We start from the raw sequence: 288,358 nt of genomic DNA on the forward strand, positions 1-288,358 counted from the left end.
ACCCTGAATATTCATTGGAAGGCTGAAGTTGAAGCTCCAATACTTAACCCACCTGATGCAAAAAGCCAACTCACTGGAAAAGAGCTTGATGCTGGGAAAGTCTGAGGGCAGGAGGAAAAGAGGGCAACAGAGGATGAGATGGTTGGATAGCATCACCAACTCAATGGACATGAATTTGAGCAAACTCCAGGAATGGTAATAGACAGGAAAGCCTGGTATGATGCAGTCCATGGACTTGCAAAGAGTCAGATATGACTTAGCAACTGAACAACAATAAAAACAAAGTGTTTTGATCTTAAGATTACCTGCCCTTTGTTGCAAAACTTCCATTAGCCTGCCTCTTCCCCTCACCTCTTTGGAACAGTTCTCTTCAGGTCACTTGAAATGCTGTCTCCTGATCTTGCAGTCCTAAAAGTTCCCACTGAATAAAACATAGCTCTCAACAACAGACTCAAATTTCAGGTTGTGAATATTTTTTTTTTTTGAAGCTTTTCTTTTTTTTCTTTTTTAATTTTACTTTATTTTTAAACTTTACAAAATTGTATTACTTTTGCCAAATATCAAAATGAATCCGCCACAGGTATACATGTGTTCCCCATCCTGAACCCTCCTCCCTCCTCCCTCCCCATACCATCCCTCTGGGTCGTCCCAGTGCACCAGCCCCAAGCATCCAGTATCGTGCATCGAACCTGGACTGGCAACTCGTTTCATACATGATATTTTACATGTTTCAATGCCATTCTCACAAATCTTCCCACCCTCTCCCTCTCCCACAGAGTCCATAAGACTGTTCTATACATCAGTGTCTCTTTTGCTGTCTCGTACACAGGGTTATTGTTACCATCTTTCTAAATTCCATATATATGCGTTAGTATACTGTATTGGTGTTTTTCTTTCTGGCTTACTTCACTCTGTATAATAGGCTCCAGTTTCATCCACCTCATTAGAACTGATTCAAATGTATTCTTTTTAATGGCTGAGTAATACTCCATTGTGTATATGTACCATAGCTTTCTTATCCATTCATCTGCTGATGGACATCTAGGTTGCTTCCATGACCTGGCTATTATAAACAGTGCTGCGATGAACATTGGGGTACACGTGTCTCTTTCCCTTCTGGTTTCCTCAGTGTGTATGCCCAGCAGTGGGATTGCTGGATCATTAGGCAGTTCTATTTCCAGTTTTTTAAGGAATCTCCACACTGTTCTCCATAGTGGCTGTACTAGTTTGCACTCCCACCAACAGTGTAAGAGGGTTCCCTTTTCTCCACACCCTCTCCAGCATTTATTACTTGTAGACTTTTGGATTGCAGCCATTCTGACTGGTGTGAAATGGTACCTCATAGTGGTTTTGATTTGCATTTCTCTGATAATGAGTGATGTTGAGCATCTTTTCACGTGTTTGTTAGCCATCTGTATGGCTTCTTTGGAGAAATGTCTATTTAGTTCTTTGGCCCATTTTTGATTGGGTCATTTATTTTTCTGGAGTTGAGCTGTAGGAGTTGCTTGTATATTTTTGAGATTAGTTGTTTGTCAGTTGCTTCATTTGCTATTATTTTCTCCCATTCTGAAGACTGCCTTTTCACCTTGCTAATAGTTTCCTTTGATGTGCAGAAGCTTTTAAGGTTAATTAGGTCCCATTTGTTTATTTTTGCTTTTATTTCCAATATTCTGGGAGGTGGGTCATAGAGGATCCTGCTGTGATGTATGTCAGAGAGTGTTTTGCCTATGTTCTCCTCTAGGAGTTTTATAGTTTCTGGTCTTACATTTAGATCTTTAATCCATTTTGAGTTTATTTTTGTGTATGGTGTTAGAAAGTGTTCTAGTTTCATTCTTGTACAAGTGGTTGACCAGATTTCCCAGGACCACTTGTTAAAGAGATTGTCTTTAATCCATTGTATATTCTTGCCTCCTTTGTCAAAGATAAGGTGTCCATATGTGCATGGATTTATCTCTGGGCTTTCTATTTTGTTCCATTGATCTATATTTCTGTCTTTGTGTCAGTACCATACTGTCTTGATAACTGTGGCTTTGTAGTAGAGCCTGAAGTCAGGTAGGTTGATTCCTCCAGTTCCATTCTTCTTTCTCAAGATTGCTTTGGCTATTTGAGGTTTTTTGTATTTCCATACAAATTGTGAAATTATTTGTTCTAGCTCTGTGAAGAATACTGTTGGTAGCTTGATAGGGATTGCATTGAATCTATAAATTGCTTTGGATAGTATACTCATTTTCACTATATTGATTCTTCCAATCCATGAACATGGTATATTTCTCCATCTATTAGTGTCCTCTTTGATTTCTTTCACCAGTGTTTTATAGTTTTCCATATATAGGTCTTTAGTTTCTTTAGGTAGATATATTCCTAAGTATTTTATTCTTTCCGTTGCAATGGTGAATGGAATTGTTTCCTTAATTTCTCTTTCTGTTTTCTCATTATTAGTGTATAGGAATGCAAGGGATTTCTGGGTGTTGATTTTATATCCTGCAACTTTACTATAGTCATTGCTTAGTTCTAGTAATTTTCTGGTGGAGTCTAGGGTTTTCTATGTAGAGCATCATGTCATCTGCAAACAGTGAGAGTTTTACTTCTTCTTTTCCAATTTGGATTCCTTTTATTTCTTTTTCTGCTCTGATTGCTGTGGCCAAAACTTCCAAAACTATGTTGAATAGTAATGGTGAAAGTGGGCACCCTTGTCTTGTTCCTGACTTTAGAGGAAATGCTTTCAATTTTTCACCATTGAGGATAATGTTTGCTGTGGGTTTGTCATATATAGCTTTTACTATGTTGAGGTGTGTTCCTTCTATTCCTGCTTTCTGGAGAGTTTTGATCATAAATGGATGTTGAATTTTGTCAAAGGCTTTCTCTGCATCTATTGAGATAATCATATGGGTTTTGTTTTTCAATTTGTTAATGTGGTGTATTACATTGATTGATTTGCAGATATTGAAGAATCCTTGCATCCTTGGGATAAAGCCCCCTTGGTCATGGTGTATGATCTTTTTAATGTGTTGTTGGATTCTGAGTGCTAGAATTTTGTTAAGGATTTTTGCATCTATGTTCATCAGTGATATTGGCCTGTAGTTTTCTTTTTTTGTGGGATCTTTGTCAGGTTTTGGTATTAGGGTGATGGTGGCCTTATAGAATGAGTTTGGAAGTTTACCTTCCTCTGCAATTTTCTGGAAGAGTTTGAGCAGGATAGGTGTTAGCTCTTCTCTAAATTTTTGGTAGAATTCAGCTGTGAAGCCTTCTGGACCTGGGCTTTTGTTTGCTGGAAGATTTTTGATTACAGTTTCAATTTTCGTGCTTGTGATGGGTCTGTTAAGATTTTCTATTTCTTCCTGGTTGAGTTTTGGAAAGTTGTACTTTTCTAAGAATTTGTCCATTTCTTCCACGTTGTCCATTTTATTGGCATATAATTGTTGATAGTAGTCTCTTATGATCCTTTCTATTTCTGTGTTGTCTGTTGTGATCTCTCCTTTTTCATTTCTGATTTTATTGATTTGATTTTTCTCAGGTTGTGAATATTTTTAAGTTGACAAGAACAAGTCAAGAAAGTTTGGACACGTTCAAATGTGAACTGAGATTAGTCTATGATTCAAATTTCCTCAACATTGTGAGTGTTAAAAAGCAAGTACTTGGCTCTGCCTGACCTGAAAGTATCTGAGTAATACTCATCTGAGGCTGAAAAGTTGTATTCATGTCACCTTAACACTACTGTATTATCTCTTAGGTCTTACAGGTTATGATAAGGACAGTGAACTGGATATCCTCACAAACCTGGAAGAGCTTCTTCTTCATGCAGTTTACAGCTACTACATTGCTTTTCAAATATCTCAAGTCTATATATCCCACTTGGTGAGATAGAAGTTTATTATACATCTGCCTTCTAGAAGAGATCTGGTATTCTATTTTCAAAAAGAACCATCTGGAAATGCCTGTTTCCTATTAGAGCTGCCTCAAAAATAAGCAAAATGAAAGTTAATTTTTACTGGAGCTTAACCTGATATTTTTCCATAACCAAGCATCTTTTAGAGTTGGTCCTATTATACAGGTGCCAAAATGACAAAGAAGCTAAAACATTTGTATCTATAATAGTGCAATCAATTTCTCAAACACTGCAGATCAAAAATTGATTATTCTAGCCATGATTACTGGGAACTGTTGATAACAATGTCAAATATCACAATTTAAAAATATATATATAAAGTATGCAGCACCTCTCCCATCTCTTATTTTGTTCAATATCTTAATCATTTTGAAAGGATCATGCTTTGAACAAGCAGATGTTAATGCAGAAATATAGAACATCTCAATTTTCTCACTGCTAACTCAGCTTACTGAGCCAATTTCACAATTCTCACATTCCTGAGTCCTGGGAGAAAATGCTAATTTAGATTGTTAAAATTGACACGGGTTAGGGTATAAAGGGTAATTAGCATAAAATCCTACACAAAGTGTTCTTAGCAGCATTAATCAACACCCACCTAGGCATACACTTTTTTAGTCAGAGCTGATGTTTAACGAAGCTGAAAAATATCTAAAATATTCTTTTCTAGTTAGGTAATAAAAAATGCAGAGTTTGTCCTCAAATCTGGTTTGAGGGTTTTTTAAGCAAAATACCTCATATGCAAGTTCAAGCATCACTTTTATTTTACACTTAAGAATTATTTAAAGCATATGAAGTACTCTCTTGAGGAAAACACCTTTTAAACACTGGTGCTTTTGACATATTCATGTCAGTGCTGTTCTCTACATGTGTTGTTATTGCTGAAAAGACTGATCTGTTTTCTTCTGGCAAAGACTGCTGCATTTGGTGCCATTGTTTTTATTATCAGTGCAAGGTGCTGCTGTTTTTGCCTTTCATTTATCAGACTTTTAAACCCCAAACAAGTCACTCAGGTCTCAATCTGCTCATCAGGACAGAGATGTTCTTAGTTCCTCAAATTTTGCAAGCCTGCTCTATTAACTAATGCTCTTTTTTCTCTTCTTGCTAATGATGTGATCTAAAGAACTTTCTTCCACTTAGATAAATGATTTGAAGTCAGCTAACTTTTTTGCTCCTTAGTTGCCTCATTTGCAAGAGAGAAAAATGGCAAAACCAACAAACAAAACAAAACAAAAACAACAACAACAAAAAAACCCAGACTTGACAAGTATAACCAAAAGTATTTAAATTTAAGGAGCACAAAGGGTATATATCCCTGGGAGCTGGTTCACTTATGTCCCCTGGGGGCATCTCAAGACTCATCCTGAGCAATTCTATCTGGGAGGTTCCAGACAAGGAATCAAGACTGCAAACCTGTTCTGTTACCCCAGAGGCCATTTATTCTGCATGAGATAATGGTGCTTGGTATCAGACAATGGTTAGATGCAGGGAAGAGAAGCCAACAGAACAGTCTTAGGAGAGGCATTGTTTTTAAAACCTCCAGAACCACAAGATAAGCACCCTGATGAATGCCTGTGATTAGAAGCTGCCACAAAGGCACTGAATTAAAAGTAGGGCAAAGGACTAAGAAGAAGGATGCAGGCGCCTGGCCCAGGTGAGGAAGAAAGTGAAGAGAATATTCCTGACACTGAGAAGAGTATATTTGAGGGTCAAGAACAAAGAAAGAAAGCATGGTGTATTCTAGGAGCTGATATTCTGGAGCACTTGAAGCAGATGGTGCTCAGTGGAAGGGGCCCAAAATGAGGTCAGAGTGTCAGGTGAGATGGGGTGAAGGAGCTGGATTGCAGCTGAAAAGCAATGGGAAGTAAATGAAGTCAATGAAGGCATTAAGTATGTGGCGAAGTGTGCATACATCCCTGTAGTTCAGAAAGCTCTCTCTGACTGCAGCGTGGAGAACAGAAGGGATTCTTGAGCAGACATGGGACAAGAGGTCATTGGAGAAGCTTTTGAAGTGATCCTCATGAGAAATGCCTGTGGATGGAGGCCAGGGGTGGACCAGGTTGGGAGAGAGGGACCAATGATAAGAAAAGCTCAAAGTAGTGAATATTTATCACAGCACTTGAGTATTTATTTATTACCCAGTGCTTTTCCCATATAGTCTCATCAAATTGTTACACACACACACACACACACACACACACACACCCCTTATAATACAGGTGATATTTGCTTAGTCATGTCTGACTCTTTGAGACCTCATGGGTTGTAGCCCACCAGGCTCCTCTGTCCATGGAATTCTCCAGTGGGTAGCCATTTCCTTCTCCAGAGGATCTTCCCAACTCAGGGATCAAACTAGGGTCTCCTGCATTGGCAGGCAGATTCTTTACCATCTGACCCACCAGTATAGCATAGGTACCATTTTTTCTATTCGAAGATGAGGAAATTCAAGTCCAAAGAGAAAATTGGCTCAAACTTCCCCAAAGACTAAAGCTGGGTTGAAGCCAGGAAGCCTGGCTTCACAGTTCTGTCTTTCATTTGCCCTCCAGATGAATTTAGGAAGAAAAACTGGCAGTGCTCAATGACAGACTGGCAGAGGTGGGTAAGAAGACAGGGAGAAGAAGGTCACAGGTGAGCACATGTGCTTTCGGGTGGCGAGGGAGGTAGTGCACTTGGATGCTGAATTCTCAAAGATTTTCATGGTTGGTGAAGGGTGGGAGGGCAGATGGCACTAGAGTCGTGAACATCTTGAGTGTGAGGTGCCTGCAAGTTATTACAATGGGCAGCTGGAAGGGTGGGTCCATCAGGTAAAAGGGACTCAGACTGGATGCATGAGTTTTAAAGTTATCAGCAGCATTCTCTGTGGTCATGGGGTTGCAGAGGAAGAGTGTGTGGAGTTAGAGGGTTAAGGAGCCCGAGAAGGAGCTGTTCTATAGAATTAAGAGGAAAATCAGGAGACGGTCCAAGGAAAGTGACGCTCTGTCATCTGGCATCAGTGACTAAAAGCATCAAACACTCTGGAGAGGTTAATGCAACATGGAAAGACAAAGGAGCCCTCTGATTTTGTAACAGGTGGGCTTTTTCCAGAAGATGCAGGACATGGTGGACACACAGCATAGTGACCATAAGGGGTCTTAACTGCTACTGCCCTTCAGATGACACAATTACATAGTATTCATGTATGGATGCAATAGTTAAACCATAAAGAAGGCTGAGCACTGAAGAATTAATGCTTTCAAACTCTGGTGCTGGAGAAGACTCTTGAGAGTCCCTTGGACTGCAAGGGAGATCAAACCAGTCAATTTTAAAGGAAATCAACCCCTGAATATTCATTGGAAGGACTAATGTTGAAGCTGAAGCTCCAATACTTTGGCCACATGATAAAAGAGCTGACTCATTAGAAAAGACTCTGATTCCAGGGAAGATTGAGGGCAGGAGGAGAAGGGAGCGACAGAGGATGAGATGATTGGATGGCATCATTGACTCAATGGACAGGATTTGAGCAATGTCCAGGAGATGGTGAAGGACAGGGTAGCCTGGCGTGTTGAAGTCCAAGGGGTCCCAAGGAGTTGGATATGACTGAACAACTGGACAACACCAAGAACGGAGTACATGGTGCAGAGAAGAGGGTGCTGCTGAGCCATCTAATGACTCCTGTAACTCCTAATGTCCTGTTCACTGGAACGTATCACTTGGAAGTACAAGCCCCTTAAGAAGTACTAAACCTGATTACTAAGGCTAGATATTTATAAAAATGACATCCCCTATCCAATCTAAAAGGATGATTTTCTGAAGAAATATTTTGGCAAAACACTTTTAGTTTTTAAGCAGGAAGGGGTTTAATATAAAGAATCAAAATAATAATCAAAGAATTGAATGAGTTGGCTCTAAGTTAGACCACAAGAACAACTCCCAGAATAATAAAAATAACTATTAGGGAGACAATTCTATTTACAACAGCATCAGAAAGAATAAAAGACATAGGAATTAATTTAACAAAAGAAGTATAGAATTTAAATTTGGCCAAAAAATCCCTGAATTGACTTGAATTTCCTGAAAACCCCTAGAATGAGTTGCCTGCAATAAGACAATCTAGAGCATACTTATAAAATATGTAAAATTCCATTTTTAGACATTTGATTTTATAGGCCATTGGTACTGTGTCATTACATTAGTCTATATACTTTGAATTTCTGCAGACACAAAAAGTGTGCCTTCATATTCAGAACATGGTAACTTAAATTAATTCAACCCACTGACTTAAAAAAAAAAGTACTGTTAAAAAAGCTAATATACGGAAGACACTACTTTCAATGGAGAACCTCTCCCAAGATGACTAATTTTATTTCTAAAAGCGATTATTAGCTTTTATTTAGTAATTATACCAACTCAAGAGTTTATATTAATATTAAGAAAGTTCTTCACTTGTGGGCACTTTACATTTTTCACAACACTTTCACACTGATATGTTCCTCTGGGTGGTTTGTTGGGGGAGGATAAGCTGGCGGGGGAGAGGAGAGGAAGCAAAAAGTTTATGGTGTGTATAAAATATACTATGAAAGAGCCTATGATTCTAATTCTTGATTTTTTCAAAACTGTATATAAAAGAAATGTAATTTTAAACTACTCTTCACACACAAGGCTCTCAACAAATTAACAACTTACACAAACCCCTGTGAGACTCTGTAGAATACTCATTTACTAAAGGGAAATCATGCGTTTATATTCTTACTTCAGGTCACTTAAAATGTCAGTAACACAGCAGAGAAGGAAATCAGAAGGAATATGTTCCCAGACACTGAATTATAATTTCTCTAAGTCTGAATCTTTCAACTCTTGTTATGCAGAGGATTAACAATTTAGTTTTCTCAGAAGAGGGAAAATAAGACTCATGGTATTTCTGCTCTGTTTGAAATTCTGAAACCAAATTCAGCTTCACAGAATATTGTTTGGAAGAAAACCAAGCCCATTCGCTAAGTAAGGAAGTCTCTGCTGGTAAATGTTTACAAGACAAATGTACAGATGAAAGACAAGTAATTTATCTTTATTTCATACTGAGAATGGTAATTTAAACTACAGTAAATCTGTCATTTGAAGGAAATGTTAAATATAGGTCATATACCTTTATAACTTTATCAATATGTGAATAAGTAATATGAACAGTAAGCTGATTTTGAGCTATGGGACAAGTATACTAATGACACGTATTATCATCATGTTAGTATCAGTATCTGAGATATGCATAAGAGTCAGAAACTACATTCCAGTTTCTGTTAGTGTATGAGTAACCCCTGGAAAACCATGCCGCTCCAAGTCAGGCAAGCCTTACTAGCTCGAAATGAGACACGGACAAACAGAAATTCTACCTTCGGAAATGTACACCACACTTTAAAAATCCTAATTGTGTAAAAGTGATACTTAAAAAAATAATGTCAAGAGATGAAAATAAGAATCATATTTTCAAGCTGGAAGGGATCTTAGAAAACATCTAACCAAAATCTTCATCACATAAAAGTTTTTTTTAAAAAAAAAAGGTCCCAAATAGCAGGTCCCCATACTGACTATGGATCCTAAGTGCTAGGTGTAAATTCCAATAGGGGAAAGCAGGAAGTACACTTAATCAAACCAAGTACCCAACATGGAAACATGACACAGTTAAAGTAATCTGATTGATTGAGGATGCTAAGAAAAAGATACAGCAGTCTCCAGAGTGCTTATGGCTTTCTAATGTGATGTCTGTCTGCACGTATAGTATATATCCATCTATGAACTATCGAACTACCCACTTACCTATCCGTATCTCGATTTCTCTGTCTCTATTCATCCATCATATATCTTTTTCTGTATCCATCATCTATTTATCCATCAACTTAAAAAAGACTTCCTTCCTGCCATATAGTAAGTGGCAACAAAATGTTAATGATTGTTTTTTGGAAGTAAAGTTTTATACTGTGGTTCAACTTAAACTAATCTCAGAGACATGTATAGACATATCAAAATGTGGATAATCAACGAAAAAAAAATCACTTTGATTTTACTTCATTCCCCAGAGAAAAGACATCAGGAGATTACGCAGCCTTAGCCTTCGAGTGGTTTGGTAATAACGTTCTAGTGATTATGTAACCCTGTATTTAAAAAATAGAACAACTTTTAACCTAGCAATTACACTTCTGGAAATGTAGCCCAAGGACATAATTATATTCATAAAGACACAGCTACAAGGGTGCTCATTATAGGGTTGTTTATAGTGGCAAAAAAGTTAGAATCGAACTAAATGGCCAACAACATGAAATGCATTGAATAAAGTATGGTAGAACTCTGCTAGAAGAAGGTTAACACTGTGGAAATACCTTCACAAGCCTATTATGAAATAGAAAAAGATACTATAAAACATTAAGGACACATGATATTGAATAAACATATATCTAATCCTGCCTTCTTTACCTTTCCCAATGTTCCTTCCACATGTAATATCACTGCATTCAGCAGGCAATCTCTCATCCTCAGCTGACCTGATTCTACAGTAGTGACACTATGAACTTTCTTAAAAAACACTCTTTTATGTTGGCCATATAACCCAACACTTTCCTTTTTAGTCTCCAACAATTTCTAAAATTACTATTATTAAGGCTTTATTTTTTAGAGAATTTTAAAGTTCACAGCAAAACTGAGGGGAAGATACAGAGATAGCTCCTATACCTGCTGCTCTGCCCACACACTGCCTTCTCTCTGTCAGCATCCCCACCAGAGTGGTACACCTGTTACCACTAATGAATCTATACTGACACACCGCCACCACCTGAAATGCATTGTTTATGTTATGGTTCACTCTCTGTGTCTCCTAAGGTTTTGAGCACCAAAGAACACATGCTTTTGAACCGTGGTATTGAAGAAGACTCTAGAGAGTCCTTTGAGCTGCAAGGAGATCAAACCAGTCAATCCTAAAGGAAATCAACCCTGAATATTCATTGGAAGGACTGATGCTGAAGCTGAAGCTCCAATATGTTTGCCACCTGATGCAAAGATCTAACTCACTAAAAAAGAACCTGATGTTGGAAAACATTCAAGGCAAAAAGAGAAGGGGATGGCAGAGGTTGAGATAGATATCATCATGACTCAATGGACATGAATGTGAGCAAACTCCAGCAGACAGTGGATGACAGGAAAACTTGGCGTGCTGCAGTCCATGGGGTTGCAAAGAGTAGGACACAACTGAGCAACTGAAAACAACAAAAGGTTTTGAGCACTCATTCCCCATGCTTTTGTCAAATCTTATCTTTACCCCTTAACATGAAATATTTGCCTCCCTCCAGCCACAGTACAGGAGAAGGCAATGGCAACCCACGCCAGTGCTCTTGCCTGGAAAATCCCATGGACGGAGCAGCCTGGTAGGCTGCAGTCCATGGGGTTGCGAAGAGTCAGACATGACTAAGTGACTTCACTTTCACTTTTCACTCTCATGCATTGGAGAAAGAAATGGCAACCCACTCCAGTGTTCTTGCCTGGAGAATCCCAGGGACGGCGGAGCCTGGTGGGCTGCTGTCTATGGGGCTGCAGAGTCGGACACAACTGAAGCAACTTAGCAGCAGCAGCAGCAGCCACAGTAATGGGCCTTCTCATCTATTTTTTTTTTTTTTCCATCTCTGTCTTATATACCCATGGTTTAATTACTGTCTGCTCACAGATACTTCACATATTTATAATCTTCATCTAAGTTTAGACTATCTGCCCAACAATGCAGTTGTAGTACTCTTGATTACTTAAAAAGCACTTCAGACTCAACATATCTAAAGTGAGAGACATTATTACTCCCTGAATCACCCACTTCAAACTGGTCACAAGCGATTCTCTTTCAGAGATCCCTATCTTGGAAAGAAACTGCTATCCATTTAATAAGGCAACAGACAATAATTAATGCTATTGATAGCACATTTACCCCCAAGAACAAATACAGTTGACTTTGGGGTTTGAGGATCCAGCCTTCACTTAGGCAAAAATTCAGGCAGCCCTCCTAATCCAAGGTTCCATACCTACCAACTCAACCAACCACAGACCCTGTTGAATGATTGGTATGTGCTTAGTGAAGCCCTCAGTACTTTCACCAGTATGTCTTTAGGTCTCCTTGATAAGCAGCTATCAACAGTATGTGGCTTTCTTTTTGGCCGCAGACCAAAGCAATTTATAGTTCAAGTTCCTATGCTATAGAAGGGGTTCAATCAGTGTCTTAAATGATCCTGAACTAAACAGATTTATACAGCAAGTAGTGTCTGCTGATACTGCTGCTAAGTCACTTCAGTGGTGTCCAACTCTGTGAGACCCCATAGATGGCAGCCCACTAGGCTCCCCCGTCCCTGGGATTCTCCAGGCAAGAACACTGGAGTGGGTTGCCATCTCCTTCTCCAGTGCATGAAAGTGAAAAGTGAAAGTGAAGTTGCTCAGTCGTGTCCAACTCTTAGCGACCCCATGGACTGCAACCTACCAGGCTCCTCCGTCCATGGGATTTTCCAGGCAAGAGTATTGGAGTGGGGTGCCATTGCCTTCTCCAAAGTAGTGTCATAGGAGCCAACTAATCAATCCCTCCAAGAGTAAGGCAAAGATGAGTCTCAGAAAATGAAAGTTTATACAGTACTCACTATAATAACTAATTTGTTTGATTGCTTTAAGCATTCTAGCAATCCTTTGAGGTTTTAGGTATAATTGTATTCATGGAAGCAGAGACATTAACTGTCCAAGGTCAAAATCAGTTCAGTTTAGTAACTTAGTCGTGTCCGACTCTTTGTGACCCCATGGACTGCAGCATGCCAGGCTTCCCTGTCCATCATCAACTCCTGGAACTTGCTCAAACTCATGTCCATCAAGTTGGTGATGCCATCCAACCATTTCATCCTCTGTTATCCCCTTCATCTCCTGCCTTCAATCTTTCCCAGCATCAGGATCTTTTCCAATGAGTTAGTTCTTTGCATCAGGTAGCCAACATATTGGAGCTTCAGCTTCAGCATCAGTCCTTCCAGTGACTATTCAGGACTGATTTCCTTTAGGATTGACTGGTTTGATCTCCTTGCAGTCCAAGGGACTTTAAAGAGTCTTCTCCAATACCACAGTTCAAAAGTATCAATTCTTCAGCCCTCAGCTTTCTTTATGGCCCAAGATCACAATAGACAGCAGTAAATGGAATAGCTACCATTCTAGTCTAGACCTGCTTGACTCTATCTTTCATACCACACCTTAATTATGGCAGAGACCCTGGGAGGAACTGGTCCTGCAGGTACTGTGTACTACCCACCATGTGCACACACTACTCAAACATCATTCTGTTCCACTGGGCTAATTTTCTATGAGCTCTCAATTGTTAGACATAAGAAATGTGGACGCTCCCACATTCCAAGGATCAACTTCAGTTTTTCTGATTAGGAATTTCCTCCAAGGTCTCCTCCAGGTGATCCCAGTCCTGGAAATCTGTTTTTCAGTGCTCTTCAGATCTAATGAAAACAGATAACTTGTCAAAGGGAGATATTAGTAATAACTTATAAATGGAGAATGTGGTAAGCAGTCTATTTTCTTAATTTTATATTAAGGAACACATTTAAATTAACATTAGGACTAGAATACATTGAATTTGGGGAAAAATAAAAATCATTCTTTTTTTAGACATTTGAGGTTTAAAATTGATCAATAGCTATTTATATAAGAATTTTTTAAAACAGAAAACTGAGCTATGTTCTCAAGGGCTGATGTGTACACCGATGACAGATTATGTTGAATTTTTTACTGGCTTGTCATGAAATGACCAGAAAAAATTAGCATACAAATTAAATAGTTCCGAAAATAGTAGTTAGTTTTTCATAAGACAACTTGGAAAGGGGCATCTGGGAAGCAGAGCAGGGAAAAGTAGGAGAGATTAGGAGAAGGGTGTGAAAGACAGCTGACAATGGAGAAAGAACGGCTTACTCATGTCTGAGATAATGGCACCTTAGCAATAAAAATATCTGTATTTCATTACTTCCAAAGAGCAGGGCCTGTTGGAGCAGAGACCCAGCATTGCGACCACTAATCTGCTGTGCTGTGTGCTTAGCTGCTCAGTTGTGGCTGACTCTCTGCGACCCCATGGACTGTAGCCCGCCAGGCTCCTCTGTCCATGCGGATTCTTCAGGCAAGAGTATTGGAGTGGGTTGCCATGTCCTCCTCCAGGGGATCTTCCCGATCTGGAGATCCACCCCATGTCTCCCATATTGAAGGTGGATTCTTTACCGTCTGAGTCACCAGGGATGAAGAATAGTAGAATAGAGTTCTGCTATGTGAGTGCTCTTTTCAGAAGATATTCTAGGACCAGCCCCCAGTTTTGTGAGCCCCACCAGCTAACTCCCCAAATCTTCTTATTGCTTCAGAAGCCGCGCTTACTCTCTTTTGTTCTAGTATTACAAACCCTTCCTTCTATTTCTTTTTGATTATATTTGGTGGTTACCTAATATTATCTAAAGATGTATCAGTACTGTCAAAAAGACTGGATGAAGAGTTTAAACTTTAGGCACCCCCAAGAGTTGATGCAGAAATGTTTCATTTCACTCTTCTAAGGCATCAAGGTAAAGAAAAGCATTACTATTGCACATTGAAGTTTCTAATTCCACCTAGATTAACAATTTTTTTTTATTGAGAGCAGTATACTACACATGTAACATTAATAAATTTATTTTTGTTTTAGTCATTCCATCTTTATTAGCCATGAGAGAAACACCAGGAACACTACTGGATGCAGAAATTAAAGAGTGGGTACAGCATAGTCCCTGAACCTAAGTCAAAATGTAGAGAGGCAAGAAAACAGAATAACCTTGTAATATAAAGACTGGAAACAGGCATGCTCAATAGATCAATAAACTGTAAGGTAGACTTGAAGGATATATAGGAGGTACTCAGGCTAAGGGAGAAAGGGCTGCTGATAAAGGATGGATTCTAAGAAGAGAAAAGACCACATACCAAGGTACAGACATGTGGGAAACCCAGAGTGTTATAAGAACTCCGTATGTTTCTATGGGGATATTTCTATGTATGGGAATTTTCTATGTATAGAAGGTGAATAGATAAGAGGGTACATTTTTTGGCACCCCTGAAGCCCTGCTAAGTAATTTGACCATCTTGCAGTGATGATGGAGAATCAAACAACATGATCACTAATATGCTCTAGAAATATGTCCTCTATACCACAAACAGGGATTGAATAATTTCAAAAGTCATACCAAACTTTCTGTCAGCACCTATATGAAAATTAAAGCACATGTTCAGGACTCCTCAGAATTAATATAAAGGATACATGTATATATAGAGAGGAGCGTCCCCGATAGCTCACCTCAGTTGGAAAAGAATGTGCCTGCAATGCAGGAGACCCCCATTTGATTCCTGGGTTGTAAAGATCCCTTGGAGAAGGGAAAGGCTACCTACTCCAGTATTCTGGTCTGGAGAATTCCATGGACTGTATAGTCCATGGGGTCCCAAAGTCGTGTCCAACTGAGCAACTTTTCACTGTGCAAAATATGTTAGCAGCTGATTGAGGAGAAGAGTGGTGAAGACCAAAGCTTTGAAGTCAGGAAAAATAAGGTTTGTTAAAAATCTTGATCCAGACAGTTAAAGCTATATAGTCTTTGTATATTCAGTTATTTTTGAATTTCCATTTCCTTTTCCTCAAAACAATACTACATCAGGGACTGACTATGAAGATACAATAAAACATCTATCAAGTTGAAAGTGCCTAGCAAATAGTACACACTTAATAATTATTTTTAAATAATCAAATATTCTTTTGAAATGATTGTTATGAACCCTATCAATGTGGATATATGTATTCATTTCACATACTTTTATTAGAAATCTAAAAAAAAAACTTGATATGATATTAGGGAAAGTTTTTGGTTTTTAAGACAGATCATTTCTGATAATATGAAATAACAGTATCTGGTCATCCTGTACTATTAATTTTATGTGGGCCAAGAGACTTAATTTGGTTGTCAGAAGTCTTTGAAATAGTGGGAGTGTTGTGAAGAAAGTTGGACACCCCCCAAAAGCTAGTCTAGTTCAATTACAAATGTTCCCTAAAGATCAAGTTGATTGTTAGATCATAATTCAGATTGAAAGAAAATAATAACAAGATCAATCATATTGCCAGCCTGCTCAAAAACTGAAGGCATTCAAAATACCAGTACATAAGGTTGGATGAGGATGAGGAATTGTGCCAAGTGTTACATGAGTGAGATTCCCAGAGGGACAAAGAAGTAAATCCAAAAAGCAATGTGCCATGAGGTTGACATTTCACATACTGATTTCTCTAGCTCCTTTTCCCCATCCTTGCTGTGTAGAAAGGAGCAGAAATGTCCTCTGACAGATGTCCACATAAGTAGAGATGGACTCTCTCCCAGTTGAGTTGGGAGCACCAGATTCTGCCATCTTGGTTTGACTAAGTAGATGCCAACCATATGCATACAATTGGAAAGGGTGTCATGGAAAGACATTTGGAGAAGCAGCAGAAATAACTCAGTACAATTCAGTCTCTTTGAACAAAGAATGGGGTATAAAATACTCTCACATCCCTAGTACTCTTCTTTATTTATTCACTTTTTAACATTCAGATTTATGAATAGTTTTCACTCGACTTTAACTTATTTTTATCCTTTTACAAGTGAATACCCCTCCCCTAAAATAACCAACATATTTCTTAGTGACTCCCTGACAACAATTTTCTTCTCTCTCAACTTTTTGGGACATTTTCTTTTTCCTTTCTTGTCACTGGGACCACTGTTAGGTAGAGACTTTGCCCTATTCCCCTATCTCATTATCCCAAACCGCAGTGACTAGATCAGTGAGGCAATTTGGGTGGCAAAGGGGAAAATCAATACCAGTGAAATTAATACCTAATATCTCTCCCTTGATCACAGTAACATTTCCTATTCATCCTGATTCCTAATCCTTTGCCAACAGGCAGTGTAATGCAAGTGAATCTGATATCACTCTTTTGATTTGCCAAACAGCCACATTTAGTGGGAACAATCATTCCCAAAATCCCTTTTTACCTAGGGCTGTCCAGCACAATTACTTAGTGTCCCATTTTTACTATCCAAAAGTGTCCTGTATGTGAAGTCAAGTTATATGGACATTGTGCTTATAGTGTCTAAATGTAAAAAGAGGATGGGGAGGGATGACCATTAAAAAAAAAAAATCATTTTATCTCTTGTCTATTTCACTTTGATGGCAGAGAAACAACTTCATCATTTAAAAAGACAGTAATTAAGAATAGGGGAGGAAAAGACTGAACTAAGCAACTGATCAACCACCTCAACATTAGTAACACTGCACCACACATACACTCACATAAGCAATACAGGGGCTAGGTCCTGTGTGTGCATCCAGAAAAGGAAGGTACTCCTGATTAGGAGCACCCATGTGGCAGAAGAGGGGAAGCTGCTGGCTGGTTAAATTCTACCTGATGGAGGAGAATGAATCAGGAACATGAGAGGTACCGTTCGGGGTCCTCAAGCTTCCTAACAGCTGGAAGGCAGGAAGCTGCCGGTGGGGAGAGGTTGGAGGATGAGCAGCGCGAGACTCCTTGTCTGGGCTGCAGGCAGTGATCTTGTTTTCTATTCTCCTCCCTCCCCATTACAATCTGGAGCCTATTTTAGCAGGAACATTGTTATACATGGTGATTAAGTTCTATAATTCCATTAGCAGAGTACTAAGCTTCAGATACATTGGACTTAATTAGACTTTTATGGAAAGGTCTGGGGAATTAACCACAATGTAAAACATTGTTCATTTGAGAAAATGTATTCCCAAATGCAAACAAATGCTCACCAAACTTCTGGAATATAATTCCTTTGAAAGTGATCGATTAAAAAAGGGTGTGATCAATTTCTCTCGACTCAGGCTGCCTGTTTTGAACTACCAGAGAGCTTTTAAATTCAAACTATTTCCAGGGCACCACACCAAGAGATTCTAATTTAATTGGCCTGGGGTGAAGCATGGAAATAAATATATTTTAAAAAGCTTCTTGCAGCTGGGCTGAGAACCACTGGGCTAGTAAATGCTTCTTGGATCTATATTTGAGTAAGTGGCTTGGGAGGGTTGGTTTTCATTACAGAAGTGTCTTTTCTTCACAATAGGATTCACCTCCAGCTTTATTTTTCAACTGTTACTCAACCTAAAAAACCCTTTAGTGTTGTCTTTTCTAAAAAGACACACACCTGTAGTATAAAAATAAATACACCTCCTTGCTAAACAGTCATTACTGAGTTTTTAAAATCTCATTGTTGTTCAGTCGTTAAGTCATGTCCGACTCTGTGACCCCATGGACTGCAGCATTCCAGGCTTTCCTGTCCTTCACTATCTCCTCAAGTTGCTCAAACTCAGTCCATTGAGTCAGTGATGCCATCCAATCATCTCATCCTCTGTCGTCCCCTTTTCCTCTTGTCTTCAGTCTTTCCCAGGATCACAGTCACTTCTGGTGAGTCGACTCTTCACATCAGGTGGCCAAAGTATTGGAGCTTCAGCATCAGTCCTTCCAATGAATATCTAGGATTGATTTCCTTTAGAATTGGTACCTTCTAAAGTAAATGACAAAGGAAAGACCAAATGACTGGTTTGATCTCCTTGCTGTCCAAGGGACTCTCGAGAGTCTTCTCCACCACCATAGTTTGAAAACATCAGTTCTGTGGCACTCAACCTTCTTTATGGTCCAACTCTCACATCTGTATGTGTGATTAAAAAGGAAGTAACAAAACCCAACACACTGGCAATGAAAAAATGTGATGAGATTAATAGATTTCACTCCTCCTCAGTTTCCTCCATCAGGATCCTGGCAACATTTTAGGATAAGATTGAGCCATGAACTGCTTCCTAGAGGTCCTCTGAGCAAGGTTTTGCTGCTCCAGCAGGGATCAGGGCTAGGGAGATAAGATGTGTTAAGCCTGCAAACTACTCAAAGTTCCAGATGAAAGGCTAATTATGTGTCAGCTTTTAAGATGGAGTTTATAACTACCTCCATTGGTAACATTCAGGCAATTCAAGCAAGCCCAGTAGTCTCCCCCAAATTCTGTTTCTGTCATGATCAAAGTGTTGGAGTTCTATTGGAGCCACTGCTCAGGCATGTGGAAGGTGCTGGGACAGGACAGGTCACCAAGTCCTGTCCATGAACCTCCTTGCTGCTGCTGCTGCTGCTGCTAAGTGGCTTCAGTTGTGTCCGACTCTGTGCGACCCCATAGATGGCAGCCCATCAGCATCCCCCGTCCCTGGGATTCTCCAGGCAAGAACACTGGAGTGGGTTGCCATTTCCTTCTCCTATGCATGAAAGTGAAAAGTGAAAGTGAAGTCGCTCAGTCGTGTCCAACTCTTAGCGACTCCATGGACTGCAGGCTACCAGGCTCCTCTGTCCATGGGATTTTCCAGGCAAGAGTACTGGAGTGGGGTGCCATTGCCTTCTCTGATGAACCTCCTTACTCTCATTCTATTGTCTAGCAATATTCCTCTGTTTTCCTGTATAGCTCGCTTTCTCCTTACCTAACAAAAGGATTTGGATATCTTCTGGAAATTTGACTTTAAAAAATCTCCTGTATAGAACCCTACCACTTGTCATTGACTTCCATTCAGTAATTGCAAAGTATGTATGCAAGTCTTTTTAAAGCTCTGAGATAAACTGTGAATGCTAAAAAGAAGTGAAGCTACTCTATTAGATTTCTTTACACACATCAGATGTCTATGAGCCATGCTCAGGTGTCTCAGGCAAAGTGCTAGGAATGAGTGAACACACTCACTCTCCCTGTGTGGATATAGGCATGCATGCCCAGTTCATATGTCATTATGAAATTCACCTTTACATTTGCAAATTTCATTTTAACCAGGTTCCCATAAAATACTTCCATTTGTTCAGTGCTCCTTATTTTGAGTTCATTCTTAATGTGACTGTATGTTGTACATGTTGCTTTGTGCAGTGGGTGCTATTTTGAAAAAACATAGTAAGGTGAAATGTATGTGTTTTGGGTGAAATTTACTTGGGTTCAGCTCTAACATGTGGCTACCTGATGCAAAGAGCCAACGCATTGGAAAAGACCCCCTGCTGGGAAAGACTGAGGGCAGAAGGAGAAGGGGGCAACAGAAGATGAGACAGTTGGATCGCATCACTGACTCAGTGGACATGAGTTTAGAGCAAACTCCGGGAGATAGTGAGGGACAGGGAAGCCTGGTGTGCTGTAGCCCATGGGGTTGCAGAGAGTGAACATGAATTAGTGACTGAACAACATCACCAGCAGATTAGGAAGAAGAATGATTTTTGTGTTGAAAACTTTCTACTCAACAACTACTATGTTCCAGGCAAGATTCTAGGCACCAAGGACAGACCAGGAAACCATGAGTCAAAACTTTTGCCTTCATGGAACTCACATTTCAGTGGGAATTTACAATCTTGAAATATATAATGATGCTCTTGGGAAACTAGGTTCAAAGTTTGTTTCTTGAACTAAACTACAATATTCACCCAAATTCAACGTGTCTGCTTTCTTCTTTAAATATTGGAAAGAATAAGTCACAGAATAAATGATTCAGTTAATGAAAATAGAGAATTTCATAGGATTGGGAGGTTAGAGGGGATAGAAAATCAATGGGCTAAGAAATCATTCTTACTCTAGGAAATTCTCTAATCCCAAGAGTTACAGGATCATAGCTGACTGCTCAAAACTAAGAATAGTGACAGTTTTGTTTTTTTTTTTTTCCAGTTAGCCTCTGATTGTACTCTTTTCTCTCTGCATGCTCCTTCCCACCTAATTTTCTGTTTATTTACCCTTCAAAGACTTCTTTATCCTCACTGTTTATAGCTATATTTGGCTGTCAATTTGGGAAGAGGTATTTCCCCCACCCTATTATCATGATCATGACTTAGTGAGCAAGGCAGAGTGTAGAGCTGTGGCTGTTTACTATGCTGCTAAGTCGCTTCAGTCGTGTCCGACTCTGTGCGACCCCATAGATGGCAGCCCACCAGGTTCCCCCATTCCTGGGATTCTCCAGGCAAGAACACTGGAGTGGGTTGCCATTTCCTTCTCCTATGCATGAAAGTGAAAAGTGAAAGTGAAGTCTCTCAGTCGTGTCTGACTCTTATCGACCCCATGGACTGCAGCCCACCAGGCTCCTCCATCCATGGGATTTTCCAGGCAAGAGTACTGGAGTGGGGTGCCACTGCCTTCTCCGGATTTTACTATAGACCTCTTCAAAGCGCGTATGTGGATCAACATTGAGTAAATGCACTTAAAAAAAAAAAATAGGTTCACTGAAAGAGGAGAGTGAAAAAGTTGGCTTAAAGCTCAACATTCAGAAAACTAAGATCATGGCATCTGGTCCCATCACTTCATGGGATGGGACTTCATCCCATGGGACATCACTTCACTGAACCTATTTTTTTTTTTTTTAAGTGCATTTACTCAGTGTTGATCCACATATGTGCTTTGAAGAGGTCTATAGTAAAAGCCACAGCTCTACACTCTGCCTTGCTCACCAAGTCATGATCATGACAATAGGGTGGGGGAAATACCTCTTCCCAAACTGACAGCCAAGTATAGCCTTAAACAGTGAGGATAAAGAAGTCTTTAAAGGGTGTAAATAAATGGAAAATTAGGTGAGAAGGAGCATGCAGAGAGAAAAGAGTACAATCAGAGGCTAACTGAAAAAAAAACTGACTAATAACAAGAAGGCTAAGAGCCAACAACTGGCAAGGGGCAGGCCAATATGCAGGTGATGCTGGGCAGGACAGAAAATGCCAGAACCTTCAAGCTGAAGAGAACACAATGGACATGTGCGATTCTAAGGGTGGAAGGCTGTGACCATGAAATGCAAAGCCTAATGAGAGTTCCCAACGGGATCCTATTTCAGTACTTCAGATTTTCTTCCACCTACAAATATCAGGTTTTAAGACAATAACCATATGGGTCAAGAGAAAACCCCACCCTTCCTTTGGAAGCCATTTCTGATTTACCACTCCTTACGTTAACACAATATACAGCCTTGAAGTACTCCTTTTCCTATTTGGAACCAGTCTGTTGTTCCATGTCCAGTTCTAACTGTTGCTTCCTGACCTACATATATGCTTTGAACTGTGGTGCTGGAGAAGACTCTTGAGTCTCCCTTGGACTGCAAGGAGATCTAACCAGTGCACCATAAAGGAGACCAGTCCTGGGTGTTCATTGGAAGGACTGATCCTGAGGCTGAAACTCCAATACTTTGGCCACCTTATATGAAGATCTGACTCATTGGAAAAGACCCTGATGCTAGGAGGGGTTGGGGGCAGGAGAAGGGGACGACAGAGGATGAGATGGCTGGATGGCATCACCGACTCGATGCACATAAGTTTGGGTGAACTCCGGGAGCTGGTGATGGACAGGGAGGCCTGGTGTGCTGCGATTCATGGGGTCGCAAAGAGTCAGATACAACTGAGTGACTGAACTGAACTGATGTTAACACAATGCCTGGAGAGGGCTGTCTGTAAATTTTCTATATAAAATAGACTCTTGAGTTACCTGGGGAGAATGGAAGTGATACATGCATTTTCTTGTTTCTCTGTAGATTAGGAAGGCTTTAGTCTAAATATTTGTGTGCTTATAAGTGGGATGTTAGAACTGGACATGGAACAACAGACTGGTTCCAAATAGGGAAAGGAGTATGTCAAGGCTGTATATTGTCACCCTGCTTATTTAACTTATATGCAGAGTACATCATGAGAAACACTGGGCTGCAAGAAGCACAACCTGGAATCAAGATTGCTGGGAGATATATCAATAACCTCAGATATGCAGATGACACCACCCTTATGGCAGAAAGTGAAGAGGAACTAAAAAGCCTCTTGATAAAAGTGAATGAGGAGAGTGAAGAAGTTGGCTTAAAGCTCAACATTCAGAAAACTAAGATCATGGCATCTGGTCCCATTACATCATGGGAAATAGATGGGGAAACAGTGAAAACATTGCCAGACTTTAATTTTTTTGGCTCCAAAGTCACTGCAGATGGTGACTGCAGCCATGAAATTAAAAGACGCTTACTCCTTGGAAGGGGAGTTATGACCAACCTAGATAGCATATTCAAAAGCAGAGACATTACTTTGCCAACAGGGGTCTGTCTAGTCAAGGCTATGGTTTTTCTAGTAGTCATGGATGGATGTGAGAGTTGGACTGTGAAGAAAGCTGAGCACCAAAGAATTGATGCTTTTGAACTGTGGTGTTGGAGAAGACTCTTGAGAGTCCCTTGGACTGCAAGGAGATCCAACCAGTCCATTCTGAAGGAGATCAGTCCTGGGATTTCTTTGGAAGGAATGATGCTAAAGCAGAAACTCCAGTACTTTGGCCACCTGATGCGAAGAGTTGACTCATTGGAAAAGACTCTGATGCTGGGAGGGATTGGGGGCAGGAGGAAAAGGGGACGACAGAGGACGAGATGGCTGGATGGCATCACTGACTCAATGGATGTGAGTTTGAGTGAACTTCAGGAGTTGGTGATGGATAGGGAGGCCTGGCGTGCTGCGATTCATGGGGTCGCAAAGAGTCGGACACGACTGAGCAACTGAACTGAACTGAAGTGGGAAGTTCAGTACAGTGAGAAAAACTGTTCACATTCTTAGTGACAAACACCTTTTTTTTTTAAATGCATATTATTACAGCAACCAATATTTTGCTAATAATGAGGAAAAATGCATTCAGACACTACACAAATCAATCTTCTCTATGATTGGAACACAGATATGAATGGGAATTATGTATGTCAAGTTTTTTATAGATATTTTTATAATGTGTAGAGGAAAACTCTATTCAAGAGAGATTTAAATGCTTTACTATTCCAATAGTTTCAGCTATTAATTTGATTTAAAGCTGCAATAAATTTTTCTATTAAAAAATTAAGGTTCAAAACCTTAAATAGTGTAATGAATTTCAAAGACCTCTAACAGAGAAAAAATACAAAACCTCATTTAAAACTATAACAAATTACACAGAACAAATATAGGAAAATTAATACTTGCTATTTTGGACAATTAAATAAGTATGTTTCTATACTAATAAAGGTATTTTTATTAGCATTTTTTATTCTACAATAGGCCTCCCTTAGTACAATCCATTATAAGATTTATCTTACTACTTTTTAAAGTATTTTAATTAAAGTATACTAGGCTCAATGGACATGAGTTGAATAAACTCCGTGAGTTGGCGATGGACAGGGAGGCCTGGTGTGCTGAAGTCCATGGAGTTGCAAACAGTTGGACACTATTGAGTGACTGAAATGAACTGAGTGATAATAGGCTTAATTAAAAAAAAAACAAATGCAGAAAAAATAATGTTTTTGTATTTAATACAAATAACACTCAAAGATTTTAAAATTTTCTATCAGATGTTTTACTTCTATTCCTTGATGCCAAGAACTCATTCTTTATGTATGTAAACCATCACTAGACATTTTCCATGGTGTAAACGTTTCCAACATATAAGCTGAGACACATTCTCTTGTGTCTGGAATGGTCCAGTCCTGCTGTAATTATTAATTTCTTCCCCTTTCTCAAATAGCAGACTGGCATGAAAAATTATATGATCACTCAAACTAAATAGCCCTGAGCTTTGGGATATTTATAAATTTTTACAGAAAAAATTAGCATTATGACTTACATTTCTCAGTCTGGAAGATATCAATTATATGTTTATACTAACTCTTCTGATGAGCTAATGCTTACTGAGTGAATCCATTCTTCCCATTCCTTCATCTCCACATTGTGTTTCCTGCTTCTCATCTTTGCAGTTGTCCTTCTTAAGTGTACACAGCTGGGTAAGTCCAGACACTACAACCTTTAAATTGATGCTCCATGATACTAACTACTTCCCCCTATGTGTAATGTTAACTGAGTTCCAGATACTGATCTAAGAAAAGGACCTAATTACACTATCTCATTCATTTTAACTCCACATTCTCTGCCTTCTTAGCTGCTCATTTACCTTCACTCATGTACCTAAACCACTAATATAAATACCCTGCTTGCCTACCTTTTACTTACTATATCAAAAAGTAATATAATGTTTGATTCAGTTCTTGGTTTGGGCAATCGCTATAGTTTCTTTAGGTTCTGATTACCAATTCAAAGTTCATTATTCTAACGGTTACATATGTGTGCTCAGTCATGTCTGACTCTGCAACTCCACAGACTGTAGCCACCAAGCTCCTCTGTCTATAGGATTTTCCAGGCAAGAATACAGGAGTGAGTTGCCATTTCCTCCTCCAGGGGATCTTCCTGAGCCAGGACTCAAACCAGTGTCTTTTATGTCTCCTGCATTTGCAGGTGGATTCTTTACCACTGAGCCACCTGGGAAGCCCGATTCTAATGATTGTTTATATTGCCAGTCAATGGAACACATGCTCATTAAAGCAAATCATGGTCAGCAATCTGTGGTTGGGATCAGGAGGTAACAGCGATACTTCACACTCCCAGAGAGAAAGTCCTGTGTCTAAATTTGTACCAGACTCAGAATGTCTCCACACAGGTGGGTACCTCTTTCGTGCTATTTGACGAGTGAAAAGATTGCTGTCCCAAAGCTGAAGTCTGACTACGGCAGGACAGGAAATCTCACTTCAGCAATTGCAGCTGTTCTTTACTTATAAAGAAAGGCACTTTAGAAATTCAAGCCAACCATTCAATATTCTTCTCAGCAAAGAATTGATGGGAAAAATATTTCCATACATCAGGTGAAAAAAAGAGAAAGAAAGATTTGTGGAGTTTTCTCAAAGATATGTCAGTTGCGGTGTCAGGAAAATTTCCTCAAAAGTTCATGACCCACCATCAATATGATTTCTTTTCTCTGTCTCACAAGATGCTCCAATTTGTGTTACACATTATTTTTATAACCCTTATCTCATTACATATGGCTCCTTGAGAGCAGGGCCAGACAAAGGATTCAGCCAGAAAGTCTTGGATTTACTTCCCAGGTACTATCTTTGTACTCATAGGCAAGGTTTTTCAAGCTCTCAAAGGCTCACTTTCCCTATTTGGAAAATGGGGATAATAGTAGCTACTAACCTATCATGTTGTTATAAGCATTAACTGAATTTGGCATGTGAAGTACTCAATAGGCTTTAGAGATAATATCAACAACAACACTAATAAAACTCATTATTCCTACTGATAGTCCCAGTACTTGTAACAATATCTTACATAATATAGCAATCTCTCAATAACTATTATAATAAACAAATCATTTGAGACTAAGCATTATATTATATGTAACCCAGTTTATTAATTTAAAATAAAATAATGATAAAATATTAAAACAATGTTTCAATTTATAGGAAGTTCCACCATTTTTGGAAAGTAAGCACAAACCAAACATTGATTTCTAATGAGTCTTCATTTAATGCTTCCTTCATTGTTTTAAAACTGAGGCAGAAAATGAATGAAATGGTGGCAGTTTTAGTAACCTACAAGTTTCCTGTTACCTATGAAAAACCTAGGACGGGTATTTTAATAAAATTATACATCAGTAACCAGGTCCTTGGTTGATTTATTTTCATTCTGGTCCTAGATTTCTATTGAGACCTTCTACAGACTAGCTCATTTCTTTTCTATCCCTGTTTTTCATAAATCAATGGCTAGCTTAAACTTAGCTAACTCACTGTGTTTTTTGATAATAAACATATAGAGTAAATGCATTTTGAATGAATCCAAGGCTAAAATTATATTGCATCACTCTACTAGAACTGCAAATCAAATTACAATTGAAAACATAATTAAGCACAGCAAAATCTACTTTAAAGTTTATGGTGCATCATTTATTTTTTTGTAAATAATAGAATCTTGTTTATATACAGTTAAACAAGACATCTATATTAACTTAAAACCAGACTTTCTTGAACTAATTTTGACCTCTCAGAGTCTACGAAATCCCTGATTTGGATGTGAATAAAGCATAAATGAATAGTCAAAATAAACATCTTTTTTCTTATTTTTTCTTCCTAGCACATATTAAAACTATTTCCAACTGAGTTGCTTATTGCAAAATTTTGAGGCAGTTTATTTTCTCCAACTTTGTAGCTTGTCACTCCCCCAAATTAGACCCCTTATTAATCATCTCTGCACGTACTATAGTTTTAAAAAGTATTCTTTAACATTCTATCTTCCATAATAGTATGTGGGGTTGTGTGCCCTCTAATATGTCAAACGTATGTCAAACCACATCTCCTTCCTGAGGGCAGGGAGGTGTACTAACCTACTTTGATGATCAGGAAATTGAAACATAACTTCATTCAGCATGTAATAATTTGGGGAAACAGAGCATTTGAAGATTAATACTTTTACAGAGCTGAATATCCTCAAACCAGACAGCAAAAATTCTATACTAGCAACACTGATGGAAGCACTTTTGCTGTATATGCTGACTTACTGTGATTCTACGGTTTAAAAGGATGATATCATTTATATTGTTATAATTAAAGTATCAGAAGGAGATTAGGATATCACAAATAGATTTTAATTTTTATTCTCCTGGGCAAATCAAGTCACATTATTCACATCTTTTTTTTTTTCAGTGATATTAATGCATGGAAATACCACAAGGTTCTCCCCCATCCACACAAGGCTTATTTAGTGACGGTTAAAGGTTTGAAAGACAGGCTGCTTACAGAGTAGAGGTAGTATTGACAAATATAGGCTGCATTTTAGTTTAACAATAAACTAGGAAGAAAAAGGAATTTTATGTATGAAAGGCTATCTGCCTTGCAGTTCTCTTAATTGGGCCAATCCTTCTTCCCAACACTCCAAGGAACAGATATCTCCAGGTCACCAAATAATAATGCTTAACTAGAGTTCCTTGTGATCAAATAATAAAAAATGCAAAACAACCTGAAGTCCTTATAAACTGACCAAGAAGAATGTATAGTTTCAGAGCTATCAGTTGCAAGACTCTGTTTGTGGGCTAATTTCTCTGAGGTGTTAATGTAGTTCTTTTCTCTCGTAAGAACGTATAGCATGATAACCAGGCTGTACCCTGACCATATGTTCAGATTCACACAAAAGTCAAATCAGCTTTCTTTTTCTAAATTACTTCCTCCCTTGATGTATGGACCTTATTTATAACCTCCCTTTGTGCAGCCATAACACTATCACATAGGGCTTAGTTTCTAAAAACCATAGCAATTGCCTGAAAATTGATTTGATGTCTTTTGCCCATCCCTCCCTTCAGTCCCTGAAGACATTTTAATATGAGCCATGACATTATGATGGATGAAATCTGGCAATTTACTGTAGCAATGCTACTCCCATGTGGAAAATAACAGCTTGCTCAAAAGCTGGTCTTCCAGCCAGAGTCAGGATATACGGTAAGGCACATTTCCAATCTTTCCCCTTTCCTGTCCTTTTAAAATAGCCTTCCCAAACTTCTTTGTGTTATCAAATTTTCCACATATCACAGGTTGAAGCTAATTTAGGTCATGTAATGATAGTAATAAATATGTCACCAGAAAACTGGGTTAATTGTGAGTAGGAAGCAATCCAGATTTTGAACACAGAATAAAATAATCTTCTGATACAAATTCTGCTCTGCAAAAACACGACATTGCTGCTGATTTGTGAAGCAATCGTACATTTTAAGAGATATTGTAAGGCAACTCCCTAATGCCAGCAGATTGAAAAAAAAATCACTGTGCTTATCCTTTCATAAACCATATGTTCTTACTTGCAAATTGCAATTTTTTTTCTATCTTTATATTAACTACCACAGTCAACTCTTAAAGCTAGTAAATACAAATATATTTACAAATTTCCCAGTCAAAATGGGGGAGAAAAGATATTTTAGGTTCCACTAGTGTCTGCAGTTAATATCACTTATGTTTAATTGCTGATGTATCATGGGCTTTGGTGTTTAAAATATACTGGGTGGGGCTTCCTTGGTGGATTGAGCATGGGTTCCATCCCTGGTCTGGGAAGATCCCGTGTGCTGCGGAACAACTAAGGCTGTTCGCCACAACTGCTGAGCCTGTGCTCTCGAGCCCAGGAGCTACAACTACTGAAGCTCCCTCTACTGAGCTCCGACAGCCGGTGCTCTGCAACGAGAGACGTCACTCGAATGAGAAGCCCATGTACTCCCAACGAGAGAGTAACCCCCACTTGCCACAATGAGGGAAAAGCCTGCGAGCAATGAATACCCAGCACAGGCAAAACATAAAAATAAAATTCCAGTTCCATCACTTTGGAAACAACGGAAACAGTGACAGACTTTATTTTCTTGGGCCCCCAAATCTCTGCAGATGGTGACTGCAGCCATGAAATCAAAAGATGCTTGCTCCTTGGAAGAAAAGCTATGACAAACCTAGACAGCATATTAAAAAGCAGACATTACTTTGCCAACAAAAGTCAAAGCTATGGTTTTTCCAGTAGTCATGTATGGATGTGAGAGTTGGACTCTAAAGAAGGCTGAGTGCTGAAGAATTGATGCTTTCGAACTGTGGTGTTAGTGAAGACCCTTGACAGTCCCTGGGACTACAAGGAAATCAATCAGTCAATCTTAAAGGAAATCAGTCCTGAATATTCATTGGAAGGACTGATTCTGAAGCTGAAACTCCAATACTTTGGCCACCTGATGGGAAGAGCTGACTCATTTGAAAAGACCCTGATGCTGGGAAAGATTAAAGGCGGTAGGAGAGCAGATCAGATCAGATGAGTCGCTCAGTCATGTCCGACTCTTTGCGACCCCATGAATCGCAGCACGCCAGGCCTCCCTGTCCAACACCAACTCCCGGAATTCACTCAGACTCACGTCCATCGAATCAGTAATGCCATCCAGCCATCTCATCCTCTGTCGTCCCCTTCTCCTCCTGCCCCCAATCCCTCCCAGCATCAGGGTCTTTTCCAATGAGTCAACTCTTCGCATGAGGTGGCCAAAGTACTGGAGTTTCAGCTTTAGCATCATTCCTTCCAAAGAAATCCCAGGGCTGATCTCCTTCAGAATGGACTGGTTGGATCTCTTTGCAGTCCAAGGGACTCTCAAGAGTCTTCTCCAACACCACAGTTCAAAAGCATCAATTCTTCGGCACTCAGGTGGTAGGAGAAGGGGACGACAAAGGGTAAGATGGTTGGATGGCATCCCCAACTCAATGGACATGACTTTGAGTAAACTCCTGGAGTTGGTGATGGACAGGGAGACCTGGCATGCTGCAGTCCATGGAGTCACAAAGAGTCAGACGTGACTGACTGACTAAACTAAACTGAACTGAATAGAACTCAATACTTATTCAAACACCTGTAGCAAGGAGTTGATTAATGATTATAGTAAGGATAGTACTAATCAGTGCATGTAGAATTCAGGGGACCTGACTCCCGAAGCATGGTCTGACAACTTCTGATCTATTCCAGTTCATTAGAGAAGAGAACAGTGTTTACATTTCCTACACTCTTTGTTCATGTTTAAATGATGAAATGAGGCCATCACTGTCAGTAAATATATATCCTGTGAATTATTTCACCATATTCATAATTTTAATGTTTCTGGGAGATTGAGCTGAAAGTAAAAACCTAGCTCATGACACTAACATTTTTTACTGGTCCAGTTTCCTTTGTGTGCATTAATTTGACTTAATTTACTTTTCAGTTTCACTTTTATTTTGTTCACTTTCTGTAGCCACCTCCTTCAAATTCCTTTGACAACCTGAGAATGTCTTGCAGCTGAACGTAATATTAATTACATTTCAAAGCAAACCTTTTTTTCATTTGGGGACAATCTGTGAAACAGAAATCTGTGACTGAAGCTGCTGCCAAGCCAATTACGGCAAAATAACTCAAATATGTCTCAACAGATTGCATTTTTCCTATTGTTAGATTGTTTATTCCGTAGATCAAAAGGCTACATTTGCTTTAATTAAAATGAACTAACTCACATGGTTAAATATATCATCCGTTCCTGGAGACTATATAGGGATTTATATATAGACAGAGTGTGCTAATGAAAATCTCTGGGTTTTTTCTAGCTGTATAATTCTAGTTGTTTCTAGATGTTTCCAGGCTTTCTTTATGTCAAGGCAGGCTTTGTATGAACAAGCCAAAGAAGAATGAACTAATCAGCACTGAAGACCAGAGTGCAAAGAAAGTATTCAGTTGTACAAAGAAATTCACCCTTGGCACACATCACAGTGCATCGCACATGCAGAAGAGATCAGTAAATTGCAACTGGTTCAGTGGAATAAGCACGTGACATTCAGATTCTTACCCATACTTTATCTGAACAATCCAGATTTCTTGGTTCTTCAATACAAGGCTAGGGACTCCTCTCTGAAGATGCTGAAGCACTGTTGTACAAGGTTTTAGACTGAAATGACATCAATCAATATATTGTTCTACAGATAAATACATTTAAAAATCTTAACAATTGTCAGATATGTATATTTAATGAACCATCATCTTATTTTTTTTTTGCAAATTTGCCATTCAAAACCAAATAGGTGCTTCAGAGTCCCTAATATTACCATTTTTCATTTTTTTCTAAGACTATATTTAGCTTTAAACTCATGTGCTAGTCGCTCAGTCATGTCCGACTCTCTGCAACCCCATGGACTGTAGCCCGTCAGGCTCCTCTGCCTATGGGCTTTTCCAGGTAAGAATACTGGAGTGGGTTGCCATGCCCTCCTGCAGGGGATATTCTCAACCGAGGCATTGGATGGAGGTTTCCTGCATTGCAGGCAGATTCTTTACAATCTGAGCCACCCGGGAAGCCTTTTACATCCATGAAGGGTGTGCAAACTGAAAATACTATATGCTAAAAGGCTTCCTCTGCCTTTAAGAATATCTAATATGATTATTTTGTCTTTCACTTTAAGGGATTCTGATAATATTGAAGGGGAAATCTAAGCAGTTCACTTTGGCAGAAGAAAGAATCACCATGTTCTGGGAAGTTTGAGTTTTAAACACAGGCGGCACCAGCCAGGGGAAGAACAACAGAGAGAATGTGAAAAACAAACTGGGCAAGAAAAACATCAGCTAAGGATTTCCTCCCTCCAGTATGCTTCCTGGAACCATGCTTCTTTCTCAGGTTCTTCTATTTGCTAGGAGGGTGGGTGGAAAAAGGAAGATATTCTCAACATTGCTTGGGCTCTCAGCACATGGATCAGTACTGTCCAGAAGCTCCCTGGCTGCAGTAAATGTCAATGATCCGCACTTACTGTCTACATTGTTTGTTTCCCTTCCATTGCTGGAGTTGGTGGCAGGGTTCTTGGTCAAGACAGGGCTGGCGTTCAGTTCACTGTTCTGCTCTGGGCTTCTTACCTCTCCTGGCATCCTATCACTCAGGAAGCTTCTGCATCTCTGTGTTGCAGGCGACCATGTGAGTCACCCCAAAACAGAAGTGGTTGATTCATCTTTCTCTCCTCCACTTCTCTGATAAAGGGCTGTTTTAGCTCAGCTGCTACCGCAAAATACCACAGATGGAATGGTTTAAAAAACAAGGTGACAGCATGGTTGGCTTCTGATGAGAACGCTCTTGGCGCACAAACAGCTGCTTTCTTGGTGTGTCCTCATGTGGGAGAGAGAAAGCCAACTCCTCTGTCTTCCTCTTCACATAAGGACTCTATTCCCAGCTTTGGGGTCCCACCCTCATGACTTCATCCAAACCTAATCACCTCCCAAAGGCCCCAATTCCAAATTCCTTCACATTAGAAATTAGGGCTTCAAATATGAATTGGGGGCATTAGCAAGCCATCTATAACAGGGGCTGTTTTTGGTCGGCTTTCTTCTGACCCCTCATCTAGAGCTATCTCAAGAGAATTGGCCTGTTTTAGTCCCAACACTAGTCACATTTATCTGCTGTATCAAAACCCTACCCTTTCTCTTTGTTTGGACCTAGGGAATTGAAGGGGGCTTTAAATCACAAGTAAACCTCTTGGAGTTCTTAAACCTAACTCTGGTCTAAGCATTTCTGAGAACAGGCATCAATCACATTACTTTGTGTTTCTAATAGTTAAGGGACTATTAGTGATACTGAACAATACAAAATAAGATTCCAAGGTAATCCATTCCCCTGGCAAAGAAAATGATGGAATTATCAGCCAAGTTGGAAACATAACAATGTTTTAAATATAATCATCTCTATCCTATACACATGGCTCAAGTATCTAAAATATTTGGGGCAATGCATAACTTCTCCCTTCAAAATGCATCTCTCTCTTTGAAAACCCATTGAAAAATTATAGAATCCTGGGGAAGGGATAAAAAGTTGGGAAGGTCATAAATAATCAATGTTAGGTTCAGAAAGACTGAAGAATGACTAATCTAATAGAAATTAGTATATGTATGTGTGTGGCGGCCTTGGGCTTGCCCTACTCAGATCTCCTCCCCTTACAGAGTCTGCGGTAAGGGGAGGAGTTGGCTGACATCTTCAGGATCCATCAGAGCCGAGGCCAAGGTGGCGCCATCTCCCCAGGCTGTTTTCCTAGCTAATGACCGGGCTTGGTAGGAATCCTGGGGTCAGCCAAGCAGAAAGCTTCCAATGAGCAGTCTTTTCTCTGGAGGTACCGTCAGCCTGGCCAAGAATTCCTCTGAGTTGTCATAGAGTCCAAGGCTCCTCTTTCTCCTTCCTCCATCCTTCCTCTCTTTTCTCACAGGCATCAGACCAACACTGGCTCATGAAGGTTCTCCCTGGTCCACTCCAGGTCCTTCTCTCCTTTATGGTTCAGAAATGTTTACTCCAGAGAATTTCTCACAGTATTAATCCCATCGTGACATAGGCTTCCCAGAGGAATAGAATTAATGCAATAACTGTGTGTATTTACACGCATATATCAACATATGGATACAAACACATGTATTAGCATCCACATATACATTTACCTACATTTATGTGTATGGTTATAGTATACAGATGTGCACACATATACATACACACACACACACACACACACACACACACACACACTTGTTTAACCAGCAACCTACATTTCAAAAGCTGAACTGACCTTCTCACACAGACAGGCTAAGAGTACATTAAAGACAGTATGATTTATCTTTTACTATCTTGATAGAAATTCTCACTGATAGGCAAGAAAACATCTTTATATATGTGTTAGAGAGTATAGCATGACATTTATCATTGGCACAATTAATTATATTAAGAAAGGTAGATATTTTATTCTACTATATTAAAAAACCCTGTGTTTTGTTCTGGTAGGTTATAATTCATTGAATATATTTATTTTTCAGTTTATAACTGGTATCCATTGGTACTATAAGAATTCAATCTTTTATGAATAATCTTTTAAAAGGATGTTACCAAGGACTAAAACCTACCTTACAATAAGAATGACATTTATGTTCAACCAAACAGAAATTTACCCCTTTATCAAATGACTTTAAAAATGTTTCAAATGCATTTGCCTTGAGCATTGATAGATTTCAGGCTAGTCATGACATTTTCAGCAAATTCTATCTGATGGCTTGTTGATGACTATCTACTCTGTGATTAAAAAGTCAATGATCATAAAACTATATTATATTGAAATTTCTGAAACCAGCCTAAACATAGAGCTCCAAGTGGGATATTTGGGGAGGGTCTTTAGATATAACATAATTCCATATGATATTAATTTCTATATTTTAGAGTAAAATTTACTTTAAGCCTAATTTAAAATATTTCTATGACTTGATAAGAAATGTGAGAATGATAACTTTAAAAGTACATTTTTCTATAAATGTGATGATTCAATATATCTCCCTAAATACATACCAAATCTTGTCATTCTTCTTTCAAAACATCCTATTTGCCTTTTCCTCTTTAACTTGTTGCATGAAAGTCCAGTCAAATTTTCAGCATTAAAGCAATTTTTATAAAGTTTTATTTTGCAATGAAAGACTACTGAGGCAGAAATGGTCTTTTGAAACCTGTATTTCTCAAGGTTTTTCTAACACTCTTGATTCAATAGGCATGCTTTGAGCCTGAGAAATTCTATTAGTCTTAATCAGAAAAAAATGTAGTCCATATGTTGATTAAGAAATATACTTTCTGAACACTGTACTTTTTAAAAACAGAAAGAAAAACATATTTTGTGTTACTTAACACTTTTTAAATGCCAAAAGATCCAGAAAGGACAGGTATAGTACTCTTGCCTGGAAAATCCATGGACAGAGGAACCTGGTAGGCTGCAGTCCATGGGGTCACTAATAGTCGGGCATGACTGAGCAACTTCACTTTTACTTTTCTCGTTCATGCATTGGAGAAGGAAATGGTAACCCACTCCAGTATTCTTGCCTAGAGAATCCCAGGGACGGCGGAGCCTGGTGGGCTGCCATCTATGGGGTCACACAGAGTCGGACACGACTGAAGTGACTTAGCACTCTTCCAATCCCTGCTGGAGCATAAGTTAAAGGTTTTAGCATAGTGCCCAGATAAAAGCAAATTTTATCTTCAGACCTTTTACTTCTGCTACTAGGAGAGAGAGAGAAAAAAAAATATTGCATGTGTTTTTCTTCTTCTGATTGCATTATATTAACAGTTAGGTACTATATGTTAGCACATGTTGCTGCTGCTGCTACTGAGTCACTTCAGTCATGTCCGACTCTGTGTGATCCCATAGATGGAAGCCAACTGGGCTCCCCCATCTCTGGGATTCTCCAGGCAAGAGTACTGGAGTGGGATGCCATTGCCTTCTCCGTAGCACATGTTAGCAAATGATAAATTACTTTTAGTTTTATGGAGTTAAAGAGGAAAAAAGCATGAGGTAAAGAATAATATAATGAAAGCAGTCTCCTTTTTTCCCATTCCTATCATTGAGCTTACGGATTCCAACCTGCTCTTAACTTGCTCTATGAAGCAACACTGTTCAAGTTGGTCGTTTAAGGGATCAAGATGAGTTAAATCGTAAAGCATTTGCATTTTTTGAGAGAGAGAGAAAGGAAGAGAGAAAGCGTATTTTTAAAGCTGATAAAATCCTAAAATGTCCTCTCATCCCAGACTTCAAACAGTTCAGGAATCAAAATGCAAAGAATGTCTAAAAGAAATATAGGGGTATCATTTCCCTTAAATTTCTGTTTTTTGAAGTTATTGATGAATAATTATGAGAGACAATCATGGGATAAATATTTGAAAGGTTTGGGGAAAAAAATGATCGTCCCACTTTCCTTATCTATGCTTGGAGCTTATCACCTGCGTAGCTGAAGATAACTTTGAAAATTGGGCTGCTAGCCAGATGTACTCTCTGGAATGCAATGGATTAGAAAGCAACAATAAGCTAAAAAGAATTTGAAGAGTGTAAATACAACAGCCCAGGCATAGGCTCCAAAGACAGCCATTTCATTCTCATTAGTGCCAGAATCACTCAAATACCTACAGTGATTTGGAAAATTACCTCATGAAGGTCTAAGAGGCCAAATCAGAGCACATTAGGCAAAACTATCTAGAAACCTCTGCCCCTAATCAATATTTAAATAAATCTAGAGTTCTTTATCAAATGTTATTTAAACACTGTCATGAACTGAACATTTGTGTACCTCTCCAATTCATATGTTGGAATTCTAACCCCCACTGTGATGACATTTGGAGATAGGGCCTTTGAGATATAATTAGGGTTGTATGAGGTCATGAGTGGAGAAGTCAATGGCAACCCACTCCAGCACTCTTGCCTGGAAAATCCCATGGACAGGGGAGCCTGGTAGGCTGCAGTCCATGGGGTCGCTAAGATTCAGACATGACTGAGCAACTTCACTTTCACTTTCCTGCATTGGAGAAGGAAATGGCAACCTACTCCAGTGTTCTTGCCTTGAGAATCCCAGGGACAGGGGAGCCTGGTGGGCTGCCGTCTATGGGGTCGCACAGAGTTGGACACGACTGAAACGACTTAGCAGCAGCAGCAGAGGTCATGAGAGTAGGGTCTTCAGCATGGCATTGGTGTCCTTCTCTTCTGCTCTCTCACCACATGTGAGAACACAGCTAGAAGGCAACCATATGCAAGCTAGAGAGTTCTTACCAAAACCCGAATTGACTGGCACCTTGATCTTGGATTTCTAGCCTCCAAAACTGAGAGAAATAAATTTCTCTTGTTCAAGCTGCCAAGTCTGTGTCAAGTTGTTACAGCAGCTAAAGCCAACATATACAAACATTCTTTTTCCTTTTTGTTCACCAGTGTAGTTTTTTTTTTTTTTTTCTGTTATTTATATTAAAGAAGACTATATATTTTTCCTTAAGAATTTAGTAAGCCAAATAAGTTCAAGCTTTCTTTTATGAAGGTTTTATCACAAATCAAACGTATTCAGTATTTACAGCAGTGCTCGGATTTTCTACTCCTTCTTTAGCAATTTTAATAAGTTGTATTTTCCAGGAATCTTACCATTACATTTAGCTTTTAAGTTTATGGGCAAAATTTTTACATCATATACATTAATATTGTTTTAATTTCTCTGTAATCTAGTGGGTAACCTTTTTATCCTCTTTTGCTATAATATCTCATATTTTATATATAAAAATATATGTATTATAAAGAGAGAATTTTATCAAACTTTTTTATAAAGCAATTTGCTAATTTTCTTTAAATTTCATTAATTTCTGCTTTGTATATTATTACTTGTACAATTTGACTTTAATTTATTTCTACATTTTGAATTATATTTTTAAATAAAGTTCAGCCTTCCTTATTTCTTTATTCATTTAAAGCTACAAATTTTCCTCACAGGAAAGCTTTAGCTGCACTAAGGAACTTTTAATTTCACTTATATTACAATTAATTTCAGAAATATTTGATTAGTTCTATTTTATTTTTTCATTGAACCATTAATAACTTAGAAATGTAATTTTATTTTTGAATTTCTAAATATATGAAGATTTTTAAAGCTATCTTTTTGCATTTAAATTCCAGCCTAACCATGGTACAGCTGGAGGCATAATGTGAATGTTTTAATTCATTTAAATTTGTAAATTTTGCTCTGTGACTAAGATAGGGTTAATTATCTAAAAATCCTTATGTGCACTTGAATATAATGAATATATCATGGTTATTGGATTAAGTGGTTTCAGTTCAGTTCAGTCACTCAGTCGTGTCTGACTCTTTGCGACCCCATGAATAACAGCACACCAGGCCTCCCTGTCCATCACTAAATCCCGGAGTTCACCCAAACCCATGTCCATTGAGTCGGTGATACCATCAAATCGTCTCATCCTCTGTCATCCCCTTCTCCTCTTGTCCTCAATCTTTCCAGCATCAAGGTCTTTTCAAATGAGCCTGCTCTTCACCTCAGGTGGCCAAAGTATTGAAGCTTCAGCTTCAACATCAGTCCCACCAATGAACACCCAGGACTGATCTCTTTTAGGATGGACTTCTTGGATCTCCTTGCAATCCAAGGGGACTCTCGAGTCTTCTCCAACACTAGAGTTCAAAAGCATAAATTCTCTGGCACTTTTCTTTATAGTCCAACTCTCATGTCAATACATAACCACTGGAAAAACCATAGCTTTGACTAGACGGACCTTTGTTGACAAAGTAATGTCTCTGCTTTTCAATATGCTGTCTAGGTTGATCATAACTTTTCTTCCAAGGAGTAAGCATCTTTTAATTTCATGGCTGCAATCATCATCTGCAGTGATTTTGGAGCCCAGAAAAATAAAGTCAGCCACTATTTCCCCATCTATCTGCCATGAAGTGATGGGATCGGATGCCATCTTAGTTTTCTGAATGTTGAGTTTTAAGCTAACTTTTTCACTCTCCTCTTTCACTTTAACCAAGAGGCTCTTTAGTTCTTCTTCACTTTATGCCATAAGGGTGGTGTCATCTGCACATCTGAGGTTATTGATATTTCTCCCGGTAATCTTGATTCCAGCTTGTGCTTCATCCAGCCCAGCGTTTCTCATGATGTACTCTGCATACAAGTTAAATAAGCAGGGTGACAATATATAGCCTTGATGTACTCCTTTTCCTATTTGGAACCAGTCTGTTGTTCCATGTCCAGTTCTAAAGGTTGCTTCCTGACCTTCATACAGGTTTCCCAGGAGGCAGGTCAGGTGGTCTGGTATTCCCATCTCTTTCAGAATTTTCCATAGTTTATTGTGATTCACACAAAGGCATAGTCAATAAAGCAGAAATAGATGTTTTTCTGGAACTCTCTTGTTTTTTCCATGATCCAGTGGATGTTGGCAATTTGATCTCTGGTTCTTCTGCCTTTTCTAAAACCAGCTTGAACATCTGGAAGTTCACAGTTCACGTATCACTGAAGCCTGGCTTGGAGAATTTTGAGCATTACTTTACTAGTGTGTGAGATGAGAGCAATTGTGTGGTAGTTTGAGCATTCTTTGGCTTTGTCTTTCTTTGGAATTGGAATGAAAACTGACCTTTTCCAGTCCTGTGGCCACTGCTGAGTTTTCCAAGTTTGCTGGCATTTTGAGTGCAGCACTTTCACAGCATCATCTTTTAGGATCTGAAATAGCTCAACCGGAATTCCATCACCTCCACTAGCTTTGTTCGTTGACGCTTCCAAAGGCCCACTTGACTTCACATTCCAGGATATCTGGCTGTAGGTGAGTGGTCATACCATCTTGAATATTTGGGTCATGAAGATCTTTTTTGTATAGTTTTTCTGTGTATTCTTGCTACTTCTTCTTAATATCTTCTGCTTCTGTTAGGTCCATACCATTTCTGTCCTTTATTGAGCCCATCTTTGCATGAAATGTTCCCTTGGTATGTCTAATTTTCTTGAAGAGATCTCTAGTCTTTCCCATTCTATTGTTTTCCTCTATTCCTTTGTACTGATCACTGGAAGAAGGCTTTCTTATCTCTCCTTGCTCTTCTTTGAAAATCTGCATTCAAATGGGTATATCTTTCCTTTTCTCCTTTGCCTTTTGCTTCTCTTCTTTTCATAGCTATTTGTAAGGCCTCCTGAGACAGCCATTTTGCCTTTTTGCATTTGTTTTTCTTGGGAATTTTCTTGATCCCTGCCTCCTCTACATGTCACGAGCTTCCATCCATAGCTCTTCAGGCACTCTGTCTATCAGATCTAATCCCTTGAATCTATTTCTCACTTCCACTGTATAATCATAAGGGATTTGATTTAGGTCATACCTGAAAAGTCTAGTGGTTTTCCCTACTTTCTTCAATTTAAGTCTGAATTTGGCCATAAGAAGTTCATGATCTGAGCCTCAGTCAGCTCCCAGTCTTGTTTTTGCTGACTGTATAGAGCTGCTCCATCTGTGGCTACAAAGAATATAATCAATCTGATTTCAGTATTGACCATCTGGTGATGTCCATGTGTAGAGTCTTCTCTTGTGTTGATAGAAAAGGGTGTTTGCTATCACCAGCACATTCTCTTGGCAAAGTTCTTTTAGTCTTTGCCCTGCTTCATTCCGTAGTCCAAGGCCAAATTTGCCTGTTACTCCAGGTGTTTCTTGACCTCCTACTTTTGCATTCTAATCTCCTATAATGAAAAGGACATCTCTTTTGGGTGTGAGTTCTAGAAGGTCTTGTCTGTCTTCATAGAACCATGTCTGTCCATCACTAACTCCTGGAGTTCACCCAAACCCATGTCCATTGAGTCGGTGATGCCATTCAACCATTTCATCCTCTGTCATCCCCTTCTCCTCTTGTCCTCAATCTTTCCAGCATCAGGGTCCTTTCAAATGAGTCCACTCTTCAAGTCTATGGTCAAGGCATAGATTTGGATTACTGTGATATAGAATGGTTTGCCTTGGAAACGAACAGAGATCATTTTGTCATTTTTGAGATTGCATCCACATACTGCATTTCAGTCTCTTTTGTTGACTATGATGGCTACTGCATTTCTTCTAAAGGATTCTTGCCACAGTAGTAGATACAATGGTCATCCAAGTTAAATTCACCCATTTTTCCATTTTAGTTCACTGATTCCTAAAATGTTCGATGTTCACTCTTGCCATCTCCTGTTTGATCACTTCCAATTTGCCTTGTTTCATGGACCTAACATTCCAGGTTCCTATGCAATATTTCTCTTTAAGCATCAGACTTTACTTCCATCAACAGTCACATCCCCAACTGAGTGTTGTTTTTCTGTGGCTCTGTCTCTTCAGTCTTTCTGGAGTAATTTCTCCACTGATCTCCAGTAGCATATTGGGCACCTACCAACCTGGGGAGCTCATCTTTCAGTGTCTTATCTTTTTGCCTTTTCATACTGTACATGGGGTTCTCAAGGCAAGAATACTGACATGGTTTGCCATTCCCTTCTCCAGTGGACCACGTTTTGTCAGAACTCTCCATCATGCCCTGTCCTTCCTGGGTGGCCCTACATGGCATGGCTCATAGTTTCATTGAGTTAGCCAAGGTTGTGGTGGTCCACATGATCAGATTGCTTAGTTTTCTGTGATTGTGGTTTTCAGTCTGTCTGCCCTCTGATGGAGAAGGATGAGAGGTTTATGGAAGCTTCCTGATGGGAGAGACTGACTGAGGGGGAGACTGGGTCTTGTTCTGATGGTGAGGGACATGCTCAGTAAATCTTTAATTCAATTTTCTGTTGATGGGTGGGGCTGTGTTCCCTCTCTGTTATTTACCTGGAGCCAAACACCTGGCTTCCCTGGTGGCTCAGAAGGTAAAGCATCTGCCCACGATGCGGGAGACCGGGGTTCGATTCCTTAGTCAGGAAGATCCCCTGGAGAAGGAAATGACAATCCACTCCAGCACTCTTGCCTGGAAAATCCCATGGACAGAGGAGCCTGATAGGCTACAGTCCATGGGGTTGCAAAGAGTCGGACACGACTGAGCAACTTCACTTTCCTTTCCTAAACTACCTGGAGGTAATGAAGATAAAGTCTACCCCCTTCAAAAGGTCCCATTCAGGCCCTGCTACACTCCATGCCCCCAACCCTGCAGCAGGCCATCACCAACCCATGCCTCTGCTGGAGACTCCTGGACACTCACAGGCAAGTCTGGGTCAGTCTTTTGTGGGGTCACTACTCTTTTCTCCTGGGTCCTGGTGTGCATAAGGTTCTATCCAGTCCTATGTAAGGTCTGGCAGCTCTATGGAAGAGTTAATGGCGACCTCTTCCCAGGGGGCTTATGACATACCCAAGTCTGCTGCACCCAGGGCCCCTGCCCCTGTGGCAGTCCATTGCTGACCTGTATCTCCACAGGAGACGTTCAAACACAGTTCTGTCTCAGTCTCTGTGGGGTCTCTGGGTCCTGGTGTGCACAACTTTTGTTTGAGCCCTCTGAGTGTCTCTGGCGGGTATGGGGTTTGATTCTCAATGTGATTTTGCCCCTCCTACTGTCTTGCTGAGGCTTCTCCTTTGCCCTTCGATGTGGGGTATCTCCTCACAGTTGCTCCAGTGCAGGGCAGCCATAAGAGTAATTTCCATCTGACTCTCTCCATATATCTCACCCCTCCCTCAACTCCTCCCCCCATATCCATAGGTCTGTTCTCTACATCTGTTTCTCCATTGCTGCCCTGAAAATTAATTCATCAGTACCATCTTTTAATATTCCATATATATGCATCAGTACACGGTATTTGTATTTCTCTTTCTGACTTACTGCACTCTGTATAAAAGGCTCTAGGTTCATCCACCTCATTAGAACTAACTCAAATGTGTTCCTTTTTATGGCTGAGAAGTATTCCATTGTATATATGTTTCTTATGAGTTTTATGCTATATTTGTAGTCATGTAAAAAAGTTGAAATTTTTATAATTGTTGGCAAAATTAAACTTTCATGCTTATGAAAGTCCATGTTTATTTTAAGTATGACATTTGTGCCTCAACTCTTCTTCATCTGGTAACAACAGAGTTAAACAAATGTCCTTGGTTAATGTTCACAAAAAGTATAATTTTCTATATCTTCACATTATTTCTGAGATTTTAGTTTTTGATGCCTTTCTTCCAAGAAACACATGGATATTTATTTTTTTTTAATCCAGCCTGACAACTTTTGGCTTGTATTTTAGAACAAAATTTCATTTAGATAATATATTTAATAATATATTTGGATTTAAATCCATCATCTCACTACTTGATTTCTATTTATCCTATCTATTCTATATTCTTTTCTCTCTTTTTTCTTTCCTTCCCACTGATCAACTGAATATTATTTTTTTAATATACAATATTAGGTTGGTAGGTTTATATTTTAATTTTATTTTAGCAGCTAAACTAAAGGAATAAGTATTCATCATTGACTTATTACAGTCTGATATAAACTAGTTGTTTTGTCTCTTGTCAAGTAACGCACAAATAGAACAACATAACTACATATTCCAACACCAACAAATTATGTGCTATTACTGTTTTTTTTTAATTCCATGTTATTGTATATCCCCAAAACATCTCTATTATTGCTTTATAGAGTCAATATTCATTTAGATGTACTAACATATCCATTTTGTTATTGTTGCTCTTTATTTCCTCTTAAATATTTAAACTTCTATCTAGAATCATTTATTTCTCTTTGATATTTCTCTTAGTATATGTTGGATGGTTGTCTAAATATTTATTTTCATTTATGTTTGGATACCTTACAGTTACATACAATTCTTCTTGGGCAGTTATTTTCTTTCAGGGTTATTATCCTGCTGTCTTTAAAAAAAAAACTTTTATTTAAACATTTATAACTGTGTTTCAGGCTTGGTGCTTTTTTTTAAACTTTTTATTTAGTATTGGAGTAGAGCTGATTATCAGTGTGTGATCATTCCAGGCGGACAGCAAAGGGACTCAGCCATACATACATGTCTTCTGATTCCTGTTTCTACTACGAAATACTAGTCATCGGTGTTTATTGCGCTCCTTGAAAGTAATGTATCTTCATATTTCTGACTGTGCTAAGATTGTCCTTTAATCTCATTTTCAGTGGTTAAGTAGCATCTACAGAATTTTTAAAATCTTAATTGCTATTTGTAGGCATTTTTTGAGCCTGTGACTTGATATTTTTCATCATTTTGAAGAAAACAAAAACGTTACTTCTTTACATACTACTTTTGCCTCATTATTTCTCTTCCTTTGGGAATTACAAGTATACAATTCTCAGATATTCTCTGCCCCTGTATCTTTGATCCTTACTTCTTTGTTTTCAATCCTAACTTTCTCTAGAAATTGCTTTTAGATGTTTTATTCTGACTTTTCTTTCATTATTGTCTATTTAGTTGTTTCTAAATGCTACTAAATCCACTCCTTAAATTCTTGATTTTGGTTATTGCATTTTTCCAGCTTTATTGTGATGTAACTGACATACAACACTGTGTAAGTTTAAGGTGTACAATACATTAATTTGATACACTTATGTGTATTGCAAAATGATTGCTACCATAGTCACTAACTTAGCTAACACATAGCTAACTCATAACTAACAACTCCATCATATCATATAGTTACCATTTCCTTTTTGTGGTGAGAACATTTAAGATCAACACTTTTAGCAACTTTAAGTATATAACACAGTATTAACTCTAGTCTCCATGCTGTACTGCAGACATCTAGGACATACTCATCTCACAACCTTAAGTTTGTATTCTTTGACCAACATGGCCCTCTTTCCCCCATTCCCCAGCAACCACCATTCTACTCTCAAAGAGTGTGGCTCTTTTATATTTCACATGTTTCAAAATTTACATTCTGTTATTTTTCCCTAGTTTCTAGTTCTCTGCCAAAAGTTTAATTGTATGCCTCACTTTTTTGAATATGTATCACATAGTGATTTCAAAGTATTATCCCCTTTGGAACTGTTCTTATTGTTAGTTTCTCTTGGTTTTCAGCCATGTTATATTTTCATATACATTATTAGTTTTGATTAGGCATTAGACATAACAGACAAGTAACTGAAAAAAATATTCCAGGTCTGAGGCAGATAAATTTTTCTGAAGAGAAATGCATATTTATAACAGGCATTTGAGGACCCTGGCTATCCTATGCCAACTTTATTCAATATAGGGACTAACATGATTCAAAGGCTTCATTATCTCTCAGGGTGTGTATATTTCTGGATCATTTTTATTCTTATTATATAGCCTTCTGGTATCCCAGTCCAGGTCTCAGCAGGCTCTGAACTCATATTTTTGTTCCTCTATTTCTATGTTGACTATAGTGGTCTGCTCCTGTTACAGCAGCAGTGATTTTTTCATGGGACTTCCATTTATATGGTCATGGGAGATGATCCTGGTTACATAGTCTTTTTAAACCCATTCTCTTGTCTAAGATCATACATGCTACCCAGTATCATTAATGAATTATTTCCCAACTTATATTTGCCAGAAGTGACTATTATGGCTGTAACCAAAAAACCTGATTGAAATCAAAACATATAATCATCCCTTAAGGAGAATCTCCATTTACTACCATTCATTTTCACAAATTTACTCTATGAAATAAATTCTTACTCATATTCTCCCATGTGGACTTGAAAGTCATTCCATTCAATTAAACCACAATTTAGGATTCTGACTGAAATTGTTAATTTGTGTATGATTAGCATTTTTAATGATACTGATTCTTTCCAGAAAGATGGTATAAATATTTCTAATCACTCAGCTATGTTTTACTCTTCAATAAAGTCTAGTGATTACATTCATATTATATTCCACACCTTTCTTTTCTTCTATTTATGATTTTTCGGTTTTGATGTTATTGATTGAAGGTCTCCTTTAATCCCTCCATTTCCATTTCAAAGTGTTTATTGTTAACACAGTCTATAGACTTTTACATATTTATTATGTCTATGTAGGTGTTTTATCAAAGTCTTAGTAATTCTAAAAAGTGACTGTTCGTTAGTCTTTAATTTTGTGTCTTGAATTTTCTGTGTCTATAATCATATGTAGGTTTCTCTTTCTCATTACTAACTGGAACAGAAATAGTGGAGCATTTGAAATTTCATATGGTATTTCAGACATTTCGAGAACATATCTTTATAACCAAATAGGTTATCTCTTCCTAATTTACTTAAAAAACACATTAAGAAAGATAACTGTAATATAGGAAATATCTAGTATTTTGAACTTACATGTTTTATGTTTTAACTTCTTAATGTACTAAGTTAATAAATTATTAAATGTTAAAACATAAAACTCTATGCTTCTTAATGTTTAAACATTATTCCATATCTCTAATACTCTATTTGATCATAGCATATTGCTATATTTATTGAACTTGGCTTGCTCTAATTTTATTTATAAGTTTCATCTTTATAATACTAATGAAATTAAATACTTTTGTGTATCTTTAACTTGGCTAGAATTTAGAGATTATGGGTTTAAAGATGAACTGGGAAATCCATGATATTTTTTCACAGAACTAGAATAATCTTAAAATGTATATGTAATCATAAAGACCAAGAATTTGCAAAGCAATCCCAAAGGAAAAGAACAAAGAGGATGCATAATCCTCCCAAACTTCAGATAATATTACAAAACTAAAGTAGTCAAGACAGTATGGTATTGACATAAAAACAGACATATGGATCAACAGAACAGAACAGAGAGCCCAGAAATGAACCACGCACCTATGGTTAATTAATCTTCGACAAAGGAAGCAAAAATATGCAATGAGAAAAAGACAGTCTCTTTAGCAAGTGGTGTCAGGAAAGCTGGACAGTCACATGTAAATTGGTGAATTTATAACATACCCTCTCACCATGTACAAAAATAAATTCAAACTAGCTTAATGACTTAACATAAGACATACTACCATAAAACTCCTAGAAGTGATTACAGGCAAAACATTTTCTGACATAAATTGTACCAATGTTTTCTTAGGTCAGTCTTGCAAGGCAATAGAAATAAACAAAAATAAAGAATTGGGACCTAATTGATCCTCTAAGCTTTTGCACAGCAAAGGAAACCATTAAAAAATGAAAAGATAACCTACAGAATGGGGGGAAATATTTGCAAATAATATGACTGATGAGGGCTTAATTTCAAAAATACACAAACAGCTCATATAAACTTAACAATAAAAAAACCAAACAACCCAATCAAAAATGGGCAGAAGACCTAAACAGACAGTTCTCCAAAGAAGAAATACAAATGCCAATAGTCACGTTAAAAGATGCTCAAAGTCACTAACTACTAGAAAAATGCAAATCAAAACTTCAACAAGGTACCACCTCACATGGTTAAAATGGTCATCATCAGAAAGTCTACACATAAGAAATAATGGAGTGGATGTGGAGAAAAGGGAACCCTCCTTCATTATTGGTGGGAATGTAAATTGGTGCAGCCACTGTGGATAAGTGTGGAGGTTACTCAGGAAACTAAAAATAAGATTACTATATGATCCAGCAATCTCATTCCTGGGCATGTTACCCAGTCTAAGCTTGTAACACTCATCACATGACAGGCCAATAATCTAAAGATGAGTTGATGGGTCAAAGAGTAACAGACAACTTTATTTGGAAAGCCAGAAAACTGAGAAGATGGTAGGCTCATGTGTTAAGAACCATCTTGCCTGAGTTAAAGTTCAGGCTCCTTTCATACTAAAAGGGGGATGCAGAGTAAAGTCAAACACTTCCTGCTTCCCATCAGCCTTTGGAGGAGATGCGTTAATTCCTAACCCCCTGCCCCTGCCCCCCACCCCCCTGCCACCCCCCCACCCCCCCACACACCACCCATAGGCATTCACAGGTGAGCTCAGTCAAGATGTTTCTTGTGAGCTAAACAAAGGCATTTTAGCTTAATGCTCATTACCTGGTAGGTAGGGTTCCCAAAGATGGGCCATTATATATAATTTAAGCTTATAGGAAACATCCCTTTAGTTATTAACTTGTAATAGAATATCAAAGGTTCTTCCCTATTATAGGCATATACCCAGACAAAGCTCTAATCCAAAAAGATACATGCACCTCTATGTTCATAGCAGCACTATTCACAATAGCCAAGACATGGAAACAATCTAAACATCTATTGACATATGAATGGATAAAAAAGAAGTGGTACATATATACAACGGAATACTACTCAGGCATCAAAAAGAAGGAAATCATGCCAACCGCAGGAATGTGGATGCAACTAGAGGTTATATAACTAAGGGAAGTAAGTCAGAGAGAGAAAGACAAATACCATATGATATCACTAATATGTGGAATCTAAAATATGACACAAATGAACCTATCTATGAAACAGAAATAACAATACAGATATAGAGAATGAACCAGTGGTTGCCAAGGGGGAGAGGACTGGGGGAGAGGATGGGGCCAGAAGATGTAAGCTATTATATATAGAATGAGTAAATAATAAGATTCTACTTTATAGTGCAGAGAACTATATTCAGTATCCTATGATAAACTATAATGGAAAAGAGTATAAAAAAGAATGTATATATATGTAAATTGAATCACTTTGCCATACAGAGAAAATTAACAGAATATTGTAAATCAAATATACTTCAATTTAAAAAAAGTTAAAAAATGAGTTGGGAAGTCATATTTTTTGGATGTCTTCCAACAGTTTAAAACACCTATAGCTGCTAAAGTTAAAACAGAAATCAACTCACGAGTCTGACTCTTCTACCTTACTATTTTTATTAGATTTTTATCAATCTTCTCAATTTCTACTATAATTGGTCAGATTTTCTCACTTTTGGGGTCAGTTTTGCTAATTAAATTTTACAAAAAAAATTGCATTTCCTCTAGATTTTCAAACTTACCTCCATCAAATTGCATATAATATTCTTTACTACATATTTACAATTTTATGGTATGTTTAACCCTTTCTATATCTGTGATAATGTACCAGTTTGCATACTCAACCTGTTTATTTTGGCTTTATCAGGTTGTCTAAGTGTATTAAAATTTTATTTTTAAAAAGCTAAATTTTATTTTTATTTGGTCTTTTACTACTTTTTCTTTATCCATCTTTATTTTATCTGATAATACTTTACTAATTTTCCCTGTCTTCTTTTATCTTACATAATAACACTGTTCTTATATATCTATTGTCTTTATTTTAAACAATAATGTGTCACTGATGCTCTTTTTCACACGGCTTTACTTCTTTTCCAATGTATTTTGATACTGTTTATGTTTTTAGTAAACTTTTGAATGATTTCTTCATTTTTATTTTCAGTTTGAGACAAGAGTTATTTAGGAGGCAAAGCTGCTGGTGCTTTTCGGATCATGCTAAAGCCACCAAAGTTACTACTTCTTTAAAACTTGTTTTAGTAAGCCCGCTGAAACATGCTGTCAAAATTGAAGTCACCCCTCCAATTTTGGCTCCCAAATGTCAGGGCTTCCTGGTATATAGGGGTGGGAACAGACTTCTTTCAGAGGGCTGTCAGTACATCCTTGCCCTGAGAACACGTGCCGGCCTTCTCAAGCAGCCTTCCTGTTCTCTAACAGGCTTCCCAGACCAAAATAAAATGAAATAAAAGCCCCAAAATATGTTTCCTTTTCTCTGTAGGTAATTTAAGGCCTCAGAAATCCTCTGATTTATGTCTGGGTGTAACATTAGGTTTATTTTATCCTCACATTGTTCTAGCATGGAGTTGGGAGGGGAAAGCTGTCATGAGATACATTCAGTGTGCTTTCTGCAGTAATATATATTTTCTTACTGAAATATTTTCAGAAACCCTGCTAATTATCACCCCTTCCACTGCTGTTGTTTTAACTGGAAACCGTACTAGTTCCATCTTGAACTGCTTCAATTCTTTCTCAGCAGAGTGTCTCCTGCTTGTATCCACCTAAAACCAAGCTGTCATCATTTCGGACTTTATCTATATATTTATTCCAATTCTGGGGTTTTCCCGGTGGCTCAGATGGTAAAGAATCTGCTTGCAATGCACGAGACCTGGGTTCGATCCCTGGGTCAGGAAGATCCCCCGGAGAAGGGAATGGCAACTCACTCTGATACTCTTGCAGGAGAATTCCGTGGACAGAGGGGCCTGGTGGGCTACAGTCCATGGAGTTGCAAAGAGTCGGACACAACTAGGCAACTAGCACTTTCGTGAGTGTGCTAAGTCACTTCAGTCATGTCCAACTCGTTGCAACCCTATGGACCATAGTCTGCCAGGCTCCACTGCCCATGGGATTCTCCAGACAAGAATACTGGAGTGGGTTGCCACTTCCTTCTCCAGGGGATTTTCCCCACCCAGGGACTGAACCACTGTCTTTTATGTCTCCTGCATTGGCAGGCAGGTTCTTTTAACACTACTCTACTTCTGCTTCCTTGGCAGCTCAGTCAGTAAAGAATCTACCTGCAGTGGAGGAGACCTGGGTTTGATCCCTGGGTCAAAAAGATCCCTTGGAGAAGGAAATGGCAACACAGTCCAGTATTCTTGCCTGGGAAATTCCATGAACAGGGGAACCTGGTGGGCTATAGTCCATGGGGTCCCAAGAGTTGGACATGACTTAGCGACTAAACCACTACATTCCAATTCTAGGATCAGTTATGACAATTAGATATTTTGGATAATGCTTACTACATTATTTAAAAACTGGCCTAGATGATCTTGAATGTCAAAGATCACGTCTATTCTTTACATCAAAAAGAATATGAGGATTTAGATACATAAATGAACTTAGAACAAATTAGTTACAAATATTGATTTTATCATGTTACACATAAATTTTTATAAAATTTTAGTTCTCCAATTTATTACTTCTTAAGAGTGGCTGGAGAAGTGCTTAAGAGTGCTGGAGAAGACTTTTGATAGTCCCTTGACTACAAGGGGATCAAACCAGTCTATTATAAAGGACGTCAACCCTAAATATTCATTGGAAGGGCTGAAGCTGAAGGTCCAATACTTTGGCTACCTGATGCAAAGAGCCAATTTGTTGGAAAAGACCCTGATGCTGGGAAAGATTGAAGGCAGGAGGAAAAGAGATGACAAAGGATGAGATGGTTGAATGGCATCACTAACTTGATGCACATGAGTTTGAACAAACTCTGGGAGACAGTGGAGAAGAGGGAACCCTGGTGTGCTGCAGTCCATGGGGTCACAAAGAGTTGGACAGGACTGAGTAACTGAAGAACAACAAAAGGGTAGAAGAAATTTAGGGGAGTAAGTACCATAAATTATAGGCCAGAGTATAAAATCAATGAAGAGTCAGGATTAGTCAATGAAATAAATCATTTAAATTAAAATCACTCTGCAAGAAGCCCATCATCACAAATAATCAGAAGTGATAATCAGCCATTTAACATGTAACTGGCACAAGGGAAAATGTGTGGCTGTAACAAAACCTAGCAAGTAGGTCTAGTAAAACACTTCACTGGCTACTAAGCCAAGAAATTAGGCACTTATTTCCATAAATTGCTCCTGTTGGGAAAAAGATAAATACAAGAGCCCAGAATCTGTGCCTTGGGGTTGCCAAGAACATCTACTGAGTGACCATTCTCTTGGCTTAAATAATGCAACATATTGAAAGGGGCACAAAAGTAGACAAACTCCTGCACTGCCAGCAGGAGAAGAGGTGTGGGCCAAACCTGGAGCACACTCAGTGTAACAGCCAGTTAGTTGTGTAACTGCATTTTGTTAATAAGAAGGCAATCCTGTATTTGAAATACTGCAAGTACCGTGCATCTCTACAGTATATTTCGATTTGAGGTAAAGGTGAAAATATCACCTTTTTGTCATTAGTTTTATTAATTGATGACGTTAGAAGGCCACTTAAACAGGTAGAACAAACTATTATGATTAGTTTTGGTACAAGTGGACCCAATACAATAGTAAAGAACTGTCTTCAATCAATGGCACCTTAGGATGTTAGGGGAGAGATGATCTTATGACTCTGTTTAAGTAAAATCTATTGTCTTGGTTGCAAGGAAGAAGGGACGATCTTTTACATGAAATGATATTTACATCTTGTAGAATACATAAATACCCAGGACAAGGTAATATACAGAAGACACTAGCTTTATTTTTTGAATGAAATTACCTTCATCTATCTTATTTTACTCCAAAATCATCAAGGCAAATGAGTGGGGACAAAAAGGATGGTGGATGACAAGAAGTATAATAACTGGGACTCACATTAAAAGAACAAATAATCTACATTTTGAGTAGATTGGCATTATAAGGTGAGAAATGATGTGAAAATTTGTATAAAACTTAGAGAAAAACTTGTGAAATCAGATACAATGAAAGAATCTTATTTTTAAGACAATGTGGCTGGTAAGATATCCGATCTATAGCTTAACAGACTCTTTCCTCAGGTCATGGTTTCTAAAGTGTGGTCAATAGAACACTAGCTTACAGGATGTTAATGCACCCATGAATAAAGGGTCCTCTGCCCAAATAGAATAGACAGAGTAGAATTATTAGTGTAATACACTGCAGAATCTTAAATAGGGAACTATTTCAGAGAGACTGAGGAAGTAGAATTTCCCAAATTTATTTGACCATAAATTTACTCCATGAGCGTCTTACAGCACTGATCATTCATGAAACAAATTTTAGGAGACATAGTACTGACATATGTTTATGGGTCCACATTGTGGAACTATTTTCAGCAATTTCATACATCATTTTCAATTGCTTTATGAGGATCTGTTTGTTTTTCAAGGAAAATCATGACTTGTTTAGGGTCTAGAAAGAGGAATGATCAGTTTTGGCTGTTTGAAAAGTTTTAGCAAATATATAGTTCTTAAGTAACTAATACTTTTTTGCTCAATCTGTAGCCATAACTTCCAGTTTGTATAAATTTTAAAAAGAAAAACAGGGCTTTGTATTTTCAGCATCAATTTTAAAATTAACATGAAAGTTGATGTGGTGTCTTTTAATAAGGTTCAAAATATATGATTGCAACAGCTGACTTCGCTCATCAAACACCATACAGCCTGGAAGGCAGTTGAAAAGCATGTTTAAATTGTTCAGAGAAAACAGCTGTCAACTAACAATCCAATATCCATCAAAGCTATCTTTCAAAAGTAAAGACAAAATAAAGACATTCTTAGATTAAAAAAAAAACTGAAATAATATGTTGCTAGCAGATATCCCTTTAACAAAATTCTTAAGACAGTTCTTAGGCTGAAAACAAGTAACCTCAGATGGTAATTCTAACCCACATAAAAAAACCAGAGCACAGGTAACGGTAATTATGTGATTACAAATTATAGTATTAATGCATATTTCTTCACCTTTCTGAACTGATTAAAACAATTGTTTAATAAAAACAGATCACCACAGTTATTTTTTTTAATCCCTCTTTCCTAATGTGTCTTACATGTCTAGGGTCACTTGCCTTCTCAGGTGACTTTCACCAACGATCTCTTCTTTCTCTTCTATGTGTAACTTTCCTCTCATTCCGATAATTTCAGGGAATAGATTAATTTAGTCAAGTTTATCCCCCTTTTAAAAATCAAACCAGGAAACCCCTCACAATTCCATATTTCTACTACTTACTTCTTGGACTTCCTTTGCAGAGGCTGGAGTTACTACAAAGTTTTGACTCTTCTCGCTTTCCCAACCCCACTCACCTCTCAATCCACTTTGGTCATCTTTGATTCACGAGTCTGCATGGCTACTCAGTCGTGTCTGAGTCTTTGCCACCCTTTGGACTATAGCCTGCCAGGCTCCTCTGTTCATTGGATTCTCCAGGTAAGAATACTAGAATGGGCTTCCATTTCCTTCTCCAGGGAATATTTCCCACCCAGGGAATCTAACCTCCATCTCCTGCATTTGCAGGTGGATTCTTTACTACTGAAAGTTTGGCTGACATCACCACCAAGAGAGCTCTTTTTTTAAAGTTGCCAGAGATAGGCTGGCATGCGCAGAGCACCAGGAAGCCTTCGGAGAAAGAATCACCCGCAGGCACTGTGGCGAGACTACAGGTCCCAGGAAGCAGGATCTCGCGGGATCTCGAGAGATGCAGGCGCCAGGCAATAGAGTCCTATGATGAAAAACAGGTGGGTACCCTTGTGGGAAGACCACCCCCCCTCCCTCCAGGCTCCTCCTAAGGGGTTTCACTTGCACCACCTGTCCTGCAAAGCCTGGAGCTCGTGAACTCCTTGTCGCCCTAAGCAGAGCCCTCAAGGCTCGTGCAGATGACCTGTTGCTCTTTTTCACGGGCTGAGCCCAGGAGGGACCACCCCGAGGCGAGTTCAGGAGTAAAGTGCGCATGCGCCGCTCAGAACAGCAGCCCCCGCCCCCCCGCCAAAGATTGCCACAGCCTCGTGGCTCCTGCTGCTTAAGCAGGTGTCTGCTGCTGTGCAAGCCCTCAGTGAACCCCAATAACCCTGTCCATTCTGAAATCAGAAAATAAACTATGTCGTGCCTGGCCTGAGTGGGAGCTGGCCTGATGTCAGCAGGCACTGTCTTCTTCACCTGTCGGGTCCGCAGCCACCCTCTGCCTCCTCTTCTTGCAAACGTGAGTACAGTGCCCTCTGATGCCCTCTTGCTTCTGCATCCACACAAACCACAGAGTGTCCCCCGTAGTTGCCTAGGACCTTGGATAGCCAACAGAGCGGGACACCCCAGTTCTGCCACTCCTGGGGACACGCAGGTCAGGGCCGACAGGGATACCCTAGAGAGGAGCTCCCGACTCTGACCTGTAGAGTGCTTAGGGCACCTGCCTTCACCGGGAAACAGCAACCCTCCGAAACAAGGACCAGATGCCACGGACCGTGGCGGAGTGGATGGTCCCGTAACTAGACAGGCATAAGGGCTACGTTAAATGAAATGTCCTTCTCTGTGCACGTTGAGCCAAGGTGCTGCGTGGGGAATGAGGGGCAGGGAACAACCCTTACTCCAGAAACCGAAGGTATCCTAAAGAGTTCACAGTCTGTGGCTGATCCAAAGGCACCCTGGACTCCCTAAGCTGGACACTGCTCTCCAGAATGAGTAGGAGACCATGATTAGTGCACTTTATGCAGTAGGAGGAATTTTTAAAAAGGCATGAAAAAACATGCAAACACATACATATAAACATGCACACACATGAAAACATGCAAACACACCCATTCACTCAGAAATGTATAAACCAGAAAACCCCAGGCACTCACACACATCCTGGGACCAGTTCCTCCCTGCAAAGTGGAGGTTTTACATATATATATATTTATAAACATTATATATATATATTTAAAAAGCCTAAAGCCTGTTTGTTTTTCACTGATCATGTAACTTGACTTCAGCAACTCTAACAATGTTGAACACTGTATTTTCAAAGGGTATTTCCCATCATTTTAAAATTTGACACAAAGTCTCCTGCTCTGTTTTCTCTTAACACTGTGGTTTCTCTTTCCCAGTTTTCACTGGACTGTTTGCCTCAACTGTCAAGGATCCAGTTCCTGGATCCAAGGATCCAGACCCTGCCCAGTCACTCTCTCCTCCCTCCCAGGCAGCATCATGGGTTCAATGTGCTGAAGACCCGCCACTATACACATCAGACCTCACTTGAGGCCCAGGATCATACAATCACTGGGACTGTATGGTTGTCATTTCCACTTGGATGTAATGTTAAGCATTATGTTATTGCCTCTTAGCTCTAAATTCATTCTTTCTCACTTTACTTTGTGATGCTCTGACTGGGAGCCTGAAAATGACATTTCTTCCTGAGCATTCCTCTTAGCCTCTGCCAGTAGGAGCATCAGGGGAAGACTGAAGGCTGGAAGAATCAGTCTTTTTATCTTTCTTGTTGTGTGTGTGTGTGCAGGGGTGGGAATGCGCTTGCTTCTGATGGGCAACCTCTTGCTTGGGGTTTCTCTCAGTGCTGTGGCTTCCTCCCTCCTGCAACAGCCACTCTTTCCTGAAACAGCAGCTGAATCCAGTTTACTTATTTTCCAACACTTGCATAAAGAGCTTTAACAAAGGTATCAGAACCAGCTGCCAGTTCCTGCATCCCAGAGCTGTGTGTCCTGGACCCACAGGAGTGGGGGTGGGGTGGGGTGGGGGGGACATTTTTGAGTTCCTAGACACTCAATCCAGTTCAGTCAAGATATTACCTCCTCAAAGATCTTTCAGATTTGTTAAGAGTTTCCTCTAAGATCCTACATTTGTCTTGGTGTCCTCCTTATGCCCTCAACTAGAAGGATGCTAGTTGTTCCTGCAGTTTTACACATCTGATGCATCTTTTTTTCTCTTTATGCTTAAATTAGCTAATAATTTTATACCTAGGTTAATTTTATATTAAATTCTCTGTGTTAAAACTACTGGTAAGGTTTCTGTCTCCTGAATGGACTTTGCTACAATACTTAAAGCCTTTCAATCCCAGTCTTTCTAATGCGTGATCTGTCTTCAAAAGCCTGACTCTCTTTCAGCGTTCTTAAGAACAGTTTCATTGATCATTCAGTTGTGCAAGCGTGGATGTAGGACTCACCCCTGACGTTCTCCCTTTTCCTCATCACATCCTTACATACGGTCCATTGACAAGTCCTTCCAGTGTTTGCATCTACGCTTTTGAATTTACCCCTCTTTGCCATCTCCCCAGCTACCTCTGTATCTGAAACTATCATCATTTCTCACTGGACTGCAACAGTAGCTTGCTTACTTTCTGATTCCTTTGAAGCCCATATCTGACTTACCCTGTTCAGTGGCTTCTCTTTGCTCTGAGAATGGCACAAACCCCCCAAATGAGTACAGGGCTCTGTGTGGCTGTGCTCCTCCTCTCCCTCCTCTGCCCCCTTCCCATGGTTCTCTGTGCCTAACTGTGGGGGATTTCTTTCTAACTTTTCTCAAATTCACTATGGTCTCTCCCCACCTAGTCTCTCTAATCTTGTTCCACTTCGGTCTGAAATGCAATCTCCTTTTTCCTATTAACAGTTGCACGTAGCTCAGAGCTCAGGTTGGATTTTTTTCTTCCCTCGCTTGACCCCTAATCTAGTTTGTTTTGTTGTATAATCTCCAAGCATCAGATTGCCTTCTCTGGTGGCACATAACTCACAAACTAATATGATCTCTGATGAATGGATTCTTGTCTGTCTCATGCAATAGATTGTAAGCGCCATGAAACACAGCACTGATAATCATTACATTAACAGCACCAAGCACCATGGCTGCAAAGTGATAGTTTATATCAGATATTAATATTTCTTAAATAAAAGAATATGTGAATGTATGAATATGTGTACTGTGAAAGCAGAAGTACCTCACAGATGGAAATCTGCACATTTGAGGCAAGAAACATTATTGCTCCCTATCATGTTCCAAGTTGACCTTGTTTATTTTGTTTTTGTGGATGTATTTTCTAATTTGAAAATCAGTTTTTCTCTTTGAGATTCTAATAAGTCATATTTTCAATGAGTGGTTAATTTTCAGATAGTATGCTGTTAGTCTAGATATATTTTTATTGGTAAAATTATAGTAGATCATCAATTTTCTAGAGATTCTATGAGAAAAATGTCCATGTAAAAACTTGATGTTTAGTTAATAAGAAATATATTACACCAACTACCTCTATACCTGAACATCTTGCCTACATTTTGACATGTCATTTACAGATGGGAAAGTGAGACCAAATGTACCAACATTCTAAAATCCCACCATGGTTATTAAGCCACATCTGTTTATTTGTCTTCTGGGTGAAATATTAATGTCTATTAGGTTAAAAGGTCAAGAATGTGTCTCAGAGTTAATAAGGGAGATATAGTTTCAAAGATAGTCCAGATTTTTTCCATATTGGAAGCAAATATTTGAATACAAATTATGATATTTCATCATTTTCTTTTTCTTATTTTCATTATCTGAACTGTCATGAAGTTTTTATATATATTTATGAGCATACACAAATATAATGCATGCTATCCTGTTGGCCAGTATCTTAAAGTTTGAATTCAAATTTAGTGAATAATTGAATTTGTCTTATATTTTAATGAAAATCTACAATGTTATAAATACTTTCTTTTTTTAGTAGCAGAAAAGACCAAACACATCTCATAGATAAAAAGAGACAAGAAACAAAACTGTTAGTAATGTTATTTTTCATGAAGAAATATCACATACACAGAATTCACAAAGAATTAAAAAGTTACTGGATCATTAGGTTTATGCCCTATAGGCAAGTTTTGAAACATGCCTTTCTATAGTCCCCTTTCAATCTTTAAAGAGTGAGAGAGAGAGAGAGGGACAAAAATATATTTTTCAGATCGGTAAGCACTAAAGAGTAAAAAATCTCAGACAATCTCACTATGGCTTAAAACTACTTGGAAATTTAAAAAAATTAGTATTTCTAGGAGTTTGTCTTAGAATTTAAATAATATATAGTGCCATTAGAGAAAATATTGAGACATAGTATAATAATACTTTTAGTGAGATATTTATTTTTTTATAGTTATTTTACAATTCTATTGTGATATGGAATATTTAAACCTGTTTTCTGAAAGCTAAGGGAATATATGTTTTAATAGTCTTCCCAATGTGGTGCATAGTAAATCAGACACAGGTACTATTTTATATCTTTTTGCAGGAAATATTTGACTTTTTTCTCTTTATCCATTCATTTCTCTATTATCCTTAGGGAACATTTCAGATATTATGAAAAGAGGCAACTGTATAGCTTAGAGATTTACATAGTAACATGGGCCAACCAGACTTTTGTAATTCATGAATAAGATTAGAAACAGTCCAAGTTTTTTAAAATATCTGCACCAGAATGGCTCTTGGATGGCCTGGTGAAAAATGAATCCCATAGAGAAGAAGGAGAAAAACTGAACTGGGGCAGTGCAGGAGCTTTGGTAGGTCTGAAAAAAAGAAATGACTATTTAAAGAGTCTTGCAAAAGGTCTTAAGTATTGTTACTGTTGTTTAGTTGCTGAGTTCTGCCAAGTCCTTTGCAACCCCATGGACTGTAGCCAGTCAAGCTCCTCTGTCCATGGGATTTCCCAGGCAAGAATCCTGGAGCAGGTTGCCATTCCCTTCTCCAGAGGATCTTCCTTACCCATGGATCGAACCTGAGTCTCCTGCATTGCAGGCAGATTCTTTACCTTCTGAGCCACCAGGGAAGCCTATACTAAACTGTTCCTCTTTCCAAACTCATAAACTTTCAAGTCATTCAGCTTTCTTCTTCTTCTTTTTTTTTTTTCCTTGCCTGGGATGTAGCTTGCTGGTTGCAGTTCCAGTAGTCACCTTGAGTATGAAGGTGGAGCAGGAAAGTTGAAAGAACCTGGTCTCAGAAAAGCCGTACCAGTCCCAAACTACCCTGTCAGTTTCTAGACTTCAAGTTTGGCAGCGGAGTAGGGGAGTGTGTGTGTGTGTGTGTGTGTATGTATGTGTGTGTGTGTATTAGTTTTCTAGGATTCCTACTAGGGGCTGAATGTCTGTGTCCCACTAAAATTTATATGTGGAATCCTAACTAACCCCCAGTGTGATGGCATTAGGAGGTGGGTCCTTGAAGATGTTCTTCAAATCAGGGAGAGGCTCCTCACCAGGGGCTGAGTCAGTGCCAAGTTTGATCTTGGACTTCAAGTCTCCATAACTGTGAGAAATGAATGTCTGTTACTTAATTCATCCTGTCTGTAGGTATTTGTGAGATGAGTGCAATTGTGCAGTAGTTTGAGCATTCTTTGGCATTGCCTTTCTTTGGGATTGGAATGAAAACTGACCTTTTCCAGTCCTGTGGCCACTGCTGAGTTTTCTAAATTTGCTGGCATATTGAGTACAGCACTTTCACAGCATCATCTTTCAGGATTTGGAACAGCTCAACTGGAATGCCATCACCTCCACTAGCTTTGTTTGTAGTGATGCTTTCTAAGGCCCACTTGACTTCACATTCCAGAATGTCTGGCTCTAGGTCAGTGATCACACCATCGTGATTATCTGGGTCGTGAAGATCCTTTTTGTACAGTTCTTCTGTGTATTCTTGCCATCTCTTCTTAATATCTTCTGCTTCTGTTAGGTCCATACCATTTCTGTCCTTTATCGAGCCCATCTTTGTATGAAATGTTCCCTTGGTATCTCTGATTTTCTTGAAGAGATCCCTAGTCTTTCCCATTCTGTTGTTTTCCTCTATTTCTTTACATTGATCACTGAAGAAGGCTTTCTTATCTCTTCTTGCTATTCTTTGGAACTCTGCATTCAGATGTTTATATCTTTCCTTTTCTCCTTTACTTTTCACTTCTCTTCTTTTCACAGCTATTTGTAAGGCCTCCCCAGACAGCCATTTTGCTTTTTTGCATTTCTTTTCCATGGGGATGGTCTTGATCCCTGTCTCCTGTACAATGTCACGAACCTCATTCCACAGTTCATCAGGCACTCTATCAGATCTAGGCCCTTAAATCTATTTCTCACTTCCACTGTATAATCATAAGGGGTTTGATTTAGGTCATACCTGAATGGTCTAGTGGTTTTCCCTACTTTCTTCAATTTCAGTCTGAATTTGGCAATAAGGAATTCATGGTCTTAGCCACAGTCAGCTCCTGGTCTTGTTTTTGCTGACTGTATAGAGCTTCTCCATCTTTAGCTGCAAAGAATATAATCAATCTGATTTCGGTGTTGACCATCTGGTGATGTCCATGTGTAGAGTCTTCTCTTGTGTTGTTGGAAGAGGGTGTTTGCTATGACCAGTGCAGTTTCTTGGCAAAACTCTATTAGTCTTTGCCCTGCTTCATTCCGTAGTCCAAGGCCAAATTTGCCTGTTACTCCAGGTGTTTCTTGACTTCCTATTTTGCATTCTAATCCCCTATAATGAAAAGGACATCTTTTTTGGGTGTTAGTTCTAAAAGGTCTTGTAGGTCTTAATAGAACCGTTCAACTTCAGCTTCTTCAGCGTTACTGGTTGGGGTTGAGACTTGGATTACTGTGATATTGAATGGTTTGCTTTGGAAACAAACAGAGATCATTCAGTCGTTTTTGAGATTGCATCCAAGTACTGCATTTTGCATTCTTTTGTTGACCATGATGGCTACTCCATTTCTTCTGAGGGATTCCTGCCCACAGTAATAGATATAATGGTCATCTGAGTTAAATTCACAAACTACTGCACAATTGCACTCATCTCACACGCTAGTAAAGTAATGCTCAAAATTCTCCAAGCCAGGCTTCAGCAATATGTGAACCGTGAACTTCCTGATGTTCAAGCTGGTTTTAGAAAAGGCAGAGGAACCAGAGATCAAATTGCCAACATCCACTGGATCATGGAAAAAGCAAGAGAGTTCCAGAAAAACATCTATTTTTGCTTTATTGACTATGCCAAAGCCTTTGACTGTGTGGATCATAATAAACTGTGGAAAATTCTTCAAGAGATGGGAATACCAGACCACCTGATCTGCCTCTTGAGAAATTTGTATGCAGGTTAGGAAGCAACAGTTAGAACTGGACGTGGAACAAGAGACTGGTTCCAAATAGGAAAAGGAGTACGTCAAGGCTGTATATTGTCACCCTGTTTATTTAACTTATATGCAGAGTACATCATGAGAAATGCTGGACTGGAAGAAACACAAACTGGAATCAAGATTGCCAGGAGAAATATCAATAACCTCAGATATGCAGATGACACCACCCTTATGGCAGAAAGTGAAGAGTAACTCAAAAGCCTCTTGATGAAAGTGAAAGAGGAGAGTGAAAAAGTTGGCTTAAAGCTCAACATTCAGAAAACGAAGATCATGGCATCTGGTCCCATCACTTCATGGGAAATAGATGGGGAAACAGTGGAAACAGTGTCAGACTTTATTTTTTGGGGCTCCAAAATCACTGCAGATGATGACTGCAGCCATGAAATTAAAAGACACTTACTCCTGGGAAGGAAAGTTATGACCAATCTAGATAGCATATTCAAAAGCAGAGACATTACTTTGCCAACAAAGGTTCGTCTAGTCAAGGCTATGGTTTTTCCTGTGGTCATGTATGGATGTGAGAGTTGGACTGTGAAGAAGGCTGAGCGCTGAAGAATTGATGCTTTTGAACTGTGGTGCTGGAGAAGACTCTTGAGAGTCCCTTGGACTGCAAGGAGATCCAACCAGTCCATTCTGAAGGAGATCAGCCCTGGGATTTCTTTGGAAGGATGATGCGAAAGCTGAAACTCCAGTACTTTGGCCACCTCATGTGAAGAGTTGACTCATTGGAAAAGACTCTGATGCTGGGAGGGATTGGGGCAGGAGGAGAAGGGGATGACAAAGGATGAGATGGCTGGATGGCATCACTGACTCGATGGACGTGAATCTCAGTGAACTCCGGAAGTTGCTCATGGACAGGGAGGCCTGGTGTGCTGCGATTTATGGGGTCGCAAAGAGCTGGACACGACGGGGCGACTGATCTGATCTGATTTGATGGGTATTTTTATTGGTAGTAGAAACTAATATAGCTACCATAAAAATACCACAGAGTAGGGGACTGAAACAACAGACATTTATTTTCTCGTGGTTTTGGAGGCTGGATGGCTGTGGTTATGGTGTGAGCAGATTTTTCTCCTTCTGAAGCCTCTCTTCCTGGCTTGCAGATAACCATGTTCTTGCTCTGTCTTTATGGAATCTTTCCTCTGTCTCCATGCATTCTTGGTGTCTCTCTGTATTTCCTCATCTCTTCTTATAAGGACACAGGTCACATTGAACTAGGGCCCATCCTGCTGCTGCTGCTGCTAAGTCACTTCAGTCATGTCCAACTCTGTGTGACCCCATAGATGGCAGCCCACCAGGCTCCACCATCCCTGGGATTCTCCAGGCAAGAACACTGGAGTGGGTTGCCAATTCCTTCTCCAATGTATGAAAGTGAAAAGTGAAAGTGAAGTCATTCAGTTGTGTCCAACTCTAGCGACCCCATGGACTGCAGCCTACTAGGCTCCTCCATCCATGGGATTTTCTAGGCAAGAGTACTGGAGTGGGGTGCCATTGCCTTCTCCAAGGGCCCATCCTAACAGCCTCAATTAACTTGATCACCTCTTTACAGGCCATGTCTCCAACTATGGTCACATTATGAAACAGTGAGCATTAGGGCTTGAATAGGTATATATTGAGGGTGGCACAGTTAAGTCTGTAACAATGCACACACCTCTGATTTGTTCATGCTACTGTTATTTGGGAGTTACATTCTTAGCATTCAAGCATAATCACTTACTAATATGTAGAGTGCATGTTAGCATATTATTCATAGATGGGTAGACTGTCACCCCCTGACAATCTTCAAATTTAACCAGAAATAACAAAGCACTTTCTTCTGGGGGAGTAAACTGTATTATAAGCCTTCTGTTTATTCTTGAACAGTATCTAGGGCATAGTAGGTGCTTAGTAACTCTCTGTTGGATAAATAAATAACTGAGACAGTTGCCACTAGTTGAAACTGAGAAAGTGGGTATTTTTGAAGGAAAGATAAGGCATATGTAGGAAAATGGAAAAAACTAGATGCTGATAGCTTTGGAGAGTTCTGGAAAGAGGGAGACTGAAGAGGTTGCCTCTATAGGGAATGTCTGAAGGGAAAAAAGGAAGAGAAGACGCCTCAGGAGAGTAACATGAAGGGGTGGGTACTCAGGTCAGGAGTATGGTATTAATATATAACATACCTCAGTTATTTAGCATTCCTGTTAGAAACCCTAAGAAACAGTTTCTGGTTGGTTTTTGCCTGGATCAAGAGAGATGTATGGAGCACATTTTAGCCTAGATTTAAAAGAAGTTATCCTAATTGCAGATTTGTAGAAATTATAACCAGATAGTAATTTTATTTAATGCTGCTTTATACCTAACCTAAAGCTATTAAGTTATTACCTGCCTCCTGAGAAATCTGTATGCAGGTCAAGAAGCAACAGTTAGAACTGAACATGGAGCAACAGACTGGTTCCAAATTGGGAAAGGAGTACGTCAAGGCTGTATATTGTCACCCTGCTTATTTGACTTATATGTAGAGTACATCATGAGAAATGCTGGGCTGGAAGAAGCACAAGCTAGAATCAAGATTGCCAGGAGAAATATCAATAACCTCAGATACACAGATGACACCACCCTTATGACAGAAAGCAAAGAAAAACTAAAGCGCTTCTTGATGAAATTGAAAGAGGAAAGTGAAAAAGTTAGCTTAAAACTCAACATTCAGAAAACTAAGATCATGGCTTCTGTTCCCGCCACTTCATGGCAAATAGATGGGGAACAGTGGAAACTGTGACAGACTTTGGGCTCCAAAGTCTTCTTTGAACCCAGACTTCTTGGGCTCCAAAATCACTGCAGATGGTGACTGCAGCCATGAAATTAAAAGACACTTGCTCCTTGGAAGAAAAGCTATGACCAACCTAGACAGCATATTAAAGAGCAGAGACATTACTTTGCTGACAAAGGTCCATCTAGTTAAGGCTGTGGTTTTTCCGGTGGTCATGTATGGATGTGAGAGTTGAACTATAAAGAAAACTGAGTGCTGAAGAATGGTTGCTTTTGAACTGTGGTGTTGGAGAAGACTCTTGACAGTCCCTTGGACTGCAAGGAGATCCAACCAGTCCATCCTAAAGGAAATCAGTCCTGAGGATTCAGTTGAAGAACTGATGATAAAGCTGAAGCCCCAATATTTTTACCACATGATGCGAAGAACTGACTCATTTGAAAAGACCCTGATGCTTGGAAAAATTCAAGGCAGGAGGAGAAGGGACAACAGAGGATGAGATGGTTGGAAGGCATCACTGACTCGATGGACATGAGTTTGATCAAGCTCCAGAAGTTGGTGATGGACAGGGAACCCTTACGTGCTGCAGTCCATGGGGCTGCAAAGAGTCAGACGTGACTGACTCTTTGTAGTGACTGAACTAAAGCTATTAAACACATTCAAAAATTACATATGCTCACATATGCATGGAGTTCAGATATGTGAAGAAAAACTTTCCTCCAATAATTCAAAATCCTCCTCTAGCAAAAAGCCGTTTATCCTACTAAAGAGGATGTATTTCAAACCAGCAGATAGGTGGAACACTTTTCTCAAAAAAAGAAAGAATATTCTAATAACTAGAGCTGATTATCAGTTATGGCATGTTTAAACAGAGCCTGAATATTACTTTGAATGGCCAGAAGAGTCTATGCAGTCTCTTTCAATATAACACATTTCTGTAATGCAAAATAGGATGGTAAGTGCAAAATTCCCACTCACCCAGGAGGGGAATGGTGTCATTGTAACATGAAAGTTGCATTCGTGTGATTGTCCTAAGGATGTTAATGGTTTCTACTGTTAACTAAGTAAAACAAAGTAAACTGAGGCAGTAAACACACAGAGCACTAAAGAATACAATGTTGAAAAGTTGCTCATTTCCTCTACCACCTTTGGTTTTGAATTTGGTCTTTGAAGAGGCCACTGCACAGCACTTTGTACGTTTTCCCCCTGATTTCCATAACTCAGCAGACTCAGCCTTTCTTAGGGTTGGAGCAGACTGCCTCTAACCCATTTTCCCCTAACACTATTTTAAAGTATACTTTTGCAGAATATCAGATTTCTTTGAGGAAGACATCGATCAATCATAGCATTTGGAAGGAGGCTGAAGAGATGGACCCTAGAGTTCTCTCAAATTTGGTGGTTCCATGATTGAAGAGGTGCCCACCTAACCAGATTGAATAACAATGAAGTCATGAAGATCAAAGAAATCAGAATGATTGATCTTAATTGCTTTTCATTTCCTAAGAACTGAAAGTTAATTTTAATATTTAAGCATAAACTAATTTGAAACTTGATAAATTTTATTATTGAGACCATTTGTGAAAGGATGTGTCCACTTCCTTTAAAAAACAAAACTACCAAACAATCTAGACTCAATGAGTTTAGGCTGGCAAACAGCTATATTAGCCCTGCTAGCAATGGTCTCAAATATTTGGGTTGCCCTATAAGACATTAAGAATAGTTCTGATAGTTCTCTGGGGAAAAAAAAAAAAGCAAACTGGTGAGTTTATTGAGGGAATGTGATGGGAACAGAAAGAGCATACTTCATCTTTAAGAATCTATTTATTTGAAGGATGTTAGTGATTGCATTTTAAGTCCTTCCAATAAAACAGTCTTGTACAGATTCATCAGTCTGAAAACTTTGCTTTCACCTGTAATGTTGTTGTTATGAGACCTAATTGTAAGTCAGGTTCTCCAGAGTAGCATTCAGGTACTACTTTACTAGTAGAATGTAACAGTTGATTTGTTTTGTGAGCCATGAGTTAGGAGCATTCCTCATCTGGTGATACTGCAAATGCTGACAGCCAGTAGAACTAAATGACTTCATTGTAGACTAAAGAATTACCTATATTTCTCTGGGACATGTCTGGTTTTCTACCTTCAAACAGCACAGTAAATTTCTATCCTGCTCCCATGATTTCCTCTAAAACCCTTTGGGGAGTAATTTCCTACTTGTGGAACCCTTTCCTGATGGGGAATAATGACACTGGTGAGCAGAAAAAGTACCATCAGAAGACTTAGATAATAGCAGATCAACATTGGTGAAGTGGAAAGAGCATGAGATGCGGAGTTGGAGCCTGTTCCTAGCCCCAACGTTTCCTCTTGACTGAATTGGTTCGCTTTCTTTGTCTCTCTGGGTTTGTTTGTTCACATGTAAAGTGAAATGAAACTAAATTTTCCATTTTAAACTGAGATGGCATCAAAATCAGCTGTGCAGCTTTTAAAAACTGGATGAGTAGGAAGCCGTAGCTTTTAAAAACTGGATGAGTAGGAAGCCTCAGCTTTAGGGTCAGATTCTTAAGTGGTGGGAGCCAGTCATATTTATTTTATAAAGTGTCGAGGTTTTGCCAATATATGCTGGTAGCTAAGAAATCTTATTATTTTCAAAGGATTTTTCCACCATTAATATTTTATGATCCTATATATTGCACATTAGCATTAGAATAATAAAGAAGGTGTCCAGTGAATATAACAATGAGCTATAACAGACGTACCAGGATTTTAAAAGCTAGTTGTGTCTCAATAATATGTTTTCAACAATACAATAAATATCAGTTACCAGAACAAATGTTGTATAGATCCTACAGCCAGGTAAAAAATACAAAAGGGAATTGAAGTGTGGAAAGGGGAGAAAAATTGTGCAGACTTCTTTTTCATTGAAGTGTAGTTGATTTAAAATGTTGTTAGATTCTGGTGCATAGGAAAGTGACTCAGTTTATATATATATATATATATATATATATAATATATATATAATATATATATTTCCATTATATATATATATTATATATATCATATATAAATATATATTGCCCATTATATATATTATATCCCTTTACATATATATTAATTTCCATTATAGGCTATTACTAGGTTAAGCTCAGCATTCAAAAAACTAAGATCATGGCATCCAGTCCCATCATTTCATGGCAAATAGATGGGGAAACAATGGAAACAGTGACAGAATTTATTTTCTTGGGCTCCAAAATCACTGCAGATGGTGACTGCCGCCATTAGATTAAAAGATGCTTGCTCCTTAGAAGAAAACCTCTGACCAACCTAGACAGCATATTAAAAAGCAGAGACACTACTTTACCTATATAGATCCATCTAGTCAAAGCTATGGTTTTTCCAGTAGTCATGTATGGATATGAGTGTTGGGCCATAAAGCTGAGCCCTGAAGGACTGATGCTTTTGAACTGTTGTGTTGGAGAAGACTTGAGAATCCCTTGGACAGCAAGGAGATCAAACCAGTCCATCCTAAAGGAAATCTGTCCTGAATATTCATTGGAAGGACTGATGCTAAAACTCCAGTCCTTTGGCCACCTGATGCAAAGAACTGACTCATTACAAAAGACCCTGATGCTGGGGAAAATTGAAGGCAGAAGGAGAAGGAGACAACAGAGGATGAAATGGTTGGATGGCATCACCGACTCAATGGACATGAGTTTGAGCAAGCTTCAGGAGTTGGTGATGGACAGGGAAGCCTGGAGTGCTGCAGTCCATGGAATCACAAAGAGTCGGGCATGACTGAATGACTGAACTAAACTGATAGGTTATTACAAGATATTCCTGTGCTGTGCAGTAGGACTGTGTTGTTGATTTTTTTTTAATATAGAAGTGTGTGTCTGTTAATCCCAAACTCCTAATTTATCCCTCCATTTGTTTCACCCGGGCGATGATAAGTTTGTTTTCTATGTCTGTGATTCTGTTTCTGTTTTGTAAATAAGTTAATTTGTATCATATTTTAGATTCCACAAGTAAGTGATCACATACATTTTTTATTTTTCTCTAACTTCACTTAGTATGATAATCTCTAGGTCCATTCAAGTTGCTACAAATGGCAGTATTTCATTCTTTTTTTATGGCTGATATTCCATTGTGTATATGTACCACACCTTCCTTATCCATTCTGCTATTGATGGACACTTATGTTGCTTCCATGTCTTCGCTGCTTATTATGGGAAATATTATACAATATTTTAAATAATATAAATGGCCTGTAAATGATCAGTTTTCTCTCAAAGCAATATCTAGATATGTATAATGCTGTGAAAGGTGTTGCATCTGTGTTTATCATTTATTTCTTGTTGTTTTTCAGTTGTGTCTGGCTATTTGCAACCCTATGGACTGTGGCATGCCAGGCTCCTCTGTCCTCCACTGTCTCCCAGAGTTTGCACAAATTCATGTCCTTGAGTTGGTGATGCTATCTGACCATCTCATCCTCTGTCACCCCCTCTCCTTTTGCCTTCAGTCTTTCCCAGCCTCAGGGTCTTTTCCAGTGAGTTGGCTCTTTGCTTCAGGTGGCCAAAGTATTGGAGCTTCATCATCAGTCCTTCCAATGAATATTCAAGATTGATATTCTTTAGGATTGACTAGTTTGATCTCCTTGCTGTCTAAGGGGCTCTCTAGAGTCTTCTCCAGCACCATAGTTCAAAAGCATCAAATCATTATTTATGTATCTATGTATCCATCTTTCTATTTTAGATTATTCTGAACTCCTTATAAGTGCAAAATAGTTCTCAGTCACCATATATAACCAACTATTGCAAATGCAGCTTTGTTCTATAATACTTCTAGAACCATCAGTTGGGATATAAGGCAAGAAAATGGACATTTATCATTACTAGAAAGTAAGACCTCATTATGTGAAAGTCTGTTGTGTTAATAATTTCTTCAGAAGGATTTGACAAATTGATTTTTGTTTTCTTCTTACTAATGAGGAAAGGGTTAGGTGACTAACCAGTTTATTTCTCTCCCATTTTCAGAGTTGCAGTAGACTGAGAGGTAGAGAAAGCAAGTGACCCAAATAAAATCTCCAATAAACATGATAATAACAGCATTCTGGCAAACAAACTAATACTACTAGTATTTGCTAGTGGGGGAGCCCTTGTCTATGAAATGCTTTCAGCAGGGTGATCCTAATCTTTGTGATTAGTTCATTTATTCAAGCATTTATACTGTTTAAATATTCCAGGAATCTCACCCACTATCTGCCTCTGACATCAGCAGTGACATAGCTCTTAAATCTTCCTGGCATCGAGAGACAGTGTTCTTTTGTTTCAAGAACATGGGACAAGAGATTTGGATACGTGTTTTATTGTATCCTGGATGATATATCAGAGTGGATGTTTAGAATTATGGATCCTGCTTTGCCAGCCCTGAACATCAGGCTCTAAAGTGACAGAGGCACTCCTAATTTCTTTAATGGATGTTTTAGTATTTTTTGTGATAAGTAAAGCATGGGATTGGAGAAGGCGATGGCACCCTACTCCAGTACTCTTGCCTGGAAAACCCCATGGACAGAGGAGCCTGGAGGGCTACAGTCCATGGGATCACTGAGGGTCAGACGCGACTAAGCGACTTCACTTTCACTTTTCACTTTCATGCATTGGAGCAGGAAATGGCGACCCACTCCAGTGTTCTTGCCTGGAGAATCCCGGGGACGGGGGAGCCTGGTGGGCTGCCGTCTATCGGGTCGCACAGAGTCAGACACGACTGAAGCGACTTAGCAGCAGTAGCAGCAAAGCATGGGATACTGGGCAGGGGTCCCAGACCTCTCAGGGGCCTAGGTCTAAAGGTAGTGCTAGGTAGGAAGCCCTAACTTTGAATGAAGGTTGAAGTGTTTGTTAATGGCTTGATTGATCTTATTCTAGTTAATAGATCAAGTTATATTTTGTGACAAAGAATTACCATATGATATCTATTTGATAGTAAACAGAAAAACTAAGGATTTTGCCCACTTTTGCATTCCAAGGCAAAAGAAGTTGTTGCCAAAGTCTAAATGTAAAAGGAGTAGTGGGAATAAAAGGTATTAAAATTGTGGTTCATTGTATTCCACAGGTTATACACTCAACATACCAGTTACAAAGACGTAGTGTTTTCCCATTAAGAGTTTATTATCTAAGATCAGAAGGCAGTTACTGATGGATGAATCACCAATTCAAAGGCTCATTGCATTGAAAGCACAGAGCTTTATGGGGCTTAGCAGCATTCCCAACCCAAAACATCCTTATGCAACTGGCAGAATAATGTTTAAGAATATTTCAAGATTTATGATCTAGACCCTGATGCTGGGAAAGCCTGAAAGCAAAAGGAGAAGAGGACAGTAGAGAATGAGATGGTTACATAGCATTGCCGATTCAATAGATGTGAATCTGAGCAAACTCCAGGAGAGAGCGAAGGACATGGGAGCCTGGCTGCAGTCCATGGGGGTCACAAAAAGTCAGACATGATTCAGCAACAGAACAACAACAGCAAAACTTAGGTATATGTCTCAGATCCTTATTTGAGGTAAATAGCTTCCTGAGCATGATAACCCTCTTCTGAAGGTCTATTACCAGTTAACCACTTTTGTGAGAAACACATGGACAAACACAATCAGAATTCTGTATGTATTAAGTGCTGCCTCTGTGCTCAGAATTGTCTTAGGAGTTGAGATACATCACTGAACAAAATAAAATCCTATACTCATAGAGCCTATAATGTAATAAATGGAAAATAAATTTAAAAAAGATATTGTTAAAGTGAATCATTTTGTTCCCCAGTAGAACCTCATCTCTCACCCTCTTTTGGGTAAAAATTGAAGTTGTATTTCCAGTAAAAACTAAAATTTCATAGATGTGAAATCTGTAACCGAGTTTTAACATTCATTCTCCTTTTGAGATCTGATATGCATTATTTATTTACCTGGAATTCCCTGGAGTTGTCCTTCAAGAATTTTATGGATGTAGAAGCTCATATTTCCACAGCAAAATAATAGTTTTAAGAACCTATATCAATTTAAAGTAATAAATATTTTTGTATTTCAATCTTATAACACAAGCCCCAAACTTCTTTTGCCTCAATAGGAGAAAGAAAATGTTGAGGAACATAATCATGCTAAGTAAATCTGAAGCCAGAAATAAGCTCATCTTCATGTGAAACCTGACGTCCTGGTTAACATTAAATGAGAATCATGTTTTCACCTCCTTATATTCATTGTGAAAAGATTTGTCCAAATACAGGAGATGAAATTTATTTAAGGCTCATTTTATGGATGGATTTTTTCTTTTTTAACCTTTTCAGTGCTTCAGAATTAGATACATTTCAATATTGCCACAGAGCTATGATTGTTTCTAACACCTCCTTTGCCATTGTAGAAGTTGATTAAGGAGTGAGCTTGCTGAAATGGAAAATAGCCAATGCATTTCTGGCCCGATCAGTGGGAAGTGGTAGCAGCTGGTGAACAGATCACATTCAGGGGCCCAGGTTTACTGGGAGATATGGAAAAGGGTTCTGAGGGTGGTGATAGCATGCCTTTCCTGAAGGCCTTTACAAATCAGATGGACACCCTTCTGTCTGCATTGAGAAGGCTACTCTTTTGCCTGATGGGTAGAAGATAGTGATGAAGCACTCTTGCTGGTCAGTGAAATTTGTGGAGAATCTGCTATGTGCCAGCTCTTAGAGACACCAAATGGACAGAAAAGAAATGACTGTTGCTGTCCTGGGTCCTGAAATGCTTATGGTGCTCTGAAACAGATAGTAATGAATTGGTGTTTGGTCCTAAGGACATTCCTCAGTCAGACGATGCTCCTTATTTTTCTGAGTAGTGGAGGGCCAAGTGTAGCTTGTGGTCTTTTGTTTTCCTCTCTGAATTTCCTAAATCAAATCTCAGAAGTAATGAAGCTTGTTAACATATGAAGAACCCCTTAAGAAAACCATTTTGATGTAGACTTGGTTCTCAGTTAAGGGTGTTGTGGGAGACGTCTTACTCCATTAAGTTGCAAATCATAAACTGTTATAAATCTTTCTATTGAAGGAATATGCCTAGGGCTGTGCATATTTTTTTTCTGGATATAAAGAGATTTGCTACACAGTGTTAAATGAACCTCACAGGGAACCAATGGTACAGCAAATATCTTTCTGGCAGGGAGAATGCAATCTCATAGAGCATCCTTGCTGGACTCTCACAGTGAATTTTTTTATGCTTTTGTTATGTGTTGTTTTGTTATGTTTTGTTTAAAGAACCATATTTTTAAGAGCAATAGAAACTAGAACCAGAGTGAGGAACTAGGATGTGCCGTCATTTATCCTGCTTCTATTGGGGATGAAGGTGAATTACCAGATAGTCTCTACCACTCACTCCCTCAGGAGGGTTTAAGAATACCTGTACCACTGACTACAGTTTACATTTTAAAAGGCAACACATTGAAGATAGTGCAGTTCTGCTCTAAACTGCAACTGAAGTTGCCTAATATTTCTTTAGCTCCCAACAACTAGGAAGTTCCAATTTATTCACTCTGGGGTAAGATAAAAATCATCTCAGTTTTCAAATTATTGCTAAGTACAGTTTTAAAATATAACGTGACACTTTTATAATATAACCAAGCATCCAAAAAGACAATGTGAACAAAAAAAAAAAAAGAAAGAAAGAAAAAACAATACAAAATAGAACTTTCTGAGGTCTAGATAATGAAATTATAGTCTTAGGTTTAAAATTGTTATAATGTTTAAAATGTTAAAAGATATGACAGGTTTTTTTTTTTCCACAAAGTAAAAATGCTTAAAAACAACTAGAAAAAGATGAGGAAAATTGGCATAAAAATAGAGCATATTAAAAAGCAGAGACATAATTTTGCCAACAAAGTTCCATATAGTCATAGTTTGGTTTTTCCTGTACCTATGCATGGATGTCAGAGTTGGGCTATAAAGAAGGCTGAGCACTGAAGAATTGATGTTTTTGAACTAGGGTGCTGGAGAAGACTCTTGAGAGTCCCTTATACAGCAAGGAAATCAAAGCACTCAACTCTAAAGGAAATTAACCTTGAATATTCATTGGAAGGACCGATGCTGAAGCTCCAATACTTTGGCCACCTGATGCAAAGATCCAACTCATTGGAAAAAACCCTAATCAGGTGGAGAAGGGGGCAACATAGAATGACCTGGTTGGATGGCATCACTGACTCAATGGACATGAGTTTGAACAAATTCTGGGAGATTATGCAGGACAGGGAAGCCTGGCATGCTGTAGTCCATGGGGTCGCAAAGAGTTAGAAATAATTTAGTGATTAAACAACAACAACCGAGAATAAAGACTATCAACTTTCCAAAACTTATGCGAGACACCATGTTACAAATTTAAGATCTCCTTTGATCACCAAGGTTATAAAAGGAAGGAAGTAGGAAAGAAGGAGGAAGAAAGGGAAGAAGAAAGATCAAACTTTTCAACTAAGCAAAATTGCCCAAATATGAAGACAAGGAAAAGACATTAAAAGCAGCCAGAAAAGGATATATTGCTTTCAAAATGAGTAACAATTTCTTGTAACAGTTAACTTCCCAGCGAAGATAATGAAAGGCATAATAATTGACATAAAGCAAATTACTTGTAAGTATTATAAAAAATAATTTATGTTTGTTCATAGTAGTGTCTTATGATACTTTATATTTCTGTGATATCAGATGTAATATCTCCTTCATTTCTCATTTTATTTGTGTCTTTTTTTCCCCCTTCAGTCTAACTAAATGTTTGTCAGTTTCATTTTCTTTAAAAAAAAAAAAAGCTTTTTTTTAAAAAAATCTTTTTTATTATTTTTCTCATCTCCATTTAATTTATTTATGCTCTGATCTTTTGTTATTTTTCCTCCATCTACTAACTCTGGGTTTGATTTATTCTTCTTCTAGTTTCTGTACAAAGTTAGGTTATTGTTTGAGACCTTATAATGTAGGCATTTTTGCTATCCACTTCCTTCTTAGAATTGCTTTTGCTGCATCCCATAGGTTTTTTGTATGTTGTGTCTCCTTTTTCATTTGTTTCAAGGTCTTTTTTGATTTCCCTTTTGATTTCTTCTTTGACTTACTGGTTGTTTAGAAGTGTGTTGCTTAATTTCCATCTATTCATGAATTTTCCAGTTTCCTCCTGTTACTCATTTCTACTTTATACCACTGGGATTGGGAGAGATACTTGATATGATTTCAGTCTCCTTAAATCTGTTAAGACTTATTTTGTGACCTATTGCATGATCTATCCTGAAATATTTTCCTCATGCCCTTGGGGAAAAAATGTGAATTTTGCTGCTATTTGATGGGCTCACTTCCTTTTAGTTATCTGCATGAAGCAGCATCACATCCAGACCTGACATAGGAATTAGCTAACATTATATAGAGATCCTTACCTTTGAATTCAAAGTAGGGACTGTTTGGAACCTTTGAATTGTCTCCATCACAGTGAGTGTGAATATGTTCTGATTATGTAAGGTTGAATTAAACAAGTATTTGCAGAAATCAAGGATAGCATCTGGTAGATTGTGTTACTCTTCTCCAGTGTCCAGTTCAATGTTTTCTGGAATATTTCATTTTCCTTACCCTTAGAAGTCAGACAAGGCTTTGTACCATTTTTTGGTCAGTGAAATGACATTAGGATGATGCATGTCATTTCCAAATAGAAGCTTCTAGAGCTGATGTGAGCTTTACAGTTTCCTCTCCACTCCTCACCACTCTGCACCAGGCAGCACTCTAGTTAGTAGCTACTCTGTCAGGGTGTATCTTGGAGTAAGGATGACAACTCAGATTGTAAGTCACCAGCCGATCTACAGTGGACATGAAGCAAGGAGTGAGAAATAATCCTCTGTTCATTGAGCCATTGAGATTTGGGGAATTTTGTTACTTGGCATAATCCAGCCAGTCTTATTTGGATTTGTTGCCACAAATCCAAAGGTATGTCATTGATTAAAAAAAAAGACACCTAAATCAGGTTATATTCATACACTGGAATACTACACAGTGACATGAAATGATCAGAAAAATTATTTCCATAAGCATAATATCAAGCCATGTTATAGATTCTATTCTATATAATTCTATTTTTGTGAAGTTTTAAACATACAAAACTAGAGTTTAATGTTTTTGCCTGTACATTGACATAGTTAAGACTATAAAGAAGATTTAAGGAGTGATTCACATGGTGGTTATTTTTAAATGGCAGGGAACTTCATGTAACTGGGAAGAAGTGTGAAAGTGATTGCTGGGATTCTATTTCTTGATGTAAATCTTGGTATTAAGTGTTTTTATTTAGTGATGATTTGTTGAGTAATACATTTAAAAGTAACGTGAAAAAGTGATTATATGGACACAGAAGGTAAAGTTATTATATTAGATTCCTGTATTTTAATACCTCATCATTGTAATAAGTCCTGTTGACACAAAGAAGACCAAAGATATAGGTTAATCACAAGCATTAATTTATAGATACAGAAATAAAGAGATGCCAAGCATCTCATCTGATTTTGAAATTACCAGTGATTTTAAAATATTTTGACCCTTTAATGATTGCTTCAAAACTCTGAAATAGAGACTATAAGTAAGATTAATATAGAGCCACGCTCCCAGTCAGTTTCTTTTAGTTTACAACCAATAATTTTGAGCTATTAAATGAAGAAAAGGTCACCATTTGTTTTACTCTGTTGACTAGAGGAAATCAATAATGTGCATTATTTTTTTGCAAACAACCAGTTTTCCCCAGCAAAACTCAGAAGATTATTTGTATCATATGATCATTTATATCCATTAGTTAATGAAAAACTTTGTCATGCAGGATTGTCAGCAGGTTTCTGTTAAATTAACCATAAAGAAATGTTTTTCAGGACACTAAAATAAAATGAACAAACTTTGATAACACCTTTATCAGGCCCTGTTACAGAATGAAAGTCAACTTCATAAATGATCCCCTGCTCAGAAATGAGTCCTGTCACTTTCCCTTACATTCAAAGCTAACCCAAGCTCTGAACACAACAAACATCTCTTTTTAGCTTGTGACACTAAACAACATACTCTGTTTATTCAATAAGACTTATTTCAAAATGGACTCATGGACCTACTCCACAGATTCACCCTATGTGTTCCTATTACTGTATCTATTACATATGCATCATTTAAAAGGACATATCCATATTTTTCTTGAGAAAAGTATTTCCCCTAATTAAATTAAAAATTGGATTACCCATTGCATATTAAATGATGATTTTATCTTCAATAATATTTATAAAAACTATTTTAAACATGAGAAGCTGATTACAGTAGACGGTGGTGGGCAGTGGTTGGATTGAATCCTGAGTATAACTGACTTTAAAAAAAAAAAATCATGATTAACTCCAAGTTTGTTTGCCAATTATTAGAAGTATTATGTTGGAATGAAGACAAAAATAGATGTTTGGAGAGTAGAATGTTTGAAAATTGAGGTTACAAAAAATTGTTTAGTTTCACAATTAAAAAAATCAAGGCTCATGGCATCCAGTCCCATCATTTCATGGCAAATAGATGGGGAAAGTGTAGAAGGACTGACAGATTTTATTTGCTTGGGTTTCAAAAAATCACTGTGAATGGTGAATGTAGCCATGAAGTTAAAAAAAAAAAAAAAAAACAAAAAAAAAAAAAAAAAAACAATTGCTCCTTGGAAGGAAAGCTATGACAAACCTAGATAGTGCATTAAAAAGCAAATGCATTACTTTGCTGACAAAGGTCCGTCTAGTCAAAGGTATGGTTTTTCCAGTAGGCATGTATGGATATGAGAGCTGGACTATAAAAAGGGCTGAGCACAGAAGAATTGATGCTTTTGAAATGTGTTTTTGGAGAAGACTCTTGGGAGACCCTTGGACTGCAAAGAGATCAAACCAGTCAATTCTAAAGGAAATCAACCTTAAATATTTATTTGAAGGATTGATGCTGAAGCTGAAGCTCTAATACTTTGGTCACTTAATGCAAAAAGCTGACTCATTGGAAAAGACCCCAGTGCTAAGAAACATTGAAGGCAACAGGAGAAGAGGCCAGGAGAGGAGACAGTTAGATAGCATTGCCAACTCAATGGACATGAATTTGAGAAAACTCCAGGAGATAATGAAGGACAGAGGAGCTTGGCATGCTGCAGTCTATGGGGTCCCAAAGAGTTGGACATGACTAAGGGACTGGACAACAACAGCAACAACACAATTATAGGGTTAACATACGATCTCACCATTCCTAGTTGGGAATTTCTAGTTGGGATAGTGAACTGTGTTACTGAAGGAAAGTAGGTTAAGGAGCTAAAGGATTGGTTATTAGAATGAAAATGTACATTAAGATTGAAAGTATCAAGAATTAGGAAAGGTTATTTATCATAGCTGAGATATGAAAGCAACCTAACTATCCATCAACAGATGAATAAAGAAGATGAAGTGTATACACATACATATATGTACAATGGAATATTACTCAGCCATAAATAAGAATGAAATTTTGCCTCTTACAGCATCATGATTGATTTGGAGGGCATACTGTATGATATCGCGTATATGTGGAATCTAAAAAATATGACAAACTAGTGAATATAGCAAAAAAGAAACAGACTCAGATACAGAGAACAAATTAGTGGCTACCAGGAAAAGGACTATGTCAAGGCTGTATGTTATCACCCTGCTTATTTAACTTATATGCAGAGTACATCATGAGAAATGCTGGGCTGGAAGAAGCACAAGCTGGAATCAAGATTGCCAGGAGAAATATCAATAACCTCAGATATGCAGATGACACCACTCTTATGGCAGAAAGTGAAGAGGAACTCAAAAGCCTTTTGATGAAAGTGAAAGTAGAGAATGAAAAAGTTGGCTTAAAGCTCAACATTCAGAAAACGAAGTTCATGGCATCCAGTCCCATCACTTCATGGGAAATAGATGGGGAAACAGTGGAAACAGTGTCAGACTTTATTTTTTGGGGCTCCAAAATCACTGCAGATGGTGACTGCAGCCATGAAATTAAAAGACGCTTACTCCTTGGAAGGAAAGTTATGAACAACCTAGATAGCATATTCAAAAGCAGAGACATTACTTTGCCAACAAAGGTCTGTCTAGTCAAGGCTATGGTTTTTCCTGTGGTCACGTATGGATGTGAGAGTTGGACTGTGAAGAAGGCTGAGCGCCGAAGAATTGATGCTTTTGAACTGTGGTGTTGGAGAAGACTCTTGAGAGTCCCATGGACTGCAAGGAGATCCAACCAATCCATTCTGAAGGAGATCAGCCCTGAGATTTCTTTGGAAGGAATGATGCTGAAGCTGAAACTCCAGTACTTTGGCCACCTCATGCTTAGAGTTGACTCATTGGAAAAGAGTCTGATGCTGGGAGGTATTGGGGGCAGGAGGAGAAGGGGACGACAGAGGATGAGATGGCTGGATGGCATCACCAACTCAATGGATGTGGGTCTGGGTGAACTCTGGGAGTTGGTGATGGACAGGGAGGCCTGGCGTGCTGCGATTCATGGGGTCGCGAAGAGTCGGACACGACTGAGTGACTGAACTGAACTGAACTGAGTGGGGGGATGAAAGGGGAATGGGGCAATATAGTGGTAGGAGAGTAAGAAGTACAAACTTCTATGTATAAAATAAGCTACAAAGATATATTGTATGATACAGGGAATACAGTCAATGTTTTACAATAACTATAAATGGAATATAATCTTTAAAAATTGAGAACCACCTTATTGCACACATGTAACATATAATATTATACAACTGTACTTCATTAAAATAAAGAAGTATGAAAGGAGTAATGTTAGAGTGGCCATTCACTAGGAGCTAAATTCTTTAAAGGAGAGGAAATTCCCTAAAGCCTGGACGACCACGGCAACAAGGTGGCACGATGTATAATAAGAAGACAGGACATTAAAAGCTGGATTATTGAAGAAGGGGGATCTGAGGCAAAATGGTGGAGGGTGGACATCCAGTCCCTTTCAGGTCTGAGGTCAGAGGGGTGTCCTAAAGAGAAAATACTCATAGCAAGGCCTCGAGAAAGTGCTCGAGGCAAGTGAAGTACTGGAGAAAGTGAAGGGATTTCAGAAAAGAGGCTAGGGCAGTTTGCATTTTGCTGATCATTGGCCATGAGGTCCAGAGGGTGCGGTGGAGGAGCATCGGAATTTCTGGAGGATGACGTCAGCAAAGGTTTGAAGCTGTTCCTGGGGAGGCAAGTTCTACCTGCTTGCTATAACAGACCAGCATTTTCAACGGAGCTTGAATATAAATTTTGGACACAGAATGATGAGAGATGCTCTGGTAGACAGTGGCTTCTTGGAGTGACTATGCTGAGATTAGTTTGAATGGCCTTTTAGTGTATAACTGAGGCTGTGTGTTTTCAGAGGATGGGAGGCGGGAGGTCTTGTCAGTTGCACACGCTGCTGTGGCCCTCCTGTCTGACTTCTGCTGGGTTTTCCATGTTGATAATGCATGCTGAGTCACTTCAATTGTGTCCAACTCTTTGCGACTCCATGGACTGTAGCCCACCAGGCTCCTCTGTCCATGGGATTTCCCAGGCAAGAATACTAGAGTGGATTGTCATGTTCTCCTCCAGGGCATCTTTCCGACCCAGGGAGCAAACCCGTGTCTCTTATGTCTTCTGTATTGATAGGCGGGTTCTTTATCACTGAGCCACCAGGGAATCCAATTCTCGTAATCCAACACAGGTTCCCTGTTGACTTCTAGCCATGGAATATCAGCCAGACTAACAAATCCATTTACTTATTTCACAAGAGTTGTTTTTGTTTTGTTTTTCTGGGTTTTTGTGTTCTAAGGGTAGAATGGTAACCAAATTAAAAAATTTCCTGGTATTAATTAAGAAATTTACATTTTAGCTGGGGTAGTGGTGATGGTATTAATAATAGTGAAGATAAACACTCAAATAAACAGAAAATATCAGATAAGGAAGGATAAGTATAAAACTAAAAGAAGATAAGTAATAGACTATCGGGGAGGTGCTATTTTAGACGAAGCATGAGAGAAGGCCTTTCTGGGGAGGTGACTTTGTAACAGAAAGTGCAATATGAAATCTAGGATATGATCATTGTAGCAGAAGAAATAGTGCAAAACATAGGAATATGCTTGGCATGTTTGAAAACATGACTATGAGATGAATGACAAGTGGCTAGGGTGGGTGACACTGGCTATGAGTCTGAGAGGAGTCAAGTTCTGTGGTTCAGAACATCCCAGTTTCAGCACATGGTCGTTGGGAGCTGCCCTGTGCACTGCAGGATGGTTAGCCACTGGATGCTAGCAGCACTCTATCCTCCAGGTGTGCCACATGATGATATCTGCAGACAAAAAATACCCGTAGGAAGGAAGTGGGGGATCAAAATTGCCTTCCCTCTCAAGGTGAGAACCAGCGCTTTAGTGCGTTATAAACTATGCCATAGAGTTTAATGGGAAACCATTGATGGGTTTTGTACAGAGAAAGAAAAAATCTGATGTACATTTTTAAAAGATACCTCTAATGCTGTGTGGGAAATGAATCATACAGGTAAGCAGTGGAAATAAGTATAACATTTAAGAGAGTGTTTTTTGTGGTTTTTTTTGCTTTGCTAATCCAGATGGATGAAATGGCGCATGGACCAGCATGGTGTTGCGTGGCACTGAAGTGATGGTTAGGGGTGCAACTTGAGAAATGAAATGGCTGAAGTGAGCAGGTCTTTTGAAGTTCTGACCAGCAAGGCTTCTGATGTCTTTGCATGTGAGTACTCACAGACATCATGCCGCTGAGGTTTTTAACCTTAACAGCTGACTATCATTTTCCAAGATGTAAATAACTGGGGCAGGGCAAAGTTGGGGTAGGAGAAATCAAGAGATCGATTTAAGATGCTAGTGAGAAACCTGAGAATATAACTGCATATACATTTCCAGGAAGTAATGAAGCTAGAGAAATGAAATGTTGGTAGATCCTTTCAGATCAAATCTATCCTTTCAGATCAAATCTATGTTTGTGTTCTAGGTCAGCCAGGATACAGCTGACCCTTGAACAATATGAGTTTGAACTGCATGAATCCACTTATATGTGGATTTTTCCCAATAAATAAAGTCCCTGCATTTTCATTTTTGCAGATATTTAGGGAAAAGTTTGCATTTGCTTAGAGAGCATAATATGTGCCTCTGCCCCTTGGGTGAGTCATTTATCAGTTCCTGTATTTTTGAGGCAGAGATAACAGTACATGAATTTTCAGCTGAGAGGGTTGTTGCCCCACACTGACGTTGTTCAAGGGTCAGCTGTACTACAGACTGAGTGGTTTGAACAACAGAAGTTCATTGTGTTCTAGTTGGAAGATAGAAGTCCAGAATCAGTGTGTTTAGGCAGGGTTTGTTCCTTCTGAGAGTTGTGGGAAAGAACCTGATTTATGCTTCCTCCCTCACTTCTGGTGCTTTGCTGGCAATCTTTGCCCTCCCTTGACTTGTAGAAACAACTCCCAAATCTCTGCTTTCACCTTCACCTGATTTTCTCCAGGTTCATATCTGTGTCTATGTTCATATCTGTGTCTAAACTTCCCCTCATTATAAGGACACCAGTGTTTGGATTAAGGGCTCAGCGTACACTGGTATGATCCCATTGCAACTTAATTACACCTGTAATGACCACCCTGCAAAGTTAATTAACATTTAAAAGCAATTCGTATCTCCATAAAATTATGAACTCTCTTGTGGGGGGAGGGGTGTGAAAATTATATCCAGATTAAGTTACATTCTGGCCTCCAGAACTGACAATATATTTCTGTGGTCTAAGCCAGCCAGTATGTGGCAGACCTAGGAGACAAATACAGATTTGACTTGACATGACATATCTCAAAATGTAAATCTAGGGTGATGAAATTCAACCCATAATGATATAAGACACTAATGTGAATTACATCAAGGCAATGGAACTTGATAAGTTATCCAGATAATGGTATAAAATATGGCAGAGATGGGTTTGAGAATGAAGCCATTGGGTGGACCATGATATGTAATTCAGGTGGGAGAATCAGAAATAGATAGACAAACCAACATGAAATTCCTTTACAAGAAACCACCACAAAATTAGAAGGAAGACAAAGGAGAGTGTTGGTCCAGAAACCAACTGAATAGAGTGTTTCCCGGACAACGGGGTGATCAATTGTAAGAAATACCAAATGAATAAGATGGGGATTGAGAATTGCCTGTTGGATTTACCAGGAATAGGGGTTTTGATGAGCTAGATAAAAGGATTTGAGGTGAAAGTCTGGTTAAAAAGAGTTTGGGAGAGAAAAAGAGATGTGATACTTAAAGAAGTAAATATAGAAAAGTTCTTTGGATGAGGTTGTTTTTTTTTTTTTTGAGATGAGCACAGTTATAGGAATCAGTCAATTATCAATTCTTTGTAAATAATACCTCTATGGCCCAACAAGGCTTCCCTGGTGGCTCAGTGGTAAATAATCCACCTGCCAATGCAGGAGATGTGAGTTTGATCCCTGGGTCGAGAAGGTCCCCTGGAGAAGGAAATGGCACTCCAGTATTCTTGCCTGGGAAATCCCATGGACAGAGGACACTGACAGGCTTACAGTCCACAGGGTCGAAAAGGGGTGGACACAACTGAGAAGCTAAGCAACAACACAACAGCATGACTACTAATTATGTCTCCAAATCAGATGATTTCACTTTTATTTTTTATTCTGGGTCATTAAATATTTTATGTTCCTATATATTCACCCAAATTCCTATTTGTCTGAAAGATACATTTCAAGTTAGTAATTATTATCTATTATGGTAATTTGGTATAATAAATTGTAATATGTGAAGAATAATTATATAACTTTAAGAAGTATCTTCAGATTATAGGTCTGAATCTTGTTATATCCTTAACAATTTCAAATTTATTCAGCTAATCTATATTAAGCACCTCATATGAGTCAGCTGGATTAAAATGTTGAAAGTTTTCTCCCTACACATAAAATTTTAAAAGTACATGGAAAAAATACAATTTTAAGTAATCAACTAGCCATATTATCAAATATTTTAAAATGATTTTATAAGACTTGTATTTGCATTTTAATTTGGGGATGTATGAGAGCCTCATAAAATTATCAACAGTTTGGAGGGGGCAGAAGATTAGTTTCCATGTCTTATATTCATCAGCCAAAGCAAAAACTGGCTTCTGTCTGCAAATTCTTAATATCTTATATTTCAACTTATTTCTAACATCATTAGGATTAGACCAAGAGATCATTTTGCTTCTCTAACTCACACCTGTCTCCTGAACATTAATGCAACTGAAAAAGTTATGCTCCGATATTTTCTTCTCTAATTGAAAAAAGATACACTTGGGGCATCTTGATGCCAAGTTAATAAATCCTGAGGAAAGGATTTAATATCGGAAACATGAATATAAACTTGAAATGGACTGAATCGGCTCCACTCTAATGAACTGTGACATTTAATTCATAATGGCAGAAATTGCAGCTTAAATCCACGTTAATCAGAATGGAAGTAAATCACAAATCACTAATCATGGCTTTCTCCTCATTCCCAAAAAGACTTTTGAAAAAGAATGCAAAGAAACACAGTAGGGCACACTGGTTTGACACACCTTCCATGCTTTTCTTTAGCAGGGAAGGGAAGAAAAGAAGAAAAATTAATCCCAAGTGAACTTTAAGTCCCTATTCTTACATAAGTGGCACTTGACTTTCTGTCTGTGTGTGCATATAGGGGAGTGTGAGTAATCAATGCTTTTTAAAAGACGCTATCAAAGAAAGTGTTCTCTAGCATGAAGTAAGTACATTCTGAGGAAACTGCACAACCTCCTGGAAACTGTTGTTCCCCACTTTTCTTCTGGTTCCTACTTATTGATCCAGCATTGTGAGACTGCTGTCTTCCAACAGAGAAGAGGATGGCGTCTCAAATACACAGACATTTGCTTGAGACTAAGTGTCTGAATAGGCACTGAATAGGAGTCTCTTTCTGCAGCAATTAGTCATCACACTGATGGTTAGAAAAGACAAGCTCTAAAACTGAGTTCACTGCTCTCCCCAATCAGGAAAGGCAGGATGCTCCAACCTGGTGCCCAATTCAAGACTCTCTCCTCAAGGTACTGCATTTCTCCCATGGCCTTGTAAGGGTGTTAGTAATTTCACATTTTTCTGAATCAACTAAGGCAAGCGTTACCAGTGAGCTAGGGAGGGATAGTTCCAAAACAGTCCTAAAGTTCCATTACATAAAATACTCTCAAATGAAGCCAAATGTGCTCTAAATGTATAGAGGCCAGATCAGTGATTGTCTAGTCTGGGATAGTGAGGGTAGGAGTGGACTGCACACCAGTTCAAGGAAGATGTTTGTGCTCATTGAAAAGTTCTAAATGTGAGTGTGATAAAGTTTCACAATTTTGTACATTTACTAAAAAACACTGCATTGTTCCCTGGCGGTGGTGGCAGTTTATGGTATGTATAGTGCAGCTCACTATGTTTTTTATATATATATATACACACACACACACACACACACACACAAACAGACATACACACACACACAGACATACACATGTGTGTGTGTGTTTACATGGTTGTAGATTTCCTCAGTTTGTTAAAATTGTGTATATTTGAATGTTTATCATTCCAAATTGTTTAAAAATATTCCTTGTGTATTTGATAAGGTATTTTCATTTTTTATTGAAATACAGTTGATTTACAATGCTAGTGTTCAGTTTAGTTCAGTCGCTCAGTTGTGTCCGACTCTTTGCGACCCCATGAATCGCAGCACACCAGGCCTCCCTGTCTATCACCAACTCCCGAAGTTCACTCAAACTCACGTCCATCGAGTCAGTGATGCCATCCAGCATCTCATCCTCTGTCATCCCCTTCTCCTCCTGCCCCCAATCCCTCCCAGCATCAGGGTCTTTTCCAATGAGTCAACTCTTTGCATGAGGTGGCCAAAGTACTGGAGTTTCAGCTTTAGCATCATTCCATCCAAAGAAATCCCAGGGCTGATCTCCTTCAGAATGGACTGGTTAGATCTCTGCAGTCCAAGGGACTCTCAAGAGTCTTCTTCAACCCCACAGTTCAAAAGCATCAATTCTTCAGCGCTCAGCTTTCTTCACAGTCCAACTCTCACATCCATACATGACTACTGGAAAAAACCATAGCCTTGACTAGATGGACCTTTGTTGGCAAAGTAATGTCTCTGCTTTTAAATATGCTATCTAGGTGGGTCATAACTTTCCTTCCAAGGAGTAAGCCTTAGTTTCTGGTATATAGCAAAGTGATTCAGTTTTTTAATATGTATTATTTTTCATATATTTTTTCATATGGTTTGTTATAGGATATTGAAGATATTCTCTGTGCTGTACAGTAGGACATTGTTGTTTATCTATTTAATAATAGTTTGTGTATGTTAATTCCAAACTCCTAGTTTATCCCTTCCCTATCCCATTACCTCTTTGGTAACCATAAGTTTGTTTTCTATGATAAAACTTTTTTTTACTGGTGGGTACAAGTAGTACTAATATAAAACCTAGAATGAAAAATATTTTCCCAAATAGTATTAATCTCCTTCATTCAGAAAGGAATGTGTGTGTATGTGTGTGTGTGTGTGTGTATATATATATATATGAATATTTATATGTATATGTATATATATATAGTTTTATGTGCTTGAGTGAAAATAAAGTTCAGTGGAAGACATGTTTTAGGGTACTCATTTGGCTTCATACAAGATTGAAATAAATGCTGAAATATATATGTGTGTGTGTGTGTGTGTGTGTGTGTATATATATGTGTGATTATAGTTATCCAATGGCCAAAATTCAATGAAAAGTTCAAGAATAACATTTTCATACTTTAGAGAATAATATAGCCAGCTATGGGTTAAAATATAGGCATCTTATGCTGTTCTGAATATTCTTCTTATAAGAATTTCCTAACTAATACCATTTTATACCAAATATAGGCAAATTTCTAATTTCATTTCTACCTTCCCATAGTCACAAGCATGTGGTTTTGCTACAGTACTTATTAGTGCATTTATAGTTGCTTATTTACCTGTTTATTCACTTGTTTATATGGCTCTTAGGCAGGGCTTATGCCTTATCATTGGAAAAGACTCTGATGCTGGGAGGGATTGAGGGCAGGAGGAAAAGGGGACGACAGAGGATGAGATGGCTGGATGGCATCACTGACTTGATGGACGTGAGTCTCAGTGAACTCTGGGAGTTGGTGATGGACAGGGAGGCCTGGCATGCTGCGATTCATGGGGTCACAAAGAGTCGGACACGACTGAGTGACTGAACTGAACTGATGCCTTATATTTATGTTTGTTTCCCTAGTTTCTTACATAGTATTGGACACAAAGTAGGTAAGGAATAAATGCTTATTCTATGTATGTTTTTGCTAATAATGGGTTTCTTTTCTCAGTAGTATCAAAAGAAATTGCATTGCTATCTGAATTGTTATCCTTCCAGTTTTCTGTGCTTGAGTGAAAGTAAAACTCAGTGGAAGACATCTTTTGGGGTACTCATTTGGCTTCATACCAGATTGAAATAAATACTGAAATAAAGGTTAAACTAGTACTTTGCTAATATTAAACCACAAGTCACACGTAGCTCTTATAACATATGTGGCTGCTAAGTCATATTGGAGAACATAGATACAGACTCTTTCCATCATCACAGAAAGTTCTGCTGGACAGTTTGTCTAGATCATCATCTATATTGTGAAGCTGATATGTACTTAAATTAACTGGCTTGAAACCATATGGGACTATCAGCACAAGACATTCTAGAATATACTCCATTGAGTCAGGACAACAGAAAATTGTTCAACAGATGGCAGTTCTATCATCTTTCATACTCTTGGCTCTCCCTCTTTTCATTATCCAAAAAGGTACAAAAGCTATTGGATACCTCTAAAATTATTAAACACATTCCAAAATTTTAAAAAAGTTGATTCTTATCCCAAAGAAGTAAAGAAATATAGTCAGATTAAATATTCTTTATGTTTAGCTACTTTTGAAAAAATATTTTAAAATGTTGCCCAGACATGTGTTGTGTAGATAGAATAAGCATGATGAAAGTACATTTAAGAACTCATCCATTCTTCTCCTGGATACATGTTTTGAAAACAAGAAAAACTGACAAAAGATACACCTCAAGAGTCATTGAGGTTTTAAAACCCTTGAGACCACTTTAATTGAAAAGACTTTTAAAAATTTTAGGAGACTTAGGTTCGATCCCTGGGTTGGGAAGATCCCCTGGAGAAGGAAAAGGCTACCCACTCCAGTATTCTGGCCTGGAGAATTCTATGGAATGTAAAGTCCATGGAGTCACAAAGAGTTGGACATGACTGAGTGACTTTCACTTTCACTTTAAAAAATTCAGTAATTACTTGGCTTCTTACATTTCATAGTTATACTTGCTGAAACTATTAAGAAGGGCAATCAGATCCTAGGCTTACAGTCACAGGCTGATTGTCTACAGAGGGAACAGAGAATGTGCTTGCTTTCTCTGTTCTCATTTTCCCTGGCCAGAGTCATTACCTATTTCTCTGTACCTGAATAGAGTCATCAGGTCATGACCATTCTCAGCTTCAGAGTACAAAGCATTAACGGAGTGCCATATGTTTACTCTTGCCTGGAAAATCCCATGGACGGAGGAGCCTGGTAGGCTGCAGTCCATGGGGTCGCAAAGAGTCGGACATGACTAAGTGACTTCACTTTCACTTTTCACTTTCATGCATTGGAGAAGGAAATGGCAACCCACTCCAGTGTTCTTGCCTGGAGAATCCCAGGGACGGGGGAGCCTGGTGGGCTGCCGTCTCTGGGGTCGCAGAGAGTCGGACACGACTGAAGCGACTTAGCAGCAGCAGCAGCATATGTTTACTCCTTACACTCAAGGAGTACATTTTGCGCCCAAATCCTGAACTAACTACTTGAAAGATTAAGGTGTATATGGCATGTTTCAGTTCTAAATTAGCTAGATTCTGACCTAAGTACTCTAAATCATTTCTCTCTTGTCTTCTTAACCACACTGAACATTTTACCAGGTCCATTTTATAGGTGAGTCAAACTAAGGATAAGGGAGGACTGAGTTGGGAAGGACCAGAGGGATGGGAATTTAGGTCTATCCATTTCAAAAGTCAGGTCTCTGTCTTTCTACCCCTTGTAGAAAGTCAAGAAATGTGCAAACATTTCCATGCAGGGATAAGTATGTTATTGAAAACAATTTGCAATGGTTGCTGTGTGATTGTAAGAAACTAGAGACATTCACTCACAGGGGACTGATTGTGGACTGAGCTAGTACACTGATTAGAACTGGGTTTCTTTGAGTCCTCCAGAGACTTACAGCCAGACAGGAGGGATGTGGTAAAGATGACCATGTCCTCGACACCCATCTTAAATATTTATCTTTAGTACTCTGATTGAGAGGGGCTTTGGGCCATCCTTCACTTTATTCATTCACTCTTTTACAAAAATATAGTCCGTATGTATTGTGTGCTGGCCTTCCCTGGTGGCTCAGATAGTAAAGAATCTGCCTGCAGTGCGAGCGACCTGGGTTGGGAAGATCCCCCAGAGAAGGGAATGGCAACCCACCCTAGTATTCTTGCCTGGAGAATTCCATGGACAGAGGAGCCTGGAGGGCTACAGTCCATGGGGTTGCAAAGAGGCAGACTCAGCTAAGTGACTTAACACTACTACTACATACTGTGTGCCAGACACTGTTAGGGACTAGGAACAGGACAGTCAAAAATTAAAAAAAAATCATCCTTCCCCTCAGACTGGTTCAGGCCCCAGCCAAGGCGAGGCCAGATGTCCAACCAAAGAAATCAGGGAGAAGTCTAAGCGTGATGTATAAGGGGATTTGTTCTCTTGACAGGAAGATCCACTTAGAATATTTGTTGTAACAAAAGGCCTGCTTAGAGTTTCTTATTAGTTTGGCCTCTCTTACATGTCAGAGGAGACCAGAAAGCCAACATCCTTACTAAACTATGTTAATCAAACCATACCCGTTAGGTTTGATTCTCAGAAACGTCAGGAAATTAAACACCACAGTCCCCATAGCAGCTCTCCAGTAAGACACGCTGCTTGGGAGAGAAGTCAAAGTACAATTAAGAACCGTCCCTTCTCATTAACGTCTCTTATCCTACTCACCCCCACTCCTTTCAGACTTTCCACATTCCTGTAAGCTTCTTTGAGAGACTTCTGGCAGTGTCCCCAACTGAGTTGGGAGAAACAATATATGAAAACAAAAAGGATAATATCATCATGCCTTTGCAGGCCCATAAATTTATTTAAATAAATTTTTCCCCTGAATTGAAAAACACATTTGGCCTGTGTCCTGTAAGGTTCTCCACCTCCTCCAAGGCCCACCCCCCCCCCCCCCACCCTCCATCAAGTCCCTTTACATTTTAAGTTTATCTGATAAAGAGCTTGGAGTATTGGACTCAATTAGAACTCAGTGAAGGAGAGGAAAGGACTCAAAGATTAGTCCTTGCTTATCCTGAACCTCGGACAGTGCCTACATCATGGATCCTTGAGGCAAAAATTGGCATCTGAGGAAAGGATAAATTTGAGATAGTTGTTTATTCAGATAGACTAACTTACTGCCTGACAACATATTTGCTCTTTTACAATCTCATATCCAATGGCTCAGTGAAAACTGATATTCAGACATGAAGAATGCAGGGTTCTGCAATCCCCACATGAAAGGGTGACAGTGCTTCACGATCCTGCAAAGTCAAGCCACACACAAGAAGTATGCCTTCGGTTTTAATGACCAAATGTAAATATTGCAGCAACAAACAGTGGCTAAGCATTACAATGCACTTAGGGGTGTGGTGTGAATCACAGCGTGGTAGAGCTGACTGAAAAATTTGGTCAAGTTTTACATGGATGCTTATGAGAAAATTTTGATCATTATCTGGGAGTGTAGATTAAATAAGGAAGTTGGGTGAAAGGATGGAAGGGAATCCAGGCAATAATGGTATAAAAAATACCCAATTCTCTTTAAAACGCTGTGAATAAATGTTCGTTTTTATACAAATGATTGGGCTTTTATGAGAGCCTGTGTTTCTTAGGTCCTGTGGCATAAGTGAACTATAAGTCAAGTGCATTCTTAATCCCTATCACTTACTTTTTACTCAAAAGTGACATTTTCCTCCCTCCCAACCCTAAAATTGTATATAATTTTTTATACTTGGTTATATATCTCCTATGGTTTTTCCAGTGGTCATATATGGATGTAAGAGTTGGATTGTGAAGAAAGCTGAGTGCTGAAGAATTGATGCTTTTGAACTGTGGTGTTGGAGAAGACTCTTGAGAGTCCCTTGGACTGCAAGGAGATCCAACCAGTCCATTCTGAAGGAGACCAGTCCGGAGTGTTCATTGGAAGGACTGATGCTGAGGCCGAAACTCCACTACTTTGGCCACCTCATGTGAAGAGTTGACTCATTGGAAAAGACCCTGATGCTGGGAGGGATTGGGGGCAGGAGGAGAAGGGGATGACAGAGGATGAGATGGATGGATGGCATCACTGACTCGATGCACATAAGTTTGGGTGAACTCCAGGAGTTGATGATGGACAGCAAGGCCTGGTGTGCTGTGATTCATGGGGTCGCAAAGAGTTGGACATGACTGAACTACTGAACTGAACTGATGTATCTCCTATTTCCAAACGTTTTCTCAATGAATGGAAAATATGTGAGATTTTAAAGGAATGTAGGAAATTTCAGAAGTTGTAGATGGTATGAGTATGGGTGACATGTCCTACAAGAGCAAGTGGATTTCATAGCATTAAGTTTGAAAATAAGCAGATTACATTTGACAGGGATGTGGAAATAAATATATGTGTATTTATAAAACACATTCATCTGTAAAAGGAAACAATTACATACTTTAGTGCATGAGTCTGGAAAGGGGAGTTTCAGAAAAGATAAGGAATTAGAATATGCTTGAAGAAGTGTCGAAGGCTAGATCCTGGATTCCACATACTTCTGTTATATGTGAGGAGACTTTAGAATTCTTGAGCTAGTACCTCATTCAAGTACATCAGTTCTTACGTGTCAAGATAATTCTGAAGACATAATTTACAAGTGATACAGGAGGATGATACATTGCTTTTCAGCCCCACGGTACACAACTGATTTAAGAATGTTAGCTAAGAAGTCCCTGTGTTTTTCTTCCTTTCATTGTAACCAACCCCGTTCCCATAGCAGAGACAGTGTCTATATGAGGATATGCGTAAAAGATGGATAAGAAAGAAGAAAAATATATTAGAGAAACAGCTATCCTGAAAACTTTCTGGAAAACAGAGGCACATTAGACTGCAGTGATGAAAAAAATACAAAGAAATAGACACCGTAGAAATGAAACCATGACTCAGAACAGACACAGGAAAAGCTATATGAAGCAGGAAGCATTCTCCTAAGATGGAACCATAGAGAGGCTGTGAATCTGAAGTTCTTGGCTATAAAAAACAAGCATCAGGAAAGAGGAGCGTGTTGGAAATTAATGTTATTAGTCAGTGCACTCCAAATGAATGACGGAATGGCTCAGCCTCATCAACCCTTTGTCTCCATCCCTCAGCATGCAACCAAAGTGCTTACCTTCAGATTAAAACTGAATGATTATAATCTTAAATCAAATTATCTTTCTGGAAATTTTACTTGGTTTGTTGGCACTCCACAATAAGGTCTTCCTTGATTTTACAGTGGAGGGTTTTATGTATTTGGGGGCAGAGAGAAAAGGATCAACAGGTCTTCATATTTGTTGTCTGTTAACACACATGCTAGTAAAGTAATGCTCAAAATTCTCCAAGCCAGGCTTCAGCAATACGTGAACCATGAACTTCTGGATGTTCAAGCTGGTTTTAGAAAAGGCAGAGGAACCAGAGATCAAATTGCCAACATCCGCTGGATCATGAAAAAAGCATCAGAGTTCCAGAAAAACATCTATTTCTGCTTTCTTGACTATGCCAAAGCCTTTGACTGTGTAGATCACAATAAACTGTGGAAAATTCTTCAAGAGATGGGAATACCAGACCACCTGATCTGCCTCTTGAGAAACCTATATGCAGGTCAGGAGCCAACAGTTAGAACTGGACATGGAACAACAGACTGGTTCCAAATAGGCAAAGGAGTACGTCAAGGCTGTATATTGTTATCCTGCATATTTAACTTATATGCAGAGTATATCATGAGAAATGTTGGGCTGGAAGAAGCACAAGCTGGAATCAATATTGCCAGGAGAAATATGAATAGCCTCAGATATGCAGATGACACCACCCTTATGGCAGAAAGTGAAGAGGAACTCAAAAGCCTCTTGATGAAAGTGAAAGAGGAGAGTGAAAAAGTTGGCTTAAAGCGCAACATTCAGAAAATGAAGATCATGGCATCTGGTCCCATCACTTCATGGGAAATAGATGGGGAAACAGCAGAAACAGTGTCAGACTTTATATTTTTGGGCTCCAGGATCACTGCAGATGGTGATTGCAGCCATGAAATTAAAAGACGCTTACTCCTTGGAAGGAAAGTTATGACCAACCTAGATAGCATATTGAAAAGCAGAGACATTACTTTGCCAATAAAGGTCCATCTAGTCAAGGCTATGGTTTTCCAATGGTCATGTATGGACATGAGAGTTGGACTGTGAAGAAAGCTGAGTGCCGAAGAATTGATGCTTTTGAACTGTGATGTTGGAGAAGACTGTTGAGAGTCCCTTGGACTGCAAGGAGATCCAACCAGTCCATTCTGAAGGAGATCAGCCCTGGATGTTCTTTGGAAGGAATGATGCTAAAGCTGAAACTCCAGTACTTTGGCCACCTCATGTGAAGAGCTGACTCATTGGAGAAGACTCTGATGTTGGGAGGGATTGGGGGCAGGAGGAAAATGGGACGATAGAGGATGAGATGGCTGGATGGCATCACTGACTTGATGGACATGAGTCTGAGTGAACTCCGGGAGTTGGTAATGGACAGAGAGGCCTGGCGTGCTACGATTCATGGGGTTGCAAAGAGTCGGACACAACTGAGCGACTGAACTGAACTGAACTGAACATAAAATAAGGACTTCTTTGGGGCTCAGTGATAAACAGTCTGGCTGCCAAGCAGGAGATGTGGATTCAAGCCTTGGATCAGGAAGATTCCCAGGAGAAGGAAATGTCAACCCACTCCAGTGTTCGTGCCTGGAGAATTCCATGGAGAGAGGAGCCTGGTGGCCTACCATCCATGGGGTTGCAAAAGAGCTGGACAGAACTTAGCAACTAAACAACACAAAATAAATGATTATATGGTGTTCATGACTTCTAATATAAAGAGAGCTAAAAATCAGCCAGTTGAGAGATCAGATCAGATTAGATCAGTCGCTCAGTCGTGTCCGACTCTTTGCGACCCCATGAACCACAGCACACCAGGCCTCCCTGTCCATCACCAACTCCCAGAGTTCACTCAGACTCACGTCCATCGAGTCAGTGATGCCATCCAGCCATCTCATCCTCTGTCGTCCCCTTCTCCTCCCGCCTTCAATCTCTCCCAGCATCAGGGTCTTTTCCAATGACTCAACTCTTCGCATGAGGTGGCCAAAGTACTGGAGTTTCAGCTTTAGCATCATTCATTCCAAAGAAATCCCTGGGCTGATCTCTCTCAGAGTGGACTGGTTGGATCTCCTTGCAGTCCAAGGGACTCTCAAGAGTCTTCTCCAACACCACAGTTCAAAAGCATCAATTCTTTGGCGCTCAGCCTTCTTCACTGTCCAACTCTCACATCCATACATGACCACTGGAAAAACCATAGCCTTGACTAGACGGACTTTTGTTGGCAAAGTAATGCCTCTGCTTTTGAATATGCTATCTAGATTGGTCATAACTTTCCTTCCAAGGAGTAAGCGTCTTTTAATTTCATGGCTGCAGTCACCATCTGTAGTGATTTTAGAGCCCAGAAAAATGAAATCTGACACTGTTTCCACTGTTTCCCCATCTATTTCCCATGAAGTGGTGGGACTGGATGACATTATCCTCATTTTCTGAATGTTGAGCTTTAAGCCAACTTTTTCACTCTCCACTTTCACTTTCATCAAGAGGCTTTTGAGTTCCTCTTCACTTTCTGCCATAAGGGTGGTATCATGAGAGATCTAGCTATAAAAAAAAGAACTGTACAGAGCAAAGGCAAGTCATACAAAGAACCTATTATAAGCAACCTAAGCCATCACTATCAATTTGATTCTGTACAGCACGCTTGTTTGGAGACCCTGTTCTCAAACGGAAGTAAGTATGTATGCAGTCAGGCATTAAACGCATATGTGAATTTACCAGTAAGTGGCTCACGTACTCAGAGCTCCTACTTCTGCTCCATTCCCTCCTCTCAATCTGCACCTTATGTCCCAAAGGAAGTTTTTTAGGATCAGGTGACTGCGGAACAAGTAATATGGGCCTGGTTTCCGGATGATTCTGCATGTAACCCTGGCACTGTCGGAAAGTAAATGGCCATACGTTTCCCTCACCGTAGAGTGACCGTCTAGTCAAAGCTGTGCTTTTTCCAGTAGTCATGTACAGATGTGAGAGTTGGACCATAAAGCAGGCTGAGTGTTGAAGAACTGATAATCTCGAATTGTGTTGCTGGAGAAGACTCTTGAGAGTCCCTTGGACTGCAAGGAGATCAAACCAGTCAATCCTATAGGAAAGTAAATCTGAATATTCATTGGAAAGACTGACGCTGGTGCTGAAGCTCCAATACTTTGGCCACCTGATACAAACAGCTAACTCGCTGGGAAAGAACCTGATGCTGGGAAAGAGTGAAGGCAAAAGGAGAAGAGAGTGCCAGAGGATGAGATGGTTAGATAGCATCACCAACTCAGTGGACATGAATTTGTGCAAACTCTGGGAAAAAGTGAAAGGCAGGCAAGCGGGGTGTGCTGCAGTCCGTGGGGTGGCAAAGAGTTGGATGTGACTTAGCAACTAAACAGCAACAACAGATTTTCCATAAAGAAGAGTGTGAAGGGAAAATTATCCTAACCAGTGGAATTTCTAAAAGTACCTTTTGAAATTCATTGTGTTAATTTTCTCTCCTGTTTGAGAGTAGAAGAAAAGTTGAAACATTGCTATGTATTTTCCACAATGCTCTAAGCATATTCATTTTGCATTTAAAATTATTTTTGTTCATTTATCAAAGAAAAATATTTTAATAAAGATTCAACACAGGGATATACTCCTGTTTCAATCCTAACAAATTTTATAATGGTGACCATCAGTCTGAGCTAAATTTCACTCTAAAACCTTCTGAAAGTAAAGAAATGTAATACAAACTCTTGATAACCTGCATCTCCCTCTGTTTTATGGATTTTTTTTCTGGATGTCCATAGCTCTCTCCCTTATAGGGTCACTGTGAGGCTAACGGCAAAACTGTTCTTTAGAATTCCATGAACACCTTGGGCGAGGGCAAAGGAGATGGTCATTACTTAACTTCAAGGTATTACTGATATTAAAACTCATATATCTTGTGCTGTGCTAGAGGATAGCACCTAAAAATACAGTTGATAGCATTATCTTGGCAGCAATTAAATTCTAAAAAGCACAAAGTGAGCATTTTCATTTTAAACCCAATTGTATTTGCCATTGTCAATACCCCCCAGTTCCACACTTGAATGACCTGCTCCATTATTATACACCATAGGGATGTTCTAGTCCCTGAGTAGACTCTGTTGCTGTACTGTAGAGAACAGATTAAGCATTAATGTGTGACTATGGATTAGCTTTATAGGAATATTGAATTCCACAAATGGAAGAACATTTCGAAACAAGCAGTACAAGAAATTATCAGTGGCTGAAGATAACCAATTACAAAGAAACCAATAGTTTTCCTATTTGGCAGGTGTTTTTCTTTATGCATTTTGTAGGATGTTACATGACATATGGTCATGTGCATTTCAGACCTTTTTAATTTGGAGAGAAAGATGATGGCTGCTCAGTATAAAGGAATCTTAAATATCTTTCAAATTCCCTGGCCTGCAGCCAAGTACTATGTAGAACAGAATTCTGGTTCATCATGTGCCTCTTTATTGATAGGCTTATCTTAGGCACTGCTGGCATTGTTCTTTCTATATGTACAATCTCATGCTAAGGATAGTCATAAACACTTCAATAATATGCATCTTGAATCAGTTCAGTTCAGTCGCTCAGTCGTGTCCGACTCTTTGTGATCCCATGAATCGCAGCATGCCAGGCCTCCCTGTCTATCACCAACTCCCGGAGTTCACTCAGACTCACGCCCATCGAGTCAGTGATGCCATCCAGCCATCTCATCCTCTGTCGTCCCCTTCTCCTCCTGCCCCCAATCCCTCCCAGCATCAGACTCTTTTCCAATGACTCAACTCTTCGCATGAGGTGGCCAAAGTACTGGAGTTTCAGCGTTAGCATCAGTTCTTCAAAAGAACATAGGGACTGATCTCCTTTAGAATGGACTGGTTGAATCTCCTTGCAGTCCAAGGGACTCTCAAGAGTCTTCTCCAGCACCACAGTTCAAAAGCATCAATTCTTCGGTGCTCAGCCTTCTTCACAGTCCAACTCTCACATCCATACGTGACCACAGGAAAAACCATAGCCTTGACTAGATGGACCTTTGTTGGCAAAGTAATGTCTCTGCTTTTGAATATGCTATCTGGATTGGTCATAACTTTCCTTCCAAGGAGTAAGCATCTTTTAATTTCATGGCTGCAGTCACCATCTGCAGTGATTTTGGAGCCCCTCACCCCCCAAAAAAAAGTCTGACACTGTTTCCACTGTTTCCCCATCTATTTCCCATGAAGTGATGGGACCAGATGCCATGATCTTTGTTTTCTGAATGTTGAGCTTTAAGCCATGTTTTCTGAATGTTGAGCTTTAAGCCAACTTTTTCACTCTCCTCTTTCACTTTCATCAAGAGGCTTTTGAGTTCCTCTTCACTTTATGCCATAAGGGTGGTGTCATCTGCATATCTGAGGTTATTGATATTTCTCCCAGCAATCCTTGATTCCAGCTTGGGCTTCTTCCAGTCCAGCGTTTCTCATGATGTACTCTGCATATAAGTTAAATAAACAGGGTGACAATACACAGCCTTGACGTACTCCTTTTCCTATTTGGAACCAGTCTGTTGTTCCATGTCCAGTTCTAACTGTTGCTGCCTGACCTGCATACAAATTTCTCAAGAGGCAGATCAGGTGGTCTGGTATTCCCATCTCTTTCAGAATTTTCCACAGTTTATTGTGATCCACAAAGTCAAAGGCTTTGGCATAGTCAATAAACCAGAAATAAATGTTTTTCTGGACCTCTCTTGCTTTTTCCATGATCCAGCGGATGTTGGCAATTTGATCTCTGGTTCCTCTGCCTTTTCTAAAACTTGGATCATCTCCTTCCATTTCAAATAACTGCTCATCAAGGGTTGAACTCTCACTAGAGTTGCTCAGTTCTTGATCTCCCAATTTCTTTTCTAAAATATTCTATTTTCTGTGTTAACAAAGGAGAGTACAGAAACAGAATTTTTAAGGTAAAGATTAGAATAAAGCATAGCTCACAATGGCTTCCCCAGTGGCTCAGCTGGTAGAGAATCCACCTGCAATGCAAGAGACCTAGGTTCGATCCCTGGCTTGGGAAGATCCCCTGGAGAAGGGGAGCTACCCACTCCAGTATTCTTGCCTGGAGAATTCCATGGACAGAGGAGCCAGGCAGGCTACAGTCGATGGGGTCACAAAGAGTTGGACTACCATTAAGCAACTGACAGTTCACTGTACTTTTTTAAATATTATCTTCCAGATCAATCAGAAGTAGAGACATGAGTAGAAATAATATTACTTGTGAGTGACAATATGTTTCCCTTCTACCAACTCAATAAACAAAAATTCATTAGCATTAATAAAAATGTAGAGTGTTAGCTTGTACTTTTTGCAGAATTACTTTAAATAGTAAATATTGATCATGCAGAATATTAAAAGATGATTTAGCTTATAGAATGTTATCAGGGTAGAGTGGAATGTGCAGTGTTCTCTCTTTCCTGAAGCCCGTCATCCATAATGACCAGACTCAACACAACTTCCTGGACTGATACAAATCATCTGTGTAGAAACCGATGAGAATAGGAGGAGCTGTATTCATGCCAACAAAGGGGAAAAAAAAAAAAAAAAGAAATCCCTTTGCCCTGACACATGCAAATAGCTGCAGCCTTAGCTCCCTAGACTATCTCTAGAAACGTGAGTGCCAGGATATTATTCTCTAATCTTCCTAACGTCTTTATTTTGTTCTGGTTCTGTCAGACTTCCTAGTCATTTGAATAAAACCCTTATCTACTTCCTTCTGATGATTTTCCACAATAAATTCATTTTCTTATGTGACATTCATGTATTGTTATACTTCTTTAAAATATAGATTTCTTGTTTTTCAAAAGGATTACGCTCCTTTATGATACTATTTTGAATATATCTATTGTATGTTCCACATTTTTCAGAGCAGAAATATTCAGAGAAAACAGTTGATATTTGTATTTCTGATTATATCAAGTATACATAAAGCAAAGCATTTACCTGTGTTGATTTGTAATATATTGCTCTTAGTGAGATAGATGTATTTTTCAACTATACCTTATATTTACAAATTAAGACTGATGTCACAAACATCTGTACAAATAAAAGCCTAGAATATCAATAGTGCATATTTCTGATCACCAATCTAATGACTATGAGCTTCTCATTAAAATTAGTCTCACCAGTATGTTTCCTTTATATCTTTGAGAATGGTGCATTTTTCTATAAGCTTTCTATCTGACTTATCTACTTCCAATTTTTATTAATCACAGGTTTTAACCTTTCTGACTCATATTTCACTGTACTTGGCCCAGCTAGTGGCAATATATATGCTTTTATATTTTTAAGTTTGAGACAAAATTAGGACAATAACATACGACTGTATTTTATTCCCACTTAGAAGTCTGTGTTTTCTTTTTCTGCATATTGATATTGTATAAGGTTTGAAGAATAAAAGCTATGTTTTCATAGTTGTAAATACATTAGGTTTTTATTTTTTCCTTATGTTTTCATCCTTTAACTTAAGAAAAATAACCAACAAACGTAAAAGTCCCCAGTGTCTCATAACAACCATTTTGCTAATCAGCACGTCCTGTTGAAAATGAGACTCTATTAAAACAATTTCTTGCTTAGCCACAATCCAAAGATCAATAGCATTTACTCTGTGCATTCCAGATAATCAACTATACAGTTTTGTTCAGCTAGTGCCAATCTACATATTGCAATGAACTTGAAAATTTTCTCAAAGGGTCAATTTCTTGACCATATATGCTAAAATTTTAGTTTTTTCCTTCCATGGTTTAGGAGAATTGCTAAGCCCTTACAGATTTCTCCAGGAAATTGAATGCTGCCTCTTAACTTGTCCTGTACACCCTGGTACTACCTGTGCTGTGCTTAATTGCTCAGTCGTGTCTGACTCTTTGCTACTCCATGAACTATAGCCCACCAGGCTCCTCTGTCCATGGGGATTTTCTAGGCAAGAATACTGGAGTGGGTTGCCATGTCATCCTCCAGGGGATCTTCCCAACCCAGGGCTGATACTACCTACCTGCTCTAATACTATGTTGTTTTATGGGGTAATGTTTTAGATTATCCTGTATTATTCTCATAAGATGTTTGGTTTCCAGCACCGTGCACCTTCTTATCACTTAGAACATAACTTTGATACAGCCTACCCTCTGTGGTCCTGTAGCACCATTTGTTTACCTGTATAATAGGAGAAAATATTACACTGAAATTGTCTGTTTCTGTAAATGTCTCTACTTCTTGAAAGTAATGCTCAAAATTCTCCAAGCCAGGCTTCAGATACGTGAACCATGAACTTGCAGATGTTCAAGCTGATTTTAGAAAAGGCAGAGGAACCAGAGATCAAATTGTCAACATCCACTGGATCATGGAAAAAAGGAAGAGAGTTCCAGAAAAACATCTATTTCTGCTTTATTGACTACACCAAAGCCTTTGACTATGTGGATCACAATAAGCTGGAAAACTCTGAAAGAGATGGGAATACCAGACCACCTGACCTGCCTCTTGAGAAACCTGTATGCAGGTCAGGAAGCAACAGTTAGAACTGTACTTGGAACAACAGACTGGTTCCAAATAGGAAAAAGAGTACATCAAGGCTGTATATTGTCACCCTGCTTATTTAACTTCTATGCAGAGTACATTGTGAGAAACGCTGGGCTGGAAGAAGCACAAGCTGGAATCAAGATTGCCAGGAGAGGTATCAATAACCTCAGATGTCCAGATAACACCACCCTTATGGCAGAAAGTGAAGGAGAGCTGAAGAGCTTCTTGATGAAAGTGAAAGAGAAAGTGAAAAAGTTGGCTTAAAGCTCAACATTCAGAAAACTAAGATCATGGCATCTAGTCCCATCACTTCATGGGAAACAGATGGGGAAACAGTGAAAGTAAAATTGAAATCGTTCAGTCGTATCCAACTCTTTGTGACCCCGTGGACTGTAGCCTACCAGGCTCCTCTGTCCATGGGATTTTCCAGGCAATAGTACTGGAGTGGATTGCCATTTCCTTCTCCAGGGGATCTTCCCTACCCAGGGATCAAACCCAGGTCTCCCACATTGTAGACGGATGCTTTACCATCTGAACCACCAGAGAAGTGGAAACAGTGGCTGACTTTATTTTGGGGGGCTCCAAAATCACTGCAGGTGGTGATTGCAGCCATGAAATTAAGACACTTACTCCTTGGAAGGAAAGTTATGACCAAGCTAGACAGCATATTAAAAAGCAGAGACATTACTTTGTCCACAAAGGTCCATCTAGTCAAGACTATGATTTTTCCAGTAGTCATGTAGAGAGAGTTGGACTATAAAGAAAGCTGAGTGCTGAAGAATTGATGCTTTTGAACTGTAGTGTTGGAGAAGACTCTTGAAGGTCCCTTGGATTGGAAGGAGATCCAACCAGTCCATCCTAAAGGAAATCAGTCCTGGGTGTTCATTGGAAGGACTGATGTTGAAGCTGAAACTCCAGTACTTTGGCCACCTCATGGGAAGAGTTGACTCATTTGAAAAGACCCTGATGCTGGGAAAGATTGAGGGCAGGAGGAGAAGGGGACAACAGAGGATGAGATGGCTGGATGGCATCACCGACTCAATGGACATGAGTTTGGGTAAATTCCAGAAGCTGGTGATGGACAGGGAGGCCTGGTGTGCTGTGGTTCATGGGGTCACAGAGTCAGACACGATTGAGCGACTGAACTGAATAGGATTTGGATTTATTAAACTCTGTACTGCTATCACTTAACAGCTAAATAGTTGTTCAAATATACAGTTAAATTATGTATGTTATAGAAAAGCATGGCAACCCTCTCCAGTGTTCTTACATGGAGAATTCCATGGACAGAGGAGCCTGGCAGGCTATAGTCCATGGAGTTGCAGAGTCAGACACAACTAAGTAGCTAATGCTTTCACTTTTCACTTTCATGTTAACCTTGTCTTTAGATGGAATGAAACTTAAATAAAATATCATTTACAAGAGTATGGAGTAGTTTAAAATGTGTGGCCATTCAAGGTGATAATATGTCCCTAAAGTACTAAAGATTATTTTAAAGAAGAAGCACCTGAAACTCATAATTCTTTCTGAAGGAACATTTTACAGATAATTGCATCTGCCTTTAAATTCATTCCTCATTAAATGACACAATGTTTATTCATTGTTATCTCTGAGAAAGGGGAACTAAATAACGTGAGCCCTTGAGCCCAGTGACTGCTGTAACTTACTGCCTCGGGAGGCTACCTGCTTACTGTGTCTTCAGATGTGGAGAGGAAGAGCTCTCATCTCTCTTTCTTCTTTTAAGGACACTAATCTCATTACAAACCATTCACTGAATGGCAAACCATTCCGTATCACTGCCCTGACCAGTAATGCTTAAAAAGTTGAGGGTTGAACTATTTTATGAAGACCTACAAGATCTTCTAGAACTAACACTGAAAAGAGATGTCCTTTTCATTAGGGGACTGGAATGCAAAAGGAGGAAGTCAAGAAATATCTGGAGTAATAGGCAAATTTGGTCTTGGAGTACAGAATGAGGCAGGGCAAAGTCTAATAGAGTTTTGCCAAGAGAACACGCTGGTCATAGCAAACACCCTCTTCCAACAACACAAGAGAAGACTCTACACATGGACATCACCAGATGGTCAATACCAAAATCAGATTGACACTACCCTTATGGCAGAAAATGAACTAAAGAGCCTCTTGATGAAAACTAAAGAGGAGAGTGAATAGTTGGCTTAAAACTCAACATTTAGAAAACTAAGATCATGGATCTGGTCCCATCACTTCATGCCAAATAGATGGGGGAACAGTGGAAACAGTGAGAGACTTTTTTTTTTTTTTTAGCTTCAAAATCAATGCAGATGGTGACTGCATCCATGAAATTAAAAGATGCTTGCTCCTTGGAAGAAAAGCTATGGCCAACATAGACAGCATATTAAAAAGCAGAGACATTCCTTTACCAACAAAGGTCCATCTAGTCAAGGCTATGGTTTTTCCAGTGATCATGTATGGATGTGAGAGTTGGACTATAAAGAAAGCTGAGCGCTAAAAAATTGATGCTTTTGAACTGTGGTGTTGGAGAAGACTCTGGAGAGTCCCTTGGACAGCAAGGAGATCCAACCAGTCCACCCTAAAGGAAATCAGTTCTGAATATTCATTGGAAGGACTGATGCTGAAGGTGAAACTCTAATATGGCCACATGATGCAAAAAGCTGACTCATTTGAAAAGACCTTGATGCTGGGAAATATTGAAGGTAGGAGAAGAAGTAGATGACAGAGGATGAGATGATTGGATAGCATCACCAAGTCAATGGACATGAGTTTGAGTAAGCTCTGGGAGTTGGTGATGGACAGGGAAGCCTGGTATGTCGCAGTCTATGGGGCTGCAAAGAGTCAGACAGGACTGAGTGACTGAACTGAACTTAACTGAATCTCATTACAGGGGTCCACCCTCTGGAATTTATCTAAACCTAATCACCTCAGTGGCTCAGACGGTTAAGCATCTGTCTACAATGTGGGAGACCCAGGTTTGATCCCTGGGTCAGGAAGTTCCCTGGAGAAGGAAATGGCAATCCACTCCAGTACTATTGCCTGGAAAATCCCATGGACAGAGGAGCCTGGTAGGCTACAGTCCATGTGGTCGCAAAGAGTCGGACACGACTGAGTGATCTTCACCGTAATCACCTCACAGTGGTTACGCCTCTGAGTACCATCACTTTGGAGGGTTAAGGGTTCAACATAAGAACTTTGGAAAGATTCATATCATAATACAGTTGATATAGAGAAAGTTTCAAAGGCAGCCAGAGAGAAAATAAGCATAATGCACTGACGGGCAAACAGAAAAATGACAAGAGATTTTTCATCCAAACCAATGCACTTCAGATTGCAATGAAGCTACATCTTTTAACGAACTTAAAAAAAAAAAGGCAAAAAATACTAGCTTAATATTCTATACTGTTCAAAAATATCTTTCAACAACCAAGGCAAGAGAGATGTTTGCAGATATAAAAAGCTAAAAGAAGTAAGCACCAATATGCCTGCATCAAAGGAAATGCTGAAGGAATTCCTATGTATGGAAGGAAAGTGACACCAGATAGAAATGTGTATGTACACAAAGGGAGAATTGCATAGGAAATGGTAAGTACATGAGTAAATATGAAAAAGTTATCTTAAAAGTCTCTTCAAAAATTATTTTTAAATATACATAATATACTGTGATCTATAAGAGAGGTGGAAGTAATTTTATGATAATATCACAAAGCCCAGGAGGGCAACAAGGACATGTGCTTTTGCATGGTTCTTGTGTTATGTGTGAAGTGGTATGATGTGACTTGATAAATTAAAAATGTATACTATAACCCCCAAAGTAGCCACTAAAAATAGGCAAGAACATGTTTTAGCTAATAAATCAAGAAAGGAAATAAAATGAAATCATGACAAATTCTCAGTTCAAAAGTAAGAAAGGAAAAAAAAAAGAACAGATGGGACAAATGGAAAACAAAGAGCAAGATGAAAGGTTTAAATGTAGCCTTATTGCTTGAAAATAGAATGGACATTGGGTTAAAAAAGAGATTTTCAGATGGATAAAAATTGAGATTCAATTATTTGCTGCTGTAAGAAATCTACTTTTTTTATGAAGACACAAGTTTAAAGTGAATGGATATAGAAGGATATACCATAAATTTGGAGTCAGTGTTTTGATATGAAATGAAGTAAATTTCAGAGATTATCATGTCCTGAATACCTATACTTCAAATAACAAGGCCTCAGAGCACAGAAAGTAAAAACTACTTAAAGTGCAAGAAGAACTAGACAAATCTACAGTTGTGGTTGAAATTTTCAACCTCTCTCCTTAAGGAATTGATAGAACAAGTAGACGAAAAATCAGTAAGTAAATAGAACACTTGAACAACACTATCAACCAACTTGACCTAAATGACATTTTGAATACTCTTCCTAAAATGATATATTTTTCCCAACTATACCCAGATATTTAATAGCCATATTGTGACATATGACATGACTTCATATGTTCAAACTAATTTAAATCTTACAAAGTAGTTTCTTTATAATGGACTTAAATTGAAAAACATTAACAAAAATATGAGAAATCTTCAAATATTTGATGCTAAGTATTTTCTGAATAATTTCTAGGTGAAAGAAGAAATATAAATGGGAATGAGGAGGTATTTCAAACTGAATCAAATAAAGTGAAGCTTATCAAGATGTGTAGGTTGCAGTTAAGCAGTAAATTTGTAGCACTAAATGCTCATATTAGAAAAGAATAGACTTGAATTAAAGATCAGCTTCCAATTTAAGAAACTAAAAGGAAAGATAAAATTAAAAAAAAAGTAGAGAAAAGGAAGTAATATTCACAAGAGCATAAATAAAATAGGAAAGAAAAAATGAGTGAAAATAAAAGCTGATTCTTTTTCTTCTTAAGACTGACTGATCAAGAAAAATGAAAAGACACTAAGTACCAAGGGACAGCACTAGGGATTTTACAGATACAGGTAAGTAAATGTTATGTCGAACTTTGTGCCACTAGGGTCAAACAACTTATGTGACATGGTCAGGTTGCTCGAAAGACATGAAGTACCAGTGCTCATTTAGGAAGAGACAACCTAGGTGGTCCATGTCTATTAAATAGTATGAATTCATAGTTAAATACCTTCCACAAAGAAAACTCCAGGTAATCATGGCTATCATGTTGAATTCTACCAGACTGTTCAAGGAAGAAATAGTATCAAGTCCACATAAACCCAAAACCTTGAGAAGAAATTACTTCCTAAGACTCTTTCTCTGAAACCAGTCTTACTAGTTTATCTAAAACAGATAAAAATGCTATAAGACAACTAAAAAAAAAAAAAAAAAAAGATTGTCATGAAGAATAGCCATATTTTGGGTCTTACATATATATCTTACCTAACAAATGATCAAGAACAGGCCCCAAAGCATAAGAGAATTAAAGAGATAGGAATCCATAACTGAAGAAAATTTCTAATTGAATAAGTTACATCTTCTCTGAAAGTTGGGAATAGACTTCCAGACTGCTCTTTGCAAATGAGTTTATTTTAAAGACAACTGCTCTAACCAAACACTTATCTGATTCATTTTCTAAAAGAAGAATGAGAAACTCCAGAGGAATTATAATATTACTAGAGAAGATCAGAGTTCTAAAGAGTCAGATTTTTTCAAAGTTGTAAAGAATAAAAAGGTTTTGTTTCATGGTTTAGATCTCTGGAATAGTGTGTTTAAGAAGAGAACACTAACTAAGAAGAATATACCTGACTCTTTGAGACCTCATGGGCTGTAGCCCTCCAGGCTCCTTTGTCCATGGAATTCTCCAGGCAAGAATACTAGAGTGGGAAGCCATTCCCTTTTCCAGGGGATCTTCCTGACCCAGGGATCGAACCCAAGTTTTCTGCATTGCAGGTGGATTCTTTACCATCTGAGCCACCAGAGAAGCCAAAAAGAACATATTCTTATTCAGTTCAGTTCAGTCACTCAGTGGTGTCCGACTCTTTGCAACCCCATGAATTGCAGCACACCAGGCCTCCCTGTCCATTACCAACTCCCGGAGTTCACCCAAACTCATGTCCATTGAGTCGGTGATGCCATCCAGCCATCTCATCCTCGTCGTCCCCTTTTCCTCCTGCCCCCAATCCCTCCCAGCATCAGACTCTTTTCCAATGAGTCAACTCTTCGCATGAGGTGGCCAAAATACTGGAGTTTCAGCTTTAGCATCATTCTTTCCAATGAAATCCCAGGGCTGATCTCCTTTAGAATGGACTGGTTGGATCTCCTTGCAGTCCAAGGGACTCTCAAGAGTCTTCTCCAACACCGCAGTTCAAAAGCATCAATTCTTCGGTGCTCAGCTTTCTTCACAGTCCAACTCTCACATCCATACATGACCACTGGAAAAACCATAGCCTTGACTAGATGGAGCTTTGTTGGCAAAGTAATGTCTCTGCTTTTGAATATTCTTATTACAAAGTCACAAACAAACCCCATGAAGCGTAAGTGATTTGTGGAAAAATTAACCTATGACACTGAGATTAAACTTAAAAAAAAGATTAAGAATTAAACTAAAAAAATGGTAGCAAAACTGAATAAAACAGAAGTGCTGGTAAGTAATAAGAAAAGGGTCGATATACCTAAAGGCAAGTTGACTTACTAAAAATATGAAAGAAAGTAGAAATGATTTTATTTACTTCAGGTGTAGAAGATGAATAAAACTGAGGAAGTGATAGGCTTGCCACTCAGGGAGGCAGAGGGTAAAGTTAAAGAATAACAAATATGTTCATACTTAATCACCTCTTCATCACTCCTAGAGAAAGAGGCCAACTTGACTTTCTGTGTAATGTTTTAACTATATCTCCTGCCCTGTTCTTTCCAAGACTTCGAGCTTCACTGACCCTTCCATTCCCTGAGTGGAGGATGCCACCTCTCAGTGCAGCCCCTCAGCAAACCATGCTAGCTCAACCTACTCTGCCCTTCTCATTTCGGAGTCACTTTTTGCACCTCCTTCTCCCAATCTAAAAGTGACTTGCTGCATGAGAACAACAGACCCTTGATACATAATCTTGTTTAATTGTGACTTTCTTTTATAGCACTTATAATGCTATGTAATGTCGGTAATTGGGGCTTCCCGGGTAACTCAGTTGGTAAAGAATCTGCCTGCAATGCCGGAAACCCCAGTTAGATTCCTGGGTTGGGAAGATACCCTGGAGAAGGGACAGGCTACCCACTCCAGTATTCTTGGGCTTCCCTGGTAGCTCAGTTGGTGAAGAATCCACTGGCAATGAGGGAGATCTGGGTTTTATCCCTGGATTGGGAAGAACCCCTGGAGGAGGGCATGGCAACCCACTCTAGTATGCTTGCCAGGAGAATTCCCATGGACAGAGGAGCCTGGGGGGCCACAGTCCATGGGATCGCAAAGAATCGGACACGACTGAGTGACTTTCACTCACTAATGCCTGTAATGATAAATTATAGGTATTTGATTCATGTCTGCCTCCCTTTCTAAACTGTAACCTCCTTGAATGCAAGATTGTCTCTACTCTTGAGCTTACCCTGTGGTACAACATGGGAATTAAATATATATATATATATATATATATATATATGTATATATGTATATATACACACACACACACACATACACACGAATCAACAAAGAGAAAGAGGAATCAAACTCAAAATATAATTATCAAAGAAGAATAAATAAAATAAGCACAAAAATGGAACACTGAAGCTCAAGGTAGACTGAGGCTGTAAGAATACATATAGACTTCTGGTCCTCCTGCTTGAATGGCTTCCTGACCTATTGAGGGAGTTCTCAGAGAGGCAATGTCATAGGGTGAAAAGATGCACATAACTGGCACACCTTGGCCTGACTCTTTGTCTGCTGCATGCTACTGTTATTTACTCTTTTCTTTTGCAATGTCCTTTTTCCTTCACCTTCACACAGCTAAGATATGGCTTGCAGACACTCAATATAAGATAACGTCATGAATAAATAAATCAGTGAACAGCAGTGGTAGGAGTTCTCGTAATGGCCCTCAGTCTAAGAAAGTTTTACATTAGTGGTGCCATCAGGATCTACAGTGCTCCAGAAATCTAAAGCATGGCCCTGGACTTCCGTTGACATCATTTATTCTACTTAATGGCACTGGCGTGCCTTCCTACTGGCAAAGATATTTAGCCATAGGGGTGGGTAAAACTCGGAGAAGGCAATGGCACCCCACTCCAGTACTCTTGCCTGGAAAATCCCATGGATGGAGGAGCCTCGTGGGCTGCAGTCCATGGGGTTGCTAAGAGTCGGACACGACTGAGAGACTTCACTTTCACTTTTCACTTTCATGCACTGGAGAAGGAAATGGCAACCCACTCCAGTGTTCTTACCTGGAGAATCCCAGGGACGGCGAAGCCTGGTGGGCTGCCATCTATATGGTCGCACAGAGTTGGACTCTACTGAAGCGACTTAGCAGCAGCAGCAGTGGGTAAAACTACTAGCTTTGAAAACATCTAGCTAGTTATAATAAGAGATCAAAGTCCCTAACCAAGTCATTTTGTTAGTCACAGGGCACACAAATGATGTCACCTTGCTGCTTGAATGGTCTTTAGCTTTCTTTGTTGTTTGTTTAAGTTGGGGAAAGTATACAAACACTTAGTTCTTTTTTGTTACCTCTCTCATGTAGTTTTATTAGCTTATAACCATTGTTACCTTTCTGATGTAATTTTATTAGCTAATAACCATTGTGACCCAGGGAATCACATTTATACTAGCCAAGTCACAGACTATACCTTTATACATAATTTCAACTTATTTTCAACTTCATTATACTGATATAAATTGGTTAAAAAGAAAAATGGACTCCATTTCCTATTTATATTCTAGAGTCAATACTGCTTCAGGGAGAATTTACAATTATAGATTCATAGAAACAATATAATATGAAGAAAGGGTAAATTCTTATTTAACATATTATGCATTTCAGAAAGTGTCTGGGCTTCTTTTATATACAAGTCCACTTTTATTCAGCCACTTCTTCCTTATTATTAGAAAGTCCACATTTTCAAATGCTGCTCTTTGTTTTCTTGGCTAAATAATGGGTCATCTTAAACATAAGTGCAACTGATACAAAGACCCCATGAAATGTTTACATTCCGTGGGTGAATGAAATAACCTTCCTTCTCGCTTTTATATTCGTTGACAGCATGCCTGGGATGATAAGTTCTATGTAGAGATAAGATAGTGTGGGACAAAGGTACTTTTGGTTTCCTGCATTTTCTATATCTTACTATATCTTAAGAACCCAAAGTAAAATCTTCATGGAAACACCAACAACTCAAGTGGTCATAGACCACAATGACTTATATAAAAGCTCGTGCACAGATGAACTGCTCGTGACAGCAGAAGACTGATTTCAGTCCTGGGCAGTCAGTATGGGGATTCTATCTGTGATAATAATGACATTAGGCAGACAGAAGCTATTTTTAAAAGAACTGCCTGGAGGCCAGAAGGTTTCTCCCAAGGGGAGAAAAAAAAAATCAGCACGTCCATCTTCACTTCTGAGTGTGGAACTCTGACTTTGCCAGCCTGTAAAGAGGAAAGGCTGAACCTATGAGGATTAGTAAAATAGACTGCAGAGAATAAGGAGAAAAATGCTGATATGCGATTCTGCATTGTGCCTCATCTGTAAACCTGTGGTTAGTATCTGAGCAGCTTCACATGGCAGAAAGAAAACTCAGTACATAGAAAGTCCGGGCTTGTAATTCATTATCCTCAATCGATTGCACTGTTTCCAGTTACTGCCCCTGAACAATATATGCCCATAACAACTATCCAAGTCATACATAATGCATACTAGATTGGCAAACTGATGCCCACACTAGTCATATTAAATACACCACTCAAAATATAAACCTTTTGCTTATTCTCATCTCTTTGCATTTAGTAACCAGATTCTAATTTCATTCATTTATTTGCAAATGTGGACTTATCTCTTGGTTTTCTTCAAAAATAAAGATGATATCTCTGAGCAACAAGAACACACCAAAAGAAAAATCGAAAGCAACAACAACAACAAAAAGCACTTTAGCCTGAATTAAACTGCTCTTTTTCCAAATAAGTTTAATTTGAAATAATCAAATTACTCCATAAATGATCCTTCTGCTCATTAAGTGAAGTGAAGTCACTCAGTCGTGTCCGACTCTGCAATCCCATGGACTGTAACTCGCCAGGCTCCTCTATCCATGGGATTTTCCAGGCAAGAATACTGGAGGGGGTTGCCATTTTCCTTCTCCAGGGGGATCTTCCCAACCCTGGGATCGAACCTCGGTCTCCCACATTGCAGGCATTCCTTACCATCTGAGCCACCAGGGAAGTCTATTTCTCAAAGCTCTCATCAAATAGCCAGAAACATCTGTGAACAGAGACGAGGCTAGTCAAGGATCTAGGGAGACTTTCATAAACACAGTACAAGAATCAGTCTATGCTTCTGGACTGTTCCTGCTATGAAGTAATATACTTTCTTCAATGCCATCCTTTCCACTTTTTAACTGAGAATCACTCATTTAAAAAATGCTTAGTCTCAGAGAAAAGTAAGTTGAAAGAGATATTTAAGCTAGCATCAGAATTAAAAGCAAAGATCGATAATGCTTATCAGAAAAATGAGGCATTTAAAAGCCAAGCTTTAAAGTGAGTTAGTTTGTATATGATTCTGTTGTTCTAGGGGGCAGTGTGTAGTTAGATAAGCAATATCACACCCTCCTTCTAAACCTTCTGCACTTTAGTTTTCTATGCTCCATTTCACTTTTTAAAAATTGGGAAAGATCTTTTGCTTTGTTTAAATTAGAGCATGCAATAATAGTATTTATCAAGTACTTACATTTTCAACTTTAAAACATAGGCTAAACAAGCACACATCAAGCCTGTAATTATTTGCTTTAAAAATGATATTATCTGCTCATTGCTGTCCTGTTCTGGTCATCATTCCCTTTACAGATAGACCTCTGGAAAGAATGTTTCCTTTCGTTTTCTTCAGTGACCTCTTTCCTAGTCATCTTCAGTCCACTACAGTTGAGCTTCTTTGTCCCAAACTCCAGTTGGCTAAATACAATTGATAATTTTAGATCTTATTTTGTAAAAATTCACACAAGTGGCTCAGACAGTAAACAATCTGCCTGCAATGCGGGAGACCTGGATTTGATCCCTGGGTCGGGAAGATCCCCTAGAGAAGGGAATGGCAACCCACTCCACTTTCTCTTTTACTTTTTCACTTCTACTACATAACTCAGGAATATGTTCCCTTTATACCCTTACTCCTCTTACTACTCTGAGTTAATCACTGGCAGTCATTTAGTGCCTATCTTTCTGTTCCCCTGTCTGTGCATTTACACATGCATATATTTAATGTAGGCTGGTTAAACTATTTTCCAGGCTTTACCTTCTAATCCCTTAATAGATCCTGCAGTTCTCTATGAGCACTGCAGGGTAGGTAGATGGGGCTGCATCTTCCTTTCTAATGGCCGTGGTATGGGTGCACCATGAGGTTTGTAACTTCTGGATTGCTGATGGACATTTAAATTGTGAAACACTTTTTCTTTAACATTTCAGTGAATAGGTTTAAATGGGGTTAGTGAGTTGTTAGTGCAATTAAGAAAATACACTTACTGACAAAGTGAAGTGTTAGTTGCTCAGTCGTGTCTGACTCTTTGTGACCCCACAGACTGTAGCCCATCAGGCTCCTCTGTTCATGGGATTCTGCAGCCCAAAATACTGGTGTGGGTTGCCATTCCCAGGTGTCCTGCATTGCAGGTGGATTCTTTACCATCTGAGCCACCAGGGTAGCCCACAGATACTGCCAAGTCTCCACCAAAATCTTTCAACGACTTCTCTTACCAACAACAAATAAAAACGCACATTCATATCCCTACTTGTGAAATACACTTCTTTGTTACTGACTGTCTCATGATGAAAAACATCTTATTCCACTGGCTGTTAGTGAGGGTCATCATCTTTTTGTGTGTTTACTCATTGTGTGCCACTGTTCCTTTCTAGTTTGTAACCTTCTAAATTTTTTATTGCATCATTGAGAATATTGGAGATTTTAACTTGAAGGATATTAACCTTTTATGTTTTATATATTGCGCATATTACTTACATATGCTGTTGAGTTTGAACACTTTAATGTTATACTGTGTTATGCAGGAGTTTTTGATGCTGTAAAACATGTCAGTCCTTCCCTTTATGATATTTGGATTATATGACTTGCTTCTGATGGTCATAAAATACTACTTTACACTTTATTCTATTACTTTTCTAGTTCTCAAATCCATCAGGAAATTTCCCCTTCTCTCTTTTGCCATATACATATTTCTAAAACATTTATTGAATTTATAATTGCTGGGTGATTTTAACATTACCTTATATAAAAAAATGGCACATTTCATAGGTATGTTTATGAAATCTCCATTTTTTGTGCTGACTATATGTTAATATTTGCACAGATAACTCATTATTTCAGTTGTTCATTTTAATAATTCATTTTTATAATTAATAGGCTATGTGATGTGTGAACGTTGCTCAGTCGTGTCCAACTTTTTGTGATCCCATGGTCACATATATGCTATGGAATGTTATTCAGCCATGAGTAATCAGGAAATTCTGCCATTGGAAACAACATGGATGGACCTTTAATAATGTTAATATGGCAAATAAGGCAGATGGGGGAAGACAAATAGTGCATATCCCACGTACATATGAATCTTAAAAAGTTATACTCATGGAAACAAAGTAGAATGGGTATTACAAGGGTCTGAGTTGGGGGGTTGGGGAGAACTTGGAGATGTTGGTAAGAGGGTGCAAACTTCCCATTTCAAGAGGAATAATTCTAGGGATCTAACGTACAGCATGATGATAATAACAGTTTACTAAATACTTGAAAGTTTTTGAGAGAGTAGATCTTAAATACTTTCACCACACAAAAGGTGGTAATTATGTGACATAATGGAGGTGTTAACTAAAGCTATGTTTGTGATCATTTTGCAATATATAAGTGTATCTAATCATTACATTTTACACCTTAAGCTTCTACAAGAGAGTGTGTAAATTATATCTCAATAAAGCTGGGGAAAAGGAAAAAAATACCTCTCCTCCCCGCAAAAGAACCATAAACCCAGCTTTCTGTGGGTTTCTTCTCTCAGTTTGGAAGAATGTATATTTACTAACTGGATCTGAGATCTTGCTCAAGATATAAGATATGTTTTTGTTCCCATACTGTATTCCTCAGTTCAACTTATCAACAAGGAATGCCAATTCAAAGCTCAGAACTTACTGGGCCTGGAGAATACATTAGATCTATAGAATGTATAGATTGAAACTGAAAAAAAGTAAAAAAAGTCAATGCAAGAAATAAATTAAGGATAAATATACATCTTTGAAGTACAGAATAAAAAAAAATGTTAGTTGCATTTATAAAGAATGTTTTGTTGCATTATTTTGTCTCTGCAATGCAGGAGACCCGGGTTCAATCCCTGAGTTGGGAAGATCCCCTGGAGAAGGAAATGGCAGCCCACTCCAATATTCTTGCCTGTAAAATCCCATGGATCCCGGAGCCTGGTAGGTTACCATCCATGGGGTCACAAAGAGTCAGACACGACTGAGCAACTTCACTTCATAACGTTACTTTGTCTTACTATATATTATTTTATTTAATAGTTTATCCTTCTGTTATTTGTCAAAGGAATAGAGTACTTCTGTCTACTTAGTGGGAAAGTTCTGGAAATTTGGAGTAGATGCTCCTGTTTGTTCACTTTTTTGTTTATGAATTTTCCCAATTCTCCCACCCCTTTCCTTTAGATCCAGTTTCTGTTGAAGTGTGTTGACGTGTTCAGTCACTCAGTTGTTGTCCAACTGTTTGTGACCCCATGGACTGTAGCCCACCAGGCTCCTCTGTCCATGGGATTCTGCAAGCAAGAATACTGGAGTGGGTAGCCATTTCCTTCTCCAGGGGATATTCCCGACACAGGGATGGAACCCAGGTCTCCTACATTGCAGGTGGATTCTTTACTATCTGGGCCACCAGAGAGGCCCTCCAGTTTCTAGGTGCCTTTTAGGATGGCCTTGACTTCTATTTCAGCAATGCTTGTGACTCCCTCATTTAAATATATTTATTTTCCTTTCTCTTCCTTATTTTTTGGTAGAAATATACACTTCTGTAGGTGACACGGGATCCCCATATCAGACCCATGAAGCTTTTACTGCTAGTTGATTAATATGCTGAATCAAATGCATGCCAGCCAAGACTCATGGTGTTCTAAGTGGGGTTTGCTATCCCATGCTTTTCGAGCTCTCCTTGAGGAGATGAACTTGATGAAGAATTAAAGTTGCTGTGAATCTGAGGGCTACACTTGCCTTGAAAAGTATGGTCAGATAATTACTAGAATAAATATCAAGGAAGCTGTGATATTTCCTGCAAGAGGAGTTGCTCGGTCAGCTTTTATGCTCATAATATCACTGGCTACCAGATTCAGGCTTAAAGGCTTACCCAGTCCTTCAGGTTTGGAAGTTTTCCCCAAGAACTGCTTAGCTCTTTCCCATATCTGCATTTGTTGGGAATAAACAGTTCATGGTCTTCTGCTTGAGTTTCCTGTCTAACCTGCCTGCATCCACCCCAAATAACCATGACCAGAAGTAAATGGTTAAAGAATGCTTCTAGAAGGATTCTCCAAAGTATCAGGTGAAAACGTTTAAAAGCCAACAGACTCTATAAACCGGAATCTCAGTTCCTCTGATACCCCAGGGGATTCACAGCCCTGAAGAAATTTGTAAATGTAAAGCAGAAGTCCAAAGAGCATGTAGTTCAATGACAGAAACTGTCATTATCCCCACCTGAATGATGAAGTCAAAGTACGTGCCCTAATGCACACAGAGCAAGTGGTATTGCCATGTAGAGAATGGCAGAAGGCTATTCTGTGATTTCATTACCTTATTTTTCTCATGATTCCCTACCCTAAGTGTTTTATAGAAAAAGTAGGAATGCATTGAGAGAATGGGGATGGTGATAAAAATCAGTACCTTAGGGGCTATAATATTGGCTTTTGAATGTTGTTTTTCCCTCTACTTTCCCAATTCCACTTAAAAAAGAGGTCTTAGGAGGTGAGTGATCTCTGGCTCTGAGAAGAAATTAGACTTAGCTACTTTCTCCTCACACTGTGCACTAATTCTACAGAATTAGATAACAAAACAAGCTTAGCACTGACAGTCTGTAGGCAGCCTGAACTATTCAAGTGGAGGACCGAACAGACAAGTCCCAAGAGGGATTATTTCTTCTTTCATCCACAGGATGAGAAAGATTTATCACAAGGTTGAAATAAAATGTTGAAAATGTTATTTCTTAAGCAGTCTATGGTGATCTTTGTCAATCTGACTTCTGTCTGCACAAGATTGCAGGATTTCTTTACAGAACTGACTATTAACAAAACAAAACTTTAAAAAAAATCCTTTAGTTTCACCTTCTTTTTTAAAAATGCAGTTGCATTACTTGCCTACAAGGATTGAGCAAATAAACCAACAGTTTCCTTCCACAGACTTCTTGGAAAGAGTTTTGATAGAGTTTAGCTTTGTAGTGTGTCACTAATGAAAATTAACTCTTTGGGAATTCTTTAGAAAGAAGTAATCTTTTAGAGGTATTGCTGCATGTTAGAATTTGTTTATTTTGGTCTTAAATTTCTGTAAAACATCACTCTTGGAAAATGTCAGTGTATTGATCATCTTCCTAAAATGATACCATCCTCTTTTATTTGACCATGTCTATGAGGGAATGAAAATTTATCTTATCTTAGGTGACATTCAGAAAAGAAGTCTAGAAAACTAGGAGAAAAAAAAATCCAAGAGCTATTTAAAGCAGTGCTGCATGACCTTAATAAATCACTTATATCAGTTTTGCAACCGCACGAATATATATTGGTCCTAAACTTTTGGTTTAGTTAGTAAAACCCCTGAAATTAGGGTAAAAGTAGCTATTATATCATATTCCTGTACTAAATGGTAGATTTGGAAATCTTTATTTAAAAAACAACAACAATCACCAAACTAAAAAAAAAAAAAAAAAAAAAAAACAACTTGTCTGTGGTTTTCTGATGTAGAGTTGGATTGGAGAAGCTCACTCAAGGGAAACAGTATCAGGAGAATTTATCAAGTGTCAAATTCCACCATTGTGTTCTAGCTTCATGTTGAAGTGAACTGAAAGTCGCTTAGTCATGTCCAACTCTTTGCGACCCCATGGACTATACAGTCCATGGGATTCTCCATCCCAGAATACTGAAGTGGGTAGCCTTTCCCTTTTCCAGGGGATCTTCCCAACCCAGGGATCGAATCCAGGTCTCCTGCATTGCAGGCAGATTCTTGTTAAGTTTCATTTTAAGCTACCATAATAATAGTATTTCTTGGGAAAATGCATTTTGAATGTCAAGTTGCATTTTCAGGAAAGAAATACATTTCCACCCCTCCTTCATGTCTTCCTTCACTCGCTCACTTCATTTCCCCTACTTCCTTCCTTAAAATTCTCTCCTCCTTCCCTTCCTCTCTTAACTATTTATTGAGAATGAACTGTGTGTTAGGCCCTATAACAGGCTCTGGGGGTACAGAAATAAGATAGACTACTTTTCCCTTGGGCTTCCCAGGTGACATCTGCATTGGCAGGTGGGTTCTTTACCTTCAAACTTATTTAACTCCCCAACTGTATGACTCTTCCTAAAACTGTCATGAAATTCCATTTTCCACAGTTCCTTGGTGGGTGGCTCGGCTGGTAAAGAGCCCACCTGCCAATGCAGGAGATGCGGGTTTGATCCTTGCCTCAGAAAGATCCCCTGGAGGAGGAAAAGAAAACCCTCTCTAGTATTCTTGCCTGGAGAATCCCATGGACAGAGAAGCCTGATGGGCTAGAGTCCATGGGGTCATAAAGAGTTGGACACAACTAAAGTGACTTAGCATGCACACACGCACCTTTCCTTTAAAGAGATCACAGTGGCAAGCCAGGCAAATAATTATATAATCAAGTAAGTAATAAATAAGTAAATAAATAACTGCAATACAAGGCAAGGAACAAAGTGACAGAGAAAGATGCATAAAAAAGAGGAGGGAAACTCATGCTGGTGCTGTCAAACTTTACAAAGCAAGATAAAGCCCTTGCTTCATTCAGATGAGCAGGGTTTTTGTTTGTGTGTGTGTGTGTCGGGGGCGAGGGTGGTATGTGTTTGCTTCATATGGGGAGACAGAGCAATAACATTGTGGCCAAGCACAGTGAAGAGGTGATAATAACAGTAGAGGATGATGTCTTTGGGAAATGCAAATTTCTCTTATCATAGGAATTGGCATGCTTGGTGAAGAGTGTGAGATAAGCTTCAGATACAAATGAACAAGTTCAAGTAATTTGGGCTGCAAGGCTGAGATTTCTGGACTTGATCCTGTTGGTGTAAAGCATCAATGGAGTGGTTTTTGCAGGAGTTGCAGTATCTAAAATGGTGTGTGTGTGTGTGCGTGGGTGGGCACATGTATGCCTGCATTCTCAGTCATGTTAGATTCTTTGTGATCTCATGGACTGTAGCCTGCAAGCCTCCTCTGTCTGTGGAATTTTCCAGGCAAGATTCGTAGAGTGGGTTGCCATTCCCTTCTCCAGGGATCTTCCCAGCCCAGGGATGGAACCCAGGTCTCCTGCATTGTCAGGTAGGTTCTTTGCCAGCTGAGCCACCAAAGAAGTGTGGGAAATGGAATTTGATGACAGAATTGGGATGAGTTATACAGTTGGGGAGCTAGATAAGTCTGAAGGCAAAGACGTCAGGTAGAAGACATTCCAGAGTTACAGTTAAGAAATTGTAAAAAGACCCTGGCAGTTGTCTTCTATGAAGACTGGTTGGTAATCTGACACTGAGAAATAGTTACCAGTCATGAATCAAGTCCTTGTGCTCCACTCTAACTTGGCATGCTGAGTGGGTAACGAAGCCTTTATTCAAGATATGAACCTCAGAGAAAGAGCAAAAACCACTTTGGGGTTCATTGAACTTTCAGTACTTTCAGAAGAGTATAATTGGTGTGTGCATGGTTTTGATTTTAGGGGTGTGTGTGTTGATTGCAGGAAGTTTATTTCGCCCTGCATAATTTTTTCTCGGTTGTTTGAGCTATGTCCAGCACAGCCTGTAGCCTGGTTTCGGTGCCTCTGTGTAACTGTTGCCATTTTGAAAGAGTGATATAAAAGGTGTTTAGTGTGCTTTATGTGACACTCAGCATTCTACTTAGTGCAAATAAATCTGTGATACCTCTGGGTGAAGCCTTTATCATGAGTCAGCCTGAAGTTATCCATAAATGGACAATGACATATTTTTCAGCAGGTTGTCACCTGTCTTCCTTCTGCTTTCTCACTATCATCGAGCATAGCACCTCTGACTTTCAAGTGTTTTACAAATGCTACTCACTTATCTTCACACCCTTCCTGTGAAATACAATTGCAATGAGAAAACCTGCTATATTTTGAGAGGCAGGTGAGGAGAAAGAAAAACACAGACAGTTGTTTCTCTCTTCAATAAGGATCAGGGTAGAGGATTATTGCAAGACGCTTGGTTACAGATTGAATTATTTGAGATCCTTGCCTGTCCACTTAATTTTAATGCCTTCAAGTCATTCTTTCCCTAATATGGCCCCTGCTGCTGCTGCTGCTAAGTCGCTTCAGTCGTGTCCGACTCTGTGCAACCCCACAGACGGCAGCCCACCAGGCTCCCCCATCCCTGGGATTCTCCAGGCAAGAACACTGGAGTGGGTTGCCATTTCCTTCTCCAATGCATGAAAGTGAAAAGTGAAAGTGAAGTCGCTCAGTTGTGTCTGACTCTTAGTGACCCCATGGACTGCAGCCTACCAGGCTCCTCCGTCCATGGGATTTTCCAGGCAAGAGGACTGGAGTGGGGTGCCATTGCCTTCTCCAATATGGGCCCTAAATCTCCTCAATTTCATCAATTAAAAAAGTAACCCTTGTAGTTCATGGCAGAAGAAGGATAAGTTCTAAATATCATAACAATGTTGCTTCTATTCTATCTCAAACAAAGCAACAGAAGCTGTACTTTATTGAAACTGTGAGCAGCATCTCAAGATCTATTCTAAGAAATCAGCACAACTTTATGAAATAGGGTTTTAAGGAAAGCAGTAGTAAGATAGAATTTCTAAAATAATTAATTTTCAAATTACTGGAGACATACACAAATGGCCTGAGCTTTTTCCATTTCTCTCATCTATGAAGAATCCGAGCTCCGATGGGCTCATCTGTCTTTGAGTCTGAGAGTGCCTCATTCTTAATGTTCTTATTTCAACCATTTCTGCTGTTCAAAGTGCTGATTATCTCAGAGACAGGAGAATTTTCTCAGTTCTTGTACACTAGGGAAACACAGGCTAATTAAGCAGAATTTAGATTTTCAGATGCTCATGTCACTTGATTGTACTGGCATACCGCAGTCATTATTTTAGGAATGACTTTAAAAAAAAAAAAGACATTGTGCTCCACATTAAAGCATTAAACCGCAGATATTCACTAAGAGTGACTCACTTAGCAGCCAGAAGGCAGCTGGGAAGCTGGCCGATTGAATAAGACAGAAGACTGGGAAATTTATCATCAGAAGCAATAGCTCCTATAGCTGCATAGCTGAGCTCAAGCTGGCTTGGATGACTGGGCATGCTCAGTATCTTAAAGAAGCTCTTAATTTCAGTTCCATTTCTACCTCTTTGTATGTAGCTTTGGGTTTCAATTAACCTCTTTGATACTCTGCTTCCTCCTATGCAAATATTAAATATTTGGGTCAGCAAATTGTTTCAACAAAAGTGTTGGTTTGCCAGGGTCTGTTTTAGCTGTGTGTGAAAAGAGAGAACTTCTGGTCTAGTTGACTTCTTGGCCACTCCTTTCTTTATACATATGCCAGCCTCCCGATTTGGTATCGAGTGTGGTCAGTGTGCCTGCCTGCAAATTGTTTCTTACAGATTGCGCAAGGCATGGGGGTTTAAGTTTTCACATATCATTTAATTGTGAACCATAAAAACATTGATGAAGATTATACTTATGAAATAAATTATCCTCAAAATAGACCAATTGGTAAGACCTTATTAATTAGGAGGTCAATTGCATCATTCTTTCTTGTCATAGGTGAGGGCTGAGGTTTTGACTTGTGACATGTTTATGTATTAGTAAACATTTATATACACCCAGAGGTCCTTGTTCTTATGTCTCCTCGTCTCTCTTGCTATAGGGGTGTATTGCAGGGTTTGAACTAAACTGCTTCCCTCTCAACCAAGACCAAAAAATGAAAAAACAATTCACTGAATATTTAGTAAGCAGTTTGCTAGGGCTTCCCTGGTGGTTTAGATGGTAAAGAGTCTGCCTGTAATGCAGGAGACTTGAGTTGGATCCCTGGGTTGGGAAGATTCTCTGGAGAAAGGAATGGCAACCCACTCCAGTGTTGTTTGGAGAATTCCATGGACAGAGAAGCGTGGCAGACTAAAGTTCATGGGGTGGCAAAGAGTTAGATATAGCTAAGCTACTAACATTTTGCTATCGCCAAAAACATGAAAAAGTACTGTTTTAACTAGAGCAGAAATACTGGAGGTGCATAATTGTAATAGATAAGGAACTGAGACGAAGATCACATAAGCTCAGTTGACCTGAATAACTAGATTTGACTCTGTGTCCTGAGAACTAGTGTGCCCAGGGCTCAGAAATCAGAAGGAACATGATATTTAGAAATAAACATACCACATACAGACCTTAGAGACCATTAGCAAGTCTGGTTCAGATATATTCTCAGGCAATTTATAAATGTAAGATGTTAAGGTAACAAGTATCGATTGCTCTGTATTGCCAGGATTTGTGGAGGCCAGAAGAAAAGACAACTGGAAGGCATATTAGGGGAAAAAATAAAACAGAACTGGCCTTTAAAAAAATATATGTTGAAATTTCTTTTTCCAACTATTAAAGCTATTTCTGCCTTTCTTTTAAGAAAAAGAATGTTTAATAAATCAGCACTAGTCATTTTGGGGGGCTTCCTAAGTGGTGCTAGTGGTAAAGAATCCACCTGCTAATGCAAGAGATGTTCAATCCCTGGATCAGGAAAATCCTCTGGAGAAGGGAATGGCAACCCACTCCAGTGTTCTTGCCTTGAAAATCTCATGGACAGAGGAGCCTGGTAGGTTACAGTCCCTGGGGTTACAAAGAGTCGGACACGACTGAGTGAGCACACAAATCATACCTTACTTTATCATATTTCCTCCATGGTCTCCAAAGTTGTTTTTACCACATAAAAGTGGAGAATTAAAGACATAGTCGGTCCTATGAAATTAATTTGTCTTTGATTCTTAATTATCTTAAGCAAACTATTAAGGGCATAATTTATTATTCTCAAAGCAAACTCACCATATGATTTTATCATATTGAAGTGTAAATAGACATCAAGTTTGCAGCATCCCTCCTCATTTTTTAGACTCTAATCAAAGATTCAAAAATTAAATTGATTACAATAAAGACCATTAAACTTTCTAAATTATACTCCACTCTGCAAAGTAAACTGGTCCAGAGCAACTGGGACTCTCATACATTTCTAGGGAAAATGCAAAATGGTGCAGTCATTGTAGGAGAAGGCAATGGCACCCCACTCCAGTACTCTTGCCTGGAAAATCCCATGGACAGAGGAACCTGGTAGGCTGCAGTCCATGGAGTCGCTAAGAGTCAGACATAACTGAACAACTTCACTTTCACTTTTCACTTTCATGCATTGGAGAAGGAAACGGCAACCCACTCCAGTGTTCTTGCCTGGAGAATCCCAGGGACGGGGGAGCCTGGTGGGCTGCCGTCTATGGCACAGGGTCAGACACGACTGAAGTGACTTAGCAGCATACTGAGTTATAGACGTGCATGCATCTAAAAATGAATATAGATGTGTATGAGTTAGTAAATACAAAGATATGTCCTAAGCTTTGTCAACAAAGAAGGCCTGGAAGCAATGGCCCCTCAGTGGCAATGAGCATATCGTGGTCTCAGATCTTGGTTTCTAAGTCCCATTTGCCAATAAAAGAAACCTAGAAACAGTGGTATATTTCAGATCTAGGGTAGGAAAAATTGGCAGATGAGCCTGGAGTATCTATCCTGTGATGGCAAACAGTATCATACAAAAAAAACAAAAAAAAAACCAAAAAAAAAACCAAAAAAAAACACCCCGAAAGCAAAGGGACGCAGGAGCCAAACTGAAAGAGCTCCCAGTGCCCCAGGCTGGAGCACTTTGGGACACAAAAACAGTAGGAGTAATAGGATTACAACCCATAAATAGGATAAATATTATTCCATACTGAAATAAATGGGGAATAAGAGGAATGTCACCTCTTATGAAAGGTTCCAACTAATCATGCAGGAATAGAGAAATAGAAAATCACTATTGGAATGCCAGCATAATAACTATTTCAGGTCAGATCCATTAATGGAATCAAAATTAGTGATCAAAAGTTTGAAGAGAGACAGGATCCTTGCATAGTCTTAAATCATTTGTGTTTTACAATGGGAAACACATGGTGATTTTTTCAATGGAGTAACTCAGCCAAAGACACCTTAACAAGATGATCATGGTTAACTTCACCACTAGTATAAAATGTAGACATCATGTACATCCAAATAAGATGTGCTGAGCAGAGCATACCATTTCTGTGATATTCTTGTTAAAAATAAATATGCAGCCTCAATAGAATAATTAAGTGACATGGTATTTTCAAGTGTTAGAATAGTATCTGGCACCCAGTAACCCTGATAAAGATGTAAAATGGAATGAGTGAAAAAGAGACAAGCAAATAGAGTCTCAGAAACTGAAAATTAGTTTTGGGTAGATAGCACACATACAGGCATGGCTTTAAAACACTTTACCAAGTAATATACAAACAAGAGCAAATTAGCTTTGGCATAAAGAATAAATGCCTGAAATGCAGAGGGAGCGAGTGATCTGAGTCAAGTGGCATTAATCAGGGTATGCTAAAGATAGACAATTTTTTTTCATAAATATTGTGTATTTGAAAAGTCTATCCTTAAGGGCACTTCATCATTTTGAATAATGACAAATTATATTCCATTTGTGAATAGTTAGTGCATTTCAGTACCAACAGCAAGTGCAAGCGACTGCTTCACGGGACAGTGTATTTGAAGCAGCAGCGTCTGTAAGCTGTATAACTTTGGCAGTTATATACACCCACCCCAGTTGCACTTATCACCTCTTTTGGTGACATAACCTCAATTCCTGATCTTTCTCCCAACACATAGTGCAGCATTTCTACCTACAGAACCTGCCAAATGCCATAGCTCTGCAGATTTAAAATTAAGATTCCTCCTATTTTCCTTAAAATCATCCTTTCCACTTCAATTTTTTTTTTTTATTAGATGTATCACATCACAGGGACTTCCTTGGTGGCTCAGTGGTACAGAATCTGCCTGCCAATACAGGAGACGTGGGTTCAATCCCTGGGTTTGAATGATCCCCTGGAGAGGGAAATGGCAACCTATTCCAGTATTCTTGCCTGGAAAATCCCTTGGACAGAGGAGCCTGGCGGGTTACAGTCCATGGGGTTGCAAAGAGTCAGACATGACTTAGTGAGTAAACAAGACCAATATAACATCACAATCATTTTGGAAACATTTCCTAATGAACTCAATTGAGGAATGATTCTTAATAGTTCTGCATTTACTGTATGTTGTGCTAAGGCGTGTCCGACTCTGTGACCCCATGGACTGTAGCCTGCCAGACTCCTCTGTCTCTGGGATTTTTCCAATAAGAATACTAATGGAGTGGGTTGCCATTTCTTTCTCCAGTAGATCTTCCCAACCCAGGGATCAAATCAGAGTCTTGCATCTCCTGCATTGGCAGACAGATTCTTTACCACTAAGCCACCTTCACTGGTTGGTGAAAATATATATATATATACATACATGGAACACTGACTAGTGCCAGGCATTTGGCTAAACACTAGGGATTCAACAGGGAGCAAGACATCGTCTGGACACAAGGAAGTACAGTGTAGATGGATGCTTACTAAACATTTGATCCTTTTCTCACATTTACTAGCTCACTTGCTTCCAGGTAGGGCCATGAGACTAGTCCTGGGCAGTGGACTCTACGTAGAAATGATGCCTGTGCCATCTTGAACGGAGACAGTGAAAATCCCTTATGAGCCTTTCTATGTGTCATGGTGACTAAGAACGTTATGTTTTCAACAGATTCTGATCTATTGATTTGCCTAAAGGAGGTTCATTTTGTGGATTCCATAGCATTTTCTACAGAAACAATTGTGTTGTTGGTGAATAAACATAGTTCCTTCCTAGATATTTCTGTTGCTTCATTGCCCTAGTTAAAACCTCCAGGAATAAAATAAAACCTTTGTTTAATAGACATGGTGAAAGCAAGCATAGGTACATTATTCCCCATCTTAAAGGCCTTTAAAAATTAAGTTTAATCTTAGCTGAAGGTGTTTTCATTGTGGTACTTTATCAGGTTGAAAAAAATTCCCTTTAATTTTTATGTGCAGAGGATTTCTTCAAACTCTATCAGAAAATATATTAGATCTTTCTGTGTCTTTGTTTCAGTCTCTCTGTCTCACACACACATATACAGAACTTCTTTACTGAAGACAAACTTTCTCAGAGATAGTAACATTCAAACCCACAAGAATAAACGTACTTTTTCAGACTACTCAGTGTTTCACTATTTACGAGGCAACTGCTGTCCAATGGAGAATGATGTTATACGCTAAGCTGTTAGTCCCTTTCCTCCTTTCTGCCCTTGAAGCTTTTATAATTGGGCCACGTGGGTGCCTAGGAGAATGATCTTCTGAACTGAACTGTATTTCTCTTAATGGAAACTCTTGGCTGCACATTCAGGGCCCTCTGAAAGGATTTACTCATATCTTTAGCCAAAGGCTAGTCTTATTCTAAGTATTTGTTTGGAAGGAGGAGAGAGAATTGTTTTATTTATTTATTTTTTTAGTTATAAGAAGAAATAATTCATTTCCATTTAGGGTTATAGGAAGCCGATTGGAGCACAGATGGCTGATGTTTTTCCTGTTAAGTAAATTTGAGGTCTTTGGCTAAAAGTATTCTGAGAGATGCTGAGTAAATGGTATAGGGGAGAGTGCTGGACATTTGAATGAGTCACTGTGGGGTCTGAGAGAGGGAGCTAATAAGGTTAAACAAGTTCTAAGTAGTCCTGGGGCGGTCCAGCAGCAGATTGAGACTACAGCTGCTCATGATGGTAGTCTCCATGGTCGTGGCCTGATATAGGAATGGTAAAATACAGGTGGCCAGACTCTAAAACTTAGAGTTTGCAGGGGGGTGGGTTACAGACCCCAAAGGAGCAGAGGGATGAAGTTGCAACTCGAGGAGTGACTGAGAAGCTGGATGTAGAGTGTCTTCCTTAGTGAAAGGGAAAGTCACATGTGTTTTACAGACTCCTTTAGTCCCCTTGTGAGTAGCCAGGGCTTCCCAGGTGGCACTAGTGGTAAAGAACCTGCCTGCAATGCAGGAAAAGTAATAGACGCAGGTTCAATCCCTGGGTCAGGAAGATCCCCTAGAGGAGAGCATGGCAGCCCACTCCGGTATTCTTGCCTGGAGAATCCCATGGACAGAGGAGCCAGGCAGGCTGCAGTCTATAGGCTGCAAAGAGTCAGACACAACTGAAGGGACCTGGCACACACGCATGTGTGAGTAGCTAAGTCCCGTTGACAGTTATTCCTGGAGGCATTCACTGTGACTTGCAGTCCACCAGCTCCTAAACATATGTGTTAACAATAACACACACTGTTTCATCATCCTATTTCAGCTTTCTAATTAGGGATAACCCTGAGCAAAAAGGTTTAATACCTTCTTTTGTCTTTTCAAGATACTGCATTCACCTTATTTGCAGCTCAAGACTCTCATATGGACTGTATTTCTCAGTGGACTAATCCAGCTTAAAGTATGATCAACTCATTTAAACCTGTCACTTTAAATAAAATAAGGTAGTTAATCCTGAATCTTCAGAGGGAATAATCCGGTTGATACTGACTCCATATTTCTGATTTATTGGAGGAACTGTAGCATGGGAGAGACTGACGGATGAGGAAGATGGACTTCGGGAGAATAGAATGTCACTAAACTGGGGGTTTGTGGTTGGTGCTGAAATCATCTCTCATGACGAGTACCTGAGACCTAAGCTGAATTTTCAGCCCCTCCCCTAATGCTCATGTGGAAAAATGGGGATCATGACCCACAAGCTCCTTAGAAATGTTTTACCTGTTAGACCACACCCATCTAAAGATGAAGCATATGTTCTTTCTGTTTCTCTCCAGGGCTGAAAATGTTGCCTTGGAGGTTATTGTCATTTATATCTGTTATACATACATAATTAATCAGGATTTCTTTCTTTATTATGATTTTTAACAAGTCACAGTGTTAAAGAACTCTTAATTTAGAAGAACCATGCTAGTGGGCAAAGGGAATTGAAATATCCTATAAATTATTGAAATGGGCCTGTGGAAACCGTAATTCATTAAGTTCCTTTGCCCCCTGGAAAAATCTCTACACTTTCTGCATCCACTCCCTTTGGAATCTCACCTACTCTTCCAGGACCAGTTTTAAAGTGACTTTTCTGCATAAATTTTTCCCATCCAAACACTTTCCCTTCCTCCTTCCAACTCCAGTGATATTTTGTGGTTTGTGCAGGTAATACATTTTATGTTATAAAATATTTCTTTTTCTAGATACCTTATCTCTCCTAATGCAAAATCATTCAGGAGCTTACAGTGACACTTGTAAACATTTAAGTAAAATTAATACCATTATTACTTTGTTTTTAAATAAAATTATTATGCCTTTTCCATCTTAATCCTTGCTATGACCCTGTGTGTAAGCATTATTTGTCTTGTAAATTTAGAATAAAATACTCTTGGACTGTATTCCTGGATCCAACTTACTAGTTTTGTGACATTAGGCAGTTGCTTAATTTCCCTGAGTCTTACTCTCCCCATCTGTAAAAGCAGAATAGTATTTATATTTTAAAAATTGTATATACCTTTATGTATTTCTATAATCTATCATTGCTGTAAGAAATGAAAGAATGTTTGTATATAAAGTAACATATAAAATATATAGTTTTAAACTGGCTCTTTCACTCTCCTCCTTCACCATCATCAAGAGGCTCTTTAGTTCCTCTTTACTTTCTGCCATTAGGGTGCTATCATCCGCATATCTGAGGTTGTTGATGTTTCTCCCGCTATCTTGATTCCAGCTTGTGACTCATCCAGCCTGGCATTTCTCATTATGTGCTTAGTGTATAGGTTGAACGAACAGGGTAACAGCAAAGAGCCTTGTCGTACTCCTTTCTCAAACTTGAAGCCTGGCATGCTGCAGTCCATGGGGTCACAAAGAGTCGGACAGGACTGGGTGACTGAACAATGACGACGTATAAAATGCCTACAAATGAGTTATTTATATAATTTCTAGGGGCTTGTGGGGCATAATTTGAAACATTTTTACTATAAATATTGGAAACTCCCCAGCTTTCAAAATAATGCCTTCTTGCCCTCGACTATTAGAAGACAGGACATAAGCCAAAATAAAGTATAAACTGCAGGCGATTTATCCCTTTCTTTTGCGAGGAAGAGCAGTCTTAGTCATCACCAGATGCACACGCAAACAGATTATCAAATGTGTACCTGTACGTCGTAACTGGGCTCGGTACTCTAAGTAGGTAGGAATGAATGAATCGTGTTATGAATCACAAGGGAGATATCAATCATGAAGGAAATGTCAATGTGAAAGACATTATCAAAAAAACCCATATTAACATTCACTAACATAACAAAAAGGGTATTTTAGGCAAGTGTTAAGACAAAGCAGCCAGTGATCTGTCCAAATTCTTCCTCAGCACCCAAGAGAATGAGAAAAATAGTTACAGGTTTTATACAAATAGTACTAACTTATAAGGATTGGTGCATCTCTCACCCTGGTTGTTTGAACCTCTTTAATCATCTGCTGCAGGAAGAAGAAAGTGTCAAGGTGCAAGGCTGGAGCCTCTAGTTAAATACCATTGGTATGACTGATAAGCCACGTATTGGCATCTTTTGAATATGAGACTCATTTAAAGTCATTTGCAAGAGGGAAAAGAATGCTGTTTTACTTAGAGTGATGAAAACACATGGTCCTGGCAGTTCGACAGAGGGTGGCTAGTAAGATAGATTTCATCTCGGTTAGCTTATTTCAGAGAGCAGCAGGCCACGACTGATATTGATTGAGACGGACACTCCATATCATGATGACCTATATAATTTCTTAAGACGAAACTATTTTATTTGATGGCTTGGGCATTCCTCTGGCCTGAAATCACAAAATGGATAGTAATTTTATGAAGGATGGCAAAAACCAATGTTGCCACAATCCCTAAATTGTTGCAAAACAGAGTTATCTTTGGGAAATTAAGTATTCTCTAAAATATTTTGAAGTCAACATGAATCAGAACATAATAATTAGATACATTTTGGGATTTTGTTAAGCAAAATAATATTTTTGTTCCTAAATGTCGTTATATTTATGAAATCCTTGAATGGAAGACATAGAGAAAAAGAACAGGATTTTGACCAGGGTTGAACTTGCTCCTGGACCTGCCACTTTTGAGCTGTTACCTTCATAACACATCTTGATGAAGATATGTTTCTGGTTGCTCTTTTATAAAATGGGTGCAGAATTACTTTTCTGATTTAATTGTTGAGAAAGAAGACTCCTTTATATGGTTAACATGGTACCTAATACATAATAAATGGTAGACTTTTATTATTAATTTTACTATGATGATGATGGAAAATAATCCAAAACTTTAAAAATCCATTGTGAGTTCATATTAACTTTCTGGCTTTTGATACTAAAATTAAACATTACCTTAATAATACCATGAGGATCAGCGTCAGAACGCATGGTTTCCAAATATACTGGATAATATTTTCATTTGGAATTAGGAGTATGTTCCTGCCCTCCTTTAATTTTGTGAACCTCAGTGATTTGATAATCATTTTTGGATGAGCTGAGAGGTCCTTCTCTGTCCCCTTAGAAAACAGAAAACAGTTTAAGTATCCAATTGTCGTTTTAGATAACAAGGTTATATTATTAGAAATTAGGGGTAGCTTTAAGAGATAACTGGGATTCTACATAGTTACTGTTAGAAATGATTATTTTAAATGAGGTATCCCAAGGTCAAAATAATTTTTGGTAAGTGTCCTTCAGCTTTCAGTTAACAACTCTACAGAATAGCTCAGTCTCTTCAATTGCCTGGAGGACTTTTTATAACCTGTTTCTTTTAAAGGATTCAACCTGGATGGTACATTATTTAAAGTTATGTGTTCTCCAAGTGCGTCATTCAAAGTTTGAATTTAGCAGCATTTTAACATTTTTCAAGTTAACGATATTGCAACCTTGCCTAAAGAGAGAAAAAGAAAACAACAACACAGAGACTTTAATTGTCCATTTTTCAGTTTGTTGGTGTGAACCTGGATTTTCTGAGAAAATGTTGGCTCTGGTCGCCTGCACTGCTTCAACAACTCCTCCAAGCTTCAATGAGTTGTTCAGGCATTTTTGATCCTTATTTGGCTGTTTATAAAATCAGGCATCTATCTTCTTAATTGACAGTACAGACTTTATTCCAGCTACTATACAATATTTGTCAGTAATGTTCACGGAAGACCATTTTTCAGATAATTTGCTTTTTTAGACATCTTACATTTTATCATTTGTTGAAATCAGTCTATTATAAATATATTACATGTATACTTTTAGGACTTCCCTGGTGACTCAGATGGTAAAGAATCTGCCTGCAATGAAGGAGACCCAGGTTCAGTCCCTGGGTTGGGAAGATCTGGAGAAGGGAATGCCAAATCACTCCAGTTTTATTGCCTGGAGAATTCCATGCACAGAAGAGCCTGGCAGGCATGTGTCCATGGCATTTCAAAGAATAGGACACAACTGAACAACTAACACTTTCACATTTTACTGAACAGACACCCAGCTTTATGATATCAGGCATGTTGTACTTGTCACTCCTGATGTCTTTTGAAGATTATTAGCTAGGAGCCCGGTGGGCTGTCGTCTATGGGGTCACACAGAGTCAGACACAACTGAAGCGACATAGCAGCTATAGCAGCATCCATAGCGAATAACATCCATTTTAGGATTGTATCTCCCTTCTCAGTTTTAGATATAGTTTTAATTCCTCTGAGCAACTTACAGGTATTTATTTGTTGACCAAACTAAATTATATAATGGATGATAGTTCCTTATTTTGGTTCTTACAATCTCAGAGCAAATTTTGTGACCTATAAGTCTTTATGAGATATTTTTGCCAACTAATCTTATCTCTAGCTTCATCTTATTTTTCTTAATTCTGTAAGTCTTTTTATGTCTTTGTATCAGGTGAATTTTGGTAAGCAGGATGTCATGGTGGATCTGGAAATGCATGGCATAGAAATCATTTTTAAGAGAAAAAAAGAATCAGCTGGGCAGGCATGGTTAATTGACATCCTGTGGATCTGTTGTCATTCATGTGGAGACAAGCTTTATTCCCTGGGCAGGCTTCAGGAGAAAATGACTAAGTGTGATGGAGGCCTGGTGCTGGCCCGTTGCTACTGGATGCAGGACACCCACAGATGGCAACTTTGGCTCAAGACCCCCAGGCTTGCTCCTGAGCCACACATGTTTCAGGGCGTGCTCTAGTGTGAAACTCCTCCTGCTCCATCTTCCTCTCTTCTGTGCCTCCTGCCCTCCTAATGTTGTTTTTGGTTGTGCTTGGATGACCTGAATTAATACAGACAATACCAAGAGTGTCTGAGCAAACAGGCAGTAAGTTGGTGCTTGAGAATTAGTTCACTCACTTCCCAGGTAGCAAAAAGAATACCATCTCAAGTGTTATGTTGAGCACAGAGTCCTTGAAATAAGAGGAAGATTGCTGATTGCTAAAGATTTCATGAGCCATAATGTGGGAGAACAAGTTAAATGCTCTTGAAGGTGGAATGACTCAGGTTGGATGATTCAGGCATTTAACAGACATGGGGTAAATAAGCCCATAAGAACTGCAATATCGGACAATTTTTGCCAAATGGTATTGGCACTGCAGAGGAACAAGGAAGAGTTAAAGGCTGTGAACAAATATTTTGAAACTAACTCGAAAGTCAAAAGGGGCTTTTAATAGTTTAAAAAGAGACTATATCCTTCAGGTGAAGAGAAGACATAGATGAGACATAGAGTATTAGAGAAAAAGAGGGTCACCCTTTCAGAGACCTTCAGCAAGGCAGATTTATTTTGTTAAAGTCAAGGTCCTGGTTGGAGAAACCTGAAACCCTGAACATGGAATGAGGTCATCTAGATGGATATGCTTGGGGATTTTGATTTTTGCAGAAATGATAAACATCTTCATGGTAGGAGACATCACTCTCCCTGTGGGCATTGATAAGAAAGAGGTCTGTCCCTATAAGGTCCCAAGTGCCTCTCTAGACCTGCCTCCTTGCTATGGACTGAGATCTGTCCCCTCAAATCTCATATGTTGAAGCTCTAACTCTCAATGTGACTGTATTTGGAGATGGGGATATTTAAAGGGACGATTAAGGTTAAACAAGACCATAAGAGTGGGGCCTAATCTGATAGGACTAATGTCCTTATAAGAATGGAAAAAGATTTCAGGGATGTGCATGTACAGAGAAAAGGCCATGAGAAGACAGAACAATAAGATGGCCATCTACAGCTCAGGGAAAGAGGCTTCAGGAGAAAGCAAACCTGCTGAAGATTCATGTGCCTCCCTAGAATTTACTGATAACACTGAGTATCTTGTATCTAAATATTCCTCACCTTATCAGGCAAAAGGGCTATGTGACTTAATGTAAATTGAGGATACTGCGAAAACAGAGATTCTTTTAAGTACACGATGGATTCTTACAGTTCTTAACACAGAACTATAATCTCATGTGATTTGCCTTAGTCTGGTAAATATATCACATCAATAATGTAGTGATGAGGCTATTAATAATGTTTATATCACATTTCATTTTCATATTTCTATTTTCTTCAGACTTATTCTGGAATTTGCTGATAGCACTCTCTAGAGGGGATTGGTTTTAGTATTTCCATGTTGATGAAAATATGTAGTAAAGGAGTACTCTTGGGATATTCTTTGGTTGAAAGGGACAAAAATATTCTCAATATGTTTACAGCATACATTCTAAATATCTATTTCTTTGTACATATTAATAAGTATAGTAAAAAGATTTGTAGTTATCTATTATAGGGCATGAGAAAACGGTTACCTATAGCCTGAAAAATAAAGAATGAGAGTTAGTAAAATGTATTGAACACTTATTATATGCCAGTTTCCACTTGTTTTCTTCACAGTATCACATTACACTTCACAACCAGTCTGGAAGGATAGCATTTTTATCTCAAGTCTACATATGATTTTATTAACTGTAGACACCATGCTTATACATTGGCTCCTCAGACCTTATTCATCTTATAGCTGAAAGTTTGTACCTGCCAGTCTAAATTTTAGACACACATACAAAGAACAACAGAGAGAGAGAGACCACGTAAGAAAATTGCTTACCAGTAGACTGATAGGGCTTCCCTGGTGGCTCAGACGGTAAAGCATCTGCCTGCAATGTGGGAGACCTGGGTTTGATTCCTGGGTCGGGAAGATCCCCTGGAGAAGGAAATGGCAATCCACTCCAGCTCTTGCCTGGAAAATCCCATGGACAGAGGAGCCTGATAGGGTACAGTCCATGGGGTCCCAAAGAGTCGGGCACGACTGAGCGACTTCACTTTCACTTTTCAGCCTGATAGTAGGATTGTCTTTAACTTAAATTTGAATTAATTATTGTTTGACTAACTGCTGTAATCTCTCTACTACAATCGTTTTAACTAAAATAGCTTTCAGTGTGACATAAGTGAATCTGTGCATGTCTTTAATTTACCTTACATTTTAAAGGATAATTTCACTGGATATAGGATTCTTGATTGACAGATTATTTTTCCTTTAAACTCTTCAAACATGTCATTCACTTCTTTTCTTCTTCTGTTGCTTCTGATGGGAATATCTTGTTTTTCTCTGGGTTCTCTCTTTGTCGTTGTCTTTTATCATTTGACTACCAAGTGTCTGGGTATTGTTCTCTGTGTATTTATCCTCCTGGGAGTTCTGTTAGTATCTTGGATCAGCCAATTAATGTTTTCCATAAAATTTGAGAACATTATAGTCATTCTTCTTTCAAATATTTTTTTGTCCATTAGTTTTTACTTTAATTTTGAAATTCCCATTGCAAATATTTTAGAATATTTGACTACCACATTAGTCTTTGAGATTCTGTTCACTTTCCTTTAATATTGTTTATTGTTCTTTAGACTGAATAATTGCTTTTGATTCATCTTAATGTTTGTTTTTCCTGCTATCTAAAAATTTCTTGTTAAACTAATCTGCAACAATTTTTCATATCAGTTACTTCATGATTACCTGCAACATTTCAAATGTTTTGTAGTTACAGCTATAATGCTGTGATTTCCAATTTGCTAAATTGTAAGACTGTTTTTACTTATTTGAACATATATTCCTTTACTTCTTCAATATTGTTGTATTACCTGCTTTTAAATATTATCATTTGCTAAATGCAGGACTCACTCAAAGTCAATTTATATTGATGAATTTTTAGCAGAGTATGAGTCACATTTTAATTTGTTTAGTAATCTCTGGTTGAAAACTGGACATTTTGTATCACATCTTATAGCAACTCTGAATTCTGTGTTTTGTTTTCCTTTGAAGTTGTTGGGGTTTTGTTTTGTTTTGGTAACAAAGGCCTAAAACCATAAATTCTGTATTCTTCATGACATGTAATTGCTCATGCTTGAGTTTGTTTGAATTTTCATTTTTTTAGGCTATATATCTAGGCATCTTCCTTGTGAATTTTAATGAATACCCAATAATTTGGGGAGGAATTGTGCTCAAATACTTCCCAGGTGGCCCTAGTGGTAAAGAATCTGCCCGCCAATGCAGGGCATGCTAGAGACACAGATTCGATCCCTAGGTAGGGAAGAGCCCCTGGAAGAGGTCATGGCAACCCACTCTAGCATTCTTGCCTGGAGAATCCCATGGACAGAGGAGCCTGGTGGGCTGCAGTCCATGGAGTTTCAAAAGAATTGGGTACGGCTGAAGTGACTTATCAGGCAAGTCTTGACTTACAGGGTCAAGACTTACCTTGACCCTGTAAGACTTTCAGTCTCTGCCTAGCAAACTATGTGTGGACTGAGGAATCAATTTGAGGTTGAAGCCAATTCTTAAGTTTTCCTTCCTGACATCTCTTACATCTCCCTGGCACATGCATAATTTAGCCCTTCTACGATTTCCCAGGGAAGTTCCTTGCTGTCCCACTGTCCATCCTGAAGCAGGACCACAACCTTGGTCTGATTAAACTGTGGGTTTTCATACTTAGTAAACTGAAACAGCATTGGGAGTGGAATACAACACTTTTAGTAATTAAGCCTGAACAGTGAGCAAAAACTGAAACTTTATTGGTTGAAGAGAGTGAATGGAGGTATTTTATAGGTATTTTTAGAGGTATTTTATAATAGAGGAGCAAAACCCAGAGTTCTGGGTCTCCTTAACATTTTTAAGTTAAACTCAGGAAATTTGAGAATCTTAGTACAAAATTGCCTTAAATTGATCACTAAAAATACATTTTTTATCATTGACTTTTTGGAGCTCTTTTCATTTTTGAACTTTAGATCTTTAGATCTAACTTTAGATCTTCCTACTTTTGGTTTGATTAATTACATTTTTAGCAAATATTTTTATTGTGTTTCTGACTTAAACTGAATTTAAGTAAGTAAAACTTGTACTTGTTTGAAGTATATATTGGTTTAGGGATGTTTCTGTAATATTATATGTGATGCAAATTTTATCTCAATAGTTTTAGTTTCTGACCAATTAAATTTCAGTTTAAAAAATTACCTTATAGCCCTTTGGTGTGTATTTTATTTTGAGAAATATAGATTTATTTCCTCAGAAGTATTTATGATAGGAGTCTGTGTTTGGAATGATTTTTTATAGGCTGTATTATCTCTGTAGCTTCTGAAGCAGTATAATCTGATTCCCCTCAGAGATCTCACAGTTTAAAGTTACTGCATACATTAATTCACTGATATAAGATTTTTTTTTTGATGTGGACCATTTTCAAAGTCTTTATTAAATTTGTTACAATATTGCTTCTGTAGTTTATATTTAGGTTTTTTGACTATGAAGTATAGGGATCTTAGTTCCCACACCAGGGATTGAACCCACACCGCTTGCTCTGGAAGGTGAAGTCTTGACCATTGGACCACCAGGAAAGTCCCTAATTCACTGATTTAGGAGGGAAGCAAAATAGTATTGGCAGTCTTCCATCTTATAGAAATATTCTCTTTCCATGTCTACCTTCTAATTTATTTTTGTTAGTGAAGTTCCCTTGCCTATAAGAGGAAGGAAAGGTAATAACTTTAAAACAAACAAACCAAACAAAACCCTCCCTATGACTACTGTTGTATGCTTCCAAATTTTTATCTATCAAGGAGTAAAGAGATTATTGTAGCCTGTCAATCCAGTAATTTGTTTCACTTAATATGATGTATTATTTATGGGACATAAGAGAACATCTGGTCTACTACACAGTCTGATTTTTTTTTTTTTAGGAGGAGAGTTTATTTGAAGTCTGAAAACAACCATTGGGAAATTTCATCCCAATCTCTCTGTTATATAAATAAATAATAATACTTTAAAAACTCCAACTGTGGCATTGTTTATATTAGTCAAAAATGTATTCTTTTGCCGTTTTTTTAATAAGCATAGAAAAATATATAAACTTTACTCTCTGGTTAGACCATAGAAATAAAAATTAAATTGAACGGTCTTACAGCACTATTACTTGGTATTTGGGACTACTTTAACAGCTGATATATGTCAGTGTTCAATTATTTTAATCATTTTCCAAACTATTAACACAGCTGAAAATTCTGCTACCATTTTAAATGTACTTTACATGTTCAGTCACTCAGTTGTGTCCAACTCTTTGTGACCCCATTCACTGTAGCCTGCCAGGTTCCTCAGTCCATGTGATTTTCCAGGCAAGAATACTGGAGTGGGTTGCCATTTCCTCCTCCAGAGGATCTTCCCGACCCAGGAATTGAACTTCTGTGTTTCTGCATTGACAGGTGGATTCTTTACCACTGAGCCACCTGGGAAACCCATTTAAAGATACTTTAATGACATCAAAAATATGTTTTATGGGAAGTCTTTAAAGTCGAACATGTAGCAGTTTCCTAAATCTGGTCTCTTCTACTTTTAAAACAACTCCAAATGGAAATCAGTTGCAAAAAGTGTCTCAAGGGAAATATAATGGCAAGCTTGTGTGTTTTTATGGGTCCAGCCCTCATCTGCCTTTTACATGCACATCTTCCACATTACAATGTCACAGATTTAATAGAAGAATAACTTTTAAAATTAGTCATTTGGTTCAATGGCATGCTATGATTAAACATTTATACATCTCATGTAGTACTAAATATGATGGTAGTACTTAAAATTTTAAATTATAAGAGTAACTTTGGAGTGCAAACACAAATACAGGATATCTCTTGTATATTTCATTTTCAGCTGTGAAAAATAAGATATGAAAATTGGTTTCCAGTGTGCAACAATTTGAATTTAATTCTGATTTACATGTTTAAGAACTATGATGTTCCCAGACTGTAAGGAAAACACCTCCATACCATTATCATCCCTTCCAAATATTATATCACACCTCCTTAAACATGAGCTGTGACCTTCTTTGTTCCTTAGTTTTTTATCATCTTTATTAATACTGATGCAAATTTGGTTTCTATGCTTTATTTGGAAATCAGAAGTCTGCCATATAATCAGCTACTACAGACTCTGAAGGGTTAACAGCAGAGATTAATAAGTCAGAAAAAATTACAGCATGAAATGTGAATCTTAATGTATGCACACTTTTGAAATATGTAATTTGTGATTCAACTAATCCCTAAAAGAATACAATTATAGGTGCGTGTATAGACATAGGTTAGCATGTACACATGTATTCCCTTCCTCTCTCAGCAAGAGAGGGCCTAAAACCAATAACATTCCAATAGCTACAAGTGTACCCAGTATACATATCTTGATTTCTAATACCCTTCTCCAGTAAAAGGAAGTAGGACTCCTTGAAGAAATGGCTAAGTCTGGGTAGGAAATATACAAGATAACCCATACTATCTTGTAGGCCAGAAGGTAAAGTGCTCATAACAAATAAAGAAACCTCATATGGATGGAGTCATGTCAAAATGGCACAGGAACCAACCAGAAAGCTCCTACAGTCCAAAGTTGAAGCAATTTGAGCAAGAAAATAAGCAAAGCAGTGATGGACAATAGCACAGAGTATAGAATAAATATCCACCAGTCCACACATTTTCCATGCATCAGAATAGGTAGGAGAAGCATGAGACCACATCTTTAGTGTGATCTGTGCAGAGAGAGTTCCTTCCAAAGAGGATAGTATAGAAAGGAAAAAAGAGAAACCTGAAAAACTCTACCTTGGTCAAACAATAATGGTGAGTTTCAACAGTAATAATTCATGTTTGGGGGCTACATTCAGGCATTAATTTCCTCAAATGATTTTTTTTATGCCTTATTGCCTCTCTATGCTTCTGGATTTAAATTATGTTAGACCATTTGATATTGTATTATTGTATTTTAGGTTGTCAAGTCTCAGTTTGACTTCTCTGTTGTGCAGATTGGAAAAATAAACTGATTTATCTTAAAGTTTATTGATCCCTTTTTCTTCTTCAATCTATGATTAATACTCACTTGTCATATATATGTACATAATAAGTATTAGATTATAGTTTTTATATCAACAATTTTCATTGTCAATTTAAAAAAGATTGATCTCTCTGTTGAGAAATACATTTGTTCATTTTGACTATCTTTTCACTTTAATAGTGGCTGCTTTGACTTTTAACTCTTACTTTCAACATCACTGTCATCTTAGGGTCTATTTCTATAGGTTACAATTTTCCCCTAATCTTGAGTCACGTTTTCCTTTTTGCATCTTTAGCTGTTTCTAGTTGATATACTAGAGAAGGCAATGACAACCCACTCCAGTTTTCTTGCCTGGAGAATCCCAGGGACGGGGGAGACGGGTGGGCTGCCGTCTATGGGGTCGCACAGAGTCGGACACAGCTGATGCAACTTAGCAGCAGCAGCAGTTGATATACTAGATTCTGTGGAAGAAACCTGGTGAAAAGTATAGATTAATTTTATATTTTATGAGGAGTATTATTCTCCTAACAGACACTTAAATTACTGGATTCACACTCTGAAAAGTCAGGATCAGTTTTGTCTTCTATCATAGTTCTTACTTCTAAGGCATGGTACTTTGGAGATTTGAACTGAAAGTCCAAGGTGTTTACTGCACCCCTCTAAATAGCTTAATTTTTTGTGTTGCTGTAGGAAGTAATTTTGGGCTTCCCAGGTGGCACTAGTGATAAGGAACATGCCTGCCAATGCAGGAGATGCCAAAGACAAAGGTTCAATCCCTGGGTCAGGAAGATCTCATGGAGGAGGGCATGGCAATCCATTCCAGTATTCTTACCTGGAGAATCCCATGGACAGAGGAGCCTGGTGGGCTACAGTCCATGGGGTCACAGAGCTGGACATGGCTGAAGCAACTTAGCATGCAGGTACACCCTCTGCATAGAAGTTAAATAAACAGGATAACAATATACAGCCTTGTCATACTCCTTTTCCAGCGTTGCACCAGTCAGTTGTTCCATGTAAGGTTCTAATTGTTGCTTCTTGACCCTCATACAGGTTTTTCAGGACACAGGTAAAGTGATCTGGTATTCCTATCTCTTTAAGAATTTTCCACTGTTTGTTGTGATCCACACAGTCAAAGGCTTTAGTGTAGTCAAGGAAGCAGAAGTAGATGTTTTCCTGAAATTCACTTGCTTTGTCTATGATCCAGAACAGTAGAGATAAAACAAACACTGTACTTCATAAGGCTTACTGTCTGGTATCTAATAGCTGTTAATAACTACACAAAGGAGGATCTGAATATAATTGTGGTAGATCTAATAAAGGGAAGATACAGGGAGATAAAAGAACTTAAGTGAATAAGGAAGGAAAGTACCATTTAAGTGGAGGTGTGCCCACCTGATAAGAAGTTAGTTGATAGAACAGAGGAAAGATAACAATTTATACAAAAAAACAAACAACAAAAAAAGAACAATATATGTAATGCAGAGACATCTCTTTGCCAAAAAAGGTTCAGATAGTCAAAGCTATGATTTTTTCAGTAGTCATGTATGAATGTGAGAGTTGGACCATAAAGCAGGGTGAGGGCTGAAGAATTGATCCTTCTGAATTGTGGTTCTGGAGAAGACTCTTGAGAGTCCCTTCAATTGCAAGGAGATCAAACTAGTCAATCCTAAAGGGAAATCAACCCTGAATATTTACTGGAAGGACTGATGCTGAAGTTGAAGCTCCAGTACTTTGGGCACCTGATTCCAGCCAACTCACTGGAAAAGACCCTGATGCTGGGAAAGACTGAAGGCTAAAGGAGAAGGGGGCAGCAGAGATTAGCTGGTTAGATGGCATCACTGACTCAGTGGACATGAATTTGAGCAAACCCTGATAGAGTGTAGAGAACAGGGGAGCCTGGCACACCGCATTCCATGGGATCACAAAGAATAGGACATGACTTAGTGACTGAGCAACAATATGTAAAGATATTGACTTTGGCAGAAACAAGTTTAAGTTATTAAGTTAACAGGTCTAAGATACTGAAATATGGGGAAAGTGGCGGGAAACAAGAATAAAAAGATATCAATAGATAAGAGCTAGGTCATGGACTTGCTGCTCCAATCGATTTTAATTAACCTTTAACCTTCATCCATATAATCATTTATTTATTCAGTCAGTCAGTCACTGATTTAGTAATTCAGACTTATCAGGGCCATACTAAGTGTCAGATTTCACTTTAAAAATGAAAACAGAGAGTCTTTGCCATTAGAAGGATGAGAATTGATGGAGGAAAGCCAGACTCTCTATGTGTAAACAAATATGATCCATTTCAGTCACTACTCTCCTTCTGATCCCATCCGTTTTGTCTACCAGAATACTAATTTTAGGGAAATACTTTTACTACAAAATGTTGGTAGCTATTGACTTGTTCCATAAATACAGGATTACGTGTAAAGTTGAGTGAAAGGATCACAATGTCTGTTTATCCAGTACAGTTCTCCTAGTAGTTAGTGACTGGCTTCATTTATGACTTGCTTATACTTATGCCAGAGAAGGAAATGGCAATCCGCTCCAGTACTGTTGCCTGGAAAATCCCATGGACAGAGGAGCCTCCTGGGCTACGGTCCATGGGGTCACGGGGAGTTGGACACGACTGAGCAACTTCACTTACTTACTTACTCACTTATACTTATGCCATCCTGGTTGCTACATTTTGGAGAACATCATGTTCTCATTGCAAAGTGAATGCTGTATTTTAGTAACTTTATAAAAGTCAATTACAGTGGTCTACAGGAGAGATCCTGGAGTTTGGGTTAGAATATTGGTCATAGATGCGTGAGAGATGGGCAGACTTAAGCACTCATTTAGGAGGGAGAGTTCATAGAATTTGATATTAGTAACAGGTTAAATATAAAGTCATTGTGAAATACAGGTAATGTAGGCACACTTTAGGATAACATCTGTTTTATGGTCTATACAGGTGGTTAGTAGCACTAAGTTACAGAACATTGAAAACACAGTGTTTTGGTGAGAAGTTGCGTTGTTTTGGATATTTTTTTGAAGTGCTTGTATTACATCCATTGAGGTCAAGTGATCCTACACTGGTATTTCAGTATTTCTTAGCTATTTGCTTATGCATAAAAGAATATGAAGTGACTTCTTTAAAGAAAAACATTGTTAGGTTTTATAATTAAAAATTCTATCTTAGGAAGGTTTGTATCATTTTGGGGTTTATGAAGATTTCCAGATTTTTCTCATACAAAGGCCAAGTATGGACATGGTAATTAATCATACTTAAGAAAAGTGCAGGGTAAAAATAGTAAAAGATACAAATCAAAATGATCTGTTTGCTAGGAAGGCACGATGATAGCTAGATGTGTTTTTAGTCAATGTTAATGAAGATACCTTTTTTTAATTTTATTTTTTTAAGGCAGACTCTTGCTAATAAAATCACCAGCTTCTCTGAATCAACAGAAGTGATAACAGAGATACTAACACCTTTTTTTAAGAAAATTGTAACCTACAACACTCACAGCATGGAGCAGTGGAAGATACCATGCAGCAGCAGCTTATGGTTAGCAAGAGGTTTAATGAGAAATCTATTTAAGATTGTTTTTTTAAAAAAAACCCACAAAAACAAGTCTTATATGAAGAATACCTTCTTCTTATTGCTTCTTACTATTTTCTAGTTAAACAGTACCTAATACTCTCTTATATACTTCTTATTGCCTAATTATTTACCACATTTTTAATGCATAGATGACATGTATGCGTTATTATACCTAAAGTGCGTTAATCAATCATGTCCGACCCTTCACGACTCCATGGACTGTAGTCTGCCAGGCTCCTCTGTCCATGCAGTTATCCAAAAATACTGGATTGGGTGGGTAACCAATCCCTTTTCTAGGGGATCTTTCCAAACCAGGGATTGAAGCTGGATCTCCTGCATTGCAGGTGGATTCTTTACTGTCTGAGCCACCAGAGAAGCTCCCAAACACTTCAAGTATGCCTTTTATTAAAAACGTGTTATTCACAAACTTTGACTGTAATTTTTTTCTCCCTTCAGTTAATTTATTTTCAAATCTTTCTAAATATTTTTTCCTTTATGTTTCCTCCTATAGAATGACGATAGTAGTATATATCCTAGCCTAGAGCACAGTAATGACAGTAAATAGGATGGATTGTTAAATCAAGTTGAGACAATAGAGCAGCATCTTTATAAAATTGGGTTTCATCAAATGTTTGGAGCAAAATTGACTGAAAAGATACCACAGTAATAACAGATGGCTTGAGCATTTAATTATCTCCCATATGAATGGATGTTGTCGATGACTGATCATAATTTAAACTGTTAGTAGGTCAGGATGTCACAATGGTCGGCAGAAAATGGTGTCCTTGGGTATATCCTTAGAAGAGGAAGAGCAGGCCAGGATTCCCCACTGAATGGCTGCATCACTAAGAGGAAGACTAGCACATGACACCCTACCAAGCACTGTGTCTGTTTTGGAAAGTTTGAAGCTTAGTGGAAAAGGGAGGTGCTATAAAATTCCTATGATTTCACTAATAGGAGTGCTTGGAGAGAGAGAGAGGGGGAAACGGAACCTTTGATCATACCAACAAAAGAGTAATTAAGTGCTTCCACATTTTCTGCCTCAGCATGTGAAGATCCATTGTCAGATCCTAAGAAAACACAAAGTTCTTCTGTGCAGAGAGAGAGAGGGTATTGCTGCTTTTCTTGGCTTTTTCTCTGATAGAGATTTGGGTTTCACTCTAAAAGTTATTTTCCTTATCTCGTTCAGTTTCTGTCTTTTCGAGGCCATATTACAGTGGGTCAATTAGTCAACACCAAAAGCATCCTTTTTGTAATTGTCTTAAAATATATTTCAGGAGACTCTCAGAAATTCAAAAGTTGTGCAAACAAGTCTCAAGAAAAAGCATGCACAAAGTACCTCACTGGGCAATCTTCCTCTGCCAAAAGATGAGCCCAGAAACTGCAAAAAGAAGTGGCAAACCTAACTTTCCCAGTTTCAGATATTGCCATCAGATTTGTGCAGATACTGGGCAAGACTGATGTGACAACCTAAGATATCCGGTGGCCTCCCTTTGCTTTTGCCAGTGGAAAATGGAGCAGAGAGTTAAACAGAAGAGAATTTGAGTAGAATAAAGGGCTGTTCACTGTTGCTTGAAGTCCCAACATATCTGCCATTAATAACAATGAGTCATTAAAGAGAATTCTTGTATGGTGAGTCAGGAAAGGTTAAGAGCTGCTGAATTACTTCCAATTCTGTAACTCCTTTTAAAATGTAGCATGTTATTGAAAGTGAAGTCACTCAGTCATGTCCAACTCTTTGCAACCCCATGGACTGTACCCTACCATGCTCCTCTGTCCATGGGATTTTCCAGGCAAGAGTAATGGAGTAGGTTGCCATTTCCTTCTCCAGAGGATCTTCCTGACACAGGGATCAAACCCAGGTCTCCTGCATTGTAGGCAAATGCTTTACCGCCTGAGCCACCAGGGAAGCTGTTGCCAACTGAGTACAGTCAGGCAAACAGCGTATGCATGTGGGAGAGAGGAGGAAGGATGGGGAATATACATAGTGAGTAATATGTAATAGTGTAGAGTACTTTTCCCCTTTAGCTGGAGAACGGTGGCAGAGTAACCATCTGCCTCTTTTTAAGCCACATGCTTTTAAAATTTAAAGTCAGCTATTCAGATCAAAGTCATGAGAAGACGGTAATAATAATCAGAAGGTGGGAAGACTAGCTTATCAGTAGGGAGTAGGACAAGATGTTTATTATATTCATGAGTGTATGTGACAACCTGTGCTTTTTCAGCCTTATATCATAGAGTCAGACAGGCTCGACTTGAAATTCCAGCTCAGATACATGATAGCTGTGTGACCTTTAGCAAGTTCACTAAACACTCTGAGATCAGTTTCTTCATCGGTATATAGTTGTAATAATAATGTACACCTCACAGCATTCTTGTAGGATTAAGTGCAATGAAGTGCATAAAGCAATCAGCCCAGTTTTTACTACAGTAGACAGTTGATGGATGCTGCTGATATATTAGTAATCTGTTTAATTTTTGTAAAATGAACAGTCTAGAGTTCAGTAAACATTGGGGAAACACATATCTGTTCTCTTTAAGGAATACATGTTTAACTGGTTCATCCTAAGATTATGCTTTGATCAACAAATTTCATAACAATCAGAAAACAGTCTAGAGAAATGTAGATAGTTTGGCAGTTCTGGATCTTTGTCCTTGTTTTATCAGTACTTAGCTACATGGACTGAGGAGACTTATTTGAATTCCTTGAGACAGAGGTTTGTCACCTGTACCCTTAACTGTAGAGCTTAACTTACCTTAAGTTAGTAGTGTACAAAGAACTCGAGAAATTTAAATTGTTGCTATTATGTAAGCCAACAATAAAGAAATAGTCCTAGTGATGTCTTCTGGGTCTATTAACCTCTGCTGTGTATAAATAGGTCCTAAAAATACCACAATATTGGAATATTTTGAATCTATAATTGTAATAGTTATAATTTCTACAAATTTCTTTATAATAGGTAAGGTAGTCATAAAGACTTTTTGAACAACTCACTTTGCCTGAGAAGTAATCTTCTTTGATGAACACCATGTACAGAACAATGTTCTTACATATGTAAGATTATATATGGTAATTTGTCCTACTGACTAGTCTGGCTACAAATGTTGGTAGTTACCAACCAGTTACTAATGTTGAGTCATGAGCTACTAATGGTCATAGACTTTTTACCTTTGGCTACTTTAAAGCAAGTGATCAGTTTTCTTAACATTCTTTTTTTCTCATCAAAGTCTCACTAAAACAGATTCTTAGGTTAAATGCTGGGACAGAGACATAATAATCATCTTTAGGCTGAATTATTAGGCCCACATAGGTGTCTGACATAAGACTTTGGCTTTTTGGTGCCATTTAAAATCTAACCTGACCAGACTTGTAAATATAAGAGAGAAGAAATTGTTCTTTTTTTGTTCTTTTCCTTGACAGACTGCATAGCCTTCTAGACCAAAGAATAACAATGTCTTGTCTATTTCACAATAATGATTAATTACTAGAAAATCTCAAGTGTTGAGTAAAATTATTTGTAGTTTTGGTCTGAGCATAGACCTCTTTAAAAAATACTTTTCCCTCAAATATCGACTTAATTCCTTGAGGCTGACTTTCCTGTGAAGTATCATTTCACTCAAAGCAGTTAGATCCAGTTTCATTTGTGAACTTAAATGTATTCCCCAAAGCAAAATGAATGAATTGGCTTTCTGTAGGTAAAAGTGAGCAGCCACTTACAGACAGAACTAATGCAAAAGGTTAGTGCAAGAAGGTAGCTCCTGTGCGAAAAGAATTGCACACATCATTAGGAGGGCTTCCCTGGTGGTTCAGTGGTAAAGAATCCATCTGTCTGCCAATGCAGGAGATATGAGTTCCATCCCTGGGTCAGGAAGATCCCTTGGAGAAGGAAATGACAACCCACTCTAGTATGCTTGCCTGGGAACTCCCATGGACCGAGGAGCCTCGCAGGCTACAGTCCATGGGGTTGCAAAGAGTGGGACACGACCTAGAGACTAAACGACAGCAACATGGTTGGGAATGTTCTCAGCCTGGCTAAACTGAGAGCACACTGCTCTTCTCCAGGATTTAACGAGGCAAACACCTTCCTGTCAAGTCTATTAGGAAGGTCTTTGAAAACATCTTTCTGACAAATCTTCACATAGATGAGTGAATTTAAATCTTCATAAAACAGATCAGCAACACTTAATTTAATGCCACAGACCAGTAAAAATGAATGCTGTTATAGTTTGCAGTGCATTATTTTGCTACTGTTCTCATCACATGTGAGGTCTTTTCCATTGTCTGTAACATTAAAAATGCTATTTCTAGCATTACGAACTACATTTTGATTTGTTGCAGATGTTTTAAAATGATTTATTTTCCCCCTGGAAAACTCTGTTTTTGAATAAGTAATTACTTGTCCAAGACTTCACATTCAAGTTTAAAGAGCCCCGCTTTTCACCTGCCTCCTTCCCCAACGCTGGACTTGGGAGGGAGGGAAGTGCTGGGTCATTGCTGCTGGGCCAAGGTGGAAATTATTAAGGCTTTTCAGATATATGATTAAATTGCTTTACAAAATATCTGAACCAATTTACACATCTACTGGTATATCTGTGAGTTACTATTTTTCCATGTCATCTCAAAAACACCATAGGTGTAAAATAGTATCCTGTTGTTCAATTTGTTTTTCTCTAATTACTGATATGTTTGTTATAAATGCATTTTTTGGAACTCCTGTTATGGTCTCGAAGAAATAGACACATCCCTCCTTATTTTTCCGTGAAAAATTACATAGAACTATACATATTCAGTTCAATTCAGTTCAGTCACTCAGTTGTGTCCAACTCTTTGCATCCCCATGGACTGCAACAAGCCAGGCCTCCCTGTCCATCACCAACTCCCGGAGTTTATCCAAATTCATGTCCATTGAGTTGGTGATGCCATCCGACCGTCTCATCCTCTGTCGTCCCCTTCTCCCACCTTCACTCTTTCCCAGCATTAGGGTCTTTTCCAATGAGTCAGTTCTTCCCATCAGGTGGCCAGAGTATTGCTGTTTCAGCTTCAACATCAGTGCTTCCAATGAACACCTAGGACTGATCTCCTTTAGATTGAACTATACATATACACACATACGTAAAGTAAAAAAATGTGTGTAATCCTGGTGATATCTGAATAAATCTGTGGATTGTACCAATGCCAATCTCCTAGCCTTGATATGGTAATATAGTCATTGCAGAATGTTAGCATAGGTAGCACTGGGTGCAGGGTACAGGAGACATCTTTGTAATATTCTCCACAGCATCCTTCTAATCTATAATTAATTGAAAATAAAAAGATATGTACAGAAAAAGCCTTTGTTGAAAACTGTATTCCAACTTTGCTGCAGAAAATAAGACTACCACATCTTTTGTCTGTTCTTTCAAAATTCACACTTTAATTTTAAGGTGCTTCCTGTCCTGTTCACCCACCAATCCTCCTCTTCCCCACAGGCTCCATGGTAAGAATTTCTCTTCCAATTAAGTACTGCCAAAGATGGAGAAGCTCTATACAGTTAGCAAAAACAAGACCGGGAGCTGACTGTGGCTCAGATCATGAGCTCCTTATTGCCAAATTCAGACTTAAATTGAAGAAAGTAGGGAAAACCACTAGACCATTCAGATATGACCTAAATCAAATCCCTTATGATTATGCAGTGGAAGTGACAAATAGATTTAAAGGACTAGATCTGATAGAGTGCCTGATGAACTATGGACTGAGGTTCATGACATTGTACAGGAGACAGGGATCAAGACCATCCCCATGGAAAAGAAATGCAAAAAAGCAAAATGGCTGTCTGGGGAGGCCTTACAAATAGCTGTGAAAAGAAGAGAAGTGAAAAGCAAAGGAGAAAAGGAAAGATATAAGTATCTGAATGCAGAGTTCCAAAGAATAGCAAGAAGAGATAAGAAAGCCTTCCTCAGCGATCACTGCAAAGAAATAGAGGAAAACAACAGAATGGGAAAGACTTGAGATCTCTTCAAGAAAATTAGAGATACCAAGGGGATATTTCATGCAAAGATGGGCTTGATAAAGGACAGAAATGGTACGGAACTAACAGAAGAAGAAGATATTAAGAAGAGATGGCAAGAATACACAGAAGAATTGTACAAAAAAGATCTTCATGACCAAGATAATCACAATGGTATGATCACTCACCTAGAGCGAGACATCCTGGAACGTGAAGTCAAGTGGGCCTTAGAAAGCATCACTACAAACAAAGCTAGTGGAGGTGATGGAATTCCAGTTGAGCTATTTCAAATCCTGAAAGATGATGCTGTGAAAGTGCTGCACTCAATATGCCAGCAAATTTGGAAAACTCAGCAGTGGTCACAAGACTGGAAAAGGTCAGTTTTCATTCTAATCCCAAAGAAAGGCAATGCCAAAGAAAGGCAATGCCAAAGAATGCTCAAACTGCCACACAATTGCACTCATCTCACACGTTAGTAAAGTAATGCTCAAAATTCTCCAAGCCAGGCTTCAGCAGTACGTGAATTGTAAACTTCCAGATGTTCAAGCTGGTTTTAGGAAAGCCAGAGGAACCAGAGATCAAATTGCCAACATCTGCTGGATCATGGAAAAAGCAAGAGAGGTCCAGAAAACCATCTATTTCTGCTTTATTGACTATGCCAAAGCCTTTGACTGCGTGTATCACAATAAACTGTGGAAAATTCTGAAAGAGATGGGCATACCAGACCACCTGACCTGCCTCTTGAGAAACCTATATGCAGATCAGGAAGCAACAGTTAGAACTGGACATGGAACAACAGACTGGTTCCAAAGAGGAAAAGGCGTACGTTAAGGCTATATATTCTCACCCTGCTTATTTAACTTCTGTGCAGAGTACATCATGAGAAAGGATGAGCTGGAAGAAGCACAAGCTGGAATCAAGATTGCTGGGAGAAATATCAATAACCTCAGATATGCAGGTGACACCACCCTTATGGCAGAAAGTGAAGAGGAACTAAAAAGCCTCTTGATGAAAGTGAAAGAGGAGAGTGAATAAGTTGGCTTAAAGCTCAACATTCAGAAAACAAAAATCATGGCATCTGGTCCCACCACTTCATGGGAAATAGACAGGAAAACAGTGGAAACAGTGTCAGACTTTATTTTTTGGGGCTCCAAAGTCACTGCAGATTGTGACTGCAGCCATGAAATTAAAAGACGCTTACTCCTTGGAAGGAAAGTTATGACCAACCTAGATAGCATATTCAAAAGCAGAGACATTACTTTGCCAATAAAGTTGCATCTTGTCAAGGCTATGGTTTTTCCAGTGGTCATGTATGGATGTGAGAGTTGGACTGTGAAGAAAGCTGAGCACTGAAGAATTGATACTTTTGAACTGTGGTGTTGGAGAAGACTCTTGAGAGTCCCTTGGACTGCAAGGAGATCCAACCAGTCCATTCTGAAGGAGATCAGCCCTGGGATTTCTTTGGAAGGACTGATACTAAAGCTGAAACTCTAGTACTTTGGGCATCTCATGTGAAGAGCTGACTCATTGGAAAAGACTCTGATGCTGGGAGGGATTGGGGGCAGGAGGAAAATGGGACGACAGAGGACGAGATGGCTGGATGGCATCACCGACTCGATGGATGTGAGTCTGAGTGAACTCCGGGAGTTGGTGATGGACAGGGAGGCCTGGCGTGCTGCGATTCATGGGGTCGCAAAGAGTCAGACAGGACTGAGCGACTGAACTGAACTGAAGTTCCTGTACTTTCTTCCTCAGGCCCCTTTCAGTACTGACAATTTTAATAGCTTTGTAACTTAGTCAATTAAACCATATTAAGCTTCCTTTTTGAGATAGCCTGTTATGTGTGTATGTGTGTGTGTTCAGTTGTGTCAGACTCTGTGACCCCATGGACTGTAGCCTGCCAGGCTCCTCTGTCCATGGGATTCTTCAGGCAAGAATACTAGTGTGAGTTGCATTTCCTACTCCATTTAGGTAGAATTACACAGTAAACATTTTACTTTCTCATTATTTAGAATACATTTACTTTATCAATTTCAAAATGAGGACCCATTATGAAGTCTGTTTTTTGTAATCCACATAGAATCTACTTGACCCAGTGGTTGAACATGTAGTGCTTGGTAACTGCTTGTGGTTTTTAAAAGCTTCTATAAAATCAACTTGGAAGCAGAAGATTAAGAAACACAGAAAAACTGGTGATTTGAAATCTTTACAAAAATCCTCCTCCAAAATTTTAAAAAGACTAAAATTACAATCAAGCAAATATAGTCTTTTTAGCAAATGTTGTGGAACAACTGAACATCCATATGCAAATTATGAATCTTACATCCTTCACAAAAATGAACTCAAAATGGATCACTGACCTAAATGTTAAATGCAAAAACTATAACACTCCTAAAAGGTAGTGCACACACACACACACACACACACACACACACACACAAATGCTTGGGTACCTTTTAGATACAACAACAAAGAAACAATCCTTGAAATAATTAACTATAGATAAAGTGGACTTCATTACAACGGAAAACTTCTGTGAAGGACCATGTTAAAAGAGAATGAGAAGATAAACTGTAGGCTGGGAGAAAATATTTGCAAATGACACATCAAATTAAAGACTGTTATCTAAAATAGTCAAAGAACTCTTAAAATTAAATGATATCCAGATTAAAAAAATGAGCAAAGGGTCTGAATAGACACTTCACCAAAGAAGGTATATATGTGCTGTGCTGGGCTGTGCTTAGTCACTCAGTCGTGTTCGACTTTGTGACAGTATGGACTATAGCCTGCCAGTCTCCTCCTTGCACACCAGGCTTCCCAGTCCATCACCATATCCTGGAGCTTGCTCAAACTCATGTCCATTGAGTTGGTGATGCCATCCAACTATCTTGTCCTGTTATCCCCTTCTCGTCCTGCCCTCAATCTTTCCCAGCATCAGGGTCTTTTCTAAAGAGTCAGCTCTTCGCATCAGGTGGCCAAAGTATTGGAGCTTCAGCATCATTTCTTCCAGTGAATATGTACTACATATATATAGCAAATATATAGCATAATATATATTTAGCAAATATATATATGTAGCAAATAAGCATATGAAAAGTGCTCCACATCATTAGTCATCAGACAAATGCAAATTAAAGCAATGAAGGGGTTCCACTACATGCCTATTAGACTGGTCAAAATGCTGACAACACACGTGGTCAGGAATGTGGAGCAACAGGGCTTCTCATGCATTGCTGGATGGAATGCATAGAGGGCAGCCACACTGGAAAACAGTTTGGTGATGTCTTACAAAACTGAGCTACTCTTTCCATTCAATCCAGTAATTGTGCTTCTTGGTATTTACCCAAAAGAGCTGAGAAATCATGTCCACACGAAAACTTGCTCATGGACATATACAGCAGCTTTAATCATAATTGCCAAAATTTGGAACCAATCAAGATATCCTTCAACAGGTGAATGAATAAACGATGTTACATACGGTCAGTACAGTATTTTTCAGCACTCAAATGAAGAGCTATCAAGCCATCAAAAGATATGGAGGAAGCTTAAATACCTGTTACTAGGAGAAAGATGCCAATCTGAAAATGCTACATCCTGTGATTCTGCCATATGACATTGTGGAAAAGGCAAAACTATAGAAACAGTAGGAGCATCTGAGGGTTAGGAGAGGTAAGAGTAAATAGACGGATCAAGAGGACTTGGGGGCAGAAAACTATTCTGTATGATACCGTAACGGCAGAGCCATGTCATTATACATTTGACTAAAACCATAGAATATGTAACACCAAGAGTGAACCCTAATGTAAATTATGAACTTGGAGTATTAAATATGTGTCAGTACTGGTTCATAGATTGTAACAAATAAATCACTCTGGTGGGAGCTATTAAAAATGGGAAAGGCTATGCATGTGTGAGGGCAGGGTTTTATGGAAACTTTGCTGTGAATGTAAAATCTCTAAAATTAAAATTTATTAAGTTTTTTAAAAAATAATAAAGCCATAAGTATCCCTCTTTTAAAGTCTTTAGTTGTAAGGGATTTATTAAAAGCTCTAATGATTGGATAATATTAAGGTAAATTTATTAGGCAGAATTTTATTTAATTAAGTTTCTATTGTATTTTATAAAATATCAGTGCACATTACTATGTGAAATTTTTGTCTATACTTAAACATTGGAGAAGAACTCTTAATAGGTGATTACTTATGAAAATCTAATTATTGTAATCAGAGTATTTGCTTTAATCCTATTGTTATCAATTATGGAAGTAAAACCCAATGTGTGAGTCTAAAATTGTCCACCTAAGCTTTGAAATGCCTATTTTTAAGGTTTTAAAAGTAGAATAAAAGAGAAAAGTGCAGTCACTTTATTTTTTTATTTTTATTTTTTGCTATTTTAAAGCTATCAATTAAAGTTTTAAAATGTTATCACTTAGAATAAAGTAATTTGTTTCCTTGGTGTTAAAGAGCGATTCTGAAATTCAAACTCACAAAAGTTTTACTGAGATAACACAAATTTACCATGAGGTTAATAACCCCAAAACCCTTTTCAATCAAGACACTTTGTCAGTGAATAAAATTACCCATTTGATAGTCTTCTGAATAATATGAAATCAAAATATAACAACAGATATAAAAAAACTCAGTCATGAATTTCCTGTGAGATAATTGCAAGCCAGGAATATTTCAGAAATGGCCTGGCGGGCTGCAGTCCATGGGGTCGCTAGGAGTCAGACACGACTGAGCGACTTCACTTTCACTTTTCACTCTCATGCATTGGAGAAGGAAATGGCAACCCACTCCAGAGTTCTTGCCTGGAGAATCCCAGGGACAGGGGACCCTGGTGGGCTGCCATCTATGGGGTTGCACAGAGTCGGACACGACTGAAGCAACTTAGCAGCATGAAAGAATTACTGAAAAAATTGAGAGAATCCTTAACCAGAGTTTGCACAAATCTACAGACTCAATTATTTAGACACTCATTCATCTCAAGGGCAAAATGATTTATCAAAGACAGATAAGCCACACAGATCTGAAAAAATCTGTTCCCAAATTTCAAAGACAAGTACCTGAATTTTCATGTAATAGTTTGATTCAAACTGACCTATACCTAGAGTAATGGTGTCATAAGAAACATTTTTCTCTCATTTATGATGTGTGTTTCTAGGATAACCTGATATTCCTAAGGTCTTTTAACTAAGCAAAAAATAAGACAAATTAATACACAAAGAGATATAAATACAAAAAAAAAACACTTGACACCAAATTTTTACTTAAAATATTTTTCATGATATCAACTTATTTATTTTAAAGTTCTTATAGATAAATAATAAAATACAGGAATAATGAAGAAAATTCTGCCAAAGAAGTGCAGTGTGTACATGATGCCACCAGTTATAAAAAAACTGTCATAGGGCTTCCCTGTGGCTCAGATGGTAAAGAATCCACCTGTAATGCAGGAGACGTGGGCTTGATCCCTGGGTCAGAAACATCGCCTGGAGGACGACATGGCAACCCACTCCGATATTCTTGCCTGGAGAATCCCATGGACAGAGGAGAGCCTGGCAGGCTGTAAGTCCATGGGGTCACAAAGAGTTGGACATGATTGAGCGACTAACACACACCCACATTTTAAACATACAGTTAGAACAGTGTGGTTGGTATTGGTGGACAAATAGCCAGCCAATCCAATCCAGCACAATGAAAAGTCAGCAATAAACCCAAGTGCATATGGAAATTTAGAATATAACAAAGGTGGCATGTAAAATTAGTAGGGAAAAGATAAACTCCTTAATAAATGGTTACGTCTTATAATATTTGTAAAGAAAATAATCATGCGTTATTTCATACTCTAGTATAAATTCAAAGGAGATCAGAGTGTAGATCTAGTATAAATTCAAAAGAGACTTAAATATAGGAAATGAAACTATTCAAACTGAAATTAACATAGGTGATGTTATTCATAACATGGAGTTGCGGAAACTCTTCCTAACTGGAATGAACATACCACCATTAAGCATAACGTTAGCTGTAGAGATTTTGTAGATATGCACTCTTTTGTTGAGAACTGTCTGTTTTTGATCACAAATGATTATTGCAATTTGTGAAATGCTTTTTTTTTTGAGACTTTTTTTGTTTCTTCGATTTTTCTTTGTTAAGGTTGTTCATATTGTGAGCGCACTGACTGATTTTCCCATGTTGGAACAACCTTGCATTTGGGGGAGAATATCATGCTCGATCATGATGAAGTATATTTTTAAAAGATTTTTGCATTGAATTTGCTGAAATTGTGGTTAGAATTATTGCATGGACTTTCATGAGAGGAATTTGTGAGATATTATTTCTGTGTAAATGTTTTTGTCCAGTTTAGATATCAGTTATGCTACATAGAATACCTTAGGTAATAGTCCCTTTTCTTCACTTTTCTGAAAGAGATGGTGAAGAATTTTAATATTTTATCTTTAAATGATAAGTAGAATTCTACAGGGCAGCCATCTGGACCTGAAGTTTAAGTTACCTGTTTATAAAGAGAGTTTTGGTAGTTGCATTTTTAAGAAATTCATAACTTTCTTTTAAGTTCTCCAGTTTATTGGCATAGCTTTGTTTATAATGTTGTTTTAGTATACTTTTAATATCTCTGGAATTGGTAGTAATTTCATACCTGTCATTCCTGATATTGACATTTTGTACCTTTTCTTCTTTTGTTCATTGTTCATAGTCATGATCTAGAGGTTTGTCTATTTTATTGATCTCTCAAAGTACCAACTTTTTCTGGTATTGATTTCTCTATTGTTTTTCTTGTTCTTTTTCTTTGATTTCCACTGTGAAGTTTGATAGTCCCTTCCTTCTACTTACTTTGGTTTTAATAAGCTCTTTTTTCTTGTCTTTTAATGTAGAAGAAGAAGTTATAATTTATAAGTTTTTTCTAGTATCTATATTTTATCTATAAATTTCTTCCTAAATACCACTTTTTCAGCATCCCTAAATTCTAATATATTGTGCTTTAAATTTTATTGAACTCAAAACACTTCAAAATTTCTCTTTTATTTTTTGACCCATGTGTTATTTAGAAGTCTATTATTGATAATCCATATTGCAACATTTGCCAGAAATCTCTATTTTTGTTTTAATTCTACTCTGGATAGAGAGCATACTGGCTTTATGTTTATTGTGAATGCTTGCATTTGGTGATTCCAAATTGTTCTCTTTTAGTAATGTTCTGTATGCACTTTAAAAAGATTACATATTTGGATTTGTTTGTTTGTGGCATGTTCTATAAATGCCAATTAGTTCATCCCTTTATAATTGAAAGATATTTCCACTGTTGCCAAATCTTTGCTGCTGCAAACATGTGTCCTGAGCCTTCTTGAAACTGTGTGCACATTTACAAAAGTATCATTACCATGCATGCCTAGAAGTGAAATTACTAGATCTGATTATATGCATAGCTTTAATTTTCCTATGTATTACCAAATTCTTCTCCCAAGTGTTTTCTCAATTTATATTTCCATGAAAAAACTCTTTCTTTCATGCTCTACCCAACAAAATATATGATCATATTTTAATTTTGTTAACCAAGTGGGTATGAAATACCAAAATATTTTATGTTTTTCTAAAAATTGTAATTGATGTCAGTTATGTGTTGGTTATTTGCATTTCTCAGTCATGAATTCTGTCTTCACAAATTTTCCCCTTTTTAAATTAGTTGATTTCTTGTTTTTGCTCAACAATTTGTAGCTCACCACAAGGTCATGAAGAAATTGTCCTGTATTTTCTTCATGAACCTTCACAAGTTTAGCCTTCACTTTTAGGTCTGTGATCCATCTCTAACTTTTTAGTTTTTAAAAAAATGAAAATAGTAGTAACTTTTTGCTAGTAAGAGTAGATTCAAAACATTTTATATAGATATCCAATTTTTATAGCACCATTTATGGGAAAAGAACTTCACCTGTAGTGGTACCTTTGGCAAAAACTTAAGTTACTATCTGTGGTTCTATTTATGAACTATCTTTTTCTGTGCTATTAGTCTAGATGTCTGTCATTACAGCGGGATCACCATATTGGTTACTGAAATTTTTATTTTATTTTATTTTTAAACTTTACATAATTGTATTAGTTTTGCCAAATATCAAAATGAATCCGCCACAGGTATACATGTGTTCCCCATCCTGAACCCTCCTCCCTCCTCCCTCCCCATACCATCCCTCTGGGTCGTCCCAGTGCACCAGCCCCAAGCATCCAGTATTGTGCATCGAACCTGGACTGGCAACTCGTTTCATGGTTACTGAAATTTTTAAACTAAATAGCAGACTTAAATAGGACTCAACTTGGAAATTCTCTCCACTTTTCATAAGTTAATTTCTTCACATTTTCTCATAGCCACAGTCCCCCAATATCCTCCAGTGTCCTTACCAAAAATTTAGTTGGTCTATGTTGTTGTTATGGCATAAGCAGATATCTTAAGAAGAAGTGGAATTTCAATTGAAAGTTTCTTGAACATGGAACATAAATGCAAACCACAAATAAAAGTTTGATGAAAAAAAGAACTGCATTAAATAAAGAACTTATTTCATTAAAAGATCCTATTAAAAGGTGAGAAGACAAACTCATCTAATGAGAATGTTTTGCACATGAGCACTGGGACATGTGGAATTGAAAGGTTGTAGTAGCATTTTTTAAAACATAGAAATTGGAATTCCTCCAGACACTATAGATAATAGAATGAAATATTAATTTTGGCATATATATACAGTAGAATAAAATTCACCATTAACAATGAGCTATACCCAACTAAATCAACATGAATAACTCTTAAAATATAGTGCTATTTTAAGTTAGGCATTCATAGAAATACTGTAGCTATATTTTATTGTTATTTCATTTAAAAGTGTTAAAACCAAGCAAAGCTATACAAAAGGCATGAATAGATATTTAGTGTTAACATAAATTATTAAACATCTAATAATGTGCAAAGTGGGGCATTTCCCTAATAGGCCAGTAGCGAAGACTCCACATTATCAATGCAGAAGGTCCAGGTTTGATCCCTAGTCAGGAAACTGGATCCCACATGCTGCAACTAAAGATCCTGCGTGCCACAACGATGACTTGGGATAGCCAAATAAGAAAATAAATATTTGAAAACATACGTGCAAAGGGCATGAGAAGGGCATGCATGAATAGATAATAAATATTTATATAAGACATTAAGTCAGTATGAATAGGGAGGAATTTTAATTTTCAACAACATATTATTTTCATTGATGAAAATAGGGGTTACTTAAGCCTATTTGACATGTAGACTGTCATTAGAATGGGAGAGATATAATGACCATAGTCTACTAGTTGAAGGATAATTTGGTAGAGGTTTTTTGAGAATAATTTGGCTATAGTGCCCAACCAATTTTTAGTAAAATGTTTTTACTTTTAGTTGCAAATTCTGCTCCTAATGTTATCTCTTAAAAATCATTCAGAGGAACATAAATGGGTTTATGTACAGGAAATTGCTCTGTAGTTTCACTTAAAATGCCAACAAATAAAAGTATGTTCTATGTTCATCAATTTGTTTGGTGAACAGAACATGATTATATGATAGATTGTGCCACTGTTAAAACAAATGAAAGTGATACACTATGATAGAGAATGTTGGTTGCTATTACTTCACAGAATCCAAATCAAGATTCAGAAGATTTAAAATTCTCTCAAATGAAAAAGTAGCAAACCTTTATTTTATAGTTCATTGCTGTAATTTTACTTTTCTAAAGAACTGATACCACCTGAGAATCAGTAACCTATTATGACATAGTCATAAATAAAGCGGCTATTCTGTATAATTAGTTTCTGAACATATGCTTTATTTCTCCATCATTTAAATATATGGAGATATAATAACTTGGTCATTAGGTACACATATGTTTAACTTTATTAAAAACTGCCAAACAATGGGCCATCCATGTGGGAATGGCTATCCCAATTGTGGAATACCATTTAGGAAAGGAAGAAGAAATAAATGGCTACATGGGCAAATTTCAAAACATGTTGAGCGAAAGAATTCAGACATAGCAGAGTATTTATTGCATGATTCCACTTATATTGGAGAAGGAAATGGCAGCCCACTCCAGTATTCTTGCCTGGAGAATTTCATGGACAGAAGAGCTTGGCAAGCCCCAGTCCATGGGGTCTCAAAGAGTCGGACATGACTGATCAACTAACACTTCCACTTATATGCTCTTCTGAAATGGCCAAAACTATGTGGTAGAAATCAGATCAGTTATTGTGTTGGATGAAAGGAGATTGACTAGGAAAGGCCATAAAGGATCTTTATGTGTTAATGAATACTGTCCACATCCTAAACAGGGCTAAGGTTACATGAGTGTATGAGTGTCCCTGGTGGTTCAGAAGGTAAAGAATCCACCTATAATGCAGGAGGGCCAGGTTCAATCCCTGGGTTGAGAAGATCTCCTGGAGAAGGAAATGACAACCCACTCTAGTATTCTTGCCTGTAGAATTCCATGGACAGAGGAGCCTTGTGGGCTATACAGCTGCAGTCCATGGGGCCAAAGGAGTTGGATACAACTGGGCAACTAACACTTTTATTTTTTTCACCACAAAGGTATATGTATTGGTCAAAACTGATTGAACTGTAGGCTTTAGCAAAAAGAAAAATAAAGAGAAGGAAAAATATATAATACTAACCCTATTTGATTTACTAACCTCACATCCAAAGAGGGGTGGCTGTGCAGGCACAGGAGGGCCGAGAAGAGCTACTCCATGTTCAAGGTCAGGAGGGGCGGCTGTGAGGAGATACCCCTCGTCCAAGGTAAGGAGCAGCGGCTGCGCTTTGCTGGAGCAGCCGTGAAGAGATACTCCACGTCCAAGGTAAGAGAAACCCAAGTAAGATGGTAGGTGTTGCGAGAGGCATCAGAGGGTAGACACACAAACCATAATCACAGAAAACTAGTCAATCTAATCACACAGACCACAGCCTTGTCTAACTCAATGAAACTAAGCCATGCCATGTGGGACCACCCAAGACCAGCGGGTCATGGTGGAGAGATCTGACAGAATGTGGTCCACTGGAGAAGGGAATGACAAACCACTTCAGTATTCTAGTCTTGATAACCCTATGAACAGTATGAAAAGGCAAAATGATAGGATACCAAAAGAGGAACTCCCCAGGTCGGTAGGTGCCCAATATGCTACTGGAGATCAGTGGAGAAATAAATCCAGAAAGAATGAAGGTATGGAGCCAAAGCAAAAAGAATACCCAGCTGTGGATGTGACTGGTGAGAAAAGCAAGGTCCAATGCTGTAAAGAGCATTATTGCATAAGAACCTGGAATATTAGGTCCATGAATCAAGGTAAATTGGAAGAAGTCAAACAGGAGATGGCAAGAGTGAACGTCGACATTCTAGGAATCAGCGAACTAAAATGGACTGGAATGGGTGAATTTAACTCAGATGACCATTATATCTACTACTGTGGGCAGGAATCCCTCAGAAGAAATGGAGTAGCCATCATGGTCACAAAAGAGTCCAAAAATCAGTACTTACATGCAATCTCAAAAACGACAGAATAAACTCTGTTCGTTTCCAAGGCAAACCATTCAATATCACAGTAATCCAAATCTATGCCCCAACCAGTAATGCTGAAGAAGCTGAAGTTATATGGTTCTATGAAGACCTACAAGACCTTTTATAACTAACACCCCAAAAAAGATGTCCTTTTCATTATAGGGGACTGGAATGCAAAAGTAGGAAGTCAAGAAACACCTGGGGTAACAGGGAAATTTGCCTTGGAATATGGACTGAAGAAGGGCAAAGGTTAATAGAGTTTTGCCAAGAGAACACACTGAACCTAGCAAACACCCTCTTCCAACAACACAAGAGAAGACTCTACACATGGACATCACCCGATGGTCAACACCGAAATCAGATTGATTATATTCTTTGCAGCCAAAGATAGAGAAGCTCTATATAGTCAGCAAAAACAAGACTGTGGCTCGGATCAAGAACTCCTCATTGCCAAATTCAGACTGAAATTGAAGAAACTAGGGAAAACCACTAGACCATTCAGGTATGACCTAAATCAAATTCCTTATATTATACAGTGGAAGTGAGAAATAGATTTAAGGGACTAGATCTGATAGATAGAGTGCCTGATGAACTATGGAAGGAGGTTCGTGACATTGTACAGAAGACAGGGATCAAGACCATCCCCATGGAAAAGAAATGCAAAAAAGCAAAATGGCTGAATGGGGAGGCCCTACAAATAGCTGTGAAAAGAAGAGAAGTGAAAAGCAAAGGAGAAAAGGAAAGATAAAAGCATCTGAATGCAGATTTCCAAAGAATAGCAAGGAGAGATAAGGAAGCCTTCCTCAGCAATCAATGTAAAGAAATAGAGGAAAACAACAGAATGGGAAAGACTAGAGATCTCTTCAAGAAAATTAGAGATACCAAGGGAATATTTCATGCAAAGATGTGCTCGATAAAGGACAGAAATGGTATGGACCTAACAGAAGCAGAAGATATGGCAAGGATACACAGAAGAAATGTACAAAAAAGATCTTCATAACCAAGATAATCACGATGGTGTGATCGCTCACCTAGAGCCAGACATCCTGAAATGTGAAGTCAAGTGGGCCTTAGAAAGCATCACTACGAACAAAGCTAGTGGAGGTGATGGAATTCCAGTAGAGCTATGTCAAATCCTGAAAGATGATGCTGTGAAAGTGCTATACTCAATATGCCAGCAAATTTTTGAAAACTCAGCAGTGGCCACAGGACAGGAAAGGGTCAGTTTTCATTCCAATCCCAAAGAAAGGCAATGCCAAAGAATGCTCAAACTACCGCACAATTGCCCTCATCTCACACGCTAGTAAAGTCATGCTCAAAATTCTTCAAGCCAGGTTTCAGCAATACATGAACCATGAACTTCCAGATGTTCAAGCTGGTTTTAGGAAAGGCAGAGGAACCAGAGATCAAATTGCCAACATCCGCTGGATCATCGAAATAGCAAGAGAGTTCCAGAAAAACATCTGTTTCTTCTTTATTGACTATGCCAAAGCCTTTAACTGTGTGGATCACAATAAACTGGAAAATTCTTCAAGAGATGGGAATACCAGACCACCTGACCTGCCTCTTGAGAAACCTATATGCAGGTCAGGAAGCAACAGTTAGAACTGGACATGGAACAACAGACTGGTTCCAAACAGGAAAAGGAGTATGTCAAGGCTGTATATTGTCACCCTGCTTATTTAACTTATATGCAGAGTACATCATGAGATTCGCTGGCCTGGAAGAAACACAAGCTGGAATCAAGATTCCCGGGAGGAATATCAATAACCTCAGATATACAGGTGACACCACCCTTATGGCAGAAAGTGAAGAGGAACTAAAAAGCCTCTTGATGAAAGTGAAAGTGGAGAGTGAAAAAGTTGGCTTAAAGCTCAACATTCAGAAAACGAAGATCATGGCATCTGGTCCTATCATTCATGGGAAATAGATGGGGAAACAGTGGAAATAGTGTCAGACTTTATTTTGGGGGGCTCCAAAATCACTGCAGATGGTGACTGCAGCCATGAAATTAAAAGACACTTACTCCCTTGGAAGAAAAGTTATGACCAACCTAGATAGTATATTCAAAAGCAGAGACATTACTTTGCCAACAAAGGTCCGTCTAGTCAAGGCTATGGTTTTTACAGTAGTCATGTATGGATGTGAGAATTGGACTGTGAAGAAAGCTGAATGCCGAAAAATTGATGCTCTTGAACTGTGGTGTTGGAGAAGACTCTTGAGAGTCCCTTGGACTGCAAGGAGATCCAACCAGTCAATTCTAAAGGGGATTAGTCCTGGGTGTTCTTTGGAAGCACTGATGCTAAAAAGCTGAAACTCCAAACTTTGGCCACCTCATGTGAAGAGTTGACTCATTGGAAGAAATTGGAGGCAGGAGGAGAAGGGGATGACAGAAGATGAGATGGCTGGATGGCTTCACCAACTCGATGGACATGAGTTTGTGTGAACTCCAGGAGTTGGTGATGGACAGGGAAGCCTGGCTTGCTGCAATTCATGGGGTTGCAAAGAGTTGGACAGGACTGAGCGACTGAACTGAACTGATTTGATTTACTCATCCTGGAGTCATGGAATCAATATTAAAATCATAACTCATCCCCTTTATATATATTTTTTCTCACATTATTTCAACTTAATAGTATTGCATAAATATATTTTGATGATGAGCATTTTTGTATTATATTCTTAAATGAGAAAGGCATATACATTCTCTCAGTTACATCTAGGTGAAAGATATTACTAGTATTATTGGTAGCTTGTGGTATCTTGGATTATTTTTGTTTTTTCTTGGAACTTTGCTGTATGGTATAAACTGGTTGGTAAATATCAATTTGAAATTGTGGGTAGTTGGTGAATGAATAAATAACTAAAAGGATGAGTTGCCGACATTATTAAACTTAATATAGAACTCTTATTACATCTGTGTATTTATTTTCTTTTCTGTGTTACATAAAAAGTTTGGACAAAATATTCTAGAATGGCAAATAATCTCTTCACTCTTCTGGAACAGAACCCCAAATTCCAATCATTAGGATCCCATTCTTCTGGTATACAAAAAGATGTGGGAAATTCCTCAGATAATCGTATTTCTGGTCCTAGAAAAGATCAGATCAGATCAGTCGCTCAGTCGTGTCCGACTCTTTGTGACCCCATGAATTGCAGCATGCCAGGCCTCCCTGAGAGGTAGTTAAATTCATTGTGACATAAAGGAAGTGGAGGAAATCTGTTTTTAGGGCCATTTGTCTGGCACATAGTTATCTTGGCCTACCATAGCCTTTTTGGGGGTGATTTATCAAACATATAAAATGGAAAATAAAAACACTTTCTCATGTTTTCCCTAGTGAAAGTGAAAGTCGCTCAGTTGTGTCTGACTCTCTGTGACACCATGTACTATTCAGCCCATGGAATTCTCCAGGCCAGAAGACTGGAATGGGCTGCCTTTCCTTTTTCCAGAGGATCTTCCCAAACCAGGGTTCAAACTCAGGTCTCCTGCATTGCAGGTGGATTCTTTACCAGCTGAGCCACAAGGGAAGCCCATTTTCCCTGAACACAAACGTAAAATGTAGACTGATTTTCAGTTTCTAGCTCAAGTTTCTAGTTACTGAGGCTGTTTTTCCCCCCAAGAAAACTTGTAAGAGAGTTGTGGGGAAGTGCCTCCAATCACAGTAAATAAAGATCCAAGCAGCTCCCAGATAAAACTTCATAACTTCAGTCACACGGTGAGATCTACCTAAGACACAGTTTAAATTGTCTCATTGACTGTTTTGCACAAAGTGAGGCCATAATTCTGATTCATGAAGCCATATTTAATTATGAAGTCATCTGAGTTTGGCAAAATAAAAGATAATGGCATTGATACCTTTTCCTCTCTTCTGACAATTACAGGAGTTGTCTTCTGGATGTCTCAAGGAGAGAAGTTCTGGAAATAATCAAAGTGAACTGGGATAGAATAAAAGTAGTACATAGCATGTATTTAAATGAGCAAGAGTTGTGAGTCTATTATTTTTAATGCTTATTGGAGATGAGGGAAGTGCATTATGCATATTGCAGTCTATTTTGAAGTTTACTTACATGAGTTGGAATGAGTAAGATGGTATTGTTGGCCACAAAATCATTTGCCTCAGGCTTTGATAGGAAGGAAACTATTCTAAGGGAATAGGCTATGCAGTCTACAGGCTCAGTAAATGCTTATGGCTCATTATGGTGCTATCAGGTAAGGTAGCCTCAAAGTGTGAATGCAGCATCTGAAAGTACCTAGCTGTCTCCTTAGACACCAGAAGTAACTGGCTCAATAAAATTTAAGAACAGTGGTAATCAGAAGCAAAGCTCATACCTCAGGGTTTTATGAAATACTGTCATCATCATCACTGAGGTTTAAATTGAGAACTCAGCAGAGTAGATGTATCGCTTTCTTTGCAAGGTCTTATAGCTTTGCATGAGAGGAGTTGAACATTTCAGGAGTAAATGTTGGAAAACATGATCTTGTAGTGATGCTGACTGAGAAGAGATGTAAGTGTTAAAGAAACGCTGATAAGTGGGGTTAAATGGTTTTAGAAATAAATGTGATAATATATTTCATAAATAAATGTTTCATTTGATAGAATTCTCCTTTTAAGTAGGTTGACTTCATTGCAAATGTTCCACTTTCTCTCTTAAAAATATTCTTTAACCTCTCCTTTTGTTTCAATGGGTTTCAGCTGGTAAAGAATCTGCCTGCAATGTGAGAGACCTGGGTTCAATCCCTGGGTTGGGAAGATCCCCTAGAGAAGGGAAAGGCTTAGAAGGAAGAGAGGAAATGAAATAAAGGGTTTTATTTCATTAAAGAGTAGAAGATAAAGTTTCTCCCACCCCTTTCATTCTTCTCAAGAAAAACTATTTGAGCAACATTTAATTGCAGATCTATAGTCCAAAATATAGTCTGAAATCCAACAGAATAAGGCTTCAAAATATTTGAAGAATATATTCAAAGTCATGAACTATGACTCATCAGAATTCCAAAAGTAAGAGATAACCTTCCTCTCTTTCACACTTGGATCTTTGTGGCATGCTAGGTGAAGAGTACACATACCTGAGTGGCTAGGGACTAGGATTTGACATGGGGATTATAGGAAAAGAAGTCAGAATAAAAACTGGGCTGTAACTGCAAAATGACTAAAATATCAGGCACTGAGAATAAGGAAGAACCATCATTTTTTTAAGCAGATAGTAGAATTTCCAAGTGTATGTCATTTTTAGAGAGGTAACTTGGAACAGAAACTGAGAATAGAAAAGGAAAGAATAGGAAAAAAAAAAACTATCCAGAAATATATTGAAATAACCTAAGAATTAAATATAAATGGTCATAAGTAGGATTAGGAAAAAGGAGAAACAGACTGTTTTGATTTGAAAGTAGTAGAGACAGATACATCAGGGATTGCTGTTCTGTTGAATGAAGGGGTGGAAGAGAAGCAATAATAAAAGTTGATCTGAAGGTTTTTGCTTGGGTGGATGTATACATGGTGGTGGCATTACACCATATACAGAATAGAGAAGGTGGCTGGGTTTTCAAATAAACATAACACATTTAATTTTAGACTTACTCCTTGAATCAATTACAGTATTATTTAATATTTGTAATATTAAATATTATAGAATTGTAGAAGATTTAGTGTTTAGGAAGAGCTAACCAATGTGCATTTTATTTGGTTATAGAAATTCTATAGATTGAAAGTGTAGATTTGGGTGTCATTTGAATAGAGATTTTGTTGGAGATGGCAGTGGTGGAATCATAAAGCAGGAGCATGGAGAATTATGAGATAAACATGCCGGCTGAGTGTTGAGCCTGGAGAACATCCACACTGGAGGACTGAGCATGTGAAAGAGACGAGAGAAAGCAACCAGTTAGACGGGAGATAAACCTAAATAGCACCCTGAAACTTAAGGCAGAAGTTTTGAGAAGGAAGCACAGGAAAACGGTACCGAAGTTTTCCAAGAGGTCATATAGGAGGAGGCTTGAGAATGGATCTTTAGAACAGAAATTTAGGACATCGCTCATAACACTGAAAATCAAGTTTCAGTGCAATAGTGTAGCCAAGGGCAGTTTGTATTCGGTGCAGCTGAAGAAGTAGATCAGTGCACAGAAATCACACTTCTGCTGAATTTGCTGGTAAAGAGAAGGCAAGATAACTTGCAGTAACCTTCAGAGAGACAGCATCTAAAGATTTACTTGAAAGCCAAGGAAAAGTAATCATGAAAAGATAAAGATACAAGTGAGAGAGTCAGGAGTGAAGCAACAGGAGATCTGGCTGAAGCATCAGAGATCAGTGTCATGTTGGAAATAAAGCTATCAAGAAAGCCAGAAGCTGGAGTTAATTTTCCACATGGCAGTTAGACACAAGGAGGGTCAAAACAGGGAGTAAGAAGTATAGCCTCATCTATATATTTGCATTTTACTCTGATTATAGAACCTAAACCACCCTATAGGATGCCTCCATTTTCTTTAATACACATTTGTATGTTACAAACCCTGCAAGCAAGATGAGGAATATCTACTCTTCAGTTCAGAGAGTTGGCAAGTCTATTAAAGGCTGAACAGTTGGAATGTCCAGACGTTTGCATATAGACTTTCCCTTGGTTCTTCTTTTAGATTAGCTGTCAAAGTGGTTCTCAAGCTTTTGAGATATATAGGACTTATGAAAGAGCAAACAAGTGTACTGTACTTTACGAGAGATTGAAGAGATTTCCAAGGGTATTGATTAACATACATGTATCTCAGATCGACTGATTCTTAAACTTAGTGCAGGTAAGTGCATGCTCATTCATGCCCCACTCTTTGTGACCCTTTGGACTGTAGCACCCACTTTGGAGTGTCCATGGGAATTTTCAGGCAAGAATACTGGAATGGGTTGCCATTTTCTACTTCAAGGGGTATTCCTGACCCAGGGATTGAACCCAGGTCTCCTGCTTCTCCTGAATTGCAGGTGGATTCTTTATCACTGAGCCATCAAGGAAGCCCTAGTGCAGGTAGCATGCAATTAATTGTACAGTAAAGATACTAAACTAGCTCATGTTGTCTGAGCCCAGAAAAGTAAGAGAAGCAGCACAGATTATCTTCACAGACTAGAGACCAAAGGAAGAAGTGACACCATTGGGAATTTCTCAAACCTTTCATTCAACTCACAGGTCCATCCCAGTTTGCCAGGCTGACAACTCCCCAGTGGATTACAGCAACAAGACTCGTGTCCTCTGGCTCTTGCCGATTCCCATGTTCTCATTTCTTAGTCTTATCTCCCTTAATAACTAGTTTCAGCCACTCTGGTCCTCTAGTGAGTATGCCCAAATCATCGCTCCCTCTAGAGCTTTAACATCAGCTGTCCCCTCAGATTTGAGCATTGCTTGCATCTTTAAATATTAACTTCATTAATTTAAACATTAAACCCTGAAAGCCAAGGTAACTCCACAGGTCTCTTTGTGTTTTTATGTTTTATATTCTTTACTGAATTATCAGCATTCTATTCTTTTAAATTCAGTGCCTAGTTTTGCCTTGACCTCAGAAAGACAAAGCCTCATGCATACCATTTATCATGTATTCCCAGTACCCTGCACAGATGGGTATGTAACATACCATATTTCATAACATGTATTATACTATGCAAAACCTAAAATACATAATGCATAAGAACCACAAGAAGAAAAGAAATACTAATTATAAAACATAAGGCACTGTTTTATATGAGTTCCAGGAATTAAGAATAGAAAGCAGATGAAGCCATGCATTCTCACCAAGTTCAGTGAGGATGCAATAGGAAATGATGAAATAAAAGATATACTTTGATCAGCTGAAAACATCATCCTTAAATTGTGAGTGTTTAACAGAATATAAAATGAAACTTTAAGGATTTACATAAGGAATGTTATGATGCTTAGTTATAATTAACTGTCTTCCATTTTACCAGAGGGTCCACCCAACTCTATATAACATTGATGGGTTATTCTGGGGTTGCAGCACAGATTTCTAGCAACTTGTTCTATCAGGTAGAAAAATAAAACATATACCTGATAAAGCAACTGAGATTGAGCAGATGTAAGTTTGGTATACCAGGAACTCCATGGTTTATCAGACTCTGGCATTTGTATAATGTTTATAAGGAATAAGCAGTTCACTATAAAGAGGAAATGAATTAGGGCCCATAGAATTTATTTTTTTCCTTTTAAGTGTCACACATCCCATTTTACACTGTTATGTTTAATCACAGGCTTCATATCTAAGCTATGGAAAAGTGATAAAATGAGAACTAGGTCAGGTTTTGCACAATTTTATCATTACCTCTTCTGCATTTAAACTTGATAGGGTGTTTTCAGAATGGCACTTTGTGAAGCAGAATGTAAAAGCCACTCTGTTAGAAGCTATAATGATGTATCAGTATGCTATCAGCTATCTTGTGCTGAGGTTTTCTTTTTTTATTGTAATAGATATCAGACCTGTGTACTGTTTAAGATTTTTAAAGCAAACACCCAAGCACCCAATAGTCAGAGCAAGTAACAGAACAATACAAGCACTCCAACAGCCTCTTCTGCAGTCTCTTTTTTTTTACATTTCCTGTTTCTCTACTAGAAATAAATACTCTACTGATTTTTGTGATCTCGGTCTTGATTTTTAAAGAGAGTTTTAAATCTCTGTACATGGGCTTCCTAGGTGGTGCAGTGGTAAAGAACCTGCCTGCCAGTGCAGGAGACGTAAGAGTCATGGGTTTGATCCCTGGGTAGAGAAGATCCCCTGGAGTAAGAAATGGCAACCCACTCCAGTGTTCTTGCCTGGAAAGTTCCATGGACAGAGGAGCCTGGTGGGCTACAGTCCATGGAGTCACAAAGAGTCATATATGACTGAGCAATAGAATAGGCATACATGCATAGGTCCTTAAATTATAAAAATTAGCATGACCACTTTGGGGTTTTATATAAATGCAAAAATGAATTTCATCATTTAAAAAATAATTGACTTTTTGTGTAGTTTTAGGTTCTTAGCAAATTAAAGAAGGTACAATATTTTCCATACACCTACTGAGCCCACACGTACGTGCATGCACGTGTGCTCAGCCGTGTCCAACTCTGTGATTCCCGTGGACTGTAGCCCACCAGTCTCCTCTGTCTGTGGGATTATTCCATCAAGAATACTGGAGTGGGTTGCCATTTCCTCCTTCAGAAGATCTTCCCAGCCCAGGGATCGAACTCACATCTCTCGTGTCTCCTTCATTGGCAGGCATATTCTTTACCACTGAGCCACCTGGGAAGCCCCCACACATGCATAAACTCCCTCTCTATCAGTATGCTCCACCAGAGTGATATATTTTTTACAATCGATGAACCTATATTGACATGTGATTATCGCCAAAAGTCCATAGTATACATTGGGATTCACTTCTGGTGTTGTACATTCTATGGTTTGGACAAACATAAAGTGACATATATCAACCATTGAGGGCTTCCCTAGTAGCTCAGTTGGTAAAGAATCTTCCTGCAATGCAGGAGACACCAGTTTGATTTCTGGGTCGGCATGTTCCCTTGGAGAAGGGATAGGTTACCCACTCCAGTATTCTTGGGCTTTCCTGGTGGCTCAGATGGTGAAGAATCAGCCTGCAATGTGGGAGACCTGGGTTTGATCCCTGGGTTGGGAAGATCCCTTGGAGAACTTAGTGGCAACACACTCCAGTATTCTTGCCTAGAGGATTCCATGGACAGAGATGGGCAGGCTACAGTCTATGGGATTGCAGTCAGACACGACTGAGCGACTAACACACATGCACACACATCAGCCTTTAAAGTACCATGATGAGTATTTAGCTGCCCTAAACATCTTCCATGCACTACCAATTTATCCCTTTCACCCACCTCCAACCACCACTGATCTATTTACTTTTTACATGGTTTTGCATTTTCCACAATGCCATGTAATGGAATCACATATTATCTAACCTTTTCAGATTGGCTTCTTTTTTTCAGTAACATGCCTCTGAATTTCCTCCATGTCTTTTCATGGCTTGATAACTCATTTAGTTTTAGCATTTAATAATAATGTATTATCTAGACTTACCACAGTTCATTTATTCATTCAAGTGCTAAAGGATGTCTTTATGGTTTCCAAGTTCTGGCAATTATGAATACAGCTGTTTTAAATATCTGCGAACAGGTTTTTGTGTGGATTTATCTTTAGAACATGTTTGAATAAACACTAAGAAGCACAATTGCTGGATAATACAGTGAGAGTATGATTAGTGATGTAAAAAAAAGAAAGACACTAAGCTGTTTTCCAAAGTGGCTGCTCTATTTTGCATTCGCACCAGCAATGAAGCAATATTTTTATTGCTCCACATCTTTGACCATATTTGTTGTAACCAAAATTTTAGATTGTGGCTATTCTAATAGGTGTGTAGTGGTATTCCACTGTTGCTTTAATTTGAAATTCTGTGATAATAAATGATGTGGTGCATGTGTCTATATGCTTATTTGTCTCATATATATATATATATATATATATATATATGTATATATCTTCTTTGATAGAGATGTCTGACATTTTTGGCCTATTTTTAAATCAGGATGGTTACTTTCTATAAATATATCTAATTAACATATTGTATAATTTAGATTTATACAGTGTTATATGTTAAATTTGTTTCAATTAAAAATAAGAGACTATTCATGTTTCATGACTAGCCTTTGCTCCTTTGTCAACGATCAGTTGACTATATTTATGTGGGTCTGTTTCTAGAGTCTCTATTCTGATCTGTCTATCCTTTCACCAGTACCATGCTGCCTTGATTACTATAGCTTACCCTGAGTCTTGGACTTGAATAATATCAGTCCTCCTTCCTTTTCCTTCAACATTGGGTTAGCTGTTCTGGGTCTTTTGCCTTTTCAGGTAAACTTTAAATCAGCTTGTCGATCCCCACAAAATAACTTGTTAGAATTATGATTGGGATTCCATTGACTCTATGGATCTAGCTGAGAAAAACTGATATCCTGACATTATTGAATTTTTCCTATCCATGAACATGGAATATTTCTCCATTTATTTAGATCTTATTTATTTTTTTCTCATTGCAGCATTGTAGTTTCATCATATGTATCTTGCAATTATTTGGTTAGATGTATAAGAGCTTCCCTGGTGACTCAGACAGTAAAGACTCTGCCTGCAATGCAGGAAAGCCAGGTTCAATCATAGGATGGGAAGATACCATGGAAAAGGGAATGGCAACCCACTACAGTATTCTTGCCTGGAGAATTCCATGGACAGGGGAGCCTGGCAGGTCATAGTCCCTGGGGTCGCAAAGAGTCAGACCGGCACTTTCATTTTCATACCTAAGAATTTCATTTATTTTCATTCTAATGTAAATTCAATTCAATTCAGTTCAGTCATTCAGTTGTGCACAACTCTTTGCAACCCCATGGACTGCAGCACACCAGGCTTCCCTGTCTATCACCAACTCCCAGACCTTGCTCAGACTCATGTCCATTGAGTCAGTGATGCCATCCAATGATCTCATCCTCTGTCGTCCCCTTCTCCTCCTGCCTTCAATCTTTCCCAGCATCAGGGTCTTTTCCAGTGAGTCAGTTCTTCGCATCAGGTGGCCAAAGTATTGGAGTTTCAGCATCAGCATCAGTCCTACCAATGGATATTCAGGACTGATTTCCTTTAGGATTGACTGGTTTGATCTCCTTGCAGTCTAAGGGACTCTCAAGGGTCTTCTCAAACACTGCAGTTCAAAAGCATCAACTCATTGGTGCTCAGCTTTCATTATAGTCCAACTCTCACATCCATACATGACTACTGGAAAAACCATAGCTTTGACTAGACAGACTTTTGTCAGCAAAGTAACATCTCTGCTTCTAATATGCTGTCTAGGTTGGTCATAGCTTTTCTTCCAAGGAGCAAGAATCTTTTAATTTCATGGCTGCAGTCACCATCTGCAGTAATTTTGGAGCCCAAGAAAATGAAGCCTGTCACTGTTTCCATTTTTTCTCATTTATTTGCCATGAAGTGATGGAACCAGATGCCATGATCTTAGTTTTTTGAATGTTGAGTCTTAAGCCAACTTTTTCTATTTCCTTTTTCACTTTCATCAAGAGACTCTTTTGTTCTTTGCTTTCTGCCATAAGAGTGGTGTCATCTGCATATCTGATGTTATTGATATTTCTCCTGGCAAACTTGATTCCAGCTTGTGCTTCATCCATCCCAGCATTTTGCATGATGTATTCTGCATATTAGTTAAATAAGCAGGGTGACAATATACAGCCTTGATGTACTCCTTTCCCAATTTGAAACCCATCTGGGTAAATCTTTCCTTTTCTCTTTTGCCTTTAGCTTTTCTGTATGCCTTTAACTTGATCTGTATACAGGTCAAGAAGCAACAGTTAGAACTGGACATGGAACAACAGACTGGTTCCAAATTGGGAAAGGAGTATGTCAAGGCTGTATATTGTCACCTTGCTTATTTAGCTTATATGCAGAGTACATCATGAGAAACACTGGACTGGAAGAAGCACAAGCTGGAATCAAGATTTCCGGGAGAAATATCAATAACCTCAGATATGCAGATAATATCAGCCTTATGGCAGAAAGTGAAGAGGAACTAAAAAGCCTCTTGATGAAAGTGAAAGAGGTTGGCTTAAAGCGCAACATTCAGAAAACGAAGATCATGGCATCCGGTCCCATCACTTCATGGGAAATAGATGGGGAAACTGTGGAAACAGTATCAGACTTTATATTTTGGGGCTCCAAAATCACTGAAGATGGTGATTGCAGCCATGAAATTAAAAGACACCTACTCCTTGGAAGTAAAGTTATGACCAACCTAGATAGCATATTCAAAAGCAGAGACATTACTTGGCCAACAAAGGTCCATCTAGTCAAGGCTATGGTTTTTCCAGTGGTCATGTATGGATGTCAGTTGGACTGTGAAGAAAGCTGAGCACTGAAGAATTGATGTTTTTGAACTGTGGTGTTGGAGAAGACTCTTGAGAGTCCCTTGGACTGCAAGGAGATCCAACCAGTCCATTCTGAAGGAGATCAGCCCTGGGATTTCTTTGGAAGGAATGATGCTAAAGCTAAAACTCCAGTACTTTGGCCGCCTCATGAGAAGAGTTGACTCATTGGAAAAGACTCTGATGCTGGGAGGGATTGGGGCAGGAGGAGAAGGGGACGACAGAGGATGAGATGGCTGGATGGCATCACCGACTCGATGGACATGAGTTTGAGTAAACTTCGGGAGTTGGTGATGGACAGGGAGGCCTGGCGTGCTATGATTTATGGGATCACAAAGTGACACAACTGAGCAACTGAACTTAACTGAAGGGAACATTTCATGCAAAGATGGTCACAATAAAAGACAGAAATGGCATGGACCTAACAGAAGCAGAAGATATTAAGAGGTGGCAAGAATACACAGAAGAACTATGCAAAAAAGATCTTCATGACCCAGACAACCATGATGGTGTTATCACTCACCTAGAGCCAGACATCCTGGAAAGTGAAGTCAGGTGGGCCTTAGGAAGCATCACTACAACAAAGCTAATGGAGGTGATGGAATTCCAGTTGAGCTATTTCAAATCCTAAAAGATGATGCTGTGAAAGTGCTGCACTCAATATGCCAGCAAATCTGAAAAACTCAGCAGTGGCCACAGGACTAGAAAAAGTCAGTTTTCATTCCAATCCCAAAGAAAGGCAATGCCAAAGAATGTTCAAACAATTGAGTGCATGATTGCATTCATCTCACACGATAGCAAAGTAATGCTCAAAATTCTTTAAGCCAGGCTTCAACAGTACATGAACCGTGAACTTCCAGATATTTAACCTGGCTTTAGAAAAGGCAGAGGAGCCAGAGTTCAAATTGCCAACATCTGTTGGATCATGGAAATAGCAGGAGAGTTCCAGAAAAATATCTACATCTGCTTTATTGACTAATTAAATTACATTATGGATTTAGCTTCAAATCCACTTTTTTTATTGCTAGTATAGAGGAAAATGATTGACTTTTATATATTAATATCATATTCTGCTACCTTGTTGTAATTGCTTCTTAGTTCTTTCAAATTTTGTACATAGACAATTTTTTTTTAAAGTTGGAAAATTTTTTATTGTCTCTTTTTTTTTTTTACTTTTTTTTTAATTTAATTTTATTTTTAAACTTTACATAACTGTATTAGTTTTGCCAATTATGTGAAGAGAGAATGAAGACATTTAAAGGGAAGTCGCTCAGTCCTGTCCAACCATTTGCAACCCCATGGACTGTAGCCTACCAGGCTTTCTGTCCATGGGATTTTCCAGGCAAGAGTACTGGAGTGGGTTGCCATTTCCTTCCCCAGGGGGTCTTCCTGACCCAGGGATTGTTCCCGGGTCTCCCGCATTGTAAGCAGATGCTTTCCTGTCTGAGTCATCAGGGAAGATGGAGACATATTCTTTTCCTGTTGTATTGCCTTCAGTTCAGTTGCTCAGTCGTGTCTGACTCTTTTCTACTCCTTGGACTGCAGCACACCAGGCCTCCCTGTCCATCACCAACTCCCAGAGTTTACTCATACTCATGTCCATTGAGTTGGTGATGCCATCCAACTTTAGCAAGGATTGTGTTGCCTTAACAAGGTCTTTCAGTATAATGTTGAAAAAAGTTAAAAAGACTGAACATTTAACCTTGTATCTGATATTAGTGGAAAAATATTCAATTTTCTCATCATTAAGTTTGATGTTAGTGATAGGTTTTCTGTAGAGTTAATTAACCTCTTTATTTATTATGCAACACCTTTTTTGATCCGTGATCAAACTTGCGGTTTATTGTGCTCTGTCTGAAAATAATATAGCTACTTCTTTTCCTTGTCCTTTTTTCTACTGATTAGTGTTTGCATGTTATATTTTCTCCATCCTTTTACATGTAAACTATTTGTGTTTTTTATAATTATAGTTTCTTATAGACAACATAAGTAGTAAGTCATGTTTTTTGACCCACTCTCACAATCTCCATAATTAAATTGGTGCATTTAGACAATTGACATTTAAGCTGATTATTTATATAGTTGGATTCATGCTTATCATATTTCTTATCATTTTCTATTTGTTACCCTTATTTTTGTTCCTATTTTTGTCTTCATAGTTTTTCCTGCCCTAGTTTTTTTAATTGAATATTTTCTGTGATTCCATTTTCTGTCCTTTATTCCATGTTGTTCTTATTCAGTCACTAAGTCATGTCTAACTCTTGGAGACTCCAGGGACTGCAGCACACCATGCTCCTCTGTCCTTCACTATCATCTGGAGTTTGGTCAAATACATGTCTATTGAGTCAGTGATGTTATCTAACCATCTCTTCCTCTGCCACCCCTTTCTCTATTTGCCTTCGGTCTTTCCCAGCATCAGGGTCTTTTCCAATGAGTCAGCACTTTGCTTTAGGTGGCCAAAGTATTAGAGCTTCAGCTTTAGCATGAATCCTTCAAATGAATATTCAGGGTTAATTTCCTTTAGGATGGACTGTTTTGATCTTCTTGATGTCCAAGGGACTCAAGTCTTCTCTAGCACCACAATTCAAAAGCATCAATTCTTCAATACTCAGCCTTCTTTATGGTCCAACTCTCCCATCTGTACATGACTACTGGAAAAACTAGCTTTGACTATACAGACTTTGTCAGTAAAGTGGTATCTCTGCTTTTTAATATTCTGTCTAGGTCTGTCATGACTTTCCTTCCAAGGAGCAAGTGAATTTTAATTTCACCATCCACAGTCACCGTCCACAGTGACTTTGGAGCCCAAGAAAATAAAATCTGTCACTGCTTCTGCTTTTCCCCTTCTATTTGCTATGAAGTTATGGGACTGGATGCCATGATCTTAATTTTTTAATGTTAAGTTTTAAGCCATCTCTTTCACTTAACAACACACACACACACACACACACACACACACACACACATATCATATATACATATGTATATAGCAATCACTCAAAAAACCATGGGAAAAGTAAACTCTATGGCTTTAGTATTGTACATTAATAGGAACTGGCTCATGCTATTGTTTAATCTTAAAAAAAAACCAGATTTCTCAAAATTCATAGATATTATTACAGTATTTTCTCTATTATTTTAAGTACTCTTCTAAACTCAAACATGATCAACACCTGCTGATAATCCAGGTAAACTTCTCCCTTAAGGCCATTTCTAATTTTACTCTGTCTCACTTGAAGTTAATCCTATGAATCACTCATTTTCCTCCCATGGTTTCTTGAACAAATTGTAGCTTACTGGTATTATTCATTGTTAAATATTTATTTAGCCCCTATAATGTGTCAGAGCCTCTTCTAAGTAATGATGACACATTGTCTGAATGAAAATAGAAAAAATTCACAAGCGAAGGAAATCTACATGGTAGTCAATAGACTATGAGATGGAGACAGGCAATAAGCAAGAAAAGTAAATAAATTATACACTGGAAAATAATAAGAATTCAAGAGAAGATTAAAACAGTGAAATTTCCTTTCTTTTTACTTGTCCTATGGAATTATAGGGCCTCCTCTTCACTTACTCAACCGTAGTTTACCAAAATTTTCTTTATTCAACCTTCTACTTCCTTTGCAAGTAAAATATACCAAAGTTCAAGATTCTCAAAGCATGTCTCTGAGGTAACAGTCAGCTGACCACACCCTGCTTTGTGCCAGTGGATGATTTGTCTTGGATCATAAACAGTTGACTAAGACCATGATGATGATATTTTAAAAAGTATTAGGGATGGATTTGGATTCACCAGAATGCGTTGCTCATTGACAATAATACATTTTGCATTTACTATGGTGTATTAGGTGTTCATGTTCTTTATGCAACTTTCCAACATGCTCTGAATAAGATGAAGACCTTGAGATGGTCTTAACAGAGATGATTTTAGAGTTCTGTCTACGATTAAGTAGAGGAGGAATAGATATACCGTATTAGATTATTATAATATAAAGTGGGTATGGATAGCATATCTTAAAGCACATTAATAGAATACACAGTGTATTTGATGTGTTTCACCAATTTCATTCACATGTTAAATTTAAACTCTAGGATGGAAGTTCCAAAAGGCACCTCACTTGGTTTTCAAGAACCTTGAATCACACAGAAAATAGAAATATCAGCAAATTTATTTTCCCAAAATAGCAGCATTCAGTCAGAGTGCTCTAAGATGTTGATTCCCAAAACCTATTAAAAAAAAGTCCTCAGAGAATTAAATTATGTTTAAATTGAATGAGTGTCATTTTCTGTGTGCTCACCTTGCCCTTCTAACCCTGGTGAAGCTGAATGCAATAACCTATGAGAGTTCTGGTCACGGGTTGAGTGCTGCACTAATGATCAGGGGTCAGAGCTTTCATTTTCGTCCTAGATATACTTAAGCCTCTGGTATTTCCAGGCTTCAAAAGCTCTTAGCACAACAGGAGTTCTTAACCTTACATGATGTGTGTTTTATTTTTAATCCTTGTTTCTCCTTGTTTGACAAGCAAAAGGCCTGTGCCTGGGTCATTTTCTGAGACTTTCTTGTTCTTCTTCCCTAAATGCCCAAAAACTGGCAGATAATGTTTACCAGGTCACTCTGATGTCCACGTGCAAAGCAGCTTTTCTCTAGTGTGGGTGGGGGTATTGGCCCAAGGATGGTTGCTAAACCATCACCATGTTTTAAGCCATGTAGGTAGGGAGATCAAAGCTGCACTGAGGTTCAACTTCACACTCCATACTTAAGTTGAATTCAGATTTGACATAGTCTCCTGATAAAATAGATTCTTCTCAGAGATATATTATGTATATGTATCTCAGAGATAAAAATATGCATTACTAAAAATCCCCATCTATGTTTTACATTAAAATTATTTTCTATAATGTATTACTTTGGATAATTATTAAAAACAATGTGAAGAAAAATTGCAATGGCTAGACAGAAAACTAATTGGCATAGCAAGTATTGTTACTATTGTGTAGTAAAATTTTTCTTAGAGAACCAGAAGTGGGTAAACCAGAAGTGTTAGACATAAGTACCAAATATATATATGTGTGTGTGTGTATGTATTTATATTTATAATTTTTTGCAATGGAAATGCTTGCAAAACTCAAGTCTAATTAAATCATAGTCAGCAACACTCACCAATTTTTGACAGAAATATTCAGGGTCTTGCAATGAAAATATTTCCATTGTGCATATACAAGTAATGTCTATTTGTCCAGCCAGCATATAGTCATCCTTTTGTGGGAGTGAAAGAACCTTGAACTTTCTCAAGATTATTTCTCAGGAGTCAAACTTCAGTGACGAAAGACTTTCACCCTGAAATACATTTTAAAGCCAAAATTTGCAAAACAGAAACAGAGATAGTGACCTAGGGAACAAACATGGACAAAAAAGGGGAAAAGGGTGAAATGGAATGAATTGGGAGATTGGGTCCGGAGAAGGCAATGGCAACCCACTCCGGTACTCTTGCCTGAAGAGTCCCATGGATGGAGGGGCTGGTAGGCTGCAGTCCATGGGGTCACTAAGAGTTGGACATGACTGAGCGACTTCACTTTCACTTTTCACTTTCATGCACTGGAGAAGGAAATGGCAACCCACTCCAGTGTTCTTGCCTGGAGAATCCCATGGACAGAGGAGCCTGGTGGGCTGCTGTCTATGGGGTTGTACAGAGGTGGACATGACTGAAGCGACTTAGCAGCAGCACAGTAGGTAAAACTAAGGAAAAACTACTGTTTAGCACAGGGAACTCTACTCAGTGCTCTGTGGTGAACTAAATGGGAAGTAAATCTCAAAAAGAGTGCATCAGAGATCAAATTGCCAACATCCGCTGGATCATGGAAAAAGCAAGAGAGTTCCAGAAAAACATCTATTTCTGCTTTATTGACTATGCCAAAGCCTTTGACTGTGTGGGTCACAGTAAACTGTGGAAAATTCTGAAAGAGATGGGAATTCCAGACCACCTGATCTGCCTCTTGAGAAATCTGTATGCAAGTCAGGAAGCAACAGTTAGAACTGGACATGGAACAACAGACTGGTTCCAAATAGGAAAAGGAGCACTTCAAGGCTCTATATTGTCACCCAGCTTATTTAACTTATATGCAGAGTACATCATGAGAAACACTGGACTGGAAGAAACACAAGCTGGAATCAAGATTGCCGGGAGAAATATCAATCACCTCAGCTATGCAGATGACACCACCCTTATGGCAGAAAGTGAAGAGGAACTCAAAACCTCTTGATGAAAGTGAAAGTGGAGAGTGAAAAAGTTGGCTTAAAGCTCAACATTCAGAAAACGAAGATCATGGCATCCGGTCCCATCACTTCATGGGAAATAGATGGGGAAACGGTGGAAACAGTGTCAGACTTTATTTTTTTGGGCTCCAAGATCACTGCAGACTGTGATTGCAGCCATGAAATTGAAAGACGCTTACTCCTTGGAAGGAAAGTTATGACCAACCTAGATAGTATATTCAAAAGCAGAGACATTACTTGGCCAAAAAAGGTCCGTCTAGTCAAGGCTATGGTTTTTCCTGTGGTCATGTATGGATGTGAGAATTGGACTGTGAAGAAAGCTGAATGCCAAAGAATTGATGCTTTTGAACTGTGGTGTTGGAGAAGACTTGAGAGTCCCTTGGACTACAAGGAGATCCAACCAGTCCATTCTGAAGATCAGCCCTGGGATTTCTTTGGAAGGAATGATGCTAAAGCTGAAAATCCAGTATTTTGGCCACATCATGCGAAGAGCTGACTCATTGGAAAAGACTCTGATGCTGGGAGGGATTGAGGGCAGGAGGAGAAGGCTGGATGGCAGAGGATGAGATGGCTGGATGGCATCACTGACTCGATGGACTTGAGTCTGAGTGAACTCCGGGAGTTTGTGATGGACAGGGAGGCCTGGCATGCTCTATTCATGGGGTCTCAAAGTGTCGGACATGACTGAGCGACTGAACTGAACTGATGTATGTGTATGGGGCTTCCCAGATGGCGCTAGTGATAAACAACCCACCTGCCAATGCAGGAGACCTAAGAGACGTGGGTTCGATCCCTAAGTTGAGGAGATCCCCTGGAGAGAGACATGGCAACCCACTCCAGTGTTCTTGCCTGGAGAATCTTGTGGACAGAGGAGCCTGGCGGGCTACAGTCCATAGGGTTGCAAAGAGTCGGACACGACTGAAGTGAGTTAGCATGCACACATTTATATGTATAGCTGATTCACTTTGCTGTACAGTAGAAAGTAATGCAACATTGTCAAGTAACTATACTCCAATAAAAAATAATTAATGAGACAAATAATCACCAAGGCTAATGTCTGGCACATAATAAAAACTTAAAATGAAATGCTAAACTTTCTGTTTTTCTTAAAAATTTGGACAAATATTATTGAGGCATTATCTGTCTCCAACATCTTCCTTCATAGCTGTGGTGTTGTTTAGTGTGGCTCTGGAATCTTCCTCTTCTTCTTCTTCTTGTCAGGTTAAAATAAATTTAAAAAATAAATAAAAAGAAAAAGAAGCTTGGGGAATCTCTTCTCCTGAGTGGCTTTAGTTACTTATTCTGGTTTTCATATCTACATTAAAGGAAACTGTCCCAGTTTACATGTAAACAGAACAAATATCTGTCTTTTCTATGTAGGATAGAGTCTATTTTTAAGCACAAACCCCTTTGAAACCAATTAATACTAGGTATCTGACCTACATAATAGATTCTGAACTCCTTATTTTATTTTTCTCCTTTTTGCTTTTAAAGCAACACAATGGTTCATACATTTTTGTATTGATTCCATGGGTAATTTGCTCTGTGTGTATATATCACCTGAAACAGATTTACAACAAAGCTCTTTAACCAACATTTTTACACTACTAAATACTTTTAAGAAGTATTTCCCATACTGCTGGAGTCCATTTATATATCTGAGCTGGCAATGTTAAATGTCTCCAGCCACAAGTGTGGATTCCACAGTAAAGCTGCCAAGCATATTCCCTCTTCAGAAAAGTGGTAAATAAGATAAAACAAAAAAGGACAAGAAAACAAAACGTGTTCCTTATTCCTCTGTCCTCAGTCTCTGCCCTTTCTTTTCTGGTGGCCTCTCTCTCACAGAGAAGCATTCCTCTGTGGTCTTGCTCTTGGGTGCTTCCCATTGTGATCACTGTGTGGATAAACAGTCCCCACATTTGGGTTTGTTCCACCCCTAGCTCTCTGCATTTTGCAAGAAAACCTTCTGAAGAACATTTCAAGAGCTACTCCTAAATTAAAAAAAAAATCTCTAGAGGTGCAATTTTCAGCATCATGCTTAGTGCTGGAAAACATAATTTTGTTAAGGAGAAAATGAATCAGGGACTTCAAAATTCAGATGTGTGCATAAATACTCGCTATATTGTAAATAAAACACTTTTAAAGGATTGCAAATCTTTTGTATTTTTGTTGAATGCTTGGTAGAGCAGAAATTTTACTGAGTCACATTGATTATTACATGAGATTATTTAACCACAGACTTTTTAAAATACCAGAATGATTTCTGGTATTTTTGTGTTTTCTTTGTAGAATCATATTTATATAAAGAAGACTGACCCATGGGCTTTGTGACTAATGGTGTATCTTCTGTTTTTGTCTTTGTGTGCCTGCTTTATAATATTGGTGTACATTTAAGGGCAGAATGTGAGAGTTGGACCATAAAGAAGGCTAAGCGCTGAAGAACTGATGCTTTCAAAATGTGATACTGGAGAAGACTCTTGAGATTCCCTGAAACAGCAAGGAGATCAAAATAGTTAATCCTAAAAGAAATCAACCCTGAATATTCGTTAGAAGGACTGATGCTGAAGCTGAAACTCTAATACTTTTTTTTTTAATTTTATTTTATTTTTAAACTTTAATACTTTTTGACCACCTGATGCAAACAGCCTGATGCAAACATTGTAAAAAAAGATCCTGATGCTGGGAAAGATTGAAGGCAGGAGGAGGAGGGAACAACAGAGGATGAGATGGTTGGATGGCATCACCAACTCTATAATATGAGTTTGAGCAAAACTTCGGGAGAAGGGGAAGGATAGGGAAGCCTGGCGTTCTGTAGTCCATGGGGTCACAAAGAGTTGAACATGACTGAGAGACTGAATAAGAACAAATTACCATCCAACCATCTATTTAAGTTCTGTATCTAGAATACATCACTGGCACTCTTGCTTACATAACATCCCACATTTAACTAAATTTAAAGTCCTCTGGGATTTATTTCCCATGTATACTAATATGCTATAATGAACACCCATGCAACCCACATTGAGAAATGAAATACATTTCTATGAAATATCGCTGTGGGTGCTTCTTTTTTTTTTTAGTTGTATTTATTGCTGGTTGATGCTTGCTCCTTGGAAGAAAAGCTATGACCAAACGAGACATTACTTTGCCAACAAAGGTCCATCTAAAAGCTATGGTTTTTTCCAGTAGTCATGTATGGATGTGAGCGTTGGACTATAAAGAAAGCTGAGCACTGAAGAATTGATGCTTTTGAACTGTGGTGTTGGAGAAGATTCTTGAGAGTCCCTTGGGCAGCAAGGAGATCAACCAGACAGTGCTAAAGGAAATCAGTCCTGAATATTCATCAGAACATCAAGGACTGATGCTGAAGCTGAAGCTCCAATTCATTGGCCACCTGATGCAAAGAACTGACTCACTGGAAAAGACGGCCCTAATTAAACTTAAAGGCTTTTGCACAACGAAGGAAACTATAAGCAAAGTGAAAAGACAGCCTTCAGAATGGGAGAAAATAATAGCAAACAAAGCAACTGACAAAGAATTAATCTCAAAAATATCCAAGCAACTCCTGCAGCTCAATTCCAGAAAAATAAACTACCCAATCAAAAAATGGGCCAAAGAACTAAATAGACATTTCTCCAAAGAAGACATACAGATGGCTAACAAACACATGAAAAGATGCTCAACATCACTCATTATCAGAGAAATGCAAATCAAAACCACTATGAGGTACCATCTCATGCCGATCAGAATGGCTGCTATCCAAAAATCTACAAACAATAAATGCTGGAGAGGGTGTGGAGAAAAGGGAACCCTCTTACACTGTTGGTGGGAATGCAAACTAGTACAGCCACTATGGAGAACAGTGTGGAGATTCCTTAACAAACTGGAAATAGAACTGCCTTATGATCCAGCAATCCCACTGCTGGGCATACACACTGAGGAAACCAGAAGGGAAAGAGACACGAGTACCCCAATGTTCATCGCAGCACTGTTTATAATAGCCAGGACATGGAAGCAACCTAGATGTCCATCAGCAGATGAATGGATAAGAAAGCTGTGATACATATACAGAATGGAATATCAGCCATTAAAAAGAATACATTTGAATCAGTTCTAATGAGGTGGATGAAACTGGAGCCTATTATACAGATGAAGTAAGCCAGAAAGAAAAACACCAATACAGTATACTGCTGCTGCTACTGCTGCTGCTGCTAAGTCACTTTAGTCATGTCCGACTCTGTGCAACCCCATAGACGGCAGCCCACCAGGCTCCCCTGTCCCTGGAATTCTCCAGGCAAGAACACTGGAGTGGGTTGCCATTTCCTCCTCCAAAGCATGAAGGTGAAAAGTGAAAGTGAAGTCATTCAGTAGTGTCCGACTCTTAGTGACCCATGGACTGCAGCCTACCAGGCTCCTCTGTCCATGGGATTTTCCAGGCAAGAGTACTGGAGTGGGGTGCCATTGCCTTTTCCCATATAGTATACTAGCACATATATATGGAATTTAGAAAGATGGTAATGAATACCCTGTATGTGAGACAGCAAAAGAGACACAGATGTATAGAACAGTCTTTTGGACTCTGTGGGAAAAGGTGAGGGTGGGATGATCTGAGAGAATAGCATTGAAACATGTATATTACCATATGTGAAACAGATCGTCAGTCCAGGTTCTATGCATGAGACAGATCTGGTGCACTGGGATGACCCTGAGGGATGGGATGGGGAGGGAGATGGGAGGAGGGTTCAGGATGGGGAACACATATAAACCCATGGCTGATTCATGTCAATGTATGGCAAAAACCACTACACTATTGAAAAGTAATTAGCCTCCAACTAAAATAAATAAATTGAAATTAAAAAAAAATGAAAAGACCCTGATGCTGGGGAAGACTGAAGGCAGGAGGAGAAGGGGATGACAGAGGATAGGATGGTTGAATGGCATCACCGACACGATGGACATGAGTTTGAGGAGGCTCTGGGAGTTGGCGATGGACAGGGAAGCCTGGTGTGCTGCAGTCCGTGGATTCACAAAGTCGGACACGACTGAGTGACAACTGAACTGAACTGGTTTCTGGCTGTGCAGGGTCTTTGATGCTGCACAGGATTTTCTCTAGTTGCAGAGAGCAGGGGTTACTCTGTAGTTGTGTTGCACAGGCTCAGTAATCATGGTTCCTGGGCTCTAGAGCACAGGCTCAGTAGTTGTGGGACAAGGACTTAGTTGCCCTGTGGCATGTGAGATCTTCCTGGATCAGGGATCACACCTGTGTCTCCTGCATTGGCAGGTGGATTCTTTACCTTGGAGTGCTTCTAATATATTCCTGGGTGCTTCTTACATATTCCTTCACAATTGCATATTTCTCCGTCCACCACCTCCAATGATAACGTCTTTCTCGAATTTCTTATTCTTTATTTCAACTGTATCTTTTTTCTCTAAATATATGCATTCATATAAAATATATGCATACATATATAAATGTACTGCCTATGTATTATATATATAAGCATTGAAATATTCTACATAAATAGAGTTATGCTGTATTGCAACTTGTTTTTTCCTTCAAAAATGTATTCATGCCAATTGGGATGTTGTGTGCATGCATGCTAAGTCGCTTCAGTTGTGTCTGACTCTTTGTGACCCTATGGACTATATCTCACCAGGTTCCTCTGTCCATGGGATTCCCCAGGCAAGAACACTGGAGTGGGTTGCCATGCCCTCTTCCAGAGGATGTTCTTGATTCAGGGATTGAACACACATCTCTTTTGTCTCCTGCATTCACAGATTCTTTGCCACTAGCACCATCTGGGAAGCCCAATTGGAATGTTAAGCAGGTCTTATTTTCCTAAGTGACTGTGACCATCTTTCTCATCATGGCATTATGCTTTTCTTACCATGTGGCTTTGTGAGTTTTCCTAACAGGTATATGGGGGTTTGCTCCCCTTGAAACTGCGTGGGGTTTTTTGATTACTCTGCCCAAAAAATAGAATATAGCAGAAGCAATGCTATGCGACTTCTGAACTAGATCATGAGAAGACAGCTTTCATTCTGCTCTCAGTTTTGAGATGCTTGATCATACTATGATAAGAGGAAACTGAAACAGTGTGGAGAGAATCATGGAGAATAACTAAGACAATTAGCTGACCTAGGTCTCAGTGGACTTGGGAATGAGCTTGCCTTAAGAGGATACTGTTCCCCAGCCTCCCAGTCTACCAACTGATGCCTCAGACAAGGCAGAAAAGGAGCAAACCATTTCCCCTATGTGTTGTTCAGATTCTGACCCATAAAAACCAAGAGCATTATAAATGATTGTTTTTCATCACTAAGTATTGGAGGACAATACTATTAAGCCATAGTAACTGGCACAACATATATCTTTCTGGTCATTTATTATGATTGCTGATGCTCCTAAGTTGCTTCAGTCATGTCCAACTCTGTGCGATGCCATAGAGAGCAGACCACAAGGCTCCCCTGTCCCTGGGATTCTCCAGGCAAGAACACTGCAGTGGGTTGCCATTTCCTTCTCCAATGCAGGAAAGTGAAAAGTGAAAGTGAAGTCGCTCAGTCGTGTCCGACTCTTGGTGACCCCATGGACTGCGGCCCACCAGGCTCCTCCATGGGATTTTCCAGGCAAGAGTACTGGACTGGGGTGCCATTGCCTTCTCTGTCATTATGATTACTGTACATTAAAATTCTTTGAATATATCATAGTTTATTAATTCATTCTTCTTTTGGTGGACAGTTAGTTTGTGTCACTTTTTGCTACTATATATAAAGTTGCCAGTAACGTTCGTAAATGTGTCTCTAGTGTGCTGGTGCCGCAGTTTCTGTGGTGCCATATAATTAACAGTAAAATTGATTTGGCCTCCAAATATGCATATATTAAGTTTTATCAGATATTACCAAATACATAATGATATTGTACTAATTTATACTTCCACCTATAATATCTGAGTTTTCACTATCCCATTCCCTAATTTTCCAATAAACTTTTGATACTTGAATTTACCTATCTCTTGATTATGAAGTAACATCACCTTTAGCCTAAAGTTCCCTAATTACTCTTGAGATTGAACATCATTTTATGTTTATATTGTGGTGGATTTAATTTATACGTATTTCAACATAAACTAATTCATGACTCACTTGTTAAGCCATATGTAGTCATATAGTTTTCAATATATTTAGTTTCATGTTGGCTAACTTTTTGCCTTGTTGCTATTAAAATATTGATATCTATATCCTAACTTCATACTTGAGAGTGGCCCCAATTTTGTGTTTTCTATGCCAGAGTTATTTGCCTTTGACATCAAGTTTATATTAAAACTATAAGATGGATTGCCAAGGATCTCATCTTTACGTTTCCTTCATTTTCAGTTCAACAGAATTCACTTTTGAAATTTTCTGGACTGCATTTCATTGAATCTATGTTTAATTATAGATTTAAATACATCACCAATTACAGATCAATTTTCTTGAGTCAGTTCGGTGTATTATATCATGAGTATTTCTCATAAAATGACAGCACATTTCAACTTTTAAAAAACTTGTTATGTTTTAAATGATAGTATGCTTCGTGTCTTGCTCATACATTAAATGTATTCTTGTTGCCTGAAAAACTAAATATGATTATTAATTTATCTGTGTGTGTATCACTGAAGATACTTCAGGAGTCTGATTTTGAATTTTCATCTTTTATTCTTTCTTACATTAGTGATGATTAGTTTTCTTTTGTGTGTTCTTTAATTTTGGATTTTGTACTTAATGCTCAGTGAGGCACTGTTTTTTTTCTGTGAAAATGCTGTGAAGACAGTGATAAGCTAAGAATCTGTAGAAAGAATTTGGAATTATTTCTTCTATTTGTATAGAGTGCTACAGATAAGTGATTAATTTTGGTTTACTTCCATGTTTAAAGGGCCCTGGTTCATTCAAACTGTATGAAATAGATTCTTCAGTTCACAGTAGGTATGACCTCCAGTTATGAATTCTGACAACTGTAATGTTTATATACTCCCAGGGCCACTGTAGAAAAACTAATCGTCTCTGTTGATAACAGGCTGAGTTTTAATTTCTTTTCTCACCCGGACTATCATTTCCGTGTGATGTTGTCATTCCAATGTCCTTTTGTTATATGGAGTATCATTTTCAAATCCCCCCATCCCCCACCCCCCGCCAAGACATGAGGCTTTATCTTCTTTTCCTCTCTTTCAACAGGTCATTAAAATCCAGACTCTAAGGTACAGAGGACAACAGCCCTCTCCAGGGAGCTACAGCCTCAATGTAAGTTTGGCACACTGATTTTCAATTCTCTTGTCATTTTCTAAAACCTAAGGTTTCTATTTCTTCCTGTAAGTTCTGCTATGTTTTACTCTCATGCTTACTTCAGAGGATATTTACAATATGTAGTTCATCATGTGGATGTATGGAGGTCTTAACCTACAGAGAATAGCCAAAGGAATCATTGTGAAACGAAAAGAAAATCAGATGCTCAAAATCCTTCTAGTGCTTCTCCAATGCTCCTTGTATTAAGACAAAGCTTTGAAAAAGGATTGATCTGGCCCTGTATGCATATTTCTATGTAAACTGTAGCTCTGTTTTGCACTGTGGTTTATTTGGCATTTTTGTTATCCAGGAATCACAGCCTTCCATCATAATTTCCAGTGTTACCAAAGGGCCTTTCTACATGTTCCTATCTCTACCTTGAACATTTGTTCCTCTTGCCTTCCTCTAATCAATTTCCACTTTCCTTTAAATCTGAAATCAAGCTTCACTTTCTTATGGTGCTTACAATATTGTGTTGGTTAACATTTATATGACTAAAAACAGTGACAACTTATTCATGCCAAGAAAGCCAGTGAGATAAGGTGCTCTTATAAACTCTGGACTCACTTGTAGCCACCAACTGTGTATTAATGAGCCATAGCTTAGCAAATGCTTTAAGCTCCATCAGATGGGCCAGGCAGAGCCTCCAAAGAAGTAAATTGTGGTCTTTGTTCAAGGAAACATCATCACCAGAAATACAGGATGTAGTTAATCAAAAAACTACTAAGCAGACAAAAGTGCTGGAGAATCTGGTTTTATGACTAACAAGTATGGTTAAGAAGATACCTAATTATATCTACAGTTCCATGTGCAGATAGCAGAATCCATCCACAGCCATCTGCCTCAGAGAGAGAGGGAACAGCAAAGCCAAGAAAGAGTTCAAGTCCAGATTCCTGGAAACATTTTCCTGGAACCAGAATTTGGAATAGTATTAATAATTCAAATAGTAAGTCTAGTGTTATAACTGGGCTTATCAAGGAGGGGAAAAGAAAGAAGCATATCCGGGATTGGAACTTGTATACAAATACACCATATTTAGAAGAGAGACCCAGTAAGAGCGAGTTGAGGTTTGGAGATCAGCAGGTGCCTCCACAGGTTACCACTAATGCACCAGAATGCAGGTCATCCTATTATGAAGAATGACTCTATCTTAAATCCTATGAGACTGTCAGTAGAATATTTTGGTCTCAATTTGATGCACAAGAAATCTTTATTTTCTCTTTCCTCCTTGCTTCACCAAGTTAATTCCCACCTTCCTTCAGATCTCAGTTCAAACTATACTCTCTCAAGAAAGCCTTTCCTGAATTCCTAAGTTGGTCCCAATCCCTCCTTCCCTATGCTTGCATCAATTCATTCAATAGGGTATTAGTATACTTATTTCTTGGCATACTTATTAAAACACAGATATTAAGTGTGAGCTGGTGACACAGAAGTGAATAATATATTGCCCTTGTCCTGGGGATGTCTCTATCTGGAACACTGAGTGTGGGTGACTGTGTAGACCGACGGGAACTGTGAGCTTTGATTACATGTTTCATCGTCTCTAGGTGTTGAAGGGCCAGCTAGGGAAGACGAAAGACAACAGAAATGAGTTTAGGAAGTGTTACTAGAAACAGCAGTTGCACAATCCTGAAACACAAAAATAACCTCCAGTCAATCCCTGAGGTTTATACCACACAGGAAAAGCAAAGGGTACTAGGAAAGCAAAGGGTAATAGACCACCCCCCAGGTGGGGTCTGCAGATCTGTTGATATACACTCACTTTTAATTACTTTCCATTTAGAACCAGACCCTGAAAAACAGGCCTATTAAAAATGGCACGTTTTCTATATTTCAGTAACAGCTTGAGTGAGAAATCTCTGACTCCTAATATCTGAAGAAAAGATATGAATAAATTAGTTGCAACAAGAGTCTGTATGAGCTGTGTTTTAAAATCCTCCCCACCCCCTGCCATGGACATGAGATGAGGTTATCCTGCAGAAATGTGAGATTCTTGCTAATTCTGTAGCAATACTGGTAAATGTGCAATTAGGCAAAGCACTTTCCATCACAGAGCAGGCAAGAGGAGAAAGCACTGATTCAAAACGCAAAAGCCCTTCCTGCTGTGGTGTGGCTCCTCCATCAGGAAAAAACAGGGTGGATCATGACAGATGCCTCTTTGCCAGAACCTGGATTCTCATAATGTTTGAGATGCTTTCTCCTTGTAATTACTGATAATGCTGCTGGGTGAGCTGGAGACACGCTGCACAGTGAATTAGATACCACAACTCTCTATTGCAGGACCTGCAAGGCAGCAGCCCTGCCATTTACATCACACAGACTTCAAGTGCAATTTTTGGATCAGCACACCCTGTTCTCATTTTCACTGTTATCCTTTCTCTCCTCATCTGCCTTGTGAAATATCCTTTGCACATCATCATGTCATCTGCACTGTTTAGAACTGTTATTCAGAATCAATACTGCTACTGCATCTAAACTTTCCCTTCAGAACATTCATCATTTGCCCATTATGAATAATGAAATAACTGCTTTATGTTTTTAGGCATTGCTTATTTTACCCCAGCAATGAGTTAATCCATCAAAAATGCCTGCTTGCTTGACATTTAACCTAGAAAAGCAGTTATGCTATGTATAAGTCAGTTCAGGCTGCTCTACAGAATAGCATAAGCTGGGTGGCTTAAACTGTGAATATCTATGTTGTGAAGTTTGGAAGTCAGGAAGTCCAAGTTTAAGATGCTAGCTGACTTGGTTTTTAGTGAGAACTGTCTTGGGATTGCCAGGTGGTACAGTGGTGAAGAATCCACGTGCCAATGCAAGAGACACGGGTTTGATCCCTGGGTCAGGAAGATCCCCTGGAGTAGAAAATGGCAACCCACTCCAGTATTCTTGCCTGGAAAACCTCCTGGAGGGCTACAGTCCATGGGGTCACAAAGAGTTGGATACAACTGAGCGACTGAGCATGCCCGCATGCAAGAGCTGTCTTACTGGTTTGTAGATGGCTGCATTCTTGCGGTGTCTTCACATGGTGGAGAGAGAGACAATAAGCTCTCTAGTTTCTTATCATAAGGGCACTAATTCCATTATGGGGACTCCATCCTTATGACCTCATTAAAGTTAATTACCCTACAAAGAGCTCACCCTGGAATACCATCACAGTGGCTGCTGCTGCTGCTGCTAAGTCGCTTCAGTCGTGTCCGACTCTATGCCACCCCATAGACGGCAGCCCACCAGGCTCCCCCGTTCCTGGGATTCTCCAGGCAAGAACACTGGAGTGGGTTGCCATTTCCTTCTCCAATGCATGAAAGGGAAAAGTGAAAGTGAAGTCGGTCAGTCGTGTCTGACTCTTAGCGACCCCATGGACTGCAGCCTACCAGGCTCCTCCGTCCATGGTATTTTCCAGGCAAGAGTACTGGAGTGGGGGCCATTGCCTTCTCCCATCACAGTGGGGGTTAGGTTTTAACATATGAATTTGGGAGGAACACAGACATTCAGTCCATAACGCAGTAGGACAGCAAACCGTGACTACTCTGCTTCAGGACAGTGCAGGCATTCAGAATCCTGTGATCAATTACGCAATCACTAATACCCGGAGCCTGGAAGACCACCTCCTCTGGCAGATCATTTTTAGTTTGTGAAGTTTCAATATTTTTTTTCAAAGCCTTTCCTTGGATTCAGAAATAAATTTTATATGTATTATTCAGATTACTTCAAACATTTTTTGAAAGCTGTTAATTCTGCAAAGCTCCAAGTATGTCTTATACAGTCAGCCCTTTCAGATCTCATTTAAGTGAACCTTCTTCCTACTTTGCAATCAGTTGTCTATTCCTTGTGACCAATACACTTTTTTTCTTCATCTTTTGTGGTCTGTTATTTCTATTTTTAACAGTTTGGCCCAGTTTCTCCCATCTAGCTAAACTGAAGAATCCAAGAGTTACTGTGGATTAACTCATTGAGGTCAAACAGCTTGCCTGACCTTGCTTTGAAAGTTTTTTGAAGATTTATTGAATTGGAAAAGTAAATTGCTGTTCCCTCATTATCCGGATCTTCCCACTGAAAAGAACTGTGCTTAATTCTAACCTTGCATCCCCTGAAGTTTGAGTAGGTTCAAATCTCAGTATATATTCCCTTTTAATTCAAGTTGCCATGAAGAACTGACACCTCCAGGGGCTGTTAGCCTTTCTAAAATTACCACCAATCTCTTTAGCATTTGCAACTATAGAAAGAAAAGTAACCGGTGTCCTACTGAGCTGAGATTGGGGTGATGGAGGAAAAAACCTGTAAAAGCCTCGTGTCCATTTGCTCAGAATTAATGTAGGAATGTTTCCTAAAGTAAAGTTTCAAGGTCTCTCTTCAGAACAGTTTGAGTAAATTCAAGCAGCAAAACAAGGGGAGAAAAATGTATACTTATGTCACTTTTTAAAATCCTCCTGAAAATTAAGGGAAATTTGTTTCGTGTTCTCTGATTGGTTTGTACAGAAGAAATCTGGAAGTTCTCACAATCTCTGCATGAATTTTAATTCCAGTTTTTGTATTTGAATGAAAACAATATCAAAGAGAAAAATTAGTCTGTAAACATATTGAAAAATGCTCTCATGTAGAGATTACTGAATTACATAATAATTTTTCTTTAAATAGAATGCAAATAAAATCTCCACTGCTAGGGAAACAATAATGCAATGAAATAAGACATCAATATTACCACAAGAGAAAGATAATGGAAAATATTTCTGTTGTTTATTCTTATGAAAAATATTATCCTCACCTATGATCCTACTTTACACATTTTATAGAAAAGATCAAGGTGCCTTGAAAAGTTGAAATCCTTCCTTGGGTTTATTTAACATGAAGTTTTCTTTTTTGAAGCTTCATTTCAAAGGCAGATAAATGGAGACCTCCAGGTTAAGACAGGTGATTGAAGCCATATCATAGAATCTCTCTCTTACAGCAGTCAACAAACACAGATAAAATTCCAAAAATATTACTAAGAAAATATTACATAATATTTTCTCCAAGTCAAATCAACAAATCAAATTTTTTAAAAAATAAAAAAAAAGAAAACAAGGAAATAAATGGAATATTCTTGGGGAAAAAAAGATCCTTAACCATTTTCATATTTCCTGAGAGTAGTACTTATGAGTTAACAAATCCCCAAGCATGAGAAGAAGATTGGGTACACTCCCTTACCTTTCTTTCAACTGGGGAGTAAGGAAATTAATATTGGAAATGAGGTGAGGATAAATAAGAAAAGAAAAATAAAGTAAATGTTCTGTTACGCAAATAATAATTTTAGGGTGACTCAGATTTTAGATGCTGGCTCCTTAGAAGGAAAGCTATGACAAAGCTAGGCAGCATATTAAAAAGCAGAGACATTACTTTGCTGACAAAGGCCTGTGTGGTTTTTCCAGTAGTCATGTACAGATATGGGAGTTGGACTATAAAAAAGGCTGAGCATTGAAAAATTGATGCCTTCAAAACTGTGGTGCTGGAGAAGACTCTTGAGAGTCCCTTGGACAGCAAGGATATCAAACCAGTCATTTCTAAAGGAAATCAACCCTAAATATTCTTCGGAAGGACTAATGCTGAATCTGAGACTCTAGGACTCTGGCCACCTGATGCAAAGAGCCAACTCATTGGAAAAGACCCTGATGCTGGGAAAGATTGACGATAAAAGGAGAAGGGGACAGCAGAGGATGAGATGGTTAGATAGCATCAGCAACTCAATGGACATAAGTTTGAGCAGACTCCAGGAGACACTGAATGGCAGGGAAGCCTGTTGCACTGCAGTCTCTAACATTTACAAAGAGTTGGACACAACTTAGAGACTGAACAACAACAATGATATGTGTTAGATAAATCTGAAACTTGAAGCTATCCCTCCAGCTATGACATCTGCTGTCCAAGTATGTAAAGTGAATCTTGGTTACAGAATAGATTTAACTGTCTCACAAGTGAGAGCAGAAGCCACATAGTCTGCCAACAACAAAAGACCATATCGCTTCAGCTCTTATACCCACTGACCTCCTAATTGAGAAAGAGCTGAATGGATAGAGCATAGAATACAAGTAATCACCTTTAAGCCATAATTTAGATGGAAAAACAAGTCTCAGATATAATTGTAAGTATTAAACCTTTAAAATTTCACACTGTTGTATCAGAGCAAGGAGAAGCTTTTCAAAGAAATTCACTAATCGTTGGAAGATGAAGAGAAATGACATTGCTCCTATGTAAATATGCTGCTAAGTTACTTCAGTCGTGTCTGACTCTGTGTGACCCCATAGACGGCAGCCCACCAGGCTCCCCCATCCCTGGGATTCTCCAGGCAAGAACACTGGAGTGGGTTGCCATTTCCTTCTCCAATGCAGGAAAGTGAAAAGTGAAAGTGAAGTCGGTCAGTTGTGTCCGACTCTTCGTGACCCCATGGACTGCAGCCCACCAGGCTCCTCCATCCATGGGATTCTCCAGGCAAGAGTACTGGAGTGGGGTGCCAGTGCCTTCTCTGAAATAAAGTATAGGAAGGAAGAAAAGCAGGAAGGAGGTGGTCAGAGCATGATGAAGTAAAGAGTGCCTGGAAGAAAATATAACCCAATGAGCATAGTGAAATTCTTTTTTCTTTATTCCCTATTATGACATCTTATTAAAACTGGTTTCAATAAAAATATTCCAAAAAGAAAATAAATAAAAGATAAAATGTTATAAAAAGAGAAATTATAGCTCTAACTACATAGATACAGGGCCAAAATAATTTCTCTGAAGAATAACATGACATTAGAATCATCCAAATCCATGGTTATTTTTTTTTTCATTACAGGAAAAATCTTGAGCAAATATAGACCAAAAAAGACAAACATGTTAAAACAAGTTTAAAAAAACTGTATGACATTGAAAATAAATTAAGCAAAAGTCATTGGTACCTTTGAAGTAGAGCACCCAATAAATAAAGATCAACATTTTTCAAAACAGAATATAAGAGGAGCTTCTCCGGTGGTCCAGTGGTTAAGAATACAATGACCGATGCAGGGGACACAGGTTTGATCCCTGGTCTAGGAAGATTCCACATGCCTTGAAGCAGCTAAGCCTGTGTACCACAACTGCTGAGCTCTGGAGTCCATGCGTTGAAACAAGAGAACCCACCGCTATAAAAGTCTGTTTACTGCAGCGAACAGGAGCCCCTACTCGCTGCAACTAGAGAGAGCCTGAGCACAGCAATGAAGGCCCAGCACAGCCAAAACTAAATACATAGTAACTAAGTCTTAATAGTATATAAGAAGGGAGTTTTCCTGAAATAAAGATCTCAATTTGCTGCTTAAAATATCATGACAAATACCAGGAAAACTGTTACCAGGCATTTACAAGAGGACAAGCCATGTACAAGAGAACCAGTATCACACAGACCTCAGGCCTCCTGACAATAATTTTTAGAGCTAGAAGACAGTAGAACAGAGTTTGCAGAGATCCTACAATATTTTTAATAATGCGTAGAAAAATTGATATATTATGCAAATTTACCATGAAATTCACTAATATTGGACCCAGTTTTGAGCTTCTCTTACGTTATTCTTTTTTTGATTTCACAGTATGGTTTCTTTATGTTCTTGACAATATTTCCTTCCAGATCAAACTTGCACCATAACACTCTGCCTAATATATCTAAGAATACAAAGAGGTGGTCAAGGTCCAGAGACATTAGAGGCTGACAAGGTTGCTTTCATTCAGTGACCCAGCAAGCAGACAGGACTAAGGTACAGACGAATAAGAGTGACAGTACGTGGACACAGCTTCAGGGCACCTCCCTAGGGCCGACAATCAATGCAGCCTGCATGGAGCACGCATCATATTAGGTCAGAGGAGCTAAAATTTGGTCTCACTGTCTAAAATGCCATTAGAGTGGGTATAGGGCTGAGGTGGGGAAGCAGCATCAGCACATGGCATAAAGACATCATCTCACTGACTGTTCCGTCTTCCTCTCTTTTGCTGGTTTTTCATGCTTATCTTTGACCCCCCTCAATATTGAAGGACCCAGTTCTTGGTCCTATTCTCTTCACTTAAGATCCTTTCCAAATATCAATGTGCTGAAAATATTCTCAGTGTAATGACAATGAACCTGTTACATAAATGAACTGGGAGATGATGGCTAGCCACAATTTTGAACTAATGCTAGCCTTTTATTAATATCAGGGCTTCCCTTGTAGCTCAGCTGGTAAATGTGGGAGACCTGGGTTCAATTCCTGGGTTGGGAAGTTCCCCTGGAGAAGGAAATGGCAATCTACTCCAGTATTCTTGCTTGGAGAATCCCATGAACATAGGAATCTGACAGGTTACAGTTCATGGGATCGCAAGAGTCAGACACAACGCAGTGCTATCTTTATCTTTTATTAATATCAAGTGAAATCATTGAATGCTGACTATATTTTCTTGAGTAAGTTTTTGATAGATGACCCTTGTGTTACAATGAGATGTCCAATGGCAGAAATATGAAGGCATTTAGAAAGAAAGAAAGTGAATGAGCGAATGAATAAATAAATAAATAAAGCATTCAAGGTAGATCAATGTCAGAATGGGAAGACTTTCAAGGAAATCAGTCAGTCATCTATTTGAAAAACACAGGCCACAGTTTCCTTGCTTTATTAAGAAGCAGTTTATCCACTTACTCTTCCTTGACATAAGCTTAAGTATCACCTAAGACATGATTGCATTTTAGGAGAGGCGACAGAATGGTAGAGTTCAGATTATTTTGTAAATAATAAGGCAAACTCTCTGAATTTTTTCCTTCTTCTTTTTTTTTGGTCCTTGAGGAAGCAGGTTAAAAGTTCAGTAAGTCTATCAGAAAACTTTTTTTTCTTTTTGGTGTATGACAGTTGCTTTAAAATGGGTTTTCTTCTTCTCAGGAGGGAAAACATCAATGTCATGTGGCACTTTGGTTGCTATGGCAACTACACTTTTTTTTTTTTAAATAACAGTTTGAACTGGCTCTTAAACCTGAGCAACACCCTGGCCTCCTGAAGAGTAATTGCTGCCTCACCAGAGCTCAGCACTTAATCCCACTCCCCTTCTTTTCATCTCCCATCTCCAGGCTTCTATTTGAAATTTATTCACAAATACTCTTACTCAATCCTCTGGGTTAGCTATGAAATACAATACAAAGTATATTAATAAGGAAATACTAGTTAAATGTGAAGAAAAGGGTAAGTTTTCCAATTTACCTCCTTGGTAGAACAAATAGGAAGACTTATTTCTCATAAACCTATTACCTTGACTTCATGTATTATTCTTGACTTCATGTATCAGCTCTCCAGTTTTCCCACAGAATTCTCATTCAAAATATTTGACCACTCTTCTCTAATTCAATCTCCATAATGGCCATCTGAATACAAATGAGGGTCAAAATAGACTTGATTTCATTTAAATTTCTGTGTTATTAAAATGAAGCTGAGACCATCAAATCTCTAATGTGGGGAAAAGTAAAGTACCCTTTGACCAACATCATAAAATGGCAACAGAGAAATCTGATGACCTCTGTCTATTATTCTTTTTTAGCTGCATATGAAATAGATTATGAAGTATTTAACAATATTTTATCCAAGGATCATGGTCTTTAAGAAATGAACTTTGATTTGTTTCATTGAGATGCATAGGCTTGTCAGTATTATAATAGATTTTATTTTAAAATTACTATCAAAGAAAGACACAGTGGAAATCTAAACACAGCATAGCTAGCTCATTAATATACAGATTTGTACCTGAGTGTCCGTATGTCCTTCAGAACATAAATTGCATGAAATAAACCTGAAGTTTATTTTTTAAACAGTAACAAGGGCTATGTGCTACTGTTATGATGGGTTATACTATGTATGATATTGATATTCTCATAGAGCCTATTGCTATAGTTGAATTACATTACAGAAAATATCATTAATATGTGCTCATAGTACTCTTGAAAATAATACTATTCCCCTGCATTTAAATATATAGAGAAAACTGATAAAATATTGACTGACCAAATATTTATGATGTATATAAATATATTTATATGATATAAATGTATTATGTACTTAAAAATCTGGGATTTAAGTTTGGAAATCAATAGTAATTGTAAATAATGTTTATAAGGATAAACCAATATAATAATACATTTTGTTGAGAAAAATTCCAAGGCATTCCTGTATTCCTCAAATTGATCAGAGAATAAAGACAAACACAAAATGACAGGCAGCCTGAAATTCAGAATGCATTCAAGAGCTTCCTTCACCAAAGAAAGACTCTGTGTCTTCTTTCTGGCCAATCAGAGAGGGGCAATAAATCATATCCCCAGCGTTATGCTGCCCCATCTCCTCCCACTCTTCTGAAGGCCCCATAGGACTCATGGCCTTCCAGGGCAGTGAAGGGCCTATTGACTCCTGAGTGTGTAGCATGGTACCTCTCTCTCACCTAATATTAAGTTTCAACAGACAGTGTAGAGTTGAAGAATGGAAAAAGTCCTTTCTGTGATGTTACATAATGTCCAGGATCTTGGGATTCTGCAGAGAAATAGATCCAATAAGAGAGACAGATAAGTAGACATAAAGACATATATCTCTGTATCTTTATATATAGAGAGATTGATTTATTATAAGGATTTGGCTCATGTGATTATGGAGGCTGACAAGTCCCAAGATTTTCAGGGTGAGTTAGCAAGCTAGAGACCCAGGGAAGCCAATAGTTTAGTTCCAGTCTGAAAGCCATCGAGTTTAAGATCCACAAAGAGCTGCTGCTCCAGTTTAAAAGTCATTGAGCAGGGGGACTTATCTGGTGGTCCAGTGGCTGAGACTCCACACTCCCACTGTCAGGGGCCCAGGTTTGATCCCTGGTCAGGGAGCTAGATCCCACATGTTGCAACTAATAGTTCTTATTCCAAACTAAAAGATTCTACATGCTCCAACTAAAGATCCTGCATGCTGCAACTAAGAACTGAGGCCTGGCACAGCCAAATAAATAAAAATGAATACAAAAAAAACAAAAAAAAACCAACATTGGGCAGGAAGAATTCCCTCTTGCTTAGAGGAATTCAGCCTTTTTGTTCGATTTAGACTGTCAACTAATTTAATGAGGCCGGCCCACGTTACAGAGGGAGTCTGTTTTATGGACTGTACCAATTTATATGTTAAGTTCATCCAAAGCACTCTGAATAATGTTTGACTAAACATGGGGACTCTCAATGGTCCAGTCAAATTGACATGTAATATTAACCGTCACGAACCATCACACCCAGTTCTCTTTTGGTTCTTCTTCTACAAAAAAAAATAAATCTTACCAGTAACTTGACTTCTCTGGAGTTTATTTCAGTATGTGGAAATAAACATTCAGTAAATTGACATTAAAGATACTTATGAGTTCTTCAAAAGTATATTCTCATGCAGGAACAGGTATTTTGACGATCTTCACTTAATATCTCATAAAATCAAAGAAATTTGAGTCAGTAGCATATGATCTACCAAAAAGATATCGTTATATTAGAAATACAGATGCCTCGCTTTTTTATTGATCTTTAACTTTATTTTATATTGGACTTCCCTGGTGGCTCAGATGGTAAAGAATCTGCCTGCAATGCAGGAGAACTGGGCTCGATCCCTGGGTCAGGAACATCCCCTGAAGAATGGAAGGGCTACCCACTCCAGTATTCTTATCTGGAGAATTCCATGGGCACAGGAGCCTGGCAGGGCTACAGTCCATGGGGTCACAAAGAGTCAGACACAATTGAACAACTAAGCACACATGTAACTTTATTTAATTTGTGTAATTTGAAGAAATATTTAAATAAATTATCACAAATAGGACCAGGGACACCTATGAGATTTTAGAGGTGGTGTAAAAGAAAAAGTCCAGTAAGAATTAGAGAATGTGTATGCCCACAAATAATTTACACAGTGATTGAACTGCTGTTTACCTCCTTTCTTTGTCTTGCATAGATCTTATTAACAATGGAAGTCCTAGGAATTGACACATTTGTAAAATATTGAGACACAGAAAACTTGAAAATCAGAGGTATAAATGTTGTGATAATAACCACCAATAAAGTCCTTGAGGTAGTACGTGAGATAATGACCACCACACACTCAATTCACATCTGTAGCAGTTTAGTTCAGTTCAGTTCAGTCACTCAGTCATGTCCGACTCCTTGTGACCCCATGAATCACCAACTCCCGGAGTTCATTCAAACTCATGTCCATCAAGACGGTGATGCCATCCAGCCATCTCATCCTCTGTCGTCCCCTTCTCCTCCTGCCCCCAATCCCTCCCAGCATCAGAGTCTTTTCCAATGAGTCAACTCTTCGCATGAGGTGGCCAAAGTATTGGAGTTTCAGCTTTAGCATCAGTCCTTCCAATGAACACCCAGGACTTATTTCCTTTAGAATGGACTGGTTGGATCTCCTTGCAGTCCAAGTTATATGTCTGCAAATGTGCATATTTAAATGAGAAAATGATCACAAAAGTCCCTGGGAATATGGTGATGATTACATATTCACACAATACTTGCTCAGAGCACAAACTTAGGAATAATTTACAGCAGTTTCTACTTTTTTTTCTTTTGTTTTTCTCATCAGTAAACTTTTGGAATATGTCTTCCAGATATATATATGTGTATAAATATATGTAAATGCATAGTATTTAATAGAAGAATCAGAATATATCTAAAGAGAATGATATCAAAATAAATCATATTTGTACTTTTAGCACTTTCTTCTTAACACTTACGGAGCATCTTTCACAGAGATAGGACCTTTGGGACGCAAGATGGGGGTTAGCAATACTTGGGAAAGTGATGAAAATCCAGAAAGAGTTCTTTGAACACTTTATTTAAAAACAGCATCTTCAATTAGGTAAGAGTATGTTTACACCTGGAGGGCAAAAAAGTAATCGGGGAAGAAGTCCTTAAGATCATGGCTAAATGCTTTACTATAGGAAGAAGAAAAATACGCTATATGTATATGGGGATTCCCAGGTGGCTCAGTAGTAAAAGCATTCACTGCCAATGCAGGAGTTGCAGGAGACCCTGGTTTGGTCTCTGGGTTGGGAAGATTCCCTGGAGGAGGAAATGGCATCCCACTTCAGTATTCTTGCCTGGAGAATCCCAAGGACAGAGGAGCCTGGTAGGGTACAGTGCATGGGGTTGCAATGAGTCAGACACAACTGAGTACACATGCATGCAAACTCACTATATATATACATAAATAGTATATATATTATATGTATATACTATATATGTAAATAGTATATATATTATAATATATAGTTTATAACATATTATATATATATAAAAGGAAATGGTTAAGATTTCAATTTGACAAATTCACACACTCATTTTTGGGGGAGGTGGAAGGAAGAAAAAAAAGAATCTTTGCAAAAATTTCATGTAAAAACAATCCTTATGAAACCATATAGCACTCCACAGGCCATTTTGTCACATTTAGACTCTGTGAGGTCACATTTGAGGCCATAGCATTTTTTCACCTTGCTAAGAATCCCACTTCAAAAATTTACAACAAAATTAAGAAATGCTTGCTCACTGGAGTCTAAGCATCAGATAGGTGTTAATCTTTAAGCAACTTCACTCTCTCAGAAGAGTTCACTAATCAAATCACAGCTCAAACCACAGACAGTGGGGTGGCCTCAAATAACAGAGGAAGGAAAGGAGAAAATTTGGCTTCTGTGCTTTTCCTCTTGGTTCAGAACTACTGAATTGGTTGTGGGATAATTGCTTAATTAGGTCTAATGTATCTTTATTGTTTTAACTCCCCAGTAAGAGCTCTATATAAATTTCATAATGCATACCATCAGGAATATAATGCAGGCTGCAGTTTTCAACAGCATACCAGATGACCATCCCCCAAAATACAGAGACTAGTATTATTTTACCCTCCACGTGTCCAAAATAAAAGCGAAAGGAAAAACAGTGAGTGTATTAAAACCTTGAAACCTTTCTATAATAATTTAAATATGATCTTTTTAAATAAACAGATATCAAAAAGAAATGTACTCTAATAAAGGAGGAAAGAAATTCTTTTGGAATCAGAGCTCATCACCAAACAAGGACACCTGATTCCATGCTAAGCATTTCTTCTGGGGAAACTTGGTGGCACAGGTTGCCAGAGATTAAATGTCATAGCTCAGTTCTCTCCTATAATTTATTAATTATGCTAATGTAGAGAGATTTTTAAAAAGGAGACTGTTAGGATACAAAGTCATGAAACATTTATAGCTCTACTAACCCTTCAATGAGAAAATTTCCAGTGGAAAGTTCACAGATGCTTGTTATTTTTCTTTATATGCCTTTCTGTAAAACCACATCATTTTAGTATTTATATTAAAAATATAGAAACAAAACTCCTTCGGGTTTTATACATTTAAAATGGTTTACAGATCTTAAGTCTATTGTCAATTTTAGAATATAAACTGATACTTGCTTAGTGATTTTGCAGTTTGAGGTACTTGACAATTATGATAGACTCTGGAAATGTTTCTCAGATGGTAAAGAAACTGCAATTCAGGAGACCCAGGTTCAATCCCTGGGTTGGGAAGATACCCTGGAGAAGAAAATGGCAACCCACTCCAGTTTTCTTGCCTGGAAAATCCCATGGGCAGAGAAGCCTGGCAGGCTACAGTCCATGGCATCACAAACAGTTGGACTTGACTGAGCAACTAACACTTTCAGTTTCACTGGAAATGTTAAGATATAGTGAAGAGCTGGTTAATATTGCATTTCCTGTATATTACTTTTAATTTGCTGATGGCACGTGCTAAACTGTGTTTTTAAAAAGTGCCACAGTGGTTATCTGTGATGGAGATAGATAACTGAAAAGAAGGGTTTAGGTTTCTGAAGTGATGTATTTTGTGTAGTTGTTCTTTTGTTTTTCAGTAGATATTATATTGTGTTTTAATATCACTAAATGGTCTTTAATATACCAATTTTATTAAGTTCCTATTACTTCATCTTCTATTGAAACAAAATTGTTTTAAATTCTTCTATTTTGAACAAGCTGAATATATATGATTTTTTTTGCTTTTTTAAGCAGTCTTGGAATGTGCATCTTTATACACAGTATTCAGACTATAGTCTCACCAACTGTTTAGCCTTGTAAGTTTCTCAAAGAGTAACCTTTGTGAAGATTATGGATAATACTATTTGCTGATGGGAGCTGGATGGCTGTCAATTGCACTTCTCACATCTCTGAAAACTTCCACAATCTAAAGCAATTGGTTTGGGTGCTCCCTACATGCTAAGGTAACCTCACTTCATCCTCCTGGACAAGCATGCCCCCCTGGCATAAGGTGTGAGGACTGCAAAGTGAAAGAACCTCAGAATGAGCCCTGGACAGTTTTTTTTTTTTAATAAATTGTCAATATTTTTCTTGTTTTTGTGTTCCCAAGGGTTCCCAAAGGGGGGAAAAAAAAACACAAGAACCTGAACATAAGGACCGCTGGATTACTTTTACAATAACTCTTCTTGAATTTAAAGAAAATTAAATCAATTCGTTAGAGCAGTGATGAGCTGCCAACCACTTAATGTGCATGAATAAATGCATGTACATATGTTGCATCTATAACGCTTCTTAAAAATGCTAGTTCTCTGGTAGTACAGGAGGAACAAACGAGTTGCTACTTGGCCTTCATTAGCTTTTGTCATTGCGAAAAAATATTTCTATGAAAGTCTGTGCATGAGTTGTAGGAGTTGATGAGTATGCAACTCTATACATCTCTTATTGTCACAAAATTTCTACTTGTTAGTTGCTGGGTAGACTGATTTGGTACTGGGAGAAACAAAATCCCATAGATTCAGAATCACCAGATTCTACCCTCTCCACTGTTTTCCTACAACCTACATACTGGCAACCTACATACCTACTCCAATAAATCAAACTGATTTATTGGAGAGCAATAGAATGGTGGGAGCTTCCCTGGTAGCTCAGCTGGTAAAGAATCCACCTGCAATGCAGGAGACCCTGGTTCGATTCCTGGGTTGGGGAGACCCCTGGAGAAGGAATAGGCTACCCACTCCAATATTCTTGCCTGGAGAATCCCCAAGGACAGAGGAGCCTGGCAGGCTGCAGTCTATGGGGCTGCAAAGAGTCGGATATGACTGAGGGACTAAGCACAGCACAGCACAGAATGGTGAACCTATCAGGTATAGTTCAACTCTTCCACTTACTAATGAAGAATGATATCAAAAGAAGTCAGGTGCATAGCAAACAACAACAACAAAAACCCAAACAAAAGAACCAAGGTGAATGACTGAACCAAGAATGCGGTGTGAACTTGTGGTTCCTGAGGCTGTAAAGTTTGCTCCATAAATCTTCTTAAAGAACATTTTTTTCCACTGACAACAAAATATAGCAGATAAGGAAGCATGTTTTGGATCTCAGTAATTCTCACATTTTAATTGCTTATAAACCACCTGGGGGCTTTGAGATTTGGCATTATAAACCCCCAGGTAATTCCAATACTTCTGTTGTGGACCAAGTTTTGAGTAACATGAGATGGGACAAAATTGTCCATCCCTTTGCCTGTAATACAATTACTTATAATAGAATGCTTTTTGTGGTTATGAAAATGTGCATTCCAAAGGAAATATAAATAACATCTCAAGTAAGCTTAAAGTGAGAATCCTTAACCTGCTATGTTTTAAAGATTCTTAAATTATATTTAACTTTTACATCTCACAGTATGAAGTACTGTCTTATTTAATTGTGGAGTAGGAAGAATCACTATAAAATACATCATGGATGCCTTACAAAGCATCACAGGAAGTTCTAATATTTACTTGAAATTCAACAGCTGTTTTTTTTTGTTGTTGTTTATTTTACTTTATCTAGTAAACTTAAGTAAGATAAGAGGTGAGACATACCAACAGAACAAGGACCAATTCAATGCCTTCAGCTTCACCTATTAAAGTTTCTATAGACGTAATGCTAGAAAGCATTCCAACCATCAGAGAGGAGGAGTGATGTCTAAAAATAATTTCTGTGTTATCTGACCCAGATCCAAAGGCAAAAGACATAGCTTGTAAAAAAACCAAAAAAACAACAGTTTGACTTTAAAACAAGAAAGCTAACTTCTAATGTTCCTTGTGATCTGGAACAGCAGGTCCTGAGCAACTCTGAATCAATACCCTCAAATTTGCTACATCCTCTTTTTCTACTACCCCGTGCTGTTCTTTCAACATGCCTTTGCCTCAATACTTCTTATGAAACTGACAAAAGAACCTGGTAAGCTCTTTCTCTCACTGTATCTTGCTAGGGTCTGCATATACATTCCCTCCTGGGAAAGTTGCATCTGGCTACACCTTACGATTACCTGGGGGAGCTTTGAAAAAAAGCTGGCATCTAGACTCCTCCCCTGCAAGGATATCAAACCAGTCAATCCTAAAGGAAATCAACCCTGAATATTCATTGGAAGGACTGATACTGAAGCTGAAGCTCCAATATTTTGGCCACTTGATACAAAGAGCCGACTCTTTGGAAAAGACCCTCATGCTGGGAAAGATTGAAGGCAACAGGAGAAGGAGGCAGCAGAGAACGAGATTGTTAGATAGCATCTCAATAGACACGAATTTGAGCAGACTCTGAGAGACAGTGGAGGACAGGGGAGCTTGGTGTGCTGCAGTCCATGGGGTTGCAAAGAGTCAGACATGGCTTAGCGACTGAACAACAAGACTCCCCCCTCCCAAATCAATTAAATCAGAATTTCTGGGGTCAGTTCTGGGCACTGTTACTTTTAGAAACTCTCCAGGCAATGGAAATGTTCAATTAAGGTTTATAATCATGTTAAAAGAAGACAAAGAGAAAAGACAGGAAGTGGCACCTTAATGGAAATTAGTTTTCTACAAGATGTGCTGTGGACCAGTTGGTGGTCAGAGTACCACCATCTGACCGTAGATCTGACCACCATCTGACCACAATTGGTTGCTCAGAGACTAATGCAGAAGCCCTCTCAGAAACAGTGGTGTGACCTGAGTATGACTGTATAGAGTAGATGCATTTACACTATATATTTATCATTCTTAGCTCATGATGGGTTATCAGTGTACAAGAGATATTTGTGGTAGGGAGGTAGGCTTCCCTGGTAAGGGAAGGAATTCAGTGGTAAGGAATCTGCCTGCCAAGCAGGAGACTTGAGTTCAGAACTTGGGTCCAGAAGATCCCCTGGAGTGGGAAATGACAACTCACTCCAGTATTCTTGCCTGGAAAATTCCATGGACAGAGGAGCCTGGCAGGCTACAGTCCATGAGGTCACAAAGGAGTCGGGCATGAGTTAGCAACTTACAACAAACAATAGTCACAAAGCCTCCTAACTATAATATGCAGGCTGACTACAAAGAGAAGGGAAATAGGTATGTGCTGAGATGCTCTTATTAATCCCCTGTACTCTCACCTCTTGTTAGCACTTCATCTCCACACCGCACAGCAAAGAAACTTACCCAGCTTGGTTTGCCTCTCGGTGTTTTCTCCTTCCCTGTACCTCCTTCCCAGTATTAATTCTAACCCCATGGCAGAAGTAGTTAACCAAATGGTAGACATCAGCATCAGCATCATTGCCTTGGGACTTTTCCTGACCTAGAAACAGTCCCCCACCCCCTGCAAAATGTTCTGCTCAAGGAACTGTCTGGACTTTTCATTCTTAATGCACTAGTGTAGATGTTTCTACCAGAGACCTAAAATCACTGAGTACAGCTTTAGAGATCATAGTTATTGTAAAACATCATTCAAAGTCTGAGAGTCATGTTTTGATACTGTCTAATCTCCTAAGTGCCTCATAGCACTCTAATTGCCTGAATATTCCAGGCAAGAATATTCAGCCTTCTACAATAGTCCCTTCTCTCTTATTTATAACATTTCCAAGGCACTGGATATATATTACTGTAAAGTTGTTATTGTTTATTTATGTATGTATTTATTTAGGCTCAGCAAGAGCAAGATATTCTGTCCTGTCATTGCATTTACCTAATATATCTTGATTTGCTTTTATTATTTGTTCTTAGCCACAAAATTTACCTTACATTAGTTTATATTTGTTCAATGTTCAAAATACATTGGATTCTACTTTTTTTTTACTATCCTGATTTCAGTTTCTTTGAAAAGTCTCTGTGAATTAATGCTATTTGTAGATTTGATTTCTTATATGTTTCATCAAACCAATGTTATAAACAGTTTTGACTTTTTAACAGAGTAGAGGAAAAGGGTCGTTTGAGAAATGAGCTAGTACAAATAATAAATATAATAAAAATTCATAGTATTTATTATTACTTTTATTGCTGGGTTATTAGATAATGCCTAAATTGCTTTGTATAAGTTATCCTATTTTTAACTCTCGTAATAATGATATAAGTACTAACCTTAATGCATTTTATTGATGAATAAAATATCTCCATATATACTGTAAAATGTTACACATTTTACTATACATATAAACATATACACATAAGCATATATTTTTTCAGTAAAACTATTCTATCAAATATTTAAGAAGAAATATACCAACCCTATTTAAACTTTTCCAGAAAATAGAGGAAGATGCAACATTTCTTTTATGAGAACAGTAATGCCCTTATCATGCAGACTAGATATAAAAGAAAACCACAGTCCAGTATCTTTCATTAACAAAGACATAAATTTCCTTGAATAAATATGAGGATGAGGTTAAAGTCAGTCATATAAAGAAAAGAATGATACATGATGACTAAGTGGAAGTTATGGTAGGAATGAATAGTATGGTTTGACTTTTAAAAAACCAATCAATGTAATTCTTCACATTAACAAAATATGGGAGAAAAATCATACAATTATCTCAATAATACAAAAAATCATTTGACAGAATTCAATGTTTATTTCTTTTTTATTGAGTTACAATTGACCTACAACTTTATACTGGTTTCAAATGTTCAATTATAGTAATTTAATATTTTTGTGCATTATGAAATGATCACCAGGATAAGTTACCATGTCATCAGACAAATTTATTCTAACATACTTAATATATTCTCTGTACTGTACATTACATCTCTGTGACTGAACTGGTTTTTAACTGAAAGTTTGTACTTCTCGGAGAAGGCAGTGGCAACCCACTCCAGTACTCTTGCCTGGAAAATCCCATGGATGGAGGAGCCTGGTAGGCTGCAGTCCATGGGATCACTAGGAGTCGGACCCGACTGAATGACTTCACTTTCACTTTTCACTGTCATGCATTGGAAAAGGAAATAGCAACCCACTCCAGTATTCTTGCCTGGAGAATCCCAGGGACGGGGGAGCCTGGTGGGCTGTCTCTGTGGAGTTGCACAGAGTCGGACACGACTGAAGCAACTTAGCAGTAGCAGCAGTTGTACTTCTAATCCCCTTCAACTATTTCTCCTTTCCCCAACCCTCCTCGCATCTGCTGCTGCTAAGTTGCTTCAGTCGTGTCTGACTCTGTGAGACCCCATAGACGGAAGCCCACCGGGCTCCCCCGTCCCTGGGATTCTCCAGGCAAGAACACTGGAGTGGGTTGTCATTTCCTTCTCCAATGCATGAAAGTGAAAAGTGAAAGGGAAGTCGCTCAGTCATGTCCGACTCTTAGCGACCTCATGGACTACAGCCCACCAGGCTCCTCCGTCCATGGGATTCTCCAGGCAAGAGTACTGGAGTGGGGTGCCATTGCCTTCTCCGTCCTCCCATCTAGCAACTACCAATTTGTTCTCTGTATCTACAAGTCTATTGTTTGGTTTGTTCATTTGTTTAGTTTTTTAGATTTCACATATAAGAGACTCATACAGTATTTGTCCCACTTATTTCATTTAGCATAATACCCATTGGATTCATCCATGTTGTAGGAAATAGCAAGATTTCATTTTGCATGGATTAGTATTCCATTGTATGCGTATGCATATGTACACACACACACACACACACACACAAATTCTATGTGATTGCTCTTTCCTTATTCCAGCACATTTCTGAGAGAATAAGTCTATGGTAACTTGATTCTAATAAATTCAACATATCAAATGTAGAGCAATGTTTTCTTTGATCATGTCTGTTTAACACATCAAATCATGAAATTATATGGAAACTGAAAATAAATTGTTCTCCAGTGGCTGTGGGAGTGAGTTATAAGGAAAATTATGTGAAGGAGTATTTGGTTTGGTGATAGTAGTTCTTAGAACTTTTGGATAATATGTTGAAAAATATGATATACCATTTTAAATGTAATTCCAGGGATGTATGGATTTTTATGGAACCCACTCCTGCATCCAATTTCAGTTAAGTACATTTGCTATAACTTAATTCTATTTTATAATTTTTGTCATGCTATTCAATCATATCAATGATTATACTTCATTGCTCTCACTGGTATTAGAATTTTAATGTTTTTAAAATACAGTTAAAAGCCATACTGAATTAATATTTACTCAAAATGTCAATAAGCTAAAACTCAGTCAAATGAATAAGCCATTCAATAAAGTCTGTCTAGTCAAGGCTCTGGTTTTTCCAGTGGTCATGTATGGATGTGAAAGTTGGACTGTGAAGAAAGCTGAGCACTGAAGAATTGATGCTTTTGAACTGTGGTGTTGGAGAAGACTCTTGAGAGTCCCTTGGACTGCAAGGAGATCCAACCAGTCCATTCTGAAGGAGATCAGTCCTGGGTGTTCATTGGAAGGACTGATGCTAAAGCTGAAACTCCAATACTTTGGCAAACTCATGTGAAGAGTTGACTCATTGGAAAAGACCCTGATGCTGGGAGGGATTGGGGGCACGAGGAGAAGGGGACGACAGAGGATGAGATGGCATCACCGGCTCAGTGGACATGAGTTTGAGTGAACTCCGGGAGTTGGTGATGGACAGGGAGGCCTGGTGCGCTGCAATTCATGGGGTTGCAAAGAGTCGGACATGACTGAGCGACTGAACTGAACTGAACTGAACTTGCAATAGAAGTACATCTCAGGTAGCACTAGTGGTCAAGAACCCGCCTGCCAGTACAGGAGACATAAGAGATACAGGTTTGATCTCTGGCTCAGGAAGATCTCCTGGAGGAGGGTGTGGCAACCCACTCCAGTATTCTTGCCTGGAGAATCCCATGGACAGAAGAGCCTGGTGGGCTATAGTCCATAGCATTGCAAAGAGTTGGACATGACTAAAGTGACCTAGCACCCACAGTAGATCCAAGAATCACCAGGAAAATTAAGCAACCTGAACTGTGGGATGAATTCAGAGAAATTCCTCATTTTAGTCTTCAAAAGGTGTTACACAAAGGCAAGTCTAGTAAAAGTTTTATTTTGTTAGGGCATTATTTATGATAATCATGTCTCATTGAAATTGAATTATTTGAATTCCATGGGGATTTTTTGATACACGTGTTTTACTCTTGCTATAAAGATAGAGTTTATATCCATTTGTTTTATGTAGAATTTGTCATGCAGTTGATAACTGTGTTAGGCCTGAATATCAAGATGAATGAAACACAAAATTAAAGTCCCAGCTCTCAAAAACTTCTGCAGTAACAGGAGTAAAATACACCCTGAGCATAAGAAATGATGCAGTATTAATGGAAGAAAACTGGAGCCTTGAGGATAGATTTTCTTCAGGAGGGAGTACCAAAAGTAGGGTATGGAGAAGGAAGTAGATTGTCTTTTCCTTAAATAAAATTTTGGTAAAAGCATCTGAGACTGAAGTAACATATTTGTTGGAAAAAAAAAAAAAAGGCAGAGTTCCCACCCATTCTTTTAAACTGGAAACTGGCACAAAGTAGTTACTGTCATGTCATTATAAAGCTTATTGCCATGAATTAATTAACTAATTTGCATCATACAGCTTTCTATGTAACAGAGAAAGTTTGTTCTTAAAGTACATGCCGATTAAGTGTAGGCGAGAAGTGTTACAAAAAGCCTTAAAGGTGTAAATCATTTTATTGTTCCAGAGGGAGCCATTATATAAAGAAAAGAATGAATCCTAAATGAAAGGCAGATAAGGAAGGTTGCAACCCTTTTCCTTTTCATTTTGTTTTTCTCCCCTTTTCTGTAATACCTATTCCCTCAGTAAGGAGAGACCCAAATCAAGTTGTGAGCATGTAAATATTCTTGAAGCAATTAGGAAATTGACAATGAATCCATGTGCCATTCTCCCAGTAGCCTGGTCTGTTGATAAGAACCATCATTCAAGATGCCAACCGCAATGTAAACTCAAGATACCTTTGTGAATAGTTTAAAGACAGCAAACAATAGGTTGCAACCAATAAAACCTTGGTGTTTCTAAGCCATGAATCAAGGGCTTTGTGTCCGACAGAGACAGCACTGACGTTCACCTTCTAAATGCTTGACACAAAAAAATAAGTCTAAGTAGCGTGACTGATGTGGGTCACACAGGACGGTTATAAAATTAAACTATATTTTCTGCCAAGTCGCAAAGAAGCACTTTTTAGTAGATAATCGGATCTAAGAAAAATCAATGCTTCTGCATCTGAGTTAAGCATTTAAAATATTTGCAGACATCCAAACATTTTGCACTTCAGACCATCTCTTCCTTTTATTAAAGAAGGAGAGGGGAATGAAATTGGGGTCAGCCAAACCACTGGAAACCTTTATGCTGTCATTGAGTCAACTATTTTAAGTTGCATTTCAAGTGGTTGTTCGAAATAAAAAGGAAAGCTGTGACAATGTGGAAATGTCTAAAATCAAAACGAGAAACTATCAAGCAGCTTTCTCATTCTTAGTATTGCTTGTGCCTTGTTTTAATGAGAGTGATGAGACGAAATCAAGCGCAGGGAAATCTAAGCAGAATCTTAAGAACAATTATGTAGTAGTGAGATCTGTTACGTGGATGAATCTCCATGGGGAGCTTCTCTACCTGAGTTATTTAAATCCAAATTGGACAGAGCACACAAGGTACACGTTGTAGATATGATTCTGTCTGACAACCAGACATCGTACATAATCTAGTAGCGCGTGGTTTCCGATTGTTTTTTAAATATATGAGTTTGATCACCAAAACTTCTTTGGGTTTGTAGGATATGTATAATCCCCAAATATAAGTTATATGGAGGTGATAAGAATCTTCTGTGTAGGGTATGAAAGAGCTTGAGTTAATTGACTGACCTATTATTGGCCAGTTATTATATTAGGTGTTTTCCTAATAAAAGATAGATAAGTGCATTGGAGTAGTGGCTGAGCAGTAAAGAATCTGCCTGTAATGCAGGAGACATGGGTTCAATCCCTGGATCAGGAAGAGCCCCTGGAGAAGAAAATGACAACCCATTGCAGTATTCGTGCCTGGGAAATCTCATGGACAGAGGATCCTGGCAGAAGCAGTCCATGGGGTTGCAAAAGAGTCAGACACAACTTAGCAACTAAACAACAAGTGACTAAACTATTATTGCAGTATTTCACATGAGGATGCCTATTGTCAGAGGGTTTAAGACAACATGCATAGCCTGGTAACCAAAGAAAGAAAACGTGATGGTGAAGAAATTAATGAGTGAGTGCAAACTGGTATTGGAGGAAGGACTGTCTGACACCAATATCATCTTTTCCCATTGCAGGTTATTATATTATCTACAATGAAACTGCATGGTGAATATAAGTACCCCACTGCTTTCCACAAGTTTGAATTAACTGAAAGAAGTTTGAAGAGACTTTTGGCTTTTATGGAAAAAAAGCTGTTATCATCCTAATGTTAGTCCTGTTTAAAAAGCAAAGTGGTGTAATGTTAACTTTCAGAAAAGGAGTTATACTCTGCTTTACCTCATTTCAGTTTATGAAAGGTTTCATAGGAACACACCACTTCCATATACTGGGGAAAACCTCTATTTTTAAATATTGTGAAATATAAATTGATAAAAAGCAACCCAAAGGACGACTACCAGATGTCACCCAGCTGGCCAGTGTAATGTTCTGTGTTCCATAAATTCCCAAATCGCATTTAACTGTCATCAATATTTCTGTGATGATAACTGATTTAGGATGAGTCTTACTCATGAGATAATATGGTGAGGATAGAAAAATAGGCAAAATTAAAGCATTCACAGATTAATGAGAAATTAGTATTGCTATCATATTCTTTCTCATTCAAATACTTTAGATTAAGAAATCACCATTCCTAGCCTTTGTAGAGAAGCCATGGCTGCCTCCTATGAGAGGAGAGAAAACCAAATGGTAATCTAAGAGTTCTTACACATATTTGCAATGAAGCCTCATGTGTTTGACTCTAAAACACACAAGTTTTTTTAGGAACAAAATGAGATATAAGTAAAAACAGTGATTTTTTAAAATATATATTTAAAATGTATTTTTCTGACAATAATTTTTAGTGTGTGTTGGTATGTTTTAGTGGATTTTTTAAAATTTTATTTTTATTTATTTTCTTAACCCCCAAAATATGTTGTATTGGGATATAGCCGATTAATAATGTTGTAAAAGTTTCAGGCGAACAGTGAAAGGATTCAGTTATACATATACATGTATCCATTCTCCCCCCAACCCTCCTCACATCCAATCTGGTACATGATATTGAGCAGAGTTCCATGTGCTGTACAATAGGTCTTTGTTATTCATTTTAAATATAGCAGTGTATACTGACATTCCCAAAGTCCCTAACTATCCCTTCCCCCTGGCAACCATTTCGTTTTCTAAGTCTGTGAGTCTTTCTGTTTTGTATGTACATTCATTTGTATCATTTCTTTTTAGATTCCACATATAAGGGATGTCATATGATATTTCTCCTTCTCTGACTTAATTCTAGTACAGTTAAAATGGAAAAAGATCAGAGGGTAGCTACTTCTGCCGTGGATTAGTAAATCAAGAGGTAATTAAATCTAACAGTATAAAAATATTTTATCCACTGCTGTAAATAAGTAGGAAGCTAAAAATAAAAAATAGCAAACAATTATTTTCAGACACTGAATAGCAGGCTGTACAAGATTGGTGGTGGTGGTGGGTCAGTCATGTCCGTGTAAGTCATGTCCGACTCTGCGACACTATGGACTGTAGCCCGCCAGGGTCCTCTGTCCATGGGATTCTCCAGACAAGAATCTGGGAGTGGCTTGCCATTTCCTCCTCCAGGGGATCTTCCCAACCCAGGGACTGAACCCACGTCTCCTGTGTCTCCTCATTGCCAGCACATTCTTTACTGCTGAGCCACCAGAGAAGCCCACAAGATTGCTATCCTTTAGAAAAGGCAAACAAATAAAGCAAGGCCCAGGTTAAGGGTTTCTACCTGGGCAGTTTCTGAAACTGCAGTGCAAGGGAAACTCAGAGTCTGGCAGTCTTGCTGTATAGACGAGATAGATGTCAAAGTTACTGAAGGGACTAGAATAGACTGGGGAGAATATTGGGAAGGAGCAAGTGGTGCAGAGACACTGTTCCAAAGTTCTTTATTGCATTTTCTTGATTCTTCTGTAGACTGCCAATCTGCACATAGAGATTTCTGGATATTTTTCTTTCAGTGCTTTTTAAAAATGTTATTCCATTGTCTCCTGACTTGCATGGTTTCTGATGATATGTGTGAGTCAGCCTCTGTTTCATAGACAGGTTCATTTGTGTCATAGTTTAGATTCCACATTTACGTGACACCACATAGCATTTGTCTTTCCCTTTCTGACTCACTTCACTTAATATGATAATCTCTAGGTCCATCCATGTTGCTGCAAATGGCATTATTTCATTCTGGTTTTGAGCTGAGTAGTATTCCATTGTATATATCACCGTGTACTGCATCTTCTGTATTCATTCATCTGTTGATGGACACTTAGGTCATTTCGATGTCTTGGCTATTGCAAGTAGCACTGCTATGAACACACTAGTATGTATATCTTTTTGAATTATCTCGTACAGAGATATGCCCAGGAGTGGGGTTAGTGTCATCCAGCAATTTTACTTCTGGGTATATATGCCCAAATAAAATGAAAGCAGGGACTCAGATATTTGCTTTCCAAAGTTTGTAGCAGGATGACTCACAATAGCCACAAGGTAGAAACAACCCAAATGTCCACTGACAAATAAACGTGTATATAATGTGACCTCTAAATACAATACCATATTATTTAGACTTAAAAAGGAGTGAAATTCTAATACATGCTACAAAATGGATGCATAATGATGACATTATTCTAAATAAAAAAAAAAAGGCAGGTACAAAAGGACAAATTTCATATCAGATACCTAGAATAGTTGAATTCAAAGAGGCAGAAAGTATATTGGCAATTTCCAGGGACTGGAGGAGGAATAGAATGGGTAGTTATTACTTAATGTTATGGAGTGTCAGTTTGAAAGATGAAAAATTTCCCAAAATGGATGATGATAATGCTTGTACAAGAATGTGCATGTACTCAATGCAAATAAATTTTGTACTTAAAAATGATTAATATAGTAAGTTTATGTTATATATACTTTACAAAAATAGGAAAACACTTATATTCAGGTGTAATTATGAACAAAACTTTATTTGTTGTTACTAATACATTATCACTGGAATGTCACATGAAAACTATTATTCACTAAATAAGAAAGCTAACCCACGATAACCAACTGTAATAACACTAACTATAATTTTCTTCTAAGTACCAATAGTTCTCCTGTATCACCACAGAGAAAAATAGTGACATTTTGTTTTATTTATTCCTGCTTTAAAAAGAGATTTTGATTAGATATGTGAGGGAAAAAATAGCCCACTAGCATAAAAGCAAATAATTCTTTCTTAAATTTGACATTTAAAATCATAAAGATGAGAGAAAATGCATTAAGTAGCCAGGTAGGAAAAATTTACAATTCTGAGAACTTATGAAAAATCTTAAATATAATTTGAACATAGCTTTGCAATTATGCAAATTCTTATATTCTTAAATGACTAGGTTGCATATTAAGTCTAATGTATAAACTGCAGGAGTAAATTATTGTCTAAAATCTGCTAAGTGCTTTAAACTGTAAACATTACCTTAATTAATTGTGTATTACACTCTTGCAGGTCTTTTTCTCTTCTTGATAAAAACTTTTTTAAAGGACTTATTTTAAGAAGATAGTTATTTTGTTTCCCTTACAAAGAATATTCTTGGTCTGATATTCAAGTTCCCCACTTCCATTACTATTTTTTCAATATAGATGTTATCCTTGAAGAACTGGTTAATTTTATATCTACATAATTAAAATTTAAAACTATTACAATTTATAATCATAATATTTCATAATAATCACTGAGATTTTAAGGTGGGGAGCATAGGAAATTGAGAATAAAATTTAATAATAGTGGCTCAACCCTAAAACAAGTGTCAGAAAAATCCTGTAAATGCTGAATATCTTTATCCTTTTGCTAAAGCTCTGCTTGCCTTTTCTGATTCCATCAGTATCTTGGTCCATCTAGCAATAGCATTCATTTCTAGAGCATATTCAAAGTATGCAGATAGTAGTACCCATCAAGCAAATTCTGTACTTGGGATAGTCCAGCCTCTCTGTTGGCTAAATCTGTTGGGGTGGGGAGTGGTAGAGACATGGAGCAACCGGCAGAAGAAAATAAATGGAATGTATCTATATCTGTGCATCTGCTCTGTCTTTACATATTCCATTGCACCATTCCAATAATATCGAGTTTCTCTTGTTCAGTATCATTATTATTATTTTATCTGCTTAGGAACAGAGACACAGTGAGTCTGCTTAGGAACAGAGACACAGCAAGTTGATCATAAATAATTGGGAATTCCCATCCAGCTGATAGGAAAGCAAGAAAAATTGGAAATTACCTCATCAATAACACAGCCAGAATTCAATGCTAATTGGAGTCATTATCATTCAACAATCAGTTGACAAGATTAGTGATGCAAGAGGCGCTTTGCAAACCTGTTCATCTAGTGCCTCTTTTCCCACCATGAATAGAGATTCTCTCACTCTAGCAATTCAGCCATTCATCTCTTTGTCTCCATTCCCTTTTCTACTTTTGTAACATATCCTACTGAACCATCTGCTTCTAAATCTTTCTCTTTGCTTTATATTCAGGGCTCTTGGAGAAAATAAATGACTGCTAGCAACATCTAAAATGGATCATCTGTACTGAATATGATTCTTTCATGGCGTTGTCTACATATCCTGCCGCAAGTGTATCTATTTTTGCAATATTCTGTTCATCCTGGATATTAATAATATTTATGATAATAGAAGTTTATAAGTAAATATTTGCCAGAGACTATTTTAAGAATTTTAAATGTATTATTCAATTTAATCTGTACCATGATGCTCTCAGGTGGTGGCTGTTAATGGCTCTAGGTCTCAGAGGCAGAGGGAGTCTAAATAAATGACCCATGGTTGCATGCCTAATAAGTGTCAAACCTGGGATTTTAACCCAGCATTTTGGACCCAGGGTTGTAGCTTTGAATGGTGAATACTGCTTCTGTTGGACTCTTTTTGTTACTCAGTAAAATAAGGATTCTTTTTAAGATTCTGTTCTGTTTTTGCATTTTACTTTTCATATTATACAAAATGTTATACCTTGGGCACTAGGGACCATTTTCACTGACTTTACTGTCTTCTAGAAGGGGACTGAGGATATAATAGACCAAAGGACTCAATGTCCTAATGTCCAGGTCTCTGTTCTTGATTCTCTTCTCCATCTAAATTATTTCATTAACAGATCACATCCAGAACCATGGCTTTTAAATATTGTGGATAAACTGAATTATTTCAACAAGACATGTAGAGTATGGCTCTTAAGTGTGTGAGTCAGATCATGTTGAGTCTTTGCCTCAGAAGTATTTCATTCAGAGTAGAAGTGAAGTCTTCATGTGGACTGACTTTAGTCCCCACCACCTCTCTGATCTTGTGTATGAATTCTTCCCCTTCTGCTATGAATACATTGGCTGGGCAAGCTCCTGCCTTAGGGCATTTGCATCTGCCAGAGCTTCCTTTTGTGCATGGAATACTATTCCCACAAGTGTCCACATAATTCTGATGATTTTCAAGTTTTGCTCAAATGTCACCTTGTTAAAGGGCTTCCCTGGTGACTCAGACAGCAAAGAATCTACCTGCAATGCAGGAGACCTGGGTTTGGTCCCTGGGTTGGGAAGATCTGCTGGAGAAGGGAATGGCAACCCACTTCAGTATTCTTGCCTGGAGAATCCCATGGACAGAGGAGCCTGGTGGGCTACAGTTGATGGCATTGCATAGAGTCAGAAATGACTGAGCAAGTAACACTTTCACTACTAGACTCATCTTATTAAAATCACATTTCTTTTGGAACTCCTATACCCATTTGCCCTGATCTTTTCCTTCTATAGCATTTATCTGTCCCTATTATACTGTATAACATAATTGTATTTATTTTTTCAAATATATGTTTTAAATGTTTTGTCTCCCCTTAGTATGAGCCATAGACTTTTTGTATTTTTGCATGTTGCCCTGTTTTATGTAATCAAATGCCTATAACACTCCCTGCCTGAATATAAAAGAGTCTTATAATGTATTGATTGAATGAATGGATAAAGTTTATCTAGTCCAGGCTTTTTTCTGTGTACATATCTCAATTTAACACTGTCCTTTGAATGCATAGTCGGATCCTTAAAGTAATATGAGTAGAACAGAGCTCTTTGTTTTCCTTACCTGATTTTCCTGCTTTTAAGGTAATTAATTGATGTAACCATAAACCTAGTTGTTCAGGAAAATTAAAAACAAAAACATTAAAAAAATCCCCCCAAAAGGAAGTATCACCTTTTATTCTACTTTGATACAATCATCATATCGAGTTCAATAGTGAAGACTGGTTTCACCTACAGCTGTGTTTTGCCTTCTTTACTTCTATTTTATTTATTTATTTATTTTTCAATAGTGAAAGATGTTTATCAGTTTTCACAATCAATAGCCAGATGATAAAAAAATAAAAGATAATTACAATTGAAAATCATAATGGGAATATGATTAACCAAACAGTATAAAATAATTGCACACAATTTGCGGGAGGGTGAAGCAGAGTGATGTAGTAAGTTGAAGTATTTTCATGCACATGTTTTCATCTGCTCAGCCAGTCTGTGTCTCTTGGTTAGTGCATTTAATCCATTTACATTTAAGGTAATCATCGATATGTATGACCCTATTACAGTTTTCATAATTGTTTGGGGTTCATTTTCTGTAGGTAGGGCTTTTCCTTCTCTTGTTTTCTGTCTAGATAAGTCCTTTTAGCATTTGTTATAAAGCTGGTTTGCTGGTGCTGAATTCTCTTAATTTGTGCTTGTCTGGAAAGGCTTTCGTTTCTCCATCGAATCTGAAGGAGAGTCTTGCTGGGTAGAGTATTCTTGGTTGTAGGTTCTTCCCTTTCATCACTTTAAATATGTCATGTCATTCGCTTCTGGCTTGTAGAGTTTCTGATGAGAAATCAGCTGATAGCCTGATGAGAGTTCCTTTGTATATTATTTGTCATTTTTTTGCTTGTTGTTTTTAATACTTTATCTTAGTGTTTAATTTTTGTCCATTTGATTACTATGTGTCTCAGTGTGTTCCTCCTTGGGTTTATCCTACGAAGGAGGTTTCTCTGTGCTTCCCAGACTTGGTTGATTATTTCCTTTCCTATAGGAAAGTTAGGAAAGTTTTCAGCTATTATCTCCTCAAGTATTTTCTCAGTTCCTTTTTCTCTCTCTTCTCCTTCTGGGACCCCTATAATGAGAATGTTTGTGCATTTATTTTTTTATTTTTTTTAACTTTTATTTTATTTATTTATTTTTTATTTTTTTATTTTATTTTTAAACTTTACATAATTTTATTAGTTTTGCCAAATATCAAAATGAATCCGCCACAGGTATACATGTGTTCCCCATCCTGAACCCTCCTCCCTCCTCCCTCCCCATACCATCCCTCTGGGTCATCCCAGTGCACCAGCCCCAAGCATCCAGTATCGTTAATGTTGTCCCAGAGGTCTCTTAGGCTGTTTTCATTTCTTTTCATTTTTTTTTTCCTATATTCTGTCCTGTGGCAGTGATTTCCACCATTCTGCCCTCTAGGTCATTTATCCGTGCTTGTGCCTTGGTTATTCTGCTATGCTGCTGCTGCTAAGTCGCTTCAGTCGTATTCGACTCTATGCGACCCCATAGACAGCAGCCCACCAGGCTCCCCGTCCCTGGGATTCTCCAGGCAAGAACACTGGAGTGGGTTGCTATTTCCTTCCCCATGCATGAAAGTGAAAAGTGAAAGTGAAGTTGCTCGGTCGTATCCAACTCCTAGCGACCCCATGGACTGCAGCCTACCAGGCCCCTCCATCCATGGGATTTTCCAGGCAAGAGTACTGGAGTGGGTTGCCATTGCCTTCTCCATATTCTGCTATGGATTCCTTCTAATGTATTATTCATTTCTGTTTGTTCTTTAGTTCTTGTAGATATTTAGTAAACATTTCTTGAATCTTCTCAATCTATGCTTCCATTCTTTTTCCAAGATTCTGAGTCATATTCACTATGATCATTCTGAATTCTTTTTCTGGAAGGTTGTCTATCTCCACTTCATTTAGTTGTTTTTCTCTGGTTTTATCTCCTCATTCCATCTGGGATGTAACTTTCTGCTTTTTCATGCTAATTAACATTCTGCAATGTGGTTTTGTTTTAGTTACTGTGGGATTGTTGTTCTTCTTGCTTCCTCTGCCTGCCCTCTGATGGAGGAGGCTATGAGGCTTGTACAAGCTTCCTGGTGGGAGGGACTGGTGGTGGGAGAAACTGGTTCTTGCTCTGGTGGACAGGGCCTTGCTCACTAAAGCTTTAATCCAGTTATCTGCTGATGGGTGGGTTTGCACTCCCTCCCTGGTAGTTTTTTTGACCTGAAGCGACCCAACCCTCAGATATATGGGCTCTATGGTCAGGTTAATGGCATCCTCCAAGAGCGTTGACACCAACGATGACCTGTCCCTGTGTACCCATGCCTCCACAGGAGACCCTCTGACACTGGCAGGTAGTTTTGGTTTGGTTTCCTGTTGAGTCACTGCTCCTTTCCTCTGAGTCTTGGTGCATACAAGGTTTTGTTTGTGTCCTCCAAGACTAGAGTCTCTGTTTCCCCCAGTCCTGTGGAAGTCATGTAATCAAATCCCACTGGCCTTCAAGGTCAGATTCCTTGGGGATTTCTAGTTATTTTTTGGGTCTCCAGGTTGGGAAGCCTAATGTGGGGTTCCAAACCTTCACAACAGTGGGAGAACTTTTTTGGTATTATTGTTCCCCAGCTGTGGGTCACCTACCCAGTGGGTATGGGATTTGATTTTATAGTGATTGTGCCCTTCCAACCATCTTACTGTGGCTTCTTGTCTTTGGACATGAGGTTTCCTTTTTTTTTTTTTTTTTTTGGTAAGTTCCAGCATCCTCTTGTCAACAGTTGTTCACCAGTTAGTTGTGATTTTGGTGTTCTTGCAAGAGGACATGAGCACACATCCTTCTAGTCTGCCATATTGAGTTAAAGATCCCATCTTTACTTTTATAACCTTGTTCTCCATCACCACCATCTCTCATTTAAAGCATACCAATAGCTTTCTCTCATATCTCTGTTTCTTCTCCTACTTTCCACAGAGAAGCCAGAGAATTCTTTTAAAGTCTAAACTGTATCATATTACTACCCTGATTTTTAAAATTGCAGTGATTTCTCAATATATTGAGAAAGCAATTTTAACCATGACCTTCCAAGTGCTTCTGGGCTTCCCTAGTGGCTCAGAGGGTAAAGAATCCAGCTGCCAATGAAAAAGACACAAGAGAGATGGGTTCAATCCCTGGGTCGGGAAGCTCCCCTGGAGTAGGAATTGGCAACCTACTCCAGTATTTTTGCATAGAATATTCAATGGGCTGAGGAGCCTGATGAGCTACAGTCCATAGAGTTACAAAGAGTTGGACACAACTTAGCGACTGAGCACACAGAACAGCACTCAACCACAAAGTCTTTGTTTGAGCTCATGTCTGTCAACTGTCTTCTTCATTTTAAAAGCTCTGGGCACACCAGCTGCCTTTATATCTCTGAACACATCATGTCTTATTCCTGTACTTGCTAATGCTTTTGCTTGTGATGGTTTTCTCCCAGTTCCAAGTCTACATAGCTCTTTCTCATCATGTATGTCTTGATTCAATATTACCTCCTCAGAGCAGTTATGCTGAATAAAAGTAGTATACCTCATCTTTTAGATAACCCATCCCCATATAATTCCATTTTAACTTCTTTGTAACAATTACAAGTCCATGATATTATTTTCTATTTGTCTACATCGTGTCTTTCTCCTCCACTAGGTTATTAGCTTCTTGGGGGCAACATATCTTCAGCACCTAGAATGGGACCAGTCAAAAAATAGGTGCTCAGTTAATATTGGTTGGCTGACTAATCCTATGAGATTAGCACAAAGAGTATATCAAAGATGAAATAATAGAGGAAAATTAAGCTTTGGTTGGCTTATGAAGTCTAAAAGCTGTGATGGGAATTTGAATTTTAGCTTGTACAAAATTGTTTTATGAGGTTTCACTCTTATGAAGACAGGAGGTCTAAGCAAATCCCACCTGCATTCTGAGAAGAAAGGAGACTAGAAAGATGGAACTGTTGACAGAATGAATCCCTGGTTCCACTTGTCTGTAGGGCCACCTCTACTCCTGCAATTTGGACTTTTAATTACATGAGCCAATCATTTATTCTTGTTTATGCAAAGATTTTCTTGATCTTATAACCAAAAACCCTGCTTAGTGTAATGCATCCACCAAACTCCTCACTGAAAATAGAAATTGAGTAGGTTTTCTTGTTCTTCATAAATTTGCCCCTATAAAATCTCACATTTTTCTTATACTTTTTTATTTTCAGGCCTTCAGAAAGTGTGATAAAAGGACTTAACAGTAAGGCCAGTGATCTTTGTTTAAATACCATTAAAGAAATTCACAAGTTTTATAGAATGGAAAGCAGAAATAAATGGTAAATTCCCTTTATGGCTACTTTAAAGAACCCCAGGGTGATGTAATGACACTGTAGATAAAAATAAGAAAAAAAGTTTATCTTTACATATTCTGGGCTTTGTTGTTCAGTTCCAAGCAAGACAAAATATGTTATTTACCTAATGGATTGGAACACTTTCCTCACAATAGATGAGTTTTTAGTAGAAATGCAGCTACATTCTCAGTCACTAGCACTAACTTAATAACATCCCTATTGCCACAAAACCTTAGAAAATTATACACTGAGGGCTTGTGATCTCAAAATATTCTAGGCAAGAATCTTGTTCTCTTCTTAGTAAAGAAAGAATTAACAAGTCTGGGAAATATGCCATTCCTATTAATTAGTCCCTTTATCCTCTTTTTCTCTAAAATCTTCAGATTATAAGGGTAACATTAAGATTATTTCAGCCATATTTACCCAGTGATAAGATTAGAGTGTCCATAAGTGTTCTCCATATAATTATGCTTATTTCATATGCTAGCAAGATTATGCTCAAAATCCTTCCAAGTTAGACTTCAGCAGTAAGTGAACCTAGAACTTCCAGATATACAAGCTAGGTTTCTAAGAAGCAGAGTAACCAATCAAACTGCCAACATCATTGAGTGATGGAAAAAGCAAGAGAATTCCAGAAAATCATCTGCTTCTGCTTCATCGACTATGCTAAAACCTTTGTGTGGATCACAACAAACTGGAAAATTCTTAAAGAGATGGGAATACCAGACCACCTTACCTCCCTCCTGAGGAAACCTGTATGCAGGTCAAGAAGCAACAGTTAGAAACAGACATGGAATAACTAACTAGTTCAAAATAGGGAAAAGAATACAACAAGACTAAATATTGTCACCCTGCTTGTTTAATTTCATTTGCAGAGCATATCATGCCAAATGTCAGGCTGGATTCCAAGCTGGAATCAAGACTGTCAGAAGAAATATCTACAACCTCAGATATGTAGATGATACCATTCTAATAGCCTAAAGTGAAGAGAAACTAAAGAACCTCTTGATGAGGGTGAAAGAGGAAAATGAAAAAGCTGGCTTGAAACTCACTATTTGAAAAACTAAGATCACGGCATCTGGCCCTGTTACTTCATGCCAAATAGAAGGGGAAATAGTGGAAGCAGTGACAGATTTTATTTTCTTGGGCTCTAAAATCACTGCAGACAGTGACTGCAGCCACAAAATGAAAAGAACATTGCTCCTTGGAAGGAAAGCTATGACAAACCTAGACAGTGTATTAAAGACCAGAGATATCAGTTTGCTGACAAAGGTCTGTATAGTCAAAGCTATGGTTTTTCCACTGGTCATGTATGGATGTGAGAGTTGAACCATAAATAAGACCGAATGCCAAAGAATTGGTGCTTTTGAGCTGTGGTGCTGGAGAAGACTCTTGAGAGTCCCTTGGACTGCAAGGAGATCAAACTAGTAAGCCCTAGACGAAATCAACCCTGAATATTCATTGAAAGGACTGATGCTAAAGCTCCAATAATTTGGCCACCTGATGCAAAGAGCTGACTCACTGGAAAAGACCCTGATACTGGGAATGATTGAGGGCAGGAAGAGAAGGTGATTGCAGAGCATGAGATGGTTAGGTAGCATCATTGACTCAACAGACATGAATCTGACCAAACTCCAGGAGATAGTAAAGGACAGGGAAGCCTGGCTTGCAGCAGTTCATGGATTGACAAAGAGTTGTACACAACTTAGTGACTGAAGAACAACAGCAAGTTCAGTTCAGTCACTCAGTCATGTCCGACTCTTTGCAACACCACGTACTATAGCACGCCAGCCTTCCCTGTCCATCACTAACTCCTGGAGCCTACTCAGACTCATGTCCATTGTGTTGGTGATGCCATCCAACCATCTCATCCTCTGTCGTTCCCTTCTCCTCCCACCTTCAATCTTTACCAGCATCAGGGTCTTTTCCAATGAGTTGGTTCTTGGCATCAAGTGGCCAAAGTATTGGAGTTCAGCTTCAGCATCAGTCCTTCCGATGAATATTCAGGACTAATTTCCTTTAGGATTGACTGGTTGGATATCCTTGCAGTCCAAGGGCCTGTCAAGGGTATTCCCAACACCACAGTTCCAAAGCATCAATTCTTCAGTGCTCAGCTTTCTTTATAGTCCAACTCTCACATCCATACATGACTACTGGAAAAACCATAGCTTTGACTAGATGGACCTTTGTTATCAAAGTAATGTCTCTGTGTTTTTAATATGCTGTCTAGGTTGGTCACAGTTTTTCTTCCCAGGAGCAAGCATCTTTTAATTTCATGGCTGCAGTCACCATCTGCAGTGATTTTGGAGCCCCCAAAAATAAAGTCTCTCACTGTTCCATTGTTTCCCCACCTATTTGTCATGAACTGATGGGAACAAATGCCATGATCTTAGTTTTCTGAATTTTGAGTTTTAAGCCAACTTTTTCACTCTCCTCTTTCAATTTCATCAAGAGGGTCTTTAGTTCTTCTTTGCTTTTTGCCATAAGGGTGGTGTCACCTGCCTATCTGAGGTTATTAATATTTCTCCCAGCAATCTTGATTCTATCTTGTGCTTCATCCAGCCTGGCATTTCACATAATATACTCTGCATGTAAGTTAAATAAGTAGGGTGATAATGTACAGTCTTGATGTATTCCTTTCCTGATTTGGGACCAGTCTGTTGTTCCATGTCCAGTTCTAACTGTTGCTTCCTGATCAACATACAGATTTCTCAAGAGGCAGGTCAGGTGGTCTGGTACTCCCAGCTCTTGAAGAATTTTCCACAGTTTGTTGTGATCCACACAGTCAAAGGCTTTCATGTGGTCTGTAAAGCAGAAGTAGATGTTTTTCTGGAAGTCTTTTGCTTTTTCAATGATCCAACAGATGTGTCATTTTGACCTCTGGTTCCTCTGCCTTTTCTAAATCCAGCTCAAACATCTGGAAGTTCACAGTTCACATACTGTTGAAGCCTGCTTGGAGAATTTTGAGCATTACTTTGCTAGCATGTGAGATGAGTGTAATTGTTCAGTAGTTTGAATATTCTTTGGCATTGCCTTTCTTTGGGATTGGAATGAAAACTGACCTTTTCAAGTTCTGTGGCTACTGCCGAGTTTTCCAAATGTGCTGGCATATTGAGTGCAGCACTTTCACAGCATCATCTCTCAGGATTTGAAATAGCTCAACTGGAATTCCATCACCTTCACTAGTTTTGTTCATAGTGATGCTTTCTAAGGCCCACTTGACTTTGCATTCCAGGATGCCTGGCTCTAGGTGAGTGATAACACCATTGTGGTTATCTGGGTCATGAAGATCTTTTTCATATAGTTCTTTTGTGTGTTCTTGCCACCTCTTCATAATATCTTCTGCTTCTGTTAGGTCCATACCATTTCTGTCCTTTATTGTGTTCATCTTTGCATGAAATGTTCCCTTGGTATCTCTACTTTTCTTGACGAGATCTCTAGTCTTTCCCATTCTATTGTTTTCCTCTATTTGTTTGCATTGGTCAGTGAGGAAGGCTTTCTTATCTCTCCTTGCCATTCTTTTGGAACTCTGCATTCAAATGGATGTATCTTTCCTTTTCACCTTTGCCTTTAGTTTCTTTTCTTCTCTCCACTATTTTTAAGGCCTCCTCAGACAACTATTTTGCCTTTTTGCATTTCTTTTTCTTCGGGATGATCTTGATCACTGCCTTCTGTACAATGTCATGAACCTTTATCCATAGTTCTTCAGGCACTCTGTCTATCAGATATAATCCCTTCAATCTTTTTGTCACTTACACTGTATAGTCATAAGGGATTTGATTTAGGTCATACCTGAATGGTCTAGTGGTTTCCCCTACTTTCTTCAATTTATGTCTGGATTTGGCAATAAGGAGTTCATGATCTGAACCACCATCAGCTCCCAATCTTGGTTTTGCTGACTGTATAGAGCTTCTCAATCTTTGGCTGCAAGGATATAATTAATGTGATTTCGGTATTGACCAAGAACAACAGCAAAGTATTTTCCTAATTGTTATTTCTCTGTTACTTTTAACCTAAGCTCATATCTTCTCTTCTTGTTAACTGGGAGGCTTTTGGCATTTGATACAATTATAACAAGCCTACTGAATGGCATCATTGTTTTTCTCTTTAAGATTACTGGGGAATTTATGCTGATACAATGAAAACACTACTTTCAGACTCAGGTAATGATGATTAGATATGGGAAAAGTGGATTCAAAATGAAATGAAGTAGCTATCAATTTTGAATATGTCAAATTGCAAAAGTTTACATATGATTCAACATTAGTAAACTGATTGATATGCCAAGTTGATTCATTATTTTCAAAGGTTCTGCTTTCTACATTACTGATCTGTTTCTTCTACTAATTATTAAGAAATACAAGTTGAAGTCTCTGCTATTTTTAAAATTAATAATGTATTATTTTAAATAATGCATTATTTATTTATATAGATTCAAAAGATAGACTTGAAAATTCAGCATAATATTCCATAACATTTTAAGCATTACTTCCTCAAGTATAAAATTTTAAGAAATACAACCACCAATCCCTTCCATGTTCCTAAAAACCTTCCTTTAAACTCTTATTAATGATAATTTGACAGAAAGCAAGAAAATTATGACTAACCTTATAGTAAGAACGGTAGACTATGACTCATCTCATAAGAACTGATAGAAGAAGCAGACCAACATAGCAGAACACAGATCCTTGGAAAATAATGCCAACTTAATAATTAACATAGGTAGCTAAGCTAAGTTGCTTCAGTCGTGTCTGACTCTGTGTGACCCCATAGATGGCAGCCCACCAGGCTCCGCTGTCCCTGGGATTCTCCAGGCAAGAACACTGGAGTGGGTTGCCATTTCCTTCTCCAATGCATGAAAGGGAAAAGTGAAAGTGAAGTCGCTCAGTCGTGTCCGACTCTTAGCGACCCCATGGACCGCAGCCCACCAGGCTCCTCCGTCCATGGGATTTTCCAGGCAAGAGTACTGGAGTGGGGTGCCATTGCCTTCTCCTAACATAGGTAGAATCATGTGCAAAAGCAGTGACACAATTTATATGTTTTCAGGTGCACATAGAACATTAACCAAAACTGACCACAGGGCAATAAAGGAAAAAGTCAGTAAAGCTGATTTAAAAAGAAAAACATATGATTTAAATTTTAGTTTTCCTGCCTTGTAGCCACAGAGCCTTACGGAGCTTCCCTATCCTCTCTGAAACCTGCAAATATAACAGCTAATCTCCTCACTGGGTTGTTGTGGGTTAACATACACAAACTGCAAACACCTGGATGTGCCAAGAATATAAACAGCTGTTACATATTTGGGGACTTCAATATTTCCTGAGAGTTGTTGAGAAAGAAAACTTACATTAGATACAGTCCAGCTTCGGATTTTTGGAGAGCTAATATTAAAAAGAGTCAATAGAACTGGTGTAAGTAGCAATGGAGGGCAAAACTAGTGGGAAATGAAAGGAAAGGGTAGTTTGACACGAGATAAGTAATAAAAAGACTAACTTGCCCCTGACCAGAGTGGGTGGCCTCATTAAGCAGTGATTTCACTGGCACAGCTGGTGTCATCAGAGAACAGTAATTTTTCAGCTGTGTTCTGCAGGAGCTGGAGGGCTTGCACACGTGTGGAGGAGGTTGTGGGAAAGGAATATTTTAGTTGTTCCTCCCAATTCCAAAGAATTCACAATTTCTCTATTCATCCTACAGTTTTTATAAGGAGGATTTTTCTGAAGGAAATGTTCTTCTATTAAGATAAACATGCAAGAATTATTGCTACAGGTGGTGTTACTGTTCTCAAAGGTTAAACAAATTAACTTCTAGGTTACCTCTTGATTTAAGATACTGCATCAATGGTTTATTTCCCCCTCATAGGCCGGAATGGAATATAGTCACCATAGAGTGAAAATGCAGATCTGAGAGAACATGTAGATTATACAACATTCTTAAATATATCTTAAGTTCTCACTGCACCTGTCAAGTAGAAGCTGTTCTACCTTTTGCAACTTTGAATTCCACCTTCACAGTGGATCCATAGTGCCACATTTGGTCTTCCATTTTAGCTTCTGGAGGCTTTATTCAATCACTCAACAGCTTATTGAGGTACAATCCTGTCATCTAAAAGCAAAAGTGAAGAACTCTAGGCTATTTTTCAAAGTGCTGCTCCATCTTAATGGAAGGACTTTGAAATGCCACAAGGGAAATCGTCAGAAAGAAAAAGAAGGCACCAGATTAACCTACCCTGGACAGTTTTTTAAGAGAGTGATTTTAAATTCTTTCCAAATTCCTCACATGCAACCAACCTTATTTAACAATTCATTAACTGAGGTGCATTAGTTTTTTCATAGCTTAAGTAAATTATGACTGCAGAGATGTATACAGGTACACAAACTTTTACAGCTATGGAAAATAACATCACAGTCATAAATTTTGTGGAATATGTGGTTGTGCATTTTTTCCTGGAGAACGCATTAGTTTATAAATCTGAGTACTTGATAAAGAATATACCACTCTACCAACCCATAAGTTTGTTCCTAGTAAAAATATTACCTGTTTTACATTAATTTATTAATTCATTTAGGCATTGATCTGGGAAGACTTAGTGGTAATACAAGCTCAAAGTTTTTAGTCTAAATTACTTATCAATATGACACTACATTTACTTTTAGAGTTTAAGGACTGTGTGAATAAACATTATACACTTAAGGAAATTTAGAATATTTCAATAGCTTTAAAATTATCTTTCCAACAGGTAACACTTTCTAACTCCAAATTTAGTTGAAAATGATATCTTTGACAGGTTCACTGTATTAGGTGACAATTTTCCAGATATTGCAGGGCAGTAGGAATCTATCAAAGCAGACAGTTTTGCATGGTAAATCTTACTTAACCTTAACTTTAACAAGATTTTATGGCAATCTGGACACAGTATGTGCGTGTCCAGTAATTGCTATCAAAGGCAGATATCACATAACTCTGTAAGACATTTCTCAAGATTCTTTAGGATTTTCTTCATTACCTCCTGATCAAGTTCATTTATTTGGCCAAAATTTTGGGGTTAGCTTAAACTAGTTTCTAGTTGATAAGCAACTATATAAAAATAGGCAAGAGTAGTCAACATCAAACCCTTAGCAAAGAGAAGAGCTCTTTCTTTGCCATTAAGATTCTTCTTTTTTGGTGATTCTATAATAAGGAAGTATATGACAAAGCACTAAAACCCTTGACCTTTTAGCATTCTGAGAGTAAAAGTGTCAAAAAAATTAAACTCTTTCAATGGATGATACATAGGCATATTTTGAATAGAAGAAACTATAGACTAACATTTCTTAGTGACTTCATCTCAGATTTTATTGATTCTTTCAGTACAGTGAACATTAGTGTGTTTTGAATATCACCGTAGATGTTATGCTTAGGCAGTTACTTGGCCTGGCTTGGTTTTAACTCTTTTGGTTTGTCAAGTAATGAACTGGAGTCCAATAGGGCTGGTTTGTCATTTACTGAAAGAAAACAAATGAAACCTCAAAGAACTTTGCACTCTTGACATTAGAGAATGTGTTCTAGGACTTGCAGAATAAATTTACAGTTAAGGACATGGACAAAGCCAGGGAAGCAGACATGTGTGCTATATCGATTCAGGGTTTTTAGTTCATTTTACCATATTTGCATGTTTTGTAGATTAGTGATATATGTACTCAAAATTTTCTCAATTTTTATTGGGTCTTAACACCTGTGATAGATCCTACAGGTGGGGAAAGGAACACACTCGGTAGTTATGTCTTTGTTTTTAAGGGTTTTATTGTCTTGTGGAAGAGGAAAAGCATCTTATTAGTGTACAATTACCTGTGTTTGATTTCTTGCATAACCAATACTCAACACTTTAGACTAAAATTTCTTTCTGTTTTTCTTTACAAGTCTGTGAAATGAAGGAATTTTAAGTCTGGGAAGCACATTTACAAATCAGTCCATTTCTCTGGACACCTTTGGTGTCCTAAGGACCTCATGGCAATCAGGATTTACTGGCCACTGATCTAGAAAGGAAGAGGCTATATAAATTACCCAGTGAAAGAATTATCCAGGAATCTAATTTCTACTAGTTTTCATTTGTAAATCATGTCATGGTTCATTAGAACCTCCTCCAGAAGGTGTCTTGGAAGGGGAGACAAAAGAAAACAAAATCAAAACCATTGTTATTTAACAGAACCTTTAGAAATAATGTAAATTATTAAGATCCAAGTAGCTGAAACTAATAGGCTGAACTTTTAACTCTCCTGGCTATTTCTATGCCTTAATTATACCTGTTTTACAATTAAGACCATTTTATTATTCTACATCTTTGCTAGTTCCTGTGACTTTAAAGCTAAAGAAACACTAAGTACATGGAAATGGATATTTTTGTGTTAGCATGTGCTAGCAATTCTCAAACCAAATTGATAAAACAGTACTCTGTAAACGGAAATGCAACCTGGGCATTAGAAAAATAACTGCAATGGAAGAAATGATTTGGTAACTGAGGTTCTTTCCAAATCAAGCCCTACTTAATCCATCTCAATCTCTATTTCAACTGCCAGTTTTCTATGTGACAACTTATTTGACTTACATAATTTTTATAAATTTCCATATTTAATACCCTATGTTTTAAGTGTTTTGATTTGACTTATATAATAATGACATGAAGCAATAACAGGTTTACTTACTATATTCAGGGTACAATGTGCAATTATTAACATCTGTCTTGTCACAATTTTCACATTTAAAATAATTTGTTTTAGTGAATATCTACTATGTTCATTGTACAGGCCTTCAATCTACAAAGGATTTCATCCACAACCTAACCAAATGCCTCTTTAAAAAAAGAATAAAGAGTTACCTAAAACTCATCCTGAAGACAGTTCTCTATTTCCAAACTTCTACTGATGAATTTAGAGTTTATGGAGTGAGGATGGAAGCTCATTTGCAGTTGAGTCCATGCTTTATGGCACATGCTGAGCTATGATGTCTTCCTTAACATCATGTGAGCTGTGTGCAAATGTTCACATCACACAGAGAAAAATCTGAGATGCAGAGTAGAAGGACAAACCCAAAGTCACAGGAATGAGGTCCTTTACACAGTGCTGCATTGTCATAACAACTATCAAAGATGCAAGTAATACTCATTCTTACAGTCTCAGTAGACTGTACACTTTTAATTGGAAAGTGATGCGATTGGATTTTTATTAATAAAAAGCATGCATATTGCATTCAAATAATTGAGTTTGAGTTTCAGTCCATTCACTTAGTAGGCCTGTGACATTTGAGTATTTACTTAATATTTATGAGTCTCAATTTCTCCCATTCATTATAGAGGTTAATAAAACTCTCTGTCTCAGAGTATTATGAGAAATAAGTTATATTAGGCATTAGAATTATTAATAATGCAGTGAATACATGCTAATCTCTTTGTCTTCCTAACAGATATAAATATTTTAATGGCAGGAATGTGACAAGTAATTTCCCCCACACACAGTTTTTCAATTAGCAAACTTAATATGTATATTATTATATTATTTGGCCTGTGTTAATCACTAATTAATGTTATATGATATATTTGATGCATTCTAGACTATATATATATTTCTTATGTATTTTATAATATATTTAATACATTTTCTAAATCAAATAATTTGCAGTTTTAAGTCCCTTTTTCTTATTAACTCAACTTTAAGATCCATATTTTTATCATAGAGAATCAGAGGAACTATTTTGAGCAGGTTATAAGGTTAACTTTTGCAGGATAACATTTGAGAATTAACTACTACAGACTTTCTCTACTTTCAGGTCACAAAGATCACCCATAAATCCTAAAAAAAATACAAAAATTACTTTCTAGAGGATATAACTAAATCTGGCACTTGCTTAAACATCTTGCCTTCACCAACTACTCGGACAAATAATATCTTTAGATATATATATATATATATATATATATTTAGTTTTCAATGTCAACTTGCCACTTGACAATTTGGAGATCCTCAGTCTATCATAAAATATATTATACTGAAAGATAATATATATATATATAAAATCAGTCATCATTCCCTCTAATATTTATAGCTGTAAAGGTTGTTTATCATCATAGCCTGTCTTTAAATCTGAGCTTATTTTCTCATAAGCTAGTATTTGCTCCTAGTTTTATCCTGCTGTGAACACAGTGCTGTACTAGCAAATTCCTTGGACTATTGTGAACTCACTTCAGAATTTTACCTTAGCATATGGTAGAGAAAGGGGAGATAAATCTTTAATTGAGGCAGTCCATATCTTTGGACAGTAAATTAACCAAGTCCTTTTGGCTCCCTAATTTTATCTGGAAGAAGTATACAGTTTCTCAAATCAATACTTGCTCTCATTTGTGCTTTTTTAAAAGAATGTACTGTAATAAATGAGTGGCCTTCCATAAGTCATATCTTAGTTCAGTTTATGTTTCTGTAAAATGGATATAAAATAGTTGATAGGACCACCGTAACCAAAGTATTGCAGGCTGAATGGCTTAAGCAACAAAATTTTTTGTTGTCTCACAGTTCTGGAAGCTAGAACAAGATCACAACATCTGAAAAGAGGGGTCTTGCTGAGGCTTTTCTTCCTGGCTTATACGCAGCTGCCTTCTCTCTGTGTCTTTGCAAAGCCATCCTTTTGTATAAGTCTGTGTTCAAATGTGCTTTCCAGGTGGCTCAGTGGTAAAGACTCCACCTGCGGTGCAGGAGACAGGAGTTTGATCCCTCAGTCGGGAAGATTCCCTGGAGGAGGAAATGGCATCCCATGCCAGTACTCTTGCCTGGGAGATCCCATGGACAGAGAAGCCTGGTGGGCTACAGTTCATGGGATTGCTTCAGACATGACTGAAGCAACTTAGCACACAGCACAAACAGCATGAACAGGTTACGTCAGCTTTAGGTAATAGCTTACACCTGTACAGTTTCCAGTTTATTATGTGCTATCCTGAGCCCTCACAATAACCATGGGATAAAAATTTATCTTCCCATTAACTGATGCAGAAACTAAAGTTTTGGGAAATCACAGATGTATATAGTGGGCAACCCAATAAATCTAGTTTTTGGTTTTGTTTGTTTGTTTGTTTTTTTTTTTTTGAGCTCAAAGCAAGGTTCTTTTCTATATACTTTGGATATTTATCATAATGATGTTGATATTTGTGTGGTGTCAGTTTTATAATGTGCGTTTGGTAAAGAAAAGGTTTGTGGCACCTAAATGTAAGAAAGCTGAGTTAAACAGAGCCCCTTACTTAATAATATCCGTCATGAAACTAAAGGAAAGAGGAATAAGGTAAGGGTTTCTCAAATTACTTGTACAAGAAATTTATTTTTTCCTAGATGATCCCATGAATACATTTTCTGAGTAATGCCTTTTTGCAAACATTGCCCTAAGATAGTTATTTGAAATTATTAATGGGTTTCTTCCTTTAGTTGCAACCTTCTTTCCACTTCAGTATCTTGGGTTTTGAAGTAATAAGTCTGTATTTAGGGTTCTTCCATTTCTTCTTCCAATTTCCCTCTCCCATTCTCCTGTGCTTAGCACCTCATTTATTAGTTTAGGCCATATTCTTTATTTTATTCTCATTAGTTTTTACTTTCCATCACTCAAAATATTTGTTGATTTTCAGAAATTAACCTTAGGTGTTAAATCTCTTATCATATCTGCATTTTAATAGAGAATTATTTGGAGAGTGAAAATAATTCAGCCTACAAGGAATGAATTCTAATGTGGCATTTCAGGCATCAAATCAAATGGTAGAGAAAATGCTTTTAAATCAAAAACTGTGTATATGCCTATGAAGCCACAGTATTCTGGGCAAAATTTTAAGGCTACCTGGTGATGAGGTTAAGTTGGTGATTCACTTTAATGCCCATCAGAGCTCAGGGATGTTGCAGAGTCTGCTTACACTCAGGAAGGAAAATCAGATCAGGGTTGTAATGAGTTAGATAAAATTTCAGAGGCCATGAACTTCCAGACTGGATGACTGAGTGATGGGACAGCTGTAACATCCTAGTACCTACGTGGTAGCTCAGTGGTAAAGAATCCACCTGCCAATGCAGGAGATGCAGTCCAATCTGTAGGGAAGCACCTCTGGAGAAGGAAATGGCAACTCACTCCAGTATTCTTGCCTGGGAAAAACCATGGACAGAGGAGCCTGGCAGGCTACAGTCCATGGGGTCACAAAAGAGTCGAACAGGACTGAAATATTAAACAACAACAGTGAAAATTACATCTATTCTCAATCAATTTTGTGATAGCATGGGATGGAAGCAGCAAGTTGTAATTGTTTATTGTTTGTTTGCCTGTGTGTCTTTTGATAATCAATTTTCTGTTTTCAGGAGTAAAATTAACAATAGCCTCCTCCCAGTTTAAATTCAATAATTGTTGAAATTTTCTATAGCATATTTTTCTTTCTAAAAATTTTATACTGTTGAAATGATTATGATGTTATTAGAGAAGGCATTATGCAGAACTCACACTTTACAAATGTAAAGATGACCTTCATTTAGAAAAGATTCTAACCAGAGAAATAAGAGTACTTTACATATATCTTTCACCCAAGAATTGCAAGAAAATTCCCCAAACAATCACAACAATCAAAACGAGTGGAAAATATACTAGCCAGTAAGCAAAGTGTTAACTGTATTTTCAGAAAGATAAATCAGTGGCTGAGAAAGTTTGATGAACTTGTACAGGCACAAGAAAAGCTCAGAATGTTCTTCTGATCAGTTGGGAGTTAGAATGATGAAACAGATCAGGAAAAAAATTCAAATGTAGTCTATTGTTTTCTTGATCTAAGATATGACAATGATGAGAGCTTTAAAAATAATACCTGGCTGTACCACAAGTCTGATGTTGAATTTACTCCAAATCATGCCATTGTTCAAAAGTTATGTCCTGAAGGACCTTCTGCTTTAGTCCATCATGGTGTTTGGGATTCTGTGCCAGTCTTCTTTAACATGTGACTGCATTCATTTCCTTAGCTGTAACTTCAATAAATAGAACCTGATACCCCAACAAGTCTCTATGTGGTATCTCTAATTAATTTCCAGTTTTCAACTGCAGTCATTTCATCACATTTTTCCTCATTTCTCTTTTCTTTCAAAGAGTTTAAATCTATAATAACCTCATGGGGCCACATATCCCACCTTGATCCAGTCAAGTAGTTCTCACTGACTTCAGTGAAATTCCATGAGAGGATTGAGGGCAATGTTAGCCCTAAGGAAAACTCCACGTGGACTAGCCTGTCCATCTGGGTTAAAAGCATCATCAGAAGCTGTGATAGAGACATTAGTGAAGACAGACGGGAGGGAGCCTGAGAGGGATTCTCTTCCTTTAGATGTGACTAAAACAAGAACTGACCCAAACTGCTTATTTCTTGCTTAGGAAACTTTAGCAGCAGAATGGGAAAGACTTGAAAGAATTTCTCAGCTGCAAAATTTCACTCTAGGGACTATCTCTTTGAGTAGGTTCTGGCTACTTAAATTGAAAATGAAATTAAGCATTTTCAGAGATTTCTTTAGTCCCTCCCCTGGCGGCATTTCCCAGATTCCCCACACTAGCAATGAAGCTCTTGGTATAATACAACTATGAAAGGACCTTCTCCCACTACTCCCTCAAATGTGTCTTTAGTAGCTCAGCCATGTCTGACTCTTTGTGACCCCCTGGACTGTAGCCCACCAGGCTTCTCTGTCCATGGGGATTCTCCAGGCAAGAACACTGGAGTGGGTTGCCATGCCCTCCTTCGGGAGATCTTCCCAACCCAGGGATCAAAGCCAGGTCTCCTGCACTGCAGGCAGATTCTTTACTGTCTGAGCCACTAGGGGAGCTCCTCAAATAGTAGTGGGTGATGTTTATCACATTTCATTCAAGGCTGTCTCACACACTTTCTCTCCTGTGATATAATTTGGACTTTTGTTGTTGTTGTTCAGTGGCTATTTTTTTTAATACCTTAAAATTGGACTGATAAAACAATGATTCATCAGAAATTCCTAACAATTTCAGATAAAATGTAAGTGATAAGATGAATCAACAAGGGACTTCTGAGGGGTTTGTCTTTGGTTACAAATAATATTTACAATCACATATTAATGTGCCCTCGTGCCTGCTTAGTTGCTAAGTTGTGTCTGACTCTGCGACCCCATGGATTCCTCTGTCCATGGGATTCTCCAGGTGAGAATACAGGAGTGGGTTGCCATTTCCTCCTCCAGGGGATCTTCTGCTCCAAGGGATCCAACCCAGTTTCCTGCATCTTCTGTATTGGCAGGTGGTTTCTTTACCATTAAGCCTCCCCTCAGTTCAGTTCAGTCGCTCAGTCGTGTCCCACTATTTGTGACCCCATGGACTGCAGCATGCCAGGCTTACCTGTCCATCACCAACACCTGGAGCTTACTCAGACTCACATCCATCGCATCAGTGATGCCATCCAACCATCTCATTCTCTTGTCATTTCATTCTTCTTCTACCTTCAATCTTTCCCAGTATCAGGGTGTTTTCAAATGAGTCAGTATTTTGCATCACGTGGCCAAAGTATTGGAGTTTCAGCTTCAGCATCAGTCCTTCCAATGTACTGATTTAGGACGGATTTCTTTTAGGATGGACTGATTGGATCTCCTTGCTGTCCAAGGCATGCTCAAGAGTCTTCTTCAATACCACAGTTCAAAATCATCAATTCTTTGGCCCTCAGCTTTCTTTATAGTTCAACTCTCACATCCATACATGACTACTGGAAAAACCATAGCTTTGACTAGACAGACCTTTGTTGGCAAAGTAATATTTCTGCTTTAATATGCTATCTAGGTTGGTCATAGTTTTTCTTTCAATGAGCAAGCATCGTTTAATTTCATGGCTGCAGTCCCCATCTGCAGTGATTTTTGGAGCCCAAGAAAATAAAGTATCTCACTATTTCCATTGTTTCCTCATCTATTTGCCATAAAGTGATGGGACCAGATGCCATCATCTTCATTTTTGAATGTTGAGTTTTAAGCCAACTTTTTCAACTCTCCTCTTTCACTTTCATCAAGAGGCTCTTTAGCTTCACTTTCTGCCATAAGGGTGATGTCATCTGCATATCTGAGGTTATTGTTATTTCTCCAAGCAATCTTGATTCCAACTTGTGTTTTATTCAGCCCAGCATTTCTCATGATGCACTCTGCATATAAGTAAAATAAGCAGGAGGACAATATACAGCCTTGATGTACTCCTTTCCTGATTTGGAACCAGTCTGCTGTTCTATGTCCAGTTCTAAATGTTGCTTATTGACCTGCATACAGATTTCTTAGGAGGGAGGTCAGGTATTTCCATCCCTTGAAGAATTTTCCACAGTTTGTTGTGATCCACACAGTCAAAGGCTTTGGCATAGACAGTAAAGCAGAAGTAGATGTTTTTCTAGAATTCTCTTGTTTTTTCAATGATCCAGTGGATGTTGGAAATTGGACCTCTGATTCCTCTGCCTTTTCTACATCCAGTTTGAACATCTGGAAGTTCACAGTTCATGTACTATTGAAGCCTGGCTTGGACAATTTTGAGCATTACTGGGATGAGTGCAATTGTGCAGTAGTTTGAGCATTCTTTTGAATTGCCTTTCTTTGGGATTAGAATGAAAACTGACCTTTTCAAGTCCTGTGGCAACTGCTGATTTTCCAAATTTGCTGGCATATTGAGTGCAGCACTTTCACAGCATCATCTTTCAGGATTTGAAATAGCTCAACTGGAATTCCATCACCTCCACTGGCTTTGTTCGTAGTGATGCTTCCTAAGGCCCACTTGACTTTGCATTCCAGGATGGCTGGCTCTAGGTGAGTGATCACACCATCGTGGTTATCTGGGTCATGAAGATCTTTTTTGTACAGTTCTTCTATGTATCCTTGCCACCTCTTCTTAATATCCTCTGCTTCTGTTAAGTCCATACCATTTCTGTCCTTTTGTGCCCATCTATGCATGAAATGTTCCTTTGGTATCTTTAATTTTCTTGAAGAGATCTCTAGTTTTTCCCATTCTATTGTTTTCCTCTATTTCTTTGCATTGATCACTGAAGAAGTCTTTCTTATCTCTCCTTGCTATGCTTTGGAAGTCTGCATTCAAATGGGTATATCTTTCCTTTACTCTTTTGCCTTTAGCTTCTCTTCTTTTCTTAGCTATTTGTAAGGCTTTCTCAAACAACCATTTTGCCTCTTTGCGTTTCTTTTTCTTGGGGATGGTCATGATCACTGCCTCTTGTACAATGTCATGAACCTTTATCCATAGTTCTTCAGGCACTCTGTCTATCAGATCTAATCCGTTGAATCTATTTGTCACTTCCACTGTATAATTGTAAGGGATTTGATTTAGATCATACCTGAATGGTCTAGTGGTTTTCCCCACTTTCTTCAATTTCAGTCTGAATTTGGTGATAAGGAGTTCATGATCTGAGCCACAGTCAGCTCCCGGTCTTGTTTTTACTGACTGTACAGTGCTTCTCCATCTGTGGCTGCAAAGAATATAATCAATCTGATTTTGGTATTGACCATCTGGTGATGTCCATGTGTAGAGTCTTCTCTGTGTTGTTGCAAGAGGGTGTTTGCTATGACCAATGTGTTCTCTTGGCAAAACTCTATTAGATGTTGCCCTGCTTCATTTTGTACTCCAAGACTAAATTTGCCTATTACTCCAGGTATATTTTGACTTTCTACTTTTGCATTCCAGTCCCCTATAATGAAACAGAGCCTCCCCTAGTTTCCATATAATTGTGTTTTAAGACAAGGGTCTTATTTAAGAATTCGTCCAGACTCTTTCATTGTTCTCTAATAATCTCTGGTTGCTTAAGAGATGAAGAGTTGACTCCTGAGGCATTTAGCATAAATCTACATAAAATACATTTTAAGAGATGTAAATCGTTTCCTCTTTTCTCTTCTCAATAAGATAAAAATCAGCAAGCAAATGGTCTTCATCTACAAGATATAAATTTCTGTGGGCCAGTGTGGTTTTCCCAATCATTTTCCATTGTATGTCAAATAAAATCCAAATACCTTACCATATTCTAAAGGAACTGTTTTAGGTTAAATGGTTCCTGGCAACCTTCTTCTACTTTTTCTGTGCTGAGTCAACAGTAGTTATGCTAACCAACTTTCTTGCTGTTCCTCAAATATGCTAAGCAAGTTCCTGACATGGCTCTTATGGCTCCATTCACTTTATTTTGGATCCTACTCAAACATTATTTCACCAGAGGCTTTTTCTCTATCCATGTGGTCTCAAGATTATTCTTACCAACCTTTTACCCTGTCAAATATTTCAAAGTAAACTGTTAAATGTTGAGAAGATATGTGTCTTTCCTGTAAAGCTCTATGTCTAGATTATAATTGGCACATACTAGATGAAGCAGAGACATTACTTTGTCAACAAAGGTCTGTCTAGTCAAGGCTATGGTTTTTCCAATGGTCATGTATGGATGTGAGAGTTGGACTATAAAGAAAGCTGAGTGCTAAAGAATTGATGATTTTGAACTGTGGTGTTGGAGAAGACTCTTGAGAGTCCCTTGAACTGCAAGGAGATCCATCCAGTCCATCCAGAAGGAAATCAGTCCTGAATATTCATTGGAAGGACTGATGCGGAAGCTGAAATTCCAATACTTTAGCCACCTGATGCGAAGAGCTGACTCATTTGAAAAGACCCTGATCCTGGGAAAGATTGAAGGCAGGAGGAGAAGGGGAAGACAGAGGATGAGATGGCTGGATGGCATCACCGACTCAATGGACATGGGTTTGGGTGTACTCCGGGAGTTGGTGATATACAGAGAGACCTGGCGTGCTGTGGTTCATGGGATCGCAAAGAGTAGGACATGACTGAACAACTGAACTGGAACTGGAGATGCTCAATAAATAACTGTAGAATGAATACACCAATGAACAGGTGTAGTCACCATTCTACTGTTTCAAAATCCAGATTTGTTAATGGTTTTCTTATGGTTAAACATTTTGGGGCAATTAATATATCAGTGACACTAAGTATGTTTTCTATCACTTCACATCAGAAGTCATATCAGTTTTTCCCAATAATTGTCAAAGTGAGGACTGCCAGAATGCTTATGCAAAAAGTTCTCGGTTGTCTTTGTTATCAACAAGTACATAGTTAATCGTGCTACCTACTGATACTGAATATTTTGTTGCTCAATAGTTCTTCATCCAGAAAGTTCAATATCCTTTGATAGGCCTTTCCCCAATCAATGATATTCATGATTGCAAAAGACTGTTCCATTTAATTCTACAAGTACTTCTTCTAAACGCATTAGCTAACATTTTTGTGTAAAGAAGGTCTCATTTTCTCCATCTTGCTTTCTTCTTTTCTCCACTTTCTTTATATTTTTTGAAATAATAATCCTTTATAAGGATTTTTTCATTGCTCTTATTGTTTAAATTTGGCCAATGAAAGTTTCTTCTTTGACTTGTGCAAGCAACTTATTCTTTCATTTTTATTTTTTTCCTCTTTCTTTCTATCATTTCAAGATGTTGCAGGCTCAACTTATGCTTCCTTTGGCTCTGTCCTAAACTTGCCATTTGTCCTCAGGGCTCAATTTTGTTTTTTATAAAGAATGGATCAATATCGGAACCCAAGATCTGAAAACTGATTTCTTGTTTTACTGAAGTCTTATGCTTCTAGGCAATTTAAATGAATAGTGCTAGGAATTATATAAAATTATAAGATTATACGACAATCTCACATCCAAATAACACTCTGCAGAATTTTCTCCTCCTCTTCCTCATTCCTTCTACATTCATGCATATTCACAGTGAAAATCCTGGCTCTGAACTGTCAGTGTGTTTACTCATTTGTTCAATTCCACAATTCACACAAGTACGCTGCACTGTGCTTAGTTGCTCAGTTGTGTCCAACTCGTTGCAACCTTATGGACTGTAACCCGATAGGCTCCTCTGTCTTTGAGATTCTCCAGGCAAGAATACTAGAGCGGGTTGCTATGCCCTCCTCCAGGGGATCTTCCCAAACCAGGAATTGAATTTAGGTCTCCCACATTACAGGCAGATTCTTTACTATCTGAGCCATCAGGGAAGCCCAAGAATACTGGAGTGGCTGCTGCTGCTGCTGCTAAGTCACTTCAGTCGTGTCTGACTCTGTGTGACCCCAGAGACGGCAGCCCACCAGGCTCCCCCGTCCCTGGGATTCTCCAGGCAAGAACACTAGAGTGGGTTGCCATTTCCTTCTCCAATGCGTGAAAGTGAAAAGTGAAAGGGAAGTTGCTCACTTGCGTCCAACTCTTCCCGAACCCATGGACTGCACCCCACCAGGCTCCTCCGTCCATGGGATTCTCCAGGCAAGAGTACTGGAGTGGGGTGCCATCATCTTCTCCACTGGAGTGGATAGCCTATCCCTTCTCCAGGGGATCTTCCTGACCCAGGAATCGAACTGGGGATTATACAAGTATATATAATTACTACTGACAGAAAACCTATTGAGGGAAATTCAAATTTTTAAATTTATTTTTTCCTTAGAATATATCCTACTAAATTTATGTAATTAGTGTACTTTGCTAAAAAATTATGCATACTTCCTCTAGGATTATATTTTATAAAAAAAGTGTTTCTTCATTTTTGTTCATGCTCATATTCAGGGTTTGCATTTTCATTTCTTAACTTAATTTTTTAATATATAAAACCTGGTTCACAAGCCAGCATTTTATAATATGGAAATGTTTACTTGTTTATTCAGAGAAGTCTTACTCTGAATATGCTCTCCTTCCATCATTACCAACTCTCCACACCACAGTATTAAAAATGATTAAAGAAGACTGAGATGCTCCAAACTTAACACATCCTGAAACAGTCTCCATTCAGAGAACTTCCAAATGAGCAGGAAAGGAGCCTTTACAGTATAAAGAAAGAAGAACAAGGAAGAGAAAGATAAAATATCTGGTTGACTAGGGCCACATATTCAACCTTATTTGGGATAAAAGACAAAGACTTGGCTTGCAGTGTGAGACTTGGCTGATTGAATATAATGTATATATGACCAAGTCAGGAATTCATTTGGGCTTCCCTGGTGGCTCAGTGGTAAATAATCTGCTTGCAATATGAAAGACGCAAGAGACACAGGTTCTATTACTGTGTCTGAAAGATCCCTTGAAGCAGGAAATAGCAACCCACTCCAGTATTCTTGCCTGGAAAACCCCATGAACAGAAGAGCCTTGTAGGCTACAGTTCATGGGCTTGCAAAAGTCAGAAATGAGATATCAACTAAGCATGGATGCACACAGAGCATCTATTTACATGCACATCAAAGTTATCTAAGTTTTGGTTTACTGATGTGGCGCAATGGGGAAGGGTCAGTACAATCTTGGGAAGAAAGTTGGCAAGTTACTACTAGAAATAAATATAAATAATCTAAAATTTGAAATAGTTGTTAAACCAGTGTTCTAATAAAAGACCTATCCAATGCATGGAGATAACTGTTGATTCAGTGTGTGTCTATGACCACCGCTGCAAGCTCGTTATTGTAAGCAGTGGTTAAATCATGGCAGACTGTCAGCAGCTAGGATTTCATTATTAATGATCTTGTCTTTTCTGTTACAATCCAATGGAACAACTAAGAAATGTAGATGAAACTGTCCAAGGAGACGGATGTCAGAAATGTGTTGAGCCCTAGTTTCTGAGACCGTAAGGAAGTGTGAAAGCGTCGCTGCCTAATAGGTAGTCTACCCTGGAATTCAGCACTGCATTGGAACACATTCTGTTAGCTTCCAGATGTGGATGCCCAGATTTCTTGATTGTGGGCCTCACTGTTTTACTCTTTATCATTCAGATGCAGAAGTAATTCTTTAGCAGAGTGTATTTTGCTACACACATCTTCTTGGTCATTTTTGACAAAGGTGTTAGGAAGGTTATATGCTTCTAAGAGAGAGTAAAATGTTGCTCAGTCATGTCTGACTCTTTGAGACCCACAGGACAGTAGCCTGCCAGGCTCCTATGTCCATGGAATTCTCCAGGCCAGATTACTGGAGTGGGTAGCCATTCTCTTCTCCAGGTGACCTTCCCAACCCAGGGATTGAACTCAGGTCTCCTGCACTACAGGCGTTTTCTTTAACCATCTGAGCCATCATGGAAGCCCACATGCTTCTAGTGCATATTTTTTTCTTATTTTCAAGTTTATCTTCAAATCCTGATTCTACAAATAGTTCATGATTATTACCATCTATTTATAAGTATGGTCAAAAATACACTGATTTATACCAAAATAACAAGTATTTTTATTGAGTTCCTGAGTTGTAGGAGAAAATATTCATTGGTAGATGATTTCAAAAATTTTGTCTAGTAAATGAAGAACTTTTCTGAAATCTGCCTGAGTTCATTTATCCTCTTTCCAGTATAGCTCAAAAAAAAAAAAGCAAACTTTAAATGAAACATGACATACAGTTTGCTCTCATGTTGTTGGAAAAATCTTAGAAGTAAATGGTGGTAGTTTTTAGAATTAGAACAACCTTTTTAATTACTATGAAATTCCAGATACTCTGCTATCATAGGAAATGGTTAAAAGAAACGGAGAGACTTTTGTCAACAAAAGATCAATCTCATATGTTTTTCACAGAGTATGAAATGTTGTAACATTAAGGTGGGAGATTTTGTAATAACAAAACACCATACATATTTATCCATTCAACCCAGAATACAATTTCTAGCCTTTTATATTGAAGATAAATATTCAGTAATATAAAACTATATATGTACAAGTTTTTTATTACAGTAATTTTGTAATGATATGTTTGGAAAATAACCTCAGTGCTCAACTGTAAGATGAGTTGAATAAAATATAAGTGCATGCAGTGGAGTAATAAGCAGCTGAAAGATTGAGGAATATCTCTATGGCAGGATGTAAATGGATTTATTTTAAGAAAGCAGAGCAGAATGCAAAACTTTAGATGTAATAATGAGAGGAGATCAGACTGTATTTAAGAGCTTGACTTTTTTCCAAAAATAAACTTAGGAGGTAAAACAGAAGCTATTAAAAATAATTATCTGGAGTTGAAGTAACTTACTAGACCCAACACCCAATGGAGCCAGTCCTGTCCAGGGTGCCATGTCAGCAAATCAAAATGTGGATAAGTAATACGTGGATTTGCATATTATGTAAATGCTCTGCTTGACCACAAGCTCATGGCATTTAGTGAGCCAGCCCCCAAATATCAAGCCGATTCTGGACCATCTCACCCCAAACACAGTTGACTCTATGGTCTCAGCCAATCATTTGTTTTTCTGTTCTTGTCCTTTATCTTTATGCTCTAAAAGCTTCCTACCTTTTGTCCCATTTTGAAGTTCTCCAAATGAGACTGTCCACTTCATAAAATGTTTTATGTTTTATATTGAAGTATAACTGATTTATAATCATATATTAGCTTTAAGTGTGCAACATAGTGACTCAGTATTTCAACAGAAAATATTGAATCAGTATAAAAAGTTACAGAAGATTTGTGGAGAAAGAATATTGAGAAAGGAATTTTATGTGTGATCATACTAAGATCATAAAGGCTTTAAGTTTTTTTGTCTTTTTTAATGAGTTTTAGGATCAAAAATACATTAGTGCAAAATGAGAATTTGGTTTGCTTTTTGTTAAAAGGACAAAGACATTTTAGATTACTGGTATCCTCTTAATAAGATTTTTTTTCTTACTTTTTATGTGATCTACCTCAAAAACAAAGACTTTTGTATCTCACCAAGATAATTTACTTTGCTTCATATTGTCTTTATCAAGTCTTTGAGTACTTATGAAAACCTAGTTTTCTCAATATTAAAAGAGCTAAGTTTGCATACAACCATTTAATTTTTCTGCATTTGCCTCTGAAGTCTTGGTCACTTTGGGTTAAATGGCTATTTTTGGCAAACTTCCTAAAAATCAAATTCTAAATGAAATCTTTTGATCTCAAACTAACTGGGATTTTTGAGAGGGCCCCTGGAACATCTCAAAAAAATTTGTTTTCTCTCCTTTTAAAAAGGAAATTGCTAAATTAATTCAGCTTATTTGATACGCTAAATTGCATAGGAAGCATTGTTAAATAAGTGATGCTAAACATTCTTTGGGCTTCCCTGGTGGCTCAGAGGGTAAAGCGTCTGCCTATAATGCAGGAGACCCAGGTTCAATCCCTGGTTCGGGAAGATCCCCTGGAGAAGGCAATGGCAACCCACTCCAGTATTCTTGCCTGGAAAATCCCATGGTTATATTTGTTCCAGCAAACTGAAATACAGACCATTTTTGTGTCCCTGTGTACGCTTCACTTTTCCAGAAATGCAGTATAAATAGCCAAGCTAATCCCAAATGCCATGCCATCTCTGGGTTTCCCCCCCCCACCCAGACACCGTTGACTACGTGGCCCCAGCCAATCAGATATTTTCCATTGTTCTCTTCCCTGTTCTTTATTCTCATACTATAGAAGCTTTTCTGCCTTCTGACTGATTTTGCAGTTTTCAGAATGGAGGCTGTTTGCTTCCTGAAGTGTTAAATAAAGTTTGTTTGTAGCACCTCAATTGTCTTCTTTAATCATTTTTTAACAATGTTAATCCACTTTACAATTCTCATTCAAATACTAATTGACAGCGCATGTTCTTAGGTAATGCTATCATTCATGTTGGCTTAATTCACAACTAACCAGGTGGTGAAATTCAGATTTTATGTTCAATTACTTTCGTGTGTTGTTTGTCTTCAGTACCTGTCATCAACCAAATGTTCCTCCATTTTTATATGTGTAATGAATTTTTGTGGCAATTATGTTGTCGTGAATCACTGTGATATTGACCTTACCAAATATGTTTTGCCTGTATCATATCACCTGAATTATTAAATTGTAACTTTAGGGTAAAATGAAACTACTATGAAAGTAAACACCTGAAGACCAATTTACATTTTCCCCTCAATAAGTATACAACCTAAAACAGGAATAGGACAAAGTTTGCCATTTTAAATAAATCCCTGAGTCATTATTGTGGGAAGAACACACAATGAAAGCAACAAAGTATAAATTACATCACCCTTCATCCTCTTAAAAATACTCTTGTTTTAGATAGCAAAAGGCCCATTTTTTTAATGAATATCTTTAAAATAAACAATTATCATTTTCTGTTACACTCCTTCCAAACATATGGACTTCAGTTATATTTTGTCTCAGATTCTAGCTATCAATTCATGCTTTAGCAATCAAGTTTCAAAAATAGTATATTTCAATGTTAAATTTCACTGTATATTTTCTGATTGGTTTGCCATACCTTTGCCAACAGCTCCCTCTATGTTCCATAGCATAGATACTTATTGTTCATGCTATGAAAAACAGTGGATGTATTGTTCTATGACAAACACCCTCTTAGAGGTTAGTTGTTGTTATGCAATAGAACACTTGGAACATAGGATTTTAGTTGCCTCTGTTGTCAAAAACATGTCTTACTAATTAAGATAGGCGTTTATTACTGTGTTTTAGGAATGATTCGTTAAACTCCTATTTTAGTTGCACTGTATACATGCAATCATATTCATGTAGAAAAATAGGGATCATGTAGGCTGATACAATGCAGTAACATATTAGTCTAGCTTCTTGTTTCATGAAGTCATGTATATTCTCTGTGCATATTTGTTTTTTGTTATTAGGGTAAAATTAATCTGGCCTAGACTTTGAAATGAAATATGGTGGGGGGGGGCATTTTTGTTAATAAACAAAGCATATATATCAGAAAGTAGAAAATGTTCAACCCCAGTGGTGACTTCTAAGAAATTATAAAATGCTTGCTTTTTCATGGGGGGAACAATAGAGATGGTGATACATGAAATAAAGTTTCACAGTTATTTTTGTTAATGTTCAAGGGTGGCACCTTCAAAACAACAGAGCTACTAAGTCCTTTTCATATACTGTCATTAAGTAACCTCTGCTCTAGTCCCTCATGAGCTAAGATGTCACTTCACAGTCCTTCCCAACACAAACCATCTGACAGTCACAGTCTGGTTTAAGATGAAAGGAACTTTTCATTTCTGTTAATACTTCCCATTAAAAATTTTTTAATTTTGCTGTAGCAACTAGGCTAAATTTTTGAAATACTAGTTCAACAGTCAAAAGTACAATTATCATATTACTTTTATAAAAGAATGTTAAGTTAGAAGTGTATTTCTAAAATTACAGCTTAAAGTTAATCTAAAGTTATTTCATTCCCTTATATAAAAATTCTATTGTGATCTCTAATAAGGGACTTGTTCTAAAGTTACTCAGTTATGTCAAAATGTAAATATAGAAACAGATTGCACTTAAATGGGATAAAAATTATAGAAAGTTGGTCATTTTAAAGCAAACACGTACCCAGATACAAAGTACATTGATATATCTTGTTTTCTTGTTTAAAATATTTTTCACAACAACCCAAATGGAGAGGTATTACTCTTTCCATTTTTACAAATGGTAAATTGAGGCTCAAAAAATACAAGTAATTTACTTATGTCATACAGCTAATTTATTGCAAAGTTGAGATGCTCCCCAGACTTGCTTGACTTCCAAGATGGTATTAACTTTCCCACGGTTCAGTTCAGTTTGGTTCAGTCACTCAGTCATGTCTGACCCCATGGACTGAAGCACGCCAGGCTTCCCTGTCCATCACCAACTCCTGGAGCTTTCTCAAACTCATGTCCATCGAGTCAGTGATGCCATCCAACCATCTCATCCTCTGCCATCACCTTCTCCTTCTGCCTTCAATCTTTCCCAGCATCAGGGTCTTTCCCAGTGAGTTAGTTCTTCACATCAGGTAGCCAGAGGACTGGAGCTTCAGCTTCAGCATCAGTCCTTCCAATGAATATTCAGGACTGAATTCCTTTAGGATTGACTTGATTGATCTTCTTGCAGTGCAAGGGACTTTCAAGTGTCTTCTCCAACACCACAGTTCAAAAACATCAATTCTTTAGCATTCATCTTTCTTTATAGTCCGACTCTCACGTCCATACATGACTACTGGAAAAACCATAGCATTGACTAGACAGACTTTGTTGGCAAAGTAATGTCTCAGCTTTTTAGTAGACTGTCTAGGTTGGTCATAGCTTTTCTTCCAAGGAGCATGCATCTTTTAATTTCATGACTGCAGTCACAATCTGCAGTGATTTTGGACCCCAAGAAAATAAAGTCTCTTACTGTTTCCATTGTTTTCCCAAACTATTTTCCATGAAGTGATGGGACCAGATGCCATGGTCTTAGTTTTTTGAATGCTGAGTTTTAAACCAGCTAGGCTAGATTTTTCCCATGGTATTTTCTCCTTTTCAAGTTGGCCTATATACATATACCAGTTTTAATAGGTGGGAATATAGCATGCAATTGCATGTAAAATATATGGCATATAGGCATAATTTAACAATTATGCAAGTAAACATGGTTCACACTAGAGATCTGAACAAATTCAACAACATGAGCTTATAAGTTAATTAAGAAGACCCCACCATGGTAAACAAAAGAGTCCAAAATGCAGTACTTGGATGCAATCTCAAAAACAACAGAATGATCTCTGTTCGTTTCCAAGGCAAACCAGTCAATATCACAGTAATCCAAGTCTAAGTCCCAACCAATAATGCTGGATAAGTTGAAGTTGAATGGTTCTATGAAGACCTACAAGACCTTCTAGAACTAACACCCCCAAAAGATGTCCTTTTCATTATAGAGGACTGGAATGCAAAAGTAGGAAACCAAAGAGATACCTGGGGTAACAGGCAAATTTGGCCGTGGAGTACAAAATGAAGCAGGGCAAAGGCTGATAGAGTTTTGCCAAGAGAACGCACTGGTCATAAAAACCCTCTTCCAACAACACAAGAGAAGATTCTACACATGGACATCACCAGATGGTCAATACTAAAATCAGATTGACTATATTCTTTGCAGCCAAAGATGGAGAAGCTCTATACAGTCAGCAAAAACAAGACCAGGAGCTGACTGTGGCTCAGATCATGAGCTCTTTATTGCCAAATTCAGATTTAAATTGAAGAAAGTGGGGAAAACCACTAGACCATTCAGGTATGACCTAAACCAAATCCCTTACAATTATATGGTGGAAGTGACAAATAGAAGCAAGGGATTAAATCTGATAGACAGAGTGCCTGAGGAACTATGGACGGAGGTTAATGACATTGTGTAGGAGGCAGTGATAGAGACCATTCCCAAGAAAAAGAAATGCAGAGGCAAAATGGTTGTCTGAGGATGCATTACAAATAGCTGAGAAAAGAAGAGAAGCTAAACAGCAAAAGGAGTAAAGGAAAGATATATCCATTTGAATGCAGACTTCCAAAGAATAGCAAGGAGAGATAAGAAAGCCTTCCTCAATGATCAATACAAAGAAATAGAGGAAAACAATAGAATGGGAAAGACTAGAGATCTCTTCAAGAAAATTAGATACCAAGGGAATATTTCATGCATAGATGGGCACAATAAAGGACAGAAATGGTATGGACCTAACAGAAGCAGAAGATATTAAGAAGAGGTGGCAAGAATATACAGAACTATACAAAAAATATCTTCATGACCCAGATAACCACGATGGTGTGATCACTCACCTAGAGCCAGCCATCCTGGAATGCGAAGTCAAGTGAGCCTTAGGAAGCATCACTACGAACAAATCTAGTGGAGGTGATAGAATTCCAGTTGAGCTATTTAAATCCTAAAAGATGATGCTGTGAAAGTGCTGCACTCAATATGCCAGCAAATTTGGAAAATTGGCAGTGGCCATAGGACTGGAAAAGGTCAGTTTTCATTTCAATCCCAAAGAAAGGCAATGCCAAGGAATGTTCAAACTACCATACAGTTGCACTCATCTCACACGCTAGCAAAATAATGCTCAAAATTCTCCAAGCCAGGCTTCAGCAATATATGAACCATAAACTTCCAGATGTTCAAGCTGGATTTAGAAAAGGCAGAGGAACCAGAAGTCATATTGCCAACATCCATTGGATCATCGAAAAAACAAGAGAGTTCCAGAAAAGCATCTACTTCTGCTTTATTGACTATGCCAAAGCCTTTGACTGTGTGGATCACAACAAACTGGAAAATTCTTAAAATGATGGGAATACCAGACCACCTGATCTGCCTCCTGAGAAATCTGTATGCAGGTCAAGAAGCAACAGTTAGAACTGAACATGGAACAACAGACTTGTTCCCAGTTGCAAAAGGAGTATGTCAAGGCTGTATATTGTCACCCAGCTTATTTAGCTTATATGCAGAGTACATCATGAGAAATGCTGCACTGGATGAAGCACAAACTGGAATCAAGATTGCCAGGAGAAATATGAATAACCTCAGATACACAGATGACACCACCCTTATGGCAGAAAGTGAAAAACTAAAGAGCCTTGAAGAAAGTGAAAGAGGAGAGTAAAGAAGCTGGCTTAAAACTCAACATCAAAAAGTGAAGATGATGGCATCCAGTCCCTTCACTTTATGGCAAATAAACGGGGAGAGAATTGAAGCAGTGAAAGACTATATTTTGTGGCTTCAAAATCACTGCAGATTGTGACTACAGTCTTGAAATTAGAAGACACATTCTCCTTGGAAGAAAAGCTATGACCAACCTAGACAGTCTACTAAAAAGCAGAGATATTACTTTGCCAACAAAGGTCCATCTAGTCAAAGGTATGGTTTTTCCAGTAGTCATGTATGTATGTGAGAGTTGGACCATAAAGAAAGCTGAGCACCAAAGAATTGATGCTTTGAACTGTGATGTTGGAGAAGACTCTCGAGAGTCCCTTGGACTACAAGGAGATTAAACCAGTCCATCCTAAAGGAATTCAGTCCTGAATATTCATTGGAAGGACTGATGCTGAACCTGAAGCTCCAATACTCTGGCTGCCTGATGCAAAGAACTGACTCATTGGAAAAGACCCTGATGCTGGGAAAGATTGAAGATGGGAGGAAAAGGGGATGATAGAGGATGAGATGGTTGGATGGTATCACTGACTTGATGGACATGAGTTTGAGCAAACTCCAGGAGTTGGTGATGGACAGGGAAGCCTGGTGTGCTGCAGTCCATCGGGTTGCTAAGTCGACACGACTGAGTGACTGAACTGCATTGATTAGAAAATAAGAGAATCATTAAATTTGCATTTCTACTTTAGTGCCTATTACTTTTACTTCTCCATAGTGAGCAATATCTAGGACTTTTTTGTGTCAAAATTTACTTTTGATTTATGTATTAGATACCTTACTTCAATGCCACATTGATTCCTTCAAATGCAGCAGTTTGTATATTATAACAATACTGATTATGGTAAATAACAATCTTTTATACATTTTAAAACTATTTTAAGCCCTAAACTTACTCCTTTATGAAATAAGGCGGTTGGCCTGAGATTTGTAAAGATAATCACTATGATTTTTAAATATAAGTCATTTCCATAACCATCTTTGTGAAAGCTGACTAGTGGACCATGCCAAAATCAGACACTGGAATAAGTAAGACCCTGAACCAAGAGAATCCAACCGAAAAATGTGTTATGTAGAGGTCTAGAATGAGAGCTCTATACACAAGGGAAAATTGCCTGTTCCAAACAATTATATCCCTTTTTGTAGAGATTCATTTTGTAATGTATCGGATGAATTTAGTATAACCAGAGAGAGGAAAGGGGCCAGAGACTGAGTCAGACTTGCTGACACTGAGGCAGTAATAGAATGCCAGAAGCCAGAGGTAAGCAGAGCTTTAAACAGATGGAGCCATAAAATGGAGCCAAAGAAAGACCCAAGTTGGTCTCTGTGGATTAAGAGTAGAATAAGATATTAACTATTATAGCTGAGCCATGGGAATAATGATATTGTAATAAGAAGTAATAATGCTTGTATCTGGAAAAAAAACAAAAGCAAAAAAACGAGTGTTTCTTTTGATCCCTTAATCTGCCCCACATCACACTAGAATCAATTTTTCCTCATCAGTAGTATTCCAGATCTGTAAGGCCTTCCTATGAAGCCAATTCTCTCTCCTTTTTTCTTTATTAAAAAAATCACAAAAATTCATATAATCTAAGTAACATGTGCAACCATTTGGCAAACTGAAATGGCATAAAACAAATAGATCGTCTCTAATTTCTTCTCTAAGATCCCGGCATCTGGTCCTATCACTCCATGGCAAACAGAAGGGGAAAAACTGGAAGCAGTGACAGATTTTTTTTTTTTCGTGGGTTCCAAATCACTGTGGACAGTGACTGCAGCCATGAAATTAATGCCAATGATCTTGAACCACAAGGAGATCAAACCAGTCAACTTGAAATCAACCATTCATTAGAAGGACTGGGGCTGAAGCTTCAGTGCTTTGAGCACTTAATGCAAACAGCCGACTAATTGGAAAAGACCCTGATGCTGGGAAAGATTGAGCACAAGAGAGGAAGGGGTTGACAGAGGATGAGATGGTTATATACCATCACTGACTCAATGGATATGAGTTTGAGCAAACTCCAGGAGCTAGTGGAGGACAAAGGAGCCCAGCAGGCCTAGTCCATGGGGATTTCAAAGAGTCGGACATGACTTAGTAACTGAACAGCAACAAGTTTCTTCTCATTCAAATGATGCCTAGAAGAATTTCATCAGCTCATCCCAAAAGAATAAACAGGAGTTTGGCATAAACAATTGATATAAGGGTTACAGCAGAGCAAGCCTGAATGTCCAGAAGTGGGAGAATGTATGGAACACTGAGATGATGAAAGTAACACAGAATCTGAGAGCTCGGTGGGCATGTAACTGGGGTTGAGGAGACAGCAGGGTCCATATAAGAAGGGATCATATGTGTTATCCTGTAGAATTTAGGTTTTTTTTAATTTTTAGCTATATTTGACTTATAATATTGTATCAGTTTAAGATTTTATCCTGCAAACTAAGTGGAGACGAAGTTTATTCTGTAGCAAGCATGATAATTTTCCATTTTATGAAGATAACTTTGGAAACTATGTAGAAGACAAGATTACTGAGTCTTAGTTGATAAGTGGATGACAGTTAATCTGTTGTATGACTGCTTTGAGAAGTGATACAACCTTGAACAAAGGTGGTGACGATGAGCACGAAAAACAGAAAAGTTACTAAAGGGGAAATAGCAGGAGTTGGTGGAGAGAGGGATAAATTAGGAGTTTGGGATTAAAATATATCCCCCACTGTAAATTAGATCATGACAGACCTACTGTGCAGCACAGGAAACTATGCTCATTAGCTTCTAATAACTCATAGTGGAAAAGAATCTAAAAAACAATATTGTATATATCTGAGTCATTTTTCTGTACACCTGAAACTAACATATTTAAATCAAATATATTTCAATATAAACTAGTAAAAGTGATACAGAATTAAAAAGGGGGGCTTCCCCAGTGACTCGGTAAAGAATCCACCTGCAATGCAGGAGCCGCAGGAGACGTGGGTTCTATCCCTAGGTCAGGAAATTTCCCTGGAGGAAGGCACGGCAACCCACTCCAGTATTTCTGCCTGGAGAATCACTTGGACAAAGAAGCCTGGTGGGCTGTACAGTCTATAGGGTTGCAAAGAGTCAGCCACTACTGAAGTGACTTGGTATGCATGGACAATTCAAAAAAAGTAATTGCTATTAGTGTTGCTAGATTTGGGGGATACATAAAGAACTCATATTATTGCTAGAAACTAGCCCATAAACAGGCAAGATAGAGTGAGAAATATTAAGTAGACTTTTTTCATAGAACTACACAGGCAGGAAAAGTAACAGACTAAAGCAAACAGCATGTTCAAAGACACTGGACTGAGAAAGAAGAGATTTATTTTATATTCTTGTTCTTATCTACCCATTCTCTCATTCTGTAGGCGATGTGTACTCTGTATTTCAAAATGTGCCCTTTCTCTCTCATTTATTTTCATTAGTAGAAAAACCAGCTCTGTTCTACAGCCTCCAAGAGGATTTTTCTGCTGTTTCCCTTCTCTGAGCTCTGTGTGTCTCATATGTACCGTGGGGTTTAATATGTACTCAGTACTGGCTATCTATGTGAGCTTTATCTTCATTATTAAACTCTAAGGGTTTTTAGTAAAGGGGTCATACATTTTATTATTTCCTTGGGATTTAGCACCTCATTGGTTATTTTGTCTGCAATAAATATATTTGCAAATGGGGGTATGGAGAAATGGGTTTCCTAGGTGGCACTAGCTTTAAAGAACACATCTGCTAATGCAGGAGATGTAAGAGATGCAGATCACAGGTTCTATCCCTGGGTCAAGAAGATTCCCTGCAAGAGGGTATGACAACCCACTCCAGTATTCTTGCCTGGAGAATCCCACGGACAGAGGAGCCTGGCAGGCTACAGTTCATGGGGTTGCACAGAGTCTGACATGACTGAAGCAACTTAGCACGCACAGAAGAATGGAGAAATGGATGGGTACAGGCGAAGAACTGCTGGGTTAGCCCTACACCTAGTCCGAAGTGTCACTGATGCATATTGAATAAAGGAAGAAAACATGTTATAATAATGTGATTGTCATCAGAATGATTAAATAAATCAGATTCTCAAAGTGTATGAACACTTTTCAACACACACTTTCTTTTCCTATAAAACCCAATCAGTTGTTGAAAAGGTTGCTATACTGTTTTAGGAAATACATCCCTGCAGGCTCAGTTCATACACAAATTCTAATGTATTAGCTGAAGAAGTCTTATTGTCCTAAAAGCCTTGTGGGTCTCTAATATATCCATGCAGCATTCTCTCTCAGAATCTTTACATCACAATATCCTTTATTCTTTCATTGAGAGACTATTTGTAACATCCCTAATTTGGTGCTGTGTCCTTTAATCTATTGTTCTCAGTATTTTCACATTATAATTTTCTATCTCTTTCCTCCTTTTTGTATTAGTTGACCTCCTCCTATTGGTGGATTAGAATCATTATGTGTGTGAGATTCCTAGCAATTATGCTTTGAGTGTTAATAAGTATTTATTCTGATTTTATTAGGAATAATGTTATGATGATGTGGAATTATAGAAATGTGTGAATGGGTTGTGGGCCTCACAAAACAAAGCCTTTGAAACTATTGCCAAAAGCAAAAGTAAACATAGCTATCTTCTTTAAAAATCCCTTGCTAAAATAAACATACCAAGGGTTGTTAAATAAAAGTGCTAAAGCAAGTTTTCACCTACACTGATGGAGATAGAAGGATGAAGAAATGTGATATTCAGTCTACCATTTCTGGGTGAAAACTGTTTGAAGAGCCCCTAAACATACTTTTATTGTGTTTGCTTTTCTTTAAAAAACGTTCCACAGCTCTAGCTTAGAATAACTATGATTCTTTTTCTTCCCCCCAGGGAGACTAGATAAATGGCTATAACAGACAGATGCAGTTTGTTCAATGACCTAAGACCATGTTCAGATACACGGGTTACTGAAAAGGTCATACTTACATCCAGGTACAGGACTCTAAGTCATGTATATGAATAACAATTGGTCTCAAAAATCAATAAAATGCAAGGCTAGTGACGGAGGTGATGGGACTTAGGTATAATAACATGATGACTGGTCTTAGACCAAGTGAGTTGTTGTGTGTGAGAATTTTCCTTCAAATGAAGTGTTTGATTAGGTCGTCTAGTTAAATCTCAGTGGCAAACAGGATGCCAAGATATCAGTCAATAAGCCTGCACATTGCCAATTTCTGAGGATTCTGTGATAAAAGAGACTTATAATGCTTTTCCAATGACTGAAATAAATCCTAGTTTTTAAAATGTGAGCTAAGAAATGAAAATTTGGGTGATTTCTGTTTTGCCTGATTTGCCCAATTTCATCTGCTACCGACTACTGTGAGGTATTAAAGCATCTTAACCTCATTGCATGTTGGTTTCTTAATGTGTATGATGAAAATCATAATGTTGAACAGTTCCTGAGGGCATGGAAATTAACTAGCATTTATAAAACACTTTAAAGCGAGGTGCCATGTGAGAGCAAATTATTTAATGTAAACCAATAGATGGCTTATGAGCATACCATCTGACTGAGATCTCTGTATCTGCTGACTTAGCTGGGTGTAATCAGAGAGACAGCTGGAATTTGAAAAGTCTGGCTACTATTCCAGAATTCTCTGGACTTACAGAGAGCTGATTATATGACTTTGCTCTGTAGAGGACATTTTAACATGCTGTAAGTTTCAATCATTCTTTTCAGAGGTTTGATTTCCACCCACCTAAAAAAGAGAAACCTAAGAAAATTGGTTGCAATAACCACCATATTCCTCAAAGTGGTTAAAAAAATATGTAATATATATGTGAAAAATATGAGCATATTAGGTAGAACAAAAGAGAAACAGTGATCTGAAAAATAAGAAACATATCAAAAAGAAGGCATAAATGACTTCCTGTTTAAGATGAAAACCAAAGGTGATGTGCAGAGGGTGATGAAACTGACAGCCATGCTTAGTTACTAGTATGTTAGTTACTCAGTCAGGTCTGACTCTTTGCAACCCCAAGGACTGTAACTCACAAGACTCTTCTGTCCATTGAATTCTCCAAGCAAGAATATTGGAGCAGGTAACCATTCCCTTCTCCAGGGGATCTTCCCAACCCAGGGATTGAATCCGGTTCTCCCACATTGCAAGCAGATTCTTTATCGTCTGAGCCATCAGGGAAGTCCCTTGTAACACACACACACACACACACACACACACACACACACACACACAAATTGGACTCATGTTAAGTCAGTAGGCTGGTGCAAACCACTGAGGAGAATTGTTCTGTGTGAACCCTTGTCACTTTCTCACATCACCTTGAACAGATGGCTGTCTGTTGCTTTGTCATCAGGAAGAAGGAGAGCAGCAGCACAGCTAAAAGTCCAGGAGCGACCCCAGGGCAACACCATCCAGGGCTATATGGAGTGGAGAGCTTACAGCAATGAGCACGATACTCAATGCCCTGAGTGTCCCCTCCAGGATCCTTCCTCAGTTCTGACTTGGCAGACTGGTTCCAATGGATGGTGCCAAGAGTCAGACGAAAGAGCTGAGTCCTGGGTAGAGGCACAAGAGCCACTGCTTGTTTGCGGAAGGTAGCGCAGCCACTAAGCGAGCAGAAATTGATTTACAACAGGAGGGTCTGCCTTGAGGCATCCTCGGGCCAACCACTTGCATCCTCTAAACGCAATAGTGGAGAATGACCACTAGGGGAGCCCATGAGCCTAAGGGAACAAAAGTTCCTGAAGATAGTTCATAGTGTCAGTGCAGGACTCTTGCCTGGAAAATCCCATGGATGGAGGAGCCTGGTAGGCTGCAGTCCATGGTGTCGCTAGGAGTCGGACACGACTGAGCGACTTCACTTTCACTTTTCACTTTCATGCATTGCAGAAGGAAAGGGCAACCCACTCCAGTGTTCTTGCCTGGAGAATCCCAGGGACGGGGGAGCCTGGTGGGCTGCAGTCTGTGGGGTCGCACAGAGTCTGACACAACTGACGCGACTTAGCAGCAGCAGCAGCAGGACCCCGTACTATGAAACAAAGATCACAATTGACTTGCGAATGCCAATGCAACTGGAATAAATGGAAAAACAAAAGAGAATCTAAAATAGCATAATAAATATGCCCAGGAGAGATATTACAAGCTTTAAGCAGTACCAGATTTAAATACATTAGAGTAAAATGGATATAAAAGGCATAAATGTAAAAAAAAAAAAAAAGGTAATAAATACACAACAATGTGTTTTATAACAGAGAGCCTTCATAAAGACATTTCTGGCAATAGGAATATGTGGGAGCAGCTGATTAGGGAATGAGAAGGCCTGGTGAAAGGAAATCACCCTTCAAAGGAGACATCATCACAATTTCTTCATGGGGGTCAGTCCAGTACAGCAGAGATAAATATTATTGTCTTATAAGTACCATTATGGTTATTGATTATTTGGGCTATTTAAGAATGAATCGGATTTTATTTTATTTTTTTAAGGACAGGGAAGCCTGGCATGCTGCAGTCCATGGGGTTGCAAAGAGTCAGAAATGACTTAGGAACTGAACAACAACAAAACTTACAGATTGGCTGCTCAAAATACTTTTCCAACACCTATAACCCCAACCCCGACTATTCTGTTATACTATCCAAGAAAGGAAAACATCACTACCTGAACTCTTTGGTAAACAATTTCATAATAAGATAACAAAAATAAAATCCTTCCATGTTATATATGTACAATAATTTATAAAGTAGAATAATTTTAAAGTGATTTTATAGTAGCAATAGGGCTCTATTAAAATGAAAAAAATCTTAAATTATATCGTAAAGATTTAGCATTCCAGGAAAATGTCACTTCAAAATAAACTTCTAACAGTTAATTATCAGTGATATTTAACTTGCACAAAAATTAAATATCACCATATAATCCTGTGATCATTTTATTGCTTTTGTAGACATATCAATATATTAAGGGTTTTCAAGTAACAATGAGAAAGCCTTACCCTGAGCTCCATTGATAGTTTTGTATGAAAAACCATATGACATTCTTGTTCCTTGTTTTACAAATATACCTTCACAAAACATGAGAAAAATAGTACATTGTTACCAAGAAATAAGTGTCTAATTAGAGTGTATAAATTGTTAAAATCCCAAGAATTAGCTTTAGTAAATATGAAATATAATACCAACTCAAAAAATAGTGTTTACTAGTTTTCTGTTAAAGTTTAGCCATGATCATAAAAGACTGTAGGAACTGATAACTTCTATTTCAGTGTTTAAAGTTTACTAGCAGTTGCATGATTTACAGATGAAGTGATAAATACAATACATTCTTACCCTTATATATATGATACAAAGGTTATGTAAAATATAGTATAGTATATAAACGAAAATATAAAAGCTTTTATTGAGACAGGTAAAAGATTCAGTTCAGTTCAGCCGCTCAGTCATGCCCCACTCTTTGTGACGCCATGGACTGCAGCACTCCAGGCCTCCCTGTCCATCACCAACTCCCGGAGTTTACTCAAATTCATGTCCATTGAGTTGGTGATGCCATCCAGCCATCTCATCCTCTGTCATCCCCTTCTCCTCCCACCTTCAATCTTTCCCAGCATCAGGGTTTTTTTCCAATGAGTCAGTTCTTCACAAAAGGTAGCCAAAGTATTGGAATTTCAGCTTCAACATCAGTCCTTCCAATGAATATTCAGGACTGATTTCCTTTAGGATGGGCTGGTTGGTCTTCTTGGAGTCCAAGGGACTCTCAAGAGTCTTCTCCAACATCACAGTTCAAAAGCATCAGTTCTTTGACACTCAGCTTTCTTTATAGTTCCATGCATACACAACCACTGGAAAAACCATAGCTTTGACTAGATGGACTTTTGTTGGCAAAGTAATATCTCTGCTTTTTAATATGCTGTCTAGGTTGGTCATAGCTTTTCTTCCAAGCGGCAGTTCAGTTCAGTTCAGTCACTCAGTTGTGTCTGACTTTTTGCGACCCCATGAACCACAGCATGCCAGGCCTTCCTGTCCACCACCAACTCCCGGAGTTTACCCAAACTCATGTCCATTGAGTCGGTGATGCCATCCAACCATCTCATCCTCTGTCGTCCCCTTCTCCTCCTGCCTCCAATCTTTTCCAGCATCAGAGTCTTTTCAAATGAGTCAGCTCTTTGCATCAGGTGGCCAAAGTATTGGAGTTTCAGCTTCAACATCAGTCCATCCAGTGAACACCCAGGACTGATCTCCTTTAGAATGGACTGTTGGATCTCCAAGGTGCAAGTATCTTTTAATTTCAAGGCTGCAGTCACCATCTGCAGTGATTTTGGAGCCCAAGAAAATAAAGTCTGACATTGTTTCCACTGTTTCCCCATCTATTTACCATGAAGTGATGGGACCAGATGCCATGATCTTAGTTTTCTGAATGTTGAGTTTTAAGCCATCTTTTTCACTCTCCTCTTTCACTTTCATCAAGAGGCTCTTTTGTTCTTTGCTTTCTGCCATAAGGGTGGTGTCATCTGCATATCTGAGGTAAAAGATAAGCACTTTTTATTGGTTTGAATACTTAGTAGCAATTTGAATCCTGCTGCTGCTGCTGCTGCTAAGTTGCTTCAGTCGTGTCTGACTCTGTGCGACCCCAGAGACGGCAGCCCACCAGGCTCCCCCGTCCCTGGGATTCTCCAGGCAAGAACACTGAAGTGGGTTGCCATTTCCTTCTCTGATGCATGAAAGTGAAAAGTGAAAGTGAAGTCACTCAGTCGTGTCCGACTCCTAGCGACCCCATGGACTACAGGCTACCAGGATCCTCCTTCCATGGGATTTGCCAGGCAAGAGTACTGGAGTGGGTTGCCATTGCCTTCTCCAAAATTGAATCCTAGCCAGACTTAAATAAAATAGTAAAGACCCATTTTATTATATGCACTCCTGCTAGTGGAGTAACATCACCAGAACTTACATTTCCCAAAGTCTCATCCTTGTCAACTTCTCATAAAAACAGTGATTTCTGACTGGGTACATTCATGGTAAATGAAGTAGTTAACACTATTGTTTGTTCATAGACGTGAAATATATTTAATAGAAAATGTTGTAAATTTAGAGGTATAAGGTCTAGATGTCCCTCACTGAAATATCCCCCACTTTGCTTACTGATGCCTGGAGGCATATTACTAGATATCTATGTCCCATACTGTGTAGCTTTGAACACCATCAACAGTCAAAGATTATAGGGTATAAGTTAAGTATGTACAGCCAGTGTTGTTATTATTTTAGAAAGGATGTTCTGCCACAGTATGTAGATTATGTAAAAGTCACTCGGTTGTATCCAACTTTTTGTGACACCATGGCCTTCAGGCTCCTCTGTCCATGAAATTCTCCAGGCGAGTATACTGGAGTGAGTTGCCATTCCCTTCTCCAGGGGATCTTCCCAACCCAGAGATCAAACCCAGGTCTCTTGCATTGAAAGGCAGATTCTTTGAGCCACCTGGGAAACATAAGTCTAAGTGTTTGTGCTCAAAAAGTTCCTTTTAATTTAATTATATCAAAGTTTAATAAGTAATACTGTATAATGTAGCTTTGCAGTAAATTCCATCATGGATAAATGACAGTTGTAATAAACTGGTTTTGGTTCAGCAGAACTGAGGAAATATTTTATGTGAGTATATCAGTGTTCATGAGTACTTCAAGATAATAGTTTTGTGTTTATTAAGAACATATAGAAAGAATATAAGTTGATTTTTAAAATGCTTAAGATGGGTAAAATGGGTATTGGCGAAAAAAAAAAAAAAAAAACCAATGTTAAAGTTAAGTTTAAACCTGTAGATGTATCCAGAGAAAATTTTTCTCTAGTTCTAGGTAATAATCACATATCAATGTGTCCAAAATTTAGGGAGGTAGGAAAACCAGTTTGGTAAGACAACTGAGAAGTGCAGAACTAATACGATTATAAGCTGAGAACAAAATTTGAAATATTCTCAGCTTTTCACCACTATGAGTGAGCTACAACTGATTCCTCAACAGCTTTGACAAGGCTTTGAGAGTTGGAAAAAATCTTTATAATAATGTACCTTCATGTTCGGGGTATGTGAATACCTATAGCACCATGGAGATCCTCGTCCTTTGCTAAAAGTCAAGGAGTAAAGCCAAGTATGGGAATACTAAAATATTCTTATCTTTTTACCTTTCTCTTTCCATGTTCCTTTTGTATTCTGGGTCAAAGGATAAGAAGAAGAGATAGGCGTGTTAGATCATAATAAGAAATCATATGTGGACACTGGTGTGTCTTTACGTTTGTTTTTCTATCTAGTATACAGGAAGAATTAAGGCATGGTCAAGGAACAGTTGAGGACATTGCTGTTGAAACTGAAATTTTTAACTCAATTCTGTTAGCGACCCTCCCGAGTTGGCCCCCAGCAAGCGCCTAACCTGATCTCCTTGGAAAGGAGACTCAGTGAGGTTCAGATGCAAAGGAAAGCTTTTTCTTTAATCAGAAAAGGGAGCAATGGAGAGGGGGCAGCTTTTGCTCTACAGTACAGCTCTCCCTGACAGGCCGAGAGGGTGGGACTATGAAATCAGGTTCTCCTCAGAGGGAAGTGTGTGGAGTTCCCACAGGTGAGAGGCAGCCCCTGCCCTGCTCCAGGTACTCACTTCAGATTGAAGTGCCCGGAACAGCATTCCCTCTCACCAGCGCCATCTTGAATTTCAGTGTGAGGTACAGCACTTCTACACAGGGTACCCACCTCCATCTTGAATTGAGGTGTCCTGTGCAGCGTCTCTGCACTTGGTCTTCTGCCACCATCTTGAAATTGCAGCGTTGTGCCTGGGGCCACTGCCATCTTGAATTGCAGTGCTGTGTTTGGGGTGTCTCCTCACAGCCCATCAGCTGAGGCCCGGGCACAGCCATCTTGTGCCAGAAACTCTGATCTGAAGTGTCATGTGAGAGGCCTTTACCCTAGGCCTCCTGGGAGGCAGCAAAGCAGACTAAGCTCAAAGGAAAAGAAGAAGGTTAGATTTTATTTTCTTACCCTGATTCTTTTTATTCCCCAGGACTTGTTAATGGGTTTTACCTGTATCATTAACTTTCTGATAGACTTTGAGTTTTACATTATTTCATTTGTATTCAAGATAGATAAATACATGGAGATATGAAGCAAATAATTTAGTAGATATCTACTACATGTTTGACTGTTCAGATACATATAGCCAGAGAGTAAGGGGAAAATACTCTAAGTTGTTTTTATGAGAGGAGATTTTGAAGAACTTTTTATTGTCCATTTTTTTTCATCTTTGTATTGCGTGAAATTTCCCTATGAAGATATACATTATTCAGACATTTGTTATTTTTTCTTTTTATGTTTTTTACTAAAATTTTTTTTTTAATTGGAGTATTGTCTCAGCTGCTGGTTGGTATACATACATCGCCTCCCTCCCACATCTAGTTTTCCTTTTAATTTGCCAAGATAATAGAGGAAGAGTTCTTCATAATAGTATGTGTTACCTGTGTACAGACATTAGCTTTATAGATAAGAAGAATCAAGTGCTATGTGTAAATTTTTTATTGTCTTTCACCACCAAGTGCAGAGAATTTCATGTTATGCATATGTTATATTGGAGAAGGCAACGGCACCCCACTCCAGTACTCTTGCCTGGAAAATCCCATGGATGGAGGGGCCTGGTGGGCTGCAGTCCATAGGGTCGCTAGGAGTCGGACACGACAATGGAGCGACTTCACTTTCACTTTTCACTTTCATGCATTGGAGGAGGAAAATGGCAACCCACTCCAGTGTTCTTGCCTGGAGAATCCCAGGGATGGGGGAGCCTGGTGGGCTGCCGTCTATGGGGTCGCACAGAGTCGGACATGACTGAAGCGACTTAGCAGCAGCAGCAGCAGTGTTTAGACTTGTCTCATTTTTCTAAATCATCATCTAAAAGTCTGTAGAACTCTGGAAATCAAAGAGTGCTTGAAGTTGTAGAATAAATTTTACTGCATGAAGATTATCTTTTAAAATATGCCACAGACCGTTAACATATTGATGTTCAGTTGTTCATCAGTTGTCTGGCAATACTGCTTTCAGGTTCCCCCTGTATCATTTTAGCATGTCTATTAATTTTTAGGTATTTCCTTGCTTTTCAGCACAAGTAGACTGTAGAGGCTGATTGCATAATATATCTATATCAGCACTAGAATCAGATATACCTCTCCAGGGAGTCCTGATTTTTTTCAGTGGAGAATGGTTTTGAAAATCAAAACCTTATCCTGAATTTTTGGAGCTAGTGTCACTGGGGAGGTTATTGTTTTAGATAGAATTAGGAAATATATATTATAGATGTATATTATACATTGTGTTTTCAGTGTTGTACTTAAACTTATGTACTTGCAAGCACACACATGTGGATGTTATTTATCATGAATTCATAGTGATAATTCTAGTTCCAATCTGTCCTTCTAGCTCAAAGTGTTCCTTATACTGTTATCCATCCCATACATATATCTCTCTTCTCCTGTGAGAGAACAACCCCGATATTCAACAGAATCGTAATATTTGCACATCTCCATTCTTCAATAATCATATTGTCATTACCAACAATTATCAACAGTAATGCACAAAGTAAAATAAAAGTATATTTTGCAGTTTTGTTATGTTTGTCTTTAAGAATGTATTGTCTGGGTTAACAATATAAAAGATTTGTTTTCTTTTCCTGCTTTGTCAGTGTGTACTTCATTTTGAAACATAGCATAATAAGTATTAAAGGATATTAAGTCAAACAGGTAGAACTTATAATAGTTGATTAAAAAGAGGAATAAGTGTTATAATATGGAATTAAGGACATGACAGAAAACTACCAGTGTAAATGAGTATTTATACACAATTTAAGATCTTCCACAATTAAATTATGTAGTGAGATAAGAATGCTGATCAATTTGAGTAAAATAAAAACAATGCAATGCACAGAGTAATTATTAAATGGTACAATAAAGTTAAAATTATCAGTCAAATGTACAAATGTGATTGGATTTAACTGACCCATGAAAAGAAAAATGATTTTGAGTTGGTTCAGAAAAACAACATTCATGTTATGTGGTATAAGAAATAAACCAAACAAACCAAAACAACCTTTCAGAAAGGTTAAAGAAAGAAATAAAAGGGTCAAAACATACAGAAGAAGGGTTTACAAGCTCACGAACACAGAGCAGACTAGGAAATTGCTAGGGCTGGCAGTTGGAGGGTGGGCAAAATGAGTGAATGGGATCAAGAGATACAGATTTCTAGCTATAAAACAAGTCATGGAGATGTAACATACAGAATGGTGACTATGGTTAATAATACTGTATTGTATATATGAAAGTTGCTAAGATAATAAATCTCAAAAGTTTTCATCACAAGGAAGGAAAAATTCTGGTACAATGCATGGTTGCAGATGTTAACTAGACCTATTGTGATCATCATTTTTGCAATGTATATAATGGGTATTAAATTATTATGTTGTACACCTGTATCTAATGTTATAATGTATGTCAATTATACCTCAATTTAAAAAGGAGAGCTAACTATTCTGATAATGACAAAAGTAATAGCAAAAAGAAATAAACTGGAAAAAAATGACCCTTCATAATACTATTGTAATATTATTGCACATAATATGATTCAATAAATAAATGACATTATACAATTCAAAATTAGCATAAAATTTTTAAGAATATCTGTACAACAAATTGGAGAAGGCAATGGCATCCCACTCCAGTACTCTTGCCTGGAAAATCCCATGGACAGAGGAGCCTGGTAGCCTGCAGTCCATGGGGTAGCGAAGAGTTGGACACGACTGAGCGACTTCACTTTGACTTTTCACTATCATGCATTGGAGAAGGAAATGGCAGCCTACTCCAGTGTTCTTGCCTGGAGAATCCCAGGGACGGCCGGGCCTGGTGGGCTGCCATCTGTGGGGTCGCACAGAGTCGGACACGACTGGAGTGACTTAGCAGCAGCAGCAGTACAACAAATATCATGGCAACTTCATGGTAAAATATGAGCTCTTCACTAACAACAATTGCAATAGTGTAATATTCTCTTTTTCCTGGTCATGCTAAAAGCATAGGTAATATGTGGATTTATTTGCTCTTTTCTCTGATCTATATATGTTTTTGGAGGAGACATTTAGGTGTATTTTTGCCTAATATTAATAGAGAGACAACTCTAAAGCAGATGCACTTATTTCCTTTATAGTTTCATAAACCTGGTATAATAGGTATGATTATTTTCCATTTAAAGATGAAATAATTTCCCTGAGCTCTAAAGATTATTTATGGTTCCTCCACAAATGTCAAAGACATCTTAAAGCATTTTCAGAGTCCCAACTTTGTGATAATATCAAAGTTCTTTACAAAAATCATTGAATATATGTAAAATATTTGACATCTCATTACCAAAGGGCATGGTCCTTTTGCTGTGATAATATAAAGTAATTTGGTGAGGAATGGAAAGTACAGAATAATCAGAGTAGCCTTGCTTATTTGGGGATATATATTTGATAAAGCTTTAGAAGCAAAAATAAGGAAAATTCAAAGATTTTTAATTTTGTATTAATATATATGTTTGATGCTTTATTTTATAATTATCCTTTATTGTGTTTGCATTCTTTTGAGACCAAGGGTAAATTCTGTTAAAGTAACAATGTAGCATAAAATATTAATATTTTCAAAGGAATTTATTATTTATGTATCATCAATATACCTTGTGCATTATGAAATATATTTTGGACTTTTCAAGTTTTATAAGCCAATTTTTTTTCCACAACATCATCCATTCAACTCAGAAATCATTATGTCCACCTTGAATTCCCTACTATTTATCTTTGTCTCTTTTTTCTCATTTCCTATCATAGTACAATTAGAGAAATGGTATAGTGAATATTTCTTTTAAAGATGTTTGGTCAACATTTCAGGTTCATTTGAGAATTTCTGTCTGATTTCTAACTCATGTTCTCTCAACTGTAGAATCTAGAAACATAAATTGGCCAGTATTCTCAGAAAATTAAATATTGAGAAGTGACTGATTCTAAGAGAGACTTTTTGAAGTTTCTTCTCAATATTGAAATCTTACATAAAAGTATATATGTGCATAACATCTACAAGAATTAATAAATAATAAGAAGAAATAGCTATAGTTTCTTCATAGGAAAAAAAAAGCATAGAGATCCAAAGATAGATAATTTAAATGCATTTTTACCCATTGCCATTTCCTCTTCTCCTCCCTTTTATTTCTACTTTAACAATTACGTGTGTTTCCCAAAATAATATGGCTTAGTTTTGCCTATTTTTGAACTTTATGTAGTTGGAATCATATGTATATTTTATTGTATTTTTTTTCCTTAAAATTTGGTTTGAAAGATTTATCTATGCTGTAATTTTCCATTTTTATTTTTGTGAAATATTCAGTCTTTTGACATGTATTTATCTAGATACTGTGAAAAACAATCAACTGGGTTCCAGTGGAACAGTTGTGGATAAGGTTCTCTTAATTTAAATGCCTTAGTGGTAAGTGACGGAGAAGGCAATGGCAACCCTCTCCAGTACTCTTGCCTGGAAAATCCCTTGGACGGAGGAGCCTGGTAGGCTGCAGTCTGAAGGGTCAGACATGACTGAAGAGACTTAGCAGCAGCAGTGATAAGTGAATGCAGTGTTCTGTGCTATATAATTATGAATGAGAATCCTGTTCATAGCTCATTTGTATCTTCAAGTGTGCTTGATAATATTAAAAGGTTTTATTTAGTGGTTTTATCCAGTTAAATTTCCACTAAAATTGTGTAAGCATTGAGTTTCTTCTGTACACTTAGCTGGATGTCAAGCAATTCTGTTTTTAAAATGTTTTCCTCTTCTTTATGTGGCATTTCCCTGGAAAAGAAAATGGCAACCTGCTCCAGTAGTCTTGACTGGAAAATTCCATGGACAGAGGAGCCTGCCCATGGGGCCACAAAAAGTTGGACACGACTGAGTGACTGAGCATATATGACATTTGAAATTTATATTTCCAATAAGATAGAACATTTTTTATATTTTATTGACTATCCCTATTAGCCTATTTTATACTTCCCATTTTTATTGACATTTCCAGCTGTTCCTACCCAGCACTTCTTAGAACCTATTTCTCTTCTGCATTAAATGATGAGTTCTCAATGATGTGAGAATTGTGCATGAAGGAAGCTCACTTAGTGTTGAGACTTCTACCACTAACCCTGTATCCAACAATGCCTCATAATTTAAAATTTATTTATAATACACAGTTTAGAGACTGATCATATCCTTCTAAAAGTCTTTTTTTTTTTTAAATGATAATGACTCAGATCTCTCTCCTGATAAATATTAAACCATGCAGATGAGGAGACTGGTTGAAATTAATCATTCCTTAGGGAATATTGGAGTATAGAGGGGCTAAGTCACAGACCTGCTATTAAGCCTTTCCTTTCTTTTGAAATATTGATGCCAAGGGTTGGCAATACACTCATGACATAGGCATATTCAGTGCTCTGATAATGTTGTGTGTTTCTGCATACAGACTTTCATGCAGGACAGAAAAATGGCCAAAGGATTTAACTTTATAGATATTAAGTTAATTTTCAGAAATAACTATAACACATTGTTTTTCATTGTTTTGAACTGGAGGGGTAATCCAAATAAATAATCTGACATATCATTAGAGGAAACCAGAATGCAGGATCATGAAGAATGTGACTTGACCTGAAGCAAAGGACACTGACAACAGCCTTCTTTCCAAATTCAAATTCTTAACAAGAGAAAGAATATCAGAAATAAAAAATATAATTGTCCTAACTGTCCATGGGTATATACTGTCAGTAATGCCTAATGTGTCTCCTGATGCCCCAACCCCCTCTCCTCATCTTGCAGGCATGGTCCCGGGATGAAGGAGTATATACGATACAGTTCTGCTTTATCTTTTGTTTCTTTAATCTTTTGTGAGTTATATTTTTTTCTGGTGACATTAAATCAATATTGAGGATTAGGTATTTTGAGATGTTGCCTCTGAGACCACATTCTTTATTAAAGTGAGGCACATCTGCATAGTGAATTAACATCTTATAATAAAATTTATGTTTGACTAAAGAAAAATACGGCTAGAATGGAGAAAAATGTATCAGGCATCCACAAGATTAACAACAGACTATAATAGTTCTCATCTCCATGTAAACATGTAAACAGGGTATTTAATAAGTAGCCAAAAAAATGTCAACGCCGAAGGAGAAAGATATACTTCTCCTCTCATCTTGCTTATAACTCAGATTGGAAACTTCAAAGCCCTATGCTGTACCACCAAACTGTTCTCTCTGGTGGTGTGTGTGCCTACTCCATCATTTTTTGAACAGCTTCTCTTCTTCCTGGAATTCCACAGCTGTACATGCTCCAGACCGAAGTGAGCCTCAGGAAACCCAGCCCTCTACATTAGCCTTCCAACTCTTGGTAATGAAGTTTTCCAGCAGGAATTAATTATGACAAGGAAATGCAGCTGCAGCATATTCACTCTTGCTGAGATCAAATTTGAAAATAGTGTTGGTTCTTTCTGTTTATTGAAATCCATTCATCCCACAAGACAAGGATGGCTTATTTCCAAGCTGTGAGGTGGGGAAACATATTAATGGTCAAAACCAAAGCAAAGCAAAATAAACAAATATAAAAGCCCATAGATTCAGAAATTATATGTCCTGATAAACAACATGAAAATATGTTTTTAAATGTCTTTGCTATGTCTTTTTTATCTTTTTCAAAATAGGCTTATTTTTTCCCACTCAATAATATTTCTTTTTTTTTTAAAGTTAACTCTCTTTTCCTTTCTCAAGAGCAGTATTGATATCTTTAATTCTCAAATATAAAATGTGTAACCCCATGTGATAGTTAAATATTATTAGCCATTATATTGGACTGCAAGAAGATCCAACCAGTCCATTCTGAAGGAGATCAGCCCTGGGATTTATTTGGAAGGAATGATGCTAAAGCTGAAACTCCAGTACTTTGGCCACCTCATGCGAAGAGTTGACTCATTGGAAAAGACTCTGATGCTGGGAGGGATTGGGGGCAGGAGGAGAAGGGGATGACAGAGGATGAGATGGCTGGATGGCATCACTGACTCGACAGACGTGAGTCTGAGTGAACTCCGGGAGTTGGTGATGGACAGGGAGGCCTGGCTGTGCTGCGATTCATGGGGTCACAAAGAGTCGGACACGACTGAGCGACTGATCTGATCTGATCTGATCTGATATTAGAATGTTACATTTTAAATTAAATATGGCATATTGCTTTGTTTTTAGTGGTCTAAATATAGGAGAGTATATTGTGGTGTGCACCATTGGTGAAACAACTTCAGTAGTGAAGTTGTTTTTGAAGTGAATTTAATAAAGAGACTATTAAATGAAAATTATTAGGTAGAGGAATAAGTTATTACTGGACAATTTTCTGCAAGTTAACTTCCAGAATTCAGTGATTTCTGCCATTTCTTTCCCTCACCTTCCCTATATATTGAATTCCTTTCTCAGTTTCTAGCAATTCCTTCTGTACTAAATATTTGGAGTTTTCAAATGAAGTATATCTCATTTTTTAAAACATGAATTTTTTTAATGGAAAAACTTATGGTTTTTATCATTAATAGTTGTTTGTATCAATAGTTGTTTGTAGATGAAAGATTGCAGTCAGATAAGAATTTCACATTCTTTTGCAGAAAAACTTCATTTCCTTTGAATACATTTTCACCACAGCTAATTGATATTCCCAGTATTATATTTATAAAAAACTATGCTTCCCTGGTGGCTCAGTGGTAAAGAATCCACCTGCCAATGCAGGAAATGCAGGTTCAATTCCTGGGTTGGGAAGATCCCCTGGAGTAGGAAATGGCAAACCATTTGCCAACCAACCCATTTGGTGGACTACAGGCCATGGGGTCACAAAGAGTCAGACACGACTTGGTGACTGAAAATATATGCATGAACATGCTTGAATAGAGTGCTCTTACATGCTATAGAAGTTGGACTCAACAGGATAATCGTCATTTGTATCTGCTGAAACATCACTTCTCTCCTCTGTAGATTCTTCTTAGATTTATAATAACAAGGGTTAAGAACTTTTCTTCCAAAATATATACAAACTGACTTTTGCATATGGGCTTCCTACGTGGTTCAGTGGTAAAGAATCCGTCTGCCAATGCAGGAGTTGGGTCAATCCCTAGGTGGGGAAGATTCTGTGGAGGAGGAAATGGCAACCCACTCCAGTATTCTTGCCTGGAGAATCCCGTGGACGGAGGAGCCTGGTGAGCTACAGTCCATAGGGTTGCAAAAAGAGTCAGACACCATTTAGCCCACAAGCACACACATTCAATATTTACATAGGATTTTATGGTTTTCACAGTGATTTAATATATATTCTTGAATCTCCTCAGCAGTTCTATAGGTGGGAAGAGCAGGTATTATATTCCTCAATTTGCAAAGTAATACACTAAGAATAATGACAGTGATTTTATAGTGTAATATAGCATATATGTTAGAACTATGAAAACTATGTACTGTTTTTCCACAGCTTGGTATAACTTAAAAAAAAATGAGATTATTCTGTACTTGATTCAGTCTCCACCTCCTTGTATACATAATCAGATACTTTATAAATTTATCAATTCTAGACTTCTATGGCATTTAATAAGATAACTATGTTCATATGTATTATGTTCATATTGCTGAACATCTATCTACTCTATTTTTCAAATATGTACATTTTTAGATACCAGATTTTGCTTAAATGTGTCATTGCACAAAGTGATATGTTTTATAATACAGGGAGAATATCTAGGATGGAGAATCACAACATGACTTAGTTTTAGTAGAAGAGGTATTTGTGGTTTTTATACATCCAGGTTTGTACTCATATGTATTACCTTTTAGATGACTGCACATTATCAGCCTGTGTAGTTCAGTTTGATCCCCTACCAGTTACAGAAGTTAATATATGACCTAATGCTGGCCAGTTTGAGTCCCTTACCTGTCTGGCTCTAACCCTTGTTTCAGGATGACTGTGTGAACTATGAGAGCTTATTCATCATTATTCTAAAACCTTTGCCGAAACTCTTGACAAGAAGGTCATATTAGTGAGGCTTTTCTAGAGAAGCAGAACCAACAGGATATGCGGATATATGGTAAGGAATAATCCTGACCCTGGTTATAAATTGTTCCCAGAAAGTAAGAAGTACATTAAACCAGCATATGAGGATTATGAGGTTTAGGGACTGGCAAAAGTTGAGTGTGAAAGCAAAGAAACAGACAGCCTTTGATTCTAAGTAGGAAACCCATGGAGTATGTAAACTGTACAAAGATGCCTTCCTGGATTATATACTAGACTCATGAGAAACATTTCCTGTCCATGCCAATGTATCAGGAATACAATCTTATACATCTGATTGAGATAAATACTTTCCTAGAAGACTAGAGATGTAGAAGCAGATGGGAAGATTCTCATGCCTCCGACTGTTAAACTTATACCTGATATGATGATGTCCTCATATGTGTTCATGAACAAGACAACTTTGAAAAATCAGTCCTTCACTGGGACCCATGGTTTTAGAATTAAGTATTAAGAGGAAAACTCAGATTTACTAAGGCTCATCATACAGGATTAAGTAAATACATTAAGTCCTCAAAACACTTTGAAGGGAGAAATCTTAAGAGGATGCCAGTGGGAAATCTGAAAGTTCAGATAACAATGATTTGATTGGTCCTGAAGATCTGGTTCCAACTTACATCTTCCATTTCTTCTTATCCAGGGTCCACCTTCTCCTTTCAACTTTCCTAAAGTCCTTGAAAAAACCTTTACTCTCATCACCTTAGGGTGCTACCTTGTGTTCCTGTGTAGAACACTCCTCCTACCACTAAGACTAGCTATTTTCTACTTACAGTTTACAGAATAAACAGAGCTCCTCTGAAAGTATGACTGATTATTATATAATTAAGTTAGGTCCTCTTTTTAAACGTTTTTTTTTTTATTGGAGCATAATTGCTTTGCAATATTGTGATAGTTCCCACTGGCTGTTGTGCATATGGTAATGTATGTTTCCATGCTACTCTGTTTGTCCCACCCTCTCCCTCCCCTCACAGAGTCCGCAAGTCTGTCCTCTGTGTCTGTGTGTCCATTGCTGTGCTGCAGATAGATTCAGCAGTACCATCTCTCTCGATTCCATATGCATGCATTAATATACACTATTTCTCTTTCTGACTTCCTTCACTCTCTATAGTAGGTCCTCTTTTCTGTATGTTCCCTAAATGCTGTGCATTCTGCCTTCCCACTGATTTCCACATTTCTGAGTATTAATTTTTTCCCCTTGTCATCCCTTCATGTCTATAAGCCACAGAAGATTAGGCACCATGTCTTTTTTTTTTTTTTCTATCTCTTTATCTTGAACTTTTGGCACAGTACCTAGAACAGAGCCAGCATTCAGAAATAATAGTTGATTGATGAACTCTGGTCAACAGGGAGGTTTCATGGACCTAAAGGTCATTGTTTCCAAAATTTATATCACTTATGTTCAGTTCAGTTCAGTTGCTCTGTCGTGTCCGACTCTTTGCAACCCCATGAAGCGCAGCATGCCAGGCCTCCCTGTCCATCACCAACTCCTGGAGTTCATTCAGACTCACGTCCATTGAGTCAGTGATGCCATCCAGCCATCTCATCCTCTATCACCCCTTCTCCTCCTGCCCCCAATCCCTCCCAGCATCAGAGTCTTTTCCAATGGGTCAACTCTTCACATGAGGTGGCCAAAATATTGGAGTTTCAGCTTTAGCATCAGTCCTTCCAAAGAAATCCCAGGGCTGATCTCCTTTAGAATGGACTTGGTTGGATCTCCTTGCAGTCCAAGGAACTCTCAAGAGCCTTCTCCAACACCACAGTTCAAAAGCATCAATTCTTCGGCCCTCAGCTTTCTTCACAGTCCAACTCTCACATCCATACATGACCGCTGGAAAAACCATAGCCTTGACTAGACAGACCTTAGTTGGCAAAGTAATGTCTCTGCTTTTGAATATGCTATCTAGGTTGGTCATAACTTTCCTTCCAAGGAGTAAGCGTCTTTTAATTTCATGGCTGCAATTACCATCTGCGGTGATTTTGGAGCCCCCAAAAATAAAGTCTGACACTGTTTCCACTGTTTCCCCATCTATATCCCATAAACAAACATAAAATGGTACAAAACATACAAAACAGCTACCTGCAACACTAGACAGTCATCCATGCAAGAATGTTTTCTGAAAGAAGGAAAGCACATGAGGTCAGTCCCATGATTGCCCTGGCTCTTTGATCAGGAAACTTTCCTGACAATAAGGCATTGAGCTAGAGTTCAAGCTGTATTCAGTGTTCTGAATGTGTTGAGGAGGCTGAGATGAGGGTTTAGGGCAACTAAATATTTGGTCTCAGCAGAGCAAGGGATGATAATAGAGGAAGCTTCAAAAAGGGAGTCCCATAAGTACTCGGTTCAAGGATGGACTGTCCAAATGCCAGCTAGCTACCCAAGGCCAACCAATGGGATTGAGGCCCTATGAAACTAGTACTGCTTAAGACCTTGATTTTCCAACCTGACCAGAATGGAGAATCCACCTTAAGACCTCTTTAGCACCTTGAGCATCTAGTTGAGTATCACAAAGTTTGAGTTAGAAAGGACCATGCTATAAAGGTCTAGTTCTTTGCTAAATCAAAAGCCAAGCTCTCACTAGCTTGAGTTCAGCCTAAATTTGGGAGACAACTGGATTTTGCAGATCACCCATCAAAGTACAAAATCAAGCATATATAAGTGGCAGTTTTATAAATACATATTAATCCACACCTAGACACATGGATTTTATGGTATCAACTACCAGCCCCAGTAGAAGAATTCATTGCCTATCTCTGCTGAAACCAAAGAAAAAGAAAGAAAATCTTAAAAGCAGAAAGAGAAATACATTACATACCAGAGAACAAAGTGAAAAATGATGTCTGACATTTCATCATAAACAATGGAGACCAGAAGACAATGTAATGAACTTTTAAAGGCAGGGAAAAAAAAAGAAAAAAACAACAACAACTATAAACCCAGCATTCTATATTCAGCAATAATATAATTCAGAAAGAAGACTGAAAAAAATTACATTTTAAGATGGACAAATGCTGAGAGAATTAATTGCTAACAGAAATACACTACAAGAAATGCTAAAGGATATCCTTCAAGCTGAAAGCAAATGTTAACAGATGGAGCGCTGTATTATAAGGAATAATGAGGAGGACAAGTAAATGTGAAAGAAAATGCATTATTATTTTTCTAACTTATAAGTTTTCCTGAAAGACAACAAGCTGTTTAAAGTCAAAGTCATAAAAATAAGAGTTGGCTTTTATAATATATATATATATATATATATATATATATATAAACAAAATATAGGAATACTTTGTTTTATTGTGCTTTGTAATATTTTTTTACAAATTGAATGTTTGTGGCAACCCTGCAATGAGCGAGTGTGGATGCCAGTTTTCCAATAGCCTTGCTCACTTTGTGCCTGTGTCACATTTTGGTAATTCTCACAATATTTCAGGTATTTTGATTATTATATTTTATTTGTTATTGTGGCCTGTGATCAGTGACCTTTGGTGTTATTGTTATGACTTGCTGAAGGTCCAGGTGATGGCTAGCAGTTTTTAACAATAAAAATATTTTTAAATTAAGGTGAGTTCTTTTTTATTTTTAGATTCCACATATACCAATTATATCAGACAGAATTTGTATTTCTCTTTCTGACTTATTTAGATAAATACCTTCCTGTTCCATCCACATTGTTGCAAAAGACAAAATTTTATTCTTTTTTATGGCCGAGTTATATTCCATTTTGTGTGTGTATGTATATATATATATATATATATATGCCACATTTTCTTCATCCATTCATCTGCTGATGGACACTCAGACTGCATCCATATCTTAGCAATTGTTTGTAATGCTCCTGTGAACACTGGGGTGCATGCATCTTTTTGAATTAGTGTTTTCAGGGTTTTTTTTTTCCGATATATACCCAAGAGTGGAATTGCTGGGTTATATGGTAGTTCTGTTTTTAGTTTTTTGGCAAACCTACATAATGTTTTCCACAGGGGTTGCATCAATTTACATTCTCACCAACAGTGCACAAAGGTTCCTTTTTGTCCACGTCCTTGCCAGCATTTGCTGTTTGTGTTCTTTTTAATGATCGCCATCCTGACAGGTGTGAGGTGATGTCTTATTGTGGTTTTGATTTGCATTTCCCTGATGATTAGCAATGTTGAGCATTTTTTCATGTGCCTGTTGGCCATCTGTGTTTCCTACATCATTTTTTTTTAGACCTGATGCGATTGCACATTTAATAGACTACTGTATTACAATATAGTAGTATAGTATAAACATAACTTTCATATGCACGGGAAACCAAAATATTGTGAGATACACTTGATCGTGGGGATCTGAAACCAGACCCTCAGTATCTCCAAGTGTGTCTGTTTATGTCAAAGTCACAAAATGATGGAGAGGGATAAGTAGACGTATTGCAGTTTGTTTGTTGTATTTGTGATGGGGTTTAAAGTTCCAAGTGGGAAATGTCAAATGGATTGTAAAAAGTATAAAATGTGATGGTGTCTTGGGTGGGATGTGAAGTGGAAAACCACTGACTCTAAGGAGACTCTTGTAGGTTAAGGATAAACATTGTGAGCCTTGAAGCAAATAGTAAAACTATCCTCCAAAAAGTATAATTAGGAAGTCTATAGAGAATGTAAAATAAAATGTTAAAAATACATTCCTGACTTCTGAAGAGCTGACAAAATTGTTTGCTTTGTAGTTCTGTACCTCCATGCATGAGAAAAAAATCATGGACAAAAGGGATAGATAATTTACACGAAACAGCATCCTTGGTATAAATTGCAGATAGAGAATGGAAAAGAGTCAAAATGCTTGTTAATAAAAAATGGGGGGAAATTACTGAACCCCACAAACACTTTCGCACCTACTTTCTGAAAGCCCTGTGGCAAGCAAGTGCTGTCTAAGGAAAGTTGTAGGGAAGAGGGAAAGAGGGAACTAGCATCTGGGCTAGTATTGCTCTAGAATTACCAGAAAGATAATTTCATACCAATTGGTAAGAAATGTATTCTTGAAAATAAGACTATTGGGGCTGGACTTCAAATTATGCATGATCCCAGTGCTAGTTTTTGAAAGGGGCAGCTAAAGGAGAATACAGGCTTCCCAGGTGGTGTTAGTGGTAAAGAATCCTGCCAATGAAAGAGAAGCAAAGAGATGCAGATTCTGTCCCTGGCTCGGGAAGTGTCCCTGCCATAGGAAACAGCAACCTGCTCCAGTAATTCTTGCCTGGAAAATCCCATGAGCAGAGGAGTTTAGCAGGATACAGTCCATGGGGTCACAATGAGTCAGACATGACTGAGTAACTGAGCACACGTGAGCACAAAGGAGAATAGTTAAAGAGAAAGAAAAAGTCCCCTTATCAGTTATGTGTGATGGAGCTGGAAAGCACAGCAAAGGGGGGGAATTTAGAATCCTATGAGAACCAAGATATTGGTGGACAATGAACACTTCCTCTCACCACAAAATAATAAAAAACAAAGGAACTTTACTTTTAGAAAAGAATAAATCAGCAAGCAAGAGTTCTTATAAATTACTCAAAGTTCAGAAAATGTGATTATAGTTTTATATGTAACCTATCCATTTAAAAAAGAGAGATATTCAACTTAACCTACAAAACAACAACTATATGTTATAAACAGAGATATACCTAAACAAAGTAATTGAGTAAGGCTAAAAATACATATTCAGAGAAAAAGTATTCTAGACAATGGAATAGATAAAAAAGCAGGTATTATAATCCTGAAATTAGAGTACCAATCAATCCTAAAAGCATTAAACATGATAAAGAATTTTGTAGTGCTAAAAAGCCATAATTCACAATGAAGTGAATATCTGTATAGCAAATATTGGTGACTGTCTTTTGAAACAGAACATAGAAGACAAAACATAGATTGAAGTACATTAATAATAATTTAACTTTCTAGTTTCAAATCAACAAATATTAAGTGAGCAAAAATAAGTTAGAATATAGAAAATGTATCAATATAATCAGTGTGGGTATTTTCTTATTCACCCAGGGTGTAAGGATCACTCACTCAATTTCTGGATTCATTTCAGGGAAAACTTCTCCACATGTATGTGTGCATTCGTTGTGTTCATGGGAGATGGTGAGTTAAGAGCCTCCCATGTCATCATCTTGGACTGAACCTCAGCACTTAATTTCTTTATGTGTAGTGTTTAAAAATAGACTAGGAGATCATGAAAAAATAAAAAAGGTATTTAGAGAGTGAGACCCAATATATCATAATCTTTGTTTCACAACTTAGCCTCTTGGTAAGACTCAGGAAACTTTGTACCATAGACTTACTAAATGGCCTTGAAAATCAACTTCTTCCTCTGTATAATTTCCCAAGTAACTTTACATCATAGACAGATAGACAGACAGACAAACAGATGTGACGTATGGATGGTTGGATAGGGTAGGTAGGTAGATAGATAAATAAATAGATATAGGTGTTTCCATCTTTAAAACAAGTTTAATACTGTGCTTAATGCCCCCATTTGATTGTTGCAGTAGCCCAAGGAAATTATTGTAGGCCTCTTTGTAAAATATAAAATATTGCACAAACATGAAGTATATAAAGTGAAAAAAAATAAAGAAAGCATAATTGAAGTACAAAGTAGGATACAAATATTTGCTATTTCAGGAACCTAAGGTCCATCTAGTCAAGACTATGGTTTTTCCAGTGGTCATGTATGGATGTGAGAGTTGGACTGTGAAGAAAGCTGAGCGCCGAAGAATTGATGCTTTTGAACTGTGGTGTTGGAGAAGACTCTTGAGAGTCCCTTGGACTGCAAGGAGATCCAACCAGTCCATTCTAAAGGAGATCAGCCCTGGGATTTCTTTGGAAGGACTGATGCTAAAGCTGAAACTCCAATATTTTGGCCACCTCATGTGAAGAGTTGACTCATTGGAAAAGACTCTGATGCTGGGAAGGATTGGAGGCAGGAGGAGAAGGGGATGACAGAGGATGAGATGGCTGGATGGCATCACCAACTCAATGGACATGACTTTGGGTGAACTCCGGGAGTTGGTGATGGACAGGGAGGCCTGGCGTGCTGCAATTCATGGGGTCGCAAAGAGTCTGACATGACCGAGTGACTGAACTGAACTGAGTCATTCCTGAAACAGGCATTCAGAGGTTAAAAAAAAAAAAAAAAATTCAAATAAGTATCCTGTGCTGGGAAACATCCCCTTTGTGTCCCACTGGGTTGCCTAGAGGCATAAAATATGCTGTCTCTTATCTTAACATGGGAAACTACACCTGCTGTGATTGTTTCTTAATGAATCATCCGTTAAAAAATTTAGCCCCATTGACTCAAAGTTGACTGGGAACTGGAAAGAGAATAGCCCCTCTAATTTTCTCTAAATTTAACAGCCACTAATTGCATTGAAAGACCCCCTTCCTTTGCTGATTACCTTAAGTGCTCCGTGAGATAAGGTGCTAATGAGATTTTCTTTCCTTCTTTCCTTTTTTTTCAAACAGCACGCTTAAAACTGGTGTATTGTGCAAGATTTACTCTACTAACTATAGCCCAGTCTGTGTTTCTTTTCACATGTATATAGACAGTGATTTTGTTTTATGGAAGATGAAGATTAATCCTCAAGTGAAGATGCTTTTTTTCTATCATTAATGAACAAATTGCTATTTTACAAGGCTTGGCTGTAAGAGATTAGCTGTTCCTTTCTGGTTATTTAGAGGCCCTTCAGGCTCTCTTTGGGGATCTCATTACTTTCTTCGGTGCTTCAAAAAGAGATTAAGTAGTCCTAAAGGATGCTAACATACACATAAAATGGAATATGTTATTCTTCTTAGAAAAAGAATGGGGGAAAAGTAACTGGAGGTGTGTTGCTGGGAACCATATAAAAACCTAAAATATTTTATCTATGTGAGGGTTGTGGCATCTGATTTCATTATTACACACTCATGAATCATTTTATTTATTGAACTTTAAAAAGTTAGTAGAACATAAATAGTGAATGGTATAGTAATTTTTTTGTAATTTTTGATTATTAATTCATAAATGATTGTGCACCTAGACTCAATTTATCATCAGAATTGTTATCATCATTATCATAATAGTTAACACTTACTGAATAATAGATACTATACCCTTAGCACTATGCTGTGATTTACATTCTTCATGTCATTTAGTTCACTGAATAATTCCATGGGTTTATTAACACTGTTATGTGAAGTGAAGTTGCTCAGTCATGTCTGACTCCTTGCAACCCCATGAACTGTAGCCTACCAGGCTCCTCCGTCCATGGGATTCTCCAGGCAAGAATACTGGAGTGGGTTGCCATTTGCTTCTCCAGGGGATCTTCCCAATCCAGGGATTGAACCCGGGTCTCCTGCATTGCAGGCAGGTGCTTTAACCTCTGAGCCACCAGGGAAGCCCACTGTTATGCCCACTCATAAATGAGAGAACGGGCAGTCACATAGTGAGTGAATAGTGAAGACATAAATGGAAACCAGATTAGTCCAACTGGAATCCAAGCAACAATCTAACCTATTTTGTTTTCAAACACAAGGATGGAAACTCTGAAGATTCCCTGCTAGATAATTGACTGAAAATAAATGCTGCCACTAAACCATCTATTTGGGTATTGATTAGTCAAAGTCCATTTGGGAGCAGATTTCATGGCAACCAATTACTTATTTGGTTGAACAACATAGGATTTGATTAAGCAGGAACTACATTTAATGTCTTGATTTTACTCAAACGTAGTGATCCTCACAACTTCCTGAGAGGAGCTCTACCTCTGTGTCTACCTGGAGGTCCTAGCCAGAGTCTTTTTTCTCAGGCTGGATTTAAAACAATAATACAAAATATAATTTACTGGGAGTTGGTTATACACCACCTACTCTTCTAAATACTTTACATGTAAGATGAACTAGCATCCATACGCTATTTAACTGATGGCCATACTGGCCATATGATTTTCCAAAGTTCTAAATAATTGTTAGAGAGATGAAGATTCAGATGGCCTAATTACTATGTAAGTTTCTTGTCATTTATTCTATTGAACATTCCTATTTACTGTTTAGGATTCTTCAGTTCAGTTCAGTCACTCAGTACTGTCCAACACTTTTTGACCCCATGGACTGCATCACACCAGCCTTCCCTGTACAGCACCAACTCCTGGAGCTTATTAAGACTCATGTCCATCAAGTCAGTGATGCCATCCAACCATCTCATCCTCTATTGTCCCCTTCTCCTCCTGCTTTCAATCTTTCCCAGCATCAGGGTCTTTTCAAATGAGTCTTCACATCAGGTGGCCAAAGTACTGGAAATTCAGCTTCAGCATCAGTCCTTCCAATGAATATTTAGGACTAATTTCCTTTAGGATGGACTGGTTGGATCTCCTTGCTGTCCAAGGGACTCTCAAGAGTCTTCTCCAACACCACAGTTCAAAAGCATCAATTCTTTGGTGCTCAGCTTTCTTTATAATCCAAATCTCACATCCATATATGACTACTAGAAAAATCAAAGCTTTGACTAGATGGACCTTTGTTGGTAGAGCAATGTCTCTGCTCTTTAATATGCTGTCTAGCTTGGTCATAACTTTTCCTGCAAGGAGCAAGTGTCTTTTAATTTCATGGCTGAAGTCACCATCTGCAGTGATTTTGGAGCCACAAAAAATAAAGGCTGTCACTGTTTCCACTGTTTCCCCATCTGTTTCCATGAAGTGATGGAACCAGATGCCATAATCTTAGTTTTCTGAATGTTGAGTTTTAAGCCAGTTTTTTCACTCTTTTCTTTCACTTTCATGAAGTTCTTCTTTGCTCTCTGCCATAAGGGTGGTGTCATCTGCCTATCTGAGGTTATTGATATTTCTCCCAGCAGTCTTGATTCCAGCTTGTGCTTCATCCAGCCCAGCATTTCTCATGATGTACTCTGCATATAAGTTAAATAAGCATGGTGACAATATACAGCCTTGACATACTCCTTTTCCTGTCTGGAACCAGTCTGTTGTTCCATGTCCAATTCTAGTTTTTTCTTCCTGACCTGCATATAGGTTTCTCAAGAGGCAGGTCAGGTGGTCTGGTATTCCCATCTTTTTAAGAATTTTCCACAGTTTGTTGTGATCCACACAATCAAAGGCTTTGGTGTAGTCAATACAACAGAAGTAGATGTTTTTCTGGAACTCTCTTGCTTTTTTGATGATCCAAGGGATGTTGGCAATTTGATCTCTGGTTCCTCTGCCTTTTCTAAATCCAGCTTGAACACCTGGAATTGAACATCTGCAACATCTTGAACATCTGGAGTTAGGATGGAACATTAGGATTCTTACAGGGTAGTATTTTGGTTATAGTCTTAGCTTTCTGTTAATCAAAGGGAAGATTTCCTGGAAGAGGAAATTGCAACCCACTCTAGTATTTTTGATGAAGAATTCCCATGGACAGAAGAGCCTGGTGGGCTACAGTCCATGGGATAGCAGGGAGTCGGACAAGACTGAAGTGACTTAGCATGCAGTCAAAGTGAATCTTTGATTAAAACACAAACACACATAAGAGAAACAATAACAACAAAGAGCAGCCAAAATCATTAGAAGAATTATTTCTCTAGTTTATTTAATGATATATGCCTTGTCTTGTCTTAAAGATACACTAAGACAAGTTTTTCATTTAGGAAATCATTTCTAACCAAACTGAAATCATAGCAGGCCTGTACCATCTATTTAATTTATATGCAGAATACATCATGTGAAATGCTGGGCTGGATGAAGCACAAGCTGGAATTAACATTACAGAGAAAAATATCAATAACCTCAGATATGCAGATGACACCACCCTTGTGGCAGAAAGTGAAGAGGAACTAAAGAGCCTGGATGAAAGTGAAACAGGACAGTGAAAAAGCTGGCTTAAAACTCAACATTCAAAAAACGAACATCTTGGCATTTGATCCCATCACTCCATGGCAAATAGATGGGGAAAAAATGGAAACAGTGACAGACATTATTTTCTTGGACTCTAAAATCACTGCAGATGGTGACTGAGGCCAAGAAATTAAAAGATGCTTGCTCCTTGGAAGAAAAGGTATGACCAACCTAGACAGCCTATTAAAATGCAGAGACATTACTTTGCCAACAAAGATCCATATAATCAAAGCTATGGTTTTTCCAGTAGTCATGTATGGAAGTGAGAGTTGGACCATAAAGAATGCTGAGCACTGAAGTATTTATGCTTTTGAACTGTGGTGTCAGAGAAGACTCTTGAGAGTCCCTTGGACTGCAAGGAGATCAAACCAGTCAGTCCTAAAGGAAATCAGTCCTGAATGTTCATTGGATGCTGAAGCTGAAACTTCGGCCACCTGATGTGAAGAACTGACTCATTTGAAAAGACCCTGATGCTGGGAAAGATTGAAGGCAGGAGAAGAAGAGGATGACAGAGGCTGAGGTGGTTTTATGGCATATCAGCGACTTGATGGACATGAGTTTTAGCAAGCTCCGGGAGCTGGTGATGGACAGGGAAGCCTGGCATGCTGCAGTCCATGGGATCGCAAAAAATCAGACATAACTGAGTGAACCATCTACTTTTGAAAGTCTGAATCCATTAAGTGATCTGTTCTTTATCCCTATTCCTCCTTGGCCCCAAATCAACAACGCTTGTGTATTACATGATACATGGCTACCCACTCCAGTATTCTTGGGCTTCCCTTGTGGCTCAGCTGCTAAAGATTCTGCCTGCAATGCCAGAGACCTGGGTTTGATCCCTGGGTTGGGAAGATCCCCTGAAAAATGGAAAGGCTACCCACTCCAGTCTTCTGGCCTGGAGTATTCCATGGACTGTATATAGTCGATGGGGTCACAAAGAGTCGGACATGACTGAGCAACTTTCACTACATACTATGATATATAAGATGCATAGCATATGCATAAATAAATAGATGTGTATTTTGAGAGAATATACATTTTACAACTATTTATTTGCTACTATCAGTTACACATGAATACATATGCTTTGGGAAATTAAAAAATATATTCTATATAATTTTCTAGTATTTATTGCATTGTATGGAAAGCAATTTATATTACTCAAATTTCTGTCAAAAATAAAATTAAAATAAAATAAAATAAAATTTTGCCAAATAATTCACTTATATTTTCAAATAGGCAAAAATGTCATATATGATTGACAATTTTGTTTCTTCCTTTAAAGTCTTTACTTTCTATTCAATTTCCTCAGACTTACTGAATAGTCCAATAGAGTTAGTGATATTTGCCCTTTGCCTTGTCCCCACATTTAATCCAATGCCCACTAGCGGCATGTGACCTATCTGTTGAAATGAGTCTATCTACCACCTAGTAGGTTAGTTTTACTCACAATGCTCCAACATATACAATATACAATTGAATATTTTCTTTTTTTTTTCATCTTCTCTAAACCTAGTTCTAGAGTTTTCTATTTTCCCCATCTAACTTTACCATTCTGTTTTAAATCAATTAGTACTTTTTGTTTGTTTAACATGCCTAGATCTGAAATGCAGTTTCAAAGTTACTAGAAAGAATTGTCTTTGGCTGTCTTCAATTTACAAGCAGTCTATGTGTAGAAATGTATTTTATGCGGAATGAAGGTTATTCATTTTCTGAAGCTTTCAGATCTTTAGAGAAAAGAATTCAATTTCAATATGTTGTGTTTTTAACTTTGACAAAAATCTTGCACAAGAAGCCATAGATACAGAATTAACAAAATAATGAGATGCTGCAGGATTATTATCTTAACTGTCTTGCATAAATTGCTTCCACAACATGTATTAATTTTCCAAGTGGCATTCTGCAGTGAATTTTTCATATCAAAGATGTTTTTATATAGAAACAAAGTTTGACCATTCTTGAATGAAGCAATTACCAATGAAGATCCATATTCTAACCAATTTTCTGGCTCATAATGCATTCCAAAAAGAGTTTTATTTTCAATTAGATGTCAGTAGGAGGTGAAACATACTACAAATACAAAAAATACAAAAAATAAAATAAAAAGCAAAATCATTGCAGTTCTTCTCTGCCAGAAATATGACCTTCTCTTTGAAAGAATGAAAGATAAGCATTCTAATTGTATCTCTGAATCACAAGACTGTTGAAAATACATTTGCAAGGATGAAAGGCAATTAAATGTTCCTGCTGAACCTGGTGCTTTTTTTTTTTTTTTTATTACAGACCATTTCTTTAGTTTGGGTCGTTAAGAATAGCATCATTATAGGAGACAGAGATGATAAAATGATAAAACGTATTAAGTCTTCTAGACAATGCAAAACTATTGTTTTTCATCATTGCTATTGTTTTACTCTTTCTGTATAGTTGGTTGTTAAAGAAATAAGACATTTACATTGTTCATTGAAGAATTCTCCATAATCTGAGGTTGTACCCTGACAACCTTTTAGGGAAAGTGTCTGCTCTGTTCAGGTGAGAAGGTCACGCATCTAACCATAAGGATGTCAGGATCATTTTTCTTTTCTTTTTCTCTCAGTTTGCAGTTTTCCCTGATATGAAACACCTCATTAGGATAACCAGGTACTGTGGTCATGCTAGGAATCTTATGCATTTGTCATAAAGGAAGGCTCATAACCTGTGTTTGTGTAGGGACAGAAATGAAATAAGCTGTGATGACACTAGAAAGGTACTCTGAATTTTATTCTACTGCTTTATGTGCTGAAAGATACAAATTCACACTGCTTCAGTCTCCTTCCAAAGTTAACTTGATTATGTTTTCCTATAGGATAGCAAAAGCTATTTCCTACTTTTTTTTTTTAATGCTTCTTACCAGGAAAAGTTAACACAGTGGATGAATTACAAGTTTTTAAGGGATGAATGATTAAAGTAAATAAGTGATTGCTGATTGACCTTGGCTGGTTTATTGGTATGTGTTTAAATTCTTGTTAAATATTTGCAAGTTTTCCATTGTCTCCAGCTAACATACCTTTCATATGAAGCCCATATATTTTGATGAAGTCCAGGAATAAGTAGGTAGATGGCCAGTAGGTAGTTATCCATTGTTTCACTAATTATCCTAGCATCTAATACACCTGTAATACACATTGATTTGGGACCAATTTATGAAAAGCAAAAATTTTCATTTTTATGCAAGTTTAAATTTTTTTAAAAAGTACCAGTAATAAATATTCTTGAAAGCCTATAATTAATTTTCAGTGTCTTTTACAAATTGCTAAGCTATGAAACATTTTTTGTCCTCAATAAACATAGAGTGTCATTGAAGAAACAAATCTTGTGCATCAGAAACAAAACAAATAAGCAAAATCACTGTAAGGCCACTTACCCCAAGGGTAAAATAAGTGATATCACCAATTAATGCTATAGAGTCCAGTAGACAAAATTATTTAAGAAAATTGGGATAAAATAATTATCAGAAGTTTAAATAGGATTAGGAAATTGAAAGATAAAGTGCTATTTAACTTTTTTTAAAGATGTTTTTATTTTATTTTTATTTTTTGGTCATGCCAAGCGTTATGTTGGATCTCAGTTTCCCAACCAGGGATTGAACTCACACCCCCTGCACTGGAAGCTTGGAGTCTTAACCACTAGACCATCAGGAAAGTCCCTATTTCACTTTCAAAACAATAAAATTATATATACGTTTAAACTTTACATATTGCAAGTTTTCAACACCATATACATGCATACAGGCATATATGTTTGTTTTCCTAAATATAATATAGGGTCTAGAAAAGTAAATGAGCATTAGTAATAGAAGTCAGACCCAACTGAGCAAGTGAACAACAGTAGTTACCCTTAGGGCATGAGACTATTAAAAGATTGTTACCTTTTACATTTTACTATAAATTAGGATATATTGATTGATTTTGTATTAGAACATGAAATAGAATACAGTTTTATAATAATGAAAATTTATACAACCAAAAAAATGAAATTTATTTTAATATGCTTATAGTGTTCTAAGTTTATGTTATGTATTTGGGAAATGTTACTTACTATATCGTTTTCTAGAAGATTTACAATGTATACGGGCACATTTACAGCACATTATAGTAACTGTGAATTACTGTGGTCTGAAATGTATTTAGTTTTTAAAACACAATCCTTGCCTATTTATTTGAATACAAAAATTATTTTTTTAGAATATGTCTTAAAAATATTCTGAAGAATTATGTTCTTTACGTTGTTGTTAAGTCACTCAGACATGTCTGACTGTTTGTGACCCCATGGACTGCAGCATGCCAGGCTTCCCTCTTCACTATCTCCTGGTATTTGCTCAAACTTATGTCCCTTGCATCAGTGATGGCATCCAACCATTTCATCCTCTGTCACCCCCTTCTCCTCCTGACTTCAGTCTTTCTTAGCATCAGGATCTTTTCCAATGAGATGGATCTTCTCATCAGGTGGCCAAAGTATCAGAGCTTCAACTTCAGCATCAGTCCTTACAATGAATATTCAGGACTGATTTCCTTTAGGATTGATTCTTTGGTTTCCTTGCTGTCCAAGAGACTCTCCAGAGTGTCTTCTCCAACACTGCAGTTCAGAAGCACCAATTCTTTGGTGCTCAGCCTTCTTTATGGTCCAACTCACATCCATGCATGACTACTGGAAAAACCATAGCTTTGACTATATGGACCTTTGCCAGCCAAGTAATATATCTGCTTTTTAATATGCTATCTAGGTTTGTCATAGCTTTTCTTCCAAGGAGCAAGCATCTTTTAATTTCATGGCTCCAATCACCATCCACAGAAATTTTGAAGCTCAGGAAAATAAAGTTTGACACTGTTTCCATTATTTCCCTATCTAGTTGTCATGAATGCCATGTCATCTAGTTGACACTGGATGCCATGATCTTAGTTTTTTGAATGTTGAGTTTTAAGCCAGATTTTTCACTCTCCTCTTTCACCTTCATCAAGAGACTCTTTAGTTCCTCTTTCTGCCATAAGGGTAGTGTCATCTGCATATCTGAGGTTATTGATATATCTCCCAGCAGTCTTGATTCCAGCTTGTGATTCATCCAAGCTGGCATTTCACATGATGTACTCTGCCTAGGAGTTAAATTAGCAGGGTGATAATATACAGCCTTGATGTACTCCTTTTCCGATGTGAACCAGTCTATTGTTCCATGTCCAGTTCTAATTGTTTCTTGACCTTCATACAGGTTCCTCATGAGGCAGGTAAGGTGCTCTGGTGTTCCCATCTCTTCACGAATTTTCCATGGTTTGTTCTAATCCACGTGGCCAAAGGCTTGTGTAGTCAATGAAGCAAATGTTTTTCTCGAATTCTCTTGCTTCTTCTATGATCCAGTGAATGTTGGCAATTTGATCTCTGGTTCCTCTGCCTTTTCTAAATCCAGCTTGTACGTGTGGAATTTCTCAGTTCAAGTACTATTGAAGCCTAGCTTGAAGGATTTTGAGCATTATTTTGCTAGCATATCAAATGAGCACCATTTTGAGGTAGTTTGAACCTTCTTTGGCATTGCCCTTCTTTGGGATTGGAATGAAAACTGACCTTTTCTAATCCTGTGGCCAACTGCTGAGTTTTCCAAATCTGCTGGCATATTGAGTGCAGCTCTTTAACAGCATTCAGTAATTATTGTCCACAGACACCATGAAACAGTGTGCCATTAAGGTTCTGTATGCATATGTTACATGTCAGTATAACCGCTTTTTTTGTTCATATTTATTTCTCTTTCAGAATCCTTTCCTTATGGTGGTTTCTTTCAGTAATTCTAAACTCCCTCTGATGAAAGTCATTTAGAAATTTATATTTTTCATAAATTCAAACTGAAATACTGACTCATTTGTCAGAAGTCTACTCAAAGCACATTTGTATTTCTAGATTATTCAGTTAGCTATCAGAATGCCTAGCTTCTCATTTCTGTCCACGTGGTTGGTAGCGTCATCTGTTCCAATGCTGGAAACAGGATGAAAAAGACTTCACAGGCTATTAATATTGCTATACTAAAAATACTGCTTTGCAAATAACATCTTAGTTTAAAAAAGCACTCATTGTATTAGTTAGTCACTATTATTAAATGCCAGAAAAATGGTGATTAGTGACATTCCTTGCTTGGCAATAAAAAGTGTGGGAAAGTAGGAAAAATATTTTCCTAAATGAATGCATTCTGTTCTCTATGGAAACTAAAACAGTCATGCCAGGATATTTTGTTTGGCATAGATAACAATCAGAACACCCAACTCAAGAGTTTCAAATGTTCTCTTTTAACACTAATGGCTTTTTGTTAGAGTTGCATGCGGGTACCATGGAAACTTTCTGCTTTGGTTGTTACCAGTTATATCTGGCTGATGTAAAGTCAAAATGGAGAAGATGGCATATTGACTTTTTAAATTTGTAAATAGAATAATTAATTAAACAGAGTCAGACACGACTAAGCTACTTCACTTTCACTTTTCTCTCTCATGCATTGGAGAAGGAAATGGCAACCCACTCCAGTGTTCTTGCCTGGAGAATCCCAGGGAAGGGGAGCCTGGTGGGCTGCCGTCTATGGGGTCACACAGAGTCG

The 288,358-nt window shown here is 38.1% G+C and overlaps 2 long non-coding RNA genes and 1 other non-coding gene across 5 annotated transcripts; 2 read left to right on the forward strand and 1 right to left on the reverse strand.

Moving 5' to 3' along the window:
* Window positions 1-18,418: 18,418 nt before the first annotated feature.
* Window positions 18,419-53,653, reverse strand: LOC123329092. The gene is made up of 3 exons (XR_006544239.1): window positions 53,235-53,653; window positions 31,123-31,221; window positions 18,419-18,465 (listed from the first exon to the last, which is right to left on the reverse strand). It is a non-coding gene; the product is annotated as an uncharacterized LOC123329092 (long non-coding RNA).
* A 146-nt stretch (window positions 53,654-53,799) lies between these two features.
* Window positions 53,800-215,845, forward strand: LOC123329275. 3 transcript variants are annotated; one of them, XR_006544667.2, is made up of 4 exons: window positions 53,800-54,124; window positions 80,382-80,521; window positions 186,326-186,391; window positions 215,409-215,845. It is a non-coding gene; the product is annotated as an uncharacterized LOC123329275 (long non-coding RNA). The 3 variants fall into 3 exon arrangements; XR_006544666.2 differs by lacking the exon at window positions 215,409-215,845 and adding an exon at window positions 210,968-211,619 and having other exon boundaries at window positions 53,801-54,124; XR_006544668.2 differs by lacking the exons at window positions 186,326-186,391; window positions 215,409-215,845 and adding an exon at window positions 90,002-90,061 and having other exon boundaries at window positions 53,807-54,124.
* A 28,545-nt stretch (window positions 215,846-244,390) lies between these two features.
* Window positions 244,391-244,462, forward strand: TRNAY-AUA. The gene has a single exon. It is a non-coding gene; the product is annotated as a tRNA-Tyr (tRNA).
* The last annotated feature ends 43,896 nt before the right edge of the window (window positions 244,463-288,358 follow it).

Source organism: Bubalus bubalis, chromosome 14 (genome assembly GCF_019923935.1).
Source record: "Bubalus bubalis isolate 160015118507 breed Murrah chromosome 14, NDDB_SH_1, whole genome shotgun sequence".
In the NCBI taxonomy this organism is placed as follows: Eukaryota; Metazoa; Chordata; class Mammalia; order Artiodactyla; family Bovidae; genus Bubalus; species Bubalus bubalis.